The 263318-nt window shown below is 33.9% G+C and overlaps 21 protein-coding genes, 1 long non-coding RNA gene and 3 pseudogenes across 30 annotated transcripts; 12 read left to right on the top strand and 13 right to left on the bottom strand.

The window, feature by feature from the left end:
* Positions 1 to 863: 863 nt before the first annotated feature.
* On the bottom strand, positions 864 to 5511 carry LOC144855251 (fibropellin-3-like). The gene is made up of 8 exons (XM_078713055.1): positions 5457 to 5511; positions 4965 to 5102; positions 4402 to 4565; positions 3787 to 3964; positions 2747 to 2857; positions 2287 to 2433; positions 1851 to 1952; positions 864 to 1209 (listed from the first exon to the last, which is right to left on the bottom strand). The coding sequence occupies exons 1-8, from the start codon at positions 5509 to 5511 to the stop codon at positions 989 to 991; spliced, it is 1116 nt and encodes a 371-aa protein (XP_078569181.1). The 3' UTR covers positions 864 to 988.
* Positions 5512 to 7706: 2195 nt separating this feature from the next.
* Positions 7707 to 10500, top strand: LOC144856535 (uncharacterized). Its single transcript, XM_078714553.1, has 4 exons — positions 7707 to 7833; positions 8521 to 8694; positions 8956 to 9198; positions 9534 to 10500. The coding sequence occupies exons 1-4, from the start codon at positions 7764 to 7766 to the stop codon at positions 9755 to 9757; spliced, it is 711 nt and encodes a 236-aa protein (XP_078570679.1). The 5' UTR covers positions 7707 to 7763; the 3' UTR covers positions 9758 to 10500.
* A 1179-nt stretch (positions 10501 to 11679) lies between these two features.
* LOC144856529 (uncharacterized) lies at positions 11680 to 14203 on the bottom strand. The gene is made up of 4 exons (XM_078714545.1): positions 14099 to 14203; positions 13101 to 13193; positions 12310 to 12963; positions 11680 to 12178 (listed from the first exon to the last, which is right to left on the bottom strand). Exons 2-4 carry the CDS (start codon positions 13183 to 13185, stop codon positions 11949 to 11951), a joined length of 969 nt encoding a protein of 322 aa, XP_078570671.1. The 5' UTR covers positions 13186 to 13193; positions 14099 to 14203; the 3' UTR covers positions 11680 to 11948.
* Positions 14204 to 18773: 4570 nt separating this feature from the next.
* Positions 18774 to 23756, top strand: LOC144856518 (uncharacterized). The gene is made up of 4 exons (XM_078714530.1): positions 18774 to 19043; positions 20886 to 21122; positions 21435 to 21962; positions 22164 to 23756. The coding sequence occupies exons 1-4, from the start codon at positions 18962 to 18964 to the stop codon at positions 22928 to 22930; spliced, it is 1614 nt and encodes a 537-aa protein (XP_078570656.1). The 5' UTR covers positions 18774 to 18961; the 3' UTR covers positions 22931 to 23756.
* Positions 23757 to 27164: 3408 nt separating this feature from the next.
* Positions 27165 to 32593, top strand: LOC144856526 (ovoinhibitor-like). The gene is made up of 3 exons (XM_078714541.1): positions 27165 to 27410; positions 27662 to 27865; positions 30357 to 32593. Exons 1-3 carry the CDS (start codon positions 27314 to 27316, stop codon positions 31274 to 31276), a joined length of 1221 nt encoding a protein of 406 aa, XP_078570667.1. The 5' UTR covers positions 27165 to 27313; the 3' UTR covers positions 31277 to 32593.
* A 12754-nt stretch (positions 32594 to 45347) lies between these two features.
* LOC144856536 (dynein light chain Tctex-type 4-like) lies at positions 45348 to 46711 on the bottom strand. The gene has a single exon (XM_078714554.1). The coding sequence runs from the start codon at positions 46672 to 46674 to the stop codon at positions 45979 to 45981; it is 696 nt and encodes a 231-aa protein (XP_078570680.1). The 5' UTR covers positions 46675 to 46711; the 3' UTR covers positions 45348 to 45978.
* A 9903-nt stretch (positions 46712 to 56614) lies between these two features.
* On the top strand, positions 56615 to 64701 carry LOC144856511 (uncharacterized). Of its 2 annotated transcripts, XM_078714520.1 has the most exons (8): positions 56648 to 56710; positions 57159 to 57888; positions 58878 to 59055; positions 60233 to 60429; positions 61305 to 61435; positions 61965 to 62113; positions 62862 to 62954; positions 64188 to 64701. In XM_078714520.1, the coding sequence occupies exons 2-8, from the start codon at positions 57181 to 57183 to the stop codon at positions 64430 to 64432; spliced, it is 1701 nt and encodes a 566-aa protein (XP_078570646.1). In that variant the 5' UTR covers positions 56648 to 56710; positions 57159 to 57180; the 3' UTR covers positions 64433 to 64701. The 2 variants fall into 2 exon arrangements, with proteins under 2 accessions (XP_078570645.1, XP_078570646.1); XM_078714519.1 differs by having other exon boundaries at positions 56615 to 57888.
* Positions 64702 to 72452: 7751 nt separating this feature from the next.
* On the top strand, positions 72453 to 75806 carry LOC144856534 (L-threonine ammonia-lyase-like). 2 transcript variants are annotated; one of them, XM_078714551.1, is made up of 6 exons: positions 72453 to 72644; positions 73026 to 73222; positions 73738 to 73868; positions 74185 to 74333; positions 75173 to 75265; positions 75553 to 75806. In XM_078714551.1, exons 1-6 carry the CDS (start codon positions 72563 to 72565, stop codon positions 75795 to 75797), a joined length of 897 nt encoding a protein of 298 aa, XP_078570677.1. In that variant the 5' UTR covers positions 72453 to 72562; the 3' UTR covers positions 75798 to 75806. The 2 variants fall into 2 exon arrangements, with proteins under 2 accessions (XP_078570677.1, XP_078570678.1); XM_078714552.1 differs by lacking the exon at positions 75173 to 75265.
* Positions 75807 to 80081: 4275 nt separating this feature from the next.
* On the bottom strand, positions 80082 to 221312 carry LOC144856524 (inhibitor of growth protein 3-like). Of its 3 annotated transcripts, none has more exons than XM_078714539.1 (10): positions 221303 to 221312; positions 87689 to 87792; positions 87309 to 87380; positions 86779 to 86879; positions 85884 to 86046; positions 85344 to 85406; positions 84004 to 84272; positions 83402 to 83556; positions 80780 to 81026; positions 80082 to 80547 (listed from the first exon to the last, which is right to left on the bottom strand). In XM_078714539.1, exons 2-10 carry the CDS (start codon positions 87714 to 87716, stop codon positions 80395 to 80397), a joined length of 1251 nt encoding a protein of 416 aa, XP_078570665.1. In that variant the 5' UTR covers positions 87717 to 87792; positions 221303 to 221312; the 3' UTR covers positions 80082 to 80394. The 3 variants fall into 3 exon arrangements, with proteins under 3 accessions (XP_078570665.1, XP_078570664.1, XP_078570663.1); XM_078714538.1 differs by lacking the exon at positions 221303 to 221312 and adding an exon at positions 219155 to 219164 and having other exon boundaries at positions 80083 to 80547; XM_078714537.1 differs by lacking the exon at positions 221303 to 221312 and having other exon boundaries at positions 80083 to 80547; positions 87689 to 87832.
* LOC144856519 (heat shock 70 kDa protein 14-B-like) lies at positions 87921 to 98438 on the top strand. Its single transcript, XM_078714531.1, has 14 exons — positions 87921 to 88076; positions 89125 to 89205; positions 90034 to 90116; positions 90471 to 90625; positions 91299 to 91389; positions 92356 to 92460; positions 93122 to 93283; positions 94030 to 94185; positions 94522 to 94624; positions 95154 to 95282; positions 95711 to 95800; positions 96659 to 96829; positions 97223 to 97293; positions 97934 to 98438. Exons 1-14 carry the CDS (start codon positions 88023 to 88025, stop codon positions 98085 to 98087), a joined length of 1605 nt encoding a protein of 534 aa, XP_078570657.1. The 5' UTR covers positions 87921 to 88022; the 3' UTR covers positions 98088 to 98438.
* LOC144856522 (histone-lysine N-methyltransferase SUV39H2-like) lies at positions 102149 to 112028 on the top strand. Its single transcript, XM_078714535.1, has 6 exons — positions 102149 to 102211; positions 105419 to 105495; positions 107093 to 107767; positions 108965 to 109117; positions 109533 to 109662; positions 110278 to 112028. Exons 1-6 carry the CDS (start codon positions 102169 to 102171, stop codon positions 110529 to 110531), a joined length of 1332 nt encoding a protein of 443 aa, XP_078570661.1. The 5' UTR covers positions 102149 to 102168; the 3' UTR covers positions 110532 to 112028.
* Positions 113208 to 116469, top strand: LOC144856540 (uncharacterized). The gene is made up of 3 exons (XR_013614934.1): positions 113208 to 114315; positions 114941 to 115315; positions 115792 to 116469. It is a non-coding gene; the product is annotated as an uncharacterized LOC144856540 (long non-coding RNA).
* On the bottom strand, positions 124747 to 186495 carry LOC144855250 (protein artemis-like). Its single transcript, XM_078713054.1, has 13 exons — positions 186297 to 186495; positions 184940 to 184991; positions 183947 to 184088; positions 183558 to 183613; positions 182707 to 182808; positions 182197 to 182269; positions 181807 to 181844; positions 181611 to 181713; positions 180847 to 181046; positions 180403 to 180460; positions 179747 to 179835; positions 179125 to 179246; positions 124747 to 125681 (listed from the first exon to the last, which is right to left on the bottom strand). The coding sequence occupies exons 1-13, from the start codon at positions 186406 to 186408 to the stop codon at positions 124747 to 124749; spliced, it is 2082 nt and encodes a 693-aa protein (XP_078569180.1). The 5' UTR covers positions 186409 to 186495.
* On the bottom strand, positions 129502 to 131360 carry LOC144856531 (uncharacterized). Its single transcript, XM_078714547.1, has one exon. It carries the CDS (start codon positions 131314 to 131316, stop codon positions 130357 to 130359), a length of 960 nt encoding a protein of 319 aa, XP_078570673.1. The 5' UTR covers positions 131317 to 131360; the 3' UTR covers positions 129502 to 130356.
* Positions 137263 to 140633, bottom strand: LOC144856517 (uncharacterized). The gene has a single exon (XM_078714529.1). The coding sequence runs from the start codon at positions 140341 to 140343 to the stop codon at positions 138721 to 138723; it is 1623 nt and encodes a 540-aa protein (XP_078570655.1). The 5' UTR covers positions 140344 to 140633; the 3' UTR covers positions 137263 to 138720.
* LOC144856147 (uncharacterized) lies at positions 141609 to 149510 on the bottom strand (annotated as a pseudogene).
* LOC144856590 (5S ribosomal RNA) lies at positions 183128 to 183245 on the top strand (annotated as a pseudogene).
* On the top strand, positions 188687 to 213483 carry LOC144856516 (solute carrier family 23 member 1-like). Of its 2 annotated transcripts, none has more exons than XM_078714528.1 (14): positions 188687 to 189270; positions 201586 to 201732; positions 202490 to 202647; positions 204725 to 204822; positions 205212 to 205276; positions 206236 to 206417; positions 206867 to 206990; positions 207241 to 207382; positions 208168 to 208421; positions 209815 to 209944; positions 210300 to 210443; positions 211181 to 211276; positions 211603 to 211794; positions 212494 to 213483. In XM_078714528.1, exons 1-14 carry the CDS (start codon positions 189244 to 189246, stop codon positions 212532 to 212534), a joined length of 1800 nt encoding a protein of 599 aa, XP_078570654.1. In that variant the 5' UTR covers positions 188687 to 189243; the 3' UTR covers positions 212535 to 213483. The 2 variants fall into 2 exon arrangements, with proteins under 2 accessions (XP_078570654.1, XP_078570653.1); XM_078714527.1 differs by lacking the exon at positions 188687 to 189270 and adding an exon at positions 197234 to 197366.
* Positions 213493 to 220567, bottom strand: LOC144856533 (U6 snRNA-associated Sm-like protein LSm8). 3 transcript variants are annotated; one of them, XM_078714550.1, is made up of 4 exons: positions 220435 to 220567; positions 215832 to 215872; positions 215404 to 215531; positions 213493 to 214757 (listed from the first exon to the last, which is right to left on the bottom strand). In XM_078714550.1, the coding sequence occupies exons 1-4, from the start codon at positions 220463 to 220465 to the stop codon at positions 214667 to 214669; spliced, it is 291 nt and encodes a 96-aa protein (XP_078570676.1). In that variant the 5' UTR covers positions 220466 to 220567; the 3' UTR covers positions 213493 to 214666. The 3 variants fall into 3 exon arrangements, with proteins under 3 accessions (XP_078570676.1, XP_078570675.1, XP_078570674.1); XM_078714549.1 differs by lacking the exons at positions 213493 to 214757; positions 215404 to 215531; positions 215832 to 215872 and adding an exon at positions 215908 to 217701 and having other exon boundaries at positions 220435 to 220566; XM_078714548.1 differs by lacking the exons at positions 213493 to 214757; positions 215404 to 215531; positions 215832 to 215872 and adding an exon at positions 215908 to 217704 and having other exon boundaries at positions 220435 to 220563.
* LOC144856528 (large ribosomal subunit protein uL2m-like) lies at positions 220599 to 223971 on the top strand. Of its 2 annotated transcripts, none has more exons than XM_078714543.1 (5): positions 220599 to 220730; positions 221516 to 221960; positions 222205 to 222453; positions 222913 to 223164; positions 223635 to 223971. In XM_078714543.1, exons 2-5 carry the CDS (start codon positions 221537 to 221539, stop codon positions 223781 to 223783), a joined length of 1074 nt encoding a protein of 357 aa, XP_078570669.1. In that variant the 5' UTR covers positions 220599 to 220730; positions 221516 to 221536; the 3' UTR covers positions 223784 to 223971. The 2 variants fall into 2 exon arrangements, with proteins under 2 accessions (XP_078570669.1, XP_078570670.1); XM_078714544.1 differs by having other exon boundaries at positions 220647 to 220665.
* A 464-nt stretch (positions 223972 to 224435) lies between these two features.
* LOC144855694 (major facilitator superfamily domain-containing protein 3-like) lies at positions 224436 to 229009 on the bottom strand. Its single transcript, XM_078713610.1, has 5 exons — positions 228896 to 229009; positions 227479 to 228384; positions 225507 to 225654; positions 225023 to 225117; positions 224436 to 224763 (listed from the first exon to the last, which is right to left on the bottom strand). Exons 2-5 carry the CDS (start codon positions 228275 to 228277, stop codon positions 224471 to 224473), a joined length of 1335 nt encoding a protein of 444 aa, XP_078569736.1. The 5' UTR covers positions 228278 to 228384; positions 228896 to 229009; the 3' UTR covers positions 224436 to 224470.
* Positions 229010 to 232238: 3229 nt separating this feature from the next.
* On the bottom strand, positions 232239 to 233816 carry LOC144856028 (caveolin-1-like). The gene is made up of 2 exons (XM_078714002.1): positions 233556 to 233816; positions 232239 to 232999 (listed from the first exon to the last, which is right to left on the bottom strand). The coding sequence occupies exons 1-2, from the start codon at positions 233619 to 233621 to the stop codon at positions 232661 to 232663; spliced, it is 405 nt and encodes a 134-aa protein (XP_078570128.1). The 5' UTR covers positions 233622 to 233816; the 3' UTR covers positions 232239 to 232660.
* A 4970-nt stretch (positions 233817 to 238786) lies between these two features.
* Positions 238787 to 239266, top strand: LOC144855249 (profilin pseudogene; annotated as a pseudogene).
* A 1839-nt stretch (positions 239267 to 241105) lies between these two features.
* Positions 241106 to 242117, bottom strand: LOC144855905 (caveolin-1-like). The gene is made up of 2 exons (XM_078713857.1): positions 242045 to 242117; positions 241106 to 241462 (listed from the first exon to the last, which is right to left on the bottom strand). The coding sequence occupies exons 1-2, from the start codon at positions 242114 to 242116 to the stop codon at positions 241124 to 241126; spliced, it is 411 nt and encodes a 136-aa protein (XP_078569983.1). The 5' UTR covers position 242117; the 3' UTR covers positions 241106 to 241123.
* A 6908-nt stretch (positions 242118 to 249025) lies between these two features.
* On the bottom strand, positions 249026 to 257772 carry LOC144855135 (mitochondrial carnitine/acylcarnitine carrier protein-like). Its single transcript, XM_078712937.1, has 10 exons — positions 254342 to 257772; positions 253430 to 253516; positions 252392 to 252522; positions 252075 to 252165; positions 251485 to 251605; positions 251061 to 251133; positions 250676 to 250785; positions 249976 to 250097; positions 249480 to 249570; positions 249026 to 249220 (listed from the first exon to the last, which is right to left on the bottom strand). The coding sequence occupies exons 1-9, from the start codon at positions 254444 to 254446 to the stop codon at positions 249508 to 249510; spliced, it is 903 nt and encodes a 300-aa protein (XP_078569063.1). The 5' UTR covers positions 254447 to 257772; the 3' UTR covers positions 249026 to 249220; positions 249480 to 249507.
* Between the last annotated feature and the right edge of the window lie 5546 nt (positions 257773 to 263318).

The raw sequence follows: 263318 nt of genomic DNA, 5'->3' as shown, positions 1-263318 counted from the left end.
CGATGACCCTAAGCGAAAAATATTATTTGAAAGTTTATAAAATGTCAATAAACCGTAGTACATTCTTTCTTATTATACAATAGTTTCATTCGTAGTCTATGTTATTAAATTTTACATTTAAATTCAGCGTTCAATGTCAATGTCAAGTGCGTTGTTGTAAATATTATCATATTGTTATGTTTTACATAATGTATGACCTTGGTGGTTTATCACAGTTGACCTTAACTTTGTTAACAATTCAAATGAACGAACAACTTGTTCCGGTGACTTATATTCCTTAATCAAATTATGAAATCTCGGTGGGTCTACTTAGTTCTACTTAATATGCCCAATGAGAAAGTAACTATCAGTAAATATACTACCTGTATAACCATTATGTTAACACTACGTATTTGATCCAAATAATTATCGGGGTAATAATAATATGTAAAGCGTCCTTGAGCATGATTACTCATGAAAAGGGCGCTATATAAATGTGGTATTATTATTATATTAAAAAAATAGAAATATTGAGAGAATATTATTTAGTTTTATTCAAAAGAAAGACTGTATACTATAGATTTTATTAAAGTGTCAGTAAATAAGTTATTGTTGAGATTACCTAACATAGACTATTTTAATAACAATTAATTATTTTCATTTCAAAAGAAATATAATCGAGTTCATATGTATCACTATGTTATAACCATTTTGTCAACTTGCTGTCAACTATTTCATTAGTTCAATGTGTTGCTTATTGTCCTGTATTTATGTTTGTAATGTCTCAGTACCAAGGGTGACCCGCCGGAAAACGAGCTTCTCTCTTAGTCGCTCTCGCCAATATTTTGTATACATGTTTAGATTATTATTATTATTTTGATATGGTTGAATAAATTGATACTTGATTTGATACTTTAACGTTAATTAAACAAAACATGTTCATTGATATATTCCTATAATAGGCACACATAGAAATGAATAAAAAGCATACAGTAACATGTTGTCAGCGTTAAACAATACATTCACCTTCGTGTATAACAGTTAATTCTGGGTCATTGTTGCACTTTATAGCTTCCAATACACATATATTTGGAAAAGTTGTGTTTTTAACACCATTACCGCCACACAAGGGCTCAAACGAGAGAGGGCATTCATTTTGACATAGAATGGCAGTAGCTGCTGCTGTGGTAGAAGGCATATCATTCACAGTTGTTGCTTCAGTCGTCGGTGCTAAAATGATAATAACAATAATAACAATAATTAAAATGGCAATGATAAACAATAAAGGGATGCATCATGAATAATAATTATCTAACATGAAAAGGCAGTGTTTACGTTGTTTAGCCAAATCTTAAAGAAATCTTCTAAATAGACTAAATATAGATATCTCAACAAACATTAAGCCTATTGATATTGTTGGCGAAAGAGAATGCGTCTTGATTAACATGTTAAAGTTAACAGAATAAAACAATTATGATAATAAAATATAATATAACACACCACCTAAATATTTCTTGTCATTTGATTATTGGACGCTTGTCACTGGGTCACATGGCGTTCAATTGACGGTAGTATTAGACGCATTGTATGATTGTGTGATACTATTTTTTCATTTAAAAACATATTCTGCGGCGTCATCTATTTTTATTGTTACATTAGATTAGAACTATTTTTATCGAGCGATATGTATGCACTTAAATTAGCTTCAGATCGTATAATTTTTGTTATTAATAAATGGGAAAAATTATTAAAGAAGTGAAATCTTTGAAAAACAGAATTGGCATCAGATCAGTTTCAGTTGCCAGGTGCACTAGGCCTAATTTAATTATGAAATTATTTGCAAATAAAGGCATTTTTATAGTCCGAATTACCTTGAGTGGGTGGACAAATTGTTCTTTCAAAACTTTCACTACTACTACTGCTGTCTTCCATTCCCAAACAAATGCGAGGGCCTCCTATTACTTCAAATGTACCTAGAAAAAAAAAGTTTTTTTGAACATATGTCTTATTATCTTTAACGATTATTAAATTATCTTGATTTAAGATGGCATACTTCATTAAAATTAGCATCTGGCAAGAGTAGTAAATGCAGTTAGTATATGTTTTTTTAACGTTAAGAGGGAGCTACATTTTTTATCTCCACCCTTTGCATGATATCGTAAACATGGAAATGTGATGCACAGTTATTTATATATATGTCTCTGATTCAATGCTTTTAAAATGGAATTTTGTTGTGTGTATTTAAAATTTCAGCTTTATTTATATAACTCCAGGGAAAAATGATTATCTTTCTGCCTGTCGTTTTACCAAAGCTTGTACATGGTCCACGTGATATTACCCTGATGGTAGGATCAAGACAGGCGGCGTGATTCAGGTAACATCTGTTTCGATAAGTTCTTCCATCACTTCCACACTTCAATCGCAATCTATTATGACATCCTTCACTTGTACAGGCTAAAATAATTATGCATCTAATCAATAATGACGTCACTGATATATGTATACGCGCATTAATATTAACAGTAAAATTAATGATAAGCTATTTTTAAATTGGTGTCGGATTCCGATTTGGTAACCAGAAAAAAGTGTAGTAAGCGTAACTTTGCCTCGGTGTTTAAATAGCTCCTCCTTTCCTTTCGGGAGGTTTAGAGCTTTGATTTAATAATTACTTGACAATTTTTACAATGCAATCTGCCCAACCGTGTGCAAGCGCAAGGGAAACTGTAAAATAAGTACTGCATATTAGACTCTGTGGTTGAGCACTTACGTGTACATCCAGGTCCTTGGGTGCCTTCTGGACATGTACACGTGTACGTTCTATTTCCATCAGTGCATATTTCACCAGCTTCACATGGATTGGATCCACATTCATTTATATCTGAAAAGTCAGTCATTTTGTGGTTTATTTGTGAATTAATTTGTTATTAATTGTGAAATTAAGTAAAATTTTAGTTAGATCGAGAGTGATAAATTTAAACTATTAAGCCCGTATTTTTTACCTTTTGAATTTGCAAGCAATGGTGGCGTGACGGGAGTAAAAATAGCTGTCCAGGTTTATAAAAATGTGAAGTAAATATTACAAAATAGTCATGATACAGTATTATTAACAATCAGTATTGGTTTATTACTTAAGGAGTTCCTGTCATTTGATTGGAAGATTGATCACATGGTAAAAAGTAAGTGCCCTATCAATCGCTCCATTTCCCCGGATGAAGCCCAACCCTCATAACGACACCATAACAACGCTACTTTGCGCATAATCCAAAATTGAAGACCGGGAACAACTTGTGACCTCCATAGAGGTGATCGATCTCCGGTTGACATTTTGCCCTGTCGCGAGTGATGATGAAAATACTAAACACAAATAATAAATGTTTTTATATTCGTGCTATGGTACAAATAATTTCATTCGGGAAAGATGAAAAGTCATATTTTCAAAATTATTTATACCATATTACTCATAAATATTCTTTGAATACTATATAGGCCTAGGCCTACTTTCAAAGCTGTCCTCGTTATAATCTATAATATCAATACGATGTATATTTTGATAATTGCTGACAAATTACTATCCCATCAGATAAGATCAAAATTTACATCGACACCTTTAATACAATATATTATATTATATAACACCTAAATAAATTCCTGTCATTTGATTGGACGATTGTGGGTCACATAGCGGCAATAGTACGCACTATTAAACGATCGTTTAATAGTACTTTTTGAAACATTTTTGTGTACGAAAAAAAAACCGTTTCGCGGATGAAAAAAAATCTAGTATAAAAATTCAACACACTATTTTACCTGCTATATACGTGATGGAGAACCCGCCTCTCTGCATATTGAAGTCAGTAAAAAAGTAAAACCAGGCGTAGCTTCCATTGATAGTAAAGGTGCTAGCGGAAGAAATATTACCCTCCAGAAAATACGAATCACTGCTCTTGGAATAGCCTTGCCCATACTCTAGGTAATCTTTATTAATCTACAATTGATATAGTGATAACAAATTTAAGTTCTTAAATGTCTTGATTGTTTATTTCGTAATTATTTTATAAGTTAAGGTATTATTAGTGTTTTTCAAATTCTGCCAGGAAATATGAACAGTAAGTCATGTGAAACAGAAATAGATTTAGCAAATTATTGTCATTTGTAATACCGTACGAGAATCTAGCCTGACGTGTGGCCAGATGAGAGAGCGCCTTGCATAGTGGCTACACTGACGTAACGTGACCTTTAGAGATAGGCTTAAGCATCAGGGGCATAGTTCCACATTTACAATGTTCGCATTCCCCCCGCCGCCCAACCAGAAATCAACCGGCCTACGCCTCTGATCATGAAGTTGAAAAGTGTTACATCTTCGGAATTCGATGGTAATACAAGAACTCGTATATTATATGATTAAAAGGGTAAGCCACTTACTTCTGTTTCAAAAGATTCTATTGTAAATGTAATTTGTTGAGCATTGTGGACACGAACAAGGTAGTAACATTCCAGATTGTTTTCGTAAGTATCAGAGTTGTTAAAGTTTGGGCTTTCTATAACACCTTGATCTTCATATTGATTGTATCCGCAAAAACCATCACCTATAAATAAATGTAAATGTTAAAAGTAGAATGGAATGGTACAGCAATGATTAAAGATGTATTGTCTCCCAAACCATGAACAGCGCAAGAAGATTATTAAAATCAGATTTTAAATAGGCCATTTTGCAGTTTTGATAAAGTTATTTAATTAGATAGAAAAAAACTAAGATATTGATTTAACTTATTTTTTAAGAAGGCAAAGTAAACAGATACATTTAGCCAAAAACCCACTATTTGTTGCCTTGATTTTACAGCCTTATTTAAGGTATATATATATTTTCTCGATTCAAGGTGAATAACTATTATGTATCATTGAAATGGCATATTCAACAAAAAAATAGATAAAATTATTTATTCCATCTGGAAAATATTTAAATAATGTTAATAAAATGTACTTACTTCGAATATTGAATTGTATTAAAGGTTCATTGCAGTTTATTCCTTGCCACTCAAATGTACACTGGCAAGTGTATATTGTACTTCGTAGTGCTCCTATACAACTTGCTCCATTCTCACAGATGGTGTCATTCTCACAAACTTAACAATAGTTATTACGTGTGATATGATATGTAATCAATCTATATCCAGTTACAGATTGAATTATTGTAATCATATCTGGTTATATTTACTTTTTGATCATTGTAAAGGCACTATATAAATGACAATGTTACTTCATTATTAATTAATATCACTTAAACAAAGTTAATACTACTATTCACTCTTCCCTGATACTACCCATACAATGTATCTAATCTTTGTAGCCCTAAAGTACAGAGTCCAGCACACATTGCATTCAAATAATATAAACAACATAAAGATATGACATACAATTATGCTAAATTTTTTAATTAGCTTAAAACAATACAGCAAGATAAAAAAATTGTTACAAACTTTCTGAATTAGCAGTTCCAGCCAACAGAGTTACGAGTAAGATTATATACTCCATACTGTTTCAAAATCTTTCCTGACACAAATAAATTGTTATATTTTTTGCTGCTTAATATATATAGGTTTTACTAATCTGTAAATGTTATTTATTTTTTTTAAAAACAGGAAAATAAGATAAATTGATAATTGTAGTTAATACATGTTACACATACATGTCACCGCTTTTATGTGGTAACTTGAATATTATGTATTTGATAATAATTGTTTGAAGGTTTTTAACAATCATTATATCATAAGCTTATTTTATTAGTTACATAATACATAGGTCTATAAGATGAAGACTGGGTTGAGGGGTATCTAAAAAATGTCACGTGTTAGATATATACTTTGGTCCTGCAAACGTCAGATCTGGCTGGCCGGTATATATAATATAATTATTATAAAGTCAATCTTTTAACTCATGAAATTGCTCTCCTCATTCAAATCCTAAACATTTACAATTTATTTGGATACTATTAATAAGGACATTAATTTAAATTATATTGAAATGCTATAAAAAGTAGTTTTAAAAAGCCAATTTTCAATACCATTAAACAACACACATTATGTTGTTAAAATATAGTGTTTCTATGTAAAACTTTAAACAATGACACACATTATATTGCAATTCGCATAAATATTGGGTTACTTATGTTTATCTATTACGTTTATCTATTACGTTTATTCTATATTTTAATTGGACGCAACACTGTATGCACGCCGCAAGTGGTAAACAGCCTGTTTTCCAGTCGACATTGAGTAACGTTGAATTGTGTTGAGTTAACGCTAGTAAGCTCATACTAGAGTATGCTGCCCCTCAACAAAAATAACATATTAATAGCATAAACAAACCTCTTCGAAAGATCACAAAACTTTGTGCAATGGGCGATTTTGAGCAGCAGCTCGAACATTTAAATATACCATCTATCGACCAGAGAGTGTATTTTCTTATATATTCATGATTTTGTTGATTTTAATCCAAGATATACTGAATCGGTTTTCTTTAAACACAAATATGGCAGAACAAATTCTTTTAAATATTCATTGTATACTCATATTTCCCGTGCAATATTTTCCTAATTATATTAAAGAACATTCTTTATTTAGTTGTAACACATTTGTGACAGCTCTCCAATCTTGTAGCAGGCAGCTTTAATTGTTTGTACACATAAACCATTTTAACTGTAAATGATATAATATGTTTTTAATATTTGTTATGATTGTTCGGTTTTGACACTATGATATTTTTGACTCTACAGCTCACTATGTCGGTCGGTTGGTCGGTAAACACAAACTTGAGCACGCGACTGCAGCCATGTATATGGTCTTGTTCAATTTTATATAGGCCTATCCTATATGTATTTTTTATGTTTACTTGTATATGTTCAAAGTGTAGTATGGAGACCCAAATCGATAGTCTTAGCAATCATGGCAATCCCCAGGGCACTGAACCATTGTCTTGGATTATATGTTGTTGTTTTAACTTAAAAATAAAATGAAAATCTCTAAAAATTGTGAAAAAATCAGCAATCGTTGAAGTTGAGCTGAGTTCAACTTTACGATCGTTAAATCTAATGAATCACAATAGTTAACAAATTACGACGGCTGGAAAACAGACTAAAAGCCTCTGTTGGGCCAATTACGACGACTGGAAAACAGACTAAAATCCTATCCTGACCATTACGACGACTGATCTGAACTGTAGCTTATTTCTGTGCCTATGTAATATTTGTCTCATTTCCTTTAATTCTAGACCAAGTATTGTTTAGAACGTTTAGAGTCACTCACAGAACATTTAATAATTATGGCAAATTAAGACATTGCATGTAATTTCAGGTTGTGTTATGTTCCTTCAAATATGTGGTATTATATAGTTATAGTTAGATACAGAATAGACAGACAGTATGCTTAGTTGTAAAAAGTCGGAATTTCTGCAGTTTTATTTACAAACTTACAAAGTAAGCAGCTACGTTTGTGAATTATCCTCTTCACGTTTGTAACGTACGTAAGTCAAACTTTACTATCTCTTAAGTAGTTTAATTTCTCAGTATTATAGTTAAGATAAAGAAAAGTTAATATATAATCACAACAATCGATCGTATTATGATGCACGATCGATATGATGATAACTTCCATATTAAAATGTACAGGAGATTATCAATGCCCGGTTAATACACGTTGATAAGACAATCCTTATCCGTTTATAAGGGAAACAGTCATGTCCTGCGGAACAGGGAACAGTCATTAAAATTCACTTATATCATATAGAAAATGGACGTCGTTATACATGCGCTGATCTTGTTATTCTGCCTTTCTACCATAGTACAATTTTCAAAAGCAGGTTTGTTAATAATTTACGAGGCTTACTTAATGTGTAATACATTATAATGCCTAATGATAGATAAAGAATTATTGCATGAATCTATTTAATATTTAGTTCATGTCGAAATCTATGTTTCAAATGACCTCGCACATGAAGCCAGGCTTATTTAAATTCATTTTAACCCATTGTTTCTGGCTTTGAGAGTCTCTGTTTTAAGTTAAGGATGTTGTCATTATTGTTTATCTGCCCGGATTATCAAAATTCTGATGCTTATTGGTATTAACGTAGTAGCTGTACGACGCTTTAAAGTATGCTTAGTCACTGTTAGTTAATTGTCAACAAGAAAACGACTACGACTATTATCATACTTTTATTATCCAAAAGACATTCCAAGAAAAATGGTACCTTTCGAAAACTCGGAGTTTATATTACTATGGTCTAAGTTAATGAATATCAGAAAGAAATTGCAATCGGAATGTTATGATGTTCTTAATATCTATATATATAAACATACTTATGCGGGTTTCTTCCTTATTTTCAATATAGTATTAGGCCTAACTAGTATATTTCCTCATTTTCAATATACCTACTATATTAACTGAATGGGTATTTCGATTAAAATTGATTTACAATAAGCAGTTTAGAATTAATAAATATATATATATTTGTTTAAATCATATCAGTAATATTGTTTTTGTTTGTCAGATGACAGTGAAGAAGACGACGATGAAAGTGGTGAAAACAGAAAACATGGACACAAACGAAATAAAAGAATCTGTGCTTCAAATTTAAAGACTTACTCACTTCATGATTTTAAAAGAATGAGTGATGAGTCATTATTTCTAATTGATTCAAATCACAGATGCCCTACTAGACAATGTAAGACTGCTTTTTTGTTTAATAAATTCATTTCTGCTGCTGTTGTTGTTACAATAATACAGTGCAGTATACGTTTTGAATAATATTAACTACTATTTTTATTATAACATTCTGTAATTGGCCAAAGGTTGTTATTTATTTTTTTATTATTTATTTTATGTCTATAGGCAAAGTGGCCAATGATTGTTGGATGTATAATTAAAATATAAAAAAAAATCAAAAAAGTAATTATAGGCCTAATATTATTATTTCTGTTGCCAGACTGTCAAAAAAGAAAAGTTAAACCAATCGAAGTGTGCTGCTCTGATGGCAAGACGTACACAATATGTGAACTTAAACAGCGAAACATACTAAGCAAAGGACTAACAATTGTTGATAAAAACCCATGCTCAGATGAAAGCGAAGAAGAAGAAACTAGCACCGAGGTACAGCCTACTAAAGACACACCAAAAACTACCCAGATAGAGGGTGTAAAAACCAGGACGACACCAGAAGTGTATACAGGTTAGTTGAATACTTTGGCGTTTTCGGCGTATTCAAAATATTAGATATGAATAAATCCTGTCCCTGTTCATGTATTTTAAAAATAAAAGGATAACAATTGCAACTTTTGGTAATGTATTCATTAGATGTATCTTCATCTTTAGCAAGTGCATGTAACAAATATAATATGCTTGAACAATTTGTGGAAAAAACTCTTATCATTGGTTTTGATGTTTTTACTTGAACTTACACCAACAAAACTGTTTAACCTGACTTGGCTATATTATTGCAGACTGCAATCAAGTGAATATACAAAAGTTCCATATTGAATGAATGAACCTGTTTGTTTTTATCAGATGTTCCAGAGACGACCATGTTCGAAATGTCAGTCACAACAGAAAGTTACGATCTTCCAACAAATGCGACCACAACAACAGAATTATGCAGAGAATCATGCCCTCTGGAGTTTGACCCAGTCTGTGGGACAGATGGCGTGACATATCCGAGCCTATGCGTATTAAATGCACTTGCATGTACGGCAAACCCTGATTTAGATTTAGATTATCGTGGGGAATGCTGAGTAATTTTACCGCCGTGGAATAGAGCCAATCTACAATTATTAATAATATCAATGATATTTATTATCACAAAAGTATTCTATGAAATATTTTATGAATAATTCTATCTTCATTACCGTTAACAAATTTGTTTCCAGTCTTTTTGTTTTAAATTTTTTGAAAATGTTCTTGTAAATTGTTAAATTTACACTATTTCTATTTGTTCTTGATTTCATCGCACCTTTAAAAATAAAATTGTTTTTATAATAATATTAATAATAATAATAATAAAAATAATAATTGTGTATACAATGCTTCAAGTTACTTTAAAAAAAAATTAACAGTTTCTTTTGTTTTTTAAGTAAATGAAATACAGGTGGAAATAATAATAAATAACATTTCTTATATATTTTTTACTTATACATTGTCAATTACAATGCTATGTACTTTATTATGTTAAATATAAAAATAGCTGAATAAACTAATATAACATGTTTCACAGTGTTGTAATACGGAGTAATTCAGTTTTATGTGAGATTTAATGAGTTAAAGTAGTATTTAAGTTGAATACGCAATGAATTAAAACGTGTTAAAATTCAGCGGCGTGTTCTGCCAGTGCTACGATCCAATAATTGTTTTAGTACGTCAGCACTGTGTAATGCGTAACCGACAAAATAATGACGTAATTCACAGCGTGTCCTTATTGGATTCAATTGTTGCTAGTGACGTCACAACCGAAACATTTAAATGGGACAAAAACAGATAATTTTGACGTCAATTTATCATTGAATGACCGGTGATAGAACATTAGCTCGGATTGACATGTCAGACAAGATAAATGAAAGGATAAAGAATAACATTTAGTGTGTAATTTGACTTTGATTGCTGCGCATGCCGAACCGAAAAAAGCGATATCCGGGAGCATTGCGTCAAGTAGAATATATCGATATATATTTATTCAGTTAATTTATACAATCTATATCATTTGCATCCGTACCATTACACAATAAATGGCCATAATTTTCAACACTATTGCATTGGGCACACATGTGTTATAACTTTGTTTCAGTTAGAATAATCCTTATTTAATAATTTTTATGTTTGTAATTTATGTTTATTTTTCAAATAGTTTTTCCTTTTAACATTTCTTTTTTCAATTTAACTTTTATCAATTGCAGTATTTATTTATAATTTTGTTTTACATTAATTATGAAGAACTGGTGTTTCTCATACAAAAGAGAATACAATAAAGTTATAGGCACAGTATACAATTAAAATAATAGTGATAATAGAAATGTAAACAGAAATCTGTAAGCGATGATCCATATTATTATACGATAGACTGTGGTAGCAAGATATTATAGGTAATCAGCTAGCCTAATAGTTACTTTGGAATAATTAGTTATACATGCCAAGTACACCTATATTTAAATGATAAAAAGCGAAGTGTGTCTTAGATGTTCGCCAAATAATTGTGGTAAAAAAAATGTAAATTATACATTATTTGTTCCGAATTTTGCATTACGTACCGTAATGTAAAGGAAACATAACTGACCGACATCTCCAGAATATATAATCTGTTCATGGCGGCTGGTTGTACAAATATTCTTGAAAAATTACACTTGAAACATCATATCACATTATATTACAGAAACTACATACAATGTACTATAATTCATTTGTTAAATATTGTAAAATAAAACTATGACAGATATATTGTCCTCCTAAAAAAATAATTTAATGTCACATAATAGTTATTTACTTTGACCAAAATCAATCGATCGATCGAAAAATGTAATTTAAAGCAAAACATACCTAAATTGTCAGACAAAATGGTTTTTGGTTAAAATTAACCGTTTCTTTTGTCTTTTTATAAGTGAATTAATAATTTTTGTTGATTTTTTTCTACAGAAGTGAATAACTTTAATAAAACTGCAAAATGGCCTATTCAAAGTCTGATTTTATTAATCTTTATTTGTTTATGTTTTTGTGGACAATACGGTACATCTTTAAAAAATGAACTTTACGGTACATATTATGACACAAATAAAAAAGATTTACCTATGTAAATCCTTTTAACTGTATTATTTTTTAATAATAGATAATATTATTACTCAATAAATCTTATATAATGATGATAAGCACGTTAAGCCTCATTTTCGAATGTCCAAAAACTGATTAATAACAAGTATAGAACGTGTACCTTGCTACCGCCTAGTTGAACACAAACGGAGCGCCACACTGCCCTCTATGTTTTGGTCGAAGTTTTTCGCTATGATTTAAGCATTTGCTTTTACACAGATGACATAGTGAACTGTAGGTGTTTCCATCAGTTCCACAGACTACCATACTGTAGGTCAACCAATCGATGTCTGCTGAAACCATATTGGTAATTATATCGAGTTGGGCGTCTTCTTCTTGACAATCAAAACATGTTAATTCTTCTACAAAAATGTTGATAATACATAAATGAAAATAATAATAACAATGGCATAATGATTTGTATTAGATATTTTTATCATTTAACCTATTAGTTAACCATTCTTCAACTAGATTATTAACAAATATAACTTACTTTGACTGTTACATTCACCTTCATAAGCAAAATCAAGACAAGCATTAGTTGAAGCAGCCTTTATCAACTCACATGCATTGCTGTAAGTACGGTTGTCGTTACCACATAGTGGTGTGTATGTGCTTGGACAGACGTCAACAGGACCAGTTGGTTCGCGCGCAAACTTATCGATCACATTGGCTATCGAAGGAATGTTATCAATGTTTCGCTTGTTGCGGTACGATGGCCTCTGTCTCCCGCTCTCACCCCTATTTCTGGTGCGAGTTGTTGGGATTGGAAGTGTAGGCCTAATTTCTGGTTTGTTTTGCGTTGATGCAGTTTCTGGTCTGTTTTGACGGGGTATATCTGGTCGACGTGGACCATTATTAATTGAATTTTCCGGTGAAGTTCCTTGAAGGAGTGCCGTTCTTGAAAAAGGTAAGCCACCACGTGGTGCACCTTGCCATGCGTTCCAGCTGTACCAACTATACCATTGATACCAGCTATCACGAGTACCTGTCCAACCCGTGGGTATGGTACCAGTACGCCAACTGTCTGACCATCCAACTGGTTGTGTATTCCAATTGTTATTAAACCATCCGTCATTTGGCACTGTAGACCATGAATTGAGTGGTCGCATACCAGTATTCCATGAGTTGTCAAACCAATTAGAACCTGAATACAAATTGAATTGACACTGTTTGAAGTTGGATGATATTCCATTTTCTATCTATTATTATTTGTAATTAAAATAGTTAAATTTAAACAAAAGCATAATCAATTTTGAAAAAATGAAAGAAGGAAAAACTTACGTCGAAACCACCTGTTAGACCACATTTGAGCACGGACGTGTGTACAAATACACGCAAACACTAACACGTATACCAGTAGTTTCATCTTCTGGACTGAAAGTAAAATAATTATAATGTTTTAAATGTACATTTGACACTAGTATTTGCTCAGTATCAAGAAAAAGTCCGTAATAAGCATGTTGTGTATCACATGCTTGATGCTTGTATTATGTAAGGTTAGGTTATTGACTACCTATGATATTTTCATACGATACATTTGGAATAAATGTTATCACGGTATTTTCGTATGATACTAGACAGTATTGAAAATATGCTGCTTTTAAAGGTAAATTGCTCCAAAACAACGTTTGACAACAAAAATATTCAATATTCAAATTTCTTCTTTCGACAACAAAGTAAAATAAAAAATATCAGTAGGCCTAATACAATCTACGATAATAAATATAATAAATACAATTGCTCATCTCTTCAATAATAGGCCTACATCAAAAGATTGAAGAGGCAATAAACTAATTGATCTTTAAAATTATTCTGACTTTCTATTTACAATAACAAAATAATGTAAAAAAATACAATTGCTCATCTCTCCAAAAAAATTTCAAAAGTGGAAAGATTAATTAAACAGGCAGGACAATCATGTAAGAGGCACCGACCCAATCACCATTCATGTGATAGTCCGAAGTTGATGATGACATTTCCAGATCTGTTAGTTCGAGTGAAAGGTGTTGAGAAAGATTTGCTGTGTCTGCGGTTGTATTTTTGGGAAATAACGTGATATAGACGGTGTCTCTCTGACTTCTGTTTAGTGAGGTACCTCCTGCTAATCCCCAGCAATCGGTCAACTGGAAAGCCCGGTGTAGTCCCTGGCCCCGGGACCCCAGAAGCATGAACCTAACTGCACGTTGTTATTTAAGCCAGTGAACCAGGGTATGCATATTCAATAACTGATCTAATATCAGTAAAATATAAGGTTAAATAAAAATGAAAGACTACCTTACCGCAATTATAGGCTACCTAACGATACTATTTGAATCAGAAACCAAATAGATTGTAGTTGTTGATCAACAGTTCGATTTTATATAAGATTTTCAATAGTGTTTCCGGTGATTGTTTGCAATAGAAGTCCAATTCTAAAATTGTTTGGGGAATTTTATTTGGCAAAGAATATAACGTTGTTTTATACACATCTACTCTGAATTCGATTCTTCCTAATATGGTTATCATCTTTGTACCAATAAGTATGTGCATGCAATACACAAACATCTTGTATTGCATTCATATTTTGGTGTTTTGTGCATGTAAAAGTTACACGCAATCTGGTCATTGGCAATGAGTTGTAATTTGTTGCAACTAATGTGGAATGTTTTTTAATAAATAAAGTATAATAATGATTAAATACTAACAGAGCCAAGAACATTTAATTGTATAGGTATTTTGTTATATTATATATTATTATTATATATGGTTTTATTCTTATTTTATTTTTCTATTTTGTTTAGAAATTGTCTAACTGTTTCCCTTTGTAGCCTCGGTCCACTTTTATTTAATTTCAATTTTCTGTTTTACGGATGAAATTAAATTAAAAACTATATAATTATGAACGTTAACTTCAATAAAAAATAATAAGAAATATATTATTAATACTAGTATTGATCTGGTAATAAATGTTTCAGTTCTACTCGGAACAATTCCCTTTTGTGTACGTTTCTGTAGTTTTGATAACATTTGACTTATATACAGTATACACAAAAAGAAACTTGAATATTCTTCACAGAATGTTTTTAAAAGCTGCTTTGAATAAAGCTAATGTATAAAGCACAAGTATCAAAATTTTTGTTGTCAAACGTCATTACAAATTTTTCGGGTGGCAAAAAGTGGCCGCGGCCGTTTACGGGAGGTGGTCGCTTACTGGAGTCACCAAATGCACTAATTAGATAGAAGAACAAACAGGCTTTTGAAAGTGCGGCCGTTAAGGAAGATGGCCGGTCACGGAGGTTCGACTGCACATGTAACAATGTTGAACCATGAACGAACTGTTCGTCAGGAGTATATTATCAGTTGGTTAGTCATAAATCGAATTAATTGCAGTTATCTAATCTTATTGATGCAAGATCTTAGCCATAATCAACTGTACTATGTATTGGCGACTAAAATAAATAAATGAATAAGAAGTTGTAAATAATGTTAGGATTAATATTTATATTCTCGAATAGATGTACCTAGTTTAAATTATGACAGCATGCTGCTGAGGGTAAACTGCATTCAAACAGATAAATTGAACAGTAGACAGATAAAAAAATGCTGATTACAAATAACATTGAATACAAATGAACGATAAAATGAGATCGAATCATTATGAAACGGAAATAACGAAACTCGATGTCTAGACAAAGTGGAAAGTCTGTGGCGGCTTTGAAGTACAATTTATGTTAGGCTAAGTATACTTGAGTTACACCTCTTAATTCTCAAATGAGCTGCAGATGCGCATGCTCTGCAGGGACAAAATAATGCAATCGAAACTTTATCTTGACAGATCTGAATGCGTGCTTGGATATGTCTCAATCATGGAAGAGGGAGATTACTCAATTTCCATCTGTTCAAATTAATACTGTTCCATAATACTTTGTTCATTTGTATAAGAAAACAGAGCAGGATTAACTTTAAAATTCATCTTATTGCATATTAAGGTAGACACGCGAAAGCACATGGAACCGCCCGCTAGATTATTTTCCAATTAGGTGCACCGGGTACTCTCGGTAAAATGCAAGGTCTGTGATTTCCATTCTTTGATTAAGTCGATCAGATAACGCACAGTGTAATTCTGTCAGAGAATTATAAGTCCGAATGCATGACTGTTGAACTATTTAATGAGACTCTCTCTCTTCATTTGTGACTGAATATTTTTTACTTTTTTCCAAATAGAAATTCTGCTATTTATTTCTCTAAACCCTTATAAAGAGTCAGCATGACACCAGAGTTGCACATCGTAACTTACCCGCGATGTTTATGGTGGAATTATGGTATGACTGATATAAATTCGAAACCAACAAACAATTGTCAATGAAAACTTGAGACATGTATGCTTCATATCAAAGGTCAACTTTTTAAAAACACTCGAATTTAGTTTTAGAATCATCATTATTATAGAATTAAGTTAGGCCTACTGTATAGCAATATTATTATTTATTATACATTTCCACAGAGGCAAGACAGAGTGTCCAAATCTGTTCATGATTCATTTATACATTTTACTTCATTTCATCTCAAAGGATTAGATGTCTGAATTATAGTTAAGTAGTTCTTATCTTGACTGATTATACCGATGCTAATTCAATGTTGACAACTTCTATTAACGACCCTGGTAGACCGTGTCATTTCATTATCACGATATTTCATTGTAAACACACGACATTTGTATTCCGAATTCATGAATCTCCGGTGGGTTGACAATGGTAATATATATACTATAAAATTAACTAAATTTCGTATAATAATTATAAATATTTTACTTATAAAGCTACATTCACACTTTTTTCGTTCCGCTGAATTCAATTAAACTCTTTATTATTGTTTTATTATTTTTAAAAAACGGTGCCATCTTTCATTTCGTTAAATTTCCATTTCCACGCGAATGTATTCAAGTTACATACATAAATATCTATCTATCTATAATTGTGTTATATTTACGCTTCGTAAATGTGTTTCAAATAATGATATTGCCTAGATGTAGGCTAACAAAGCACTTTTGAGAACAAACAAAATACTTGGCTCGTGACCATCGTTTTCACAAAATACTAAACTTTTTTTTCCGTCTGCCAAAATGACTCAGCATGTAGCGTGACGAAATTTGTTATTGTTGATAGATACACAATTTTACTCGGCATCAAAATCTGAACAGTTGTTGTGGCACTAAACTATGATAAATTAGCCGATAATAATTGGGTAAATTCTGGATAAAAATATATTTTCAGGGTCAGAGCCTAAGCTGTTTTTTTGGGACTATTTTTCTCTGATAATAAAAATATGTCTTTCGTTATCACTTAATTGAAATCTTCGCCGTTCACATTTCTCGTATAATATAAGTTATTATAACGTTTTATTAAACAAAAATGGCAAATGTAGGCCAACATCGACAACCATTTTGAATGTGTTTGTTTAGAAATCAAAATTAGCCTAAAACAGATAATAGTTGACGCATGTTAAAGATGTTAATATAATAATATACCTTATATTACTGTTGAACTATTATTCTTTTATTTTGTGATAAACATACATTATTTTGCTTTCTATACGAGGATATGTGCCAATATGATCAATATGTTATGCTTTAAAAGATATCTCAACATTGGTAAAACATATGTGTTTTACATTTTTATATTTCTGTGAATTTAGTGAAAAAATAAAAGTGTTAAATACAAAAATGTTATTAACATAACATTACTTCAAATAATACAGCATTTAAATGAGTCTGATACTGTAGACTGCTATTCTAATTAAAATAATAATTATATAATTAATTTCTATAATTTTATTTTTTTCAATATGTTATAATAATAAATAATAATCTTGTTATACAGATATTGGTCTCTTTACGTCTTCAATACTCAGATACGCAATACTGGTGTAATCTGTTCAAATACCGTTCACATTTCAAGTTAACATTTCCCCTTTAAGATGGATTTTACCATACATGACATAATTAAATTAGTTTCTTACTGACCAAATAGTTATGCGGCCATATTGGATCGAGAGAAACTGAACTTATATAAAACTTTCTTAATATCATTAATTATGAAATAAATAAAAACTAGCTAAGCACAACAGATCATATGTGTCAAAGTCAAATCCTAAAATACGTGCAAATACTTTATAAATAAAATTTGAAATAACTGAATTTCTAGATGTGCACCTCCCCATACCTAAAGGTGTTACTATTCAGGATGTGCTATTCAAAACTAGTTTAAGACAATACATAATAATGAACAAATATTACACAATAAAACAATAACATTTATATTATATATATATATATATATATAATAGTCGATAGTGCCGAAGATTTTTGTAGGCTATCCTTTTCATACATTTGCACTCTCTATTTAACCTTAAGTATAGGCTACGTTTAGAACAATTTAGTAGTGAACCCTTTCGGTAATTATCGTTCATCTGTATACGTCACATGTTTGTCACCCGCCACAAACCAAAAACCACTATCACCAAAAAATAATACAAAATTTAATAAATTCGGTAGTATTATTATTATTGTAACGAAAATTCGTTAATGATGATAGCGTATATAAATGTGACATCATCGTTTAATGTGACATTAAAAAAATACATATTATTTCCTTTGTTTTTGATCTGACCTTTGACCTTTATTATTGAACATCAATAGACAGAACCCCCTCCCTTTCCTTCATCTCATCACATTTTGCAAGTGAGTAATTTAAATAATCTGATTTATTTATATGGGAATCTATCACATTAGGTTTGTGTCATACATCAGACGTCATTATTTTCCTTATGTGAGAAGAATTCCCGCGAGAAGTGTTCGTTTACAAAATAAGCGTGTTTCTATGCATCTGAAAATGTACACACACGTATGGGGGTAACAAGGGACATTATGTTTATCATAAGTTTTTATTGTGCCAACTAAACAAGAAGTTCGACTACGAGTCTCCGCTATATAAGTTGTAATTTATCAAATGCGTTTAGTAGCTAAACAGAGTTTCTTCTAGAATATTATATACATCATGTACGAAGGAAGTTAGCCTGATAATATTTTTTGACAACAATAAACATCAATCGATTAACTGGTTATTGACTTTTTGCAATATTTACAACGAATCACCTTGGAAGTGATGCAGTACCAAGTTTGCTCCAGCCTATTGTTTCTTGTTTGTTACCTTTTTAGTCTAAAGACCATCGAGGCCCAATATAATGGTATGTACATTAACTGTTAACTGATATGCTATATTAATCGTTTTTTCTTTCATTTTAACACGGCCACTAACTGTATATTATTCCAGAAAATTATTTTTACAAGTAAAAAATCAGTGATCATCGTATACACCTAGAACAAATGTTTTATTTTGACAACTATTGCAAACAACATACTGTATTATTGTATTATATTGCTTGTTCATTTTTCATTTTGATGAGGAAACTTGTTGCGTATGAATATGATGCTTACTTTGCGACACGATTTCAAATGTATTCATATGTATTATTTAAAATAAAACTAACAGTATGCCTAGAACATACTGAATTGCAATCTGATTTTGACAATATTAGGGAGGGTGACAGATTTAAAGACATGGTAAACAATAACTACGATATTATAAAATAATAATATAGATCATTAAAATACAACAATAATTATAATTATTATTTCTATTAATATTATCACTGGTAAAAGCATTATTATTGTATTATTGTTAGTTTTGTATTATGAATATTTTAAGTACTGTATTCCTAGTAATATAAATAGTTATCATTTCAAGTAGCTATGTGTTTGATAGAGTTTTCTGTGAAATTGTTCGTATGGTAAAAAAAAAGAAGATATATTTCCATAAAGAAGATTCTTGAACCCCAAACGATTAGTTTCTACCATAACAGTCCAGTTTGAATTAACTCAGATTGTTTGAAATGTGTCTAAAGATGATTGTAGTTTTTCCAAATGGGTTTTTTTGTTTTTCAATTTTATTGCATAGATTAACCTGTACTTTCTATGGTCTTTGGTCTACACTATAAAATAGAATTTAGTTGATAAACATTATTGCTATAAAAGTATTGCTATAACATACATTTTGGCACGTTCTAACTTGATTTAAAATATGATTACATACATATTTAAACAAAATGCCTTGCATAAGAATTAAAATAATTAATATTGTTGTCTGTCAAATATAAGAACAATAATATTAATATTGAGAAAATGTAAATATCTTTGTAATTCAGCTAAGGCTGCGATGATGATATTGAAATAAATGAAATGAAATGAAAATTTAAAAAAAAACAAAAAAAAACAAAAACATCTAGTTGACTATTTAAAGACAAATTGTACAGTTTCATAGAATGTGATTGATGGGCTTTCTCTTTAGCTTAAATCCTTCAATATCTAAAGATAATCTGTATATATTTAATAGTCTTCTATTTATTATTTTAGTAAAGTCCTAGCTAATTCAATTGAGCAAGTCAGAGTTACGTTTGAAATGTTGTTACGATTTTGAAACCATACGGCATAGCAGTTTGTGAATTTATTCACTAAATATTTTAACAAGGTGGAAATTATCCGCTTCCTTCTGCTTAAACGTCACTACATAATCTTAAACGTCACTACATAATCTTCGAAGTAACGGTATACCCATAACACAACTACATTCGGTTAAACTTAAGCGTTTATAAAAAGGTCAATCATGAGGAGAATGTTCATCATTATTCGTGGAAACACGTTTGTGGGAATGTGGCAGTGTTGTTACGAAAAAAAGGATGATATGATATTTTATAGACCATAATTGTAGTTTGACAACATTGTGGTGGTGATGATGATGATAAACAATCTATACATGACCTAATGATAACGACGACGATGATGATGATATGGTGTGGATAATTAAAATGATGTATGATATGTAATATATTACTTTTTGTATTTGATTTGCAAGAAAATTATTACATCATCACATACTTTCAAGTTTTTCAATACAATGGTGAAGACAATCTATTTTGTTGACATTTTTATTTTTACGCTATTTTAAAAATGTCTTTCATTTTTTCGCACAGGGTATACAAGGTATTTTAGTTCACGAAGATACAATGATAATGACGGTGAAGAAGTAGTGGCGACATATACAAACGCACAATATAGATGTCCAACTCAGTGTAGAAACAAGTACAAACCAGTTTGTGGTTCCGACTTACGAACATACAGAAATGGGTGTGAATTTAAACGAAGTAAATGTATCAACAATGAATCTAAGTTCATTTATCTTAAGGAAAGTTGTCCTCCGTACATTACACGTAAGTTAACATAGATATGCTTCTTATTTTTGATCATTACCATCGTTACCCTTTCATTACCACAAAAATATAATACATATAATACATTAACAGAGATGAATGAATTATTACAAAACTAATCTAAATTGCTTGAATGGATCTTCGTGTGTGTATGTGTGTGAATAGTATTATAAACTTCATAAATAATTACCTTTCAACATTACCTTAAATAACATTATTAAGTAATAAATCATTTATTATAATGTAATTTTACAAGTATGTAGTATCCAACATTTATCCAAAATAACGTAAACATTCACTTTAATATTATAGAATGTCATCTGACACATTATTGCGAGGCGGGGAGACAAGTGTGTGGTACAGACGGAGTAACATACTCGTCTGTGTGCCAATTGACAACCACTAAGTGCAACTCTGGAGTAACAGTCGCATCAAAAGGACCATGCGGGACGACTCAAAATTTACGCAGTAACGGTCGTCAAAGAGGTTATATCAACTCCCAGCCAAGACCAATCATGAATTCTGATGAGTCTGATGAAGAAGACGGAGTGGTTCAGGGAAACATAGCTGTGATCAATACAGATCTCGACCTTGTACGACCACGTGTAACAAATATTCCGCGCGTCACAAGAATATATGTACCACCAGCAACCGAAGTTATCGGAGGTATTCGACGGAGGACTAAACCTAAACCGCGACCCCAACCACGACCCCAGCCTCAACCACGACCGGAGCCTCAACCACGACCCCAGCCTCAACCACGACCCCAGCCTCAACCACGACCTCAACCACGACCAATTCCTCAGCCAACACAGCGTCCATATATACCTATGTTGACAGGTAAAACATGTTTAAAAAATTGGCCAGAACAACGAAACTTAGATATACAAACATTCCATCTGAGTAAAAGTTTAACTTTATTCCTTACTTTATTATTTGCTTTTGAATTTGCTACAAATGTACAATATGGGCCTATGTTTTGTAACAAAGCAAAATAATGTAAAGTTTGTTGTTTTACTGTATAACCTTTCTTTATTTCAGTACGATCAACAAGAGGAAGAATTACACGAGTTACAAGACGTCCGTCGATAGAAAGACCAGTAATAGAAAGACCAACTGTAGTAAGACCACCAACAAGCGCACCGAGAGTAAATCCTCAACCAACAGCACCACTGACGGTTTCGCCATGTGACGAGACATGCTCATTAGAATACGATCCCGTCTGTGGCACTGATGACGTCACATATCCGAGTGCGTGCGTGTTACGCGCAGTAGCATGTCAGAAAGACATCGATTTAACAGTATGGTATGGTGGAAGTTGTATCGTCTCGACAACCCCAGTACCACCTATATACACTACACCTCTACCCGGCCCAGGTCCACGGCATGATCCGAACAGCGATGTACAGTGCGTGGAAGGTTGTCCAATTGAATACAGCCCTGTGTGTGGTATTGATGGCGTGACTTATCCATCCCCTTGTATCATCGAATCGATGGCGTGTCTGTATAAAAATCCCTTTTTGCAAATTGACTACGAAGGAGAGTGTAAGATTGAACCGACGGGTGACACAATGGTTGGTCGACTGAGAGTTAAAGACGACCCCTGTGAGGATATGCGTTGCGCAGAAGACGGATACAAACCAGTTTGCGGCTCAGATAAAAAGATATACGATAGTTTGTGTGCACTAGATAAGAAGGCGTGTAGTTTACGAGATAATACACTGGTTGACGTTGAAGTTAAACAATGTGTACCAAAGGTTAAACTTTACATTGTCAACCGCAAATACACAGTCCGATTAGACGAATGATTTTATTGTGCTTCCATTTAACCAAATTTGTAATATTTTCATATCAGTAAACGCTACAAAGGAAGCGGTATTGATAGTTGGTAATGGGCGATTCTATTATCTTATACATTAAATGCATTAACTCAAAATAATAAACTCATATCATCGAATCCATAACATATCTACAATCTGTTTAATAATTTGCTAATGTTAAAGATACACAATTCATTCATAAATAAGAAATAAGTTATCTAAACAGTATTTTACCAATTTTAAATTTATTTAAATATAATAGAATAAATACTAAATTATGCATATTTGTTTAGATATTACGCATACATCAGCTTGGTGCCTTTACAATTAATGATCTGTAATAACTTGAATTTTAGAAATTGATAAAACAATCATATACTTTTTAGTTAAAACAATGTTTTAGCCTTGTTATAAAACTGTACAAAAACATATAGGTAAATTGATTGTTGTTTGTTTTGAATATTAAGTTTTCTATGACTGTCATAACTGACCGCAAGACTAAATAGCTTGACTCTCTGTGAAAGGACTGGCCTATAAACTGATAAACTTACAACTAATATTCAACTGACGGTAAACTGATAGTATGAATTGACTGACTGACAATGAATTGGTGGTTTAACTGTTTGACTTTCTGTCAGCATACTGACTTTCTTACGATGAATTACTTGACTGAATATAAATGACTATTGACCGGCATCAAATGTGACTCTGACGACCTGTTACTCGACCAACCAAAAATAAGGTTGAATTGACGAATTAAATTTGAAAATATCAGGTTCTAAGATGACATCTGAAAACTGATTGTAGAATGTAGGAAGGAAATAATTGTAAACTGTATTAAAATCATCACAAATTAGATAGTTGTGTTTATATACCACAATACAGGTTCAAACCTGTCCATACATACGTTGAAAAAAAGAATACAAAGGTGATTTTATTAGTATTCAATGATTAAATACGGTTATTCAGATTTGTGTTGTGTATTAGAATTAATTTGTATCTTACACGTGACGGTAATGGTATACAGTACTTGGCAGTTGAAGTTTAATATTTCATAGCACCCAGCGATAGAAAAGAGAATATAAACAAGCATATTTCAGTTTTAGAATGACATTTCAACATTTCAAGAAAAGTAGTTCAAACATGGCATGTGCATACGCACAAGATATTGCTCTTTGGTACAATCGATATTTGTCAGTCATAACAGAGATGTCATTGAACAATAATTAATAGGTATGTGCACTGAAAAAACATTCTCTCCCAAAAACATGAAGATTAATAACAATTTTAAATAGGTAATTTTGCAGTTTTAATCAAGTTAATCACTTAAGTAGAAAAATAAAAATAATGTTTCACTTATAAAAAGTTAAAATAAACGCTTAAATTCAACCAAAAACCCATTAACTTTCAGCCAATTTGACAATTTTTTGTATTAATTTATAGTTTTTCAGGTAAATACTTAGTTTTGATCAAATGTTTGGCTAATGTGAATAACTTTTATGTGACATTAAAATGTCATATTCAAATAAAACATAAACACAAAATTCAGGGAACAATTATCTTTAATGCCTGTAATAATACATTATGAATTCCAGTTCTTTGAACAGAACAAAAAAGGCGATATGTTTTTTATTTTAAATTTCATTTTTAAAAGATAAATATCAAGCTCTAAAACACATTATTTCATGTGTAGCCTACCGGACGTATATCCTATTGGAGGTAGTGTACGTAGCATTAGTTTGTTCATAACCCATGTTGACCCATTCATTATTATTTTTCATAATTTACCTATGAAAAGATAACGAGCTAATAAGTGTGTTTGTGTGTGTGTGAATTTGTTGTTGTTGCATTGGGTCATGAATTTTAAATATTTGATAATAATTCAAATTCGTTATTGGAAGTAGGCTTATGTTTGATTTTTGTATTACCCATCCTTTAAAAGACAATCTCGCATTTGAATCGGTATAAATAATCCTTGGCTTAGCTGTTTTATTCTCACTGATTAGTTCTTTCTCGTACATTTACTATTATTGTAAACAATCGGAAATGTACAAGTATTGTTTTTTATTATATCACTTTTTAATCTCTGTATTGTAAGCTGTCCACTTTGTTGTTTCTCTCTTGAAATAGTAACTTTTACCCACTTATATATTTAAAGAGCAACATCTTTAAAATGACAATGGAAATATTTTACAGTATATCAGTGAACATTGACATAATCGTCCATTTCAATTGATCAAGACACACGAACGTGAAGAATTATAATATAAAATCATTATAAACGCACTACGTATTATAGATAGTCACGTATAGGCCTGATAATAATGAGTTCAATATGATAATCTCAAGAAATTGCTTGCTATTGGCAACGGTTCAGCACAAAATAAAACTTTATAGAAATAGAATTCCATTGTTTTTATGTAAGTAGTTTAGGGAATTAAGGATTTTGCTAAAAGAAATGGGAATACAAGAGAGTACTTCTCAAATACTTATACAGAAAGGTCTTGGAATAAAAAAAAACACAATTATTTCGACAATTACAAAAATGTGTTGATATACATAACCGCCTCTTCATGCTTTATTAAAGCGTACTAAAAATAATTTTAAAACATTTTCTTCAAGAAATCCTTCATTTGCTTAAGACAAAGTTTGACAATGAATTGGCCATAATGTTGTCCAAAACCTTCTTACCAATCTGCTTTGTCATTGCCTATCGCATATTATACATGTTCTTAAAAAAAAGAAAGTCAAGCCAAATGCATCTGACAATAAGGAAAATGTATCAGTAGGCCTAATGTAATTTGGGGAAAGATCATCTTTATTTTATAAACACAAAAAAAGGCTTTAAAGCCATTAAAACCATGCCGAAAAGGCATATTAAAAATAACATTTGTTTGTTAATAACCAAGGTTTTGATAAAGGAACCTTTTAGTGGTTGTCAGCCTGTTTTCTCCATGATACCAGAATCCCGCCAGTCAATCTTCAAGGTATTTGACATTCCTGATGCTTAGAGACACTAGACCTAGTTTTCAACCTAATTTAAAGTCACACACTACATTTTATGTAAAAATAATAACTATATTACCTATTGCGATAATTTTGTTCATCTTTAAACGGGTAAAAATGTGAAAAATAAGGCGGTTCTAATAATTATAGCGGCCCGTTATAAATCCCAACATGCAATGCGCGCGGATTGATATTTTCATATTGTGATGTGATGCACCAACTTCGATCGATCGCGTGAAAGGCAAACAAATAAAAGAACCGTAACCCTTTCAGTGGGAAATACCAGGTTCCCAATTTGTATTAACAGATTTTGCCAAAAAATGAAAGACAATTAATTTAGCAACGTCCGGCTAGGCCTACAGCTAGCAAACGATGTTCGTACGTCACCGTTATTTACCAGCTTGGCCTACAGCCAGAACTGAGTCTAGCTTACCTAGGCATAAGACCGTCCACTAGAGGACATTCGACGCGAGCCACTTAGGAGGCAGTGCATTGTTTCTCTCTTTTTATCATACTTTACCATAAAACGTACATTTAAGACAAGGAATAAACTGGTTTAATGTTTTAAAGTAGTATATGCATTATGTTTACAAAACGTCAAAAATTGTAGGTCTAGTCTTTAAAAGTATTACCAAACGCAGTAAGTTTTAAATTTACATTTCAAAGTTTGCATTAGACAGTACACCGAAAATAATATTCATTAATTCATTCATTGTTCTCGGGTGTAAGCATATTATTATTGAAAGCCTAATGTCTACGAGCCACTTTCAATGATATATTATAATTATAGAAGCACTTCAAATAGAAGATATTTGTTACCACATGTCAACACAGTTTTACAGAAACATAATAAAAACAAAGGAATATGCCTAGTACGTATATTTATCAGATGTTATGTAATATTTTCTGAACATAAACAAAACATGTATTGATACCATAGAACACTACGATTTAACAAATGTCATCTATTTCCGTTGTTGTATAGTATGGTCGCTCACTACTTCAATGTAGATTAAATTATTTACTGTCCTAAATGTTGATGATTTGTAAATTAGTTTCGTATTAAAAATGTTTATGCACCCTTTAGAAATAATCATAATAAAACGTTAGCAAGCAAGTCGGTCATACTGAGTGTTTAGATCTGAAAAATATTAATTGTGTTGATACGTTTATCGCCTACAGGAAACCACATGGCTATGTGCCTAGACTCTGACTCAGCATGCCACAGACTCATCCACGTTTCTGGGGTAGTGTCAACACAACAAACACAATACAGAATTTCTTAGAAGCACAAGAGTACTCATATTGCCCTTCATACTTAATAGTATCATAAACTTAATGTAAATAAAGTTTGCCGGCTGAGAAATGAAGATGGAGTGCTTATATTTATTCGTTTCTATGACAATATATTGTATTTCTGTCACTGCAGACAGTTCTGAAGAGATGGTTGCAATGTATAGAGGTAAGCTACCTTAGTCTTTTGATAACTTTGTAGTTAAAAAACGTTTGATTCTCGATGTACTACATTTTGTAACAATCGAACGATCAACATGCACCCAAGGGAGGCGCTTGTTCCGTCTCTCAAATTTGGGCTTGGAATGAATAGAAGACAAATAATTTAATGTGTTAATTCAGAATTATTGAAAATACACGATCTTTTTTTTTTCTATATTTTACGATAAAATACGTATCTCATTATTGTTTATGATAAAGACGGAAAACCTGCGAATATGCGAGCTTTTCGAAAAAACAGCATAAGCAACGAAGATATCCAGACTGTATACTACTTTAAAAGGCAACGCCACTGCACAAGGATTAGAAACGTGTGTGCAAGTAATGGTATTATATATGAAGACTATTGTAAATTCAAAGCAGCAAGATCCTTTGAAGATATTAGTAGAGTCACTTGCACCGAAGGTAAGACAATATGCGATGCAGAAAAAATATACACACAATTATAATTAAATTAATTAATTGATATATATAATTACGGTATTATATCAATAAGATAAACACTAACCCATCAATAACACTGATATAATTACTAATAATTAATTAATTACCGTAATATGAAATAAAATGAGAAAACCTGAGTTAAAAAAACAATTAGAAACACAACGTAGGCTATGCCTAATTTAAATTTGTTTTAATGCCACGTACAATATATTTGAACATAAATTTATGCTAGAAATACATATCTTCTAAAAATAAAGTATAGCAATTATTATGATGTCTATTTCTTTATTTAATATTGAAATTATTTAATTAAGCACATTTTTATTGCACGTTATTAGTTATTCTTTAAGCTAAAACATTTATATTTTTAAAATGTTTTAATTTAATGTATTGTTATACAGTATTTATTAATTATTATCTTACCATGGTCTATTTTTTAGAACATTATATATAAAGAAAATGTTATCCATCTGTTTTTAAAAAATAAATAAATACATTTCTAAGCTGCCCGACGGACATAAGAACCCGTACCTTTAGATGATCGACATGCAAACGTCTACAGAGACTAACTAGGAATTACATGGTCGGTGTTGTCCGACGGAACAACACTGTTCCTAATGTATGCACGCGCAGATCAAATCAAATTGATACGCTCTCATCTAAAGCTCTGTCTACACTGTCAAACTAATTTGACAAAAAAGTGTGATGTGCCCAAATATGGTAGTGATATACCCAAATATGTTGGTGATATGATGTCATCGTCTCCACATCACATTTTGTTGTCACATAAAGTTAGACAGAGCTTACAGTATATTCTCCAAAGAGATAATATTTATAGTAACAGTCATTGAAAAACACTAACCACTACCAGAGTTTACCGAGCATAGCGATCAATCTTTAATATAAACTAGATTCGGTTTAATTTAAATATGAGTAGTGGGTGATACTTCAAAACCTTGGAAGAAACTTAAAAAATGAAGATTAATAAAATCAAACCTTGAATATTTAATAAATTTAATTACAAAAAATCCCCAGTTTTCACTTTAGGCCTATAAAATCACAAAATAAATGTTTTAAATCAACAAATAACCCATTGGCTGACAGTCAGTTTGTTTTAAATTGCAATTTTTCAGGTAAATATATTTTTTTCGGCCCAATTTTAGATAAAAGTGGATTAATATTATGTTAAATTAAAATATTCAACAACATCAATCATCTTAAAAGTAAATATATATACGTATATACGTTTATTTATTGTTTACATATAATTGTCAATAAAACCGTGTAATGCAGAATTGACTAATTCAGTGACGGGTCCAGACGTGGCGCATCTTCTGCATCAATCTTTCGTTTTAATCCAGGGAAAAATAATAAAAAAAATAATGATAATGAAAAGTGCACGCGTGGTGAATTATCATATCCATATGTTTGACTCATGTCTGTGAACCTTTACTCTAAGGAATTGACATTATCAAACACTTGGCCAGTATTCAATTCAAATTATTCTTATTTATATTAAAAAGGTTTGACGACATACATAATTTGGCTATAGATTGTCGATTTGTTCAAACCTTGAAAATACAGAGCTTAAATGGCATCTATGTCTCGATCCAATTATATCATTGAAATGAATCATTTTATAATCAAACTTCGTTTTAGATATGTTTTGATAATTAAAAAAAACAAAAAACATTCTTGTTGTATTTGAATCAGGCGTTGTGAAATATTAATTACATCTCTATCTATTTATCTACTGTATATTATTTAAAACGAATAGCATAATGTAAATACAATATAAATTCCATAAAATTAAGAATAGCAATGGAAATGTTCGTTTTATTAGTGATATGCGTCATGGAGGAAAAATCGCAAATTGTCTTTTTCATTTGTACAAACGTTAAAGCCTAATGGGAAACAAATATGAATCACAATAAACCCACACGCTTATTGGATTTCAGTATAAATAAAATATATATAAACGTACGATCGCCAATCACTATCGCTTACCCTCTAGGAAGTTCAATTTGGGAAAAGTAATGATTTTATCGGGAACATTATTTTAGTAGGCCTACTATTGAATATGATAATTTACTTAAGTGTTCTCTTCATGATCCCCAATGATTAGGTGTACAAACCGAAACCGAATTCATCGATATTAGATTATTCACAATAAACTAACTACTGCTGTACAATATAACTAAAGACATAATTGGAAAAGAAATGATATACCTGAACATGTATATTCTAGATGGTTTGTCAAAATCAATTCAAACAACATACTCAATTACATAATCTCCCAGACAAAAAAACATCGCAACTGAAACCCAAGTATAGGCATATACGACCATTTGTGCTGACCATTAGGCAACTCCACTTAATATGGTATAGGTTTTTTCGAATTTTGTCGAGTGTAAGACAAACTACTATTACTATTACTATCTTATCTTCACAGGTCATGCCAAGACGTTTTCCTATTCTCCACCTAGAGTTCCAGCAATCGTAACCAACCAACCCAGAACTACCAAAAGATTTAGGTCCAAAACACGTATCCAAGCGGAGGGGGAAAATGGTCGCATTGACAACCGAGTTAACGTAGTAACTGAACCAATCCCGCCTGTTCAGTTACAAACAACAAAAGAAAGTTGTGCAGAGGTATGTCCGTTGACGTATGAACCCTTATGTGCCACTGATGGAAAAGGCTATCCAAGCCCGTGCGTCTTTGAAGCTAGTAAATGCACAGGAAATACTGACCAATCAGTTGAGATTAGTTATTATGGCTTATGTGAAAGTCCTGAGCCCCCAACAGACAATCTTGAGGGCTTTAGGTACTGTCCAGAAGATGAATGCGAAGAAGATATTAGTTACGTCTGTGGGACAGACGAAAATACGTATGAAAACAAGTGCAAGCTTCTAAAAGTTGCATGTACTTCCGACAATTCTACCCTAGATATTGAATATGAGGGTCCATGTACAACTGTCAACATTACAGTCACCCCAGAACCAAATGGTACGGAACCACTTCCTACTCCTAAAAAGTCTCAGATGACAACAGAAGATTCATGTGCTAACCCCACATGTAAGCTCCTTTTTGAACCAGTTTGCGCAAATGATGGAAAGACGTATCCGTCAGCTTGTGTCCTGGAAAATATCAATCGATGCGATAATCTAAAATTAAGTATATTGCATGAGGGCGCATGCGTCAAGCCTACCAAATGTACGATCACATGTCCTCCTTTGGAGTTGGAACCAGTTTGTGGTACAGACAATAACAGTTACCCTTCAAGATGTAATCTCTTAAAATATAACTGTGAAAATGAGGTGGAAATCGAGGTGGATTATGATGGTGAATGCATCCCTCGAGGAGACATATAAACATCAATGAATAATATTGCATATATAATTATTTCCGCTTTTAATGATGGGATTATGCAGAGAAAATAAGAAAACAAAATTAACATGTCACTTTACCTGCTTTAGTGAATATCTTAAAAAGAAATATATGTATTTGTGATATTATAATAAAAGAAGAATAATTAATAATAATAATCACAATGAAGATGCAACCGACTTTCCCTTATATTGTTAATTGTAACTATTATTCAGTGATGCCCTTAAATTATTACAATAAATTGTCATAAGATTGGCGTGTATAGTCTACTGAATCTAATGTGCAGTTTACATAAACGTTACATAGTAATTAGACCACCATTAGTCACACTCTTCATTCTTTTATTTCTCAAAATTATGAATTCGACCTGATAGGCATGATGTGGTCAAAAATAATATCGCAATATCGGTCTCTCCAATAGCGCTAGTAGAAGCCAATTTCCAAGAGCCTGCTTGATAAGCTTATCGGGGAGAAATTTAATTTGCAACTGTTCTGTTTCACTGAATGTTTGTTTTTATTAGTTTTCTTCATGCTTCTGGTGTAGATGCAACGTGGACCCCGTCGGGGCGAGGTTTCGGACACTGCCAGTGAGAGAATCATGTATCAACCATGTTAACCACTTAGTTCATTCGGTCTTAGTGAATTATTTTCAACTTTATATAATACAAAGAACATATTAAACATTTTCAAAATGATGCTGTACAAAACATAGATTTACCAATTTATTGTAATTTGTTATTAAAATAATTAGGTCTAACATTCGGTAGAGTAATACGGCTCGTCACTTCACACAAAGGAACAAAATATTGCTGTGCAGTGCAGCTCAAGCATTATAACTGTCCTTGAAATAATGGCCTACATAACTGGCTCAGTAGGAAGGGACCAATTGTGACAGTGGTCTTTTTCCCAAACAGAAATAGGAGACATTTAAACCGTGAAATAGCACTGTAAGATTATGACAAACCGTTTGCAGCTTTCGCTTGTGTGATGGATAAATAAAGTATATATAATTATAAAGCATTGCCATTTTATTTCAAGTCCATTTGATACAGTTAAATTAGAAAGAAATTATACTAATGGGAATGCTGAAAGACTTTTCTAACCAGATTAACTTCACATAATAAAGCATCCTGTAGATAATGTGAAACTACAAGTGTGAAAAGAAAGAAAAGTGAAAAGAAACACGAACATAGGTGTCCCACGATGAGATTGCTTTATCAATCATCTTTCAACCAACAGTCATCAATTCAAATCAGTAATTTTTATATCCTAGAAAAAAAGATTACCGATATTTTTTATGCGATATTATTTTAAATCCTTTCTTTTAAAATTTTGTTCTGTTATCTTTGAACTATTGTTTTTTTATGTGAAGTAAATAAATAAAGTGAAGTGAAGCTGTAGCTTGGTGGTTAACATGCTTGCCTTCCAATCCAAAGATCCAGGGTTCAATCCTGACCTTGTTCAACTCCACTTCCTAAGACTCAAATGAGACTTAGTTTATAAGCACGACGAACTATAACTTTAATAGTTTATCTTATCCTGTACTTGGCGAGTTTGTGCTCGCTGTTGGATGAGTATGAAGACAAAAAATAAAAAGAAAGAAAACCAAGAGAAAGACTTACACATGATCTGAAGTTAAACAAGAAATAATTCTTACAAAAACGCCGCTCGACTCTTTGACTAAAATGTTTAATCATTGTTCTTTCTTCATCAGATATAATGATTTATTATATAAATTACTTTTATTTAACAATCAGTAGTAAACATTTTGTGTAACGTAAATATATAGTCTGGCCTACTGTACAGAACAAAAATATAATTATAAACTAAACTGCAGTATATCATGAGTATATGTACATATTCCAGGGTAGAAGCATTAACTCCCTAATGACCCGGCCCACACACTAGTATATAGGCCTACTACCTAGGGATTACGATGCAACATTAAAAGTTAATAGCATACATTGCCTGTTAATATTTTGTATCAATATTAAAATAAAGAAAGAATTATGAAAATCTGACTTGTAGTTTTCAAAATATAGGTTCCAAAACATCGCTGAAAATAATCGTTTTTAAGCATGAACGAAGTAAATAAATTGCACCCTCAGTAGGCAATTATATGAACTTATATATTATATAGTTTTAGTAATATATTTTGTATATCAACATTTTAACATTCAATCAAATATGATATTACATGTTTATCAAATAAAAAAGAGTGTTGTGTTGGATAGCGCAAGGACATGCCGTCCTCTGGAGAGACAACGGCACACGTGAAAAAATTCTTCCGCAGTCTGTTGATTCGCGTTAACCAATCAAAGGGCGAGAATACAAAATGGTTCAACCGTGAGCCCTCATAGACTTTCTAATCCCAGACGTTTTTTGGGACCAGCAGCTTAGACCTATACATTAGTCGAGTTTATAAAAGTCCGAAAATGTCAACCTTAGATATATAGCTTCGCGATGATAAATCTTCTTATTGATTATGTCCTCTGGGGTTTTAGCTGGCTAAAGCCGCGGCGCGATTAACTGTAACCTATAAAACACTTGATGATGGTCATTACCAACACTTACAGAGGTCATTATTCTATAAAAGTAAACATACAAATGATAGCACGTGGTCTAAGTTGTTAAGTTAAGTTATCATTGTTGTGTCATACAGTCTATAGCGATTAATATAATTTGTATAACCAATAGATTATACTTGAATTTGCAATAAAACAATGTATTTGGCTCATTCAATAATAAGAACAATAGAACACTGTGTATAACAACTAACCCCGATATCCTCTTCTCACGACGTCTTTAGCCCTTCGTATGAGTTTTTTTAAATCATGCTTAGTGAGTAGTAGGACACTAGATTTGTTCTGGCCTCACGGAGACCGGCTGCCCGCTATCCAGACAGATAACCACACCGGTTACAATACAACACGAACACAGCACTTTGGATCCGCACAATTTAATATGTAAAGCGGTTATATGGTAACTGAAACAATAACAATAACAAATGTGTAAATAATAGAGCACGGGAGCCAAGTCCATCGGGCACACAATACGCAAATCCCGGCTATGTGAAGTGTTACCTACAAACAGTACCACGCCAGCCAATGCCGGCGAGAAAGCTATCATAAATAATAGGCCTATATGTACTAAGATAACAACGTACAGTAGTAATCTATCAAGATCAATTTTAGGTTTAAGTTAAGTCAGTATATCGTTAATACATTATTATAAACTTAGCTACTTACAACAACTGTAAATGCACCAGCATCGCACGATACAATCTCTTGCATGATATGACGAATGTATAGTGAATCGTCAACCTAGAACTACGTATACATAACGAGTCATTCGTGTGCTAAAATACTATTCAAATGAGACACGCTTTACGGCGGCAGGTGCGCTAAGCCGGCACAAGATTATAATCACGTTAACATACATTTCGATAATAACTTATTTAGCGAAGTTATGTAATGCCAAGCTAACATTTTCACTTGATTTTTCATGTAATTTGGCTTATAGTGTAGGCTGGTATGTCGTTTATGTGAATGTCGTGTATATTTTTTGTTAAAAGCAAGCTTTGACTTTATTTCATATCTTGATAATATAAGGAATGAAAAAAAATATGTTGCCATTTTTTCAAAAGACATTTAAAGGACCAAATTCAAGATGGCCGCCAACATTCAAATAACCCTATTAAAAATCAGAATATCACCAATAATACAAATTATGAATGTGGAACAAGTCCGTTTTGATGGTATTACTGTACCCATTATACAATCTTAACTATGTAAAGCGATAATCTGTCGGCCATCTTGGATTTCAAAATGGCCGCCACTAGAAATTAAATTCTTTAAATAATTTGTTTTAAATATGTGTGCATAAATTGTTGTTTGTACACAATGTTCTAAAATTGTCACTTTATTTATTATTATTAATTACTTTATTATTGTTTGGTAGGGCCCTTATAGGGCGGAGGTGGGGAGGCAGAGTTCATTTGAGGGAGATGCTTATTCGAGGGATGTTTTAGTTTTAATAATATCGTAACATTTATAATAAAATGAAATCCTCTAATAGATATGAAAAGTGGTAAAAAATAATAACAAATGCTTGGTAAATTGTAGTTAACAGTGTGATGAATCTATTACAAATAGTATAATTGTGTTATTATAAATATAATACAATATTGTGTGTATAAATGTGGATGGGCGTTTATTAGATAGTTGGGTAGGTGGGTGTAGGCGATTATTATTCAAAGTGATGTTTTATTGGGGAGGCGTTTATTCAAATAAATACCACCATCATAATACATCATTTAATTTAAACATCTTTTGAAACTAACTTCCGCGACAGTGTAGTCCGTTTCGGCCCAAGAAGGAAGATGTTTTAAATGGCTTGCAATATGGGCCCTAATGGGACACAGATAGCCTACAGTTATTCCTGCCAGCTTACTCAATAAAACTCGGCTATCGGGATTTTATTTTTTAACTACTGTACCTTCACACGCGCGGTCCGATCCGATCCGAAAATAAACAAAAACTAAAATGGCTATAGCCACTAACGACCAAGTTAACTGAAACCAGGTAGTTGGCAAGGTGAACCTGTGAACTCATTGTGAACCCGGAAATTACTTTGACCGCGTACAATTAAAATTGAGCTGAAAATCTACCCATGAAATCAGAAATTTTGTTTTAAAACTCTTTATAATATATTCCTAAGATAGATAAATAATAAATGCGTTATTGCTATGTAATTTAATGTCTGAACCTTCAGGACCATAGTCACCAGTATGGTTGGTAAGTTTTCAACCTGTCAACCTTTGGCAGAAGCTTGAAGGAAATAAAGATACAGCTCATTCACAAGATTATTCATAGGCAGCATTAACTCTCACTTCTCATCTTCTACAATCTCAACCGATTTAATTAGATATGTACCCCCTACAGATAGACCACCATTATACACTGGTTTGATGAGTGCACATGGTTGTGGTATACAAATCATGTACTACAGTAGGGAAAGAATGCCTGGTGATGACTCTTGCCCGAGATGAGTGGAAGTAGACAGAGATGACATCAAGAAGCAATTATTATGTCGACCCGGTGAACTATATGGCTTTTGGACATGTAGCATTGTGAAAATAGTGTTGAGGCCAGTGCTTTTGTTGAAACTGAACTTGTATTACTTATACAACCAGTGACACAAATATCTTAAATGGAAAACATCTCTAAGGACAGAAGCACACTAATTCTGCTTTCTCTCTACAAATGCAGACAGAGAAAGAGATTCTAAGTGAATTATCATTAAATTTTGTTTGAAAGAGGCTGATCATGAAGATATTAACTTAAATACAGAGAGTCGACGAAATCTAAATGATGTGGTAAAACTATATCCCTATATATGTCCGAGACACAAGAAAACGATATCTGCACACATGGAAAGTACACATGCTTTTATCAAATATTTCTTCGCTCATGACCACCTGAACTACGACCGGTTACTTCCGCCGCTGTATCAATTTCAACAGATTACTGAAACAAATTACAGATATTGGAGTTTATGAGAGGACATGTATGTGTGGGACTTGCTGGATTTACATCAATTGATCAGGGTCAGTGAGCGTGGTATCATTGGAATAACACAAATTAATGATTTCATCAGAGCTGGCAAATCTAGTTGATGAGTTTGAAAGCCAACATTTAAAGAGAGATGATATCCCGATTAATGAAGAAGTTTATGAGATGTTTTAATTGCCTAAGTCACATAGCTGACTTAGGCAGAAACACAAAAAACGATCTGAGCATGTGCAAATGTATATAAAAGCACTCAGATAATGTACAGATGGCAGTATAATGATATAAGCAGTGAGTTAGGCAGATCATAAGTCAGCTCTCCTTAATTGCCTAAGTCACACAGCTGACTTAGGCAGAAGCATAACAAATATAGTATATTGATAAAAGCAGTGAGTTAGGCAGATCATAAGTCAGCTCTCCTTAATTGCCTAAGTCACACAGCTGACTTAGGCAGAAACACAACAAATATAATATATTGATATAAGCAGTGAGTTAGGCCGTAAAACAAAAACAAAATTATGACTTAGACAATTTTGTTATGAGGCTGTCGATATCATCTATATACAAAAAATGCTACCTTTAAGTAACAAAATTTAATAGCATCAGCTCTTCAGAATAAAATTAACACCGATGATTTTAGAAAAGGAAAGTAGCAATAATAGAGAAAGAATTTGTAACAAATTGGTTAGAAATATACTATAAAAATGTATTTCTTATTTTATTTAAAAAATCATGATTCTCCTCTCCTTAATTGCGTAAGTCACACAGCTGACTTAGGCAGAAACACAAAAAACGATCTGAGCATGTGCAAATGTATATAAAAGCACTCAGATAATGTACAGAGGGCAGTATGATGATATAAGCAGTGAGTTAGGCAGATCATAATTCAGCTCTCCTTAATTGCCTAAGTCACACAGCTGACTTAGGCAGAAACACAAAAAATATAGTATATTGATATAAGCAGTGAGTTAGGCAGATCATAAGTCAGCTCTCCTTAATTGCCTAAGTCACACAGATGTGACTTAGGAAAAAAAAATTATGATTAGACACTTTTGTTATGAGGCTGTCGATATCATCTATTAACAAAAAATGCTACCTTTAAGTAACAAAATTTAATAGCATCATAATTCAGCTCTCCTTAATTGCCTAAGTTACACAGCTGACTTAGGCAGAAACACAAAAAATATAGTATATTGATACAAGCAGTGAGTTAGGCAGATCATAAGTCAGCTCTCCTTAATTGCCTAAGTCACACAGCTGACTTAGGCAGAAATATAGTATATTGATATAAGCAGTGAGTTAGACAGAAAAAAAAAATTATGACTTAGACACTTTTGTTATGAGGCTGTCGATATCATCTATACACAAAAAATGCTACCTTTAAGTAACAAAATTTAATAGCATCAGCTCTTCAGATTAAAATTAACACTGATGATTTTAGAAAGGAAAGTAGCAATAAAAGAGAAAGAATTTGTAACAAATGGGTTAAAAAATATACTATAAAAATGTATTTCTTATTTTATTAAAAAAATCACGAGTCTCCTCTCCTTAATTGCCTAAGTCACATAGCTGACTTAGGCAGAAACACAAAAAAACGATCTCAGCATGTGCAAATGTATATAAAAGCACTCAGATAATGTACAGAAGGCAGTATAATGATATAAGCAGTGAGTTAGGCAGATCATAAGTCAGCTCTCCTTAATTGCCTAAGTCACACAGCTGACTTAGGCAGAAACACAAAAAATATAGTATATTGATATAAGCAGTGAGTTAGGCAGATCATAAGTCAGCTCTCCTTAATTGCCTAAGTCACACAGCTGACTTAGGCAGAAACACAACAAATATAGTATATTGATATAAGCAGTGAGTTAGGCAGAAAAAAAAAATTATGACTTAGACACTTTTGTTATGAGGCTGTCGATATCATCTATATACAAAAAATGCTACCTTTAAGTAACAAAATTTAATAGCATCAGCTCTTCAGAATAAAATTAACACTGATGATTTTAGAAAAGGAAAGTAGCAATAATAGAGAAAGAATTTGTAACAAATTGGTTAAAAATATACTATAAAAATGTATTTCTTATTTTATTTAAAAAATCATGATTCTCCTCTCCTTAATTGCGTAAGTCACACAGCTGACTTAGGCAGAAACACAAAAAACGATCTGAGCATGTGCAAATGTATATAAAAGCACTCAGATAATGTACAGAGGGCAGTATGATGATATAAGCAGTGAGTTAGGCAGATCATAATTCAGCTCTCCTTAATTGCCTAAGTCACACAGCTGACTTAGGCAGAAACACAAAAAATATAGTATATTGATATAAGCAGTGAGTTAGGCAGATCATAAGTCAGCTCTCCTTAATTGCCTAAGTCACACAGATGTGACTTAGGAAAAAAAAATTATGACTTAGACACTTTTGTTATGAGGCTGTCGATATCATCTATTAACAAAAAATGCTACCTTTAAGTAACAAAATTTAATAGCATCATAATTCAGCTCTCCTTAATTGCCTAAGTTACACAGCTGACTTAGGCAGAAACACAAAAAATATAGTATATTGATACAAGCAGTGAGTTAGGCAGATCATAAGTCAGCTCTCCTTAATTGCCTAAGTCACACAGCTGACTTAGGCAGAAATATAGTATATTGATATAAGAAGTGAGTTAGACAGAAAAAAAAAATTATGACTTAGACACTTTTGTTATGAGGCTGTCGATATCATCTATACACAAAAAAATGCTACCTTTAAGTAACAAAATGTAATAGCATCAGCTCTTCAGATTAAAATTAACACTGATGACTTTAGAAAGGAAAGTAGCAATAAAAGAGAAAGAATTTGTAACAAATGGGTTAAAAAATATACTATAAAAATGTATTTCTTATTTTATTTAAAAAATCACGAGTCTCCTCTCCTTAATTGCCTAAGTCAGCACACAAAAAAACGATCTCAGCATGTGCAAATGTATATAAAAGCACTCAGATAATGTACAGAAGGCAGTATAATGATATAAGCAGTGAGTTAGGCAGATCATAAGTCAGCTCTCCTTATTTGCCTAAGTCACACAGCTGACTTAGGCAGAAGCACAAAAAATATAGTATATTGATATAAGCAGTGAGTTAGGCAGATCATAAGTCAGCTCTTTAATTGCCTAAGTCACACAGCTGACTTAGGCAGAAACACAACAAATATAGTATATTGATATAAGCAGTGAGTTAGGCAGAAAAAAAAAATTATGACTTAGACACTTTTGTTATGAGGCTGTCGATATCATCTATATACAAAAAATGCTACCTTTAAGTAACAAAATTTAATAGCATCAGCTCTTCAGAATAAAATTAACACTGATGATTTTAGAAAAGGAAAGTAGCAATAATAGAGAAAGAATTTGTAACAAATTGGTTAAAAATATACTATAAAAATGTATTTCTTATTTTATTTAAAAAATCATGATTCTCCTCTCCTTAATTGCGTAAGTCACACAGCTGACTTAGGCAGAAACACAAAAAACGATCTGAGCATGTGCAAATGTATATAAAAGCACTCAGATAATGTACAGAGGGCAGTATGATGATATAAGCAGTGAGTTAGGCAGATCATAATTCAGCTCTCCTTAATTGCCTAAGTCACACAGCTGACTTAGGCAGAAACACAAAAAATATAGTATATTGATATAAGCAGTGAGTTAGGCAGATCATAAGTCAGCTCTCCTTAATTGCCTAAGTCACACAGATGTGACTTAGGAAAAAAAAATTATGACTTAGACACTTTTGTTATGAGGCTGTCGATATCATCTATTAACAAAAAATGCTACCTTTAAGTAACAAAATTTAATAGCATCATAATTCAGCTCTCCTTAATTGCCTAAGTTACACAGCTGACTTAGGCAGAAACACAAAAAATATAGTATATTGATACAAGCAGTGAGTTAGGCAGATCATAAGTCAGCTCTCCTTAATTGCCTAAGTCACACAGCTGACTTAGGCAGAAATATAGTATATTGATATAAGAAGTGAGTTAGACAGAAAAAAAAAATTATGACTTAGACACTTTTGTTATGAGGCTGTCGATATCATCTATACACAAAAAAATGCTACCTTTAAGTAACAAAATGTAATAGCATCAGCTCTTCAGATTAAAATTAACACTGATGACTTTAGAAAGGAAAGTAGCAATAAAAGAGAAAGAATTTGTAACAAATGGGTTAAAAAATATACTATAAAAATGTATTTCTTATTTTATTTAAAAAATCACGAGTCTCCTCTCCTTAATTGCCTAATTCAGCACACAAAAAAACGATCTCAGCATGTGCAAATGTATATAAAAGCACTCAGATAATGTACAGAAGGCAGTATAATGATATAAGCAGTGAGTTAGGCAGATCATAAGTCAGCTCTCCTTATTTGCCTAAGTCACACAGCTGACTTAGGCAGAAGCACAAAAAATATAGTATATTGATATAAGCAGTGAGTTAGGCAGATCATAAGTCAGCTCTTTAATTGCCTAAGTCACACAGCTGACTTAGGCAGAAACACAACAAATATAGTATATTGATATAAGCAGTGAGTTAGGCCAAAAAAAAAATTATGACTTAGACACTTTTGTTATGAGGCTGTCGATATCATCTATATACAAAAAATGCTACCTTTAACTAACAAAATTTAATAGCATCAGCTCTTCAGAATAAAATTAACACTGATGATTTTAGAAAAGGAAAGTAGCAATAATAGAGAAAGAATTTGTAACAAATTGGTTAAAAATATACTATAAAAATGTATTTCTTATTTTATTTAAAAAATCATGATTCTCCTCTCTTTAATTGCGTAAGTCACACAGCTTACTTAGGCAGAAACACAAAAAACGATCTGAGCATGTGCAAATGTATATAAAAGCACTCAGATAATGTACAGAGGGCAGTATGATGATATAAGCAGTGAGTTAGGCAGATCATAATTCAGCTCTCCTTAATTGCCTAAGTCACACAGCTGACTTAGGCAGAAACACAAAAAATATAGTATATTGATATAAGCAGTGAGTTAGGCAGATCATAAGTCAGCTCTCCTTAATTGCCTAAGTCACACAGATGTGACTTAGGAAAAAAAATTATGACTTAGACACTTTTGTTATGAGGCTGTCGATATCATCTATTAACAAAAAATGCTACCTTTAAGTAACAAAATTTAATAGCATCATAATTCAGCTCTCCTTAATTGCCTAAGTTACACAGCTGACTTAGGCAGAAACACAAAAAATATAGTATATTGATACAAGCAGTGAGTTAGGCAGATCATAAGTCAGCTCTCCTTAATTGCCTAAGTCACACAGCTGACTTAGGCAGAAATATAGTATATTGATATAAGCAGTGAGTTAGACAGAAAAAAAAAATTATGACTTAGACACTTTTGTTATGAGGCTGTCGATATCATCTATACACAAAAAAATGCTACCTTTAAGTAACAAAATTTAATAGCATCAGCTCTTCAGATTAAAATTAACACTGATGATTTTAGAAAGGAAAGTAGCAATAAAAGAGAAAGAATTTGTAACAAATGGGTTAAAAAATATACTATAAAAATGTATTTCTTATTTTATTTAAAAAATCACGAGTCTCCTCTCCTTAATTGCCTAAGTCACATAGCTGACTTAGGCAGAAACACAAAAAACGATCTGAGCATGTGCAAATGTATATAAAAGCACTCAGATAATGTACAGAGGGCAGTATGATGATATAAGCAGTGAGTTAGGCAGATCATAAGTCAGCTCTCCTTAATTGCCTAAGTCACACAGATGTGACTTAGGAAAAAAAAATTATGACTTAGACACTTTTGTTATGAGGCTGTCGATATCATCTATTAACAAAAAATGCTACCTTTAAGTAACAAAATTTAATAGCATCATACTTTAGCTCTCCTTAATTGCCTAAGTTACACAGCTGACTTAGGCAGAAGCACAAAAAATATAGTATATTGATACAAGCAGTGAGTTAGGCAGATCATAAGTCAGCTCTCCGTAATTGCCTAAGTCACACAGCTGACTTAGGCAGAAATATAGTATATTGATATAAGCAGTGAGTTAGACAGAAAAAAAAATTATGACTTAGACACTTTTGTTATGAGGCTGTCGATATCATCTATACACAAAAAAATGCTACCTTTAAGTAACAAAATTTAATAGCATCAGCTCTTCAGATTAAAATTAACACTGATGATTTTAGAAAGGAAAGTAGCAATAAAAGAGAAAGAATTTGTAACAAATGGGTTAAAAAATATACTATAAAAATGTATTTCATATTTTATTTAAAAAATCACGAGTCTCCTCTCCTTAATTGCCCTAGGCAGAAACACAAAAAAACGATCTCAGCATGTGCAAATGTATATAAAAGCACTCAGATAATGTACAGAAGGCAGTATAATGATATAAGCAGTGAGTTAGGCAGATCATAAGTCAGCTCTCCTTAATTGCCTAAGTCACACAGCTGACTTAGGCAGAAACACAAAAAATATAGTATATTGATATAAGCAGTGAGTTAGGCAGATCATAAGTCAGCTCTCCTTAATTGCCTAAGTCACACAGCTGACTTAGGCAGAAACACAACAAATATAGTATATTGATATAAGCAGTGAGTTAGGCAGAAAAAAAAATTATGACTTAGACACTTTTGTTATGAGGCTGTCGATATCATCTATACAGAAAAAAATGCTACCTTTAAGTAACAAAATTTAATAGCATCAGCTCTTCAGATTAAAATTAACACTGATGACTTTAGAAAGGAAAGTAGCAATAAAAGAGAAAGAATTTGTAACAAATGGGTTAAAAAATATACTATAAAAATGTATTTCTTATTTTATTTAAAAAATCACGAGTCTCCTCTCCTTAATTGCCTAAGTCAGCACACAAAAAAACGATCTCAGCATGTGCAAATGTATATAAAAGCACTCAGATAATGTACAGAAGGCAGTATAATGATATAAGCAGTGAGTTAGGCAGATCATAAGTCAGCTCTCCTTAATTGCCTAAGTCACACAGCTGACTTAGGCAGAAACACAAAAAAACGATCTCAGGATGTGCAAATGTATATAAAAGCACTCAGATAATGTACAGAAGACAGTATAATGATATAAGCAGTGAGTTAGGCAGATCATAAGTCAGCTCTCCTTAATTGCCTAAGTCACACAGCTGACTTAGGCAGAAGCATAAAAAATATAGTATATTGATATAAGCAGTGAGTTAGGCAGATCATAAGTCAGCTCTCCTTAATTGCCTAAGTCACACAGCTGACTTAGGCAGAAACACAACAAATATAGTATATTGATATAAGCAGTGAGTTAGGCAGAAAAAAAAAATTATGACTTAGACACTTTTGTTATGAGGCTGTCGATATCATCTATATACAAAAAATGCTACCTTTATTATGAAGTGTACTGTCAGTACTATAGACCTCCTGATGGTCAACATTTTGTGTTATTCACCATGTTGTTGTCACAAGCATATTATTTTGTGTATTTCAATCTAATTTTATTTAACTTACACACGTTTTAGTAAGAAATTTAACCAATTTTTTTAAAAATGGTGGCCATTTTGAAATTCAAAATATCCGCCATTTTGTGTTAATCACCAATGTTATTGTCATAGGCCTATCATTTTATGTGATTTCAATCAACGTCATAACTTGCTCATGTTTTAATAAGAAATTTAATCCATTTTTTTAAAATGGCGGCCATTTTGAAATTCAAAATGTCAGAATACTAATGATTCTTATAGAGCAGAGAACCCATATGAACTTAAAATATTATTCATAATGGGTGTTACTTTGTCCAATATGGTACATTTATTGGATATTTTACGTATTGGCGGCCATCTTGGATTTGACACCCTTAAGCTTTTTTTAAAAAATGGCAACATATTTTTTTCATTACTTTACATCCTAAAGACACTAAATCAGTTGGAATTTTGCTTTTAACAAAAAAATGACACGAAATTACATAGTGGCCTACATTATTAGGCCTACAGAGACAAAATTATATTGGTTGTTGACCGTGAAAGTTGCCATATTTTATTTGGCTATATTATATTTTACATTTGCAATGAATAGATATCAAACCATATCAACGTGTTTGTTTAAAGTAAACCGTTTTCGACTACAGAGTAACTGGTCTCAAAGTCCAATCATTGCTTGTTTAATTTTTATTATTTCTAATACAATATGATCAGTATACTATGATAATGATAATTATGAAATTGTAGGCTAATATCTATGGATGACACCGTTATAGCCAATGCAAAAATAACATAGTATTTTATCAGAAATGAGAAAAAATGAGAAAATAAAAATTGATGGCTAAATATGATTAAAACAAAGTACACAATAATTAATTCTAGAATGTATGTGCGTTAAATAAAAATTACAGAATAAACTTAAGATAGAAACAATTCTGGTTGAGAAATAACTTCAAATTATCAAATAAACGTCTTATTTTGATTATAGTTTGCACAAAACAAATACCACCGACCTATTTTAAAGCTTACGTCTGTCACCTAACTGTTAACATGATGAGTAATGTATACTCTACCAACTATCGTGACTAATCATGTGACAATACTATAATACAATACTGACTGACTGACTTTTTGTAAATTTTTTTGAGATAGTAAGTTTGGCATAATGATAATATAAAACAAATGAGGCACGTCTTTATGATTAAACGTTAATTGTTTAAATTCAGAACATATGTAAGATGAAAATGTAAATTTTTAAATTTGACAATTAATTGTAGTTGCTTTTAAACTTAAAAGCTAGCTTTATTTACATTTTCAGAAACTTGTACAGTCTTTACATACCATTGGATAACCTAAGACCACGTCGTATTATCTTGGATACAACATTTATACAGATTTACTGAGAAGGCCTATAGAAAGCTTCTCCGCCACATCTTCTCAGTCGGGAAAGATTTGTCGTATTTATAAAAACTTATACAGTAACGTATTTAATCGGTACAACACTTATATCGTTTCTTTTTCGGAGTCAGGGAAGGTTGCACCACCAACAAGTGTAGGCCTATGAACACAAGCGTTTTTACCAGTTTGGCTATTCTGCCACACACCTGTAACATGTTAATCCAAGTACACTCCAAATACAACACCTACAGCAAATATTCTTGGTGAGGAGAAAACAGCCCTACTAAACCTGTCTCTTTCACTGTCAATCAGAAAAGAACTAGAAATGACAAGATTGTGTTCACGTGGATGACCTAGGTAGACTTGTACAATCAATCGATACCTATCGAACTTTTCACATTTAACACGATACTGAATTATGTTCGTCAGTGTTTTCACCAATCCACCAGCTGTGTTAGGGTTGTATTCTTCACCATCCAGATGAACATGTAAAGATTCCTCAATTATTCTCTCAACGGCAGAGCAATCAAATGTTATTTTTGGTTCAATTTGATATGTCTGTACCTCCTCAATAGGAATTTCTTTTTCTTTTTTCTCACTTTTGGTTTCCAATTTAAAACGCCACCACATTGATGTCGGCACATCTTTTCCGAAGTAAAGAGAGAGTTTTCTTAGGCCGACATTACCAGACCTGGCTTGCGGAAAAAATGCATCAGAGGCACTCCTCCATCGCCTTGATGTTTGCATTGGTGGGCTTGAGTTGATAGATTTTAGCTGCCTGGATGTGGGAACAAATTCACTTTGAACGTCAAAAACCGATTTTCGACTACATTTATGCCTGGCTGTCTCACGGCTATCAAATTCCAAAAGGTTGCTATAGCTTAGTTTAGCAACATTAGCCATATTAAGCATATGTAATGAAATCTATAGCTAACAAATAGAAGCTGTTGCGAGCTAGTCATTTCATAGTGTTGTAGTTTTAAAGCATATCGCCAAGGCAACAACAATTTCAAATAATGTTATCTTTAACAAATGTTTACTGAATTCCATTTGTAATCAGTGTTACTAATTCTTGCTGGGGCATTTTGCCAATACAATTTTTAAACATGGTATATTATGTTGAATGGAAAGATACATGGCCGAACAATCAGATCGGCCCGTGAATAAAAATAACAAAATACAAAAAATGTTTTAAAACGTATCCATTTGTGACTCGAATGCATTAGTGTCGGGTGTTATAAAACTTTTGCGCTAATGTTGAAACATAGGACATTTTGCTAAAAACAGTTTAGAAAGTTCCCCAAAAAATGATATTCTTTCTTTATAGATTTGATCATTCTTTAGAAATAATTATATATATATATGTTATATTTTTAATGCATGATATTTGTATAATTAATTAGCGTTTTGGCCAGATTAATATTGTATGTATTTTATACTAAGCTGTAGTAGGTCTACAGTAATTTGATTTACCGTTAAGAATTACTCAACCGTAACAGCCATACTGTATCTGTTGTGTACCGACGATGATCATACCAGGGATAGAAGCTCAAGAATAATAAACTTAAGTGGCCGGCAACACACACTCATATGGCAAGCGTGGCGCCTAAGTTATAGATTTGTTTGTTCAAGGAAGGTTTACTCCACGTGATGTGGAGGGATTCCTTGACCTTAAGTTTGAAAGCGGAATCTGCAGAATCCAGAACGGTGAAGCAATCCGCATTAGCGAGGGCCTTACACCGTTCTGAATCCTGCAGATGTTGAAAATGTGAGCAGCCTTGTCCCTGAAATGTACACGCACCCGCATTGATAACCGCCCATTGGTTTCACCAATATACATGGAATTATACATCCTATACATTTAAATTTATATACAACACGAGAGCGGAACATATCGGGGACAGGTCCTTAATACTAAAAAAGTTTGACATTTTAAATGATTTGAATGCTAATTTAATATTAACTCCTTTGCAATATTTACGTGTAATTTTATCGATTCAAAAAGTATTGTTGTTGTCATTATAAGCCAAAAATCTGTTTGTTTATATTTTGAATGTCCTTTCAAGATTCAATGAGCATAAGAAGGAGATTATATAGTGTGCGTTTCAACACGGATGTAAAGACTAATTTAGTAACAAAATATTATATGTCACAAAAATAACATTTAAAAGGGGTTCTTGGAATAAATAATAACAATAATAGCAGTATTTAGATAATACATTTGACAAAAGACAGCACTATAAACTTTCTTCCTTGACACAAAATTGATTTGAATACTGACTTATTAGCATTGTCCTTAAAATGAAACGCTATTCAATGTACGATTTGAAGGCGTTAAAAGAGAAGAATCTATCTATAAAATCAAGGAATTTGTTGAAGAATAGCTAAACATTTCTAATATTTTTATTGAAAATACACAGCATAACGACAATAGACAGTACACTATAATGTTGTCGAGAGCCAAAATATCTACATGATCACGTCAATGTACTCTGGCTGCTCAATTGTTGAATAGATGTGATCGCTCACATTGGGCCTTGCAAGCACATTAGGCCCTCCTGCCACACCTGACCTTGCAGACACAATATACTCTGCTGCCACACTTGGCCCTGCTGGCACAATGGGCCCTGCTAGCATAGTTGGTTCTGTAACATAACCAGAGGTTGGCAGATGGATTTCATATTCACTATCAACCGTATTCACCAGATGTGTACCATCCTTCTTTGTGCTCTTTTGAGAGGAATAATCCCTGAAAGATAATCGAATTATTAAATTCTGTAATTACATAATTTTTTAAACTACGCAGCGAATCTTGTTTTTGCCAATGTTAGTAAAACCATAATTTTGCATATAAATATTTATTAAATGTACAGTATATAAAATCAATCAGTACACAGTGTAATCTTTGAAACTACACTAAAACATCTTCTCATTTGCAAAATACAAGTGCACAGGAAAGTTTGAACCGCTTTTTTTCGTAATAGGAATGACAGACTTCTTAAATAAATTATACAATATATTTTTATTTGATATACCTTTGCCTTTAGGCACATGTGGCCAAGGATTACCAATAGTGAAATAATCACTGTCCTATCAGATAGGGGATATTTTGTGAACGAGTTCACCGGGGTAACCCCCTACTCGTCTCGAATGATAAACTATGTTCTTTAAAGTGCACATGGGTTATAACTGTGTACACTTGACCCACGGTTTATTGTTCTTATCCATGGAGACTTTTTCTACCTTACTGTAGAACTAGGAGCGAGTCGAGTATTGTTTGCTATTTAGGTACGGTAAACGGCGCCCCTGCATTAACCGCTCGGCCATTTGACTCACTACGATAGTTACAAGCGGGAACTACAAAATGAATCAAATTAAAAAAGCCACAATTCTACGGTCTACGTTGTATGAAAAAAATTAGCACAGCGCTCTTCCAGTATGTCTTCACTATTACTTATCATGAACATTACACATTTGAAAAAAAAACCCCTGACCTGTAGATCTTATAGTAACTAACGGCAAGTGAGTAGTAGCAAGATGTTTAATCATACATAATGGCATAAATAATTACATGATCAACTCAATGTACTCAGGCTCAATTGTAGAATATGTTTGCTTAGTCACAGTAGGTCTTGTAGGTACGATAGACCCCGCAGCAGGCACGGCGTGCCCTGCAACATCAGCAAAGTCAGAGGTTGGCAGGCGAATTTCATAGTCTCTATCAACGGCATTTACCACTTTGGTACTATCCTTCATTTTGCTCTTTGGAGGAGAACGTACCCTGTAAAATAAAGTAGTATGTTCTGAAATGTACTAAGCCTACATTTATTTAGTTTATTTTTATTTTTAAAAGATTTCAAAAAGACAAATTTTCATTAGACTGTATTTTACAGCATTTAGTTTGCATAGCGATTTAATAAAGTGTAAGAAAACAACAACAGTAAAGTGTAGGCCTGTATTTCTTAATCTTTGACATTATCTTCTCATTTGCAGAGGAAATGTGCGTTGTGTTTAAATCGTTGTTCGTTGTTTAATGGGCTATTGTCTAATTTAGAATGACAACAGCCAGTTTAAGCACTCTGCTCTTTGCAAATAGTGCCATACATTGGTTATTAGTAGTATTAGTATAGAAAAATTACAAAATCAATACCGATAAATAACAAAAGCAGCAAACATCACCAAAATGATGACAATAACCATTATTACGACAATCTTGTAACCGGGTACAGATGAACCTTAAAAATGAAATGACAGGTTTTAATGGAAAGACATTAATATAAGGTGTTTTTTTACTAAATCGTACATTATCTTATATACCATTGTAAGGCGTGGAATTATGAAATTCGTTTAAATGTAGGTCTAGCGTCTACGACACAGATTAAGCTAAATTAAAACAGTAACAAGCTGACAATCTTCTCATCTTAAGATGCATCCAAAACTCATCTACCGTTAAACAACACATTTATTGACAAGCACCAACTCTGTATTATCTTTTGTTCAGTTCCATTTAAATAAAAAGAACATTACCACTGATTGTAAGTGTAAATGCACATATCCCGGTATTACCATCTGTATCCATAGTAGAACAATTAACATCAGTTGAACCAATGTCAAACAGAGAACCAGAAGGTGGAGTACAAGTGGCTGACAGGTCGGTATCAACATTGTCAGTGACAGAGGGTTCACTCCAGGTCACTGTTGTCAGGTCTACATCTGAACTTTGTTCAATATCACTAGGACATATCACATTTGGATTCTCAGAATCTTCAGAAAAGTATTAGATTGGTATTACAGTATTCTACTAGCTAAATGGTCATCTCATAAAATCTACGCCCTATACGGTTTTATGATGATATAGAATGTTATAAGTATATGTTAATAACATGTTCTAATTAATTGATGTTCTTTTTTTTTTAGAATATAGTTTCTGTTTGAAAAACCTACACAGTTCAGTATCAAGGCAAAATTGAATCTAATATAGGCTTGTAGACATAAGTGCATAATATGTATTATGTAATGGTATGGTAGATACCTTGGTCACAATTAAAACCTGTCCAGCCACCTGAACATTGACATATATAACCATAGACATCATCAATGCAGGTGCCATTATTATAACATGGATTACTTGCACATTCATCAATATCTAAATGTATAAATAAAAAAAAGAGGTAATAAGCAAGTTAGTCACAAATAATATGCTACCGTGTAAATAAAATATGTACTGTTTATTTTGTCTTTTTTCATTCATTCTTTCTTTCTGTGTTTCTTTCGTTTGTTCTCGTCAATATTGTTCATCAAGCATCATTCATTCATTTATGGGATATAAGATGATAATACTAGTGTTACTTCCAAAATGTACTTACTTATTTCACAAAAGGATCCAGAGAATCCAGAGAGGCAAGTACAATTGAACTCATCCTGCTGACTGCTACAAGAACCTGCATTCATGCACGGGTTACTACCACATATTGCGGCGTCTAATATTTTAAAAGTGAATGGAGAATTATAAATGAATGGATACCTGTTTTTATTCTATACTTGTTTTTTCTAAATCCCTAATTGGAAACACAATGTACGTTCACGCTAGAGTATAAATGTCGAACGGAACGTACGGTTTAAGTGTTAGTATAATGTTCAGTGTAATCTGTAACCAAAATATACCTCTATTTACTGTAAGCTACATGGAATTCACTTATGGTCTAATGTTTATATAGACAATGTACACGTCACACAGCAATATAGTATAATGTTTCATTAAAAAAGATGGTGGAGAAGTGCAATTGTCATTTATTGTGCATAAAATGGTCTAGCTGACATAACATGAATAGAAATGCAATACAAGAAATGAGGGTTAAGTATTAAGGTAAAAATGACTGATGTAGATTGAGAGAGAGGCTCACTAACCAATGCCACATGTTTCTCCATCCCATCCTGAAGTACAGTTACATTCAAATCGATTCACAAAATCAATACATGTTCCTCCATTTTGGCAAGGGTCACTAAGACATCTGGTTATATCTAACAATAAATACATAGAATAATATTAACAAATACAATGATAATAGGGAAAAAGAATCAATATTAAAACGAATCTTGGACAGACGTGAGCATTAACAATCAATAACCACGTAAGTGGCAGCCACCAGTAGGCCAAACCTGAGATTTTCTACAACCGCACCACATCTTTATTCACGTGGTTACGTTTACTTCATTGCTGAGTTACAGCTGAGTTATTGCATGTTAACAGAAAGTTTTCGATTTGTGATGACCTAACTTGGTCATGTTAATTAACTGTACGCATGTGGGGAATATTGGACGTGCTACTACTTCTCTCCTCACAAAACTGTGTTTTTTAGATTTTTGCGACGGCCTACAACATATCGGATTATCCAAGACCAATACATACTCTAAATAATAATCGGATGTTTTACATTAGGTGCAGTGATCCGATCAGGGGCATGAGCGACCCATGGTTCAGGATCCTCCTGGCCCTAGAGGAGAGTACCCAATAAGGGATGTTGGTTTACAGGTTTACCTATTTTTTGAATATTAAAAATGAAAATAACTAAATCAACTATGAAGCACATATATATTGTTGGTGTCTAACGCAAAGGTGATGCATAATGTAAAGTGAACAGTCAATGACGTCCTGATGTTCTCAATCATGAGGACTAACCGAAGTAACAAGTGAATAAGATTTACCTACGTAAACTTGCACATTACACAACATAATATCGTTATTTCCCATTTTAGATATAGATACATATTGCCCACTAATCAATGTATTAATGCAGTCTACTTTGTAAGATCCCTTTGAAGAGAGTCGTTCTAAAGAAGTGGATCCACATAGGTTATTATCATCAAAGAGTGAACTGGTTGAAGTAGAAGCATGGACATCAGTGTCAATAAGAGTTTCTGAAATTGTTCAGGTAAAAGAAGATAATTTTAGTATCACTCAATACAAAGTATTATATTCATCCTTAGGATGTGTAGAAAACTCTAATTTCAGATACTGTACATCTGAATTTTTTAGACCTACTTTTACTACTTGTGTTTTCTAGACATCAGTGCACAGATCATATTTTTCAGGAACATTTACTCATTTATGCCAAGTGTTCCGAATTTGAATACATTGTGGGAGGTTGCCAAGGAGAAGGTAATAACTATCTGATTTTGATGATGATCAATATAGAATCACAAAAGTTATTTGGCACACAGTAAAGTGATAATTATAAATTTGGCCAACATACAACTCATCTTATCTTGTTTGTTTATTACCCAGCTATTATTACCCATATGAAAAGCAACACTGTTTCTGTAAAATAGTGTACAGATGTGTAACATGAATAGTATAAAAATAATGAATGTTTGAGTTGAATGGTGAAAATTGTTCATCGAATGAAATATTTTTAAATGTTTACAATAAGTTAAACGTGTATTTTTATTATTAGAGCGCGTTAATTTTCACCATTACACTTTTCCGTTAGGTAAAGGTATGTAATGCCGAATGAAACCTGATGCGTAATTAACCAATCACATTTTAAGAATACATCCAATAAATTAAACTAAGTACCAGGCCATTCAAGATTTTATATTTATAAAATGAACAATGACTATACAGCATACCTTCGTATCCGACTGCAGGATATATAACAACATAGTTAACACTGTATATAAGTCCTAAATCAACATACCAGTAAGGGTTGCTTTCAACTTTAAGAAACAAAATCAAAACAATAATTCCATTAGGCAACACCAAGGAAAATCAATTGAAATAATATTTGTTTTAGTAACTGTTGTCTTAATTGACATTCATTTTTGTGTGGAAATACTAGATGGTCTTAATAGGCTAAAATATGCATAACAACATCTGGATTTTGAACAGTGTAGAGTCTAACTAGTTATAAGAAAAGGTATTTATGTATTTATAATTATTTTTAGTAATATCAGTAGTGACATTTTATCTGCTATTTTAGGTGTCATCTCTTACCAATAGTACGTGAGCATGTATTAATAGAACCGTCAAGAGCTAAATTAGCGTCATATGTTACACCACTGTAAGTATAGGTTGTCGACTGGTAAGCTGGTTTCGCTATAGATGCTACTGTGACGTCAGCTGTAGAATAAAACAAACATGATTCAAGGAATGGATCGAGTTGTACTTAGAAACCTAAATCTGGAAACACCATTATAGCCTATTCGACATTACACACAATGTGTTATGCTCTTAATATTCTATTAACTATAACATAAATCATATTATTAGATTTAAATCCAACGGCAAATTACTGAAAAATGACAATGCTGTGGCTGGATCTCAATAGAGATACAAAATAAAATGCAAAAAGCTAAATCAAAACGAAAAAGTAAAACAGCCAGAAAAAGTATCAGAGCTTTCGGAAACTAACTAACAAAGAACATTAATTTAGGCCTACCTACAAAGATTCGTACAGTAAAGTTGCATTCATCAGTATTACCACTACTGTCAGTTGCATTACATTTTATAGTACGACTAGAACCAGAATTAAATGATGAACCAGAAAGTGGCGTACACGTTGCAACCAGATCATTGTCAACATCATCAGTTACTGTTGGTGGATCCCATGTTACAGGCTTTGTGTAACGAGAATATGTAATAATATTATTCGGACATGTTACATTTGGAGAAACTGTAGAGGAAACACAAACAATAGTCAATGAGTATGAGTTGAATGAGAAACACAAACAATAGTCAATGAGTATGAGTTGAATGAGAATAATATTTTTATTAGTTGAAAGATTGACTGTCATGCTTTCAAAGAATAAAACTTTTCTCCACATTCGACGAATACAAAACATTTATTGTTTGTTTAAAAAAAAACCGACTGAAATGTTTAATGTGGAGCTTGGGTTTGTTTTCCTAAGGTAATGCATTTGCTAGCATACAAAAACAAAAAAATGTTAAAATTATGGTAGTTGAAACAGTAAATTAGGCTCTATTGTTTGATTGAAAGAGCATCACGTAATAAAGTGCAAATTCATACTATTAAATTTCAGAACGAATGTATACTTTACCATAAAATACCATATAAATAAGCATCCAAAAAACAATCGTCGTTTATAACTGTAGTTCGTAGAAGAAGCAAGAACGAAGAAGCAAGTTGCTATTATTAGCTCATACCTTTCAGAACAATATTCAGTTATGTATTGTTTGGACATTATCAAAGAATAAAAAGTCAAATCAATTACCTGAATTAGGATAAACTATAAAACCATAAGAAAGTACAACTATTCTGTGTCAATTGACCTGAGTGCCGACTTTTCACATGGCTTGGCTTATGGCATTCGATATTATTATTAAGAATTTGGAACAGTTGTAGGTGTGTTACGGTTTGATCGATATAAAACAGATAAATAGACTTAAATAAACAAAGGCAGAGTATGCTCTAGGTTTGTCGCCAGGGACGACCACTAGTTCGGTTATGGACATTCAAATTTAAATAGGCCTAAATAATGTTAACAAGGCCATATACATGGTTGCAGTAGCGTGCTCAAGTTAGTGTTTACCGACCGACCGACCGACATAGTGAGCTGTAGAGTCAAAGTTACTGTTTGTCATTTTTCTATAAAGGTTGTAACAATTAGGTGCCAAATACGCATCATCACATTTGCCATCAGACCTACCGTACCGTTTTTAGATGAGCAGACGAGCCACTGAAGCAGAACTAGAATTAAAAACCTCAGAATCCATTCTTTGATAAACATGTTCTTCAGAGAAATGTTTTAATCTAGTACTACAATCGACAGAGTCACTTGGCCAGCGAATTGTTTTAGATGTAACAAATGTGTTTAATCACAATATTGAAAGTAATGGTGTTTGATGTGTAAACAAAAGGGTTGAAAGAAAAATGAGGTACTGAGTCGGTTAGATATTAAAGAGAGTTAATTAATATATATGTCACGTGCAGTACCACGATTAATTTAAATTAGTTAATATAAGAAGTTAAAAGTGTGTTGATTGATATCCTGACATTTAATTAAGAAATAGGTATCGATATCCGGGAATTAAATAAACAAAATGATAAACTTCATATCATAGTACAACGATTGCGCTATGGTATAATCAGAATAAATTAATAAATGACGTCATACAACATACATAGTATATTTTAAATTAAACTGAATTCAATTATTCGTATTGCTTTTATTGTATATCTAGTAAACAAAAAGTACTGCATATGATCCACTACTGCATACATTATTTATGTACTGTATGTACGTTTTAGTTAAGGTAAAGTCTAGTTAACATATCAGTCTGAAAATTATACATTTTCAATAGACCTACCGTGACTGCTGTTTAAGGCAAATCCGAAGTAGATTTAAAACTTTGACCTGACTGTAAGAAGTTGGGAACATTTTAGAATGATGGGACATCTCGATTTCGAAAGTCAGTTGTGTCAGAGTTATAAATGGCAGCCATTTTAATTTTATGCAAATTAGTAAATTAAAATTGGCAGATCAGGGTATTTTGTATGTATAGTTGAGCATGTTTCAGCAAAAAAATCTATTTTTTGAAAAGGCTATTTCCATGATCTTTGCTTTCCCCAGTAGAGTAGCCACTGTGCAATTAGTCAGAGACTAAATATCATGCATGCATGCATAGCATGCGCACAAACCCTGCTTGTTTTGATCCTTAAGGATCGTTAAGCAGTATTCCGAAAGAAGAAGAAGAAGAGTAGGCCTACACATGTTGTCAATTCAATTCCCTAAACCCACAACCCCCCCCCCCCCCACCCCTAAGAAAAAGCATGTATAGCGCCACCACACACCTATTATATTTTGACCTTTGACATTACTGTTATTATATATTCTTCAATAATCCACAAAATGGCAGAGACAGAGTTTGTCTTGGTGGATGAAACAGAAATAAACGATTTTTTAGACAGCACGTATGAAGCGTATGAAGGTAAATTAAATACTCAAAAGCAAATATGTTTTGCAATTAATCGTTTGAGTGAATTTGCAACCCTCGCCGGTAAATCCTTAGGAGAAGTAGAATCATTAGAGGAAAAACAACTTGATCAGTTTCTTTCTCGATTTTTCATATCTCTGAAGAAAGCAGACGGTAGCCTTTATACAAAGAAGTCCATTTTTGGAATTAAATACGGAGTTCAGCGTCATTTTAAAAAGGTTAGAGATATTGATATCAACAAGACTGATCAATTTCATGCAATCCACGGTGCATACAGAGCAATGATGATGAAACTGAAGAAGGCAGGGAAAGGGATTGTTATTAAGTCAATCAGTAATAAAGATATGGCAAAAATTGTTGCTTCAGATGCTGTAGATGTTACAACACCATTGGGCCTACAGAACAAAGTATTCATGGACATTATGATTTATTTTACTACTAGGGGACATGGAAGAATTCGTGAAATGAAAGTGAATGATTTTATAATTGAAACTGATAATGAACGTGAGGGCAGACCATTACGATACATTGCACACCGAGACATGCTCACAAAGTCTAGGCCTTTAAAAGAAATCGATGATGATGAAGAATGTAATATTAATGGCTACATGTACGAAATACCAGGCTCATCTAGTTGTCCAGTATCTTCATTTCAGAAATATAAAGCCGTCTTGAATCCAGCCCTTGATTGTATGTGGCAAAGACCTTTAGATATTGTTCCAGCTGACGGACCGTGGTTCATGAACTCTCCCTTAGGGATAAACACATTGGGTAAAAAAATGAGACTGATTAGTCAGATGGCTGGCTGTAGCAGACTATACAATAATCACTGCTTACGATCAACAACAATGACTGTATTAGATCGTGCCCGTTTTAACAACCGTGACCAAATGTGTGTAACAACTCGCAAATCTGAATCATCACTGAAGCGTTTAAATGTTAGTCCTTGCAGTGATAAAACAATAAACAAGATGAGTAAAACAGTCAAGATAAAGCAAGAACATTTAGAAAATACTGAACCAACAAATGCTACACCTTGGTCTGAGGATAATGTCTTGACGAATGAGAATTTAAATTCAACAGAATCACAGGAACAATTGAAGTTACAAGACACGCAGCATACCATCCAAGATGCAACATCTTTGACAGTACCTACAACTTTCACTTCCACGGTAAATGTTAAGAAATAACACACAAAAAACAAATAATAATTTAACAAACAATATTGTTTAGTTCATGATTGAAATACACTATCCTTGCTTTGTCAGTTGTATGATGCACTTTTGACCCCTGGAAGAAGTGTGTCATTTGTCAGATATGCGTCATGTACCTTAGATACTATTTGGCAAACCTCTGTGTCAAAAAACACACCCATTTTTTAATTACAAAGGAACCTTTTACTTGGATTATGATGCACTTTGAGTGTTTTTAGTGACAGACTTTGACGCTCCATTGTTTATTGAAGTGACGTACCATTTAGGTTTTTAACCTACCTCTGCATCATTTACTATTTGTAAATGACGCACCTCTCCCTGGGGGTCTTATAGTGCATTACCAGTAAAAAAATATAGTACAGACTGTCCTTATGCTTGATAGTGCATAGGCAATCAAATCTATGGCTCCGCCTCTCAACAATTCCCTCTTGCCAAATATTGAAACAAGATTGGTCAATAAAAAATATGGTGGATACAAAAAAAGAAAGAAAATCAGTTAAGTATTGATAGGTTATGAACCCACGTATGATTAATCTTGATCAATGTGCATGTGCTAATGATTGCTGTCTTATTAATCATTGTAAGGATAGCCATTGTGAATAGTGTATGGTTCTTATTACTAAGGCATTAGTTGTGAACATTTGGCTCTGGATCGAAACTTTATTTTTGTTTACAAAAATGGAATTGAAAAAAGTTAATAAAAATAATTACTGGACAGATTCTGTCTCATTTTTTAATTAGAATTTGCCAGGTATTAACATAATTTTGTATTTAGATTATACATTACTTCTTAAATACTGTAAAAATACATAAAAAGGAACTCAGATGTTGTAGATGGGACAATTATGATTTTTTTTAAATAAAATTAGTAAAAAATGTGTTATCAGAAACCCATCGATTATGTACACAAATTAACTATCTATTGTTTTATTTATTTTTTTATATAGAAAATCAAAAATAGAGGTAGTGATTTTATTACAACAGAGAACTTAAAGGCAGCTTATACTGTTGTGCAAAACAGTCCTTTGTGTATTCGTACTCCAATGATACATCGATGTCAGCAAGCATTTAACATAGAGGAAAATGTTCAACTACATTTGAAGTTAGAAAATTCACAAACAACCGGTATTGTATTTTAATTCCTGTACACATACATAAATGACCTAAATGGGTACATTATATAATCGGAGTTCTTCAATATAGAAATTGAATTCCAGCAAATTTAGCAAAGTACCAAATTATTTTATACAAAAACATCACAAAATATTGTACTTTATACAATTGACAAAATATAGCCTTTGATTGCTTTTGTTCTTTATAAGAAAACCCATCTTTTTTCTTTGTAATTTCTTTCTGTTTTTTCTCTTAGCGCTTTATAAATCGAACAACATTACATTTTTAACATTTTTTATTTGTTTCTCAACACCATTTATAATACCTGTTGGAGTCAATTTAGTCGTGACAGCAAATCTTGCTGGCAAAATCTGCCTCAGGATAACATTGTAGAATGCTACAAGCATATTGTAGAAAATTAACTTGTACAATGACTCATCCCGGGTACAACCACCCATAGACAACTATTACCCAACACTATTAATAAATGAAACCGCAACTCTACTAAGTGGTAGATCCTCTCTCTGTTAATTGTTTGTGGTAGTTGTCCTTGAGTAATTATTTTTAAGAGTGGGGTTCAGACGCGGATCCAAGCGGGGTTTGGGGGTGGGAGTGCCGAGCCTGTACTGTCATACTGTCGAGTCGGTCTGTTTTAACTACCGAAATACTCGCTATGTGAACTAGACACATTATTTGTCTTAGACAACCAAGCATGTGTTGTACGTACAGACACATCCAACAACGCTTGCGTGTGCGAACTATTGCTAATGCGTGTGTAACAACAAGTTTGCTTTACATGCCTATTGGCGCATAGTCGTGTGTAGCGTCTTGAAAACAATTTGATTTTCCGGCGCCGGAACGGAAGCAAACCAGAACAGCTGTGCAAGACCTTTTACAGATGATCGAAACAGGGTGCATTTGCCAGTGTATTTGCTCAATACCATCGTGTGTGCCCTCCGCAAAAATAATGCTGGATCCGCTCCTGGGGTTGGAGGGTGAGACTTTGAATACAGCAGGGTAAATTGTCCAGATGTTGAAAGATTAGTTTTCTGGAGGATAAATTTCCAGAGATTAGTTGTGCAGAAATTGAACAATTGGGACGGTTAACTTTGAGTCATATTTACCTTAAATTTATTATTTATAGATCATTCATAGTGTTGTAATTTCCCAAAAACTTTTGTAATTTCAGGTTCTTTTAAAGTAAGAGGATTAGCCAATCAGATGGCACATTTACCAAAAGCAGTTGTCGACGGTGATTGTCATGTGATCACTATGTCTGCAGGAAATTACGGGAAAGCACTAAGTTATGCAGCCAATAAGCTTGGTATACAAGCCACAGTACTAATGCCAAAGACAGCGCCAGATAATCGAGCTGTGTTGATGAGAGTAAGTTTTGGATATTGTACGAATTGTGGTCTTTGTAACTATTTATTGAATATATTTTATAACAAAAGAAGAAGACTTAAAGGCAGCTTATACTGTTGTGCAAAATAACAAAAGTGTCTGTTTATAGAAATTCAAGGTAGTGTGTCAACCGATTAATAATAGAACAATTTTGCAACCATATGAATTTCAAAAACAAATACCCTATTTATTCGAATAAATTAAAAGCCAACTACAAATAAACGGCCATTCGAATATTTTATTCCACATGTATATTTTACACAATATTATGTTACAACAAATTTCTATTTGTAGTAGAATTCATTGACTTCATGATCTACCAATTGACCAAACAGATTTGTTCATTTTCCACTGTGTTTTATCATTTATAGGAAGGTATTAATTGATTACACATGTTATTATATTACACCAAAAAAAAGAAAGTAAACGCCTCCTCCAAATAAACTCCAATCTAAAATAAATGCTCCCCCCGCCCCCCCTCTAAATGTGCTTCCAAACACTAAACGCCCTGGGGCATTTATTCGAATATAGACTGTATGTCACAAATAACATTTCGTTTTCATGTCAGCAAAAATCTGAAATCAAAATATTGAGGGGCTGTCGAAAATCATATTTGTTTTGTATTACAAATACCAAAGCTTATATTTAAACAAATATAAAGTTGACAAATATGAAACAGGGATTACCTCAGAAGTTCCAAAATATAAGGTTGCAAAACCACATTCAGTGTCATATTATATCAATCAATGATTGTTCCATAGTTTGGTACTAATTTTACTATGATTATTAGTGGCAATGATTAGTCAATTATATGTAGTGCAATTTTATTATTTCCCGAGTACTAATTATTTCTTCAGGGTTATGGGTCAAAGGTTGTAAAGGTTGATGTCAGTGAATTACAAAGTAAAGTAGATGAAAAAGTTGCTAATGAAGGCATGTATTTCTGCCATCCTTTTGATGATCTTCATATCATAGCTGGACATGGAAGGTAGGATGGAGATTAAAATTCATTATTTTATTTCTGACAAAAACGTAATTGTATATGGATATAAAAACATTACGTATTAACGGATGTAAGACTAGTGTGGCTTAGAAATGCCAAGGAGTTTTGCCAGTGGTGTAATGGTTATGAGTGCTCACTGGATAAACCCAGGTGCCAAAGAGCTTACAGTGGCACCTGAACAGTGGCCAGAAGAAAAAACAAGCATTAACATTACGTCACCGAGTTTGGCGCTTTGTTATTAAATATTGTTTAAAAGGTTTATCTTATCTTAATAAATCATTGAGATAATTTAAACATTATTATATTAATATTCTATCCCTATTAAGGGGACACTTTCCAGAGAAACGCATGGGGAACAAGTATTAACTTTATGGCCAACCTCTATTCAGAGGACACCCCCTTATTAAAGGTCTCAAAGGTATCTTATATGCATCCATTGTTGAATGGACATTGGCTGACTAATTGACTACTAAAGATTAATAATATGTGTATTTTTTTTTTATTATTACTACAGTGTAGGACTTGAGGTTCTTGAAGATGTCCCTAATCCAGATATTGTGTTAGTGTGTTGTGGAGGAGGAGGGTTACTTGCTGGAACAGCTGCAGCCATCAAACTACATTGCCAGACTCCTTGCAGAGTATATGGTGTTGAACCTAAAACAGGTAAGACATTCAGTATTTGCCTATCCTTTGACCTACAATAAGTTCTTGTACAAATGTAATCTATTCTTAAATAATACCATGTGTTTCTTTTGCGTCTGTGTGACATTATGGGATTGCCAACAGACTCCTGTTTTTACAGTTAGGCTATTGTCTACTAATGAATTAGATCTAAATATAAAATCTTTGTATATATTCTTTTATATTCATACGATTCTCTGGTATCTACGGTTGAAAAGTTGCATAGAAACACTCTGTGATAGAGTGTCACATCCTAGTGACCCTACTGTAACCTAATCTTCCATCATACAAACTTAAATGTGATGCTGTATCATGACACCAATCATCTGAAAAATGTAACAACTTGAAACCAGGTTTCCAGAGTGTGAATACAATTTTGTGGAAAATCTTCACACTCGGTGAAATCTTGCGAGAAAAACACATTGATGAGAGGCCTGTTTTTGTTTCGAGATGTTCTGAGTTCTTACTGCATGCGCCTGTATTGCCCTAGTATTAAACTGACCAATCATAGTAATAAATTAGCGCACAACTATTCTTTCCTCCCGAGGTTTCTCAGAGTTCACGTATGCATGTATGAAATCAGGAGATCAAACCTGGTTACAAGTTGTAAACATTATTGCAGATGTGAAAAGGGTATTATACAAATACTATTAATGCCATATTTGTAGTACAGTAACAAGATATTCTTAATACATATTTATATGGAGAGGAACAAATTTGTTCTTTGTAGCATGTACCATGTTTCAAAGTCGAGTGAAAGGGCACGCTGTAACAGACCACACCAGTCACTCTATTGCAGCTGGGCTATCACCTCCATATGCTGGTAAGCCAAGTTAATTTGTTTTAACCTTTACACTGCCTATACCTGGTACTACTGGGTATGGACAATGTCATTGAAATGTGTATATACTGTACCTGGTACTACTGGGTATGGACAATGTCATTGAAATGTGTATAAACCTGGTACTACTACCGAGTATAGATTTACAGCAATTGTTTGCTTCACTTCGCAATTAAGCAAAGACATTGACCAATCAATCTTGATGTTCTCAACAAAAAGTGTTCTTTCATTGTATTTTCACACTAATTCAGCACATTACCTTAATCAAAATTACATTTTTATTTTATTCTAACTAAAGTGACTAAATATTTTGATAAATTTTGATCCAGAAACTATTTAAATTCTTTAACTCCAATACTGCCCTGTTCTCAAAGTTTTCAAGTGTGGAGTGGAGTTGTGGCTTGGTGGTTATGATGCTTGGCTACCACTCTAAGGGTCCTGGGTTCAAGTCCTGTCACATGTCAAGATTTTTTCTAAGGACAAACTTACAACTGCACTCTCAAAGACTTGTAATAAGACTTTGTTTATGTAGAGCATCTTGTGTATATGTATGTCTTGTGAACCTCTAAGGGTCCCTAATGATCAGCAATTGCTGGATTATTAAATATGATGTAAAAAAAAAAGTATAAATAATTCAGAAAAAGACTTTGCTGCAATTTGACCTTCCATAATAAAAAATGTAAGTGAAAACTATGTGAGATATTTTATTGATATAAAAAATATATATTATTTGAAAATAAATTACTACTTTTCATTTTTAATGAAAAACAATAAAATCTTTTGTAAAGTAGTAAAAAAAGTAACATTTTATAGTAAGCCTGTTTGTCAAAGTAGGGAAGTATACAGTTTTATACCGATGTTTTACTTTAGTTTTCACTTTTTGGAAGTTGGAAAATATTTCTTTGTGTATTTTCTTATATAAAAAGATAAAAATGATTCAAACTTTTGGTATTATGTGTTTTAAAAAGAATGGTTGGCATCAATGTTTTATGCTTTTGAATTGACATAATTTGCATTTTGTACAAAATTCTTTATTTTCTATGGTTAATAAATCAATGTACCTGATATATTTGTAAAAGCCTGTTCCATTGGAATCACTGTAGAGAGAAATTGCCAAAACTGAAATACATTTTGTGTTTATTTAGTTAACGGTACGTGACTACAATTTAAAGATCATCTTTACTGTATTTCTGGTGGTTTTTTTTCTTACTAAAGGTAAAAATTCTTTCGCACATAACAAGGCATTTGTTGACGACATCCTTCTTGTAAGTGACTCTGAAATCATCTCTGCTGTGAAACTTCTGTACAAAGCGGGGTTAAAGGTCGAACCATCTGGTGCCGCTGCCTTCTCTGCTCTCATGCATCACAAAGTTCCAAACGTTTCTGGAAAGACGGTAGTCGTGGTGATTACAGGTGGTAATGTGTCTCCAGAAGAACTCGCCAATATATTTGATATTTAATGCCATGTGGATGGTTTGGAAAAGCAACACTGGTACAAACTGTTAACATTGAAAAGCAATGTTTTTTCACACACATAATAATAGTTTTTTAAAAAACATTCAAAAGTGTTCCATTTATTGCAAGTTCATGTCTGCACACCAATAGCTCAATTTCATTGTTATTAAAGGACAACTTGACCGAGGACCATATTTTTACAACGTATTAGGGATGTACATATGATTTCAGAACAATCGCAAGATTAAGGATATCGCCGCACGCGCTCGCCGTACAGCCGTCACCATAAATTGCTGTGACGTCACAGGTGCATCGCAAAATCTACTTAATGATTCCAGATAAGCAAAAGAAACAATAATAAAAATCAACATTTTAATTTATAAATATATTTTTTTACAATTTATATATAAAATGTGTTTACTAGAAATTTTCGCGATTTGCCAGACTTTGTCAGAAAACTCATTTTTGTAAATTTTGCGATTCGCTTGTGACGTCACAGCAATTTATGGTGACGGCTGTACGGCGAGCATGTGCAGCGATACCCTTAATCTCGCGATGGTTCTGAAATCATATTTACATCCCTAATACGTTGTTAAAATATGGTCCTCAGTCAAGTTGTCCTTTAATAGTCGCTAATTCTGCATATAACTTTATATTTCACATTTCAGCCCCTAGCTGCTTATGATTTTATATATTAACTTACTGTTATGTCAGTAGGCCAGTGCTCATTACATCACCTATACAATGACTAAGAAGGTGCAAAAAAATATGCATGCGTGCATTTTTTAAATTAGATTAATGAATAGGCTGTATATAATTTTAATATTTTCAATAAAATGGTAGTAACTATAATGATAATAACATAATACTACAAATATTCCTTATGTCGTGAAAAAGTTTTAAATTACATTAAGACACATTCGCAATAAATGTAGTTAAAATCATCAATACTAAATTACCATCATCCAGTTATTTTTTAATATAATCAATTGTATAATTTTAAATTATTTATATAAAATGTTTGTACAATAAATAAATGCAGTATTATTCTGGACATATTTACAAATTGTGAATTTATTAATATATTAAAGATTTATTGTCCTCTGACAAAAAATTGTTTTAAATGTTTTTGTTGCATAATAGTTATTCATTAATTTGACCAAAAAAATGGATAGAAAAATAATTTAATTTAAAGCCAAAAAATGTCAAATTTTTAAGTTTTACCGTTATTTTTTTGTCGTTTTATAAGTTTATTCATTTTTTGCTTACAAAACTAAATAACTTTATTAAAACTGTAAAATTTTCAGTCTGATTTATAAATATTGATTTTCATTTTTGAGGACAATATATCTAATATTATCTCAATTAACTCCACTCTAAAGCTCTGTCTACACTATCAAACTATATGTGACAAAAAATGTAATGTGCCCATAATGGTGATGACGTCATATTACTACCACATTTGGGCACATCGCATTTTTTGTCGCATAAAGTTTGATAGTGTAGACAGAGCTTTAGATATCTTTAAGTTAATCCTTGCCAGTTGGTTGGTTGATTCACAAATAGGTGGTACAGACATTAAAGGCCAGGTGCGGGCAAAAAATGTCTATTGATCATACATTCCAATAATTATCGATCTATAGTTTCTTATAAATGGGGGAGGGGGTCCAGGGGCGGACGCAGGGGTGTTGTTGTCCCAGTTGCCCGGTAATTTCATACTACATTTTTCTGTCACTAAATTAAAATTTAGATCCCCATTTAATCATAATAACCACTAACGTCAGCATATATTATGTATTGTTTGTAGATAATGTTTCTGAACATGCTCAGAATGAATTTCTAAATGTTTGGATTGCTTGTGTGCGTTATGAGAAGGTACAAAAGGCCACACAATTTGTTCGTGGAAAGCCCCGTCATATGTGTCGTTGATAATTTGTTCATAATTATTGCATTTTGCCGGGGATTCCCCATCTTAAGTATTTCCATTGTACCCTATTTATTTTCGTTTCCTTACGTCCGTATATTGGGCAGAATTTCCGTAGTTATTAATTACGGACGTTCCGAACTTTGAAATAATTGAGTGTTCAATTTCTTCTTTTTGCAAATTTCGATCATATTTTCTTTTCTCTGGAGTGTGGTTTAAGCAACACTGTGTTTGCTACTGTAGCTCGATATTTCCGGCGAATGAAAGAGTAAAACAAAAGTAAAAATAGTGGAAGCCTCATGTCGCACGGCGGAACTGATGATGATTAAATGAAAGAGTAAAAAAAAAATTAAAAATAGTCACGGAAAGCGTCATGTCGCACGGCGGAACTGATGATGATAATAATGAAAGAGTAAAACAAAAGTAAAAATAGTGGAAAGCGTCATATCGCACGGCGGAACTGATGATGATGATAATGAAAGAGTAAAACAAAAGTAAAAATAGTGGAAAGCGTCATATCGCACGGCGGAACTGATGATGATGATAATGAAAGAGTAAAAAAGAAGTAGAAATAGTGGAAAGCCTCATGTCGCACGGCGGAACTGATGATGATGATAATAATGAAAGAGTAAAAAAAGGAAAAATAGTGGAAAGCCTCATGTCGCACGGCGGAACTGATGATGATGATAATGAAAGAGTAAAACAAAAGTAAAAATAGTGGAAGCCTCATGTCGCACGGCGGAACTGATGATGATTAAATGAAAGAGTAAAAAAAAAATTAAAAATAGTCACGGAAAGCGTCATGTCGCACGGCGGAACTGATGATGATAATAATGAAAGAGTAAAACAAAAGTAAAAATAGTGGAAAGCGTCATATCGCACGGCGGAACTGATGATGATGATAATGAAAGAGTAAAAAAGAAGTAGAAATAGTGGAAAGCGTCATATCGCACGGCGGAACTGATGATGATGATAATGAAAGAGTAAAAAAGAAGTAGAAATAGTGGAAAGCCTCATGTCGCACGGCGGAACTGATGATGATGATAATGAAAGAGTAAAAAAAAGGAAAAATAGTGGAAAGCCTCATGTCGCACGGCGGAACTGATGATGATAATGATAATATGATAACGTACCTCTACATTTACAAACAAATCTTCTCTTCATCTTCTGTACAATTCACTTTTCCTTTCTAGACTTGACTACTGCTGCTCTGTCTGGGGTCTAAACCTTCTTCTACTACTAAACTTTAAAAAATCCAGAATAAAGCTATCCATCTACTACTCGATCTATCTCCCACTACACATCTCTCTCCTCATCACTTTTCCAGTGCTAAGACTCTCCCCTTCCATGAACGATACTTTTCAGCTTGCATGTCTATCTTTCAAAGCTCTACATCACTCTGCTCCACTTACTATCTGTCAGCTTTTAACTAAAGTCACTTCCAACGACCGTATAAACACTATAGGCAAATTACTAAAGGAGATCTTCTTATCCCTCGTCCTTACCTTGAAATCTTTAAACTTTCTTTTAGTTTCAATGCTCCTTCTTTCGTAACTCTTACAATTTCTTCTCCTTTAAATCTCTTTTGAAAAAACACCTGTTTCTCTCTCTCTGATATTATTTCTTTTTATCCTTCTTTCATTTTTGGCCTACTGTATTTTTATATATATATATATATATATATATTTATATTTTATATTTATTATTTTTTATATCTTTGTTAATTTTGTATTTTTATAGTTTATTTTGTGTTTTCTGTTTGTATTGTTTGAGGGTCCCTAATGATCAGCTTATGCTGGATGGATCACCCTCATAAAATATTGTTGAAATAAAATAAAATAAATAAAAATAATGAAATAATAAAAACAAGTAAAAATAGTGGAAAGCCTCATGTCGCACGGCGGAACTGATGATGATGATGATGATGATAATGAAAGAGTAAAACAAGAAAAAATAGTGGAAAGCGTCATGTCACAAAGATGAGAGGCGGAACTGATGATGATGAAGAGGAGGATGTTGTTGATGATGATGATGATGATTATATTACACCAATTGCATAGGGTATGTGAGAATCCATATTTGATTAAGAAAATATTGGTTAAGAAAGTTGCTAGTCTTAAGGAAAAACAAAAACTTGCACAATTTAATTTTTTAAGTTGTTGCATATTTGCCCAAAAACCAAACGTTACATAAGTGGAACATTGGAAGTTTTCCAAACTGTAGAAAATATAATGTTATTGATAATGAAATACATTATTATAGAATAATGTATAAAAATACAATGAATTGTACAATTTAGGAGCATTCTGTATTTATAAATAAAATAAATGCTTTTAAACAGATTTATTTTTAAAAGAGAATACAATTGAATTGATGAATATGCTTGTAAGGGTTTTTGAATGGAGTAGTTATAGACTAGATAATAAACAGATTTTTAAATTTATGTTGTCCTCTGAAAAAAAATTAATAAAATAACAAAAGATGCGATTATAATGTCACGTTTATGCTCCTACGGATACCTATTCAGTTCACAAGTGAATTATAATATAAGGTCCGTTATCTGGCAACCGACACTTACTTATCTAGCGGCCGCCACTTAATTAGCAGCTGGCCACCAGTCACTACAGAAGTACAAATACCAAACCCAACTAAGTCCTACCACAGCAACCTGCCAGTATAAAGTGTATATAAAAATAAGATATTTTGTAGTGTTATTTGTATTTTCAACAATAAAATGAATAGAATAAACTTGGTATTAGGTGGACTCTACAAAGATAAATTATGTAGCAGTCGCCAGATAATTTGCATAACATTAATGACATACTGTATTATATACCAGCTTGGGTAGATATAGTACAAACGGTTCCGTTAGTCGATAATACATTGCTAATTGAGATACCTGCATTCAGGTCCTACTACCAACATGGAGGTATGATTTTGGCAACCCGGTTTGCATTTTTTTTCTTTTAATTGTAATTGTGTATTTTTTTGTTAACGTTAATTTTCTCTTAATTTTTACAAATTTACTCATGTCTTAGTACCCTATGTGCTGCTGATTCATGATCAATTAGTCTTTAGTTAGTTTGTTTTTTGCTTTTTGTTTTATATTAGGCCTATTTCTCTATTTTTAATCATTTTAAAATAATAGTAATGATAATGGTAAATAAATAATTATTCTTCAGCTATCACCTGATAGTTACTAACAATTCTGGAATTTGTTACCTTTTTTTTAATTTTTTTTTTCAAATGTAGTCCTTTCCAAAAATATTTTTAATTTGTTTATATATATTCTTGTTCACATACATTCCATAAACACTATTTATACAATAAACTAAACTCTAATATCACTTTATGACTACAAGTACATGTACATACACAGTAACCTAATTGGCAATTCATTTACTATCACATAAATTGGTTTTTTTAACCTGATGTATTTTTAAAGATTTATGTACGTTTTTCTATGTTTATTCAAAAGCCATTTTATAGTACAATAAATCTTCATCAAACATTTTTTCAATCAATTTGGTTGCCAGTACACAATTCGTTTCGGTAGAATGTATTCCTTCATAATAATGTTTTGATAAATTAATTTGTTATTTACTTCAGATAATTTTAGACAAACAGAACAATCGTGTGTCATGCAAATCACATTATTATTATTTTGTTAATATCGATTGTAAGTTTGTGAGTCTATAACTACGACAACCTTGTTTGTTTGTAAGGTATTCAGAATATTTAATATTCTGAATACCTTACAAACAAACAACGCAACTCACTCGCTATGTTAACGTAGAGGTACTCACAATTAGGCCTATTGAATCTCTTGATTCAAACAAAGCCACCGGATTTGATGATGTTCCACCAACAGTTGTAAAAGAAGTAAAAGTACAATATGTTATCGTCGTTCACACATATTTTAATCTATCGCTTCAAACTGGACTGATACCATAGTTAAAAGAAGTTAAAATCTCCAAAGTAGTTCTGATACATAAAAAAGAGACCGCCATTTGGCTTCAAACCATTGTCCCATATCGCTATTGCCTAAATCTAAAGTTTTTGAAAAGATTGTTCATAATCATTATCTAACCAAGTTTAAAGTGATAAGTAACCAAACAAATTATTAGTGAATATGTATTATTACAGAGGAAAGGAAATGTGACATTTTTAGGTGTCATTTTAAATGAAAATCTAAATTACTGGAAACATTACATACAGCATATAATTAGCACAAATATGTTTAGGGCAATGGAATACTTATAAGAGAATTCTTTCCTCAAAACGTCTGTACAGTCTGATGACACCTTAGTTTTACCTCACATTCAACATGGTAACTTAGTATGGGGTAATACACGTTAGAAGTCCCCTTTTAAAGAGATGTAAAAGGTATTACTTTCTCTAAATTCAGACAAACTTTAGAGCTAAATAGGTAAGCTGAAGTAGCCTTTTTAAGTAGCCGCCTGAGATAAGTTGCCTGTATGTAATAAAGATGAAAACACAGATAGCAAACGTTTGGCTGTGACTGTCCTTCCAGACGGCAGTTAAAATTCAAGTATGAATGGTCCGGTTAAGCGATTAACCTTGGTTAAAACCCGCATAAATACTAAAATAAGCGTGTAAAGTGTTTTAAAAGCTATAAAAAATAAAACCAAAACTTACAATAATACAAACAGTGGTACCGACTGCCGACTGCACAGCACACGATTCTTAATACACGCCTCATTTATATAGATCTACGGAGGTAATTCATCACTGAACTTTGCGAATGTCCTACGATCACCGATAATATGGAGGTATGGTTTGCATGTATTGTTATAATATCCCTCATTTAGTGTTAGTTATCTGTAATGCGACTTGATAAATTTGATAAGTAAAGGCGCAATATACAAAGCTACAGCTAATTGAATGTTGGTCACCTCTTAACCTGTATTATCCAAAATAATGTGTTCACGCGAGAAGTAGTAGTCTAATGATAAATTTGATCTGTCTCTTACATAATGAAAGGCTGCATGGAATTTAGAAATGTATAAATTGCCAGGCAATAAGTACCGAATGTATGAACCAACTTTATATACAATCGAGTAAGTTACGCGCGATTTACCGAATGTTGTCCTTAAATAAATTTATATATAGACAAGATGGTTCTCGAATACCCGTCTTGCCATCCCCAAGACCAAGAGGTCGTTTGGCGATAAGTGTTTTTCTGTTATCGGTCCTAGATTGTGGAATAACTTACCATCTTATATTCGTGAAGCCCCAAATGTGCAATATTTCAAGAAAATGTTAAAAACCTATCTCTTTCCTAAATAATGTTAATGAAATTACGGTAACTTTTTGTATAGGCCCTCACAGTTTTTATATATATATATTTTTGTATTTTCATTCCATTTTCTATTTTTTGTTTTTTGTAAGTTTTGTTGAGTATATAGTGTTTTCTATTGTAGGCCTACAGCGCTTTGGTCACTTGGAAAAGCGCTATATAAATCCAAAATTAAATAAATAAATAAATTAAATAGAATACATAGGCGTACTAATTTTAGCTGAGAACTATGCTGTTGTTCAAATTAGTAGAATGTCATCCGTTAAAGTTAACGTTTACGTGCTCAGATAAAACTCCATATTAACGCGCGCGCTCTAATGCACCATGTTCAGATTAAAGTTGGAGCACTGCCTTTTAAAAGGCCTAGCTTCCCGACATGCATTCGACTTAAGATCGATAAATTGAATAATTATTGCTCTATGTTCAACTCATAAAAATTCATTTTGCATATTATTTGACGCATCCCTACATAAAAATGAAAACATTTGTACTGGGAAGGTTTTAACCTACAGTACATTAAAAACAAATCCGACAAGGTTGAGAATGTAGGACTGGAATGAAGAAGAATAACCAGATGATTATCCAGCTATTGATAGCAATTTTTTGAGCTTTAACTCTTCCCTGCTTTAACCAATGCAACTGACTCCCGTTCTGGGGCGGGTATCTTTGCTAGTTAGTATACAATTTAACTAAAAAATTACTAAAAGTAGGCATATATATGCCTACCAAAAACCTGCATTCAACTTACATCTGAACCAGAACTTAACTCTATTTACACCATGTTTTGTTTTATAGGAAATCAGGGATACTAGTGCCGATTTAATTACAAGACACAACTTAAATGCAGCTTATACTGTTGTGCAAAATAGTCCTCTGTGTATTCGTACCCCAATGCTCCATCGATGTCAGCAAATATTTGACATAGAGGAAAACGTTCAATTACACTTGAAGTTAGAAAATTTACAAATGACAGGTAGGCTTGTTAATTGGTTTTGTTTTATTTATGACAACGGCTAAACATAAACACCACAGAAACAAACACATTTCATGGTAGTGATAGAAACAGTACCACGAATATGTATCAATAACCTTCTGATTCTCCATCCAAACTATTTTAATTTGTGTTTTTATGGAGCCCTGTACCATTGACTTGAATAAAATTATGCGTACAAGCATTTATTTTCTACCGACAACCAGTGAATTTAATTTAAGAACCATTCCGCTAGATAATTAAGTGACGGCCAACAGATTAAGAAGTGACGGCTTCGACCCTTAAACTACCAGTGTTGACTTGAACGGCATTCCGTAGTTCCCTATCTTAATTTATTTGCACCAAAATCAATTATAACTTCAGGTTCTTTCAAAGTAAGAGGATTAGCCAATCAGATGGCACATTTACCCGAAGCAGTTGTCAAGGGTGATTGTCCAGTAATCACAATGTCGTGCGGGAATTACGGAAAAGCACTAAGCTATGCCACCAATAAGCTTGGTATTCGGTCAACAGTAGTAATGCCAAAGACGGCGCCAAATAATCGAGCTGTGTTGATTAGAGTAAGTATTTGATTAACAAAAACAAATTCTTGAGGAAATTTCCCGAATATAAATGTGTATAGGCCTATATATATGGAAAATTTACTCATGTTAAAAGCAGACATTAGTGGATCGTGTTTTTTTTCAGAATGTAGTTTAGCTGCAGTTCCTGTTATCCGTCTGACAATTCCGGTTTGATAGAGATTCCCGTATTTCGGCGGTCCCTTTTGGGGTTCGGTTGGCTTTGTACTTGCGCGTCCCTTTGACTAATGATGTGACTCTTGTGATGCCATGTGCTTCCTCAAATATACATAAAGTTATAAATACAAGGAATCAAGCTCTTAAGGCTGTTCTACTTTATTAAGTAATGGATGGAGACCCTCGTGGATTCAACAGAACCTATGATTCCTAACCCAAATCATTTTATTTTTTAATCCATTTTCTAGATTGTATTTTTGTAGATTTTTTTATTCACATCAAATATGTAAGACACATATTTACCTATTCAATAGATACTTTCTTTTCTCTCTCTGCAGCGTTATGGGTCAAAGGTTGTAAAGGTTGATGTCAGTGAAATACAAAGTAAAGTAGATGAAAAGATTGCTAATGAAGGCATGTATTTCTTACATTCATTGGATGATCTTAATCTGATAGCAGGCCATGGAAGGTAGGAGGGTAAATTCATGCAGTTGTAGAATATGTCAAGAAATCTTATCTCTAAAAAATGTTCCACTTAGATTATAGTTAAATAATTAGGTTCAAACATGGATGTAGCGCACGGATAAACTCACCAATCAGAAGCATGATAATATATAGTTTCATGTCCTTATAATTTGTATACGGACAAATCATGTAATTAGCTGGTCGAAACAGTGATCTAAACTAATACTTGGTAACAGTTTATCTTCATGCTAGACAAAAACTGAATTTTATTTTGAGCAAGTTTTACGTTGTTTATAAGAGGCTTTCTTCTTTGATTACAGTGTAGGACTTGAGATACTTGAAGATGTTCCAAATCCAGAAATCGTGTTAGTGTGTTGTGGAGGAGGAGGTTTACTTGCTGGAACAGCTGCAGCCATCAAACTACATTGTCAGAATCCTTGCAGAGTATATGGTGTTGAACCTGAAACAGGTAAGACCTACAATGGAGTTAGTCGACAATGATTGTAGATAATTAAATGTCTTAGTAAGATCCTACAATGAAATAATTTAATGGCATTGTGCGACATCGAATTGCCACGACATCTACGTACCTGCGTTCTACATAATGTGAGTCCAGAGTTTTCGGAACTAGAGATAAATGCCATGTGTTGCGTCTGGTCAGATGAAAGGGGCTACCCGTACATTTATAGATGTTGTGCCGCTGCACAATAATTAAAAGATGAAGGTGTTGGTAAAATGACCAGGTAAAATTACTTTGGCTAACATGCAGTGCTTGTTGAAGGCATGGCCTGGTAAAGGGATTTCAATGTACTGGTGTACATATCTTGATCTGTTTTGCTGTTGCACCTAATTTTGTGCTATGTTCCTCTTGTGCTTGGAGGATGACTGTTGTTGATGAAGGATTCTGGTGGTGTCACAAGTACATTATTGGTTTCTATGTATCGATGCATTCTCATGTCACAAGTACATTATTGGTTTCTAAGTATCGATGCATTCTCATGTCACAAGTACATTATTGGTTTCTAAGTATCGATGCATTCTCATGTCACAAGTACATTATTGGTTTCTATGTATTGATGCATTCTCATGTCACAAGTACATTATTGGTTTCTATGTATCGATGCATTCTCATGTCACAAGTACATTATTGGTTTCTATGTATTGATGCATTCTCATGTCACAAGTACATTATTGGTTTCTATGTATTGATGCATTCTCATGTCACAAGTACATTATTGGTTTCTAAGTATCGATGCATTCTCATGTCACAAGTTTCCACATTTTATTTAAAAGTTATTTTTTTTGCAGCTTGTACCATGTTTAAAAGTCGAGTTATTGATCAGGCTCTCACAGACCACACCATTCACTCTGTGGCACCGGGGCTATGTCCTCCATTCGTTGGTAAGACAAATAGTAGGCAAATGTTTTGTTATTGTCACTGTGCTATCATGAACTTTTGTTGCTTTCAAACAACCAGATTTTTACTATAACTGAAACTAACGTGACTGTGACTTTTGAATAAAAAATACTCAGCCTGATAGAATATTTTATACCACACCCACTGTGATATGATTCAATGCGATATATATCAGAACACATTTACTACAATTTTCACTTCTTCAACCTTTGGAGACCTATAGCTTAATTCACATTCACAATGCTCTTAATCTCTATTTTTCTCATCGAAGGTAACTATTCATTCGCACATAACAAGAAATTTGTTGACGACATCCTTCTTGTAAGTGACTCAGAAATTATCTCGGCTGTGAAACATCTTTACAACGCAGGGTTAAAGGTCGAACCATCTGGTGCTGCTGCCTTTTCTGCTCTCATGCATCATAAAGTCCCAGACGTTTCTGGAAAGACAGTAGTCGTGGTGATTACAGGTGGTAACGTTTCTCCAGAAGAACTCGTCAATATATTTGAAATGTAGTAGGCCATATTATTATATAACACCTTTCATTTCTTTATTAGCCATAAAAAAAACACAATCTGAGAAGGCAAGGAATAACCACAGTTTAAATTAAAACTTCGACCCATGGGCCGGTTACTCCATCACAGAAGATGACATTTTAAAAAAAATAGTTATATATGAAAATACTCAATAATAATTTTTTTTAAATACAATATAGTCTATCGGATATTTACAAGATTTTAAAAATTAGCTTAACATTTTACAATTAGGAAAATAATAATATAACAAATTCTATAGACAAAATAGTTATTTAAATATAAAAAACATTAAAAGAGAAGATAAAAAGGAAAATAGATCACATAAAACAAGCAAAACTCTGGTAGGATATGGTCATATGATTTATGTTGCACGGATAATTTCAATCATAACATCAAAAGGTACAATTATAAAAAAGGTTCAAATTTATTTGCTCTTGTAATATGTAATTAACTTAAATCTAAAAGTTTGAAGGGAATCCAAAAACAACAGAATATTTAAGTTCGTTAAAAAGAGATATAGGCAGGAAACTTGTGTACGATTGAGTATTTAAGTGCATGGTGTTTAAAAGTAAGGCTATTTAAATATCTGGGAATGGATGCAGAATGGAATCAAAGGTTAGTTTAGGTTGTGAACAACAGAGGCACTAGAACGGACACCTGGAGGATCCCCGACGTAACAGGGGCCCATTGCGATTTCGATCCCATATAAACAACGCGCTGGAAACGAACAGTTAAGAAGGATTTTACCCAGTCCCAGGTAGAACCATTAATGTTAAATTTAGTGGAGAGTTAAAAAAGGACATCAAGCTCAAAGGCCTTTTTAAAATCAAGGAACACAAGATCAATTCTATGAGGCTTTCTGGCATCTAGAGTTTTGGACCAATCGTAAATGGCTTAAGATAATTTTGAAGTATCATAATAGTTTCACCAAAAATTAGTCGAAAAAAAATCATTTAACTGAAATACAGACGTTGTTTTGTTCAAAAAATAACTTTGACTTCCAGTCAAAGTTTTCGATCAAAACATATCTCATAATGCAATGCGCTTGTTTGGCTACTCTGTATGCATAATCATAAAACTTCCTCGCAATCTGTGTGAGAACACCTTCTCAACCGTAACGAGTTGTAAACAATCCTAATTAGCATCATTTGATTTGATTTGATTTATTCAATATCGGCTCATTACAATTACAACAGAATACATAAAAATATATAATGAAACAAAAAGCCAGGATTGTCAAAAGCGAACCCAATGTAAAACCTGTAGAGGCAATTTGCATATGTGTTAGCAGGTGTAACGAATGGCATGCAAACCTTTTTTATTCTTTGTCTCTCTCTCTCAACTACCGACCGTCGAACAAGCAGGACGTATTTGTTTTACTTACCGTTGTTTGTTAACTCAAGAAACTTTGCGTATCCTGTACATGTACAGAAGAAACTGTATTATCGGAATATATTATGTGTATAATTACGGAGCCAAATAAGAAGCTACTAATGATATTTGGACCCAATGCATGCTCTCACAACACAGTATAGTGGGTAAGTTGGATCTCATTAAAGACCTATTCTTATCTACAACAGTCCTCTCTTAAAATACGACAAGAACTCTGCATTAAATTTGATAATAATTATGAGTATTTAACAAATATGTTATTTGTTTTAATTATGGCTATTATAATATGATATGGGTTAGGGTTATATGGTGAAAATTAAACATAGTATCAATAGGCTAAAGTATAAAGATATACTATATTATATTAAAATGAAATATAAAATGATAAATAGTTATTATAATAAATAATTATGTTAGACCTACATTTCCTTATTGTAGTCACTTGAAGAAACTTTTTCCTCAAGCTATACATAAAGTTAAATATTACCAATAACAATATGCCTCTCTCAAAGTACGACAACTTTGCAATTAAATTCATGATAATTATGATAACATGATAATTGCAGTTATGATACAGTATTAACATGTAAACTAATTTTCCCAATTGATGCAATGATAAGTAATTATGATAATGATAATCATGAAGACAATTAAAATGATAATTATTACTTTGAAACTCAACAGTTCTTTTCAGAACTAATACACGTGGTGTAGGCCTACCGCAAACTTTATATCAACATTCGATTTCGCCATGCAAACCTTCAAACAATAAATTATTAATTCCTTACAATACATTTACGGCATCAGCGAAATTGAAAGAACTAAAGCAACAACATTTCTTGGCATTTTTATTGACGAATACTTATCTTTTATTTCTCATATTAATACAATTTCATTAAAACTATCGAGAGTGGTCGGTGTCCTCAATAAACTTAAACATGCCTTGCCTTCCTCCGTTTTACTATTAATTTATAAATCACTTTTTTTGCCACATTTAATTTATGGTATAACCGTTTGGGGTTTTACTTCAAAAATTAATTTAAACCGTATTTATATTTTGCAAAAAAGAGCTTTAAGATCAGTTTATAATGTTCATTACCTCCACCATTCTGCTCCTCTTTTTGTCTTATCTAATACACTTAATATTTACGACTTACTTACAAAAAATGTTGCTTTATTTATGTTTAAATTCAAACATAATCAACTGCCCAGAATTTTTGATACTTATTTTCAAACTTTTAGTTCAGTTCATAATTATAATACCAGAAATAAATTTGATTATGCTTATGATTGTTTTAATACGGAGGTTGGCAAGCATGATATAACTTTTCAAGGACCAAAAATTTGGAATTCTTTACCAGATGAAATTAAAATTATTAATTTTATATCTTCATTTAAGTTCAAACTACATGAATACCTTGTTTCTACTATTATTGTTTAAGTTGATCATATATCTGTCTTAAGTTAAATAATAACTGCATTTGTTAGGTTAAATGTCTTTTTTGTTCATTATCATATTTTATATATATTTCTTACCTTACCTTATTTTTAATTATGTTGCCTGGACCCCACATTTTAAAGTATTTAGCATTGCTTGTACAGTAGAAATAAATATTATGTATTGTTAAATATGTATACTCTGAATAAACTTGGAAGCTTAGCCTATTTGTGTTGTGTGTAAAATAAGAATTAATTAAATAAGATAATTAATAGGAAATAATTATGAATATTTAGCGAAAATAATATGTGTTTATGACAATTATGATATGATACAGTATAATGGTAAAATAAACAAACATGTATTATCTGTTATTAACTATGTATAACATTTGAATATGTATAAAAACATATTTACGGAAATAAACTAGATAGCTTCTTTGTCGATATTAAAAAGTCATTTCTCAAAAGCGTACCTGTAAAATGTTGCTTCGAGTAGCAATCTTATCTTAGTACCCGTTTCAAATAATATGGCTTTCCGTCTCATTGATCTTGTCTTATCCATCGACAAGTGAAACACAAGGACACAATCTGTCTCTTGCCGTCAGCTTGCGGATCGACTCAATATAGTAGATGGAATGGTTTAACCGTGAAATAATACAGTTTTGACTTCTATTTGGTGTAAAGAGCTACAGAAAAAAAAATCCCCAAAAAATTACATTTTGAAGAGGTCATTTGAGGTCACCGACTAAAGAGAACAATACGATTTTGTAGATCACCTAAATAATAAATAAATAATAATAAAAACATAATTAAAACAACTATATTTTATTCTTTAGAATAAAAATAATAACAGGCAATATTGGAAGTGCTGACTGTGCTGTACATGTACACGTAGAAATCACACTCACTGCGCATGATTTAGAACTACGTGCGACTGTATTTGTTATAATCATTATGCAGAATTCGTGGTTATTGTGGCGCAAAAACTCGTTATCTGGACAACCCAGTTTCTGCGACAACCCTGTACTATGTACATATTCCCACGGTGTCTGTCAAGCGGCGTGAAACTGATCCTGTCGCAGCCACAGATAAACCCTTTGAGCTCAGCATCCTGTTGTGAGATTGCCCGATGTATTAGCTCACATAGCCACCGTCATACAGACGAAATAACGCCGTAGTTGGCAGCATCAACATGACGTGACTCTTAGGGGAGAATCATGTAATTCACAGCGGATTGAGATTAAATTGTTTGTGGAATGCGCTATATAATAATAAATGCATTAACTGTATCATAGAAATTAGGTTATGAATAAGGTAAAAATAAATGTCACAATATATAAGATACCATTATCATTTTGCCAATACACACTACGCTAGGAAATTTACAATTCTTACCATCACAGTACATGTATGTATGGAACCGATTGCTGGTTTCAATAAAAACTCTTTTTATTGTTTCTTTGATTTCAGTACAATATTTATTGTTTACTTAACAGTGAATGCCCTTGCTTGCTTTAACTACATTTGGTTCAGCAGGTTTTGTGCTGAACTGCCTTTTTTCTACCACTTTTTATAAACTACACAACTACTTCAAAATCACACATTAGACAATAATATACATATATGTTACAGTGTATTCAATTCTATCCCTCCAGTTGCATTTGTCCTTTTCACTACATGCCATGAGATCATTATTACATCAACCTTTTCAATGCCACTTTCTTGCTATGGATTTGACATAAAATTTAATGACTTTTGTCTTTTTTCTTCTCTTTTTCTTGATGTGTTTCTTTCTTTTCACGTCTCTTCATTGACGATGTACACTGCGGACAATACCATTTTCCTTTAGGTGGATTTAAGATGCCAACACAACCATAATGGAACCATTCAATAGGGCACTGTAAAATAAAAATATGCATAAATTAATTTTTTAAAATGACTCGTTTAAGCATTTTAATCTCATCTTTATTGACATTGACGGTTGTAAACATACATACATGTTTCAAGAAGCACTAAAGCTTAAATGAATTACTGTAATATAAAAAAAATTGCACATTTAGCGGGAGATGACATAAAAAATATAGGGAAAGCCATGATTACCAGGAGGCTTAGGCAATCACTGATACTTACATTTGGATTGTCACATCCTACCATCTCTCCATACGACACTTGGTTACAGATGCAATAACGAGGCTCATTTGGATCATATGTCCATTCTAACGGCACGCTTGGATCTTCCGGTAACGGTGGCACAAGAGGAGCATCTGGAGTATCTGGTAGAGGGGTTGTTTGCTGTTGGTGAAGCTGCTGAAGCTGTTGGTGACGTTCTTGTTGAGCTTGATGCTTCTCCCATAAGGCCTGAGCTTTTGCGGTTTGTCTATAAAAAATATATACCGTACAGTAAATCATTGTTTAGTTTTTAATATATTTTTAACGATTATATTATTATTACTTTTTTTATAACTACAGGGACAGACAATGTGTTATCAGCAAAAACATAATTAATTACTTAAAGATGTCCTTCAAAAGTCTTTTAGTTTATAAGCTCTGAATTCATAACAATAATAATATAACTAGAATTTAATTCGTCACTTTGACGAATTATAGGTGATCATTTTTATCATTTTAATGAAATTAACATTTTTTAAACATGCACGTACGTTAACATACGATCGTAAAAAGCTGATGTACGCCATCCTATGACATGATGCATATACACTTATAGTGCTGAGTTGTACCTATTATGTACAGTATATACTGTATATCTATATACAGTGTAGCATAGGTGAAATTACTGGACCCACATCATGTTCAAATTTGTTGGTATGATGGAATTATCAAAATAAACTCGAAGATGACAATTTCGAAAGATAATGAATTGAGCAAATAAATATAAGGATTGGAAGAGAATTTGATACGTAGAAGCGCAATGCGCGCTCATTGAAATTTGTATAACTTCGACTAAAGAAATATAAAAACTACGTTTTAACTTCAACTGGCCATATGATAACATCACAACATCCGATAGGCTTAATTTTTATATGAATTCATATCTACATTTCAACAGCTTTCATAATAAGTTATAATCTTCAAGGTCATCTTTAATTCTGAAGAGCTATTAGATATTCAAATGTATGGTGTAGCTAAAATTACACGACCTAGGTTATTCAAATTTTTACGCGTGATGACGTCATCGAAATAAAAATGTTGACAACTCATGAGAAAGATAATTAAATGAGCAATCATATACAAAAAATTGAGCGAAAATCGGGCGCAAAATAACCGAGATGCGCTCAGTTGAATGTGATAATCTATGACAAAAGAGAAAAAATTTTTTAATTCAAGTGGCCATGTGATGACGTAATACCATTTTGTACGTCTAATGTGTATATACATTTATATCTACAACTCAATGGCTTCCCGAATAAGTTAAAAAATTTAGGGGTCATCGTCCATTCTGAAGAGTTATTTTCATTTAAAAAAAGACATATTTTTCACCATTTTCAGAACTTTTGTGAAATTAATGTGCGCATTTTGTCATTTTTAACATGCTCGTATAGCGTTATTTTAAGTCGGAACGAACTCAAATTCGGTGAATGTACTAAGGATGGTGAGTAGAATGCGATTTCTACAAAAAAATCGTATTTTTACGCTTTTTAAGAATCGCGCGCTCAAAAACGCATTTTTGCGCAGTAATTTTTTGAAACACGCAAATGGCCTAATTCATGCTCTAAATTGATTAAAACTTAATTTTGAGCTTTTTAAATTTTGAACGCGCGATTTTACGCGCATGACCCTACGTGCGCGTGCGTTTTTACTTGCTAATATTTTTACCCTTGACCTGAAGTTTACGTGTAATAAATTTCATTAATATGTGATAATGAATTATGGAGATATGATTGATAATGTGATTTCACAAAATGGCGTATAAATGACGTCACGGATGAGTGATCACGCTGAAAAGCTTATTAGGACTAAGTTAAAGTATTTGAAAGACATTGTGAAATTTTGGTAATCATTGACATTAAACTTTTTTAGATATTTGTTTCACAAAATAGTGCCCAGAAACAATAATAACAATAAATATTTGATACAATAACAATAGGTGATCATTTTATTCTAAATGATCACCTAATAATACAGATTTCTAGAGCGCACTTTGCCACCAAAGGTGCTCAAGGCGCTTTTGAATGCTAATAGTATGCATATCACCTCAGATTAAATGCACAATAAAATTGCTAATTTAAAATGGAAAGAATTAGGCCTATGACTATGTATAAACCTGGCCAAAAGCTGAGTTTCTAATACTTTTTTAAACGAATCCAAGTTAGTAAATTGGCGAATTGTTTGATATAGGCTGATGAAGCAGAAGCTTGTCGCCAGATCGTAGGTTACGCTCTGGAACATAAGGCTTAATCAATTCGACACTATAGTTAGGAGCCATCCCGGTTATACAATTTACTTGTAGATTTTAATGTTTTTTCTTTAGCATAAACATAAGGTTATGTTCAGACATAATGGTTGGCATTATGGTGGTATAAAATATGGTAAGCTGCTTGTTCACACACAAACATATTCGCAATCTAAAAATCAGAATTACTGATTACTTATGTTATTTTACAATGATTTAGTTATTAAAGAAGTAGCAATCTCTAGCCATTATCATTCCTGATTAAGATAGCACTATTCAATGGCCTTCCAATGTGAACACCAAGGCACTAGTGTGAACCAACCCTAAATAAATCAACTAACTTGCGTTGTCTTTGGCTTCTGGTGCTCTCTGATGAAGCTGCCGGGGAGGCTGAACCAATGGTGAAATCCTTGGTGATTATGGTAGGATCAAAACCTACAGAACGCAACGCTTCAAAACTTGCTTTAAAGCTTGCCGTTCGACGTCCCTGATTCATCTGGGAAGAAGAGTGTAAACAGAAAATATTAGTGGTTTAGCTTGAGCTTAACAGCTACCAGTAATGGAATAAAAGAGTTATTTAAGTGTTTTTGTTACATGATTTTATGGAAATAGGAACCTCATCAACATGGCTTGGTAGTTATAACAACATTGATGCACTTATTGGTTCGAGGGCCATTAAGGATCAGTTCCTTTACTGGAACTGGAGAGGCCACCCTCATTAAAGATGGTATTAAGTAAATAAAAATAAATCTTTAAATTGATAAACCAACCATACTGTCCGAAAAATCCACCAAAATCAGTGGATTTCAAGTATTATCATAAACTGTACATTACTACTTGCCTGTAACGTATTAGAAACTGCCAAGCAGCCAACAAATCCAGGTATATTTCAACTGTTAAAGCACCAATCGTACCCAGACTTAATGATTAGTACTATACTTACTTGTAATGTATTAGAAACTGCCTGAGCAGCAGCCAACGCCAATGGATTGGAGCTATTGGCGCCAACCGTACCGAGACTGTATGACAAACTGGCTGATGAAGATGACGTCACTGGTTCTTTACTCTCACTCTTGACGCTACTGCTGTTGCTACTACTGGAATGACCGCTGGATAAGGTGCTTGAAGTATTTTCAACAGATGTCAAGGCCAACTTCTCTTGTGTTTGCATCTTCTTTTCTGAATGGTTTTCTGTTGTGTGGTGTTTTCGTTCTAGAATTAAAACAATTTATAGACATTATCAGTACAATAATTGATATTTGGCGTGTAGTGCATTTTTCCATGCTGTCATTCATGTTTTTTATTGTTTGTTATTATCAATTGATGTATTATAAAATTACTGCATCAAACAAGTGACACGTGCATAACTACAACATAAACGATATAATACAGTAAATAAGTATGCTCTTGATACTATTAATTCTTTTCTTTCCACTATTTAGTTATTGAGTTGACTACATACAGTATGTTCTGAACATGACCAGAATGACTTTTAGACTCAACCTCTGTGTAGTCGCATTGCGTGACATTATGAAAACAAAAGGCCCATAATAGAACATTCCAAATAAATACATTGTAAGCCTTGGTATTAGTATCAATGTATCGATAGACATACTGTACATAATAATGTTGAATTTCTGATCTAAAAAAAGGAAAACTTAAAGACCCCTTCCCTGCAATTTTGGACGTTTTTTGGAAAATAATACATATATATCACTTTAAAAACATTAAACCATGTCATTCCTTGTCTTAAATGGTAAATTATGATAAAAAGTGAGAAACAATGCACTACCTAAGTAGCTCGCGGCGATCGACCTCTCGTGGACGGTCTTAGGCCTAGCCTAGCTAGGCTTAGTTTTGTAGGCCTAGCTGGTAAACATCGGTAACGTACAAACATCGTACGCCAGCTATATACCTAGCCTGACGTTGTATAGTTGCTGCATTAATTGTCTTTCTATTTTTGCCAGACTCCGTTGATACAAATTGGGGAAAACCCGGTATTTTCGCTGAAAAGTTAGGAGTCTTCCATTTGTTTTGGTCTCTCGATCGAAAAGTGGGCGAATTACAGGTGAAAAACAAAAATATCAATCCGCGCGCAATGCATTTTGGGATTTATAGCGGGCCGCTATAATTATTAGAATCGACTTATTTTTCACATTTTTAACCGTTTAAAGACGAAAAAAGTTATCGCAATAGGACCATACAGTATTATTTTTACATTAAATATAGTTTGTGATCTTAAATTAGATCTAAAAAACGTAGGGAAGGGGGCTTTAAACTTACTTTCTCCTCGACTAACAATATGTTGTCCCGAACCAGGAATAGGTTTATCAAGGTCTAATGATCCTGTATTGTATAAATAAAAAATATGGAAGCGTTTTTAAAAATATCATGACTTTGCCATTGAATGATAACAAACTTTTAAATAAAATTGTTAATAAAATTGGTATATTAAAAACATTATAGGTTTGAATCCAACTCTCGTCGCATTGCTTGTATCCTTAGGCAAGAAACTTTACTTATACCCATGTGTACAAATGGGTACCAGGAAAGGTCAAGACTTTGCACTGATTACTTACTTCATTATGGGAGTATGCTCTCATACATGTTTGATCCAAAAATAAGTGGGGTAATAATATGTACCAACAACACTTAGATAAATCCAGGATAACAATTATTAATATCATCTTTACTGCCCTTTTGATCTTTGTAATTCTCATCATTCTCAATATTATGTTTGTTCACATGTACATTTATTATCAATCCTCAATATATGGTAGTCACAAATGAAAGTTAGAACTGATCAAACCCAGATTAACCTACTTCTTTCTAGGATTTCTGTGATTCCTGCATTGTCTGCTTCTAATTCCATTTTAAATTTTGCAAGTTCTTGGTCTAATTTTCGTAAATGTCTGTCGACTTGTTCATAGATCTGATTGGTCATTTGAACTTTCTCATTAGCATCTTCTAAAGTTTTATAATAATCCTGTAGAAAATGAACATGCAAAAATATACAGATAATCATAATTAGTAAATTCATTGTCATTTGATTGGATGATTGTTGGTCACATGGAGTTTAATAGACTGGTGCTATCAAACTCTGACATCAGAGTACATTATTATTAGTGTTGTGTTACACAGTGAGCAACAGGAATGCATGGTTAGGCTGCCATATAATTGTTACTCAGGGTCCAAAAAAATGTCTGCCTTCTCGTTGGCCTAGCCTCTCATTAAAAGTAGGTGATATATATAATGAATGTTGTATATTCATGCAATGGAACAAATATTTTCATTTGGTGAAAGATTAAATGATCTATCTTCATTTTGCTTTGCTTGGTGAAAATAAACTTTTATCTTTCTCCTATAATATTCACACTTGAGCGGAATATTAACACACAAAATAAACCTATTAATCTTCTTTTTGAGAAGCGCCCTCTCTAGTTATCTTGTTAATGGGTAGGTATGAGGGTCAGAACCAAAAACTAATGGTAGGATTTTCAATTTAATTTAATTAATTTCTGTAGTTTTGATTAAAAAATTCCTGTAGAAAAAAAGTAATTCTGGGCATGCTCACAGAAGGATACTCCGACTTCAGTTCTGTAGTCGCTTGTCGCGTCATGAAAGCTAAAGACAACTACGCTGCGGTTTGACACTGACACAGTCATGGAAAACAGGTTTTCATTTTTCATTTCAGACAACCAAGCTATACAATATTTACCTTTCGAATACCATTGTACTGTTGCTCCTTCTTCTCGACTTTATCCTTACGGCAGCTATCAAAAAATGTTTTCACTCTTGCTCCTAAGTTGTCCATTGAATCTAAAAGTAAATTACACAATAAAAGTAAATTACAGTTAGACAAATTAGTCTGTTTCTGTTTTATTTACAGTTGAGATTAAATTGAATTTACTTACATTGCACAAACTGGACCAGTTCAATTTTGGTCACTGGTACAGTTAGGTCACTGGTACAGTTAGGTCACTGGTACAGTTAGGTCTATGTCAAGTATTTTAATGTAGTTTATCTACATTAACAATAATTTGTTATTGTTTTTCCGCTGTGGAATTGTGCTACAGAAAAGGGATCACTGTATTTGGTGTTATCTTAATACCTACCTTATTTTATACTGTGAGTATTTATAAAATTGGGGCTTGTTGGTAAAAAAACAATTACACTTTACAGTAGACCTAAAGATAAAACTACAATACACATACAGACACATAGCATATTTTAATCAATTTTGTTTACTTTGTACTTGTAAATCCATCTCTCGAATTTCTGTAAATCTTTCACGCAAATCCATAGGCAACTGCTCGATCACTATAAAGAAAATAATGATTAAAAGAACACGAAATATCGGAACAACTCCTAATTAATATATTCTGGTGAAAATTTTCATTAGTGGCCTACTACTGTGTAGTAGTTTTATATATATTTTCCAGGCACCTGTGGCGTTCCATACATTAAGTACCATAAGAATTGTAAATTGATCGCGGGGAAATTTCAACTTTGTCTAGGCTAGGCCTAGGCTAGGCCTATATGCCACCAACTGATGTTGCAATTGACGGGCCTAGCCTAATGTAATGATATTTATACTTGATGTATGATACTATTTGATCAATACTTACTCTCTAAGTAATCTTCAAGGTACAACATCTTTCTGATTTGTTAGTACAATTAAATATAATCAAGAATTACATTCAATATAGTTCACAACAAAACCGACCACGCTCACTCTGTTCTCTCTCCCCGGCCAAAACAAACATCTCAACAGAGCGCCGCCGCCGCGCGATTTTTCGCGAAAGCGAAATATGGCGGCGGTTTAATATAGTTTTCGTGTTCCACCGTCGTTGATGGCGCTGTATAGCCTGGGAGCACAAAAAAGTTTACACACGCGAGGGCAGATCGACCGCGGTGAGAGAGCTAGGCTAGATATACACCGACACACCACCGGGTAGGAAAATGTCTTGTGGTATATATTTTGGTGCCACTTCTATCTGCTTAGCACTGCACAAAGTAAGTACAGTATTTACTTTAATCATCAATATTTATTTCATGTACACATTTCAGTTACATGTATATTAAAATCGGTCACCATTGAGTTTTGAAATAACAAGTTTCAGGCAGTTGGATTGCGAACACATGTGAACATCACATAGCCTAGACTAGGGCCTAGCTAGGCCTACTATGCATACGTGCTTAGCTGAACAACAGTACACACGCCACGGGCAAGCAAAAATGTGAACTGCGGGCATAGCTCGTGTGGCCCCCTAGTCGTTTTTCTTGGCACATGTTATTTATTTTATTAATTATAGGATAAGACTAAGAGTAGATAACTTATTATAAATAATATAGGGCCTACCTACTGTAGGCCTAGCCTAGACCTACTTACTGCCTAGCCTAGGCTACATACATGCTGTAGTAGTATATAGTTTTTGCAGTCCTTTTAAAACAAACTAGGCCTAGCCAGGCCTAAAATGCACTTGTCAATTGTATGACCCACTATGACTATACGACCTCCGGGAGAGGTGCGTCGTCATTTGTCCGATGTGAGCCATACCTTATGAATACCATGACGCATCTGTGCATAACAAATATGACTTTTATTTAGGTGACCATGACGCACCCATTTTTACCCACTGTGACCATGATAAATATGATATGGTGGGTAGTAAAGTGATGGACATTGACACACCATTGTTCATTGATCCTAGTAAGATACCATCTACTGTATTTTTTTTGACGTACCCCTGCTTTAATAATTATTTGTAAATGACGCACCTCTCCCGGGGTCGCATAGTGGGTCATACAATTGACAAGTGCATAACTAATACATGCCAGTTTTAATATTATGTTACAGTAAAGTAAGAAGTACGGCCCAGTAGCGAGCTCTAGTAGTAGTAGTAGTAGTAGTAGTAGTAGTAGTAGTAGTAGTAGTATGCCTAGTAAGCCTACTAAATACTACTAGTAACTACACTTGGCCTTGGTCCCATTTCTTAATATTAAAATAAGTCACAAAATTGTGGATAGGCATTTAAATCTTTATTTTATTGTTTATTTGAAGGATGGAAAGACTGACGTCGTTGCAAATGATTCTGGTGACCGTGTGACACCTGCGATGGTTGCTTATGTTGGAAAAGATAGGGTTAGTATCTTTTTCCGCTGATTGGATTATTATTTAAAGATATATTTTCCTAAAAAAATAATTGTTTAAATGTTTTTGTTGAATTTGCCATTTTAATGTAACATAGTTAGTCACTTTGACCAAAAATTGGATTGAACCAAAAAATATTTACCTGAAAAACGGTAATTTAAGACAAATATTTTAGCCAAATTAACTGTCCAGAACTCAACAGGTTCTTGGTTTATCTTTTTAGAGAAAACAATACTCTTTTTAAATTTTCTTTTCTATGGAAGTGATTAACTTTATTGCTACTGCCTATTATTACCTATTCAAAATCTTTTATTAATCTTTATTTTTTGGTGGGAAATAAATCTTTAAAACGTTACTGTATTGACTTTTACAGCTTTACAGTAACACAAACAATGGGGAATTTTTTGTTATCGAGATTCTACAAAGAATTGTTTTTTGTTCCTTATCTCACAATTCTTTTGATTGCAATCAAACAAAGAATTAATTAAATTTCATAATTATTTTGTGTTTGAAATAAAATTACAAACTATTTTTGTTCCTCCTGGAGTTGCAACCATAAATTATTATTATATTTTTCCCTATGATTTGAAAGTATAAATAAAATTATTGATTAAAAAGTAAACAACATATTTCATATAAGTTTATTAGGTCTTTTTTAAACGACGTATTATCCACCATGAATAAAGATTTATAAAATAAGATTTTGAAGGTCATTTTGCAGTTTTAATGAAGTTCATTCACTTCCATGAAAAAAAAAATTAATTTCAATTTCTTTATTACTTGGCAAACTTGAATCATTTATTTTTCTTACAAACATAGAACGTTGGCCTTGGAGCAAAACAAGGACGGATTCGCAATGCTTCCAACACAATAGTGAATGTAAAACACATTATAGGGAAAAGGTAAGTACTCACAAAATAAACCTTGTTGGACTAACCTAAAATGTTGGGTTTATAAATGCATTTTTACATACCCTATTTATTCGAATAAATGTTCCGCTTTTTCAAATTTAGGTTAAAATTTCACAATTTGTATTTAGAGTTTGGAGAAAATTAACTATTAACTTATAGAGCTAAATTTTAATGGATAGAGAGAAATGAGAAAATTAATTTGATTATTTAATTATTATTTTTTTATATACACTTTTTAAATGCATGTGATAATCTGATCCAAATTGGACATTTGACAATAATGCCTACATTAACCACTTGGCAAAGTGTGTGGTATTAAAGTATAATTGTTGTTTTATTTTGCAGTTTCAATGAACCATTTGTTCAAAAACTTGTCAAAGAAAGCTCTTGCAAAATAATCAATCAGAAGAATTTACCAGTATATGAAGTAGAGTCAAATGAGAAGAGAATAGCAGTTACTCCACAAGAGGTCTTAGTGCTCATTTTCAAAAAGATGTACAGTAAGTTTATAATGAGACAAGCTTGGTTTACACCATATGCGATGCAGCGAATTAACAAGCATCATGCGCCATATCAAGATGTTGCGTGCAGTTGAATAAGAAATTGCGCATACTTACATAATACATCATAGCACCATTTGTAATTAATTCAGGCCTTGTCTTTTAAGGCGAGCGAGTGCGATCACTCACCTAACAGGAGGAGTGCGATTTACAACACACTTAAATTTGGTAAACGTCTACACACCAACATACAGACAGCACACCTACAGCACCCCTGAATGTATTGAGGAATGCAATTTGTAGCACACCTATAATTTTCAAAAGACAAGGCCTGTAATTTATCTCTCTCTTCAACCCATATCTGCTGCTGCTGGGCAAAGGCCTCTCCTAATTGATGCCAGTTGTTCCTATCTTTTGCAAATTAATTTATACCATTTTTAAATTTATATTTTCTGAATAATTCAACAAAATGTGGCATGGACAATCGGTTTCAGTCATGTGCTGCAAAAAATGAAAGTTCATCGTTCATTAGTGCCGCTTATTGTTAATTAGTACAAAATATTGAACGACATGTGATGCTTAATCAAATGGCAAATATACACTCAAGGTTATATATAATAACTTACTTTAATAGCATAGGATGATTGTAATTGTATATATCAATGTTTTTCAGGTATAGCATCATCTCAGGGTGGGTTAGATGTAATGGACGTTGTACTTACAGTACCAACAAACTTTACTACAGAACAGAGTAATACAATCAGGTAGAGTATCACAATTTATTTGGTTTATAGTCAGTGCAAACATTGAATAGTGTGTGCCTTATTCTCCAGGACACAACATTTGTGTTGCCATAAGAGTTGCCAAATATTATACAAACAATCAAATAGAAAAAGTGATATAAAAAATAGTTTAAAACCTTCCCAGGACAATTCTGATAATGTTATACCTCATTACCTCTAATTCCAACTTCCTGCACAAACCTTTAACGGTATGGATGCATGCAATAACATTTGTATAATAAACTACAAATATAAAACACAAAACTGGGGAAACGTTGGGCATTTTGACTCATTTGGCTGTTGACTTGGATCCAAGATGGTGGATAATGTTGTACTGTAAGTTCATATAGACATTGTACAATTGCAGTCATTTTGATATCACATGTGTATAGATGCATGAAGTAGGACAAATTTGTATAAATTGAAATACACATACCGTGCCAGCCTGTAAAATTTCAATAATCTCTATTTGTCTTGATCACTATTGATAGAATTTTTTATAATTCATCATCTTGCATAACTCTGATAAACGCTAGTTTAGTAATACTTGTAAAGTGTGTTGTGTTTTGATGTTTCTTATTACTTGGTAAAATAGAATTTTGCTAAGTATAGTACATGCTTATTTGTTCACACAATACTGTAGCATCCACAATTTTTAAGTTGTCATCCTGAATGTTTGGGTGTTATTAGGTATATATACTTACAGAACATGCCTATTCATTTTTAGGAAAATTGATATATACTGGTGTCACAAAAGCTTATATTAAAATCTGACTAACCTTTATTTTTCATATGTGCTAAAATATTAAATAGCACACCCTCTGTATTCTTTTTACATGGGCTGAAATATCAAGTAGTGAGCCCTCTCTCTCTCTCTACATATAGTTTTCCCTGATGTATTTTGCCAAGTACTTCACTCAGTTTCTGAGTGCTTTCTTTTTGTTACAGCAAAGCAGCAAGTGTGGCAGGGTTCAGAATATGTCGAATAGTGAATGAAGCGTCTGCTGCAGCATTAGCATATGATATTGGACAAGACACATCAGCAGAGATTAGGTATACACTACGATCAATTTCTTTAATTTTCTTTCCCGTAAAGCTAACACCCTCGTCTCATGGAAAAGTGTCTGCTTACTGTACATAGCCGCTTATGAAAGATTTTGTAGTACCTCACTAAACTTTTTATTATGCTAAACGTTTTTAGGCACCATCATTTTTTTATATCATATGATTATGAGTTTCATTATTTTCCAATAATTTTCAAAAATCATATTCATTGTCAACAAAAGGTTTAGGGAGGCCACTTATGGAAGAAAAGGCAAACAAAGTTTTTAACAATTGTCTAGAGGCTTTTGAATACATGTACATTATGTTTGACTGTGGTTAATCTAATATTACATCGTACAAACTAGGCCTTATACTGATTGTCTTTGTTTTCTTTAACTCTTCTCAAATCTAATCTGCCATATTGTACTGTAAGTTGAGTAAAAATTCTTTTAAAAAATTTAACTTACATACAGGAATTATTAACTACATAAACATTAAGAAGGCATCTAGGAAAATTAGCACCCCCAAAAGGTTTATTATAATTAATTTATACCCAGGTTGTAATTGTAGACATTTGTTTGCCATTTCCCTTTATTAATAAAAGCTACTTGTATGTTGAAAGTGTGAAGTTGATATAAAGAAAGAATTAATTTTGATTGAATTGTTTTAGTAATGTATTAGTTTATCGACTTGGTGGAACATCGATGAGTATAGCTGTGCTAAATGTAAATTGTGGTATGTACCGGATTCTTGAATCGTATGAACAAATGGACTGCGGAGGATCACATTTTACCAGCTCCCTTGTTGAGGCATGTGCAGTTGATTTCAAAAGGTTTGTTTGTTTTTATTATAATCTTGCATTATGTACTCTATAATTAAAAACCTATAACACAAGAATCTTATGTTCGTAAAATACATGTTTAAAAGGTATTATTTTACAATTACTGCTGGCACTGTTTATAATGATACCCAGTATTTAAACAAAAGCATTTCTTAGGCCTTTGTTTCACAAATTAAAAGCCATCTACGTGTGTGGGTTCGGTGAGCTATATATAGCTTAGATAGCTAGGCCTAGCATAGGTGGCCTAGCTACTTTAGGCTCGTGATTTTTTCGTTTTTACGTATGAAAAAGACATAACAAAACACCAAGGTGTCTAGGCATTAGAAACTATTGATTATAGTACGATTTTTCATAGTTTTATTATTGTTGGCAATGTGGGGTTTTCGTGTGATACACCATTTACATTACAGCCAAAAAAGGGATTCGGCAAACTGGCCTAGATCCGTATTCCCTATCAACTATCAAGCCAAGCACACATGTAACAATGCGTCAATAACAGTAGGGCAGTGTTCACCCACATGGTTCACACACTACTAGAGGAGTGTGCCATCAATATGTTAGAAAGGTAAATCATACTGTTCAAAGACATTACATCCCAGGGACGCATGTGCAACTTTTGTATTCGTGTACCAGAGATATATAATAATGGTATACTTTTATATTTCCAGTGTGACTGTGTGACCATGTACTTCTGATACAGTATTTTCAATGCAAAATTTGATCTCTTCTTCTCTTAGACAATGGCGGGTTGACGTACGCGACAACAAACGTGGGATGGCCAAATTGTCTAATGCTTGCGAGACATGTAAACATGTTTTATCCACACTCAACACAGCATCTACATTTGTTGAATCCGTTCATGAGGGTATTGACTTTCAAAATAAAGTTTCTAGGTAATTATACTGAAGTTTGATTATTTTTATCATCTTTTCTCTTTTGCATTGCTTCTGATTATAAAATTTAATTAATAAGGAAGCAAATGTCTGAAAAGTCTATTTTCATTTTTTAAAATTTTACATCAATCACAACCCCTGTATCGTAAAATGCATGCGGGAATAAGCAATGAATGGTACTTCTTACGGTTGGTGTCTTTTCACAAACAAATAGTGAATGTTTTATTTTTTTAATGGAGAGATTATTTTTCAAATCATGAAATATTCTCGCTATTATTGTTTATAATGTGTGTATTTGTGATGGTATTTAGTAAGCAGTCAATTGTTTAATTTCAGAGCAAAATTAGAGTCTCTAATACAAAGCCATCTTCAAGAATGTTTACAGCCAGTTGACAAAGTTTTAGAATCGGCCAAATTGACTCATGTAGATATTCATAAAGTAAGTAAAATTAAATATATTAAAATAATAATGATAATAAAGTTAAATTTAATATAGCGCAAAATGCAGGGCACCTTAATAGATTCTTGCCATTTGATTAAAGGATTGTGGGTCACATGATATTAAATATATGTATTATAGCAGTCTCAAGAGTGCAATCGAGTACTGCAATTCTGTTTTGTGCATTCATGTTACACAGTCCGTGAGCATGCACATGGACAAGAGGCTATGCCTCACTAATCATGTTTGATCAACCTGTAGTGATCAACTGCATGTAAGAGTTATTGGGTTTTTTTTGCGAAAAACAAACAATTTGCGAAACTAACCCTAACAGTTTCACTGTCTGTTTGGATAGCTTCCTCAGAAGAAATGACAAAATATCAAAACAGGACAGCGAAACTGTTTAAGTTAGTTCGCTAATTTTTTGGTTTTTGCAAAAAGAACCAATAACTCATGGATATTCAAAACCAGGTGAACATTTTTAATCAAGCAAAAGAAACATATACGATTATTTATTTCCATTGTTTAGGTCGTGTTAGTTGGCGGTTCAACCAGAATACCAAAACTCCAACAATTACTGCGTGCTAAGTTCCCAGAGGCAGAGATGCTAAATACGCTAGCACCCGAAGAAGTTGTAGCTATAGGTGCTGCAAAACAGGTAAATATTTGAATGTCATACTAACCCCTTGCTGTTGACACACAAAAGGTACAAGCTAGAACAAAAGCAGCAGTAATTTAACAAATTTGCTCACTAAATTAATGAATGGAACATCCCTATTTTCCCATCCTTTTCTAATGGTATAGTCCAAGGCCAAGGTGGCCGAAATTGGCACCTGATCCCAAAAGAAATCTGGATTACTAGCCCTTCTGAAGAACCACAGGTCAGCAACTACTGTGATGAGCACGCTCGCCTGTGTAAATTGGCCTTTACAAAACCTAGTACAACAACAGTGGGGTCTGTGGATGTACTGCCATAAGGAACCCACTGCATAATAAAAATGAAATAACTGGTCAAAGCCATTTTTAAATATGAATCTATTACTAAAAATTAAACTATTGTTTTATATTATTATATTTGCTCTGCAGGCTTCTCTTATTTCAGGACATGATGATATCCAGTTGTTAGATGTAGAATCTGTTCAAGGAGAGTGCATTCCTTATGCACTTCTAGTCAAGGTAAAATAATAAATCTTTCATACACTTGGCATAACAAAATATTGAGTGGATATAACTGCATGTGGGTGGCCAAAGCCTAGCATAAAATCAGAGCTAGCAAGAAAAACAATTGCTGTTCAAATAATCATCTGCCGGGACATTTTGGAAATTATTATAACAGCCACCAAAGTAGATTCTTGTCCTTTAGATTGGGTGAGTCATATGATATTCAATAAATATTCTATTGAGTCTTAATTTGTCATCGAGAGTGCAATGTTGTTATATCCGAGAATACTGCAATTTCGTCTTTCTTGTTCATTTTGTTTACACAGTGAGCAACCACACACGCCACAAAAGGCTGTTGACTGATCACATTCGATCAATTATTATATATATAATTATTATAACTTTGAGTGCTGCCTTTTTGGATGTTTTGGTTCTTTATATATGTTTATATACAATAATGAATGTTTTATATTCATGCAATGGAACAAATATTTTCATTCTGTGAAAGACAAAAATGTATTCTATTTTGTAAGCTTTTTTAAATGCAAGCTTTCTTATAAACATTCATTATTTGGATTTTTTAACACACTCAAGTAGATTCTTCTCATTTGATTGGACGATTGTGGGTCACATGATATTCAATAAACTACACTTTAGATCTCGCGACATTCCAAATGGCACATTTTTGGAAAGCAATATGTACTAATGTAGACCAATACCTGTTGAGTGAATCTTTCAACAAATGAAATATTTTCCATCATCCAACTCATAAACATTCATTATTTGTTTTATTAAATGCAAAATCAATTGAAGAGCGGTATTATATATAGAAATATTATTTTGTGCTATTTTTGTTTCTGAACTTGCTCTTAGGTATCAAATTCAGATGAAACTAGTCTCCAAACAGCTGTTCCAAAGAACACATATATTCCTGTGAGACGACAACATACATACACTGTACAAGAAGATAAATCATCGGTCTGTATAGAAGTCTACTGTGGTGAAGAGGGCAGTACAGAAGAAGAATGTATATTAGTTGCAAAAGTAAATTCATTTTTTTAAATGTTTGCGTTACAAAATTATTCTACTGCAGTAACTGCATTTTTCTTGCAGTAATGATGATTTAGTGTGTTTCAATGTACAAGATTATGAGCCAATTACTGCAATAAACAGTGTGTGTATAATTTTCTGAAAACTAGCTAAATATTGTATAAAGTTAAAGAGTAAACAAAATTTAGTTACTTCAGTAACTGCAGTAAATTAATTAAACAGTAGTAATAATATACCAGTTTGCAACAAGGTTGGTTCTTGTGGTAAGTATTATTGATTCAAGATTATAATAGGGAGATTTTACAAAAGTACAAATTTACAATGATGTATCTGTTTTCGATATTTGTAAGATTGCAAATCCTCCATAATAAACATTATTTGTTTCAGCTTGTACTGACTGATCTTCCAACTGATTGTCAAAAGGAAAAGCAAGTGACAACTGTATTCCACTACCGCAGGTAAGTTGATGGCTAAAAAACATTCATAGTCAATTCTATTCTTACAAATCTAACTTTAAATTCACTTTCTCAAACTACAGTAGTAGACGCTAGTTCCCTTTTGCACCTGCCTTGTACTTAAACTCCAAATTTGTTAACCAACTTTAATTGTCCTGAATACCTTGGAATTAGTACTTTTATAAAGAATCACATAAAAAGTACCAAATAAATCCTTTAAATTGATGATTTTGCAGACGTTTTTTAAAAGAGCAACATTAATAGAGGGCTAAAAACCTCTTTTTTAATCATGTTCAATTTCAATCAATGTTTTTAGCCCTCTATTATTGTTGCTCTTTTGGCATTCCATAGAAATGAAAATATTGAACATGGAGTATGCGAAATTCACGAAACAGTGAGCGTTCGTCCAATTTAAAGGATTTATTTGTTACTTTTTACATGATTCTCTTTCTTGAAAGTACTTATGAGGCCTAAATCACAATAAAGTTAGTTTTTTAACAAATTTGGAGTCACAATACAGTGCATGTGCGAAAGGGAACTAGTACCCTATTGAGGTTAAAATTCGGCCTAATTGTTGTAATCTTTCAATTCATTTCAAATTATAAAATACAACAACAAAACAAATATTTATTACTGATTTCAGGGAAGGATCAATTCACATCACATGTACTGAAGTTGTATCTGGAAAATCATCTGGCGTTACCATAGAAACCGGAGAATCTAGCGTTATTGTTGGTGAATCAAGTAAAAGTGTTAGTGAGGATGTCAACAATACAGCAGCAACACCAGAACAGTAGTGACTACTTATTAACTTAACTTGTTTACTACAAGAATGACCCTATGTGTGCATTTTGCAACGGCTAATTTGCATATTTTAATTTAATATATATTGCTGTTACCCAATTGATTGACAGACAGACAGAATTGACATTAAATGTACATGTATATGTTTTTCTGAAGTTTGCCAAGTTTTTAATAATTTAAATTAAAACTTCTTGCTGGATTCCACTGTGACTGGATCATTTTAGCTTATTAACAAAAAGACACATTTTCATAAAAGTCTTGCAGGCATAGGGTCTTTATATAAAACACCTGTTTTATGCAAATAAATTTTCTTTGTATACATAATAAATTAGCTAAACAACCAATTGGTTTTATTTTGTTGAAGTATTTTCGATGAGAACAATTTGCAGCTATAAAACTGCCTACATACATGCACAGAGAACCTCGTGAAATATTGTTGCTAAGGGTGTAGTGTTATTTGATTAGCGTACTTTGATTGTGATAGTCGGTTAAATACCAGACAGCACACATGTGCAGTAACGATTCAGAATTAAAAAAACAGGCCTCTGTTGCTTGGACAGATGCTGATGTGAAAAGGGTATTAGAAATGGTTGAATTCATATGATGATAATTATGATGACATAAGTAGGCCTATTTGAGTGGTTTTCTGAAATAGTTTGGTCATATAAGTTTTTCATGGTCGATGAAAGGAGTGGATGGGGAGAGAGTAGTTATACAAAACAAAAATATATAACCCACCAATCACAAAGACTCGTATAGACTGAAAAGAAAACTTTTTCGTCGCCGATTGTTTTAGTTCCAGTTAAATTTATCATGCCTATAAAACTGTAATAATACACATGCGTTTGCGTACATTGTGATATTGTAGCGATAAAGTAATACATGTACGTGAAAAATAATACTACTTACCGTAAATCTTCTAATTGTAACCCAGGGTTATTATTCTTTGATTGTTTTTTAGGGTGGGTTAGAGTAGTGGGTTACTATTACTAATCTTAAATTAGGCACCTGAAAATAGTAACCCACCCCCAACATTTCCGGTCAGCAACTCGTAGCAAAATAATAAAACAGTACGAATAAACAAATTTGATTGAACTCTAACTTTATTTTATAAACTCAAAAACACTCAATCCACCCCCACTCCCGAGATCAACATGCATTATCTCCTTATCAAAAATGTTGATTTTAGTGTCATTTTGTCAATAGTTTTTGTGACTCTAATAGTAATCCCCATGAGTTACTATTAGAGTAGTGGGTTATTATTATAGATTGACTTATAAGGTGGGTTACTATTAGAAGGGGGGTTACTATTAGAGTGTGGGTTACTATTAGAATGGGGTTACTATTCGAGTGTGGGTTACTATTAGAAGGGGGGTTACTATTAGAGTGTGGGTTACTATTAGAATGGGGTTACTATTCGAGTGTGGGTTACTATTAGAAGGGGGGTTACTATTAGAGTGTGGGTTACTACTAGAGTGTGGGTTACTATTAGAGTGTAGGTTACTATTAGAGTGTGGGTTACTATTAGAGTGTGGGTTACTATTAGAAGGGGGTTACTATTAGAGTGTGGGTTACTATTAGAAGGGGGGTTACTATTAGAGTGTGGGTTACTATTAGAATGGGGTTACTATTCGAGTGTGGGTTACTATTAGAAGGGGGGTTACTATTAGAGTGTGGGTTACTATTAGAATGGGGTTACTATTCGAGTGTGGGTTACTATTAGAAGGGGGGTTACTATTAGAGTGTGGGTTACTACTAGAGTGTGGGTTACTATTAGAGTGTAGGTTACTATTAGAGTGTGGGTTACTATTAGAAGAGGGTTACTATTAGAGTGTGGGTTACTATTAGAAGGGGGGTTACTATTAGAGTGTGGGTTACTACTAGAGTGTGGGTTACTATTAGAGTGTAGGTTACTATTAGAAGGGGTTACTATTAGAAGAGGGTTACTATTAGAGTGTGGGTTACTATTAGAAGGGGGGTTACTATTAGAGTGTGGGTTACTATTAGAAGGGGGTTACTATTAGAGTGTGGGTTACTATTAGAAGTGGGGTTACTATTAGAGTGTGGGTTACTATTAGAAGGAGGGTTACTATAAGAGTGTGGGTTACTATTAGAAGGGGGGTTACTATTAGAGTGTGGGTTACTATTAGAAGATTTACGGTATATAATTATTGTATGCGTGCGTGAATACACCACAGCAGCAACATATTTCTTATCTAATAATTCTGCATAATAATATGAAGGATTTGGACAAAAGACAACGGCAGTCTGAAGAAGCAAAGACAGGACAAGACAAGAATAATATACATGATGATCTATGATGATAAGAAACCAAACCCAAAACTTGGTTTTAAGGTGGAGAAGTGTGATCTCTGCAATTCCAATACTCTGGAGAGTGACACTACAGCGAGAGTTTAACAGAAATTATTGTAAAAAGAAAGGTTTTAAATTAACAGCTGGTAAAAGGGATTATAAAATATGTCAACAAAGGTTCTTTATCAAATATTAATTGATAAGATTAAAGAATCCCCGATATATCAATTGAATAGTAAAATAGAGATAATGAATTATATTTACCATTTACCTTTCAAATTCTGTCAGGATAATGAAAACACATTCATTTCAATTTTAATACAAAATCAACATTTTAGCAACATCTAGCACGAGGATAGTCAAATATTGACTATGTATTTCATTCAGTGAAGCATGAGACATCTATTATTTGATTGTGATATGGTGAAACCAATATGGTTTTCAGACATGGTGGAATGAGGCAATTCCCAAACTGAATCAATATATCCAAAATCCTGATCTGCTTTTAAATATTATTATAATTATTATCACTATTATAAAGAAATGATATTTAATAGTAGAAGTGGAAATTGTCGCTTTTACTACAATTTGTGAAGAAATTACTTGCATTCCATTATAAGTTTTTTAAAAATATCGAAAGAAATGCCAAGTTGTTCAATTGTTAATGAAATAGAGTATATTATAGAATAGACCTACCTTTAATAATGTAGTCGTGCAGATAAATAATGTTTTTTTTTATTTACGTATCAAGATTTTTAGAATACCTCTTGTTAGGTTGAAATCTGTCTAGGATGAAATCTTTTGTTATGTATTATTATTCCTGAATATTTATTTTTTTTTGTAGAGAACAAATCTAAAAATTAAAAAGAAAAAATATTCTTCCTCGTATAAGTATATTGAATGTGTTTCTTTTTATTTCCTTATAAATTGGTTTTAGGCGGAGAACTAAAAAACTTCCTGAATAAAGCAGAAAAGTTGTTCTTACGTTAGTTCCTTGAATATGATGAATATAAATCAAGCATATGATCAGATATTGATCTAAGATTTACAAGAAATTAAATGGAGATATAAACGTAAGGCCTATAAACTTTCCATTAAAACAGAAAACATGATCAAAGAAAAAAGTTTTAAAAGAAGCAGGATAGCCCACAAAACACAATTAAAAGCTTTATTTCCGACGCAATGGGGCGATTAATTTTTTTAGTTTTATCATTAAAACTTTTTTCAGCAGTAATATTTTTTTTTATTCATTTTCCTAGTCTAGTTTTTGTTGTTTTAATAGGCCTACTCTGCTTTTTTTTTTATCTCTCTGATGAATATAATGTAGGCCTATGGTAATGGAATAACACTCATAAATTAGCACTACTTGATATTGTAGTTTAATATTTTTATACCTTAATATTAATATTACTAGTAGCTTCAAAATATCCGTAAAATGCATTAGATAGTAGCCCCAGTGCAGGTTGGCCTACCTAAAGTTCGATACATTTTTGGCAGTAGAAAACCTAATTTAGCGTGGCACGAGCACACCCATTTTTGTGACGTTTATTAATTTAATTATAAATGGTCGAAATTCTGATTTCAAGTTAGCTGGAAATCATATATTAGGCTATTATATTTTGTCAATGCGTTCTAACAATAAATCTAACAATATGGGGAGAGAGAGAGGAGAGTGTGTTGCATTGGTGGTAAAATAATCCGGTTTGTTTTGACCAATGAGAAACAAGAATAAGTAGACGATCAGAACATTCAAAACAAAAAATGGCGACTAGCGGGAAGGGATTGAATGGCGGTACTGCCGCTGGTACGTAGGAGATGTAGGACCTAGGAATAGACATTTAAATTGTTTGTGTTGACTTAGTGAATAATTTAAGTATAATGTATACAAATATAAATTGTACACGTTTGAACAACTAACCTGTGTTAGGCAAATTTCTAGGCTGCGGCCGACACGTGATTCTTAAACAATCAATCACTCACCGTACGATAAATGGACCGGACGCCGACCGGCCTCCCTACTACTAGGCCTAGATCCCTCCATATCTGGTACGTGGGCTACGCTGGGCACAAACTGATATTGGATATTTGACTTACTGAATTGCTCATTCAATCGTGCCTGTGCTACACCAATATTTAATAGGGCTATTTAATAAACCCTAGCCTAGTAGGCCAGAAGGCATTCCAACCCCTGAATGTTCAAAATGTAGGCCTAGACATTTTTGTATTACTAATTAGGGCCTTTAAATTATATTAGCCTAGACTCTAGGCCTAGGCTAGTAGTAGGGCCTATAGGCTAGCTAGGCCTAGCTAGTAAGTATTTGAGACACAGAATCTGTTATTCAACATCGTTTCATATTAATTTTTTAATTACTTTATTAAAAAATGTTCCTCAAATATAAATTGTGCGCAATGATGGCTAAAACGTTTCAATGCTATACGCTGGTGTAACCTACATGACACCAGCGGTGTCAGATGAAATCGGTCGCGCTTGAAATCTGTCGCGATAAAATCAACATCCGGTATTTTGTATGGAGCGCCGCTAGATACGCTTTTTATCTTATTAGTTACGTTTAATATCGGTCACGTTTTATTTTGCGTTATTTTGGCTAATTTGTATGGGATGCACTAGATACATTTTTAATGAAAACGCTAATTATATTTTTAGTTAATTTTGAATATAACATTTCTAATTAATACTATTAACATTTTTTTTACCTTGATCGTTATTATTATTAATTAATAAAGGTGGACACGATTCTCAAAGAGGTAATCTTGCACTGATATTTAAACATTTAGATTTACGAACGGCGTATGGATGTGAGACACTGAGTTGTACTTAATTATTTACATTAAATGATTATTATAAATGAAGAAATAAAAGATATTCAAATTAAAAACTATAGTATCGCCGACGTATATACGTAAAATATATACATCGTTTCACAAAAACACGTGTAGGAGGCCTATGATGTTTCAAACGTATGGTTATTAGTAATAGGCCTATACGTCATCTTTACCTGGCCATATGGACAATGATCGTACGTGTTTTGTCCATGATTTGACACACTAGTGCATGTTTTTTTAAAAAGGGGAATCCCCGTCAGCAAAATAACGTACAGTTAACGGCTGCACGGTCATAGAAGGCGCATCTCCGATATGGCTTATTTAGGGGTTTATTTCAGTACCTCGGCTTTTAATGATCCGCATATAATTATCCTTTTTACTAGAAACTATTTTAAACATTATAAATAAAAATATACATGTGATTTGCCTCAACAATAATCATAACGTACGGACATAAATAAAATAGAAATAAAAATAAGGTGATCTAATAGTAAGTTGTTAACGACATGGATATGATATCTGCCACAGTATGCATAAGTTTTTCAGGTAATACATTTTTTTTCCATCCATTTTTTGGTGAAAGTGGGTAACAAATGTTACATTAAAATGGCATATTCAAAAAAGATTTTGTTAAGAATTATTTTTTCAGGGGGACAATACATCTTTAAGCTTAGCTTGTCACAACTATTGTCATTCTGCTTCTCATACAAAGCTCTAAATGGACTTACACCTTGATATATATGTTTTTTATATGTTTACCTTACAAATGACAATAAATTTACTTGACTTGACTTGACTTCCTGCGCAGCACCCTTTTTGTAGAATACACTACCAATAGACATAAAGACATCAGAAAACGTCAACACCTTCAAAATACGACTACAACCCCACTTGTACAGAGAAGCGTTTCCTGTCTAACTTCGTCAAGCACCTTAGAACATTATTTTTATGGATACCGGTGCTATATAAGTCTGATTGATTGATCTCAGTGTAAGATGGCTTCCGTAGCACGAAAATTAAAAAAATTGCTGTAAGACATCATACCTCTACTTTTCCCAAACTGAAACACATGCATTATCACATTTATATTGAGTGCCCATAGGTAAACTGAAGATACTATACATGGTTAATTTTTTTCAGATTAGACAAAATATTTGGAAAAGCCCAACAATTCAGGGTTGAACAGGAGAAACATCAAAAAGCGAGAGAATCCCAGGTCCACCCAGATTTTTCTGCTTCAAAATGTTTTATCATATTGATCAATTAATTTTTTTAATGTCTACACTGAACTAAACTAGTTAGTACTTAGGCAAGCGTTGAGAAGAAAGAAATGCACTTTGATTTTTTTTTTTTTGCTTAAAACACATGTTTTTACAATTTTCTTACCTTAGTCCCAACTAAAGTATAAGTTAAGTGCCCTAGCAGCAGCTATATTATTCAAAATTGTCTTTTCCCCAACCATGGTTGGAGTGAGGTCCTGAAGATTTGACGTAACATAATTATTGTTCTTCATTAAATGGTGCTTTTTTTAAATTAAAATTCTCTTTAATAATTTAAGAAATAATGATTTAGGTCTATTTATTATCAATCATTTTTGTATAACAATCAGTAGTAAACATGTTGTGTAACATAAATATAGTCTGAAATGATTATAGCCTGTGACCTACTGTACAGAACAAAAGATAATCCTATAGTACTGTACATAATCCGGGGTAGAGGTGTTACTCCCTAAGGTCGTACTGTAGTGACCCACATATCCCAACTTTCCAGTTTAACAAAATTTCCCAGCCATCAACAAACAATTCTTCATCTATTTTCCAAAAATATTTACCATAGAAGAAGGATTGTTTTGATTATTATTCAATGATAAATTTATGGTATAAAGCAGCCAAAACGTTGTTCATTGAATTGAACAGGTCTTACTTACAGATTACTGACTGCATACTGTACATCCCTCTTCTCCCAGACATGCTTTGGGGTTTGTGCATGTTTTACAAATTCCCATTATTTTTTTCAGCATTAGTAAACTATAAGCTTTTGCGTTTCCTAATGCTTCTGTCCTCTTGAATATAACTGCCCAAAGGCAAGGCGCGAAAAATAAGCCTCTCATTTAGGCTTAGTTAGACACATCTATACAAAATTAAACAAATTTTCTTGTTAATTTCAGGTACCATGCCTGCTGAATCTGAAGATGACGACAGTTATGAAGTAGAAGATATTGTGGATTGTTGCAAAGATTCTGATGTAAGTACTTGTCCATCACACAAAGTGACACCATGTAATTCCACCATGAAAGGGCATTTCTACAAAGTTACACTGCATGGTGCCACCACAAAGTGACACACATAGCGCCACGACCAATGACGTGTCATCACAAATTGAAACCAATGAAGTGGCACCACAAAGTGACAATTGAAGTGGCAACACTAAAGTTACACAAATGAAGTGGCACCACTAAAGTGACACAAATGAAGTGGCACCACTAAAGTTACACAAATGAAGTGGCACCACTAAAGTTACACAAATGAAGTGGCAACACTAAAGTGACACAAATGAAGTGGCAACACTAAAGTGACACAAATGAAGTGGCACCACTAAAGTGACACAAATGAAGTGGCACCACTAAAGTTACACAAATGAAGTGGCAACACTAAAGTTACACAAATGAAGTGGCAACACTAAAGTTACACAAATGAAGTGGCACCACTAAAGTTACACAAATGAAGTGGCACCACTAAAGTTACACAAATGAAGTGGCACCACAAAGTGACACAAATGAAGTGGCACCACTAAAGTTACACAAATGAAGTGGCACCACAAAGTGACACAAATGAAGTGGCACCACTAAAGTTACACCACTGTGACAACACTGAATTGAGACAAGTTACACCACTGGAGTGTCAAGACAAAGTGACACCACTTTGTGGCACCACAAAGTGATACCACAAAGTGATTACCACAAAGTGATACCACAAAGTGACACCACAAAGTGACACCACAAAGTGACACCACAAAGTGACACCACAAAGTGACACCACAGAAGTGGCACCATTGAGTGACACTAACCTAAATAAAATATGCTGTGAAGAGGTTTCTATTTGTTAAGAAAGATCAGGTCTAATACACCATAAATGACCAAAACCATAGCAATGTCAACATTTGTCTCTTCCTTTTAAAACACCGACTGTGAGTTTGAAATAGATTTTGTAATCTAATACATGTGTAGCCATATACTATTACTGTACTAAACAAGAAAAGTAATTTAGCTGGATTTTTAGGTGTGCAAATAATGAAATCTTCTATTTTTTGTTTGGTTACCGTAAATCTTCTAATTGAAACCGTGGGTTATTATTCTTTGATTGTTTTTTAGGGTGGGTTACTATTAGAAGGGGGGTTACTATTAGAGTAGTGGGTTACTATTACTAATCTTAAATTAGGCACCTTAATCTCAATCTTAAATAGTAACCCATCCCCAACTTTTCAGTTGGTCAGCAAATCATAGCAAAATATTTAAAACAGTAGGAATAAACTCCCGAGATCTCCTTATTTTCAAAATATGGCTGCATTATAAGTTTGTGTGACTCTAATAGTAACCCCCATGTGTTAGTATTAGAGTAGTGGGTTATTATTATATATTGACTTATAAGGTGGGTTACTATTAGAAGGGGGGTTACTATTAGAAGATTTACGGTAATGTCAAAACAGCCATTCTGACTAGGTCTTAATTTGCTTAGGAGAAAAATCAATTTATAATCTTGCAAGTTGTAAATAGACATTTCATAATTATAGATGTAATTTCTATTTTTGATTTTGCAAGATTGCATTCTGTTTTGTTTTTTAGGGAACTGAATGGTACATGGTAAAATGGGTCGGGTACAGTTCATCAGAAAACACGTGGGAACCTAGACAGAATCTTAAATGTCCGGCGATAATAAAACGCTACCAATGCAGACGTTCAAAAAAACGAAGACGACAAGAAATAAATCAGACGTTATCAAAGAAGATGAAAGTTGAAGGCCCAATCGTTCCAATAGACCTTACTTGCCAAGCAAAGAGGGTGAAAAGGCATTTATTGAAATGGCAAAATGATTTAAATGAGATAATCGGCAACGTTGCGCCAATTACCGTGGAAAATAAAGTGGACTTGGAAGGCCCTCCAAAAAACTTCACATACATTACAGATTATAAAGCTGGGCCAGGTGTGTTTATACCAAATGACCCAATAGTTGGTTGCGAATGTGATAACTGCTACTCAGCGGATGACGGTTGTTGTACACATAACAGCGGTACTGCTATGGCTTATACGTTAAAAGGCAAAATCAAGGTACAACCAGGCACGCCTGTTTACGAGTGTAACAAGCTGTGTAAATGTGGTATGAGGTGTAAAAACAGAGTAGTCCAGAAGGGCCGCAAAGTTCCACTCTCTATTTTCAAAACTGATAATGGCCGTGGATGGGGTGTTAAATGTTTGAAAGACATCAAGAAAAATTGTTTTGTTATGGAATATGTTGGCGAGGTAAGCATAAAAGTAGTGAAATGGAAAGAGATGACAACTGGTTGGTAACAATTATTCTTCACCCAAATTTTAAACTACTGTATATGTATATTTTGGTGCTTTAATTTTCGCGATTGGGAACATTACTACAAAATGTTCAACTCGCGAAAATGTTGACAATTATGTAGAAAAACAGACTTGCCAAGAAAATTTTAATAATTCTTCAAGATACGTTGGGCTTGGGCTATAAAAATAAATAGTAAAATATACAGTAGTGTCGTCCTACCATATTCTTGTAAATCGCTAATAACAATAAAGTTATAACTATAGGCAGTATCAATTCTACTGTTTGAATTTGAAAATGTATATTTACTGGATCCCTACTTAATAATTAATAATACAATAATTTATTTGGAAGCTACACTTGTGAAACAGTGGCACACTTCTTGAATGAAGGTGCGTCCAGAGTAAGTAAAATAAAAGTTAGAGAAAAAAAAAGATCAACAGCTTAATATCCATATCCCATCGAAAAAGGTAACCAATGGTGTAAAAACAATTTCATCTGGTTTCAATGTAGTAGGTAATTTTAATTTAAAAAATATAAACCAATAAAGTTACGTCAAGATAGTTTTGTCTAGCTAACCATCTAGACTTTGTCAGTTGGTCTGTCTTTGCCGCAGCCACTGCATGGCACAGTTTCTAGTAGTTTTTGTATGCCTGTTAACTACTGAACTTGTGCAGGTTCAACTAAACAAATTCGCTCCCAATACTGAACACCTTTGGGCTGACTTAAAATATATCTTGTTTTCTGGTTTCAAAGTCTGGTATTCATCTCTATCTATCTAGGCATAGTTCATCCATATGTTGAATGAAGCCCTCATAACATTTCCATTTCTGTCTAATTCTTGCTGTCTTAGTCCATACAGCCGTTCCAATGTATGTTGTTATATCATTTCTCCACCTTCTTTTCTGTCTTCCTCTTTTCCTCTTTCCTACCCTTGGTTGCCATTCTGTTAATCTGTATGTCCATCTATTATCTTGAAATTATTCATAATGTGTATTTAATGGTTTAATTAATTAATTTGGGACCTTTTGTTCCTCAAGAAAAGTCTGATTTTGAGAGAGTTTCCAGTTTTCAGAGAGGCCGGTGTTAGTATTAGGAGGAGTATAATATTTATCTAAAAATAATGTTGATTTTGACCTGTTGTGTGTTTGTAGGTAATAGGCAACGAGGAAGCAGAACGTAGAGGCCAGGAATATGATTGTAATGGACGAACATACTTGTTTGATTTAGACTATAACGAAAGCGACTGTCCTTATGTGGTTGATGCAGGAAAATATGGAAACGTAGCTCATTTTGTCAATCATTCAGTAAGTTAAGCCCTGTCTACACTATCAAACTTCATGTGGAAAAAAATGTGATATGCCCATATATGGACATGATGATGTCATATCACTACCATATTTGAGCACGTACATCATACTTTTTTATCAAACTAGTTTGATAGTGTAGACAGAGATCATGTCTGTATGTGAACAGTCATCATGACTTTAATTGCTCTATACAGTGGCCTAACGCAGAGGTCTAAAGCCCATGGGTCAGGGATCCTAAATGGCCCTCCAATGCAGAAGGTTTTGGGCGCTTTTAGCTGTTTTCAACATATAATGCCTGTTTTTTCCTCTGGATTTAGCCAGTGCGTCCATAGCTGTTACGCCACTGTGCTTCTATCAATCCTGTAAATGGAAGCTATATAACATTTTAAATCAATTGTTTTTTGTTGTTTAGTGTGATCCAAACCTGGTGGTATATGGCGTATGGATCGATACACTTGATGTTCGATTCCCAAGAATAGCTTTATTTGCTTGTAGGGATATCTCAGCTGGAGAGGAGCTAACCTTTGATTATCAAATGACAGGTAAGTTTATTATATACAAATATTAAACGTTTGTGAAAGATTAACTGTTTAATTTAACAAAGGCGGAGCTAAGTCTTTTCGACAACATTTCATACATTATATTATACTTTGAATCCATTATATTTCACTTTATTCAAATCCACAAAAAGAATATGTCAAATCGTTGACTCACTCATCCACAACATACAATTTAAAATATTGGTAATACTCACAACATGCGGAGGACCATTTTCCTTTTTAAATAAAGACTTGCAAGGGTGATCCCCTCTATCCTCCTATTATGGTTAATGTAAACTTATGAATCGCTTATTTACCAAAAGTTATCCATCCCAAGTAAAGGGTGGGGCTTATGGTATGTTGGCAACAAGGAGAGGCATGTCACAAGATAAATCAGAAGCACGAATCAAATGCTTTTTTTAACCAAAGACATCTCTCAAAGAATCTTCATCCTCCTTCTGGACATAATCCGCAGAACCTGTACACGCGGGTTTGGTGGGAACCACTGAGAATTTACATACTTAATATAATAATATTCAAAAGAAAAAAATGTAAACAATTAATGTTACATTAGTTATTTTGTTTTAAACTGTTGTCCTTTTACTTTACCTTGTGTAGGGGCAACGGGTATACCACAAGCTACAAGTAAAGGGAACTCACCTGAAAAGAATAGGAACTCACCAGAAAAGAATAGGGACACACCTGAAAAGAATAGGGACGTCACACCTGAAATGAATAGCAACACACCTGAAATGAATAGGAACACACCTGAAAAGAATACAAACACATTATCTACCGAAAATTCAATTGGCAAGCTGGAGCCTATTCCATGCCGTTGCGGTGCTGACAATTGTCAAGGATTCTTGTACTAAACTGTACAATAGAGAATTAGGATACTAACACTAACAGAACACTAACCCCTTGACAACTAGTTGTTAGTTAGTTGTGGGTGATGTGGGGGAGTATTCATGGTGGTACAGTGCTTGTCTTGGGATAATTGTAGTTTTCCTAGAATTTCTTTTAAAATGAGAGTTAAAAAACTATACAGCATGTTTATGGTTAAATCAAGTTTACAATTTAAGGTTGAAACAACATTTATTAGAATAATGTGTAAGGGACCATTTCAACAATAATTTAGATAATTTTGTGTACTCTTCTTTTAAACCTGTTTATTTGTTTGGTCGAAAAACATTGTAAACTTTTACAAAAAAACAAGCTAAAATTATATGTTGCAGTTGAAAAATGTAGTAACTACAGTAAAATACATTACTGGACATGGTCCCTAAAGATGTAGTAACTACAGTATAATACATTACTGGACATGGTCCCTAAAGATGTAGTAACTACAGTATAATACATTACTGGACATGGTCCCTAAAGATGTAGTAACTACAGTATAATACATTACTGGACATGGTCCCTAAAGATGTAGTAACTACAGTATAATACATTACTGGACATGGTCCCTAAAGATGTAGTAACTACAGTATAATACATTACTGGACATGGTCCCTAAAGATGTAGTAACTACAGTATAATACATTACTGGACATGGTCCCTAAAGATGTAGTAACTACAGTATAATACATTACTGGACATGGTCCCTAAAGATTATCTTAATCAGGAAACATCTTTAAAAAAAAATTGTGAATCTTTTCTGTGGTATGATTAAGGAGAGTTTAACACTTTACCCATTATGGTTATTAATATTTTATTTCACATATTTTTACATTATTCATTTTAGGACAGCAATTTAAAAACGAATGTTAATTCAACCAAATACAGTGGTGAATTAAATGGTGCATGCTTACTTACACATACACAGGTAACTGTTTGTACATTATTAAACACTGCCTATTATACACATTAGGATAACTACCCCATTGCACCATGACCCCACTTTGGACTAGGTTTAGTTTGATAGTGTGTACTGTACTATAGTTGAGGACCATCAAATCATAATTTCTGTATTCTCCGTTGCATGTGTATTTGAAGTGTCTATATATATATTATATTTTTGGCAGATGATGTAATCATACACAGATTTTTTAACTACACCGTTTTAGCACATCTGAAGTTTTTTTAAATGATGCGACAAAATGTTTATTGTTAGAATTTTGTTAAATTAGTTTTATAGCACAACAATGTCATTTTCAGACATACTATTTTATGACGCTGCCCTCTATGTCAGCAATGTGACGTATGACAAGCTTTTAAAGATTTAGCATACAAATTAAGGAAATTGATTGGTTTATAAAGTACTTCAAGAACTTCATGACCATATTTATATATATTTTTAAGGTTCTGACTTTAATTTGTAATAAGATACAGTACAATAAAGTAGAAAATTGAATGAATGGATAATTGAATGAATGGATAATTGTATATATTTTGTGTACATCAAACTACCTTTTTTTTTCAACTTTAGGCCGTGTTTCCACAGCCAAAAATTAACCGATAATTAACCAATAAACTGCCTGTGGAAACAGGGTTTAACCGATTCCACTCGAGAACAATTAACCGATAATTATCTCATTCAAATCGGATAAATATCGAATAAATGCAATAATTTGTAACCTTTGACCTGGAGGACAAATTGTTGCGCTGTGATTAGGCATCTAGTTGTTTTGGTATAACTGATCATGCGCACTTTATTGGTTTATTTTGTTTTGGCTGCGGAAACAGGGCCATATTTATAGAGGGTAATCCTTCCAGCTGGACAAATTAATATCAGTTGATATTCAGGGGCCCTCTTAAATTAAAAATACATAAAGATAAATTACTTTACGATTATTTACAAAAATAGGCTATTAGAAAGCGATCAAGTTAAAATGATAATATCCTGTAAATCGTTTACGTAGAAGATCGCTGATTATTGTTAACGATAGCATCGACTGGCCAGTTTGAGTAGCTCAGGTTCAACATCAGATATCTAATGTAGGCCACTATGTAATTTCGTGTCATTTTTTTGTTAAAAGCAAAATTCCAACTGATTTAGTGTCTTTAGGATGTAAAGTAATGAAAAAAATATGTTGCCATTTTTTAAAAAAAGCTTAAGGGTGTCAAATCCAAGATGGCCGCCAATACATAAAATATCCAATAAATGTACCATATTGGACAAAGTAACACCCATTATGAATAATATTTTAAGTTCATATGGGTTCTCTGCTATATAAGAATCATTAGTATTCTGACATTTTGAATTTCAAAATGGCCGCCATTTTTTAAAAATGGATTAAATTTCTTATTAAAACATGTGCAAGTTATGACGTTGATTGAAATCACATAAAATGATAGGACTATGACAATAACATTGGTGATTAACACAAAATGGCGGCCATTTTGAATTTCAAAATGGCCACCATTTTTTTAAAATGGGTTAATTTCTTACTAAAACGTGTGTAAGTTAAATAAAATTGGATTGAAATACACAAAATGATATGCTTGTGACAACAACATGGTGATTAACACAAAATGTTGACCATCAGAAGGTCTATAGTACTGACAGTACACTTCTTCATAATAAAGGTAGCATTTTTTGTATATAGATGATATCGACAGCCTCATAACAAAAGTGTCTAAGTCATAATTTTTTTTTTCTGCCTAATTCACTGCTTATATCAATATACTATATTTCTGCCTAAGTCAGCTGTGTGACTTAGGCAATTAAGGAGAGCTGACTTATGATCTGCCTAACTCACTGCTTATATCAATATACTATATTTTTTGTGTTTCTGCCTAAGTCAGCTGTGTGACTTAGGCAATTAAGGAGAGCTGAATTATGATCTGCCTAACTCACTGCTTATATCATTATACTGCCCTCTGTACATTATCTGAGTGCTTTTATATACATTAATTTGCACATGCTCAGATCGTTTTTTGTGTTTCTGCCTAAGTCAGCTGTGTGACTTAGGCAATTAAGGAGAGGAGACTCATGATTTTTTAAATAAAATAAGAAATACATTTTTATAGTATATTTTTTAACCTATTTGTTACAAATTCTTTCTCTTTTATTGCTACTTTCCTTTTCTAAAATCATCAGTGTTAATTTTAATCTGAAGAGCTGATGCTATTAAATTTTGTTACTTAAAGGTAGCATTTTTTGTTAATAGATGATATCGACAGCCTCATAACAAAAGTGTCTAAGTCATAATTTTGTTTTTGTTTTTCTGCCTAACTCACTGCTTATATCAATATACTATATTTTTTGTGTTTCTGCCTAAGTCAGCTGTGTGACTTAGGGAATTAAGAAGAACTGACTTATGATCTGCCTAACTCACTGCTTATATCAATATACTATATTTTTTGTGTTTCTGCCTAAGTCAGCTGTGTGACTTAGGCAATTAATGAGAGCTGAATTATGATCTGCCTAACTCAATGCTTATATCATCATACTGCCCTCTGTACATTATCTGAGTGCTTTTATATACATTTGCACATGCTCAGATCGTTTTTTGTGTTTCTGCCTAAGTCAGCTGTGTGACTTAGGCAATTAAGGAGAGGAGACTCATGATTTTTTAAATAAAATAAGAAATACATTTTTATAGTATATTTTTTAACCCATTTGTTACAAATTCTTTCTCTTTTATTGCTACTTTCCTTTTCTAAAATCATCAGTGTTAATTTTAATCTGAAGAGCTGATGCTATTAAATTTTGTTACTTAAAGGTAGCATTTTTTGTTAATATATGATATCGACAGCCTCATAACAAAAGTGTCTAAGTCATAATTTTTTTTCTGTCTAACTCACTGCTTATATCAATATACTATATTTCTGCCTAAGTCAGCTGTGTGACTTAGGCAATTAAGGAGAGCTGACTTATGATCTGCCTAACTCACTGCTTATATCAATATACTATATTGTTTGTGTTTCTGCCTAAGTCAGCTGTGTAACTTAGGCAATTAAGGAGAGCTGAATTATGATGCTATTAAATTTTGTTACTTAAAGGTAGCATTTTTTGTTAATAGATGATATCGACAGCCTCAGAACAAAAGTGTCTAAGTCATAATTTTTTTTTTCTGCCTAATTCACTGCTTATATCAATATACTATATTTCTGTCTAAGTCAGCTGTGTGACTTAGGCAATTAAGGAGAGCTGACTTATGATCTGCCTAACTCACTGCTTATATCAATATACTATATTTTTTGTATTTCGGTCTAAGTCAGCTGTGTGACTTAGGCAATTAAGGAGAGCTGAATTATGATCTGCCTAACTCACTGCTTATATCATTATACTGCCCTCTGTACATTATCTGAGTGCTTTTATATACATTTGCACAAGCTCAGATCGTTTTTTGTGTTTCTGCCTAAGTCAGCTGTGTGACTTAGGCAATTAAGGAGAGGAGACTCATGATCTGCCTAACTCACTGCTTATATCATTATACTGCCCTCTGTACATTATCTGAGTGCTTTTATATACATTTGCACAAGCTCAGATCGTTTTTTGTGTTTCTGCCTAAGTCAGCTGTGTGACTTAGGCAATTAAGGAGAGGAGACTCATGATTTTTTAAATAAAATAAGAAATACATTTTTATAGTATATTTTTTAACCCATTTGTTACAAATTCTTTCTCTTTTATTGCTACTTTCCTTTTCTAAAATCATCAGTGTTAATTTTAATCTGAAGAGCTGATGCTATTAAATTTTGTTACTTAAAGGTAGAATTTTTTTGTGTATAGATGATATCGACAGCCTCATAACAAAAGTGTCTAAGTCATAATTATTTTTTGTTTTTCTGCCTAACTCACTGCTTATATCAATATACTATATTTTTTGTGTTTCTGCCTAAGTCAGCTGTGTGACTTAGGCAATTAAGGAGAGCTGAATTATGATCTGCCTAACTCACTGCTTATATCATTATACTGCCCTCTGTACATTATCTGAGTGCTTTTATATACATTTGCACATGCTCAGATCGTTTTTTGTGTTTCTGCCTAAGTCAGCTGTGTGACTTAGGCAATTAAGGAGAGGAGAATCATGACTTTTTAAATAAAATAAGAAATACATTTTTATAGTATATTTTTAACCCATTTGTTACAAATTCTTTCTCTATTATTGCTACTTTCCTTTTCTAAAATCATCAGTGTTAATTTTATTCTGAAGAGCTGATGCTATTAAATTTTGTTACTTAAAGGTAGCATTTTTTGTATATAGATGATATCGACAGCCTCATAACAAAAGTGTCTAAGTCATAATTTTGTTTTTGTTTTACTGCCTAACTCACTGCTTATATCAATATACTATATTTTTTGTGTTTCTGCCTAAGTCAGCTGTGTGACTTAGGCAATTAAGGAGAGCTGAATTATGATCTGCCTAACTCACTGCTTATATCAATATACTATATTTTTTGTGTTTCTGCCTAAGTCAGCTGTGTGACTTAGGCAATTAAGGAGAGCTGACTTATGATCTGCCTAACTCACTGCTTATATCAATATACTATATTTTTTGTGTTTCTGCCTAAGTCAGCTGTGTGACTTAGGCAATTAAGGAGAGCTGAATTATGATCTGCCTAACTCACTGCTTATATCATCATACTGCCCTCTGTACATTATCTGAGTGCTTTTATATACATTTGCACATGCTCAGATCGTTTTTTGTGTTTCTGCCTAAGTCAGCTGTGTGACTTAGGCAATTAAGGAGAGGAGACTCATGATTTTTTAAATAAAATAAGAAATACATTTTTATAGTATATTTTTTAACCCATTTGTTACAAATTCTTTCTCTTTTATTGCTACTTTCCTTTTCTAAAATCATCAGTGTTAATTTTAATCTGAAGAGCTGATGCTATTAAATTTTGTTACTTAAAGGTAGCATTTTTTGTTAATATATGATATCGACAGCCTCATAACAAAAGTGTCTAAGTCATAATTTTGTTTTTGTTTTACTGCCTAACTCACTGCTAGTATCAATATACTATATTTTTTGTGTTTCTGCCTAAGTCAGCTGTGTGACTTAGGCAATTAAGGAGAGATGACTTATGATCTGCCTAACTCACTGCTTTTATCAATATACTATATTTTTTATGCTTCTGCCTAAGTCAGCTGTGTGACTTAGGCAATTAAGGAGAGCTGACTTATGATCTGCCTAACTCACTGCTTATATCATTATACTGCCCTCTGTACATTATCTGAGTCCTTTTATATACATTTGCACATGCTCAGATCGTTTTTTGTGTTTCTGCCTAAGTCAGCTGTGTGACTTAGGCAATTAAAAATTCTCATAAACTTCTTCCTGCGAATTGCAGCATTCTTCATTAATCGGGATATCATCTCTCTTTAAATGTTGGCTTTCAAACTCATCAACTAGATTTGCCAGCTCTGATGAAATCATTAATTTGTGTTATTCCAATGATACCACGCTCACTGACCCTGATCAATTGATGTAAATCCAGCAAGTCCCACACATACATGTCCTCTCATAAACTCCAATATCTGTAATTTGTTTCAGTAATCTGTTGAAATTGATACAGCGGCGGAAGTAACCGGTCGTAGTTCAGGTGGTCATGAGCGAAGAAATATTTGATAAAAGCATGTGTACTTTCCATGTGTGCAGATATCGTTTTCTTGTGTCTCGGACATATATAGGGATATAGTTTTACCACATCATTTAGATTTCGTCAACTCTCTGTATTTAAGTTAATATCTTCATGATCAGCCTCTTTCAAACAAAATTTTTTACTATAAGTATAACGAAAATTTTTTACTATAAGTATAACGAAAATTTTTTACTATAAGTATAACGAACATTTTTTACTATAAGTATAACGAACATTTTTTACTATAAGTATAACGAAAATTTTTTACTATAAGTATAACGAAAATTTTTTACTATAAGTATAACGAAAATTTTTTACTATAAGTATAACGAAAATTTTTTACTATAAGTATAACGAAAATTTTTTACTATAAGTATAACGAAAATTTTTTACTATAAGTATAACGAAAATTTTTTACTATAAGTATAACGAAAATTTTTTACTATAAGTATAACGAAAATTTTTTACTATAAGTATAACGAAAATTATTTACTATAAGTATAACCAACCAAAATTATTTACTATAAGTATAACTAACCAAAATTATTTTCTATAAGTATAACTAACCAAAATTATTTTCCTTAAAGTACTAACCAAAATTATTTTCTATAAGTATAACTAACCAAAATTATTTTCCTTAAAGTACTAACCAAAATTCTTTTCCTTAAAGTACTAACCAAAATGTTTTCCTTTAAGTACTAACCAAAATGTTTTCCTTTAAGTACTAACCAAAATGTTTTCCTTTAAGTACTAACCAAAATGTTTTCCTTTAAGTACTAACCAAAATGTTTTCCTTTAAGTACTAACCAAAATGTTTTCCTTTAAGTACTAACCAAAATGTTTTCCTTTAAGTACTAACCAAAATGTTTTCCTTTAAGTACTAACCAAAATGTTTTCCTTTAAGTACTAACCAAAATGTTTTCCTTTAAGTACTAACCAAAATGTTTTCCTTTAAGTACTAACCAAAATGTTTTCCTTTAAGTACTAACCAAAATGTTTTCCTTTAAGTACTAACCAAAATGTTTTCCTTTAAGTACTAACCAAAATGTTTTCCTTTAAGTACTAACCAAAATGTTTTACTTTAAGTACTAACCAAAATGTTTTACTTTAAGTACTAACCAAAATGTTTTACTTTAAGTACTAACCAAAATGTTTTACTTTAAGTACTAACCAAAATTATTTACTTTAAGTACTAACCAAAATTATTTACTTTAAGTACTAACCAAAATTATTTACTTTAAGTACTAACCAAAATTATTTACTTTAAGTACTAACCAAAATTATTTACTTTAAGTACTACCCAAAATTATTTACTTTAAGTACAACCCAAAATTATGTACTATAGGTACAACCCAAAATTATTTACTATAGGTACAACCCAAAATTATCAGCAGCCGACACGACGGAGACTCGGACGGGTGACCATCAGCAGCCGACACGACGGAGACTCGGACGGGTGACCATCAGCAGCCGACACGACGGAGACTCGGACGGGTGACCATCAGCAGCCGACACGACGGAGACTCGGACGGGTGACCATCAGCAGCCGACACGACGGAGACTCGGACGGGTGACCATCAGCAGCCGACACGACGGAGACTCGGACGGGTGACCATCAGCAGCCGACACGACGGAGACTCGGACGGGTGACCATCAGCAGCCGACACGACGGAGACTCGGACGGGTGACCATCAGCAGCCGACACGACGGAGACTCGGACGGGTGACCATCAGCAGCCGACACGACGGAGACTCGGACGGGTGACCATCAGCAGCCGACACGACGGAGACTCGGACGGGTGACCATCAGCAGCCGACACGACGGAGACTCGGACGGGTGACCATCAGCAGCCGACACGACGGAGACTCGGACGGGTGACCATCAGCAGCCGACACGACGGAGACTCGGACGGGTGACCATCAGCAGCCGACACGACGGAGACTCGGACGGGTGACCATCAGCAGCCGACACGACGGAGACTCGGACGGGTGACCATCAGCAGCCGACACGACGGAGACTCGGACGGGTGACCATCAGCAGCCGACACGACGGAGACTCGGACGGGTGACCATCAGCAGCTGACACGACGGAAACTGCGCCGAGTAACCATCAGCAGCCGACACCGCACCGGGTAACCATCAGCAGCCGACACGACGGACAGGTAACCATCAGCAGCCGACAACCTATCTTTTGAGTACCATTTACGAAACGGTATACAAACTAAACGTAGAATATCATAAAATCAGATTCACAACTACATTTGAAAACATGCTAAACTTCTCCATTATCGCCATGTAATTTAGTAATGGTATATAAAAAAATAAAAATTAATAGAAATATAATTGCCACTAAATACATACAGTAAATGTAAACTATACAATTTATTTCCAAGCCAAAAACGCTGTAGATTCTCAATAATACTATACAGTTTTTGTAGGTCAGATATTAAGTTCATAACTGGAAAATTGAGCAGATGACTTTCAGGTTCTGTTGATTACATTCCATCTTGGGTTTTCAGCTTCTTCACATGTTCCTCAAATTCTTCAATATCATAAATCTGGGCCAACGCAATCAGTCGCTCGACTTATATAGCGCCAACAGTCATTGCTAATGATGTTGGTTTACTGTTCAAAGGTAAATCTGGCTTGCTTCTTTGTACTCTTTAGTAGGAGCCAATGCACACATTTCTGAGCTACACGTCCATTCCTTCACATTACCAACGTATTGGTGGTGGTGTTAACATCGGTAGAATCTAGAAAATGATTTAAAAAATGAATTATTACTATATACTGTTAAGAGACTGTATAACAGATCTTTACAGGTTACTGCTTCCATGTTGGAATTCTTGTTTTATTCACTTCATGTGGGGCAATTACAAAAACAGGACTGAATAATCAATGAGTACCTACACTAAATAATTATTTCGGTTTTCATCTTCTTCACATGATCCACAAATCCTTCAATATCTTTAATCTGGCTTGCTTCTTTGGTACTCCTTACACACAAATTTCTGAGCTACACATCCATTCCTTCACATTACCCAAAGACGTTAATGGAGTCATCAACATCGGTAGAATCTGAAAAATGATTAAATAATTATTACTACGTACAGGAATTCTTGTTTTATTCATTTCACGTAGGGCAATTACAAAAACAGGAGTGAACAATATCAATGACTACCTACACTAAATAATTATTTCGGTGTTCATCTTCTTCAAATGATCCACACATTCTTCAATATCATAAATCTAGCTTGCTTCTTTGGTACTCTTTAGTAGGAGACAACGCAAACATTTCTGAGCTACACATCCAGTCCTTCATCTTACCCAAAGACGTTAATGCAGTCATCAACATCGGTAGAATCTGAAAAATGATTAAACAATTATTACTACGTACATGAATTCTTGTTTTATTCATTTCACGTAGGGCAATTACAAAAACAGGAGTGAACAATATCAATGACTACCTACACTAAATAATTATTTCGGTGTTCATCTTCTTCAAATGATCCACACATTCTTCAATATCATAAATCTAGCTTGCTTCTTTGGTACTCTTTAGTAGGAGGCAACGCAAACATTTCTGAGCTACACATCCATTCCTTCATCTTACCCAAAGACGTTAATGCAGTCATCAACATCGGTAGAATCTAGAAAATGATTTATACAATTGTTACTACATACAGTATAACACAGATCTTTACAGGTGGGGCAATCACAAAACCAGGACTGAACAATATCAATGAATACCTACACTAAATAATTATCAGACAACCAGTTTGAGTAGCTCACGTCTAACATCAGGTATCTGACGGCCAGTTTGAGTAGCTCACGTCCAACATCAGATATCAGACAACCAGTTTGAGTAGCTCACGTCCAACATCAGGTATCAGACAACCAGTTTAAGTAGCTCACGTCCAACATCAGGTATCTGACGGCCAGTTTGAGTAGCTCACGTCCAACATCAGATATCAGACAACCAGTTTGAGTAGCTCACGTCCAACATCAGGTATCTGACGGCCAGTTTGAGTAGCTCACGTCCAACATCAGGTATCAGACAACCAGTTTGAGTAGCTCACGTCTAACATCAGGTATCAGACGGCCAGTTTGAGTAGCTCACGTCCAACATCAGATATCAGACAACCAGTTTGAGTTGCTCACGTCTAACATCAGGTATCTGACGGCCAGTTTGAGTAGCTCACGTCCAACATCAGATATCAGACAACCAGTTTGAGTAGCTCACGTCTAACATCAGGTATCTGACGGCCAGTTTGAGTAGCTCACGTCCAAAATCAGATATCAGACAACCAGTTTGAGTAGCTCACGTCTAACATCAGGTATCTGACGGCCAGTTTGAGTAGCTCACGTCCAACATCAGGTATCAGGCAACCAGTTTGAGTAGCTCACGTCTAACATCAGGTATCTGACGGCCAGTTTGAGTAGCTCACGTCCAACATCAGGTATCTGACGGCCAGTTTGAGTAGCTCACGTCCAACATCAGGTATCAGACGGCCAGTTTGAGTAGCTCACGTCCAACATCAGATATCAGACAACCAGTTTGAGTAGCTCACGTCTAACATCAGGTATCTGACGGCCAGTTTGAGTAGCTGACGTCCAACATCAGATATCAGACGACCAGTTTGAGTAGCTCACGTCCAACATCAGGTATCTGACGGCCAGTTTGAGTAGCTCACGTCTAACATCAGGTATCTGACGGCCAGTTTGAGTAGCTCACGTCCAACATCAGGTATCAGACGGCCAGTTTGAGTAGCTCACGTCTAACATCAGGTATCAGACGGCCAGTTTGAGTAGCTCACGTCTAACATCAGGTATCTGACGGCCAGTTTGAGTAGCTCAAGTCCAACATCAGGTATCAGACGGCCAGTTTGAGTAGCTCACGTCCAACATCAGATATCAGACAACCAGAATGAGTAGCTCACGTCCAACATCAGGTATCTGACGGCCAGTTTGAGTAGCTCACGTCCAACATCAGGTATCTGACGGCCAGTTTGAGTAGCTCACGTCCAACATCAGGTATCTGACGGCCAGTTTGAGTAGCTCACGTCCAACATCAGATATCAGACAACCAGAATGAGTAGCTCACGTCCAACATCAGGTATCTGATGGCCAGTTTGAGTAGCTCACGTCCAACATCAGGTATCCGACGGCCAGTTTGAGTAGCTCACGTCCAACATCAGGTATCAGACGGCCAGTTTGAGTAGCTCACGTCCAACATCAGGTATCTGACGGCCAGTTTGAGTAGCTCACGTCCAACATCAGGTATCAGACGGCCAGTTTGAGTAGCTCACGTCCAACATCAGGTATCTGACGGCCAGTTTGAGTAGCTCACGTCCAACATCAGGTATCTCAGCTCACTTGCGCCAAAAACGGACAATAAAATAGACAAATTTAAAGTCTTAGGTAACTTTGTATTAAATGTTTTGTTCAAGTATTTGGCCAACTGTTATACACAGATCAAATAGGTAAGAGTTCATTCAAAAACTATATACTTTTTATTATTATTTATTATTGAATATTCATGAACATTATACATTTTATTATGACATTACTTAATATTCATGAACCTAATTGCAAATAACTTATTAGTATCAATATTGTAATGGAATTATATAAATGAATTGCAATTTTTAATTTTATATCTAATTCATTAAATACGCCAATACAAATTCCATAAGAAAATAGAAAAATTCATATTTAAAATAATTATTACTAAACATTTATGAACCAATTGCAAAATAACTTTTTCACAATCAATATTGTAACTTTTTAAATTATTATGACATACTGAATATTCATAAACTTAATTGCTAATAACTTATTGTCAACATTATATAAAATTACATTACTGAACATTCATGAATTGGAATTGTCACCAATATTTTAATATGACATTCAATTGTTAATAATTACATGCATTTTACATTACTTAATATGTACAAACCTTATATACATTTTATTATGACATTACTGAATATTCATGAACAAATTAAAAATTGTAAATTTATATTACATTACATTTAAAGATGTATTGTCCCCCTGAAAAAATAATTCTTTACAAAGAATAATTTTATAATATGAATATGCCATTTTAATGTAACATAATAATTAACCATTTTGACCAAAAATTGGATCAAAAAAAAATGTATTTACATTTTACCTGAAAAAACTGTAATTTAAAGCAAAAAATGGCCAAATTGGCTGGCAGCCAGTGGGTTTTGGTTGAATTTAACCATTTATTTTATCAATTTATAGGTAAAAACATTACTTTTTTTCATTTGTTTTCTATGGAAGTGATTAACTTTAATAAAACTACAAAATAACATATTCAAAGTCTGATTTTATTAATCTTCATTTTTCATGTTTTTTGGGGACAATACATCTTTAACATTATATACATTTTATTATAATGACATTACTGAATATTCATAAACCTAATTGAAAATAACTTAATAGCTATCAATATTGTCACACATTATATAAATGACATTACTGAATATTCATGAACCTAATTCCAAATAACTTAATGGCTATCAATATTGTCACACATTATATAAATGACATTACTGAATATTCATGAACCTAATTCCAAATAACTTAATGGCTATCAATATTGTCACAAATTATATAAATGACATTACTTAATATTCATGAACCTAATTGCAAATAAATTAATGGCAAATAATCAATATTTCTGTCACCATTTTAATAATATAAATTTCATTATATTTTATTTATTTTTTACTGAACATTCATGAACTTAATTAAAATTAACTAATTATTTCAATATTGTCATGGAATTATATAAATAACATTAATGAACATTTCATTAACGAAATTGCAAATATTCTTAATGGCTTGTCCCAAATTTATATGACATCACTGAACATTCATGAACTTAATTGCAAATAACTTTATTAACGGCTATCAATATTCTCACCATGTTATGCCATTCAATTGTTAATAATTACATTGTAAATTATGAGAACAAGACACAAAAGCACACATATTTTGATGAAGGGGATTCTTATTATTGCACTACTGTTGATTTAATGTTTTCGTTAAATATCATAGTTTTATGGTGTATTGGAATGTCTTTTTTTTAATTACCTTCTTTCAATACAATAGAAATGTCAATGAAGTGTGTAAGAATGTGTAAATCATGTGCGATGCCCGTTTAAAAATATCATGCAAAATTTCAAAAATTAAATGAATATCTAAGGACACTTAGTTTAATCATATAAGATGACACCTTCCAAGACCCAGGACATTGTCCCCTATTAGAGTTCCCCTGAAAATTAGTGGTTAAAACATATTGCTCCTTGTTTATTTTATGGTAAAGTGTCCCCTTATAGGGGTGTCCCTGAATAGACATAACCAATTATAACTGTATATAATTATTAAATTAATTTTTTGAATAAATGGAGTATAAAATGAGTGACAACTCAACAAGGTTCTCATATGTAAGGCCTAATTTTAAACATTTGAAATTCATTTTTCTTTTTTAATAATTTTTTACATAAAATGTTATCAGATTTTAAAAATTAATATTTCTTCTATTAATCATCTTATACACTTTGGACGCACCTAACTTATTACTTTGACTTGAGCTGCTATTGGAGAATATCATCTGTTTTGAGTCTGGTGTTCCTGGAATATCAGAGTTTCCCTGCGACAGTCGACCACCAGACACATAAGTTGAATCATCGTCCGAAATAATTACATCTTCAGAAACTTTTGGTGATAAAACATGAGGGAGATGAGACACATGCCTTTTGGTACAGGTAAGAGTTGTATTATCTTGTACTTCAGGTAGATTTTCATGTTTATTATCAGCTGAATTTGGTTTTATAAGATTATCTGGTACAGAATATTCCTCAGTTTTTTCACTCTCACCCTGGATATCAGTATCTCCACTCCCCAATGTCATTGTTAATTTTTTTGGGAGGATTTCATGTTTAATAAGGATTTCTTTACCTTCAGAAATCACAGTGGTGTTATCCATGATATTTTTAAACAAATCAGATTTATTTTCAAGATTGGCGGTTTTATTTTCATTAGTTGATGGCAAATATTGTAGCCAATCTGAAACCTTGTTAGTGAAGTCAGGTTCTTTTCTTTGCTGAGTTTTGTTGTCACTTTTTATACCAATATTATATTGTACCTGCTCGTCATATCTACAAGCAATATCTTTATCACCTCCCATATCTGCCTCTAAATCCGAATCATACTTTTCATTCTCCATCTCTGCGTTCAAAACATCTAAACTATTATTAAAATGTTGCCATCCATACTTTATGACTTTATCTGAGCCAGTTTCTGATATAGCGCCATCTATGCTGTCATGGTCACATTGGTTAGCATCGACACTGGTATCTGCCCTAGTTACCTCATTATTTTTCATACCTGATTTTCTCTTTTTTCTTTTTTGATCTCCAAATAAAGTGTCGTATTCAAGAGAGGCATCTTTATCTGCAAAAACAAATTTCAATTCAATATCAAATTTAATATTCTTCCAAAAATTCAGAAAAATTTAATTTTTCATATTTTTATTTTAACATTATTAACAAACAATTGAAAAAAAAAACAAGATAAATCAATATTGGCTGTGAAAAAAGGCACAGTCCCAAGCAAAAAAAAAATTGAAATAAGTTTTGGAAAGAAGGTTTGGATCAAAGCATTCTGCTAATAATAGACTTTTATAATAATATATAAAATAATTATATTTGTTAGGGAAAGCTTCGCTGGGCTCTTTCCCCAACTCCCTCGAGAGCCCAATGGATGCTATTTTTGTGTGCAACATGGTCAACATGCTTCCTTTTTTCTGTCAAAAGGGTGGAGTGCGACCCTATGCTACCTAATTTTGGTTACCTAAAATCTACTCCAAAACACTCCACTATTTTAAAACATACTGACAATTTAGCATATTATATAAAACCACATTTAATTATGTTTAATAGTAACACACATCATTTTAACCTTGGCATCTTACCATTAAGTAAATAGAACAATGAGTCATAATTTAATAACCAGTTTCCGGTTAAAAACGTGGCAAAATATAGGAAAAAATGGTTTAATGTTGATTGTTAAATTTTAATCAGTTTTCCAGATCTTTTTGGTCATAGAGAAATGCAAAAAAGCTTTGGGAGGTCTACTTACGAGAGTAATTGTCTGGGTTTAACTTCACTAAGCTTCACTCTCTCTTATTGGATTTAGATTTAGATAGTCGTTTACTGTTTCTTTTAATGTGAAATGTTGATTGAGCAGCAAATAGCCCTCATCATCTTCACTACTTGATGTACTAACGTGTTTTTTTAAGCCAGTGTACAGATGTATTTCATTTACTTTAACAGGATTGGTGTAACCATCACTATCAAATGATGCACGTCGATTCCCTCTGTTCAATGGATTTTCCACCATTGGGAAGTTCGTCGGTTTGCGAGACAGTGGGTTAACATCTGGCATGGTGATGTCATCAAAATTTTCCTCATTTGAAACGTCATCTTTTTTACAATCCATGTTTACTGTTAATATTGACAAACCTGGTTGAAGTCGAGATCTATGCTGCATGTCTTTATTAAGCTCTACCATCATTCGTCGACCACGTTTATCCATTCTACAAATTGCAATTGTAAAAAAGACAACGCAAACTACAAGAGCTACAGTAAGAAGCAATATTATTAAGTTTTTAGTTTGATTTTCAAATTCTGCATCACAGGAATACGATTTAAATCCATTTTCATTCAAATATTTGTCCTTTACGCTTCCTATGAAATCATTCAAATCAGTCTGCAAACATGTGGCGTTACATTTCACAATGAAATCAATAATTTCACTGCAGTTGTCACACATAAATCCTTTCATCTGGATTTTTAAACGCAAAATTTGTCTATGATGAAGACAATTTATTACAAAGATTTTGCTTTGCACAGTAATAACTGGTTAAATGACGTTCTACGTTTTAACCATTATTTCCAGGCTGCAATTGACTGGTTACTGAAAAGTTGTCCTGTTTCTGTAGTGCTGCCAAGAAATTTGAAAAATGCTTTTTGGAAATTGCCACTTTAAACTGTACTAAAATAACCACATAGAGGTTACTGAGCTCCAGAGTGGGTCAGAAGTCAATATAAACAGCACAAAATATTCTTGGCGATACAATAATAATCATGTGTGTATGATGACAACATATAATATAGAACAGAACAAATATAGAATTGTATTTTAGGCAATATTAAGATAAAAGGAAACATTAAAAGACAATAATGGCAATAAAATCCTGTTTTGTGGAATAAACAACCAGGATTGGCTTCCAGGAAACACATGAATTGTGGTTTAGCTTCTAAAAACAAAACAGTAGACCTAGTAATTCAATGTTTTATTTATAACTTCCACAATCCATCCTATTTTGAAAATTATAGTGGCTCTTTTCTTTTATAGATTGTCTGTTTCTTTTGCATAGCGCCATATTTAAAATAAGATTTTCATATTGACTGCATTTCTGCTAAATTGTTGCTCCTAAATAACCGTTGGTTGTCGATGGAAATCGTTAGCATTACCCAAAATGCAGGCTCTGGCGGTCAATTCAAACCTTACTGCAGTGGAGTTGACTAAAGGTCTGGCTGTCAATCAAATGACCGTTATTTTGCTTTGAAGGGACATGTCATAAGTTAGGATTTTTTTCTAATGACAAATGATAAATTACTCCACTCCCAAAGACTTGTAATAGACTTTGTTTATGTAGAGCATCTTGTGTATATGTTTGTCTTGTGGATGGGACTGCCACCTTTAAGAAGGATAGTGAATGAATTCGCTTATTGTTATCGTTGGCAATACATAAAAAAAAAAAAATTGAACCCACAACCTCCAGATCACTAGCCTGGCATTCATACTTCTAGACCACCAAGTTTGCGCTGAAGGATAGGGTTAGATTCAAATGCAAAAGCAGCGGGTACTGCACCAACAGGATGATAATTTTATTTTCCTCTATTGTAACATAATCATTACGCTAAATATTTATTTTACCATATTGATGTAACCATCACTATCAAATGATGCATGTCAATTCCCTCTGTTCAATGGATTTTCCACCATTGGGATGTTTGTCGGTTTGCGAGACAGTGGGTTAACATCTAGCATGGTGATGTCATCATTAGAACTTTCTACATCATCTCTTTCAGGATTCATGTTTACAGTTGATATAAAAAAAACCTGGCTGAAGTTAACATAACATAATACCATTCATTCAGATTGAACATCATCCCTTTGGATATCCGACAGGATCCTAGTTCTCGTCTTTTTAAGAAACAACTAAAAACGTATCTGTTCCCTAACTAGCATTTTTACTCTACAGCTCACTATAGCGGTCGGTTGGACAGTCGGTAAACACTAACTAACATTTCCGCACGCGACTGCAGCCATGCATATTGTTATTTAATTTTTTTGGATGTGGTTTCTGATAATTTTCTCTGTACAGCGCTTTGATCTTCTGGAAAGGCGCTTTATAAATAATGAATAATGTGATGTTTTAAACATGGTTCTATATCAAAAAACAACAGTTTATTTTTATTGTCAAAACAAAAATGTTCAACATGATGAGGGCATTCTATGCATACCGTACTTCCTTGTATACTATATTGTTCTGAAATTTACAAATTCAAAAGAAAAAACAGCAAGATAACCATTTCAGAGCTCATATTTATTATAACAACACAACACTGAATGATGAGTGGATTGTAGAACGAAAAAGTATTTTTACCAATAGCTATCAAAGTATGCGTAAGCATGAATGAATTTTACCTCTATGGTTTAAGCACCTCCCACAAAAGGAAATGATGAAAGGAAAAATAATGGTGATGATGTGACAAGTGAATTGTTCTTAGTAAAACACCAGAACCTAGTATGTTTACAGTTGTACACACGCAAACGACAATAATGGTCCTCAATGATGTCATTGATGCATTTTGTACAAAATTTGCTTTTTGCTGTATCCATTTATATAGTAATTTTATGTACTGTAACACTTGATTTACAGTAGTAGTAGTAGTAGTAGTACACATAATTAAAGAAAACATGCTTTAAAGTTCATCACGTATATCTATATATACATTCAACAATTTTCTGCAAACAAATAACCATGAGTTAAATATTATATCGAAATACCAGAAACATTAATTTTTTCAAAACAATGGTTAAAATGACATTGCTGTGGGTATCAGTGGCTGAATCTCAATGGAGATACTAAATAAAAGAAGCAAAAAGCTATAAAAACAATAAAAGTATAAAAACAGTCAGAATATAATTATAAACAAGTATAAATAATTTATTTTCACCAGATTGAATTGAACATTTACAATTATTATGGGACTATTAAATTAGGTTTATAAATATTGCTATCAAGTCTTTCAGTAAATGTCAGATCAGGTGAAAAAATGTTAAAACAATCAGTGGTCAATAATACTATGTGGATGTGCATTTAAAAATTAGAAATTAGCCTATTTAGTGGGCTTAAAACAGCTTGAAAATATAGTGCAGTAATTTCTTTTTCAGTTTAAAAATCCTGATGCAGTAAATAAATATTGGATCTCACATTACACTATTTACTATATCTATTACATTACTATAAAAGTATAAAACAGTAATTCTACAATATTAATAAATATTGATATCATCAATGTGTTTCATGACAAATATGTACTAGATGGTCTGTCCTGTATGGGTGGAACTATTATACATCCACTAATGGTCAGCATAATACGCTATACTACAAATTGCATGCAATACTAGTATAATTTTGAACAATCAAGCACCCTGAGCACCTATTTCATGTTGGTCCTTTTTTAACCTTTTTTATGAACATACATTGATCGTTAGATGATAAATTTATATTTGCAACAAACAAAATTTACTAACATAATTTTATCTAATTTTCAACCACATTAACTGTTAATAGAAGAATATATCATATTATATTTTTATAAACATCTTATAACTAAATTTCCTCGACAGTGTATCTCAATTCCATCCCTTCACACTTCATATTGTATCTTCTCTATCTGTCGTTTTTTATTCTACCAATATTGTCTAATTCCATTTTCTAATTATATAACATATTAGATTAGATAATTAAAGTTATCATATTTTATTAAACTTAATAATCTGTGGAATATCTTTTTACCAGATCTGTTACATTTGGCTTACAATAGCCATCTTCACTGATTTCAATCTGGTTGGAGGAACCAGTGATCTGATGCGTGTCGTTGCTTTCAACAACTAAAGATGTTTGATTCTCTGTGTTCAAAGGATTTTGCATCATTGGGAAGTTAATTGGTTTGCGAGACTGTGGATCAACAACATCTGGCATGGTGATGTCATCAGAACCATCATACACATCAGCATACATATCATCAGAATCTTCCAAAGAATAATCTCTTACAGGATTCACTGTTGATATTGAAAGTCCTGGCTGAAGTTGAGATCTATTCTGCATGTCTTTTTCAAGTTCTACCATCTTTCGTTTATAATGATTATAAACACACCAAATTACAATCGTCAAAAACACAATACAAGCTATAAGACTAGCAATCAGAAGGGACACAGTCATGTCTTTGTTTGCACCTTCTGTTATGTCATTCTGTATGCTGGAATGATTCCAACATACAGAATCAGTATTGTTGATACTATTGAATTTCTTCCGATTACACGGATAAAAACCCTTTTTTTCAAAATATTTGTCCATAACACCGAGTACAAATTCGTTTACATACACACATACATTGTTCGTTGCTAACATGCATTTTAAGATGATCAGATTTTCAGTAATCATTTCAATGCAGTCTCTACACATAATTCCTTTCATAATGACGGTAGAGTGTTCTGTTTTAATTGAACTTGTAAATTCCATTACTTCGACTGGTTCAGAAAGTGGTGTATAATTATCAAAGCAAAAATCAGTTAAAGTATGATTAATACCAGGACAAGAACCTTTAATGCGTACATCTCCTCCTATAACAATACTATCCGTTTTCTGGAAATTACCACACAACAAAAACAGTAAGATCAACAGTACAGAGCTCATGATTATTCCAATGTTCACAATTCCCAACAACATAAAGTATTATTAACAATATCAATAATAATAATTATGTCCGTGTAATTTGGTCAGTTCTTTATGCAGAACAAGAACTAAATGGTATTTTTTGCCAACAGGCATCCAATATGTGTAAAGTATGCAAATATAAAAGGAAATGATAAAAGAAAAATATAAACAATAAAATCCTTTTTGTACAATAAACACTTTGTGTTGTTTCTCATTAAAACACCACAACATGTATGATAAACGCAAGAACAAAATGTCATTCAATAGTTTTCAGAACTCTATAAAGATCATTAAAAGGAGATATTATAAACACCACAGGCATAGAACAAATTCTAAACCGCCCGGTGATATACTGAAAGTGTATTAATTAATTTGAAACGATAATATGAGAAAATCTGTGAGAATGAGAAAAAGTCACTCCAATCGAGTTTCGAAACCCAGAACCTTCTGCTTGATATATGCAGATGTCCTAACCATTAGACCACTGGGACTTTCATTGTATTATTCAAATCCGATTGGACACTCTCTACACAGTACGACGGAACAGCACTTAAGTCCCTTAATTGTATGCATATGCACCAGAGATCAAACTGATACGCTCTCATTTCAGTATTTTTATTCACGAAGCGGAGCTATTATACAAATAATAAATGTTTATGAGTGCAATGGGGCAAATAATTTCATAAGATGAAAGATTATAAGTCATATTTACAAGTTAAAATATTTCATCTTTCATCTCATGAAATTATTTGTCCCATTGCACAAATATCTGACATTCATTATTTGTTTTATAACACACCCACTATTAATGAGGCCAAAACCATTTTAGAAGGCAGCAATACAATTGGACAGGGAGTTGAACAATTTTAGACAGCGTGACACAGGCCTAGACTTGCGTCCTGCATTCTGCCTGCTCACTGTGGAACACAACAAGAATATGCACCCTGACAAAAAAGTAGTCATCATTTGATTACTCTGGTCTTGTCTTGTTTTTACCAGTAAATTTGTTTATTCTATATTGTAAACAATACATACAGTATTTAACTGCAAGGTGAACAAAAGAGACCAGACTATTTTTTCACAGAATGAAATTTAGTTTAGAGGTTGAGAAACATATCTCCTTAAAGAAAACTGCTTCAAAAACAAGTAAAAAGAAGTACAAATCTCTCATAGCCGCCTCGCAACATGAAACTAAATAAAAAGACAAAATTGCTATTAAGATTTGTTTTTGTTTACATACAATATTGAGCTTTGTAACTATATGTAAGAGTATCTAAGAAAAATTAAATAAGATGAAGGAAAAAAATAAAATTCAACTCTGAGTGGCAGAATACCTGTCGTCAGGTGATCCACTCTCTACTGAGCTTCTTCCACCTCTCCTGATTTACTCGTTCACATGACCTAAAGTTTAATCAACAATAACAAATCAGTGCAGTTCTAGTTATTATTCTTACCCAATATGTACATTTTATTACTTTGCAAAAATGTAGTTCTTGCTTTGTTTGTTAGTTTGCACAAAAGTACAAAACATGGCTATTGATTTTCAGAAAAATTGATATATTGGTGATCTTCAATAATATGATCCTGGAATATTAAATAGCACACCCTCTGTATTATTTTAACATGAGCCGAAATATCAAGTAGTGAGCCCTCTCTCTCCGAATATAGTTTTTCCTGATATATTAGATAAAATACAGAATTAACGATTGAAGATTAAATCTTTTTTTCCAAAGTATCCAAATACATAACATTTTGAGGGAGTAGCCAATCACATGAGACTAAAACTAATCAACCGGATAATTATGCCTTAAAGTTCTTGGTGACAAAACATGGTGACAAAGATGGTGATTCAAACTCAAGTTTAGTATGACATGTCATGTGTGCCAAATGTTTATCTTTTTACCAATATTAAACTGAATCACTCTTTTGGAACCTACATTACAACTTGAAAAACACTCAATATCAATCTCATGTTGTCCATCCTAAATGCGGTTCTCCATATTTTTTTGGTCTACTATTATTCTGTCGATCCTGCTTATTGCTCAGATTTCAAGTTAATTATCATAAACACAATATGCTTAACATTCTGGTGTATAAACAGTTAAGTAGTCATTTACAGTATCTTTTAGTTGGAACTGTTGATCTGGTAAAACATAACCTTCATTATCCTCAATTAAAGTATCCCGTTTTGTAAGGTCGGTGTAAAGATGCGCTTCATTGACCATATCGGGAACAGCATAACCTCCGCTGTCAAGTGAAGTATTTCGATTTCCTCTGTTCAAAGGATTTTCCACCATTGGGAAGTTTGTCGGTTTGCGAGACAGTGGGTTAACAACATCTGGTATGGTGTCATCGCCATCTTCTACATCAGACCCTTCTGGAGTACCATCTCTTACAGGATTCATGTTCACTGTTGATACTGATGAACTTAACTGAAGTCGAGATCTATGCTGCGTGTCCTTTTGAAGCTCCACCATCATTCTTTGACCGCGTTTATAAATTCCACAAATTGCAATTGTAAAAAAGACGAAACAAACGACAAGAGCAACAGCAAGAAGCATTACTATCAAGTCTTTAGTTTGATTTTCACATTCTGGTTCGCGTTTCATAATTTCCATAAGCCCTGGTACATCATTTTCACAAAAGGAATTACCAATATTTATGGTACTATTTAACTCTTTTGGAAAGCATGAATGAAATCCTTTTCCTCCAAAATATTCCTCCATTACACTTTCTACAAATTTATCTAAAGCTGTGTATAAGCACATGTTGTTTGTCAATTCACATTTTAAGACAAGTAAACTATTAGCAATAATTTCAATGCACTCTTCACACATAACTCCTTTCATTCGGATAAGAAAACTTGCTGTTCTCAATACAAATGTAAAATTCTTTCCTACAGGTTGTACAGGATCAGAAAATTGTTTGTTGTTGTCAAAACAGAAATTTTCAATATAATCACCAACATGTTGAGGACATTTGTCAAACACTTCTATGCGTACAGTCCCTTTTATAATAACACTATCCGTTTTCTTGAAAGCAACACATAGAAAAATAAACAAGAGTAAGGTATACAGTACAGAGCTCATGATTATTCCAACGATCCCGATTCGAAACAACACAAAATCTTAATAACGATATTAATATTAATAATGTACAGTACATTCTTTGTGTAGAACAATAATGAAATGGTATTTTTTTCAACAGCCATCTAGATAATAGAAAGTACAAAGGGAAATGATAAAGGAAAAATAATGGCAATAAAATCCTGTTTGTTAATAATAAACACTCCGTATTGGTTCACTTCAGTAAAATAGTAATGTATACTTTAAATAAAATATGAAAACATTACTGTATATAGTAATACAGTACTCATTAATAGTCAGGTGGCTTAACAACAAAAAATGAGAAAATCGTTACACGGTGGACAAAAGCGCCAAATTTGGCATGGAGCTTCGTTGGGACCTACCAATTGATTTTTGCCTAGGAGCCACTCTGGTCGTAATTTATTTTTCAAGATGGCGGCCAAAATCCAAAATGGCCGCCAATAAATTGGAAAATCACATTTCATTTGTTGCAGAAGTCACATATAGGCAAATGAACTATCAAAACATAAGTATTCATGGTCATTGAAACATATTTTAGACATGTTGCATGACATGGGTCATTTGTTGTTAAAATGGTGGCCAAAATCCAACATGGCTGCCAGTAGCCTAAACTGGAATATCATTCTGGTTGCAGAAATCGCATATAGGTATCAAACGAAGTTGGAAAACATGGAGTAGGCCTAATCATGGTCATTGAAACATATTTTAGACATGGTACATAATATAGGCCACTCGTTGCAAAGATGGTGGAAAAATCCAAAATGGCTGCCAGTAAACTAGGAAATCACATACAGTATCTGTGGACGGCAGACGTAATATGTAAATGAAGTAGCTGTAGTAAATGGTAGAGGTGGTATGTAAATTACAAGTAACTGTAAAAAAATCTATAAAAAAAAGTTATAACCAGTTCAGTTTCTGAAACCACATAAAATGTGGTATTTTTGGGAAAATAAAGATTGAGGGCGCTGTTCACATAAGTAAAAGTACACTTTTTTACCTGTAACTAACTAAGTTTTTGTCAGAATATTTTTTAAATGGTCTTATTTGATAGATAATTACATTTTCTTTATATTAAGAAAACAAATTTTACATTAAATATCCATAGTTCAGATAAATTTACGTTAAGTGCATAAAATCAGCAAATATAACACATTTTAATACATAACAAATACTATTGGATGTTAACAAATTACAAATTTAGTTATCATAAATAGGATTCTTTTACATTTTCATAGAATCTGTTTTATATTAAAACATATAAATATATATTTTTCCAACAATTTCTCATAAAAAAACTTTTACGACCACTAGTTTTCGAGATATAGAAATGTGTACTACCAGTACAGGTCAAAGGTCAATAACAAGAATCTGGGTAATTTTCTTGGAAAAGTTTGTATTAGACTGAATAGAAACATCCATCTTGTGATTAATTTGAGACCTATTTAAGGTTTGTCCAACTGTTAGTTACCAAGTTATATGACATGTAGGTCAAAGGTCAAAAATACCAAAAATCATACATCCGGTCATTTTTTGACAAATGTTTCCATTAGGACGAATATTAATATGCATCTTCCAAATAATTTGACACTAAAATTATTTAATTTAATGTAAGCGTTGCGGAGATATGGTTATTTTGTTTTCAATTGGATTAAAATATTCAAATTGAGGTCAAAGGTCAAGGAAAAACTTTAGAAATTTGATAACATGGGTTTTTATAACTAGCATGGTTAAAAAATTCATAAAATGCAATGCTTGCACTTTCCTTCTGATTTGTAGACTAAAATACATTAGGAATGGGCTATTTGTGACTTTGTATACGATTATATGTATTTCAATTTCAATGGCTACCATTTTTATTTTTGGGCGCCATCTTGGAACTCACTTTATATAATATTTCCTGAATCGGTTTTACTGACCTCAGAAATTCTCGATTCAGTACATTATTTGTCTATTTGTAACTTTTACAGCCAGAGATATACGATATACCAATTTACTGGCAGCCATTTTGGATTTTGGCCGCCATCTTGGAAAATCGGAAGCTGATCGGGTGGCTCCTAGGCAAAAATCAATTAGTACGCCTAAAAGAAGCCTCATGCCAAATTTGGTGCTTTTGTCCACCGTGTAACGTTTTAGTCGCTAAGCCACCTGACTATAATACCCAATTCCCACACGAACAAAAGGTAACAAGGTCTCCCTCCAAGATATTCGTACTCTACCACTAACATATTCACACATGTTGTAAAAACTAGTTTTGATGGAATGAAATAATAGTTAATTAAAAAAATAATAATTAATAATTCCACCAATTTCAAAATCAAACTTTTGAATGTCTGTATCAGTCTCACAAAGGCTGGTAAATCAAACTCACTGAGAGATTTGACATGGATGAAAGGAAGAAGCCCCAGATATATCATGTTATAGTGACTCTGTTGCTTTTGGAGTCCCATGACATTTTTGAATAAATAAATGAAAAAAAATTAATGAAATGAAAGGAATTACTACATCTAAAAACTTTGATTTAAAAAAAAGGCAGTTTAGTATTACCGTAGACTGTAATAAACACCCCAGGGGCATTGCATTTTTTTTAAGGGAAGCATTTGTTTTTTTTAAATTTTATTTTTAAGAGGTGAATCGTAACACCGAAAATTATAAAATCTGGTACAAGTACTGTAGGCAATAAGTTCTTTATTTGTCGAGGATCAAGTTATGCACGCTAATCTCTAGGCCTCTTGTTTGCAATATTGTGCTTGAGTTCTACTGAAGTAAATGTACGATCAAACAACAAGAGAATTTACTATAAAATCTCAGGGTAAATCATTTTATTTTATTTATTTTAATCATTTCGGCAGACATGATAAACTTACAAAACATAGAAATCAAACTACAATATTTAATGAAACTTTTGTTTTTAACAACACTGTACTGTCATGTAATCTGTAATCTGTGTCATTATCATAGAATTTGAGTCAAGACAACGAGTTGAGTCAACGTTTACAAAGAATTATGGAGAAATTAAAGGAAATAATTTGAAATAGTAAACACACCATTACAAACTGTTTTCTTTCTATTGTCAATTTTATAAACATTTATTATTAATAAGAAATATTTTCCTGATTTAAAGTATACAAAAAAACACATACATTCTCAAATTTATTAAATAAAGCTGTATGAAAGCATAAAACCATATCATATGTCCAAAACATAATATAGAACTTACTATGTAAAAAGGACCAAAAGCCATGTTATTAAGATCCATGCCACATGATGCTGGTGAAAGCTACAACAAAGATAGAATATGTGTTGTACCAATTTTACAAGTAATTAGCAGTTGTAATTAAGAATTTTAATAATAAAACTAAATAAAACAAGATTTTAAAATTAGAATAAAGAAACCTTGAAATATTTTTATTTTACTTGCAATGAGTGAGCAGTTTATACAATTAATTTATTTACAAAATTATCAACAAATATCATTATCAGTATGGTATAATATATTATTATTAATCATACAGTAAATAAGTTTCAAATACAGTATATGTTAAAAGAGGTAAAATATTTAATGTAAAAATAATTTGAAGATAAGTTTTTAGACAAGAACAATGAACAAAATCGATGTAGAACGGTAAATTCATTTCAAGGGCATAAAATTAATTCTGGTCATCAATCAATTTAACTAAACCACCGCGACCTCCGCCAGGGAATGGATCCTAAATCTCGATTCTGATCCAATAAAAATGTATAGACTCTACGTATATATTCCCTGCAAACCCAAGAGACATACATAACACTACATACTAATTAGTAAAAAAATAAACATGATGAATTTATGATGACTGGTTGTAAAGAAATTAAAAAGTATGATTTTAGGAAATCACAGGTAAAACTATTGATTGCATCTACAAACTTTGATAGATTTTTCCATAGTGTAAGGTAAAATCTTGCTAACAAACAGACCAATAAATTTTATAACATCTTTAGCGAACGTAATAAAGAGTTTTAATATGTGTAACAAAATCACCATAATTTACTTCCAAAAATGCTGAGCAAGTTATTTTATATAAACTGCAATTTATTTCTTGCCACATTCAACAAAAATAAATTACCCATGGCAATACATATTAAATGTGACATATCTAGAATGATTAAAATGACAGTGGAGTCATAAAGGTTTCATTGCAAAATGTTCACCCATCACACCGTAAAACACAGTCGCCAGCTGTCCATCTAAACATACCTTTCACAAGAATATTACCAGTTCTCCTTGAGTAGCATATAATAGTTGGTATCTCATTATAGACTCACAACCAGTTTAATGTAAGTTAACAGTTGCTTGCATACTACCCCGTTTGTCAATATAGGCATAGGCATAGGGCTGGAGAGTCTTCCTAGTTGGCAAAGGACTTGGTTCAGGTGGCTCAAGAGTGGCATAAGCCTGCACTTCAATTCCATAGTTTTTAGAATGTTCTCTTTGGGGTCTTTGGTGTCTTTGGTGGTTATAACGTCTCAGCTGAGGTTGCCCGCTAAGTTGCTTATTTTTCACAGATGATTGCAACCATTTTTTCGCAGACAAAGTCGTCAAACACAAAACCGCTAACAGCATAATGGTCATTACAAAAGTTGTAGGTATGGCAACTAAAAGCGCATCTTTTTTTGTCATCTCTTTTGGTGTTTCTGATGATGACCTGGAAAAGAAATTTTCACTTTCTAAATCGCAAGACAACTCAAGAACTTTTGTAATTGGTTCTCCAACACGTACTAGTGGCGTGTGACATGGAATGACCTTTTCCGTTGCTAGTTCTGGATGTTGGTCAAGATATTGAAGTAAACCAAATAAGCTGCAGTCACAATTCCAATAATTCTCGTCTAAATACAACTTTAATAAATGCCTTAAAGGAATGATGGATTCCTTCTGAATGGTTTTCAACTTGTTGCTGTTAAGCCACAGGTGTCTGAGTTTCGGCATTCCTTTAAATGCATCGAGGCTCAATTCAGAAAGTTTCATGTGGTCTAATTGTAAATCCTCAAGGTATGTGAACCTGCCAAATGAAGAACCAGATATTTCGCGAATTGGATTATTACCGAGATAAAGCTCTCTCAGCGTTAACTGTAAAGATGCCGACTTGCCAACAGCTTTAGGAACAGATGATAAATTATTATTCTCAAGTCCAAGTTCAGTAAGGCGACCAAAGTTACCAAATGCATCTTTATCAATGGTTGTTATAAAGTTGTTTCCAAGATCCAGAAATTTAAGTCGTGTAAGCTCTTTAAACTCAGATGAAATTGAGACAAGTTTATTTCGAGTCAAGTATAGCAACTCCAAGTCCAATAAGCCGTTAAGAGTCTTGTCCGTTAAGGTTGAAATACTATTTGATTGCAAATAGAGTTCTTGCAAGTGGACGAGATCATAGAACGTGTTATCATGTATTACTTTTATCCGGTTGTTCGACAGATCTAATGTGGTCAACTGGACGAGATCTTTCAATAACTCTGCTTGGATATTCTCAATCCTGTTGTGCGATAATATCAGAGTTTCCAGACTTCGCACAGGGCGGAACAATTCAGGCATTAGAAAAACAAGATTGTTACCGGACAGGTTCAACATCTGTAAATTATTCAGGCCTAGAAACGCACTAATCTGAATTGTATTGATACGATTATTGGAAAGATCTAATGAATGAAGATTAGTCAAAGTTACAAATGAATTTGAACGAACCTGTTTTATAAAGTTATTTTTAAGTATGACAATCTCTGCCTTGTATGGGATATTCATGGGAACAGACCTATATCCTCGCGAAGAGCAGTTGTAATATGTTCCTGAGAGGTTACTGTAGGCATCACATTGTGTAGTGGTTGACTGTGAGATTACAACAGTAACTATCCAAGCTAGACACGCAATAACTAGTTTCCACATGGTGACTTGATAAGTAGACATCTTTCAGTAATCTTGCTACAATGTCAAATTACAGTGATTTTTCACATTCCATTTTCATTTCAACAATGTCTACATTATCCATTTTCAGTGTAATGCAGCTTTTACAGATGATAGTAAAACTCATAAATATCTGAAAACCATATATGGTACGTGTCAACTCTGCTAATTTCAGAAGAAGAATGAAATCTTAATATACATCTGAAGTTAATCATATAAGATAGACAATAGACTTAACTGATAAAAGCATAGACACCTTCAGTATGACTAAACATGACCCGTTTTCCTGAAGATCTACCCAAGGAAGATACACCGATCAAGAGCCTACTTCAGTGGAGGAATTTTACCCAAGGGGCTTACTAGAAACAACTTGATTGAACAAGCAGAGATTAACAACAATAGATTTGGGATATGACTATTTCCATGTATCTATTTTAGTGAAAATATTGAATCAGGTAAAACAAAAAAGAAGCTTGTTTTACGGTACTTGATACTTTGTATGTAGGAAATCTTAAAAATATTGAATAGAACTAATTGCATAAATGGGTAATACTAACTATCTATTATTGTAACATTGCATAATAAATATGATTCATTGTAAATGGAAGAGACAATTTGTGATGTAAAAATGAATAAAAACAGGAAGTGTAGGTATTCAAAAACATGCATGACAGCTTGCGGTGTTGATGTGTAACTGGCTAGACAGGTAGATGGACATAAAACATGTTGAAAAAGACGTCACAAATTATTGCGATTTTCACATAAAAAATTCATTTCAGTTTCATCTTATTGTTCCTCCCAGAACTTTTCCAGTTCTCTGGAAGTACAGTAATATAAACAATACTCAATCTTATTCATTTTAGTATAAAACAAACACATAACACAAATATGATTATTATTGATCATCTTTATTAAACTGGGCAAAAATTATCTTGATAAAGTTATTAAATTACAAAAAAAAATTAATTTACTTTATAATAATCAACTACTAATATTTACATTATCTAATAATATATAATAAGTATATACATCTGTTTTATGATTGTTTAGTAAGTTTTTTAGGTAATCAACCACGCACAAGCTTTTTTGAGAGATATTTTCCCTTAGAAACATTTAGCATTTGAAATTTCAGATTGGACATTAGTTTGAGGGTTACACAGAACGTTATTGAGGACACTTGCGATATTAGTGTGTCCTTAATGGCAATATCCCCTGAATAGGGATTATAGGCGGCCATTTATGCAAGGTAAATATTTATCATTAAAAAAATCTGGGAGGTGCTGGTCAGTACCAAATGCAACAATAGGAAAACACAGAAACACAGGCTATTAAATATGTAGCCGTTAGGGCAGATGTCCATTTGTGAGGTGGCTGCTCAATATTATAACTACTTTAAAATTAAAATATTTGGCTGAGATAATTTCCTTCGATATCGGGCATTTCTTTGGTCATCGTAGCAGTTTTTTTATTGTCTGGAACCGTTATTGGTTTCAAATATATATTTGCCATCGGAGCATAAGTTGATTGTTCTATCGCGCTTGGTGATAAATAACCGTCAGTGCCAATGTTTTCTTGAAAATTGTTAATTCTCCGATTTTGAATTTTTGAGTCAATTGTGTCATACTGGTTTGCGTACTCTGGTCTTAATGTACCAAAGCTCAGATAATAAGGAATTGATGCCTCATTAGAATTAGCATTAGGAGGTATAGGTAGAGTTCTTGTTAAATTTGGTGATGCTTGTTGAGTCGGTGACGGATCCGTCGTTGATTGTCGAGGCGCAGGTGTGAGAGGATAATTTGCAATTTTCCTTTTAACTATGTAACGGGCAAAGATAATTACAAAGATGACAAAAACAATGGGAATAACGACACTAACAGCTACTATTCTTCTATTCTTTTGCTGCTTATCCCCTGTAACTGGATCTCTACACACAGTCGCAGTTTCAATCGGCTCGCCTAATAATTCAGGTGGCGTTTGGCAAGTGACCTCTGACGAAGCTAAAATTTGAACCATGTTTGGAATAGAACGAAGAAATTCAAACAATGTGCAATCACACTGCCATGGATTTTTTCTGAGGTCAAGGGTCATCAGTGTTTGATGGTTCATGAAAATTCCCGCTTGTAAAGTTCTTAGTTTGTTTTCCTGTAAATTAAGAGAGGTGAGCCTTGTAGCTTGTACAAATGCATTCGCATCAACTTCTTGTATATAATTAACACTCAAATCAAGTTCTGTTAACATTCTCAGCTGTAAATAATCATTCTTGTCCACTCTAGATATCCTATTCCCATTCAGCTTAATTACTTCTAAAAGTCGATATTCTGAAAATGCTGGAGTGGAATCCAATATGTTTTCAGACAACAGAATCTCTCTTAGCTGCAAAGGTCCTGAAAGTATATTCATTGGTAGCATCTTAATGTTGTTCTTACTCAAGTCAAGACGTTCTAGGAGATCAATATCTAATAGAGATCTTTTAATATCCTCTATCCGGTTTCTGGAAAGATCCAAAATGCGAAGTTTTGCTTGCCTGCTAAACATACTTTCATCCAAATTAGCTATACTATTCCCAGCCAAATTCAGAACTTCTAATACATTAGCTGAACGAAAGAAAGACTTTTTCCAAACTTGTATATTGTTGTCAGCAACCTGTAAGTCTCTCACTGCTTCTAGTTCTGTGAACAGTTCTGTAGGAAGTGAACTTAATGCATTCCTTGTAAGATTAAGTGTACTAATTTTTGGATTAGCAAGTCCATTGAATATTGACAAATTAAAACTTGTTAAATAATTATATGAAAGATCTAAGTTCTCAAGATTGACTTGGCTCTGAAATAATAATGGTTTAAGTTCTCGGAGCTGGTTAGAACTTAGATTTAAATGAAGCAAATTATTCAAATCAGCAAAACCCTGAAATTCAATTGTGTGTATTTGATTCTGAGAAACATCAAGATATCGTAAAGTTTTCAAAATCTTTAAAGTTTGAAGAAGAAATGTCTTTTATTGCATTTTCTTGAAGTAGAAGAGTTTGTAAGTTCCGCAAATCATTCAAAATAGGAATCTCAAGTAACTGGTTGTCATTAAGCGCCAATACACTAAGTTGTTGCAAGCTTCGCAAGACTGAAGAGTCCAAACTCGTTAGTTTATTTGTAGACAAATTTAAGTGGCGTAATGCTGGCAGATTTGAAAATGCATTTTGTTCTATAGTTATTAGTTGGTTTTGAGAGATGTCCAATTCAATTAGTTGAGTAGAATACCGAAAAACTTGAGATGAAATTGCTTGTAAACTGTTGTTTCGCAGTATAAGCACAGTAACGTCTGCTCTAAGTGGTTCTGTAATTTCGGTCATTCCCTGGTTACTGCAATCGCAAATCACAAAGCCAGAACCACTGGTGAAGTGACAAGACCTAGAGATCTGTCCTTTTACTAATTTCCACATGAAGAATGTGACAAAAAGTCTTACAGTGTAATATTTGAAAGGCATTGTTGTCAACTGTTGATTTAGTGGATTTTTAAGAAGTGCTTTCATAAAGACAACAACACTCAATATAAGCAGAAAGATATGATTATTCAGGAAATAATTGGGATTTTATGTTGATATAAAAATTACAATGATGTATCAGAAATTTAAAATACTACTATACCAAACACATGGGAAACAGATGGGTAGTTTCACTATTAATATTAGAAGTTTAATCCTACAATAAAAATAATTTAATCTGTCAAAATCCATGAGATTTCAAATACAAGTTACAAAATATTTTGATACTTTTTTCTATAAAGATTTAGTTGAAAAGCATATTGTAGAATATGGTATTAGTTTTAATTAAAATAAATATACCTTTAAAGTAATGGGTTGATCTAAAAAAACAATAAGGATGTACACCTATTGACAATTTCCTATGTCGTAAAAAAGGGCGTCACAATATTATATATTATTGCCTGTACCAAACAACCCTACATTCCGGTTATTTCCTATGATTCTGACCTTTTGAATGTGAAAATAATTCATAAATTAAGGATGGTTACAGTAAAACTTCTAAGAAATGTGTTAAAAAGACAAATTATGTACAATTATTATTATTAAACACAAAGAATAATGGGTTTAAAGCAAAGATTACAAATTAGGGGAATTAGAATTTTATGATTGATGCATTTTGTTTAATAGTCTTTATTCTAAATGATTTTTGTTTTATATTATTCTACTGCAAGTATTGCAATAACTGCAGTAAAGTAATTTTGAAATTTTGAGAGTCCCTTTATGTTTTCTGGACCTAATTGATATAGACCAATCTTGCTTAATCCATATCAATACAATTTTCTAACTTAAGCTAAACATATTTATTCTCGCAATACATTCAATAATCCCTGTATTCTCTTTGTATGAAAAATCTTTTATTATTTATCTTAAATCAGTTAATTTTATTTGGATTTTTTTCCCTATTTGAATTCATATTGAGCAAGCCATCTGCATCATTTTTCTTTTTCAGTTCAGCTAAGATGGACACCTATACAAGAATAATACAGGAACTTAGAAGTAGCAGTTATGGACAGACCAAATGAAAAATGAAATGATAATCATGACAAATCCGCCTGAGAAACAAAATAAATAATCAGAAAGGACGTCATAACTACTCAATACTGGTTTATTGTCGCTCAGAACAAAGTGCTTTCTGTTTCTATAAACATCAATCATCACTTCATTCTGCAAGTCATAATCAATGAATCAGCCGCAACCCGAGGTTGTCAATATCATCAAACTTAAACACAAAATCACGCCTCAAGCTAGATAATTAGCAATCCACCACAATTATTGGCGATTATCAAACCTAAACATAGTCTCTGTGCAGAGAACTACTGAGCAGGCAGCGGTCGGTAAAATTATCCATTGGGTGGTGAATGGGCGACTTAATTTGTCAAAAGTAAGTTCAGTGCAGTTTCTCTGTAACGGTAGTAAAGTGTAACTGCAGTGATGTAATCTACCTTGATGGTATGCTTTTCTGGCATACATTTGGAACTTGTATTAGCTAGTGTAATTAGTTGAGATGATGGCAGTGTATAGACTGGTGGGCTTAGTATTGTCATTGCTACAGTACATTGTTTGCAGGAAGTTATATAGAATAAATCATTATATTGTGGCACAATTGCAAGCATAAAAATGGTGAAATGAGTCATCTTAATTAATTTTGGACCAAAAAGAGTAGAGCGTTTAAGCAACAGGCCCCGCATTTTAGGGAAATAGTACCCAAATTAATGACAATGACACTCCCATGTAGTGCACCAGCAAACCCATGCTTTCATGTCAACTCAAAGTGGCCAGTGAGACCTCAGTTATACTGGCTTTATAAACTTTTCCTCTTAATCTTCTTTTTCTTGAAATTCAACATACAGTACATCAGAATAGAATTTGCCCTCCCCATGAACTTGCTAAAGGATGTCTGAAGATGCATCTAAATATAGACTTTACAAATTCTTAAGGCCTTGACTGACCATTGAAACAATACCTATGATGTAATCAAAATATACAAGGACAATATGCAGTGAATGACCACTGTGTCTAGAGATTGAATCCTTCTGTCAATTTGATTATTGTGATATTGCAAACATTATTCCTTTAGCAAGGACACTGAGCTTGCCTTGCCAAGTTTGCCTTGCTTGCAACAAAGATTAACTATTTACAGGAATAAAACATAATGATAATGGAGATAATAACAGGAAAAGGGGGCATATGGTGAATCGGGGAAGAGAGAGAAATTGTAATTTAGCTCTTCCCTGGGTGAATGATGAAAGGTTAAATATCAACTCGGCGTTGCCTCGTTCACCTCATGCCATTATTTGTACATTACACTCATAAACATTCATTATTTGTACATTACACTCATAAACATTCATTATTTGTACCATTACACTCATAAACATTCATTATTTGTATAATAGACGATTTCTATGGTTTGATGTGTTTTGCAAAATACTCTAGTGCATGTTTCAAGTTGAGAAGTCTGTTAATAGTATTTTGAGGATGCTGTAGAATGATGTTCAATTAATGAATGTTGGCAACTACATTAGATAATCCATTAGTTGCTTTTTTTGCCAGATTAGACATGTGTCAAAAACAGGAAAGTGTGTGACATATAAAACCAATTTTATTATAAATCAATTTAAACAAAAATTAAATTAACATTCTTTCAACATGTTGATTTTACATACTTGTACGCCTTATGTTGTGTTATTACACTACATTTTTTTAAACATTTCAATTTTGATTCAATTTATAGTTAATATTATTTATTTTTATATTCCTTTTATGTTGTGTATTTATGTACTGTAGTACCAAGCCAATAATGAAGATATTCCAAGTGAACAAGAACAATATACAAAGGCTCTCACTTATAATATGGATAATATTGTTTCAAACATGACCAACCATATATTATGCATGCTTATATAATTATAATTTGATATTTTGTATTATATGAAAACACTATAGTACAAAGCTGGATTTTATTAAATAAATATTAAAAATTAAGTCTAAATTTGTAACAGCTCTGATTTTTCTAGCACAAAATATAGTGTGAAAAATATACAGGGAGTATATTTTTTTGGAAGCAGAAACAATAATTCATCATCCAGACAATGCATATTGCTGCGACGAGTAATGTATCTTTTTCTGCACCATACAAGAGGTTGAAATAGAATAAATAGAATGTCTAGATACAGTACGGTACTAATAAATGTTCAATAAATGTCTTCTTTCTGGTCAGAGTCCTGGAACCAGCTCGGATGGTCTCTTGGTTGTGAGTATGGCTGGGCATATGGACTAGCATACTCACCCCCAGGGGTGGGTACATTAATAGACAAATAAGAGCCCTGTCGGTCAAGATTCGGCCGAGTCGTACGATGTAACTTGCGTTCATGGAATATACTGCTATGGTTATGGTAGCGAGTGCTATTGGTTCCATTACGTGGTGGCAGGGTTAACGGTGATGAGCTTGACATTGAGTTCAAAGATGCAAAAGAAGGCAGAGACATTGCTCTTGCTGTATTGCCATCAGATGGAATAGTCTTAGCATATATCGGATTCTTATGTCCTGCAGTTATGCATATGCAAGCAACAATAAGGAACATTAACACAATAGCACCAACAATGATTGGAATCAGAATTTCAATTTCCATTACGCTAAACGCACCATTATCTTCCAAGCATTCTTTCACAGCAAATGCCACTTCCAAAGTTACACCAGATAAAATTGGGGGAGAATGACAAACTGGTTTTTCATCAATTCCACTAGAGATACCCCTTGAATCCATGTAAGACCAAAAATAATGAAGATCACACTGGCAATCCCAGAGGTTTCCCTGGATGTGGATTGCTGTAAGTCGTGGTAGAAAACCAAGAATTCCTTTGTGAAGCGTTGTCAACTGGTTTCCGTCCAACCATAACTGAAGTAATCGTGGCATTTGAGTAAAGGCATCAATTGGAAGACTTTTTAACTGAGTGTTACTCAAACGAAGTAATTGTAATGATGAGAATCTGCCAAAGCTGGTGGCACTAATCTCTTTTATCGGATTATCTGCTAATGATAATCCTTTTAATGTCTGAGAACCGGTTTTAGAATGTCCAATTCCTTCAGGAATATAAGTCAAATTATTATGGTCAATTCGTATTTCAATTATGCGTGCGCATTGATCAAAAGTATCCACTGGAATATAAGATATCATATTATCAGATAGCAGAACAGTTTCCAAGTTAAACAATGGATGCATAATTTTTCCGACATTTTTCAACCTATTATTACGCAAATCTAATACTTTCAGGGTGCGAAGTCCAATAAAAACATCGGCAGGCAATACTTCAATCTGGTTATTTCTTAAATCAAGCATCACTAGTTGCGGCAAAAGTAAGAAAGATCGACCAGCAACGATCTGTAATCTATTATCATTTAAGTTCAAGACATTTAGGTTGGACAGATGTTTGAATGAATTGATTGATATCTCAACTATTTTGTTTCCTTGTAAATTTAAATGTTTCAGACTACTAAAACCATTCTGGAAGCTGAGTGGAATAGAAAACAGCTGATTGTTTTGCAGATCTAATCTTGTCATCATGCTCAAATCAAGAAATGCATTTTCATCAATGTTTGTCAATTGGTTATTATTCAACTTTAGAACTTCCAATCGAACCAAAGATGAAAAAGCCTTATTCTGAATGATGTTTAGGCTGTTGTCACTGAGGTCAAGGGTCACTACATACCTAAGCCCTTTAAATGAATCTGCATACAACTTGACCAAATGATTTGATGATATGTTAAGAATTCTAAGGGCTATTAAACCAGTCCAAGCAGAACTTGTTACGAATCTTAGTGAATTGTGGGATATGATCAACTCCTGTAGACGGTTTAAGTGTCCAATCGTTGGTGGAACACGAAGATTGTTATGAGTGAGGTTCAGGACTTGCAAGTATCTGGTATCAGTAAATGTACGTGGTGGAATTTCAAGTAACTTATTATTAGCAAGATCAATAACTGTTAAATTACTCAAGCCGTCAAAAGCATGCGGATGAATTGCTTGTATAATATTTGAATTTAAATATAGCTTTTCAAGTTGTTTGAATCGCACAAATGTATGTCGTTCTATGTTACTAATCTCATTAGCACTTAAATCAAGTATAAAGCAATCATCCGGAACATAGCTAGGAACAAGATGTAATGAACGTCCGCTACAGTCGCACACTTTACCCAATGCGGACATAAACGTATCGCAAATATCCTTACCGCTCAAAAATTCATTCGGTAATGACAATCTTTGACAGGATACCAGTTGAATAGTAAATAAAATCCAATAAAGGAAGGTTTGTACTTGTGCACCCATAGTAAATTTTGCAATTATTCTTTTTCAGAGTAATTTTTTGTAGGTTTTTACAACAAATCAGTAATCTCCCAATATCTTTAAACTTGTAGCCTAGCAGCCTCAATAAAAATCCTTGACGTCTTCCTGTTGTTGTACATCAATTAATCGGGGTCCTCTACCCACAACCGCAATAAATGCTAAATAAATGATGTATTATCCTATTTAATCTCCTGAAGAAACTTGCAAATCTGTTTCATAAACAAGCTATAAAATAAAAAATGATTTGAAAAATGCTTCACTTGATGCATATAAATAAATCCTGTGTCAAATCATGACTATATAAGCCATGATTTAAATATGAAATTGAGATAGAAAATGAATTTGAACTATTATAATCCTGGCTGAAATGTTGAAGGCTTTCACACATGATACTGAGTTTCTCAGTCCCTATTGGACTAGTAATACCGAGATAGGAAATTTGCACTAATTACATAAAGTGATGACGTGAAATCGAAAACCACATGTTCACCAGTCAGAGTTTAAACAACTTGCTTTTCCACTATACAATTTTCAGATAAAATAAGTACCAGTATGATTACATATTATTCATGAGGCCCATAATCCTAGAAAATTTATAATTTTTATTTTATAACACTGAATTTAATAGCGCAACAGGTTAACGGAAAAACAGATTACAAGTTCATATCCTTTTACCACCTAAAAAGATTCAAATGTAAAACTGTCTGGAAATATTATAGATAAAATCATTTACTTTTACTAGGAAATGAGACTCGAAACATGAACAAAATAAATCTTAAAGAAATATTTTGTAAATCTACAACTAAAATTGGTCTGGAATTGATTAAAACAAGTCTATATTTTAAAATATATTGTCTTTTCAATATAAAATTTAATGACAAAAAGAGAGATCGACGTTTCGGTACCATCATAGAACCATTTTCAAGATCAAGTGAATACAAAACAATAATAATTATAATATATAATACTTTTGTTATTACTTAATTAGCCCTCAGTAGCATTTCCTGTCACCAACTTTGGTGCTTAGTGCACATAATTATTATTGTGAAACGTCAATCTCTCTTTTTGTCATTAAATTTTATTTTGAAATTATATAGTTAATTCGTAATATATTGTCTCCCTGAAAAAATATTTTATTTAATATGCCATTTAATGTCACATTATTTACCTTAATTCTTGGTTATCACCGCAGCTGCAGGCCTAGACAGGTGTCTTATATTTCCCACCTCCTAGGCCTCATCACAATTTTAATTAATTCAGCTGCAAGCTTAAAATTAAAGCCCGAGTCCAAAGCCACTTGATTTTCTTTTTTGATTGATACTAGATTAATTCCTTCCCTCCACGTGACCTGAACCTAGTACAGTACTAACACTCCATCCTCCAATTTTTCCACATTCTTGGCGATAAAAACCAGAATAATTTTGGGTCTTTGAAACTTGCAGAAAAAATAACTAACCATTCTTGGCAGTGGAAACATAACAGATTGTCTATTACTGGATAAATGGCAGATAAAGCACCTAACTGATTGTCATCCACGCCAAACCGGTTATCGCTATGTAAATTGACCACTGTTGACCTTCAGGCAACTACTATTGCATCTTTAACGTTTGACCGACGCATTGCATTTTGGGTATTTTTATTTTAAATTTTAGGAGAAAAATCAGTCGCTATAAAATTACATCTTAATATAAACAGTTTATTCGGTGCTATGTAGCAGAAAGTCCAGGTCCTCAGGTTATCCATACACAAGTGTATACCCATGTGACTAAAATCACATGATATTAATAAATCATTGGCCCTTCAAGAACGTCAACTAATTAATGGAAATCTGCGGATTATAGCCAATAAATCAATTATTACAAGTGTGCTATTAGTGATTTTAGAAGACGTAAACTTCAATAATAATTAAGGTTACTTATCAATTTATTTTAATTTAATTTTTCTATCATACAGTAACAAACTGTATATATAATTCCTTGCACTACAAAGTTATTACTTACTTCATCGCAGACAAATTTATTTGAAAGAGTATTTGATATACGATTACCAGTGGTTTAGTGACATATTGGCTGATACGATATCTGTAATTGGGTCATTTTACATGAAAATCCATTCAAATTGTGCAAGTGTATTTTATGTATCATGTGAAACCACTTGTCTCCTACAATTCATTTAGCATATTTAATATTCTAAGGAACTTACAACACTAACATTCAGGAGAGGAGGAAGCCTTTACGTATTAAACTAACCACTTTAGGAGCAAAGAAAAGGAAAACTGGAAAGACAGACAGCAAGCTAATAAAACAGTCATTATCAAATTATGTATTCAATGCTAATAATATGGTAATATGCCATAAAATAGCATTTTGTCATAATCACATGTTAAAACCTCTTCCTGTTTTAGAGAACTTGACAATGAGCCAAGACTAACCATATCTAACACTGTCACGGTCGGGAAACTAAAATGTATTCAAATACAATGGAACTTGTATTGAGGGGACCATACAAAGTTTCCATAAGAGGTATATCTCCTGAGTTGACCAGAGTACAAAATATTGCTAGATGGAAAGGAATACTAAAACATGTCAAGTCCAGCTCAAGTGGTAACGCAGGAAATCTCCCTCAGAGCATCAAATAATAATTGGATTAACAATTATATAATGGCGATAATTTTGCCCAGGTTTATCTTAAACATAAACATTTATTATTCTTGTATTGTTTTTTTTTTACATATTGATATGTTCCTTTATTTCTATGTAAATTGCAAGATGATATAAAATCAGCTATCATTTGCATATTATGATTATATTATTGATGGAAATAAGGCATGATTGATTAATTGAAAAACTGAAAGAAGTACAATTCAAACATAATTTGTTGCAAATTGATTTATTTTATTTATAAATTACATTAAATACAAAATGGTAGTCAAAACTGATTAATAAATTGCATTAAAAATATATAAAATTTATACAGTTTTAAATAAATAATTAAAATTCATTTTAATTTATCAATATTGAAAATAATGATAAAATGCAATTGATTGATAAAATGAAGTTGATTTAATTATACACAATTATATACAGAATATATACAAATATACAATGGTACAAATAATTTCATGAGGTGAAAGATGAAATTCTATTATCATCAAGCGAATACGAGTGAAAATAGAATTTCATATTTCACCGAATGTTTTCTTAATGGCATTTCATCATTATTTTCAATATACCACACCAGTATAAAAACATTCCCATTATTTGTTTTAAATCATCTAAGTAGATTCTTTCATCTTTTTGTTGTCGCTGCTTCCTTTGGAGAACAACAGACAATGCTGCTATTGAATTTTTTTTTGTACATGAAAAAATGTACTATTGCACGCCATGTGACCAACAATTGTCCAATTAAATGATATTTTTCATCATGCTATATAATATATGGATACAAATATAAAACCTAAAAAATCATTTGAATTACTATACATTACAATATTCTTAGTAGGATACATAGTTAATCAGTTGCCAACACAGTTACCACAGACTAGACAGAGTATCAATTCATCTCCGGACAATGAACTTGTTTTTACTAAATATATCATTTTGATTATTTTCTGGAACTTTCTAGTCTCCAAAGACTGAACATTTTGAAAATTAAAATCATTCATGCTGGTTAAATCTCTAAATTTATTGGAATCTATAAAGTAAGGAAAAATACTTATTTATTTAAAAACAAACAAACACTGCTTACTTTTAAAATCAATTACAAATATTTTTAAAACAGATTAATTTCTAAAACTCATAATAAAAGTGGTTTTTTTTTTTTATTACCGTAGTTCCCCGGGTATAATCCCACCCCCCTTGTACGTAAAATTTGCCCGAATTTGGGAGGTGGGACTATACCCGGGGATTTCCCGCTGCATGAACTGAAAATGACGATATTTCTTCTAGCTACGATTTAGGCTATCTAAAAGCTATATTCCGATGTATGTAGGCCTAGCAATTATACGGCCAGGCCATCTAGGCCTAGGCGGCCTAATTGGTCTTACCTGTGCTATGCCTACCGTATAGATTTTCCCCGAGATTTCTACTTAAAAAATACCCTAAAATGTGATCTAGGCCTAACTTCCTAAATCGACATGAACTCGATCATACAAGTTCTCCATGTTCACCCACACGCTCGAGCTCTCTCTGTGTAAATCGCATGTTGTTGCATGTGACACAAACTCTACTGCACAAGCCGGTCGGTATAGAGGGCGGTGTTTTTTTTACGGTAATCAAGCATGCACAGTAAACAACAAGAAAGAATGCACGGCGAAAGGATGTACAGAACGTGACGATCGGGGCATGCTAGCCTTAATGTTGTATTCAACTTAACAATGTTTGATGAGTTTTAAGTCAGCCAAATTCAGAGAAACTACTCTATTTTTTTGGTGAGAAATTGACGTCGGCCTAGCTAGCTACAGTAGGCCTAGGCCCACCTCTGGCCTAATGTTAAATTATACACTGGGACTTTGCCCGGGGATATGCTTGCGTGCGAAGGTAATCGTAAAGTCGGGGGTGGGATTATACCCGAGGTGGGATTATACCCGAGGAACTACGGTATTAGTAATTACAGTATAATAATGCTTAAATTTACCTTATTTTTTTACTGCATTATATATATGCAAGTACTACTAGTACATACATATGTATTATATATATGCAAGTACTACTAGTACATACATATGTATTATATATATGCAAGTACTACTAGTACATACGTATGTATTATGTACATGCAAGTACTACTAGTACATACATTTTGTATGTTTTTATATTTTGGATACAGTTTAACAAACAATATATGGAGCTTTTGATTTGCGATGACCAATGACCAACCTAGGTCAGGTCAATTGATGTGTCAGTGGTCGTCACTTTGGACCATCACCTGTGTCTAGGTGAGGAGTAAGGACACACATCCCAATATTTTCGCATGTGCACAATGAACTAACATGATGTAGTTTGACCGCCGTTTGTCTAGGTGAGGAGTGAGGACACACATCCCAATATTTTCGCATGCGCACAATGAACTAACATGATGTAGTTTGACCGCCGTTTGTGTAGGTGAGGAGTGAGGACACACATCCCAATATTTTCGCATGCGCACAATGAACTAACATGATGTAGTTTGACCGCCGTTTGTCTAGGTGAGGAGTGAGGACACACATCCCAATATTTTCGCATGCGCACAATGAACTAACATGATGTAGTTTGACCGCCGTTTGTCTAGGTGAGGAGTGAGGACACACATCCCAATATTTTCGCATGCGCACAATGAACTAACATGATGTAGTTTGACCGCCGTTTGTCTAGGTGAGGAGTGAGGACACACATCCCAATATTTTCGCATGCGCACAATGAACTAACATGATGTAGTTTGACCGCCGTTTGTCTAGGTGAGGAGTGAGGACACACATCCCAATATTTTCGCATGCGCACAATGAACTAACATGATGTAGTTTGACCGCCGTTTGTCTAGGTGAGGAGTGAGGACACACATCCCAATATTTTCGCATGCGCACAATGAACTAACATGATGTAGTTTGACCGCCGTTTGTCTAGGTGAGGAGTAAGGACACACATCCCAATATTTTCGCATGCGCACAATGAACTAACATGATGTAGTTTGACCGCCGTTTGTCTAGGTGAGGAGTGAGGACACACATCCCAATATTTTCGCATGCGCACAATGAACTAACATGATGTAGTTTGACCGCCGTTTGTCTAGGTGAGGAGTAAGGACACACATCCCAATATTTTCACATGCGCACAATGAACTAACATGATGTAGTTTGACCGCCGTTTGTCTAGGTGAGGAGTGAGGACACACATCCCAATATTCTTGCATGTGCACAATGAACTAACATGATGTAGTTTGACCGCCGTTTGTCTAGGTGAGGAGTGAGGACACACATCCCAATATTCTTGCATGCGCACAATGAACTAACATGATGTAGTTTGACCGCCGTTTGTCTAGGTGAGGAGTGAGGACACACATCCCAATATTCTTGCATGCGCACAATGAACTAACATGATGTAGTTTGACCGCCGTTTGTCTAGGTGAGGAGTAAGGACACACATCCCAATATTTTCGCATGCGCACAATGAACTAACATGATGTAGTTTGACCGCCGTTTGTCTAGGTGAGGAGTAAGGACACACATCCCAATATTTTCGCATGCGCACAATGAACTAACATGATGTAGTTTGACCGCCGTTTGTCTAGGTGAGGAGTAAGGACACACATCCCAATATTTTCGCATGCGCACAATGAACTAACATGATGTAGTTTGACCGTCGTTTGTCTAGGTGAGGAGTAAGGACACACATCCCAATATTTTCGCATGCGCACAATGAACTAACATGATGTAGTTTGACCGCCGTTGGTCTAGGTGAGGAGTGAGGACACACTTCCCAATATTTTCGCATGCGCACAATGAACTAACATGATGTAGTTTGACCGCCGTTTGTCTAGGTGAGGAGTGAGGACACACATCCCAATATTCTTGCATGCGCACAATGAACTAACATGATGTAGTTTGACCGCCGTTTGTCGCAAATTGAAAGCTCTCTTTTGTTAATTTACATTTATCTTGTACCATGTCGTTTTCTGACAGGACCCTTCACACTTTCAGTTTTATATCTACAGTACTGTATGACATTTTTGTTGTTTGAACATGTGTACTATTTACAGAATAATTTAAATTTTAAAGTAATGTTATTATGAGATAAAGGTTATAGGCTTGCCTTAGCCCCTCTTGAAAATCACATCATTAGGGTGTAATTTAGGCCAACTGGAAAATGTTGCTTAAATCCTAGTTTAAAATCTACATTTAGAGTCTTAGCAGAAACAACCAATCCAAGTAAAAAATCCAAAGAATAGTAATACGTAACAATGTGATTACATTTTTAAAAACCAGACACTCTGTAGGGACCGCAGGGACTAGTGTTCTGATTTGTCCTTAGTATTTTGATCTGTATTGGTGAGGTTTTGGAGAATTGCTCTAGAAGATCAAACAAGAATATTTGATGGGCTAGAGAGCGAGCTACAATTCACATGAAAAACACACAAAGAGATCCTGAGAGAGATTCCAAAATGAAAGAAAAAAAATCTAAAATTCAACCTTTAAAGTGACCGTAAACCAGTCTACCGCAGCTAACAGGTTAAACAATTTAGCGTGATATACATCATCATGACCAAAACATCGGCTCAAGGCTAAAAAACCCCATCCAGGAAGTTCCTATAGGATCTGTGCGTAATTCAGGATATGAATGACGTAGCAGGGTGCATATTATTTTGTCTTTGCTGTCAAGTAGGAAAGCTGATGTTATGATATAAAACAAGTTTGGATTTAAAAACAATTCATGTCAGAAACAGACAATTGCTTCTACAGTCATATAACTTGTTTCTGCTGCTTTTCCTTTTACTGTGCACGGTATAGTATCAGATATAAATAAATGTAGTTGAAATGTGTACATCTGATACTACCGGGTATAAAATAAATAAATTTAATTTTACTATGGCTTTGGTATTATAAAAGAATAATTTTTGTAATTGATTTCAAAATCATTACTTTTCATTTTCTATTATTATTTCCCACTGTAAGATGTGTAACTTCCACCGTCGGAATCCAGTTATTTTTTATGGAGGTGGTTCATGCGAAGTTGTAATACTTAAATGTTACCACAGAAAGTCAAGCCAATATATGGATGAAATTAGTATAAAACTCAGATAACCAAATATAACAATAATAGACTAAGCCTCACTGGATGCTTCCGGCCTAGAAATTGTATTAGTCTTAGGCCTAGATTAGATGAGTTATTTTCTAGATATGGAGGGGTTTATCCAGAGAAATTAGGTACAAAAATGTATTAAAAAATGTTTACATCTGTAACCCACAGAAGAAATATCTGGGTCGGGATCCTGGTCGGGATGATCTCGAAAATTAAACAAAACAGTTTTCAAAAAATGAAGCTACATGTTGTAATGTAAACAAGTGCAATGGACCAAAATAATAATAAGCCCTATTTGAGGAAGTAATCAGAGTCTTATACAATGCTCTACTGACATCTAGGAAACGCAACTTAACTGTGGACTATTGTTCTCCCAGTGGAAGCTAAGGATGTCATTGTATTTCATATTGAGACAGCCTGACGAGGCAAATTCTCGAAATTAGGTCTATTTTTAGATCATTTGTAATACTAATGATAAATCAGGGCTGTAGCCAGGATGAGCCGGTGAATGTCAAATGTCACTAACTACTCCCCTCCCCTCCCCCAGTTTGTATGGCATTTATATTAATAATTATTTTTTAAAAAGCCTTGCTATCCATATTGACTGGCATAATTTACAGTGCCATTTTCTGCCTACAGATCTACCTATAGTACAGAGACTGGACTGCTGAGTTCTTATTGTTATGATCTGTCGGCAGCATTTCACATGCTTGATCATAAAATAGGCTTTCTGATAGGTAGAGTCAATGTTAGATTCTTGAGTAAGGGTCATGTATTTGTCCTAAATCATTTTTACTAAAGTTGGGAGAGCGGTAATTTATTAAATTCATTAAATTGCGTTCGACGGCTCATATTAGAGATAACTTAAACCCGACACAAAACAGGAAGTACAGTTGTACAGGTTAGGGCCTACTGTACTGTGGGCTATATTTCCTTGTGTATACGCACCACGCTACCACCGTACCATACCGATGGACGGCACAATGCTTCCTCCGTTATTATTATTATCTGGGTTTTTACCTATACTACTACAAATGAATAATGACGACACTGAACTAGAAAGTACTGCTTTGCTGCTGTTTGCGTTTCAGTTAAATTAAATAAGGGTTCAAAAGAAAGAAACACACTGAAACATTTCAACTGAATAATATGAAATATAACATTGTGTTTACAGGTTAAACAAGGAAACCTTCAAGTATGTCGTTGAGGAACATATATTGAGAAATCTACTAACAACAATGGTCCCATATTCTCTGCAGAATGGATAGTTGTCATGACAATTTATAAATTATCTTCAGGTATACCGTTTAATCAAACTGCTAACCAATTTGGATGTTCCAAATCAACCGCTTGTACAGTATATCACGAAGTGTGTCAAGCAATTGGAAGTTTGTTAATGCCAAAATTGATAGCTTTTCCAATTGGACAAGAACTTCAAGTAATTTACAGAGGAAGAACACATTATCAATTAAGACTAATATAATTTTTTTTTTAGCAAAAAGCAGTTTTTCATGAATTATTTTTTCTACAATAAATTTGTTGTTTTTTATAAATTGATTTCATTCAAATGTAAATTTAGGTAGATGATTGAGATTTATTAGAGTTTTTTTTTTTAGAAACCACTTTTGTAACATGCTATGCGATTAAAAATAAATAAAAATAAGTAAAGAAAATGAATTTTATTTTATTTAAGTGTTTTAGCTATACCATTTTAAAACATGCAATAACATAATGATTATTGATTGTTTTCACTGTACATATTTTTGGGTTTTTTTTCTTTGCCTTTCAGAAAAACAGAGAAATTTAAAATGAAAGCAGGTTTTCCCCAGGTTGTTGGTGGGACACATATTGCTATAACTGCACCACGAGAACAGGCTCAAGATTACTACAACTGCAAAGAATACTACAGTTATTCAGGGTGTTATTGATGCCAATGGCCTGTTTATGGACACCTTTTTCTGCATGCCGAGTAGCATGAATGATGCAAGAGTATTGAGTATTTCAAATTTTGGGGAATCATTGAAGACCGGTATCCTCTTTCAACCGAATATTGAAGAGAATGTTAAAGGGATGGGGCATACCCATTGTGACATGTGTATTTGGTCACAATAGAATAACCCTTTTTTACAAATGGTTTAATCAAATATCCCCATGGCAACGGGACCTCATCTTTTATTGAATTCTAGCTAGGAAATATGGCGTAGTTGGCAGAATACCGGTAACGAAAATTAACCCCTGGGTGGAATGAAATTAGATGTGAGGACAAGACCAAACGGATTATCAATATGTCAGAAAACGAAATAGAGCTTTTGCGACAGAAGCTGGCTGAAATGGAGGGGTGCTTCCCATTTATTAAATAATCTAATGCTGCCTTTTCCAAATAGTCTAAATAAACAAAGGGAACAGTCTCGTTTCAACTATAACTATTATTAATAGTATATATTACTATTATACTATTATTTATTAGTAATTAAATTCTATCATAATATGATTTGTTTGATTTGAATATAATTGAAATGTTTTAGTTATACAGGGAGTAGAGCTAGATAGGCATGAAGTTGCCTTTTCTCTTCTTCCTTTTTATCCAATTATTTTAATGTTTTTATATTATAATATTATGTTTATGTATTTTTTGGATAAATAAAGAAAGAAATCAGCATAAACTTTCTCAATGTAGGGTTGTGGTTGTAGAACATGCATTTGAGCGTTTAAAGGGTCGATGGCGAATACTACTAAAAAGGAACGCGCATGAGACACAAAAACTTTTGTCCAGTTGTACAAGCCTGCTGTACACTTCACAACATTTGTACTAGCAATGGAGTTCCCTACCAACATACTGGGACAGATGACGAGGTGAATGCCAGTTTGTCGTGCCAACCTGCTAGGGTCAACCAAATTGTGGAAGGGCAGAGCAAATCCGAAGTGCTATTATTTTAGAATTAATGAAAGTAGATTAAAAGTGTTATATACTAGTTTGGTATCGTACACTACAACATTTTTTTTATTATTTATAGAAAGTTTGTTTCTTTGCGTTTTTGTTAAACATGGTATGTAGCAAACTACTATGGAAAACAGCCGTCTTAACTGAATTAATCACAAGTTAAATAAAAAACATGCACTAAATAAATACAGTAACCTTCTTAGTACAACAGGCGGCGATACACACCAAACATATCTTCTGTGTTTGAGGGCGACAATTACTAACTTCTGCTTGTTTGAGGATTCGGGGATAGCTTATTTTGGAAAGCTCATTAAATTTTGATTCAGAAATTTGCAACAACGCTATTCTGGTTTATCAAATATTTTCCGTAATTTTATATTGAAAATCAGTTAATTTTTTTCAATTAGTGCTGTACAATGGCCTATAATGCCAAGGAGGCTCTCACTTTGTCTTGATGAAAGTGATGACGGTGATGAGGAATTTTATCGCGATCTTGAAGCGCGAGAAACCGATTCTGACGCGCCTGACAGAGACGATGTTAGCGGCGACGATGAACCCGAGAACGACGATGCACCAGGGCTTAGGTATAGAAGAAGAATTGACGGTTTAGAATGGAAAGATCGTGCTTGTGATTATGCCTGGTTAGGTAAATGTGTATTCTATATTACCACTCTAAGAATTGTTTTCTTGTGTGAATCATTGGGAATAAGCATGGACCTATAAATTAGGTCCATGCTTATGGAAGCAACAGCTATGCTAATACCAAATAAAGCCAAAGCCACCACCAGACCATGGTCGTTTTTATCCTTACATTAATGTTAATAAATAATAAATTTGGTCGCATGCCAAACGCTGTAAACATATAATGAAAGGACATGATTCAAGAGAAATTAAGTCATATGTATCACAATGTAAGATGTTGTTAGAAGGAGGTAATATTTACATGAGAGGAAAAGAAAAGAAGTCTCGGGAATCAAGTGTTTTACAAGTTATAGTCAGCGGCATGCGAGAAAAAGCATCAGAAAAAAGTAAACAAACCATAACAAATGATGATTTGATTTTGCACTTCGGAAGTATTTTATTAGAAAGAATGGGAGACCACAAAAAAAAAAAAAAATGAAATTGCAGCTTCAATGTGTCAACTGGGTCGCCTGTTGTTGAATATTGGATATGGATATTTATGTAAGTACTTTTTAATTGTGGTGCCGTAAATGGTTACATCAATGTCTGCCAAACCTTGGTAGACTATGCAGCAACGGTGGACATACAAGATAAGGTAAGTCATACATTAATTTCTATAATATAAAGCCTATGAACAATCAGTTCTCATTGCTTTTTATGAGAAAGGAATGTATAGTTATAGAAGTGATAGACAGAAAAAGTTATTAGCAAAAGTAGCTAAACAAACCATAGGGCCTACCTGCCTTGAGTTTCTAGACTAGGCCATAGGCCATATAGGATGGTTTATTTATTTTGTTTTCTCTTTATGTAAAGGATGGCTATAAGCATTGCATTATGGTGCAGTAAATGGTTACATCAATGTCTGCCAAACCTTGGTAGACTTTGGCGCATCGGGGAGCATTGACCATTGATTGTCGGTGAGAAAAATATATTTCCTGATAAAAACAAAACATCATCAAATGTTCAAATGAGTTTAGAGGAGTGTAAACATTTCGACACAGCAACTCTGTGTACCTCAAGAAACCACAACAATGAGTGGTGTGAAGCAAACCACCATTGGGGTTACATTTGGCTCACAGCCTTATGTTGTGAAATCAAACATGGGAAAGCAATCCGTATAGTTGATGATCAAATGAAAGAAGAAGCCAAAAACTTCCGGCATTTATTCAGCTTTATGTTAAAGGATGGCTATAAGCATTGCATTATGGTGCCGTAAATGGTTACATCAATGTCTGCCAAACCTTGGTAGACTTTGCAGCAACTGTGGACATACAAGATAAGGTAAGTCATACATTAATTTCTGTATTATAAAGCAGCACGTGATGTAGGCCTATATGGAAGACAAGATCATCTAAAATCACTAAAAAAATCATATTGTAGTTCACGTAAAAGTAAAGGCATTCAATAATTAAATAATTAGTTACTAACTAAAATCAAATTGTAATTAGGACGTAAAGTAAAAGACCCGGAAACCTGTTGATCAGCGCGAGTGTGTAAAATTAACCCTGTGATATCCACAAATTTCGATAGGAAACAAAAATGGAACAATAGCGTAATACTGAAAACTAATGTTATCAAATCTATGTTTCACGATACATCTGAGATAGATCAAAGGCGGCCCATGTCAGAATGAAGCATAATTTATGTAGAAGAAGTATCAAGTGCATATTGTTAATTATGTCAGACTCACAAAAGTAAAGGACGATAACTCTATTTACATTTATAGCAATTTATATATTTTATGTATTACATTAGAACTTGGCAAAGGCATAGTGTATGAATATGATTACCGTACAAGTGGGATAAAACTGGACTGGACCATCACATGACCAAATGTGCATTTCTCTTAAACATATGGGGCATTCTACCCTCGTAAATGCAAACATCTACCAGACTCCGTCCGAAATTGACAAGATACGTAAAGTTGGGAAACGACTCAAGGAAATGGATGGATATTTATGTAAGTACTTTTTAATTGTGGTGCCGTAAATGGTTACATCAATGTCTGCCAAACCTTGGTAGACTATGCAGCAACTGTGGACATACAAGATAAGGTAAGTCATACATTAATTTCTGTATTATAAAGCCTATGAACAATCAGTTCTCATTGCTCTTTATGAGAAAGAAATGTATAGTTATAGAAGTGATAGACAGAAAGAGTTATTAGCAAAAGCAGTTAAACAAACCATAGGGCCTACCTGCCTTGAGTTTCTAGACTAAGCCATAGGCCATATAGGATGGTTTATTTATTTTTGTTTTCTCTTTATGTAAAGGATGGCTATATAGCATTGCATTATGGTGCAGTAAATGGTTACATCAATGTCTGCCAATCCTTGGTAGACTTTGGCGCATCTGGGAGCATTGACCATTGATTGTCAGTAAGAAAAATATATTTCCTGATAAAAACAAAACAATACGCATAATGAATGTGTCCAATCAGTGATCAGTGATTTTTACAGCAGTTTGTTGTCAATTGCTTTTAGGAAAGTTGTTCATCGGCTCTTGGATGACACTGTTTTATGTCCCTAGCGGTAATGAACTGAATAACATTGAGTTAAGGAGTAATGGAACAGCTACAACATTTAATTGATGTACCTAAGATGTGACAACCCACTCGTTTCTGCTTTGTGACAAGAACCAGACGATACACAAATGTTTTCAAGATGATGTCAACATGCTTGAGGTATGTTACATAAAATCCACCATGAGCACCTATATCTGACACTTGCCTTTCACATGAAAGTACACAAGTAGCAAAACAGGTATCTTAACTTTTTTTAATTGAATGCATGCTACCTGTATTAATCTTTAATAACCCATACAGTAGTGTAAATGTGCTGGGGGAGAACACACCTTCAAATCTTTGAACTTAAAATTACAGTGCAATTTTATATTTTAATGTATAGTGTCAAATAGTATTCTTAATTGTAATACTTTTAACCAAATGTTCTATATATTTTTATATAATTTTACTAAGAAATACGCTCAAAATATTTTCCTAGAGGATGAAATAAATTTGATTTTGATAATTTAGAGTGCGGCCTATAACAATCAATTCCAGGGGTTTTATCAATTGAACAATTACAGTTGAATGTAAACAAATAATGAATATTTTATATTTGGAACGAATTTGGTAAAAGAAGAAACTGAAATTGTTTGTATCATTGCACTAATAAACATTCATTTGTATAATAGTCAAAATATGCTTTTGCATATATCCTCATTTTGAGAACGATTTTGAAATTATTAATTATCAAGGAATTGGTGTAATCCCAAAAGCATTAATAAATGAAACATGTTTCTCTTTCACCTCCGCAAGAAGGATTAGTTACACAGTTACACATTCCCTATTTGATATATATGTATAGAAACCAATAGCTATTTTGCTAGTAAGTGTGATACTGGATTACTAACCCTAACCCCTGACCTTAACATAGAGCTGGTTTACGCAACATTTCGATGATATGAATTTTATGATATGTGAATGAAATGCATCGATATGAATTGAATGGCGCGATATATGAATGAAATGTTTTGAATGAAATGTTTTGAATAAAATGTTTTGCATGAAATATTTTGAATGAAATGTTTTGAATGAAATTGAATTGAAAAGACTATTGGCGGCATATGTCCTTTCCGCAATGTATCGTTTTATTTAATTTTATTTTACTTCATGTATGAAAAGTTAATGTGAAATGATTTTAAAACGAATTATGAAGAAATTAGTTAATAAGTAAAACTTTTTACATTGAAATACATAGGACTAGTTTAATTATAAAACAACATTTAAACAAAAACAATTAGTTTTCGTCAATATTATTGTAACATTTTAGTACTCAAATCCTAATGGTATAACCATGTTTATTCAATAACACCATGTTTAATAGTTACCATATGACTGTGAAAAATATTAATTATTATATTGCCTGTTACATTGATATTAATTGATTGATATTATCTGTCACAGATGGCGATTTGTGGTACATGGGCAATCAACGGTTTTACGCGCTTGCCAGCTTGCAGCGCTAATAATAGAGCAGAGACCATATTGAAAGGATTCCTTGGGTGCTGTTGGTAATTACAGATATGGGGTCGGAAAACACCCTGGTGGAAAATATATGGTATCACGTTACGATGAAGACGCATTTTTAACAGGACGGAGTGTTCATAACCAACGTATTGAAAGACTCTGGAAAGATATGTTTGAGGTATAAAATGTAATTTCTTTAATATCCTTCCGTAGTACTGTATACATAGAATCGTTAATTATAAATTACATTATGTTTTAAATATCTTTATATAATACCTAATCTAGTCTTTATCTTTTACAGAAATGCACAGGTAGATTTTCAAAATTGTTTTATGAACTGGAAGCAAACGAACAGCTAGATCCACTGGATGAAACACACCTATTTTCCCTACACAATGTATTTCTACCAATTGTCAACTTTCACCTAGAAAAGTTCAGAGAAGCACATTGTCATCATAAGATAAGGACAGAGAGAAATAAATCACCAATTCAACTATGGGCACAAGCAGTAGACAGTGGATATGACATTCAAGAAGCAAGTAATAATAAAACTGTGACTTTCTTATAAACTATATACTGACCAGTACTACCATTGTGTATTTTGCTTTTTCATGACGATCTTATATTTGAAGGAAATATAGTCGATAACCAAATGATTACTGTAGAAGTTCCTGAATTAATAGAGATAGATGATGAACATTACCAAGATTTACTATATCAGATTATTATGGATTTTGTTGAACCGTACTCATCTAAAATGGTGTGTCATTGTGATATTAATTGTAGTGGGCAAAAATGTAATGTGGTACTGAATATGGTGCACTTTCCATGGCCTACCCCGAGAAATCAATGTAAGATTGATTTGATTTATGATTGCTGGGAACACCAAATTCACCCTCGACTGGTGATTTGGCCTTTTTAAGTAACGCTACAACCGGAAACACAGTTCCTGTTTAAATGACATTAGCAGAGCAAATAGAGAAAGCACACAGGCCATCATCAACATACCTCATTGTGTAGGAGATGAGAAAGGAGTCGCTTTCTTCCCAGTGTATGACTGGAAGGCTGACAATGTTGACACTGCTTATTGTCAGAATTATTTATTTATACAAAATGGGGTAGGGTCATCTCTTGACCTACCTGAACCTCTAACACCACCCAACCTTTCAATACAACATCAATGGTATCTATATATGGTCTCCTAAAGACATACATCAATCAAGCGAGTGATAACTGGATGCGTGACCCTCAAAATGCTGGAAAGTCCATTCAGATTATTCTAAAGCTAGTCTCATATGCCTTTCCAAAGGCCAGAAAACATTACAGCTGCTTTTAAATCTATACTGGAATTGTTCCTTTTGATAAAATCATTTTTCCTATTATAACCTAATACCTGAACAAATTGTGTCTTATAAAAAGTTTTGAATTGTAGTAAATAACATTTTTTGAAAAAACATCAATCCGGTGGTGAATCAAGTGTTACCAAAGTTTTCATTTGGTTAGCAGTCATTAACCTTTGTGGCTGCGACACACTTTCTACCAGGATGTGTAAACCCCATGCACATTATACAGTGATAGATGGTGATTAAAGAAATACCTAATTTAGAGGTTAGGCCTAATCAATTCGAGCCGTTATCGAAAAAAAGAATGGCTGTTGTGCTTTCTTCATCAGATGATAGTGAAAGGGATAGTGAAGACAATGTTCCTTTGGAACATAACAATGAGAGAGTCAGCAACATAGCTTGGTATGTAATGTAAACCCGGAAATTTGTAGCCCACGTCTGCTTTTGCTAGCTATTTTATCATTTATTATTATTATGTTGCTCTGTCTTATGATTCGCCTATATCTACATGGCAAACATACAACCATGATGGCTTACAATCCGTACATTAATTTGATTTTTAATTTCTTCTTTTATAATTTGTGTATGGAATCTGTGCATGTACCCCGATGGAAGTATTTTACTTTTTGGGTTAACCTGTATAGAAAAAGGCCTAATAGCATAGTATTAGTCCTTTGATCCCTCAACATTAATACTAATTTAAACAATAATAATAATAAGTGCTACTGAAAATATTGGTGGTGGTACCAAAAAGTAATGCGCCATCACAAAAATTTAACAGTGCTAAATGAATAAGCTTTTGCAGCCTGCTTCTGCAATATTTAAGCAGTTGTTTCATATAGAGTCTGTTTCACAGATGGTGTCGAGAGAACATGTATCACAAAACGGTTTCAGATTGTGTATTGTAGTTGGAATTAAACCACCAAATATTATCACAAAAGATTGTAAAGTGTTATTAAAGTATAGCCTTCATGGGATATTGCCAGTTAAGGTTTGAAGCACTTGGCCTTGCTATCTGAAGCAACTGAAATAACTTTGTATGTGAAATGAGCATCATAATTTCCACTAGTGGACAAATAAAGTTGTCTTATCTATACTTAAATCGTTTTCCGATTTTATATAGTGAAGGGCCATATGGGCTATAAATGCACACCTGTGCACAGTAGGCTATAAGTCAGGTTAGGCTACTTTGTTACATCTTTTGTCCTCTGTGCCTATTTATAAAAATCAAGCAATCAGGGATCATATGAAAAGTTAACTAATATTGCCATTAATGACTTGTTCATGATCCCTCCTCATCTCGCACTTACTATAGTGCATTATTACCATGTGAAGTTCATTGATATATCCATATATAAAAATATAAAAATGGATATAAATTATTTTATTTTTAATAACATACTGCTTTGGGAGTTTCAATGAACCATAGTTTTAATGGTAAATAACGAACCATCAAAAGTATTTTAATGTATAATTTTGCTTTAATTGATACCCAGGAAAATCTAGATGCTTATCAGTCAATCAAGGGTTAAGGTTCCCAAAATCCTTGACACAAATGTGGAGGAAACAAGTGACGAGGATTTAATACAATCAGCAAAAAAGGAAAGAGTAAGTAATTACGTTTATATTTCTATTCATTTGATTCTGGTTAAATTAATTTCTACTACAACTTTTTCATTCATTTTCAAGTGTTTAAAATTTAAAAAATAATAGAAAACTTTTACAACATTGTTGGTTTAAATTAATAATTAAATTGTTAATAGTTAAAACAGTGGTGCACATTTACATGATCACTGATCATAAATTCATGGATAAAGGATATTTTTTAATGCAACCTTTGCACTACACACATTTTGCTAGTATCAAAAAATTACGAAACACACATTTTCTTATTTTTTTATTCTTGCAATTGAAGAAACAGAAAAAATCAAGTATTGCTGCTGATGAGAAGACTGCTCTGAGCACAGTACTAGAGGAGAATTGAAAAAAAGAGGGATAATCCTCTCTGTACTGCTGTTTCACAGCAATCAAAAAGTAAATATGTATCGCAAGAAGAATATTTAAAAGTGTCTCAACTGGCAGAGAAATACCGTCAGAAATGCAAAAACATGAAAACAGAAATCGATACCGTAAACCAGAAACTAGCTGAATGCCAAAAAGAGGTAAAAGAGTACCGGTCAATTAATTTAGACCTTCAAAAAGCACTCCTTAGGGATGTTGTTCTGATTGGTATGTAGTTTTTTTATATAATTTAATATAAACATACACCATGCATGTTTTTTTAAAAGAAATTAAAAAGTCTTTAACTGAATATTATTGATAACTTCAAAAAAGTAAGTGTAGGGTTCAAATCTTAACTTTTATTGTCTGTATTGTTGAGTTCACTCAACCATGCAGTATTGCTAATTTGCATTTTGTGCCACACCATGTGTGCATTAGACAATACACTCCAGTAGTCTGGCTAGCTGCATATTGTTTATTGCAGTCAGGCACACAATAGCAGTAGCAAGTGTTTGTTAATCGGAACTTGCGTACAAGAAAATAAAGAAGTGAACTGTACTGTATTAACATAGCTTCATGACTAATTAAATTAAGACAATTTTTGTGAATCCATTGTACAGTTCTGTACCAAATTTTTACATTTCTTTCTCTCTCTTTTAAGACAGTATAGCCTAGACAGTGGCCTACAGGAACTTGGTTCGCTTTTGTTGGGGCTACCTTGGCAGGGAGAATAGAGTTGTACTACCAGCATGTGCAGTGACGTAAATTAGAGAAACTTTCCCAAATCCAGAAGATGACGGCTATACCGGTTTCAAATTGGGAAACATTGCAGAAACATGATTTGTATGAAGCAAAATTTGAGGACATTCAGACCAAGTATGGAGAAACAGCATTGCTATTTAGCAAAAGTCCATATATGGAACACATTAAACCACTTTTAAAACAATTGGATCTTAAACAATATCTTATTGAGGTAAATGCTTAGGACATTCAGACCAAGTATGGTAATACAGCATTGCTATTAGAGGCTTTCTGCGATGAAAACTGCAACAAGTTGACAACCTCACACTAAGTGACCACATGATGCTTACTTTTATTAATTTCATTGTGATCCTCGCCAGAAGCTGCCATTGGTGTATAAGGGAACACATTAAACCACTTTTAAAACAATTGGATCTCAAACAATATCTTGTTAATCTTCATTCAATCATATTGAGATCCCAAATAAGGATCATTTGTCAATATCTTATTGAGGTAAATGCTTAGGATATCCAGAACAAGTATGGTAATACAGCATTGCTATTAGAGGCTTTCTGGGATGAAAACTGCAACAAGTGGACAACCTCACACTCAGTGACCAAATGATGCTTACTTTTATTAATTTCATTGTGGTCCTCGCCAGAAGCTGCCATTGGTGTATAAGGGAACACATTAAACCACTTTAGCAAAATTACAAAGGATCTCAAACAATATCTTGTTAATCTTTGTTCATTCAATCATATTGAGATTCCAAATAAGGATCATTTGTCAATATCTTATTGAGGTAAATGCTTAGGATATCCAGAACAAGAATGGCAATACAGCATTGTTATTAGCTGCTTTCTGCGATGAAAACTGCAACAAGTTGACAACCTCACACTAAGTGACCACATGATGCTTACTTTTATTAATTTCATTGTGGTCCTCGCCAGAAGCTGCCATTGGTGTATAAGGGAACACATTAAACCACTTTAGCAAAATTACAAAGGATCTCAAACAATACCTTGTTAATCTTTGTTCATTCAATGATATTGAGATTCCAAATAAGGATCATTTGTCAATATCTTATTGAGGTAAATGCTTAGGACATTCAGAACAAGAATGGCAATATAGCATTGTTATTAGCTGCTTTCTGCAATGATACCAGTACTTGTAGAGCATTACTACAATCAGGAGCAAATGTTAACACGCAAAATAATGTATAACTATATACCGTATGCATCAAAACATCTCTTCTAAGAAAGATAAATTGTCCCCTCAAATTATCACTGAATGGTCAAAACTTGTGTGTCAAGTTTTTTCGATTACTTTAAAGAGAATCCAGCAACACCAAACCGTTCTCTTGCTGGACAAGAACTGCAACAAGTTGGCAACCTCACACTCAGTGACCACATGATGCTTGCTTTTATTAATTTCATTGTGGCCTTCGCCAGAAGTTAAAACTGGACTTTGCCATTGAAGTATAGAGTAAAAGGGTGGAACCGTTCAGTCAAGTTGGCGATTGTTAAACAAGCCAACAAATAGATTGCCCTGACCAACCAAAAAGTCCATAATTATATGGAACACATTAAACCACTTTAGCAAAATTACAAAGGATCTCAAACAATATCTTGTTAATCTTTGTTCATTCAATCATATTGAGATTCCAAATAAGGATCATTTGTCAATATCTTATTGAGGTAAATGCTTAGGATATCCAGAACAAGAATGGCAATACAGCATTGTTATTAGCTGCTTTCTGGGATGAAAACTGCAACAACTAGAAGTTAACTTTTGCCATGGTCTATCATCCTAAATCATCATGCACAGATAATAGAGATATGGACACAATAGAGAGAAAAATGCTTCTAATTGGTCAAATAAGTATCAATATTCACAGAGGAACAAAGACTGATTGTAGACTGAAAGAAGAGCTGTATAACTTACAAAATTGATAACATTACATTATGTAAGCAAGGATTTATCTTCATACATTGGTAAGATGAGTGTGAGGTTTTTTTAAATAAATAATTAACAATGTTTTTATTAATAACAACATCATTTGATTATCATTAAAAGTTTCGTTTATTAACTTTCAATGTTTTACAGATCATACAGGCTGTCGGTTTGAGAATTACACAACCTTCCTAAAAATATGGAAAAGGTTTATCGCGCATATCACAAAACCAAAGTCAGATTTGGGCTGGATCTGTCAGGCTGCCAGAAGCAAAGTGTACCAATCGCCAAATGCAACCAAAGAACAGAAAAGCTAAATTTGATGTTTTTAAACAACGGTACCGAAGAAGCTTGGTTAGCAGTCTTAATGACATTATTAATGTGATGGAGAACAACTCCAAACAAGGCTTGCAAATTGCGGAGGTTTTGAGATAACAATGGCAAAGGAAGGTGATCGCAAAAAAATGATTGTTGTACATTACGCGCCATGTAAAGTTCAGATGTTATCAATATTCTCCTTTTTTTATTTGATTTGTATAGTACATTTTTAACAAAATGCTTAATTTGAATATTTCTATCATAATTTAGGCTACAACTTTCAAACCAAGTTTTTTTTCACTCGACCACGCGATATTACTGTACATTATCTTCTCTTATTGGACCCCGAACGAAGTCTCATTGAAGTACCGGCCACCGAACCAATACCGGCCTCCGAACCAAGTAACTTCGACTTAACTATCGCAGCGGCAGCGACCGGTGATGTAAACACACAGGATACCGCAGAGGGATTGGAGACCGTAGAGACGACACAGAACTTAGACTTAGAAATTGTTTGTTGAAAACATTGTACGTAGGCACTAATCATTCAATGTCTGTGAAGCTAGTTCCTAGTTCATTATTTAAAAATAATTATATAAACAGTAACAACTTTTAGAACTAAAGAACTAAACATAAGTGCGATTTCAGTGAAAAAGATCATACTCCATACTTTTTGTTTTTGGTCAAACAATGGTCCCATACGAGAGGTTTAACATTAATTAGTTATGTAATAGTGACGCAATGACGAAAATTTGAGAAACTTTCCCATATCCATGCATTTAAATACCAACGAGAGAAGCTTGACATGGTATCTGGCGCTGTATTAGCTGCGGCCTTGTACAGTGTTTATTTTCCACTGGAAGAAAAGGGGGCGGAGTTGGCGTTTTGCATCGATCCTCTCTTCATTGTAAAAGGAATGAGATGTCTCCAGTTTTCAATTCATTCGAGGCCATTCATGTAACTGTCAAGTCTGATTCGCAATCAGTGCATATAGTCAACATTTACCGTCCTCCTGGTTTTTCTCATTCATACTTTTTCAATGATTTTCAGATGTTATTGACAGAGGTTATGCTACTACCATCTGATGTAATTATATGTGGTGATCTTAACATTCATATTGAGATCCCAAATAAGGATCACTTGTCAATATCTTATTGAGGTAAATGCTTAGGACATTCAGAACAAGTATGGCAATACAGCATTGCTATTAGAGGCTTTCTGGGATGAAAACTTCAACAAGTTGACAACCTCACTAGAAGTTAACTTTTCGCATGATCTATGATCCTAAATCATCATGCACAGATAATGGAGATGGACACAATAGAGAGAAAAATGTTTCTAATTGTTCAAATAAGTGTCAATATCCACAGAGGAACAAAGACTGTATAACTGATAACATTACATTATGTAAGCAAGGATTTATCTTCATACATTGGTAAGATGAGTTTGAGGTTTTTTTACAACAATAATTAACAATGTCTTGTAGCACTTTTATTGGATTTAAGAGAGAACAAAAGCGGGCAGAAGAAAGTTCAAAGAAAAACTTTAATGACTTTATACAAAATCCTAATTTCAAAAGAATTGATCACTTATTTAAAGTGGACAAGGAGAGAGAGTAGGTGGTATAGCCGTACAGTTATACGAATTGAGAAAGAAAATACAAACAAACGAAACCTCAAAACTGATCTTGAAATGTACCCTCTTCTGCACAATCTTGCTAAAGGAGAACTTGAGCATTGTCAGCATACTTAACTTTTGTTTTCAAATATCATTGCAATATAGTCACTGCGTTTCTAAGGGATCTAACTCTGCTATTTCATATTTGGATTACTCAAAGCCTACACAAAAGGGATGTCTCACTGAACTGTTCAGGGCTAAACAAAAACAAATACATGTTGCGGTATCTTGTGTGGAGATGTATTACAGGTCAATATGACTCCATTAGGCTACACTTCTTAGTATCCGGATGTTGTTTTCAAACAACAGGATAGAAGTCTTAATGACATTGTTAATGTGACGGGAAAACAAATCTAAACAAAGCACTAACATTGCAAGAGAAGTTGGATGGGAAGATGGTAGAGTGAATGTACCAACATTGAACTGGCAAGAAGTTCTGTCTGTCTTTCTGTGAAAGTATTTCTGTCCGTTGCCAGGCATCAAGTCACCACATGAGGCAATTATAAAATTATTAAAGCTAAGTTTCTTCTTTCACTCAGTTTGTTTAAATAAAAAATTACACCTTCCAGTCAATACGACTCCATTAGGCTACACTTCTTAGTAGCCGGATGCTGTTTTCAAACAACAGGATAGAAGTCTTAATGACATTGTTAATGTGATGGGAAAACAAATCTAAACAAAGCACTAACATTGCAAGAGAAGTTGGATGGGAAGATGGTAGAGTGAATGTACCAACATTGAACTGGCAAGAAGTTCTGTCTGTCTTTCTGTGAAAGTATTTCTGTCCATTGCCAGGCATCAAGTCACCACATGAGGCAATTATAAAATTATTAAAGCTAAGTTTCTTCTTTCACTCAGTTTGTTTAAATAAAAAATTACACCTTCCAGTCAATACGACTCCATTAGGCTACACTTCTTAGTAGCCGGATGTTGTTTTCCAACAACAGGATAGAAGTCTTAATGACATTGTTAATGTGATGGGAAAACAAATCTAAACAAAGCATTAACATTGCAAGAGAAGTTGGATGGGAAGATGGTAGAGTGAATGTACCATCATTGAACTGGCAAGAAGTTCTGTCTTTCTGTGAAAGTATTTCTGTCCGTTGCCAGGCATCAAGTCACCACATGAGGCAATTATAAAATTATTAAAGCTAAGTTTCTTCTTTCACTCAGTTTGTTTAAATAAAAAATTACACCTTCCAGTCAATAAGACTCCATTAGGCTACACTTCTTAGTAGCCGGATGTTGTTTTCAAACAACAGGATAGAAGTCTTAATGACATTGTTAATGTGATGGGAAAACAAATCTAAACAAAGCACTAACATTGCAAGAGAAGTTGGATGGGAAGATGGTAGAGTGAATGTACCATCATTGAACTGGCAAGAAGTTCTGTCTTTCTGTGAAAACAACAGGATAGAAGTCTTAATGACATTGTTAATGTGATGGGAAAACAAATCTAAACAAAGCACTAACATTGCAAGAGAAGTTGGATGGGAAGATGGTAGAGTGAATGTACCAACATTGAACTGGCAAGAAGTTCTGTCTTTCTGTGAAAACAACAGGATAGAAGTCTTAATGACATTGTTAATGTGATGGGAAAACCAATCTAAACAAAGCACTAACATTGCAAGAGAAGTTGGATGGGAAGATGGTAGAGTGAATGTACCATCATTGAACTGGCAAGAAGTTCTGTCTTTCTGTGAAAGTATTTCTGTCCGTTGCCAGGCATTAAGTCACCACATGAGGCAATTATAAAATTATTAAAGCTAAGTTTCTTCTTTCACTCAGTTTGTTTAAATAAAAAATTACACCTTCCAGTTTATTAACAAACAAAATCAAATGATAATTTCAGATTCAGTAAGGATGAACCAGGCGTCATTTACTACACTAAAGAGTATATTAACCAAGAGGAGAAACACTTTCAGCTGTTAAAGAACCCCAATCAGCTTCCCATTGGAGAATGCGAAATAATCACCAGGTATGACACCAGCGAGACAGTGGTACCTCTATGAAAAATAATGGAGTTTTGTACTGTGGCAACCCGGGATAATGCTGCGCCTCTTCCGACTGAGGATGAAGTTACAACATAAGCGTCAACTTCAAATGTTGCAGAACAGTAAAATGTATCCACAAAAAAAAGAGAAAGGTATAAAAAAAAATGTACACATTGTATACTTTAAAAATTCAGGAAAGAAAAATTATATTAACTATCAATTATGATATTAATTATTAATAATTAAGTGTTATCACTTGTGAGCATTATCCTCAATTCATCAAAAACCATACCAAAAATATACATACATCCAATCATAACCTTTCAATATTTCAAAACAGAATCACATCAATATAATCATCTATCTTGCACAATGCAAGGTGGGAAGGAATTGGGGATAAATTAAAAGATTTTGTATTTATACATGTTACAATGTTCATCACTATATAGTGATGAATGTACTTATGAATTATAATAAGAGTCTAAGAAGTACCTGTTGCTGAAGAAGATGGTACTCTTTAGAGAAAGACCAAGAGAAGATGAGGGAGTGGATATTGCAAGGTAATTTATATATCCCCAGTATCAAAAGCTGTGCGTTTACTAGACAATTTCACATCATTTCTGCATCATTTTACTGCATCACGATGCAGAAATATTTCCACAGTATGATCAGGAAAAGTCTACGCACAGTTCACAGAATCTTTTTTTAGATAATATAGTTAGGTATAAACCCTTATCCTCTACAGATATTATTTTCTTATTAAACAAATTATTATATTTGTATTATAATTATTGTTATAATTGAATGTATTTGATAAAGATGTAATGAAAACCGAATTGAATCAAGTCTACTACTAATCACACCCATTGTGTTTTCAAATAACGTTGACCCAGAGCAGGCAGCAAATACTGAAATATCTTCAACAACAACCCACCAAGAAATTGGAATGGCATTGCACGTTGAATTTGGAAACAAGTTAAGAAGTTTAAAATACTGTTCAAGTTTTAACCAGTAAACTTAATAACCAGTAAACTTAATATTTTGTTTATAGATAAACTACCTTACAGATGAAGTGATAACAAAGAAGAAAGGACCAAGTATGGTGTTATAGTTATTTTAATGTTTTATATTTTTAGTATGTACACACAATGCTTTCTCTTTTACAAACTTTGACATCCGAGGACAAGGTTATAGTACACGGAACCTCATTACAAGTGAAAGAAGTGGATAAGTTCACACATTCTTTAGTTGTGAATACTGAATGCCAAAAGATTTCTATAACAGATGTAGAAATAGAAAATGGATGCAACAGGTATTTATTTTTTTGTCATTAAAATTTGATTTTTTAATTTTTTTGTAATTCAGAAAATTAGGATTAATATTAATTATGCACTTTTTTCTTATTATTGTTGTGTTTTATAATATTGGAATTTCCTGATAAAAATAAATGTTGTTTTACAGTTTCAATATCCTGTTAATATATTTGTAACTTAAATAATTATTTTACTGCAAAAATAATTAGGCAACCACGACAATAGACAATAGATCAAAGAATTAAGTCTTGATTAGATGTAAAATCAATTACTGTCAATCTAAGACTATTTTGTTTACCCTACATAAGCAAAGTTCAATCCACCAATAATAATGGTTGTGCATTGGAAGGAAGTGAACTGTTATTTTAAAATTGAATCATACGCTGATGAAATGCTCGGATTTGAAGTTGACTATACAAGGTAAAATAATCTGCTTGAAAAAAATTGAAAATAAGCCTTAAAATTGCAAAAAAATGTAATAGTATGATTGTTTATGAACAATTAGAAATTACCATTACATTAACAAAATATCATTTTTTTCCTTCAGATAAAGGGTTGCGACACAATTTTGGCAATTACGAAGCTTGATATATTCAACAGGCAAATGCAAGGTGCTCTAATCATTAATGATGTGCTAGATCATCAATCGACAGTCATTGCTCCAGTTGACAGGTTAGAGAAAAAAATCCAACAAATGTTTCAGCAACGGACAAACATTTCTTAAACAATGTAAAACCATCAGCAAAACAACAAATGCTGAATAACCTGAATAATTTAAGTTATAGATGTCAGTATCGAAAGTTACAGGTTTACTAAGATCAGAGATTAAAACCGTTTTAAACAGAAGACTTAGGGCAATAAATAAACCGTTTGTGCTACGATAACTTCAGCAGACAGAATAAGAATAATGATGATACACAGGAATACATAAATAACTACAGGTACAAGAAACTATTAATTTTTATTTGATATTGTGTTTTTGCGAATTAGATATTATTTAAAGGGTAATGTGTTTAAGCGCTTCGGTTCGTTACATTTGTATCAAATACCATGTTTTCTGTTCATTATGATTATTTAAATTACACTTTTATTGCTGTAAAAGAAATATATATACTGTTGATACAGAATAAATGGTACGTCTAGTACGGCAAAGAACTAAAAATAAGCCATTCCCCCCAAGGCTTCTTTTTCAGACTTCCTTGTGGCGTATTCAAGAGGACAACCACCAAGTACCAAGTAGTACCATTGCCAAGCAATTGGTCAACAATCATTTTAATAGCCTAGGCCCTTATAAAATACAGTAATAATAGTACACCAACTCCTGGCCTACATGAAAATTTAATAGAAAGAATCTTGGTTGACAACAAATTGCAAAATATGCAACCACATGAAAGAAATGTTTCAATTCTTCTGGACAAAATAAAGGTGAAATCCGGACTTGTTTACAATAGCCATACAGGACAGCTTTGCTGACATCGGTGATGTTGTTAATGAGATGAAAGACTTTGAGCGCAAATGCAGAAATGGTAACACAGAACATGCGACAATAGCCACCCATATGCTTGTGTTGATGGTGCATGGTATCTGCAGCACTATACATGCACTAATCGCCTGCGACAATAGCCACCCATGTGCTTGTGTTGATGGTGCATGGTATCTGCAGCACTATACATGCACTAATCGCCTATTATCCAACAGAAGGAATTGCAAGGTGATCACTTTTATGTTAAAAAAACACATTCTTAGGACCACCACAAAGATTTACACATTCTGGAATGATGATCAACAAAAAGGAAGCCCGATGGTCTGATAACACATGCATTGCTGCGGAGAACGTGTACAGAAAACAAAAAATCACCAGTATCATTAACATATTCAAATGGCCATTTCTAAAATACTGAGACTTATGATTGAAGAGTAAATCCTATAACAGCTTTGTGATTTGTAAGAATTAATTGGATGGTTAGGTTCAGTTGGATTTTTTTCTTGGAATTCTTTACCTGAATCGGTTGTTTCTGCTAGACTCATTAACCCTTAAACTTGTTTTAAAACAAAATATAATATATTTAAATTGTTTTTCGAGCATTACCGGATGATGAGTGTGTGTTATTGTTATGGCTCACAATACACGATCAACTGTACAATTATGTTGGTACTGTAAATAATTGCTTTGTGGCACTGCACTTTACGTTGATACATACATAGGCCGGAGTACACTTACACGCCTACTAAACTAAGCTTAAAATAAGATAGTATATTGCTTAGCTTCCATACATTGCTATGACCCACGATTTTTCTTCTTCTTGAGCTTACAGAAAATCTGTATAAAACATTTTCTTTTTTAACATCAAATGAAACAATCTGGTATTCTACAGCAGTGGTTTGTTGCGTTGCACGGCATAAGACCAAAATCTTTTGGTCAAAAGGGCGCTCATTAGTCATAAAACATGTTACAACTCACCAGCAACTCTAATAGAAAAGAATTTGGGACCCAAATGAAAATTCTGTTTCCTGTGGACTGTAGATATAAAATATAGAAATAAAAAACAACATAACCTTAAGAAAAACAGTAGAATCTTTACTTTGGGGCACCTCTATTCAAGAGACACCTCTATTAAGATTACATCTCTATTCAAGAGACACTTTCAAAGAAATATACGTTCTTATATTACAGGAGGGCAAGGGTTAGATATTAGAAGAAATTTTGTCAGACCCAAAGGTGTAAAGGTAAAGGTATTTATATTTATCCTCAAGCTTAACTGGAAACTGAGGAAATTTGGATTAGGCCCTCCACGGACCCACGGCAGCCAGCAGTGCAGCGCCTACCAGATCAGCACACCGGGAGACGATCCCCCACTCTTTTCGAATAGTGTACCAAGTTCTTTAACGATCAACGGCTTTACATCCCATCCATTCAGGTGTCCCCTGAATAGAGGTTTCTACTGTATTTTGTTCCTTTAGAATGATATAAAAAACAATCTAATAGTACATGGAACCATTCTGACGATATGTCAAACATTTCAGCCATTAGTAATACAATAATCAATCAGTACACATGTGATGATGATCACAGTATTTGTCATGATACTGGACAAACTGTAGATACAGTACCGAGAACAAGAATCAAGAAGCTCTGAACTCACCTTTTTGTTTCCTCTTCGCAGGCTTCTTTTTCAGCGACCCCAACGGTTGGTAAAGATTGTCCGTTTTAATTGAACATGATGCGTTTGTTGAAACATCAGGAACTCTCAACAAATCAGACAGTCTATCAAAGTAATGTTATGTTGTCTTGTAAATCGGTTAGTACAGTCAACATTTTCATTTACATACCTCTTGGTCTGGGAGGTGTTCGTAAATGAGCAGGTTCGGAAAAAAGTGCCTTAAAATCGTTAATTAAACACCAAAAAGATCGACATTTCTGCTTTTTGTTACGCTCATTCTCTGTCCAAAGATGGAAATTTCCTCGTTTATTTTTTTTATTGCATATTTTGATACACTGTAAATTATGAACCTATTATTAAAGTTTAAATATTAAGTCCGGTCTGGGCCGCATATGTTTTACCATTTGAAAGCTGCTACTATCTAGTGTTGACAGCATGCAGCATGGGGACTGACAACAAAAGTTTTACAATATTAATAACTGAGAGTCAAGTGTTTTTTATTGTAAACAAACCTTTCTTCATTCAAGGTTCGGTAAAATCTATTACCTCTTTATACAGGCAATTTTGCCTCGTTCATTTGCCTCAATGCTACTAGAATTCTTACCTCTCAATGATGTCTTCTTCACTACATTTCATTGGTATAACATTTGCTTTCACCTGCCATGGTTTCAGATACCCAATAAAGTCACGAATCTAGAAACAATATTATTTCATCCGAATAAAATAAGGCATAAAATCTCCAAACTGCCCAGTATTCATTTTTAAGTAGTGATTTGTATGATATACCATGTTTGGCAGACATCCTACCATTAGACCACTACGGCTTTAATGGTGCAAAACTACACCAGAAATTATATAAAAGCATGGAGATGGAAACCTGAAAAGCGAGGAATAGTTGGACGTCCAAGGACTACGTGGAGAAGAAAAAGGTTAGAAATCTTGGAACAAAGCCAACAAGTTACCAAAAACAGAAGGAGGAGCTGTAAGAGTATACTTAGATGACAGTAATAAATTACACCACCAGTTTGGGAAATTGATATGATCCTATACATCACATCTCTTTGTTATCAAGTTGCATATTTTTCATCAGCCTTTTTAAAATGTCATTTAGTAATGCAAATCAAACAATATAAATCACTAAAGAATGTGTGTATTTGGACCTAAAACAAATTTCGCCAATTAGACATTTTTGACTAAAACAGAGTGGACTGTATAAGAAAATTTAATTGGTAATATTTTATAAATCATTACAAAGCTTACTTCACTGTAGGAAGAATGAAATGAAAAGCACAATCTGTAATATGAATCATCGATTTTCCTGCACAAAAAAAACACAATTTATTATTTGCAATGAATGTAACTAAACTCATACCTATTATATTAAAATATTATCGGTTATTATTAAAAAATAGTAAATAGTGGACTTTTGATTTGGGACGGAAGACAAGGGGTGGCTGAAGAGTCAACACACTGTGGCAGGGACCTGTACCATACCTTTCGTTGGTAAATGTATTTTGATTTTGAGACACAAGCAGCAATGATTGTCTTTATAGACCTATGGTGTACATGGATTAGGTTCAACTGTTTGACCATGGGGTGATTGAGCATCGAACCCTTGCCATAAGGCTATGGATTACGGTTCCATTGTTTTAAGCTCTTGGCCACTCACTCGTTAGACTTTGACTCACTTAGCATTAGACTTACTTAAGAATGTCCTCAGGTTGGGCATTGCTTGTAAACCACATTGTGCTGGGCTTGATGACTATCGTATTACCAGTGTCGGCTACATTGCAGGTGGTATAACCACATGCATGTAGTTGTGTGCTTGTACCATCTGATGTCATGTGACTGGCTAACTCTGACACGGTCTGATAATGCATCATCATGTATGAAGACACATGAACCTGGAAAGAGCAAGATAAAGGGCATGTCATATTATAATTCCAGTAACATTGAGGAAGTTGATATGTATAATATTAATTGATGTTTTTTGTCAATACAGTTTGTTAGGCAGGATAGTTAGATGCTTACATCATTATGAAACTTAATGGCAAGATTCCGTTTTCAGGCTTTTTTTCCTGTTCTGTTTTCTTAAGCCTTGTCTACACTATCAAACTTTATGTGACAAAAAAATGTGATGTGCCCGTATATGGACATGATGATGTCATTACACTACCATATTTGGGCACATCACACTTTTTTGTCAAACTAGTTTGATAGTGTAGACAAAGCTTTAGTCAATTTGTTGGCTAGTTAGGTTCTTTGTCATTTAGGAAAGAAAGTAATATTTCTCCACAGAAGATTGGCGATACTTGGTATGTCTATCATATCTATCCTATCTTCAAGTGATGCGATTGTGAATTGTTTCTTCAGTACATATCGGTCTTCTACTATAGGTACGTCTGTATATAAAATGTAGGTGTTATATTTATTTTGTTTTCTTGTTTATAAAAATTCAATATCTTTACCTTCATATTGAATGCTTTGCTCAGTTCGACAAATAAATACTCATAGCCGTACTTTGCTCTGCACACCATTTTCACATGGTTTTCTTCACTTTTCGATATATGCCTGAAAGAAAGAATGTATAATACTAGCTGCCAAGAAATTGGGCTTAATTTATTAACACGATTACTAAAAGGTTACTTTTTTTTTCTATTTTACCTGCCCACAAGATCCAGTAAACAGTCAAGTGATTGTTCCTATTGGGAAATAAATAAGAAAAAGTAAATTACAATTTTTATATTCAAACCCACTCTTAAAAAACGGAGGAGAATGCAACATCATGCCCTCACCAACTTTTAAATAAAGTTATAATACAGATAATGTCAAGTTTTGATTTTAAATATTAAACTTGATAAGCATGCATCCGACAATTGAACATTTTTCACATAAATAAATCTATCATCATTCTCAAAATCATTACAATACTAATAATCCAAACTTGTTGTACAAAGAATCATAACCCATTACTTTACACAGACTATTACAGAGAAATAATTGTTTGTATTTTTCTCAGGCAAATTGCATTTGAGATAGGCATATACAACTTACCCTGCTTGGAATATGCATAGCCATTGGAGTACAAAATGTTGTGTCTGCATAGATACATTTTATGTCTTTTATACTGTGAAATTAAATACAAAAAAGTGTTAAACCATTAAGTATACAAGAAATGAAATGTAAAGCTTCTTTTCCACTAGGTGATTCAGATAATCACTGTTTGATAAAGTTCAAATTTGACAAAGTTCAAATTTTCTCTAAGAGTGCAAACAAGATGTTAATTGGGTCCTGTGTAGGTTTGTACAATAAAAACTTTGCTAAACTACAGATGCTTCAAAAGTGGATAGTGTATAAAACTTTAAAACACTATAGATGGTGCTATATTTTTTTAAACATTGAAATCTTGGGTATTAAGAGTTTGTCGTAAACAGCAGGGATTTGTTTCCTGGTGTGCTGATCATGCACTGTGGCTCAGAATTTAATTAATTTAATTCAATAGGCTTAATTGTCTGATTCTAATGTCCATGTTATGAAAAAAAATAGTTTAGGCAACATGTTTACCTTGAACCAGAATGTAGATGAGATATGAGGGCAGCATCACCTTTACTTAAGCGAAAATCACCAGTATACAAAACTATACCATTGACTCCTTCAAACAAAAACCTACAAGAAAAATCAATAAAAGTATTGTAAAATATTAAGTTCACTATGAAATGTAAATGTTGGGGAATCAGCCAAGCAGGCTGATTTGCGCTATGGATCCATTTATGTCATACAACTGTTGTCTGTGCTCAAATAGCCGAGATAAACCAGTACACCAGGGTTACCCGTACTCTTTCGAAAGATGAACTGGTATCTCTATGGTGCACAGGACGCAGATGTGTAAACTGGACCTCCAGTTTAAAGTCCTTGTCCGAGAAAACTTGTTCTAACACCATAACCATGGCCATAGTTTATTAATTCCCATTTACATATCAATTCAAAATACGGCTTTACCACGGTGAAAAACCGGTTCTCGTCAGATCACCGAAGTTAGGCAACGTTGGGCCTGGTTAGAGCTTGGATGGGAGGCCATCTGGGAATATCGGGTGCTGTATATGGAGCTGGGGTCCCGTTAGGCATTTGAAATCAGCACTGCTTACTCTTATGGCAGCCCCTGCATCAGTCTAGTATCTGCCTCAGACATATTGGCTTATGTCTTCCTCTGGTCAATGTGGGCACTGGACGAGAGAAGTCCTTGATCAATGTTAGGGCCAATCAAGGTGCTTTAAACAGTCCTGGCTTTGTTTGTATCAAACCTGTTAGTGGCGGTAATTATCGCTGTTGGTTTCGATTGAATAAAAAAAAAATAAATAAATAAATAAAATACTTGTGGAACCTGAAGTTCAGAATTCAATAAAATTAAAACTTACATGACTGAGCCAGGACAATGGCCTGCTGGTAGTAAAGTAACAATCAATGACTCATTCTAAAAAAAAAAAAATAGAAATATTGAAAACCTTTATATTTTGTACACATCAGTAATAAATATATCATTGGATAATAGTTTTAGTTGTTAATGTGTAAAGCTCTGTCTACACTATCAAACATGTGATGCACCCATGGACATGATGATGTCATATCACTACCATATTTGGGCACATCACACTTATTTTGTCAAAGGAAGACATAGTTTTTTGTTTACACTGTGGCTAACCCCAATTCAATTCAGTGAACAACTCTAATAATATAGGGAAAACTTTATTAGATCTCAAAGGCATCCCATTAATAGGGGATGCTACTGTATTAAAAGAAAAAGTACCTTTGAGTAATTTTCAGTGACAACAGATGTTGGCTGGTTAATAGGGAGGCATTCAATGTGTGGTTGCAAGTGTTCAAATCTGTCATCTTTTAACAATAGCAGTTTTGTCACCGACGAGCAGTATAGTTTTACATCAGGAGAACTGTACATTATAAATAACAACTTTTAAAATATATTAACTAACAATTAAATATTTTAAAAGTTAGTCAACTAATCAACTTCAAGTATGAATGAAAGTATCATTGAGGTCATAGATTGGTTTAGAGAGCAACAGTAACTATACAATCAGCAAAGTGATGGCCATAGGACTGGTCAATATCGTCACTCTTGTCAAATTTATTGTAACTGCAGTTACTGCACACCTGCAAATATTTTACAAGCGTTTTTGGGTAATAAATAGGGATATATTCATAATTTTTCACTTCATGAAATTATTTTTACCATCGCACTCATAAACATTCATTATTTGTATTCTGCTTAGATACATATATTTTCTAGTAGTGTACTTGATGAAACAAATTTTCAAATTTAATAATCAAAAAATCTTACAAAATCAAAGATTGAACTTTTAGCCACCATGGTTAAGACCAGGTAAGTTCTACTAGATCCTGCACTGGTCTTGGTTTTATAACCCTGAATGACTGTAGTCGGCGGTCGGATAGCGATTTTTTTTTCGTACTTCCTAAATATAACTCTCTAAATAATCTCAATCTCTCACTATACAGTAAAGTAAACAGAAATTGCTAATTGTATTCAAACCCCATACTGTACATCGACATGCAAAGTCCATAGTCTAATCTATTCGACTACACAGACGGGTCGATGGAAAGCATTTGCATTATCGAATTGTCAATTCTTATGTCACACCTTATGGACATGACTAATGAATATTCATGTTTATTTTGTGACGTTTCATGAGGGGTCCGGATAGGACTTTTCCAATCAATGCTTAATTCTAGTTTATTTTTTAGTCTGTAATGTATTTTTTTTTACCCTTTTTTCAATCTTTTAGAAAAGGTACTTGATCCTAACCCTACCATATGATCTGAAAGAAAAAAATGAAACGTAGGCCTAGTTTAGTTAATGTGTATGTGTATTATTATTACTAACATCATTTGTGATTATAGAAGAAAACCCTGTCCCCTTTGCTCTGGTAGGTATCTGGTGTGTTTAGTAGGACCCGCTTCTTCTGAGTAATTTACTCATCTTTTGCCAACTTTATATTCCACATAATATAGGGTAGATGTACCAGACCTCGGCAGGTTGTATTTATAATAGTTATAATTAATTAAATAATTGATACTTGTTATATATCTTAACGTATAATATACTTTATTTATAGGTGGTAAATATAAACCACCGATCGTTTACTAGACAACAGCGAAACATGTCTGCCAGTAGCCATAAAAACCATTACTCCATGATAAAAACTGAAACCTGAAAACCGGAAGTGACATTTCAGCAAAATAGACCAATGAGCTAACACGTGACTGTTCCATTTAAAGTTCCAGGGCATGAAAAATTACACACGAGTGACACGTCTGGGATTGAAATAGGCTCCTACTGTATTGTAGCAACATTCCAGAATATTTCATTTTCAAACCAATGAAAAAATATAGGGTTTATGAGGGGTTTAAGATGTTTGGTTGATAATGAATGATATGTGCCAGACTTCGGCAACTAACGGAAATAACTAATTAAATAAAATTGTTTGCAATGTTGTTTATTAAATTTTATTCAAAATATAATTGTTGGTAAAATAAAGTTAATATTGCTGTTTTTTGACTCATTTATTTCACATCTGGCCATGGATGGCCTAGCCTAGCTAGACCTGCTATTTCATCGACGAACGATTGCGCAATCGGTCGCGCGTAATTTCAGGGCTTGCTTGGGCAGCGTATGCCGAGGATTGGCACACACATGCCGAGGTTTGGTACATAAATAAAAAACACACTTTTTATTATTGTTTGTAAATTATAAATATTTATTTGATAATTCACACTGTATTTACTACTTAGGCCTATATAGATACTAAAAACTCTACCAAAAAATATTTTGTGATGCTTCTAAAATATACACGTAAATAACGGAATTCCCCTGTAACCTGCCGAGGTCTGGTACATCTACCTAGGCTAATAGCAAGTAAAATATTTAGGCCAAGAATACTGAGATAGGCCTGTCTGGGTGGGGTCGCCGACCACCACTAAATATGACATGCTGGTGATTGAGAAGCCTGAGCCTTATTAAATTATACAAAGCCTGACTTGACATATAAAATACAGATTCTACATAGACTATGCGGCGCTACTACTACACTTTCGCACCTAAAACTGGGTTAGCCTAGGCTTACCTGTGTGAGCATGCGATAGGAAGTATGCAGTGGCCTTCATGTTCAAGGCGCCCACAAATCTGTCGATAACCACGTGTGGATATTCGGCCATTATTCCTCCGAACGTACTCATAACGAATACGTATAATACGTTATGCGCAATTTGAAAGACTTAATTAACTACTTGACGAAGTTGGATACGTTCTCTGTTCATTTTAAATCTCGGATCCCTTCTTTAGATTGTGCCGCGAACCTAGGCCCTACTAGGCCTACTGCTTATCAAATATCACCACACTTCACAACTCCTCTCTCTACTCCCCGACCGCCACTCTGGACTGGCATACGCAAATCGCAAACGCAACGCATGATAAAAATGTTTGTTGAATTGTTGCGTCACGTGCATGCCAAAAATTACATGCTGCCACCAACCGGCTGCGGCCGATATACGGAGCGCCATTTATGCCTTTATTAACTTCCGAAATAGAAATAGTACTACGGTAACTGGTCCAGTGGACCAAATTTGGCACCGGTGGAGCATAGTGACATAAAATAAAAATAAAGTCACTGAATTTTAATATATTTTCGTATGTTACACAGTGCTCAAAGTGGACCCAATTTTGCGCCAGTGGAGAACAGTGATATAAAATAGAAAGAAGTCACTGCATTTTAATATCTTTTCGTATGTTAATACACTGTGCTCAAAAGTGGACCCAATTTGGCACCAGTGGAGAACAGCGATATAAAATAGGAATAAGTCACTGAATTTTAACATCTTTTCGTATGTTAATACACCGTGTGCTCAAGTGGACCTAATTTGACACCAGGGGAGCACAGTGATCGTATACACTGTGCTCCAGTGGATCAAATTTGGCGCCAGTTGAGCACAGCGAAATAGTCACGTACAAAAACATCGAGAAAAAATACTTCTGGAATTCAAAAATATTTCAAACTTGGTATATATGTTCAATATCGTTTACTCCTTCCGCAAAGCAAAAGAAAAATTATTTCCAAGTCACATCAGTAATTTTAATAACTTGCGTTTGTTTAAGATAGATACTTATGAAAGAACATACTTAATTCCGACACATTTTTTAAAACTCAATAATGATTTTGACAAAACAAAAAAAACGGTTAGGAATTCGATTTTTTCTTCCTGTAAATTGAGCAACTTAAATAAAAAATATACCAGGAAATATATATTTAATTCTAGGATTGATTTTCTTTTAATTCAAAAGAAATGTTAGTATGTTACTACACTGTGCTCCAGTGTATCCAATTTGGCGCCAGTGGAGCATAGGGAAATAGTTCAAATATATAATATATATACTGTATATAATTCAAATATATTTCAAACCTTGTTCTTGCTTTGCCGATTATACCTGTGTTGGTTGAAATTCAACCATCAGCTATGCTTTTATGAATCCAAAAAGCAACCTTCTTTCTTTCTTTCAAGTAGAATTATCATAGGGAAACGAACATCTACTTCACCCCCTACGCACTATACAGGAAGTTTCGTCGTCTGTTGTTGTCTGAGTAGGTTGCAACAATGTGGACGATGATTACCTACCAATATACATCCGAAATACACCATAGCAACTAAAACACTTTGACTTGATGGTGTAAGTACAACACCTCCCTTAAAATTAAAAGTAGAGTACCGTACCTTGGAAAACCTTTACAAGGCCATATTTGGTTCAAAATTCTCCCCTTATTATGGGCCAACAAGAAGCTGTGACCACTATATTTATATGAACTTTTACATGACTGACTTCCTAAATTTAGTCAAAGATCCAGAAAGCACTGATACCTTAATAATCCATGAGCTAAAGTTAAAGCGTTAAGCCTCTTTTCCATTAGCGAATATATTCGAGCGAATCAAACATTTTAAATATATTTAAAATGGGTACGGTATGCAGCAGTAAAGAAGTCTTGTAGGCTAACAAGAGTGAATGGGTTATAAATGTTGTTGAATTTCGATGATTTCATTTCCAGAATTTACTTTTACTCTCTACTTAGCCTACTATGTATGACCTCATGACATAATTGCTGCTCCATTGGAAGTCAGAAGGAACTATGGTATCCATTCTAGAGAGAAAGGTATTACATTCTGTCTGCCTATTGTATAGCCCGAGAGTGCATAGTTCTAACCATTGTGTTGAGTGCAGACGACGAAACGTTTGCAACGAAAGATGTCAAACCTTCCCGTGAGGGAATTGACTACGTTTTTCAGAGAAGTAGTTAAACGATGAGTTTATTACGGGCGCCGGGATAACTGGTAAAAGAACAAACAATAACTCATGACACCACCTAGGTAGGCTGATCACTAATCATCTGATGATGATCTCGATCTGGCTTCCCTTTGCTTATAATTCTTCGCATCGTAAACGGGTGGCGTCAAGTCCAGTTCCGGTGCGTCAAAAACGGCAAAGTTGGTTGAAGCTTGAGAGAATTGAAATACCAAGGTAGACCATGTGGTACTAGAGTTCTTAATATTGAAAACACTCTTATAAATGTGTGGCCTCCCCCGAAAAATGTATGAGGTACGAGTAAAAGTAAAAGCTCCGACTACCCGACTCTGTTGCACCCAGTTGACAAGTTGCGTGAATCTAGAAGATGATACTGAAACTGTCTTTGTAATATTTGAGATTTAAAAAATGGACTTTAAAAAGATTCGACTAAAGACTACAAATATTTGTGAAGATCTAACTTAATCATTTAGAGAAATTCAACCCATAATTTAGTTAACAAACTTTAATTTGGACATTTTTTGGGGTTTTTTTGCAATTACAATAATAATGAGGGAGAGTGCAATGTCCTTCTTTTTGTGATTTCAATTTAATAACTTAGCTTTACATGCTTCGGTGGCTGGATAGAAATGCTTTTTGAAATGCTAGCAGTCAGACAGCCTAAGCCATTGTAAGGCGGATGTGTGTAAACTTAGTAGAACTTCAGTACTACAGTAGCAATTATGTTATCTAGGAAGTCCTATTGCATGGTAAGCTTGATTTTTATACTTTGGATAGATAATATTTATGTAGGCCTAGGCATCTTAATCATTTTAATTGTTTGATAGCTTGACCTAAGCTCTATCAATTTGTGATTTACTGTAATTTATTTTGCTCTTACAGTAAATCAGTCTGAAACAAATAATTAGAAATTTAATAAAAGAAACTAAGAAGTAAGACTGAATTTAAGTTTGAATTTATTGCTCGTACAAAACATAGTTCATATAGATTCCAACTGTCCCACTTTTTTGTTATTGAACAAACATTTATGACGAGTTCAATACCTGGTGACTGAATATCTTACTCTAATTTGCATACTTAGCCTAATTAGCATGTCAAATACAAGTTATTTCTGAAATTATATTCATATGTACTGTACAGAGTTATCCAAGTCCTATGAAAATCTGTTGTTAAATTAAAAAAAAAAAGAAAAGTTATGGAAGCTGAATGTTAGGCCTAATTAGTTTCGAATGTTATTATTAACTATTTTGGATAGTACTATAATGATTGTAATTGTTTCATAAACTCAATATCTATCACTTGACTGAATTTAAAAAGAAGGAAGTAATGTAATAATTATTATTATTCACATTTTTAACGATTGGATTTGATTATCTCAGTGAAATACCTCTGATAATCAACTCTCTAAAGCACAATATACAACACTTATGACCCCATTTACCACATTGAACAGAAGCAAATAACTACCAATTCTACAAAAATGGAGGTGAACCGGTTATTATATAAATACAACCTATGGTTCTTTATTATCACATTTAGATGCGTCCCGATGACGAAACGTATGACGTACAGCAGCCATGTCATTGGTTATCCTTGGCGGCTAACCCGACGGGTTACTTTTTTTTTTATCTTTTCTTATCATACATTATGTTCTCTTTACATATATTTTTCATTTTCATTTCAATACACTATACATAATTATTATTATTATTATTATTATATTAACAATGTTTGTTTTTCATCATCTGTTTAGGCCTACATACACTTTTTTGAAAGAGTTTTGTTCATTTGTTTACATATTATTATCACATTGATTTTTGTGTTTATCTTTTCTCTATATAGTTTCCTCTAGATCTTTTTATACATAATTATTATCTATAACACATTTTCATTAACAAGCTTATTTTTTTCTTTCTCCGGCGGTTATGTGGTTGTCTTCATTTTTTTTCTTCAACCAAGTTAGGCCTATTCTTAATCTCTGTACACGTCGTCGTTACGTCGCATTTAGAGTAAAATTTAATTAGGCTCGGATAACAAATAAATAAATTATATCCATGTCTCCGAATAAAAAATACTTCGAATAAAACGCATAGATTACCAACATCTTCGACATAGATTTCCGATAAACCAATCAGTAAAGGGCACCGCCCTAACGTACACATTTTGTTTCAATTCGACATATCGACTATTAGTAGGTCAACAGTACAGTAACGTCGTATAATAAGACATAGGTTTTATCAACGCCTAAACAGGAATGGATTATGGTACAATGCAATACCAACAAATGGTAGCGGTAAGCTTTATCATTATTATAAAAAAAGTCAAAGCTGCATTACTAAATTCATTTGAATTTTTAAAGAAAATTAGTATTAATACAAAAATACTGACATTACAGAGAAATGCATTTTATAGAGATTAAACGAGCTTATTTCAATTGGAGTCCTTTAGAAAGTTATCGACTCTTGGACCAGAAGGGTTCGGAGACACCCGATTTTTAAGTGCGGTATCTTCACATTACAATATTTGCACAGAATCACAGGAATATTTGGTAATACAGCATCTCATGTCACATGTTGTGCCTGTATCACGTAAAAGGTTAAAGGTCAGGCATGGTCTACAAATACTATAGGCGATATCTCTGAAAACACATTTTGATGCTGTTTTCAATTCCCGAATATATAAAAACATTTAAAATGAAGTTTGTTATTACTATTACTATTATGTTGTATGTAACACTTTCACGAGGATATTGTTTGAAATTGAGGTATATTATTATTTTTTGATGTTAGCGATGATTATGATCGGTAAGCCGCTTGCAATATGGTCGTTTACCGGCATCATCTAAGGTAATTAAAAGAACAATAATCTATGTGCACTTTTGTTTGCGTTTTCACTAGGTTAAAATGGAAAGTGCTTACATTGTGTTTGTTTGACAGACAACTTTGTTGTAATGCAACAATAATAATTACGTTTAATGTTTAATTAGTATATTAATTTAACTTATTACGCCTAGGTGATGTTTATGCGATATTTTTTAACAAAGTCACTATTTCGTTCCATCAATGCTGTTGATTCAATACAAAATAGTCCAAGAGCATTAGTTCATAAGTATAGGCAGACCCGGAAATTTCTGGTAACAAGCTAATTTTTTCAGGAAAGGTCGAGAACTATGATTGGAACATCATACTAAAAGTCCTGAAAAATCCTCCTTGTGCTCTCCGAGAAATCCAAGATGGCGTCAAAAATGGCTGCCATTTTAAATTGGTCTATAACTTTGTAACCGCTTGTCGTAGAGTATCGATTTTGGTGTCAAATAGTTCACAATATATACATTCCTATTTGCTCTAACAGAAAGTTTTGTCAAAAAATGGCCACTACTACAGTTTCTGGCAGTTTGACCTTTGACCTGGTCTTATCATATCTCGGTAATGGCTTGTCATAGAGAATTCAGATTAGGCCCAAATTGTTCAGAACATGCATATTTTTATTTGGTGTAATGAAATGTTTTATCCCAAAATGACCAGAAGTGAGGTTATTGACCTCTTATTGATCTATTCATATCTCTTTACCGTATCTCAAGAAATATTTGTCGTAGAGCATTACTTTTGGTGTCATATTGTTTGGAACATATACATTTCTATTTAGTCTAATACAACAGTTTGCCCTCAAATGCTCGGAAGTAAGTTAATTTATTGAAAACTTAAAAAATCAAAGAGCTACATAGGCAGAGGATATGAATACTGTAGAAAAAATCTAAATCAAAGTTTTAACTCTGCCTTAAAACATGTTTTGGGCATAGCACATCATCAGGTAAAGTGAATTGTTACAAAAAGAAAATATAAAGTCAATAAATTACAAAGAATAACTGTCAGTAGCTAATCAAAGTTGGTTAAGTAAACAAAAGACAATTGGCAAATACCTATGTACACAGCACATATCCGACCATTTATATGCAATTTTGAGTTGCGTGCAAACGCGACTCTATTGCTCACTATGTCGGTCGGTAAACACTAACTCATATCACTCATATTTTGTCGTTATTTTGACACTGGATATTAATACTTGTAGGCAAATATAAATGTTTTTAAACATTATTCAACATTTTTTAACCTTTTCAGCAATTTCGGTCGGTTGGTCAGTCGGTAAACACTAACTCACATTCATATTTTCTCGTTATTTTGACACTGGATATTAATACTTGGAGGCAAATATAAATGTTTTTACAAATTTTTTTACATTTTCAGCAATTTCGGTTATTCGGTCAGTTGGTAAACACTAACTCATATTCATATTTTGTCGTTATTTTGAAACTGGATATTATTTAATACTTGGAAGAAATGTTTTTAAAAATGTGAACATTTTTAAACATTTTCAGCAATTTCGGACAGTTGGTCGGTCGGTCGGTCGGTCAGTAAACAATAACTCAAATTTACGCACGCGACTGCAGCCATGTATATGGCCTTGTTGACTTTGTAAAAATAATGCATTTTGAAACATTCCTTGCTTTAAATGTTCGTTGTATGGCTTATTTATGATAAAAAGAGAATATACCCTAGGTATTTCACGTCAAACGCTCTTTACTCGGCATGCATAGACTTTCTTTTCCAGATTCAGATTTTATTTGGTCCTTGCTGAAATCTATGAAAAATAGATTGGAATACCCGGGCAATGATACCGGTACCTCTCACATGCTAAGTGAGAGCTCTACCATTTGAGCTAGTCCCCCAGTTACATATTTAACTAGTTTAAAGATGAAAAAAGTATCGCCATATGCCCTATATATGATTTATTAAATATTGAAAATATGCAAAATAAGGGTCTTTAAATCACTTGAACATTGATCAGCAGCATTCTGTTACAGTCATTCATCATCTGATGTTGCATCTTCAACATCTTGGTGTTTGTTGCTTCTTTCACATCATTATCATCATGTTCATCTGTATGGGTGTTGTTGCATGTTTGCCCAAAAGTTATGACGTTATGACGTTAGAGAACATTCAATAGTGCATTCTCTTTTAAAACAAGGAATGACCTGGTTTCATGTTTCAAAATGCATTATTTTTACAAATAAAATGGTCTTTAACATTAAGTTTTTGACAATCCGGAGTATAATATATGCCATGTACATAGTGTTCCCTGCCAATTGAGCATTTCCATGCGAAATGTATATGACCTGAACATTTCATTCTCACACTCACAATATCATAAAGTCTATAAATTTCCTAAATTACATAAAATTTCTACTTTTCTGAACAAAAATAATTATCATAATTTCTATAATAAATAATAAAAATAACGACGTGATTTCAACAAAAGCACTAATTCGCGTATGTACTGTAATGCGAGTTACAGACGAATAACGCATTTAAAATGTATTCTATGACATCTACATATAGGTGACATTTTGTAGCAATAACTTTTCAACCATAACTAGTATGAGAATTTCAATTAACGTGTCCCATGATATTCTTTGTTCTATCGAAGTTAAATAAATGATTATTTTGGTTTTTTCTTGTATAGTTCATACCCTTATTACAGTAAAATTTACCCTCAAGGTTATTGTTAAAAATAACAAAACACCTCTTCAACTACCCAATAAAATGTTGCGGAATAACCCATTTTTTTGTTTACTTAACCAACTTTGATTAGCCAATGACAGTTATTCTTTGTAAGTTATTGACTTGATATTTTCTTTTTGTAACTTTACCTGATGATGTGCTATGCCCAAAACATGTTTTAAGGCAGAGTTAAAACTTTGATTTAGATTTTTTCTACAGTATTCATATCCTCTGCCTATGTAGCTCTTTGATTTTTTAAGTTTTCAATAAATTAACTTACTTCCAAGCATTTGAGGGCAAACTGTTGTATTAGACTAAATAGAAATGTATATGTTCCAAACAATATGACACCAAAAGTAATGCTCTACGACAAATATTTCTTGAGATACGGTAAAGATATATGAATAGGTCAATAAGAGGTCAATAACCTCACTTTCGGTCATTTTGGGATAAAACATTTCATTACACCAAATAAAAATATGCATGTTCTGAACAATTTGGGCCTAATCTGAATTCTCTATGACAAGCCATTACCGAGATATGATAAGACCAGGTCAAAGGTCAAACTGCCAGAAACTGTAGTAGCGGCCATTTTTTGACAACATTTTCTGTTAGAGCAAATAGGAATGTATATATTGTGAACTATTTGACACCAAAATCGATACTCTACGACAAGCGGTTACAAAGTTATAGACCAATTTAAAATGGCAGCCATTTTTGACGCCATCTTGGATTTCTCGGAGAGCACAAGGAGGATTTTTCAGGACTTTTAGTATGATGTTCCAATCATAGTTCTCGACCTTTCCTGAAAAAATTAGCTTGTTACCAGAAATTTCCGGGTCAAACCCTAATGCTCTTGGACTAAAATGAATGTTTATGAGTTTTGGATGGAAAAATAGAAAAAAAAATCGTACTACTCTATTTTTCTAACGAGGGGAAGCCGATTTGAAAAATAGAGAAGCTATTTTTTCATCGAATGAAAGAATATTCTCCCCATTCAAACGAATAGGGCCTACACCACACCTACTTTTATTCAATTTATCCATCGTAAATCATTAACGAATGCTATAAGGCCGGGAAAGTCGCCCGGCAAAAAAATTTCAAAATGTTTACAGAAAGGTGAGATATCACTTTTTCGAAAAGCTCTGTTTACACTATCAAACTAGTTTGACAACAAAAAGTGTGATTTGCCCTATCTTTCACTGAGGTGATATGACAGCGATGCTTAAATAATTATGGTAGTGATATGATATCATCATGTCCATATCACATTTTTAAGCACATAAAGTTTGATAGTGTAGACAGAGCTTTAGATTGGGCTATTCCAAATGACACTTGATGTATAATTGACCAATCAAATTGCAAGAATACAATCAGGTGTGTTTATAATGATTATTAATGCAAAACCGCTACTTTGCCAAAATAGTGAAATTTAAAAAATCAAAATACTTATATTTCTTAAATAAATATTTGTACACACAGTATACATTTCTATTTAATATCTATAATACTATTATTACATTATTTATATCATACGTCGGCTCTTAGGCGGATGTTCGTGTAGTTCTAATCTTGCACCAGGCTTTCACGTATTCATCCTAATGCCTGTTTATTGTTGTGGCAATGATGGCTTATTCATATAGTTTAAACTAATGCAACAAGATGTTCTCTCGACTATTTAGCTTTATAGTCTGTTTCAAAAAGATGTTAGTATGTATAGCCAGGGAAGCGTGAAATTACAAATTGTCATTTCACTTTTCCTTGGTATAGCGCCATCTATTTGACAAAAATATTGAAAAAATTGTATTACCGTAAAACCTCGAAAAGATGTCCATGGGTTGTTTTTTTTTCGAAAAGAAGTCCATCTCGAAAAGAATCCTCTCTCTTTGGTCTGTAAAAGTAATCTCGAAAGAAAACTGGGCTTTTTTTCAAGATAGACTATTAATTGAATCAATGAAAGAGTGACTTAATGCCATAACGTGTGATGCAGATATATAATGTATGATCGAGTTATATTGTAGGCCTACAGTACATTTATTTCAGTAGTTTCATCCATCATTCAGATGTAAAATTGACACTGCCGTTCGCGTGGTTTTCTAGAACGAAACGCAAGGACGTAATCCGCAACGCAAGGAGTTGACCAATCACAAGCGATAGTTCATGATAATCCATTTGAACCTTTAGTAAAAATGAAAAAGTAAATAAAATGACCCATCACCAAAACGACGGTTTGAATATACTTTTCTGATAGTCAGTTACGTAATTACGAGAGCTTAAAAGTTATCTTATTGTAGTTCAACAAATGACACGTTCCATGGAGATTTTAATTTATTCTATTTATTAAAATTTTGGAAAACAAAATAGAATATAAATACAAAAGTAAATGGACTGTCAAAAGCGAACTTAATCACTTTCCTTTTTTGACAGAATTAGGCTACAAATGTATAAATATTTTCAAATAAGTTAAAGATTTTAATGCATTAGAAAAGATCATTCCACAAATCTAGGAACTTAATGAGGATTGAGATTTGTGACGGGATATGAATATAAAATATAATAATGCCTACACATTAGGCATAGCAACAAAAATAATAGTATGGAAATCAATTTCAAGATAAAAAATTTGAAGGATGATGAAGGAGAGATAATCCCCTTTATAAGTGGGACTTTCAAAGCTGTTTACTAGGGAAAAGAGACCTCTTGAAAATGCGTTGCCATTTTGAAGGAGGAAACCAAATTGGATACCACACAGAGCACCGTATTCCAGAATGGGAAGGGACGTAGTTTACCCATGACGAAAATTACAGCGATTATGTAATGGTACCTATTTCAATAATTCCACATAATTCCCTTAATTATATATGTTTAGTCTTTAAAACGTTTTAAAAGATCACTATCAAATCATAATTTGAATAAAATGAAACAAAATGATATTGGGGTGGGATGAGATGTCAAGAAATTATATTGTCATGAGACAGGCTTACAAGTATACAGTTCTCCCCCTCCCTTAAACCAGTGTGTATATATAATAAGTTAGTAAAGACTCCGAATAAGTATCTTTGTAACGTCATGGAGCTTTAGCATCAGATTAGCCAATCAGATGATGGCACCGCCCTAGAAGCGGTTTCGCTCTTTCGTTTCGTGGACAGATTTATAGTATTGACAGTCGACTAAAGTTTATTTAGTGAAAGTCCACACGTTGTAATACATGCATAGTAGGGTTTGAACAATTGTTAAACTGTATAATGGATAATGGAGGTATTGTACAAGACCAAGAAATGGTCGAGGTAAGGTTTACCATTCTTATTGAGATGTGAGTGAGTGGTGTGATTTAGAACATCCGTTCAACGCTGTTAATAATTGTTGCTTTAGAATCAAGTTACAGACTCTTTTGCCTAGGAGGGAGAAACGTAGGTCAAGTGAGACCAGAACGTAGGCCTATTGTATGTAGAATTGAATCTGTTCATTCTTAATAAAAACTACTGTAGTGGTTCTACTTATATTATAGACCTACGTAACGTGATGGTAAATAATGGCATTTTACTGAAAATTATTAGATCTAGCCAAACAGAGCACGTTTGGCATGACGTTGAACGTGAGTGTTAACCTTGTCTTCGTGACGTGACATGATGCACATTCTATATACTGTTTGAAATAATGATCTCAACTCAGAGAACCATAAATCAGTCGTGGTTTGAGTGTAAATAATTACAGTCAGTATTTTGTTTGACAGTAGTTTCGATGCGGAAACGAACTGGTTTTCTTACTATGGGGTAGGCCTACTTCAAATCAATTCAATTTACTTATTTTCCTGTCATATAAATAATACAAAATATACGTTGTATACAAATAATTAGTTTACTCCTTGATAACAATCTTTCTTAATACTACAACCGCATGGCTACTGAGTGATGTTTATTTTATTCGTCACAAACACACTGGCCCGTGTTTGATCATAGGTGTACATTGATTTATCGACAGATACATGAACCACCATGTAGGTCAGTACTACGTGTACTTGGCCTATGCCTCAGCATTGTCTAAAGGCATAATGGTAGCCTAGAGGTTATCAAACGATCTGGAAAACGGACGATCGGATCCATAAATAAAAACTGAACGTATGCGTACAACGGTAATTACACTTAACAGCGTTAGGTTTCAAACCTAACGCTGTAAAGTGTATTCTTTTCCGCCCATCAAAATCGGCCGTAAAAAATCATAGCATATTATCAAAATTGACCGATCGTTCGTGGTCTTAATGTCTGTTTCCCCAATCATATCCGTCTCCGGGAGAGGGAAGAGTTTTATAGTGATTCATATATCTTTTATAAGATAATAATAAGTGAAATGTCTAAAAACCTATCACACTGTCAGCTGATGCGCTCAAATAATCGACCACTATAGGCCTAAGGCATAAACAATAATACTGTAAACTAATGGACACAGGCTCTATTCCGCGTGTCTGTGACTAGCTCCTTAGATCGTTGACTGATGCTGCAGTCCTAGAAGCCCGTCCTCCTTCATTTTGACTCATTTTGTTTCCCCCTGTTTTAAGGTACAGTATAAACTGAATTTGGGTTGGGTCAACCGACTCAGCTAAGTATAAACTGAATTTGGGTTGGGTCAACCGACTCAGCTAAGTATAAACTGAATTTGGGTTGGGTCAACCGACTCAGCTACAGTGATTTAGTTAACTAGGTTTACACTGATCTCCCCAAGTTCAGTTTTTTTGTTATGTAAATATTGAAAAGGACCAATATATAATGAATGAATGAGAGAGGAGGGTTTCAATATACATGACCTTCGATAATGCAATTTCATATTATTAGTGTAGCGATAATTATGGCCAAAGCGCAAACAGAAGTTTCTGGCATCTTCGGTTACTGAGCAAATAAATCACTGTTTTGTTTAAAATTCCTCAACTAATTCCTCGCAGACCAAGCATCGTCACGGTCTGGTAGGCTTACAAAATTATTTTTAAAACTTAATTGTTTCAATATGTTCTCCTCAATTCTCTTCTGCAAGTATTTTAATAATTATTTTACTAAATGTATATAATTATGCTTGAGTATCAATATAGTATATTAAGCCAGTTACGCTAAGATCTAATAATTTCAAAACAGCACTGTCTGCAGATTGAATTGATCTATTTCATTTGATAAACTATTTTCAATATAAACTAATTAGCTAGGTCACTTTGGCTGGGGTTCACCAGGGGTATAAATGCAATAAATACCTCAATGGGTTCGCACTCTGTCATCCGTCAATCAGTTAGTCTATGACCATAACCTTAAACTGTGCTTAAGATATGAATACGCTAAGAAATGAACATGTTAATGAATATGTTAAGATATAAAAATTATGAAATGTCATTATGAAATGAATATTTAGTAAAAGAAAAAAAGTGAAAAAAAAAATAAACTGTGCCTCAAATAATTGCCTCATCACTTACCTAACATTATATTAGGCCTACCCAAGAAGGCGGTTTAAAACAGAAGACATTCTCTACTTTACAGTAGCCTACGCTAAACAGTAATAAACTATTTTGGGTGCTGCTGCACATTAATGATAACCCACCACTAGTTTTTTTTTCAGGTGTGGCAGTACACCGGGATCCCCTCTCTGTTCGAAAAAAGAGTGTTATGTACTGCGTGCTGCATTTTTTAACGTATACATGAACCACGTATATGTATTCCAACCCGCTAGTTGGAACACAGAGAGCGACGATGGGATTCGAACCGTCAGTCACGCATAAAGCTCTGTCACTATCAAACTTTATGTAATGTGCCTATATATGGACACAATGACGTCATATCACTACCATATTTGGGCACATTACACTTTCATTGTCAAACTAGTTTGATAGTGTATAGACAGAGTTTTTTTCACAGAGAATACCATCATTAGCCCACTGCGCTATATGCCAAGCCAAATCCAGTGACCAAGTAAAGAAATGCGATCACACTGTCGGCCCATCAGCGGTAAAGGAGAAGACACACGTACATTAGGCCGCCTAAAATTATGGTTTTTAATGACACAAATCATAAAATGCTGAAGTAGGCTTCTAATCGACATAATAATTGTAGTTATAGGCCTACCTCAAGTTCATTAGAGGTTAGCGGAAGAGGAAATGAGTTCAATTTATTGGTAGAGGAACTCATTGTGGTTTGAGTATTATGTAATTAATAAATAATAGCGTGGTTCAAACATCCACGGAACCTACGCCCGTTCGTGCCATTGTACACGTACGGTACGGATACAGAACATTTTTCATAATAGGGGCGTATAAAAACGCAATTTAAAACACTATACGGTATGGCACCAAGGGACACCCACACTGTTGGGTCCCGAGGGTATCCCCTTATACCGGTTCTACTGAAAGAACATCTGGATTTACAACGGTATAGGCCCTAGGCCTACATCCATCACCTAAATTTCAGTGCCAGGCCCAAGTGAAGTATCTCCCTACATCTTGTATATCTATGAGTAGGCCTACGTGACTGTAAATACATTCTATGGGCTTGTCATACGTTTCAATTGAGATTGTGTAATCGTTATTTGCAACGAAAGAGGAAATTACCAATATTAATCAACTATATCACAACCATGTTGAAGAACACGTTTTTTAGATTAAAAAAAAACATTTCCGGATCAATTTCCTCTATATGATAGGTCAAATTAGGAATCAAACTCACTTAATATTCTACTTGTTTGGTCTAAATAAAATGAATTGTTAGACCATTGGAAAAAAAGTTCAATTCAAGACAAAAAAATTATCTTAAGTTATTTATATTCATTTCAAAATTGTGCTGTTTCGGCTGATTACCCCACATTAACCAGTTGTATTACAGTAGAACACCTCATTCGGGACACCCCTATTCAGGGAGAATTCTTATTCAGTGAAACGAAGGTATAGAAATATGTGTTACGGCCAATCAACCAGAAGAAGAAACTTTATTGGGTTGTAGGGTTCCCTCTGTAGAAAAAATAAGGACGCTGAAGTGAACTCGTCAGTCGGTCAATCAAAAAGATTGACAATCTTAATATTTAATATTCAAAATAACCAGTAATGTTTTCTTTCATCCAGTTCAGATCAGGCTTAGTTATTTAGCTGGGTAAGTTTGTTTGCATGGGCACAGCGGGGGCACAGTTGTCGCTGTTGCGTGGTTCCACTAGAGACGCAACGCAACGACGTAATTGTCCAATCACAAGCGATGAATTATTCGAACTGTCGTTTGTCATTGGTCAACTCGTTTGCGTTGCGTCTACGTCCTTGCGTTGCGTCCTAGTGGGAACCAAGCTTAACTTTGGTGGATAGGTCATCAATATACCCGGGTAAATAACTAAGCTTGGACTAAAACAAAGCTTTTCACTGAGCCTACCACCGTTTAGCCCACTGACTACACTATATGCCAAGCGTGAACATCCTCTGACCAATATACATAAGTCATGATCAGCCCTTTTGTTTCTAAAGAATTAACAAATGTTTTTTATTATCATCAAAAGGTTAATTTTTCAAAAGAACCCGAAACACAGAATCAAAATGAGGATGAGGATGACGAGTCAACCCCACGTGACCATTCCTCAGGCAACATGACATACGGGATTGAAGACCGTCCGCCTATTCACTTAACGTTCTTCCTCGCCTTTCAAGTAAGTCTTTCATCTTCACTATATTCTTTTAAAAAATACAACTCGGTACCAACATTCCTCGCCTCTGTCCCCACGTCCCGGTAGAAACTGAAACACACAAAATGAGGATGAGTCAATCCCACTCTTCACGTCACCCGATTCGGTCTTCTTCTTTAGAGAGGGAAGCCGAGATTAGTCAGTGATCATCACTGCTTTCTCAGCCTACTGTAGGCCTATCTATATTTCTCAACTATCTTGGTACTTGGTGCATTGATCCCTTTGCAGCTCAAAACTCATTGGGTGCAGGTGAAGCGTCAGAGCCAAAATGTGCATAAAATCAGTATCATACTGTAGGAATATTTGGGAATTAAATACGTTTCTCCTATTACCGGTATCGTATATCATAACTTAACCTAGCCTTACATGATACATGATGCAAATGAGATGCGGTTTTACTATACCAAATATTCCTGATACTGGGCGAATATTATAAAGCACTGAGAATCGGGTATGAACATCATGGAAATTAAATGCTTGGTTCCCACTGTGGAGGAAAGCAACAACGCAAGTGATTAGTCAACTAGCTGCGTAGCGTCTCTAGTGGGAACGCATCTTATAATGTTCCACCACGCTTCAAACGACTTATCTCATCCTCATACCCCAGTATTTACATACAACATTTAAAATGTTAATTTGATGGCATTGATGGTTCTCTGTTAAAAACATGATGGCATTGTTTCTTTCTAATTATTATATAATTATTATATGTCTTTAATAGCATTTCCTTACCATGTTTGGTTCAACGTTAGCTGTCCCGTTGGTACTTTTTCCCGCGTTTTGTTTGGAACGCGATCTGGTAGCCCAGAGTGAGATTATCGGCACAACTTTCTTTGTATCTGGTTTAGTAACTCTTATACAAACAACGATTGGAATTAGGTAAGTTGAATATCTAATTTGGCACACATCGCTTCCCGTATCAATGTTACAACAACAAAAAACTTGTGTTTTCTCGAGACTAGTGTAAACGGGGTAATCAAACGTATTTTCTTTGGGTGTTTCATTTGCATTCTCTTACAATTGCTTTGATTTCCTTCCGGAATCATGCAATAACTTGTGCAAAACTAATTTGTTTAAATTTGTCAACTGATCCACACTAGCAAATGTTTCTTTCCAAATACTGAATTTGCTTGAGCAGCAAACCAGTGTTTACTTGTGTAGACTATAGTTATACTCAACAAGTTAACTAGTTATATTCAATGCAAACCGAGGTTCACTAGTGTGTAGACTATAGTTATACTCAAGTTATACTATAGGTGGTTTACTAGTGTAGACTTATACTCACGTTTACTGTCATACTCAAGTTTGTAAACCGAGGTTTACTAGTGTAGAATATAGTTATACTCAAGTTATACTGTTATACTCAAGTTTGCAAATCAAGGTTTACTAGTGTAGACATATACTCACGTTTACTCAATGCAAACCGAGGATTACTAGTGTAGACTATATACCGGTACTCAAGTTTGCAAACCAAGGTTTAGGCCTACCAAGGTTTAGGCCTACCACCAGACTAGACCTTCAGAAAATTTAGCCAATAAGGGCCGAGGACAGAATCGGTATCATATCATGTATCATGTTTTAATTTTATTTGTTCCCTATAATTTTGTTTTCCATCTTCAAAATTACTGTAATTATACCAAGGACTTATAAAGGCCAATTTACACAGACGAGTGGTAACGGTAAGCGGAAACCCACGTAGCTTGTCCTACGTACAATCTGTGTCTATCAGACGGGCGGTTTCCGCTCATGATAAGATACAATTCTACGTGGGACAAGTAACGCGGTTTTCCGTTTACCATTAGTTCGCTAGTATATTGCCCATAGCAGATATACTGTCCTTGACTTGACTTTACAGAAACTCTACCATGAGCCATAATGGGTTACAATTGCCGGTACCATATTGCCGCTCATAAATATGATTTATTGTTATTATATATTTATTAATGGGATCTCTATTGGTTCCAAATTTGTCTTTTTGTATAAGTTTGCGAATAATGCTGTATTGTAATTATACTTAATATATTTTTTGCAGGGCAGTAATTTCGGTATAGATCAACAAAACTGAGCACATTTCTATATTGAATATAATATATTTAAAATAAATATGTATGTATGTTTAAAAATGTCAGTAAATTCATTATTATTGTCGAGTCGTGTGGCCAAGCGGTTAAGGCACACATCTGGTTCGTGTGCACTTTGTGAATAATATTGTATATTTCGGAAAGTAGGGGTTACTCCGGTGTACGGGTTGATATCTCATCTCATGTCGTTCATGGACGCTGAGACGGGGTTACTCCGGTTGTCGTGGGTCCGTGAGAACGAATTGAGAAGAATGAGGTAGTAAACAGTAAAAAATAAATAACGATTAGGTTACATCTCACAGATACTGAGCTGAATTGCGTACAGATGTGGACCGACACGTAGAACAAGGTTCCTCCCTACATGCCGTACAGCCTACTATAGCTGCCACCAAACCACGACATGCCCGTCTGAGATGGACCAGTACACCACCCATGTTCTCCCGAAAGATGAACTGCATGGTTTTTTTTAAATACACACGAGCCAGGGGTGTGTAACACTAGTGGTCCTCGAGTCCTTATCCGAGAAGACTTGTTCTATCTCCACCAACACCACCAATAAGAACAATGGTCGAGGAGTGTCTTAAACCTGTACCGATTGTAGCTATGGTTTGCGGCGCCTCCATGCCTTGGAAACTGTAGGTTCCCTAAATAATCATAGTGGGTGTGGCCAATAGTACACCTAAGACCAAATTTGCAAAATAGTTATTTAGGCTAAATCGCGGTGTTAGGTCAAATTCAAATTTCAGCACAACAAATATTATGAGCTGCGCGCCCCTGACGGTGTCCTTGTACTTCTTTTATTAGTTTCTCTAATATTTTGTTTAAGTAATATGAATAAAATGTTATGTCTTCTATGATTATCTTTATCTGCACAGATTACCTATTGTTCAAGGTTGCACTTTCGCCTTTTTGACACCTACGTTTGCTATAATGGGTTTAAGAGAAGATTGTCAAGTTATTTATGATGGATACGGTAGGCAAGATATGATTTTAGAAATACAAATAGAACCGTTAAAATATCCAACAAGTTTTATGTCGTGAATATCGTTTTTCATTATTAACAATTAAAGTATTTAAAATATTGTCCCAAAAACATGAAAAATAAAGTCGAGTTTTAAATACTATATATTATACGTAGATCAGTCCATCTTTCAATACATGACATATTCTTACTATTCAACCAATAAGCATTCATTATTATTTGTATAATGATGCAGTTCGTTTAAAGTTTATTTTGAATTCAGTTGCACTTTGTACCTGTTCGAATTATGTTAGTCTTAATCGAAACTAAAATTATTGTATAGAATTCAGGGGAAAGTAATACGTAGTATTGTGTTTATGCATTTTAAAATTGATTCTCAGGTAACCAATCGGATGAATATATCAAAGAAAAATCAACAGAAGAGTGGCAAAGTAGAATAACGGAGGTATGTAGGAGAGAACTTAATTTTAATAATTTGAAAGTGCTAATAAAAGAATTGTTCGCAAATTGGACACGGACGTAAGCCCACCGTAAGTCATTTGTGATTGGTCAAATCATTTGCGTTGTATATCCATCGCTGCGTCCAAAAGTTGGAAGACGCGATAAATCGTCCAATTTGTCGTTTGTGATTGGTCAAATCATCTGCGTTGCGAAACCAAGCTGAACTAATTGGATCAATGACGACACGATAGATCGTAGAACTGTTTGTTCAAATCATTTGCGTTGCGCCTGTCATTGTGTTGCGTCCTAGTGAGAACCGAGCTTAAGTAATTTGACCAATGATGACGCGATGAGTCTTCCAATCTGTCGCTTGTAATTTGTCAACTCACTTGCGTTGCGGCTGTCATTTCGTTGCGTCCAAGTGTGAACTGAGCTTAAGCGTTGCGCATGTCATTGTGTTACGTTCAAAGTGGGAACCAAGCTTTACGGTTGACATTTTTCGGAATTACAGTACCCATTCTCTTTTCCTACAATTATTTAAAATTTGGCAAATAGCCCGAAAGGAAACCATTGGCCACTGGCCCCACACACACAAGTGCCATGGGAACCTCTTGATACATTATAACACATATTGAGGCTTATAATTAGTTACAGTGCACTTGGTATTTTTCAATTTAACAGCTAGATATTTACCGAAAAACATACAACTTAATTGTCCACAAAAACAACTTGGGCTCGCAAAAATATGGCCTCTGATAATTTAGTGATCATAGACACATAGGCGGTCAGACATATTAATAATGTGGTTCATAAAACATTTTTGCTCGGGCGATGACGAAGCCAGACCTCCAAGTTCTCGCGACAATTTCACCGCTATACCTAACTGGTTCCTGAACCGTTGACATAAAATATTGTTTTTAACTTAACAATTATTCTTTAATGGTAAGTTTTTCCAATCCGTAGATCCAAGGAGCCATAATGGTCGCTTCAGTTTTCCAAGTTTTGATAGGTTTCAGTGGCATCATGGGAGTTATCTTACACTTCATCGGACCTCTGGCAATTGCTCCAACTATTGCATTGATTGGCCTTTCACTGTTTGGAGCTGCAGCTGATAAAGCAGGCGTTCATTGGGGTATCTCCTTTCTGTAAGTTTTGTTATAGTTGCAATTTGTTTCGGCTGTGTCACGTGTGGATCCCAACTGATTTCGACTGCTATGGGACTTTTTGTTATGAAAGCTTTTAAGCTTAAAACTGTTGTGTATCAATGACGAAAACCCTTGTAGACGCTGCCTACTATATAAAAATAATACACCTAGTATATTATTGACAGTTTGATTATAATAAGCCACAAAAAAAGTAGGCGTTTATTGTTTATCATTTTCAGACACACCGCTGCATTGCTATAACAGTAGAATCACTAATAAAGGAACACCTTTGGGATACAACAAAGTGTCCCCTGAATAGGGTTGGTTGCAGTGTTCCCCTAGCTCGTTTCACGGCAGTGAAACGAGTGTGCCCTGAATAGGGGTGCACAAAAGGAGGAGTTCTATCTGTACTGTTGTTTGATATCATATTTTTTGTTTTTCCCTAATAGAACAATGGCATTGATAATCTTATTTTCTCAATATATTTATGGAATTGATGTACCATGTTTAAAATATTCATCATCCGATAAAAAGTGCGGAGTGAAGAAATATCCAATTTTTAAATTATTTCCGGTAAGTTACAATATAAACATCTGGATAATTGAGTAAACTAGAAACCTGGCGAATTACAAAGGGGGTGATATACATAGTTTAGGACCATGGGCAGAAAACGCACTGTCTTCATTTTAGTACCAGGAACGGAAAGACGTATGACCTAGGACCAGTTTACGACGAGTGGAATGGGTGCACTATTGTCATGAGTTGAAAGATGGCTGTCTATTTAACTGTATATTTGATACACTTTTCTTGTATATTAAATCAGGTTATTCTCGGAATTAGCCTAGCCTGGTTGTTCTCCTTCATCTTGACGGCGACTGATGTTTTCCCAGAGGATTCTGGAGCCAGAACAGACGCTCGTATTGAAGTTGTCGGACAGTCAGCGTGGTTCAGATTTCCATACCCAGGTTTGAACGTACATTATAATAGTTAATGCCTAACCACATACTGTCCTGGGGCATGGGAAGTGAAGTATATAACTTATAATTATTTGCGAGTATCGCCGTTCAGGACATTGCTAATTATCCCAAATGACACCTCGTAGTGTAAACAGTAGTTTGTGTTTCCTGACATTCTATCGGGGAAGTTCCTGATTCTATAGAGTTTCTACTATTTTCCAGGTTAAACAAATTGCGGTCTATCAAAGTCAATTTGCGGTCTAAGCTTGATTCTCACTAGAAAACCCCACACTATCCTGGGGGCGTGGGAAAGAAGTATATAACTTGTATTTGCGAGTACTGTATAATCAGGACATTGCTAATTATCACCTCATAGAATAACCAGTAGTTTGTGTTTTTACTGACATTTTTATCGACATCTTTTGAAGGTTAAACAATTGCGGTCTATCAGAGTCACGTTGCGGCGGTGTAAGCTTGGTTCTTCCCACTAGAAGCAAATCTTGCCACGACGCAACGTACGAAATACTGTTCTGTCGATTAAGCATCACTTACGAGAAGAAGTTGATTCATGATGAATCAACTTCTCGGTTGTGACGTACGCAAACACAAAACGGTGTTGATACGTTTAAGGCTTACGTCGTCGGTTTCCCACTTTTGACGGCGTTAATACGTTGTCCTAGTGGGAACCAAGCCTTGTTCTGTTCACAACGTTTTGTTCACTTAAAATACATATGTATTTCAGTATTTATAATTATTTATTAAAAATGACCAATAAAGATTCTTAAATCTTGTAGGTCAATGGGGTACACCCAGTGTGACGGTAGCCGGCGTATTTGGAATGCTAGCGGGAGTAATTGCTTCTATGGTGGAATCGCTTGGTGATTATTTTGCTTGTGCTCGACTGTCTGGCGCTCCTCCTCCCCCCTCTCATGCCGTCAATCGCGGTATTGGCATTGAGGGCATCGGATGTATTCTTGCTGGAGCATGGGGCTCTGGAAATGGAACTACTTCTTACAGTGAAAATATTGGAGCAATTGGTATAACAAAGGTAGGCTTTGTAATTGTAGTTTTGCGTCAGGGAGTTGAGTAATTAGATGTTTTGCCCTACTCTGACGTAATTTGTACTTTATACTAAGTACATTTGAGAATACTTGCGAAAAAATTCGCAAGTAGTTCTCGGGTGGGACTCCTCCCCACTCGATTGACGGCTTAATTATTAAAGGTAGGCTTTTGACTATTTCAGTAAATATAGATGAGCAATCACAGAAATAAGATGACATCCTTGTGTCCAGAAATAGGGAAAGGGTTCCACTTACGGTTTGGTTGGTAAGCTTGGTTCCCACTAGGACGCAACGCAAGAACGTACGCGCAACGCAAGTAATTTGATCAATCACTACGCGACCTATCATCCAAACTGTCACTGCTTTATACTGGTACTGGTACTGGTTCAAATAACCTTCATAAAGTTGGCATGGATAATTCTAATTTTAAGTGTACAGTACATTATATACATATTGTACAGAGTGTCATATCACAATACTCCAATCGGGTTGCAATGTTTAGGTCAGAAATTAACTTATTATAATAAAGTTGGATACTTCCTCCTAATTGCGCCGCAAGTGGGAACCGAGCTTTAGAGCAATCATGTTTAAAAGCAAATTCTAATCACAAATGCAAACTTATGCGATCACACTTATACTGCTCTTACTTCCTCTTATATTAAGGCAAATATTAGAGATATATTTTTTTTCAAAAATCAATATATGCATAGTTTAAAAACAACACAATGCCACATCTTCTAATTAATAACTTATTTATTTTCGTTTGGCTTTGATATCGTTGCGATTGCAATATACAAGATTACTGTTCCTCGAAACGCACATTACTGTAGGAGGCGTGTATGTCACCATTGTATCCTCGTAATGCTACACTCGGAGAGGGGGAAGGGGTAACATGATAATGCCCATGACAATACACTACTGCCTAATAATCGTCGTAGGGAAGAGGGCAATCTGGGGCGTTCACACATTTCACGTTGTTTCGGATTTATGACAAGGAATTAAAGAAATTTGGTTCCCAATCATACGCATTGCAGCGACGTAGACACAACGCAAATAAATTGACCAATCATAAGTGACAGTTCGGACGATCTATCGCGTCGTGATTGCTCATAACTTGTGGTGCCTTACGGTAAAACAAACGGCACGTGTTCAAGGTGGTAAAACAAGTCTTCTCGGATGAGTAGGGGTTACCCTGGTGTACTTGTCCACTTCAGCCTCTGACGTTGTGGACCAACGAATTAGCGCCGTTTAACGGCAGCTGTGTAGTACAACATGAATATTACTGTATGAGTATTGTACATCGTCTGTGCGCCAGATAGGCTGCGGGACACAGGTTATTCCCACATATTATATACATTGGTTTTTTTTCTCTGCTTAAAGGTGGGAAGTCGCTTTGTAGTGCAGATTGCCGCGTGTATAATGTTATTTATGGGTACCTTTGGAAAATTTGGTGCAATATTTGTTGCTTTGCCTGATCCGGTAGTCGGCGGTGTATTTTGCATTATGTTTGGTATGTAATTTGATTTGTATTTAGTTAATATTAAAACTAACTATTTTAGGCCTACCATGAATATTTTGTGAGGATCAACTGAAATTAATGTTGATGTAACAGCCTTTATCTTAATTGGCGTACTTCTAAACAGTGTTCATGTCAACACTTTATTTAATATTAACCAGGGAAGGGTATTACTATTTACTTTTCCTAGATACTGTACTAACATTGTTTGTTCCGCTTGTATTGTGTGTTAATATAAATAGAAGAAACGTGTAATTTCATTACTCCAAACAGTACCATTAAATATTATGTATTACTATAAAATTATACGGGAGTAATAACATTTTTAATATTTAACTCGTTTGTTTAGGCATGGTTACCGGTGTAGGTTTGTCAAACCTTCAGTTTGTTAACTTGAATTCATCGAGGAACATTTTCATTGTTGGTTTTGCTTTTCTGATGGGTCTAGCTGTACCTTCTTGGTTAGAGAGTAACCCAGACGCAATAGATACAGGTAAATAAACGTACAGACACGCTATAGCGGACGAGTCCTACGACAGTTCAGTTATTGGACTATCCACTATTGTCATCTGCAACCCCACACAATCATCTGAAATAGGCCTATGACTTACTCGAAGAATAATTCTATGAGAGATTTGGTGTGTCGTCAACGAACGATATGGTGTGTCCGAGAGAGATATGGTGTGACCAAGAGCGATGTGGTGTGTCCAAGAGCAATGTGGTGTGTCCGAGAGCGATGTGGTGTATCCAAGAGCAATGTGGTGTGTCCGAGAGCGATGTGATGTGTCCGAGAGCGATGTAGTGTGTCCAAGAGCAATGTGGTGTGTCCGAGAGCGACGTGGTGTGTCCAAGAGCAATGTGGTGTGTCCAAGAGCAATGTGGTGTGTCCGAGAGCGATGTGGTGTGTCCAAGAGCAATGTGGTGTGTCCAAGAGCAATGTGGTGTGTCCAATAGCAATGTGGTGTGTCCAAGAGCGACGTGGTGTGTCCAAGAGCAATGTGGTGTGTCCAAGAGCGATGTGGTGTGTCCAAGAGCGATGTGGTGTGTCCAAGAGCGATGTGGTGTGTCCAAGAGCAATGTGGTGTGTCCGAGAGCGATGTGGTGTGTCCGAGATTGATGTGGTGTATCCAAGAGCAATGTGGTGTGTCCAAGAGCAATGTGGTGTATACAAGAGCGATGTAGTGTGTCAAAGATCTTTAAGATTCACATTTCCATTTCTTTTTTATTTAGGTGTTCTAGAAATCGACCAGATAATAACGGTTCTTCTAAAAACAAGCATGTTTGTAGGTGGTTTCATTGGCTTTTTATTGGATAACACGGTACCAGGTACGAATTCAACTTTAGGTTTATTGGGTCAGATTTGCGTAATTTGCGGAAACAACAATCCAGTACGTCAAAGTTAGTTAATCATCTGACCATATAGTACAACAATCAACTTCAAGTATATTAAAGGAAATAGTCAATGTTTCGATATATTTCGGATAATACGGATGCAAAATAAACGTCAAAGTATTTTAAATAAATAATTATATATATATATATTATTTATAAACTACAATCTGATCCAAACAAATGACGTGCTAGTCGTCGCAAATCAAAAAACTGTATGCCTTATATTATGAGCTAATGTTTGAACATACTATTTATTGCAGGGACTGTGGAAGAGCGAGGGATTAAAGCTTGGCGAAAACAAAGTGGTTCCGATGCTGACGACGACGTTACCGTTGACGAATCTAACTGTTACGATATTCCACTAATCATGGGTTTTCTTGAAAAACACAAAGTGTTCTCATACATGCCTTTCCTGCCAACATTCAAGGGGATCGGTCGTCGTTCACGTAAAGGTACGCTAAACACAAGTCTTAGGCCTAGTGGTCTGGAAGAAATTTAATGCATTACTAATAAATTAATAATTTACTTACAAACTTTATGTTCAATCTGAACCAAAGATCAATTGTGAGTTGACTTCGCTGTCATGTGACATCGGTGTCAAATGTGACCTTAGTATCAAATGTGTCTTGTGTGACTTCGGTGTCAAAAATTTGACTTCAGTGTCAAAAATATGATTTCAGTGTAAAAAATGTGTCAAACGTCAACAATTTGGTGTCAAACGTCAACAATTTGGTGTCAAATAATTATGACTTTGATGTCAAATAATTATGACTTTGATGTCAAATAATTATGACTTTGGTGTCAAATAATTATGACTTTGGTGTCAAGTAATTATGACTTTGGTGTCAAATAATTATGACTTTGGGGTCAAATAATTATGACTTTGGGGTCAAATAATTATGACTTTGATGTCAAATAATTATGACTTTGGGGTCAAATGTGACTTTCATGTCAAACGAGACGTTGGTGTTATGTGACTTTGGTGTAAAATATGTATTCAGTGTAAAATGTGACTTCAGAGTCAAATGTGACTTTGGTGTCAAATGTAAATTTGGTGTCATGTGACTATGTCAAATGTGACCTCGGTGGCATGTGCAACTGTTAAATTATACAAATTTTGAATTTAAAAACAAAATGTTCTTTATTTGCAGGTTCAAAATCAAGCAATGGCGATGTAGAACAGGATATTTGAAAAAACAAAACTTTATGTAGAGACAACTGGATATGCAAAATGTGTACTATTTTACATCGATATGCAAAGCACTGCAAGCTGTGGCGCATTTGGTGATATGGACAACATGGTTATTTTAATGGTGCATATTTTTGGTTGCCATTTTTCACAAACAGTAGCATATAATATGGTCAGTCTACCTACAAAATACACAGTTGCGGATCCACGATTTTGAAATAGAGGTTCAGGTCGCATAAAATTTTTTAAGGAAGAAATCATGAATAATTTACGAGATTAAATATGGCATGAATTTGGAAACTATAGAGGGCGCTATATAAACATGGAGAAAGGTCAAATACATTGTGTCAACATGATTTGCCAAACCAAATGTTTGGTCAACGAGTGGTATATGCTTAAGTCAAAATGAAGTCTGCCAGACTACTAAAAATAATTCACATAAAAATAGTATTTTTTTAAATTGTAAAATGTGATATTGTACGTAACCTATATTGTTCTATATTTGTATTTCTCGAAAATTTAGGGGACTCTATGCAGAGGATATGTAATGATAGTAAACATAACAAAGTTTGTTCATGGGCTAAATTTGTATTTTATTAAATTGAATCGGGTAATAATACATTAGTCTCCATGTTAATAATATTGTTTAATTTTCAATACAGTGTTAATCTCAGTAAAGCTTGATTCCCACTTGGATGCAACGCAAGTGAGTTGACCAATAATAAGAGACAGTTCGAATGATCCCTCAAGTCGTGATTGGTTAAATTATTTGGGGCGTGTTTATGTGTTTATTCAAATTCATAATGAATGAAATCATTTAAAGTTTAAATTTGCCTTTAAAAATGAACAGAAATTATAATAACTGCATTTATCCTTAATTTAGATATCTAATAATAGGGAGTCATTTTTTAGATATTCATACTTTTGTACTGTGTAAGAAATAAACATTCTCCAACTTAAATACTGTAGTTAGTGTTTTTATTACAAATATTATTTTTAAAAACATGTAGACAGAAATTACCAAAACAGAATATGCATTCATTATTAAATCTCATTGAAAGAGTGTGTGAATGGGTGAATGGACAGCAATTTTAAACTATATATAGTTGAAAATGTGCAAGGAAATGGAAACTTCAAAATCAATCTAAGTGAAACGAATCATCTTCGGATATTATGGAATGATAGCTTGACTTCTTATAGGCATCTACTCAGTAAAATTGAAGACATTTCTAACCATACAAATAATGCTGAAAACACTAGTTTGTGTTTATCCATCCAATTCACCTTATGAAGAACACTTAGAAGTGCTATAGACTTTTACAGTATCAATTAATGTTTGAAGTATTTAGTATCGTCCTCAAGCTTAACTGGAAACCGAGTGAGTGATCCAAAAGAAAACGAAATGTTACTGACTATTGAAAAATCCAGTGAGATCCAGTGACATACAGTATTGGAACCAAGTCAGGTCATACATCACATACTGCATGGCAACTTTTACGTTTACGAATGAACATCACAAGCGGAAGTTACAAAGAACGTACACAAAACAAATTGAGTCAATGTGAAAGTTACTCTAGTGACCTGAGAGCTTCTTAACTTGACCTTTGCACTCACAACGGTGACGTCTGATGTTGAGAATTGACAAATAGAACATGATTGATGTTGATGCTTACATTAAAGTCGTTTATCGTGTCATCACTCAATTGAACTCCAATAATCATCAAAAGATTCCACGAAATGTAACACTTGATGAGATGTTATTGTCCAAATCCAAATCCAAATTCTGAATTACATATCTTTTGAAAGCCATGTTAAAATTACACAAATCCAATATGTGTGAACATTAATTTCACATTTGAAATGGCAGGCTCATCTCTACAACCCCAATAGAATTGTGTGAACAGTAGTACAAAATGAGTTTGGTTTGGCACAGAATGCATCATTATTTTCACAGTATCTCATCTCAATTCTGAAATGACTGACACTATGTATGCACAAGCAAAGGCAATCTCCTTCTTCAACTGTAAAAACTCACTCAACAATTTACCTTATTGTCTTTATATTTACATCAACAGGAGTTACTCACTAAAGCATTGTTCTATTTGGCTGTCGTTCTTTTTCTGCAAATCTCGTACTTAATGCACAACCGGATTGAGAGGCTCTGCTCGTATATCCGACATGTCCATTGACGAGTCCGTTTCATCATCAATTTCTCCTATTACAGCTCTATAAAAAAATTATCAACATTATAATATAAATAGAACTTAGAGATTATACTTAGCACATTGAAAAAAAAAAGAGGTTAGTTTGTGTTTAGCCGAGCGGTCGGAAAGGGAGAACAATCCAACTGGTCAGTCAGCTGCAGAAGTTGCCAGAAAATTAGAAGAATACTGAATTGTGTTCCATTACCCCTCTTTCTAGTCAATGACGGCCTGATGTTCTCAAATGAGAATGGCTAACCAACAAAGAACAAACCCTCTCAAACGCTATCCTGGATATTTCAGTTGTTAAGGTTGCATGCTCATAGATGAAAGGGACCACAAAAGGCCTGATGAAACCTGCCTGACTTGGTACAACCTAGCAGGGACTAGAGTCCTTGCCAGTGGAATGGAGTTGTGGGTTCAAGTCCTGTCATATGTCAGGATTTTGTTATAATGACAAATTTCAACTCCACTTGTTATAAGACTTATGTAGAGAATCTTGTGTATATTTTTTTCTTGTGAACGGAAATGAATGAATTCGTTTATGGTTATTTGCCTAAATATATTTAATAAAGAAAAAAAGGTATAGCTCACAGACTGAGGCAGAGAGACTGTTGATAACAGGTATTGCCTCAGAATGGCTGATGGAAACAAATAAATTGATGACTTACATGTTGTCACCTCTTATGATGTACAAGCCAAGTAAAACTTGTTCAACTCCTTCACCAGCACTGAATACTCTCTCATGGCTCTCATCTAATATCAAGTTTACTGTTTGGTCAAACCCTTTAAGTGTGCCCTATAAATACAAACAAACAATACATTAAAAACCCTCAAGACTACACTTACCATACTTACAAAACAAATGACATATGACGTATTCGATTAAGACTTTACTGTTGAGTATAGTTTTTCTGTTGCGATTGTTCTCAACGAAAAAGCTTGTGTTTCCTATTCGCATGAATTTTCTATTGAGCACAATTTTACAATTTATCATTTGAATACAAAAAGTACTAATGAATCTTTGACCAATAAAGTTTCTGCAAGCAAATATGCCAAGGTCTTAAAAAACTAAATTATTAATAATATTCAAACTTACCACAATGACTCTGCCATCATTTGTAATCACAGACACAGTGTCTAATTACTTTATCAAGGAATAAATATGTCAACAATCTTAATTTAAAGTTTTCAGAAACTTTTTATTTAACTGGAAGGAATACATATATATAGTGATAATATACTGTAGTGAGTGAATGGCTAATTCTGGTGGTTTGAACAAGTCTCCTTGGATATGGAATACATATATATAGTGATAATATACTGTAGTGAGTGAATGGCTAATTCTGGTGGTTTGAACAAGTCTCCTTGGATATGGAATACATATATATAGTGATAATATACTGTAGTGAGTGAATGGCTAATTCTGGTGGTTTGAACAAGTCTCCTTGGATGGAATATAAACCATAGGTCCAGTATACACAAAACCTGTGTGCACTTTGAATAACCCAGTTCATCATTTGAGATGAGTAGGGGATTACCACCTACAAATGAAATATAAAATACAAATGCTCACATTGTAAACCTACAGTAGTACTGTACATCCTTTGAGACGAGTAGCACCTTAGTTGGCAGCACCGACGTGCCTCTTGTGAAATGTAGTATATTTTTAAACTTTTATCTCATGCAGTTTAAAATCAGACTTTGAGAAGACCATGTTCTGCAGTTATTTATTTCCGCGCTGCCAATGTTAATATTGTATTATGGTTACTTTTTATCTGACATGTGCCAAATTCCATCAAATAATGCATAAATATCATATAAAAAATAAGACAAAAAAGATATATTAGAACTTTCTATACTTTTACTAATACACTTTTTTTTTATGGGCAGGATTTCAAAGAAAATTACTACATTAGGCATACTGTATGCATGATCATCTCAATTTTAAACATAGGATTTATTAAACACATGTGCCTGTATTATTATACACTGGAAGAATGTCAAGGAGATTAGAAAGGATTATACAAATGTTTTGACCGATTAAGATCAGTAAAAGGTATAGAGTTCTGTGGCAATTTGATTCCAAAAATGGAAAAATGGTGCATCCTTAAATTGTTGATACCACATAAATTGTATAAAGTAATCAGCCATTATCATGTCTGTGCTTGTTGGTGCGTGTATCGCTTTTATTTTGCTTTTGGCCCGCTTCCACGTACATTCTGAACGGTTTTTGGTAACTCCGGTATCGTTAGCATTGACATACCCATAGTTTGAAAGTTCTTTGTATTCCGCCCACATGTCAGAAGAGATCTTTGATCCAGAACCGACCCATTTAGTAATTATAGGTATAAATGTTTCCGCGTTTCTTTCTCGCACTGGAACTAACATTCCAATACGAGTACCTGGCTGATATAATCCAATTAGCCACTGTTCGGGAATTTCATGTCCAGAATGGTTCTTGTGCTTTGCAATAACGCATTCTTCAATCTCAACAAGGTTTCCCGGGCCACCAATTTGTTGTGGATGACTGATCAAGAATGTTGCTGCAACATTCCTGCAGTATTTCATCCAATCCAAAAGAGTGTGATCACCTCCAATCTCCAGTTCCCTTTTCATGTTTTCTTGTAACAGTCCTCTACTAGTTGGTCGTCCACAATTTACTGACCACATGTACGTCAGTCCTATGATCTGCCACAATTTGAGGTGACTCTTCGCAAAGAAACTTCCTGTTCTGATGTTAATTGTTTTGCGGCATTCCCGACGGTAGCACCTCCATGTTATCAGGTCCACTGACCTAGCATATGCTTTCTCTTCACACTTTACATGGCATCTTGGACAGTCCATTTCTGTTGCCAATAATCCATATTTGCGACACCATTCTATCAAAACGTTTCTGTCTTCTCTAAAGCGGATCCCAATTTGTATTAGGGTGATTGATTCAAACTCCTTGTCATCTGGCAAAGGTACTGCTTCAGTTATGTTAAAGATAATTGTGAACATGTTGTGTCTTGCTTTTTAATTTCATTGTCAATGATGATGGTGGATACAAGGGTGATTACAGTACTGTTTATCAGTGTCATTCAGGATTTTGGAAACATCACTGATCACTTTTTAAAAATTTTGTTGGTTTAAACCGCAGTAACAATACAACAAAGGAAAGTAGTTTAATGTAATATTTAATTGTTTTTAATCTTTCATGTTAAAAATTCAGTGCACTCCATAATATTTTTTCGTGTGTACCAGGCAAAGTCACGTTGTCTCTCAGGACTAATAAAGTATTGACATTCTTCGAATGAGGGTAAATAAATATTATTTTTTATTTACTAATAATTTAATATCATATTTTATTAAATTTTACCATGTTAATACACAAAATATTTTACTAAAACATGATTTTATGTAATTATTTTACCGAAAAATGGCGTAGTTCATAAGACTGCCAACTGAGGGGGCAACTTGTTTACGTCGTTTTTGGCTAAAAATTAAATTCGGAACTACAAGTCAGATTTTCATAATTATTTCTTTAATTGTAATATTTAATAATATATATATGATATTAAATTTTGAATATACATTGTTATCCCTAATAATAGAACTTCTATTAAACTGGTGAAAGTTAGCATTTGGCGTTTCATAGAAAATAACATTTTTCTGGCGGCAGCTCAACTTGGCCTAGGCCTAATCCCTAATAACTATCCCCACACACAGTTTCTCTGAAAATGAAACAAAATTGAACATAAAATGTTATCGAAGAATGTGTTAATTAGGCTTAGGCTGGCTCTCACTAGCCCTAACCTAGTTTCGTCAGGTCGTGATCAACATGATGATGACTGGGCTCGGCCCTGGGACTATTCGGCCTGGGACGATTCGGCCCTGAGACTTTTTTTCATTTCATTTCAAAAGACATTTATTTTCCTCCATAGCAATACAGTACAAAATAATAAACAAAAATGGTAAGGAATATAAAAAATGAAATAGATGTTTGTTGGATAAAACAACAGAAAAGTGAATTTAAGAAAATTGGCTATGGAGGAAGGCATAATCCCGAGAAGATGAGGAAATCTTGTGCTGGGTATGCCTATGCAAATAAAATGGATAATTGAATAAGAGTGGAAATAAAGAGAAACAAACAAGACAAAAAAACGCACAGAAAAGGAAAAATAAAAAATAAATAAATTAATTAATTAATTAAAAAAAAATAAATAAAATAAATAAATAAATAAATAAATTGATAAAAAATAGATCAATCAAATTGTAGAATCAGAAAATAAAACTCAAAAACCACAGTAGATCAATGTTCAGCAGCATAAATCAAATTGCGACATTCGATTGTTGTCTTTTTAATACTTTAACATTAGGTGTTGTTTTAATTTTTTGGAAAATAAAGAAATTGAAACAGCATTTGTAATTGGGGGTGGTAAACTGTTCATCATTGATGGACCGGAGTATCTAATACTGTTTTGAAAATAATTGGTGTTGTGGATAGGTATGTGTATATTAGTTCTAGAACGTGAAGGGTAATTGTGAATAGAAAAATTCGGAATAAACATATTGTTTAAATGATTTGGAGAAGTGGAATGCAGGGCGGAGAATACAAATTTGCCTTGTTGCATTATGTTTATATCAATGAGTTTGAGGAGATTAAGTTTGGAAAATAAATGGGAAGAATGGGACCGCGGTGGAGCGCCAGATATAATCCTGATAGCCTTCTTTTGTATAATTTGCAGTTTACTGAGGTTGGATACGTAAGTATTGGCCCAGACAATGTTACAGTAGCTCAAATAGGGAAGAATGAGGGAGCAGTAAAGGGTTCGAAGAATATTAAGGGGTACAAATGAGGATAACCTAGAAATGATACCAACGCTTTTGGAAGTTTTATTCTCTACTTCTTTAATATGATTTTTCCATGTTAGATTGCTGTCCATAACTACACCTAAAAACTTAGCTGATTGAACACAAGGTATATCATGGTTGTCAATGGTAATTCTGTTGGCTGATAAGTCAATAGATTTTAATAGTTGTGGGGTCCCAAAGAGGATGAAGCTACATTTTTTATGATTAAGAGAAAGTTTATTAGACGATTCGGCACACTTACATTTATCGGCTTTGATATGCATTTATAAGCATAAAATAAGCTTTTTCCCCAAACTTTATTTTCAGAGAGACTATGGGGTAGCACTACTAGGGATAAAGATGCAATAAAGCAAACATTTTGAAAACATTGTCGAAAATAATCATTTTTTAGTCACGCGCGCGATGTAAATAAGTTACGCCCTCTGTTGGCCGCTTGGGGAATGCACGAAATAAACAAGGTTTTCGAAGTAATAAATTGAATATAAAATTACGTTTTTTTAGTAATTTATTATATACATTATATCAACTTTGTCAATATCAATAAAATACGGATTGTTAAACACCTTTAAAAACTTGATAAATAAAAAAAAAATGAATATGAATTTGGTCTAAAGTGAGACGTTTCGGCCCACAAAGTGGGATGTTTCGGCCCAAAAGTGGGCCGAATCGTCCCACCAAAAGTGGGCCGAATAGTCCCGGGCCGAATCGTCTCAGGGCCGAATCGTCCCTGAACCTGCCTGGCTGGCTAATGAAAAACGGCATTGACCGGACCCTCCATCCCTACTAATTAGGCTTACCAATGCCTAGATTTAAAAATAATTAAAAATAATGTCTACAAAGGATACGGTTAACATAATTCTCTATTGCAGATGCCATGATTTTACGTCTTAAATCAATAAAATAGTAAATAAATGACTTTATATACTTTGTAGGCCTACTTCGTACGCAAAAACAAACGTTTCCAACACGCTGGCTATACCGCGCCCTCAATAGTTTAGACGATTTTATAGAGGGATAGAGGGCAGCAGCCGATCATTTCGGTCGACATCAGCCATGTGTTTTTATTTTTGCAAAAGGTGACTGTACTGTAGGCCTAGCCTCTACTAGGAAAGGCATTCTGTTTAGAAGGGGTGTCCTTACAGTACGTATCAGTGCATTTACCTAAACTTAATAATGTAGAGGGCCTAGCCTAGTAGTAGGGCATCTAGCCTAGTAGCAGTAGAGTAGGCCCTAGCTAGCTAGGGCCTAGTAGTTTAGTAGTAGTAGCCTAGTAGTAGCCTAGGTCTCTAGTAGGGACTAGCTAGGCCTAGCTAGGTAGGTGGTGGGGGAGATGGTAGGAAGATTTTAGGTAGGCCGAGAGAGTCTAGTACTAGTAGGTAGGCCCCTAACTAGTAGTGGGCCTAGGCCTAGCTAGCATTTTAATCATGCACAGTATTGTAGAAACATACATGCATTAATCAATCAATGGCATCTGCAGTGCAGTACGTACTAGTAGGAGGGTTCAAACCAACAACCATGGCTATCATGTATCGTAACAGACTTTGTTGATCTGTGATCATACACAGCCCTCGAATTCTAGGCTATATACACCATACATTGAATTTTTGTTACGCAGTGGCTATGTCTACGCCTAGTCGTAGATGCAAATCCTGTGTTATACCTATGCCTCGTAGCAATCAAATGTGTAGGGCAGGGCATAATCATATAGGCGCCAAACTGTTCCGTTTGAAACTTCAACTTCAATTAATCTTTAATATTATTGTAATCGGCTAAACGTAGTGCCCTGTTGTTCGATTGCCTTACTAGCCGTATTAGCCTAGCTAGCTAGGGCCTACTTATTAGTCCTACTAGTACTGTACTACTACTCTACAGCATAATAGGCCTATGATTATTAATATTAAATCATCTTTTCTTTTAACTTTTTAGATTAAATGAGGAATTTACAGTATGTCTTTGCCTAACTTGTGTCGAAGTCTTACAAAGTTAAGCATTTCCAACAGCACCACATTCTCAGCAGGGCTGTTGTGCAGGGCCAACTTCACAAGAGAAACAATTTTGATTACAACAACACAAAGGAAACTATATACCTTATTACCATCTACACATTTTACAAAGTCCAGCAAGAGCGATATAAACCGTTTCTTTGGTTTAACATCAATCCGGCAATGTAGTAGTAGTGGCGGCAGCAATGTCACCAGTGCTAGTGGTGACAGCAGTGCCAGTTTATCTTGGACAACTTACGGAGATGGAGAATTTATCTACGAACCTAAGAGAAGACCACTAAGTGCAAAATGGCGGCACAGGGGGCTTGAAAACAAATACACCATACGCCCTATTGGGTTTGTTAGGACATCAGGAAGAAATCACTTAGGTATTTGTATTGTTTCTGTAGACTAATATCTTGAAAATTCAAGTGTTCCTCTATAAACATAACCCAAATTGCATCAAAAAAATTAATGATTATACAGATTATTGACTTTTCAGTGTGCAGATATTCTTTTTAATTATTTTGGACAAACTCATGCATGCCAACACTCCTATTTTGGCCGGGAGACTCCTGTATTTTAGACTCGTCTAATAGAATACTAAATATACATTGTTTTTCAAAAACATAGGTAAAATTACAATAACTGGTCGTGGTGGTGGACACAAACGAAACTTCAGAATAATAGACTTTCACCGAACACCACCAATGGATGGTTCCGTCAAAGAAGAGAGAGTTCTCAAAATATTATACGACCCTAATCGAAGTGCTCGCATTGCATTGGTGGCGGGGGGAACTCACAAGCGGTATATTTTGGCTACAACCAACATGAAAGAAGGGGATATTATTAAAACATCATGCCAAATAGGCAGAATGTCAGGTAAGATTAGACCAAGGCAATCTAACAACAGGACACTGAGCTCGGCTTGCCAAGAAAGGAACTTGTTGCAGTCCTTTGATTGTGTGTCTGACTGCGACAACAATCAGTACTGTACTATGTACATATTCTCTGCGGCGCCCAGTGTCTGTTAAGGGGCATGGAACTGATCGTGTCGCAGCCACAGATAAACCCTTTGATCTTCTTGATTAGACACAGTCAACTTGGGGTTTGTCTGAACTATGCAACAGTGAAAAGTGCGGCCAATAGTGTAGGGATTCCTTAAAATGGCCGAATCTGTTAAAAAAATGACTTGTAAAATGTAAAAACTATATAAATCAGAACCTGTTTTGTTAAATACAGTGTTCATAAATCAACTCTATTGTTAATGGCAAAAAAAAAAGAATTTATTCTTTCATACATTCACCCTCTTCATGTAACTGACATTTTTTGTATTAACAGTTATGGCTAATGAGGGAGACGCATATCCACTAGCTGCATTACCAATTAATGCGCAAGTCCACTGTGTAGAGACCCTCCCAGGAAGTGGCGGAACATATGGAAGATCTGCTGGTACGTCTTTAACACTGCTACGAAAGGTCGGAGGTCAAGCTATCTTGAAGATGCCTTCAAAACGTCAGATAAGTGTAAGTGACAAGTGTATGGCAACTGTAGGAAGGCTCTCCAATGAAAACCACAACCAGCGTGTAATAGGTATGTAAAATATTTGGGGGAACAAAATCATACAGTATTTTATAATACTAAAAATAATTTGAAATTGCCTAAATCATGAACAAAATTAAACCTGAACACATACAGTACCAGTTATTGTTTACTTTATAAACACACAGTCCTACAGTGTATCCTTGCCATTTGAATTTTGTTATCGTATGCCATGTATTGTAGTAGGGAGCTATCAGGACAGTAAACAAAGGGACTGTGTAATTAACAGAGCGCAACAGTTATTTCGAGACGCAAGCAACAGCCCCCTCACATAGTCTGCCGACCCTGTACATGCGGGTTTGGTGAACGTGAACTTTGAAAAGTGAAAACTATAACTTAATATAAAATAACAGTAGGTGTATGGAATGGGCAGAATATTATCACTAGCCCAACTCCTCTATTCATTGAGGCTAATATAAACTGCATAGCACTAATGGTAATGTTTTTATTGGCCATTTCAGGTAAAGCTGGTCGTAATCGTTGGCTTGGGTGGAGACCAGCTAGCGGATGGTGGCAGAGGAAAGGAGGATGGGCTGGACGAAAAATTAAACCAATACCACCAATGAAGATATTTATAGATACTAAAGCATCAAACAAATCATTTACATAATTCAATAATAATTTGTATAAATTTGAATAGCATTTTTTTATGCAATTCAGCACATAGGAGCCCTGTGATCCTTAGCATACTCCAGAAAAGGTTGTAGTTAAAAGAAACAAAAAACTTACTTTTTCAATCATCAATTTGATAAATGTCTGATGTAAATGCATCAAATTAATAAAATGTATGCCTGAAAATACTGTTTTGTACTTTTATTTTATAAAAAAAAATGTTATTGTTTGTATACCTTAACCATTAACCTATATCAAAATGTCATTGGCTATTTGGTGCTCCAAATTATAACCACTTCAGTGTAACAATATTGGTACAAACATATGATTTTAGTGGTTATACAGTTTCCCCTTTTGAATCGCATAATTTTTTCCTTTTAGAAAAAATCACACCAGGTTATCCAATCTTCTGGGTGATTCTTGAAAAGCTATCCATAAAAATGATTTATCTGTATTTTACAAAATTTTTATCTGAAACTCATTTTTAATTTTATGTGAATTTTTAACTTTGAACAAATAAAAATAATTTCAAACCATGTACATATTTTAGGGTGTCTAGAAAACTAAGACCTAAAGATATCTTAGTTTTCTAGACACCCCATATTTTACTGTGTTTGACCTTGAATAAATGGATACTAAATACTATGATGTTTGGTCATCTCCATAAGGGTATAAATGTTTAATATCAGCTACAATCATTTCTTATTTCCAAAAATGGAACGAATGGAATTGTCATAGCAGAAATTAAGATAAACAGAGAAAACATAACTGGGTATCCTAAAACGTCCGACATCCAGCCAACACTAGACACAAACAGTAATTTACCCATTACCTCTAATGTAGCAAGTAAAGTGTAATGTGTTCCTTGTACACTCACCGGCGCCCTCTGGGAACACTGCATCATTAGCGTAAACATGGTGGTGGTTATAGCACCCCCTATCAGCTGTGCCGCAGTCATCGCTGTCAATGCTACAAAGTCTGTGGAGAGACCGTATAAGCTGTAGTGTGTTGAAGCATGCATAGAACGTCATGAATCGTATCCAAATTACAACCAATGCAAGTACATGTGTAATCTAACTCTACCACTAGAACAATGCTCAAGGAATTATAAATTTATAAATACTGTAAGAAATCGGGATAAATTGTATTTTAGCGGGAGAGTGTGAATGACTCAAAATATCGGGAGATCTCTATTGGAAGATGTGTAGTACGTCTGTATTATTTTAAAAATACTAACCTGATTGGATGATTTGCAATGTGTGGCAAAACTCAATTATCATTGGAACAAGTCGAACAAAGCATAGAAACTGAAGTAATGATACTGGAGATACCCTGTTGAAAACAAAGCACAACATTGGCACTGTTATCACTGGACCAAAGTTGTGTGTAGGTACAGATATAAACATTTATTTGGTTTAAAAAAAAACTAGATTGATTTATGGATGGGGCAGAACTGAAACTGTGTATAGTAGTATTATTATTATACATGTAAAGATGTTTATGAGTTGAATGGTGAGAATATTTCATGAGTTGCAGTAACACGCTCCTAAAATGCCCTTGGGGTGTGTGAAGTACAGAAACAAAAGCACTTGTAATACAAGCACCACCAGTACAAGTATGACACCCCTAGTGTGCCAACATGTTACTCTTTTCACAAACATTAGTCTACAGTACAACCTAGACTAGCTTTATTCTTGATTTTGCAGAATCATTTTTTTTACCTGAACCTTGATAAATAAATTCCACCCAGTATAGAACCAGCAATAGACATTGCTTGACAGACAACTCCAGACCAGAACCCAACTGTAGATGCTGGTGTACCTCTATCCACCAGATACAAAGGAAACTGGTCCACGCAACCCTGCTCCCCTTGAAAACAAACAAAACAGGATTGCTTCAAATCATTATCACTATATAATTAGTGTACAAAAATGTATAAATAAATGTTAGTAAAACTCACCGAGAATTATCAAAGATGCACTTTAGTTATTACATATTATGTATAGTATGGTATGTATATTAATATATTCTGTCTGTGTCACAGGTGTTTATTGTCTGGGTAATTATTGTCTGGGTAATTATTGTCTGGGTGGTTATTGTCTGGGTGGTTATTGTCTGGGTGGTTATTGTCTGGGTAATTATTGTCTGGGTGGTTATTGTCTGGGTGGTTATTGTCTGGGTGGTTATTGTCTGGGTGGTTATTGTCTGGGTGGTTATTGTCTGGGTAATTATTGTCTGGGTAATTATTGTCTGGGTGGTTATTGTCTGGGTGGTTATTGTCTGGGTGGTTATTGTCCGGGTGGTTATTGTCCGGGTGGTTATTGTCTGGGTGGTTATTGTCTGAGTGGTTATTGTCCGGGTGGTTATTGTCTGGGTGGTTATTGTCTGGGTGGTTATTGTCTGGGTGGTTATTGTCTGGGTGGTTATTGTTCGGGTGGTTAATGTCTGGGTGGTTATTGTCTGGGTGGTTATTGTCTGGGTGGTTATTGTCTGGGTGGTTATTGTCTGGGTGGTTATTGTCTGAGTGGTTATTGTCCGGGTGGTTATTGTCTGGGTGGTTATTGTCTGGGTGGTTATTGTCTGGGTGGTTATTGTCTGGGTGGTTATTGTTCGGGTGGTTAATGTCTGGGTGGTTATTGTCTGGGTGGTTATTGTCTGGGTGGTTATTGTCTGGGTGGTTATTGTCTGGGTGGTTATTGTCTGAGTGGTTATTGTCCGGGTGGTTATTGTCCGAGTTGTTATTGTCTAGGTGGTTATTGTCTGGGTGGTTATTGTCTGGGTGGTTATTGTCTAGGTAATTATTGTCTGGGTGGTTATTGTCTGGGTGGTTATTGTCTGGGTGGTTATTGTTCGGGTGGTTAATGTCCGAGTTGTTATTGTCTAGGTGGTTATTGTCTGGGTGGTTATTGTCTGGGTGGTTATTGTCTGAGTGGTTATTGTCCGGGTGGTTATTGTCCGAGTTGTTATTGTCTAGGTGGTTATTGTCTGGGTGGTTATTGTCTAGGTGGTTATTGTCTGGGTGGTTATTGTCTGGGTGGCTATTGTCTGGGTGGTTATTGTCTGGGTGGTTATTGTCTGGGTGGTTATTGTCTAGGTAATTATTGTCTGGGTGGTTATTGTCTGGGTGGTTATTGTTCGGGTGGTTAATGTCCGAGTTGTTATTGTCTAGGTAATTATTGTCTGGGTGGTTAATGTCTGGGTGGTTATTGTCTGGGTGGTTATTGTCTGGGTGGTTATTGTCTGGGTGGTTATTGTCTGGGTGGTTATTGTCTGGGTGGTTATTGTCTGGGTGGTTATTGTCCAGGTGGTTATTGTCTGAGTGGTTATTGTCCGGGTGGTTATTGTCCGAGTTGTTATTGTCTAGGTAATTATTGTCTGGGTGGTTAATGTCTGGGTGGTTATTGTCTGGGTGTTTATTGTCTGGGTGGTTATTGTCTGGGTGGTTATTGTCTGAGTGGTTATTGTCCGGGTGGTTATTGTCCGAGTTGTTATTGTCTAGGTAATTATTGTCTGGGTGGTTATTGTCTGGGTGGTTATTGTCTGGGTGGTTATTGTCTGGGTGGTTATTGTCTAGGTAATTATTGTCTGGGTGGTTATTGTCTGGGTGGTTATTGTCTATGTGGTTAATGTCCATGTAGTTATTTTCCAGGTGATTATTGTCTGATTTCCGATTTATTAAGGAAGGAATCTCACCTAACTTATACACAATAACCAGAATGATTATCGAGAGAGTGCCAGGCAGTTGGATGAGCTTCTTCAACCAAACAAATGTTTCCTTCTTGTTTTTTAAATGACTATTATTCTCCTTTTCTGTTAGTTTATTTAATTGCTTGAATTCTTTCTTATTCCTCTTTGAATTCATAATTTGTCCACTTTCTGTTACAGTGCATCCATCATTTTCAGTTATTTCTAATATTTTCTTTTCATCCACATCAAATTGAAATATACAAGATATTGAAAATAAATAAATGAATGACAAAAATAGGAACAGTCCATTTAATGACAGGTACATGCTCAACCACATAAGCACACCGCCACCAAAAATGCTACCAAATTTGTACCCTACAACTTGAATGGTATTGCCCATGCCAACTTGCTTATGAGTTAGTAACTGCATAGCAAAACCATCTACTGCTATATCTTGAGTTGATGAAAATACATTGAGAAGAAACAGTATTGCACATAGAAATAGAATATTATCCAGTGAGATGCAGGAACCTAGGCTACAGACGCACAAAAGTCCCAACATGCTCGCCAACAGCCATTTTCGTTTGGATTGCATCCAATCAAATAACGGCGCCCAAAGTATCTTCAGCAACCATGGTAGTAATAAAAGTTTGATGAGCCCGAGACTGGCCAGAGATGTTCCTTTACTACGGAGAAATATTGGCAAGAAGCGTGCTTGAAGCCCATACGGTATACCCTGAACAAAATAGAGCATCAACAAGAATATTAAGTTTCTGTAGTTGAACCATGATTGACGCAACCCCATATTTCCTCAACTGTAGGCCTACAGTAGTGTACCTGATCAGCAATACAGAAAAAGGCTGTTTTTTCCTTTAAGGCTTTCTTCTAAATTTCCATTGTGACTCAATCTTACTGAAATAAATAATTTGAAATTTGTTTATTTATTTATTAGTAACAAGTTAACAGAATAACAAGTTGAAATACAACAGATAGGCAGGATACAGTAGCTACCAGTATCTGATCTGGTGATCAGACTACATCCGGCCAGGGAGGAATATGGTAGATAATAATCATGGTACTCGCTTAAGTTACAGTACACCTCACTTGATGAACAATGACTCTTTTCTTTGTGAAAAAGCATGTGAAAGGCCTAGAATAGTGTAGAATAAAAGTAAAGATAAAGTAGGCCTAGCCTAGGTTAGGCCTTGCCTAGTTACTAACTAAGTTAGGCCTAAAACTAGCTAGGCCTAGACTAGTATATACTAAGGCCTAGGCCCTAGGGCTAGGCTAGTTATTAGCAGCACAGTAGTATATTTCTAGCCTAGGCCTAGTAGTAGTAAGCCTACACAGTACACAGGACCCAGAGGAGACACAGCTAATCTTGTTTTCTAGGTCTAGTTAATGGGATTATTGATTTGTGTACCATTTTCATGTTAGTACAATCCATTTTTGTTATTATCCTAGCCTAGGCCTAGTAGAAGCATGCCTCTTCGAAGTGCCTCTTTTGAATCGGCAATCAGCATGGTGTTGTATACGGTATCCATTCATGCATGCCATGTTTATTTTTTAGCGCCCTCTATACATATGGGTATTTCCAATTTGATACGCAAGGGTTGGTGTTGTCGTTCCTGTCGATTGAGTTATTGCAAAATGGCAGGGCCAAACGATAAAGATCCTATAAGAACGTTTCTGGAAAACCTTACCGAATGTGTAATGTGCATTGAGGAAATGGACCAGCCTAAATTTCTTCAATGTGGACATTCTTTTTGCCTAAAATGTCTACGTAAGCAATTCGAAGCAGCACCGAAGAATCAACTGAATGTTTCTAACATAATGTGTGCTTTGTGTAGAAATCCAACGAACATTCCTGGAACTGGCCTAGAGTCACTCCCGTCGTCATTTGTGATTGAAGATGCCAAAGGGTGTTTGAAAATTGCTGATAATTTGGGTCTAACTAAGAATAGATTATTGATATGTGGAAAGTCTGGTCATAACAAAATCTTAGACATGTGGTGTGAGAAAAGCATGGAACTAATATGTATTGCTTGCTGTGCACAACAGTTACATAGTGACCACAGCTTACACCACGTGACTATTATTGAAGCATGTCAGAAATACCGTAAAGACAAATATGAATTTGAAAAGAAAATATCAGAAATGGTCAGTGACATTGACAGTTTAAAAAAGGAAATAGATGTGAAAAGCGAAGAGAAAAATAAAATAGTAGAAACTGCGCGACAAGATAGGAAGGACCATACAATGGTTGTGAAATCGTATCAACAACAGCTTGAAAATGTACGAGCAGAAAAGGATAAGTTAGAACATAAGTTTCAAACACAAATTGAATCATTAGTTGATGAGAATGAATGCTTAGAAAAAGAGAACAATAAAAGTACAATACGAACAATCAGACAACGTAAAATTATCAAGATGAAACACAAAACAGAACTTGATTTAGTAGAAGAAACAGAAAGCTTAAAAGAAGAGAAAAATAAAATAGTAGAAACTGCGCGACAAGATAGGAAGGAACACACAATGGTTGTGGAATCATATCAACAACAGCTTGAAAATGTACGAGCAGAAAAGGATAAGTTAGAACATAAATTTCAAACACAAATTGAATCTTTAGTTGATGAGAATGAATGCTTAGAAAAAGAGAACAATAAAAGTACAATACGAACAATCAGACAACGTAAAATTATCAAGATGAAACACAAAACAGAACTTGATTTAGTAGAAGAAACAAAAAGCTTAAAAGAAGAGAAAAATAAAATAGTAGAAACTGCGCGACAAGATAGGAAGGAACACACAATGGTTGTGGAATCATATCAACAACAGCTTGAAACTGTACGAGCAGAAAAGGATAAGTTAGAACATAAGTTTCAAACACAAATTGAATCATTAGTTGATGAGAATGAATGCTTAGAAAAAGAGAAAAATAAAAGTACAAAACGAGCAATCAGACAACGTAAAATTATCAAGATGAAATACAAAACAGAACTTGATGAAATACAATCTAAAGATCGTGATGAACACAGGTACATTACAGCATTAAACAATGAACTATTAAGCTTAAAGCTAGAGAAAAGCAAGAACATGAAAAATGCGAAGATCATGAAAAGAAACCAGCAGGCCTTATTGTTCCTCTTAACTATCATCTGTCTTTACTGTTTATATAAATTAGAGTTATTTAAATTCTTAGTTGTTATTACTTTATTTATGATTACTATTTATAATTATTATTATGTTGGATATAAATTGATATTTTGACTGTCCTGAGAAGAAACTGTGAGATTCAGTGTAATATTATGTATAATTGGTAATACATTAAAATTGAAATAAATTTGAAACGTTGCATTTAAATGAAAATATATTTTAAAGATACAGTATGTCCCCCTGAAATATTGTTTTTAATCTTTTTTTTGAAATGCTATTTTAAAGTCACATAGTTATTCACTTTGACAAAAAAAAACTTTAGTTGCGGTTACAGTACGAAGTACATTATTCACTTTCTGTTTACACATAGGCCTACAATCTTTGACCTAACTGATCTCAGCATCCTGTTATTTGAATGCCTTGATTGATAAAATTATTTACCTGAAAATTGGAATTTAAAATGGTGAAATTGGGTTTTTAGTTTAAATTAACCATTTTTCTTGTTTTTTTAAAAGTGAAATCATTTTGTTATTAATAACTTTTTTTAAACTGCAAAATGGCCTCAACATAACATTGTCTTTGTAAACAAGGCCAACAGCCATAAGTCGCGTGCTCTCAGAAAAAAATGAACTTTCAAAAAGTAATGTACTTTAAAACTTTTCTGTACATCAAAACAGTTCAAAAAGTACAGAAAAGCGATAAAACGCATAGTGATACCGGACCGACAGACAGACCGACCGACCGACCGACATAGTGAACTATTGAGTCGCGTCCACGCGACTAAAAACTCACAAGACCGGAAGTACAACTCTCTCCGGTATCATCAAACATTGCGCTTTAGAAAAGAAGCTGCAAATTGTCCGAAAAATTGAAGTAGAAGCATACATTCATTTTAGCAATAAGACTGCATTCCAACTGTACAAAGACGTGTACGAGTGGGTGACTACACCAACTATAAATACAACATATTTACTTTGCATGCTCCTTATGACAGTCAGGTTTTTATGGCGTAAACCATCATACGTCACGATTTTACGAGAGCTGTAGGCCTACGTATATGAATACACGTACACTGCCGTAGACATTAGCATACATTCCGATGAGGTCGATTACTAAACTCGATCATAGCGCTTACGATTTTGAAACACCTAGGGTCAACACCTACAGTAGTTTTTCGAAATCGGATTGTCTCCCAACATCGTAATAGTAAATCAGTTTTCAAAATCACCCATTTTTTTCTTTCAATCGTAAATGACGAAAATATAAGACAAAAGTAATTAGTTTCACTTAAAGGCCTCAGTTTTTCACTTAAGCACTTCTTAACTATAATAATTTACATAAGCAAAAAGATTGATACATTCACGACCGATCTTCCGATTTTGTATGGAAACGTGCAGGATTGCATCGGCGACAGTGCTCGATTTATTTTAAATCAGGCAACGTCAATCAGTTACTTGTATTAATAAAGAGGTTAAAGTGCAAGGGTTACCTCTCTAAATAAAGTTGAAATACAAAAAAATACACATTTTTTGTTTATATTTAAGTTATGAATTTTTATTCATCAGGAATTCTCATTATTGTTATTACAGAATGTATAAAATTATATCTATTTGTTTTACAAAATGATTCCGACATATCAGCATCGGGAATAGCCCAATTCATGAACGAAGAGTAGGTGGAGGAGTCTGGCATTTCAGTAACTTTACATTTATATAAATTAGGCATATGAGTGATCACTTTACACAATCCGCTAGCCTGGTGTCAGTTATATCTTTTAATGTATTTCATTTTTAGATATTAAATTATTGCATAATATTTGTCTTGCTGGAAAATAAATGTATAGGCCTAATGTATAATACAATCGAGCAAACAGATTCACTGTATAACAAGAGACTGTATTCAGAATTATAGATCGAATTAAAAGTTATGAAACCACATTCACTCGACTTAGAGCAGGAGAAAATTGAATGCGCTGGTCTGACGTTCTCTATGCATTTTAGAAGTATTCCTGGTAACCAATTCCATCAATATGTTAGGATGTTGTTTTAGTAATCCTGATGTCAGAGAACATACGTCCACAAGACTCAAAACACGGATCACAACACAAGCCACAACAAGCCCGGTACATGACCTTGCAGGAATTGATGTTGATGATGTACATCTTCAGGAATGGCGTCACACACCAGACGTGGTAGAATGAAAGAGCGGCGAACTCGCAGCCCCAACAGAACGATAGTGGCACGGCGCAGAGAACCGTTAAGATCCGGTAGCAGAGGTTTCTGGATCCTTCGAAGCATTTGAAAGCGCATTTCCAGACACCATCGATACTATGGGAACCATCTGGCTCTCCGAGAACTTCTTGAAACACAACCTGAAAAAAAAACTTTCGTTACCCAATGCTGTACAGTATATTAATTTTAGAAAATTCTAAACCATTTAGTTGATACAATGAACAATGGTCTTTGTTATGACAATGAAAACAAAATTATATAAAACATATAGCAGTTTTATTTAGTGATAAATACCCACAAATTTATTAATGAATTGATGATGCGCAAGTCATGGAAAGGAGGACAGTGCATTAGGTTTAACGTATTTCTTCTCTGTTTTGTTAAATATGCTCATGCTTTTTTATTGGGTGGGGTGAGGGTCTGCATGTGAAAAGAAATTAACTTTCGTATAGATCTTTACAAAACTTAATTTAACTTAACTTGTTTATCTTTCTAACTTTTGAATACATACATCCATACAATATGTTGTATCTGTATTGAAACCGTAATAAATATAGGGAACAAGACTAGAGTGTGCTATATCAAAATGAACAGACGAGTTTCCAAAATCTAAGCCTTAATAGGCATTCATGCCTATGCATAGAAAACTACCTTCACAGTACATCGACAGCCTACCATGCTATCATGAAATCTTACCTGAACATGTGAATTCAATTCACGTGGGTCACGGAAAGACATATCTATTGGTTCTGGTTCCGCCATTTCGTTGGTTAAAATTGCAGTTTAAATCAGAAAAGAACTCGGGGAAACGTCTGTAGACGATAACATTAACAATCTGCAAGTGTTTTGAAATCAACTGAAGTAAGTGTGATGGCAACCGTCATCTTGGCAACATGTTTGTGAAGTAACTCTGGCGGGTTTTGTTTTTGCTCGTATTCTTTGGAATTTAGAGCAAACAGTGAAACTGATCTAATGCAAATATGTGCTCTTTCAACACCAAACGTTTCAGTTGGTCTATTGTTTTGATTTTTCTTATGATTTCTATCTTGAAAATCACCACAAAAACAAATTACCAAACTTGATTCTTTTTAGGTCACGTAAATGTTCACTTATAACAAACATAATCAGGATCTTCAAAAAATGTAGTTCAATCTTTTCAATAAACTTTAATAATTAAAATCCAGCGCCTTAAGCGTCGTGGTACCATGTTTTCAAGTAGGCCTATACATGTTTCTTTTGTACAACAGAAACATAAAGAAAGTGACTCAACTGATTTATGTTTTTATGTAGGCCTACAATTTTCACTTTGCCAATGTTTCATCCACTAGCGTAATAATAACTACAATGTTATAACATTCACTAGAAAAATCAAATTAAATCAAAAGATTTAAGTTAAGGAACATCAAATGGTGGATTTCAATAGGGTATTGACAGCCACAAATAAGACTGATGTGAAAAAAAAGTTTTAAATACTACTGTTGTTACATCAGTACTTAAATTTGTTACGTTAGTTGTTAATTTTAAATGTTACTTTAGTGGTTTATTACTGCTTGTTTATTAGTGGTTGGTTTTACGTTAGGTGATACCGGTACAAGATCTTTTTTGAGTTCTCTGCTTTTCTGTCTCAGTCATCCACTCTGCTTATTTATATATTCTTTACTTGTTCTTTGCAGTTTTGGATGGTGCATGGTAGTAGCCTTTTGCTACAGTTTATTCGCCTCTTTTCGGTGTTTTAGAGCGTGGTGCATAAGAATTTAGTCATGTTAAGTAGGCCTAAGTATATAGGTCCAATAAATATAAATCTGCATAGGCAAGGTATAGAAAAAAAATCAAAATCAAACAATTTAAATCTGCCCGGTACGAAGGTGTTTCGGGTATAGCCCATCACTAGGTAATGAGAACTGTAACAAAGAATAACCATAATATAAGCAAGTCACAATTACATAATCAAACAAATCCGCAAATCAAAGCCGCCTCCAAAATAGCTATGGGGTAAAAGGCATAATAGTTCCTTATAAAGCAGGAAATGCCCTCCAGTGTGAGTAAGTATATATTTTTGTGGGTATTGTTTATGTAATCTCATCTGACTGTAGCACATCTAATGATTATGACCTCAAATGCGAATCAATGCGATGTTTGATTTCCTTGATCAATGTGTGTACACGTACCTCATTTACAATAATACTATAATCACACGTACACGTGATAAATCATAAACGAATGACTTTATAACGAAGCATATTATATTTACACATCAAACAACATACTGTGTAAATATTAATGTAATAAAGTAGACCACAGTAAAGCACAATATACATACATTCGTTTACAACTTAATATCAACTGTTATAACTAACCGAATATACTATCAATATTATTAACATCATTATACTGTAAAGTGGAAATGATTATGTTCTTAATACAATGGATTATAAATGTTAGAACTCCTTAATTAATAATTGACAGATTAAATTGTTTATCGGTCTAATAAAAATATAAAATAAGATACTTTATATTTGTACTATGTTATCTTTCACAATTTATATTAATTTCTCTTTAAGGCAAATACAGAATTTGGCGATATTCTGGTATAAAAACCAATGATAAATCCTCATATAGGAAAAATGCAAAAAAAAGCTAAAACAATTTAATTGTTGATGTTATAGCGCGAACAAAATTATAATGTAACAATTATTAAACATAACATTCAAATTAAAATTGAACACTGATACAAGTGCGTTTTTTAAAATCATGTAATACAAAATCAATGTAAAATAAAAAAATGAATATATTAATTATTGGATAATCAATATCAATATTTTGCCGCCTGTGCCTAGCCTTGTAGAAAAGCTTGCTTTTGAAGACGACTTACGCATTTCTGTACGAAATACGAATGTCCGAAAAACAACGTCCGATTGCTTCGTAACATGGAGCAATGAACGCCATATAGTAAGCTCGATACAAAACCCCACAAGACTGGATATTGATGATGCAGATCTTGATACAGGGGGTGATACACCAAACGTGATAGAAAGACAGACAAGCAAACTGACATCCCCAAAAGATCGATTGAGGAATGGCACAGGATATTGTCAAAAGGCGATAGCAGAGAAGCTTGGATCCTTCGAAGGAATTGAACGCACATTTCCACATACATGCATTACTATGGGATCCTCTAGGTTCTGCAATAACATCTTCAAAAGACACCTGTAAACATCATAAGTAATAATTACGTTAACCGTACTTATCCAATCCGATTAATTTAATAAGCTAATGTTTTAATTTTGATAATAGGCCTACCATTACAATTTAAAATTACGTATAGACCTACTGTAATTGTTCGCCAATTCATTTTCTCTACGGCCTATATATATACTTAAAGATGTATTGTCCCCCAAAAACATGAAAAATGAAGATTAATTAAATCAGATTTTTGAATATGTTATTTTGTAGTTTTAATAAAGTTAATCACTTCCATAGAAAAAAAATGTAAAAAAATTATGTTTTCACTTATAAAATGACAAAATGAATGGTTAAATTCAATCAAAAAAACATTGGCTGGCAGCCAATTTGACCATTTTTTGCTTTAAATTACAGTTTTTTCAGGTAAATAAATTTTTTTTCGATCCAATTTTTGGACAAAGTGGATAACTATTATGTTACATTAAAATGGCATTTTCAACAAAAATGTTGTAAAGAATTATATTTTCAGGGGGACAATACATCTTTAACAAAACAGACGGAGTGAAAACATGGCACAATAGACCTATTTTCATAATTAAATTATGCAGATAATGATATAGTCACACGTACCTTAACATGTTCATTTATATCAGCTGGATCTCGGCTCGACATCATTATACCCGACGGTTCTACGGTTGCCATTTTTATTTCTTCGGTCATCTGCTTTGCTGAGGATGCCAATGTCCTAGTTTTCTGGTAGTGTTTGTGGCGCTGAGGATGCCAATGTCCTAGTGTTCTTGTAGTTTTCTGGTAGTGTTCTGATAGTGTTTGTAGCGCTAAGGATGTCAATGTCCTAGTGTTCTGGTAGTGTTCTTGTAGTGATCTGGTAGTGTTTGTGGCGAATAAACCATATATATTTCATCCATAAATAAACATTGTAGGTAAACTTTTTCACAATAAATAAACTTTTATGATTTACAGAATGCAGTAAACATTCATTCACTGTCATTATTTTAGTATCTAATAAACTGTGGTGAGGCTACACTCAATCATAAACCCACTCTAATAAGACCTAATAAAAAGTAATTAAGGCATTGTGGTAGTGAAATAAATTTCAGACAAATATTCAAATAACCGGTGAATTAAATCATAAATGTCACTGTCTATTATAGGCTGGCTTGACAAATATTTTCTTACAAAAATTTCAAATAAACATTAATTATTAACGTACAGTAGGCTAACGAGCAAAATTAAAAACACGAAAATTAGCTCATTGGGGAAAAAAGTCTACTCAATTGTATCATATCAGTTGTATACTAACCGAGTTATTTTAATGTAATATATGTTAAGGGAAACAAATATTGGCATAGTAAACTGTTAATTCGCCCTTTTAACAAAGTAATTAAGACAATGATAAAATAGGTAAAGGTAAAGGTATTTATATTTGTCCTCAAGCTTAACTGGAAACTGAGGAAATTCGGATTAGGCCCTCCACGGACCCACGGCAGCCAGCAGTGCAGCGCCTACCAGATCAGCACACCACGATACGATCCCCTACTCTTTTCGAATAGTGTACCAAGTTCTTTAACGTGCACTGTTAAGTACACGGGACCAACGGCTTTACATCCCATCCGAAGGATGAGGCAATGCGAGTAAAGCATCTTGCCTAATGATGTAATTAGTATGGTACAGATAACCTCGAACCCATGCCTATCACATGCTAGTCCGATATTACCATTACACCATCACTCTCCAGTATATACAGCACCCGCCGCGATTTCTAGACTGTCTCTCATCCAGAACGCAACCAGGCCCAACGTATATTAACTTCGGTGATCTGACGAGAACCGGTGTTTCAACGCAGTATGGCCGTAATTTATACTGATATACTGATATTTATAAAAACTAAAAGCCAATAATAGGCAGTCATCGCGATTGGCTGAATCTCTTGGAAGATTAAACTGCTTAAATTACCTTATTAGGAATTACACAACGCGGATAGGCTAAATCCTAACTGCAAACTTAATCGTGATTGGTTGGCGGATCATACTTGACGCTGATTGTTGACTGCCCTCTGATATAACCATGGACAGATGTTGATATAACGTTTGCGATACACCAACGTCGTATGTAGGTATGTAATCGATCGCGTGTGCCTGTTTGTTTGTTAGCAGGATTACTCAAAAGGTTATTGCAAGATCTTTACCAAAATGAAAATACAGATAGATATGTGATCAAGGACCACTCCATTCAATTTTGGAGGAAATCCGGACCACGGGCCCAATTCTGGACCACTTTTTAGTATTATTTTCAGACCTGCAAATATGACAGAATTAATTTTTTTCAAAAGCCGGTGATAGTCTTAAAGTAACAAGTAAACTAAAAGTGCATTTTCTAGAGAACTACTAGTAATAATAATATGCATTAAATTAAAAATTAAATGATAAATATGCTGAAAACAATACGTTGATGACAACGAGGATTAGAAGGTACAAAGGGAAATCTAGGGTCATCCAGTTAAGGTCAATTTTAATTATCAATACACCTTTGCAATCTCACGCAACTCCTAATACTTGTATTTGTCTATATGACAATAATAATTATCATAATACAATAAATGTTGCTGTAATTAAACTGTAATCGTTATAAGAGAACAAAAGGGATACAAATTGTGGAAATATGTTCAGTCCTTCTATATAGCGTTAGTCTAAAACTCGAATAATTCTGAACTAGAAGAAGGAAAAATGGGTTTCATTAGTTTGGTTGTCTTGATTTGTTTTTCACTTGTAAGCCCGGTGTACACGGGCAGTTGGGATTCATACATTGATAATGTTATCGGTCACACTGCGGGTCAAGCAGACAAAGCCTGTATAATTGGCTTAGATGATGGCGAATCTTGGACAACAGCGGACCATTCGGACGCTCTTATACTAGAAGCTGGTGAGGGTGCGGACATAGCTGTGTCTTTTAGAACTAAGGAGTTCTCAACGTTTCAGGCAAGTGGTATACAAGCTGAGGGGGTTCAATACCAATTTTTGAGGAGCGAAGAGAAAGACGACGGCACAGTACTTGTTTTGGGTAAAAAGAAGGATCATGGAGCAATTACGATGCAGTCTTCAAAAACTGCCATAGTCATCGCCCATACAAAAGAGGGAGGTAGCCAAGGAAACACAAATAAAGGTGTGGCAATTATTGCTGAATATCTATCATCATTTAACATGTAGGGCTAAGTCACGTGCTGCAACCTGTTTTACCCGAAAGGAGATCAACGCATACCAACTAATACTACAGATCTCACTTTTTCATTTTGTGATTCATAATTTTAGAACTTACTGCACTAAAGAAGATTAACACTGCAAATTATTTTTAGAACACAAAATATTGATAAACTATTGTTTCGGTAATTAATTGAAGCAGTTAATCGTGTCAAATTGTTGGTTTTATCTTTTACATAGCCAAATCTGCAACAACTTTATTTGAACAATAAATGGACGGTCAACAGAGGGAAATCTCATCATCCAGTTTTTACTGACTTTTGACAACAATTGCAACACATTTAAAAATAACTATGACATGCATGCATGACGCTTAATGTTTCTTGTATAGCTAAATAAATTGTTTTAGATAAATGACACTGTACAGTTTATGATCTCGAAATAAAGATTCACAAAACGCAGACATATTGTACCAAGCAGCTTTTCTTATCAGCAGTGGTGATACTTTTCGCATCACAACAGATTTTCCAAACACCGACTTGAATACAAAACATAAAAGACAATACAATTTATAAGCTGATTTTCTCGGAAAATATCATTTAATTTACGTAAGAAGAAAATACTAAATCAAATTGTTCCATGTAGACTACTTTAAATACAGTAGAACTGTATTATGTAAAAAAAAAACAAATTCACATAAATTGTCGATGAATAATGAAAAAAGTGCAAAATTTAATTTCGTAAAATACTGGTCGTCACACACATGTCATTGCAGGCTTGTAAAGCACATGATACAATCGAAAGGTAAATAAATTACAACATTACTCATCATAATATTAATGACAGAATATTGAACCCTGAGCTGAAAGCGTGTACTGTATTCGAATACGAAACTGACTTCGTTAGTAATATTTAAAAACTTTGTACAATATTGTAACGTAAATAAGTAACTACAGATATGATATTCCTAAATTAACACCGTTACATATAATTTTCATTTCATTAATATTATTATTTAATTCATTTCTTTTCATATTAGTTTGACTACCCTACACGAGCGGATAAAGGGAAGAGTATTTAGAGGACCGTTTAGGTTATGTATTTAGAATTTAAATACTATAGGTATACTATATATGGGTCTCGTTACGGCTATAAGCGCCCATTGGCTAGTCTCCAGCGTTTGAGGGCCACTCGGGGTTCCTAAACCAAGGGCCTCAGTGTTACACCACTGATGGGTCTGTTGCCATCAGCAGAGGTCAAAATCAATCAGAAAACTAATGTCTTTAGAAAATAAAAAAGTTGTAAATGTGTTCATTTCAATGTTTAGTACAGGTATGTCCTCGAAGACTGATTGTTGATGTTACCAGCTATGAAGTGGTATACGTAACACGACTGAAATCTTGGCTTTTGGATTGGTATTAAACGAAACACTTTCGGTAACACGACTGGAATCGTGGTTGTTGGATTGGTATTAAACGACTAGACTAACCATGTGGTAGTCCTAATACGTAACATGACTGAAATCTTGATTGTTGGATTGGTATTAACGACTATCCATTGGTATACATAACACGATTGATGGCTGTTGGATTGGTATTAAACGAAGCACTGGTATTAGGTAACACGACTGAAATCTTGGTTGTTGGATTGGTATTAAACGACTAGATTAAGCATGTGGTAGGCCATAATACGTAACACGACTGAAATATTGGTTTGGATTGGTACTAAACGAAGCACTGGTATTAGTGAACACGACTGAAATATTGGTTGTTGGATTGGTATTAAACGAAGCACGGGTATTAGGTAACATGACTGAAATCTTCATTGTTGGATTGGTATTAAACGACTGAAATCTTGGTTGGAGGACTATGCATTGTTATACGTAACACGGATGTCCGACAAACATCGGCCGATTGATTCGAAGCATGGATCACAACAAGCCGAACAACAAGCTCGATACATAAACTTGCAGGAATTGATATTGATGATGTAGGCCTTGAGGCACGGGGTGATACACCAGACGTGGTAGAATGAAAGAGCGGCGAACTCACAACCCCAACAGAACGATAGTGGCACGGCGCAGAGTACCGTCAAGATCCGGTAGCAGAGGTTTCTGGATCCTTCGAAGCATTTGAAAGCGCATTTCCAGACACCATCGATACTATGGGAACCATCTGGCTCTCCGAGAACTTCGTCAAAAGCTACCTTTAACAAAATAATACAAATTAAGTGAGTGTCAAATAATCAATTTGCAAGTCATTATAATCAAACTATCGAAAAAAACCTTCACCTAACACATTAATAGTTTACTCATTCATGAATAAGTGAACATGTATAATATAGTTTGTAAATTCAAACATGAATCTGCAATGGATCATGATTTTCATGCGACTTATCTCCATATTCGATTTTTGAAAATAAACCTACTTTGCATAAAAGCTATTAACAACCAACAAAAGTATTCGATACATTTTATTGGTCTTATACAGCAAATGTTTCACATATTAGTACCCTAAAGGCCAACTCCGACAGTTGAATCTCGACGAGACGAGTCGTCTTGAGATAGCGTCGGGCGTAGTTTTTAAATCGTCGGGAGAACTTTAAACATTTAACTTTCTCCCGTCGGGCCTGGTCGTACGATGCTGTCTGATTGGCCATAACTGACATACCGATCCACTCCCCAGAAAAGCAGGAAAACAATCAACATTAATCCTAATTTTTTTAAATATCTAGGTATATATGTATTTTTTTTCTGTTAAATGTGTATAAATGAATTTAATTACGTACCTTAACATGTGAATTTAAATCTGAAGGATCTCTATTATCCATATCAATTGCATCCGGAATTTCGGTTGGCATTTTGTCTGTAAGTCTTCGTTCTTAACCTGTAACGTATATGCTTCGTTTGGAAGACAAGCTCAGAATGCCAGTGTGTTTCAAGTGTTTCTCTAATATTCCTATAGGGATGGTGTTGAATTCGTGTTGCTTAGCAAGTAAGGCGAGTCCTTAGTGACGACGACGAAACAAAAATTGTTTGCAGGCAAATATTTTGCAGGGTAAACAGACTGCCATTGTGACAGTACTCTAAGAACAAGTTTTACAGAATGTATAGAAACCAGTTTCCTTTTGGAAGAACAAACTAAGTAAACACTGCTGACCTGTATACGTTACCTTTGTGACACGCAGCTTAAAAAAAATTACAAAATGTGTTATTGTGAAATACGCATAGCGATCAAAGATCATACTTTATACAGTATTAATATTACAAATTGTAAAAAGCCATTACAAAATAGGCCTATTATATTTTAAAACGTGCTTCTTCTCTTCACTTATGTTTGCTTTTTATGCAGTACAGCGCACACACAGACACACAGTGCATTTAAATTCATTGCCTAATCATAGGAAATTCCGTAATACAGAATCTCATGTGTACCATGTGGTGCCTGTATCATGCAAGGCTTAGCGGCTTTTTAATGTAATAATACATTCATTTTCCATAAAACAAATAATACATACATCAACTATAAGGTTGTATAGAAGAAGACAATATGTGATTTAAAAGGTCGTGTTTTCACAGCCAAAAATTAAACAATAAATATTAACCGATAAACTGCCTGTGGAAACGGGGTTTAACCAATTTCACTTTTCTAATTCAAATCGGATAATTATCGGATAAATGCGATCATTTTTTAACCTTTGACTGAATGAAAATTGTCGCGTTATGATTGGCCACCTGGTTGTTTCGTACTGATCATGCGCAGTTTATTTAATTCATCGGTTATTAAAACATTAACCGATAATTTTGTTTTAGCTGAAAACACAGCCAAAGATTAGGGCCGTGTTGAAATAATGAAAGAAATATATCCATACTATTTAAGCATACCTACTTCAAGCGGCCGTGCTATTCGGTAACAAGAACTAAGTTTTATATAGCTTTAGAAAAGTCACGTGGGCAGAGAGAGTTAACCCTTGGATCAACGGTAAACTCTCACTCCCAGCGTGGTAAAAGAGGAACGGTAAATACTTTTATCATTTTTAAACTTTAATTCGGACTTTATACATTCATGCTTATATAAATTAATAGATTACCTACTTAAAAAAAACATTATAGTAATTACCATGTATATTTTATTATACAGGAAAGAGTGAATCACTCTTGCCTGATTATACATTATTCATATAAAATATCAATTTCTTAGTTAAATAATATTTCATTGCAATGTTTGTGTTTATTGATTCTCTCCATTTTCTTGGCAGCAGAAACTAAACCCATGTAAAACCTAGTCCTATCAAACTAGTTTGACAAAAAAAGTGTGATGTGCCCAAATATGGTAGTGATATGACGTCATTGTGTCAATATATGCGCACATAATTATGTTTTTGTCACATAAAGTTTGATAGTGTAGACAGAGCTTTAAAAAATAACCGCATTTTATCTTCTCTCTACCCGAGCGCTGGCGTCAACTGGAAAAATAGAATTGAAGTCGCTTATATCTTAGAAGTGTCTATTAGGCTTATTGTATTGTACGCGGGTACCGTATATGCCTATTACCAGGCAGATTCATGTACGGTGTCATGCATGTCTAACAACGATATTCGTGGTGATATATTACTCAACATTTGGGCCTGAATTGAACACCAATTACAGATTATCGTTAAATGAAGTAAAGATAACTTGGATATTTTATAATAAAACAACCCAAATCTTCTTCATCATGCCACTATTATCACCGTATCAAATATAATTTATATAGATTCGGAAGATACACAAGAACATCTCATTATATGCTTTAATAAACAGACAAACGATATACATCATTTTCTAGTGATCTTTCAAAATCAAATTTCGTATCCACATTTGCCGTCTGGTCTTCATTAACGCCAGACGGCCACTTACAACCGACGTCTCTATACGGTTCACCAGTAAGGAAGTACACCTCAATATCTCTTCTAATCTCCATCATGCGTATGCTTTGTTCCCTTGTTTTCTGTCCTTGGTTCTGGACTATTCTAGCGAGCGTTGGAAGGATACCAGCTATTAATATAGATGCAAATAATTTTATCTCGTCTGAGACATTACTAAACTCATTTAGTCCAAGTAGAGCCTCTATGCCACAGTACAGAAGGATCGCAAACGATAGTATACGAACTAAACGTGCGATTTTGTTAGGACCCGTAGGCTGGTATTTAGCAACTATAAACTCAAACAGTCCTCGGTCAATTGCCATATTGTAAGGCATATTGACGGCAGTGATGTAGGCATGTCCATAACGCTTCTTCGCAAGAGTAGGCCTAGCTTCACGATCTTGCGCGGTTATTAATTCGTGATCACTTTCACTATCGTCTTTCTTTTTAGATGACCCATGCTTCATATTGTTAGAATATTGGTCACTGTTCATTTTATCTTTGTAGGATCGTTCTTCCTTCTTTTTTTCTTTCAAAATATGTTTCATAATGACAATAATTTTAGTCAATAATTGACAATAATCGTCATAATAGCCGGTTATTACAGGAACAGAGTACGCTAAAAACAGCAAAACGAAAAGGACATATGGCGCAACTTGATGTGAATTCCAAGTTATTCCCAGAAACGTGTACCAGACGATCTCGGTCAAGTAGAAAAAAATAAAGAAGACTTTTGATATGATCCCCCACCAACCGAAGATAAAACTAACCACCCAGATAGCATAGATAAAAACGAAGAGTACAGATAAAAGAGAACGATTGACATCATTTTTTATAGTTGCATTAACTGCTGGTGGGATTATAGCATTGCCGTCTTCTTCTTCTCTGGCATCACTGACGGTATCCACGGCAGTCAGTTGAATATCATCGAGCATCTGTGTGTATTGCTGAACATCATTCTCTCCAGTAATAAAATCGCTATTAGTCACTAGCACATCTGATTTATCATTTACTACGGAATTTACTTCATCATTAGGTAAACTTTGCAGAACCGTTTCTCCATTTACTGAACATGCATCACATCCGGGTTCTGAAGCAAGCATTTTCTTATTGGTGTCATCGGCATCAGTGGTGTCTTCTTCAAAATATCTCTCAATTGTTGCGCTTAGTCGTCTCCTCACGTCTTGCGTGAAATTACCAGATGGATCGCCGACGTCGTTGAGTAAACTTCGAAAAGACAGACTAAACAGAATCACTCGAGTGAAACAATAAAGTGTCGGAATTGATGTAACCAGAATGGAAATCAAGAACAAGACGAAAAATGGTAAAAATAAAAGAATAAACATTATTCTCTTTAAAATAGATCTGTCGTTGAAATGACGATTGATGAAGTCTTTATAGATATCAAATCCATATTTCCAAACTTGAATGCTTGCTCCCATCTTCATCCGGGTGACCATTAGGAAGAGGAACTTCTGGGTTCCTTGGTACTGATCGTTAGGGATCTTCAAACTATGTGGTAAATCTCGCCACCACAGCAATCTTCTTCTTTCGCTTTCTTTCTCATTTAAAGCAAGATGAAATTTATTAGAATATATTGACTTAAAATACAGAACAATTATAAACATTAGGAAGATCGATAGATTAAAGAAAATATGAGAAAAAGTGTTAAAGTTTGCATTTAAAATGCCGTTGTTAAATGATTTTTCCCGCCTTTTGCTGAAGTCGAGTTCTTCTGTCGAACTAACAAAGATAATGGGGATGTAAGGCAACGCAATGAAAAGTACAATGTAAATAACCCACCTGGATATGAAAATAAAGTTGTAACGATTACCAAAAAATAGAAGAAAATGCTTTATTCCTAAAGATAAATCTGTTTCAAGATTTAAAAACGTTTTGGTTTTTATAGAGATGTCATCAGCGCTACCAGGATCAAAATGATCAACCACTATTTGTGGAGAAACTGGGCCATCCTTGGATGTATAATTTCTGGATAACGAAGCGCCCATTACGTGTGAACACGAAATTGGTGATTTAAATACAACGGGCATTTTTCTATGGAAAAATCCGATAAAAAGTGGAAAAAACAAACTTAGTATGAAACTTAAAACAAACACAACTGTTAGTTGAACGCTGACATCTTCGTGGTCAATGTCAAAGGTCGTTGCAGAACTGTTAAAGCATTCATAGTATGTATCAATTTGGAATATCAGATATGAACTAACATAATGAATATAGTACCAAGGAATTTGAAGTGTTTCTCGCGATTTTATCATTTCAATACAAACTGAGTTTATTGGTTCATTGGTGGTGTTCACACTTTTTAGAATAGAATTTGCGATTATATCTAGCCGTTCGTTATCATTGGCCTGTAGAAAACAAGGCGTTTGGCTAGTTTCAATTGTGACTTTGCTTACACCGGGTTTCAGGGTTCCAAGAGATAGAAAGATGAAGTCAAAAGGAAGTCGTGCCAAGTGAACACCTTCTGTTCCTACAATCCACACCCAGTGCGCTGGGTTGACAACAACTGATTCAGAGTCATTCACTAAAATGCTCTTATCGTCTGCAGGAAAGGACAGAAAGACATGTATGAAGGTGTAGCCAGCTGTTAAGTCTTCCACTAGATCTCTTGCGTCTATCGGTATCAAACAATTCCCGTTTATACTCTCGGTTGAATGTAGTGTATGTTTTACTATTTCTGAATCACGTCTATTTCGAGATTCATCTTCTGATTGTCCATTGACATTGCTTCGTCTATGGCTGTGATGTAACTGGATTTCATGACCTTCCACGTCACTCAAAATGAATTGTATAAAAATTAAAAAAACTGGTACAGGTACTAACTTTGCCATCCTGAAAGAATAAAAATAATACGACAATGGTAATGGTAACTTTCTATTGTATACAGTAGTGCGATATACGTCATAATGACGAATAATAATATTACGTCTTTTGGTGTCTACTAAATCTAGAATCGACTACATCTAGTGTCTACTGCACCTAGTGTCAGCTACTTCTAGCATCGACTACATCTAATGTCGACTATAAATTCTAGTGTCTACTATATCTTCTAGTGTCGACTACATCTAGTGTCGACTACATCTAGTGACTACTATCTAGTGTCGACTACATCTAGTGTCGACTACACCTAGTGTCGACTACACCTATTGTCAACTAGCATCGACTACATCTAGTGTCGACTATAACTTCTAGTGTCTACTATATCTTCTAGTGTCGACTACATCTAGTGACTACTATCTAGTGTCGACTACACCTAGTGTCGACTACACCTAGTGTCGACTACACCTATTGTCGACTGCGTACATTATCTACTACGTCTAGTGCCTACTACTGTTTAGGACTGCTATTGCATCTAGCGTCAGCATTTAAAATTGTTTTTTTTACAAACCTTTGTTAAAAATGATTATCCAGCATCGGGTATTGTTTTTTGTGTGTATTATGATGACATCCAGATCAGATGAAATCAGTTTATCTCTAGTTCAAGGTACAACTAAACCACACCAATGTACAAATAAAACACGATTCTTTTGTATGTTAAATTTATCAACTGTAATACAAATACTGTTATTTACTCTGCGTCATATTGATTGGGAATATAAATAGAGTAAGATATATTTAACAATAATTATTATTTGAATGCTATATTAGCACGCTGTAATGCGACGGACCTCTCATGGTATAGGTACGCTTTGATTCGTGACATTAAATTATCGGTACCACATGTAACAACGTAACTGGCACAAAGAGATGAGAGGACATGAGAAGAAATGGTGAAAATGGATTAGAGGAAATGGATGGGGAATTGATGTGATAAGAAATGGATGGAGACCAGAGCGATAGAAAGGGTTGAGATAGGTGAAGGGATGAAACGGGGAAATGGATGAGGGAAGAAATGAGATCGAAAAGTGATGAGGGAAGAGATGAGATCGAAAAATGATGAGGGAAGAGATGAGATCTAAAAGTGATGAGGGATGGGATGCGATTCAAAAGTGATGAAGGAAGAGATGAGGGAAGGGATGCGTTCCAAAAGTAATGAGGGAAGAGATGAGATCTAAAAGTGATGAGGGAAGAGATGAGATCTAAAAGTGATGAGGGAAGAGATGAGATAGGAAAAGGGATTTAGGGATGGATGGTGGAATAACTTTTGAATAGAATACCGTAGGAGTGTAATTTCAGTTTATATAGATACAGTATAAACAATCCTGTAAATTACTACTTTATTTTGAAATAGTACACTTCTGTCGTTAATTTACCAATATATAAAACATTGTACTCTAGGTACTCAATATTAATACTGTACTACATATACACAATAAACTAAAATGGTAATCATGAACGTTCATTTTTATTACATAATTTTTACATTAATTTAATTAGATAAAATTGCTTTACATAAAAAAAAGATAAATACAACGCCTGTATTGCAGATCAGTATTGCCAATTAGAAATGATAATCTCCTTGAGGTTTCAGAGTGACGTATGTGATCAGGCTGTCCACAATGTCAGTACTGTGGCAAATATTAAAAGTCTGGATAAAGTAGTTAAAAATAACTCTGTAGCGAAAGATACGGTACCGTATCGCAGAAAACCATTGCTAAACCTAACCCGTATCTTTAGACATAACGTAAAAATAATGATGTCTAACTAAATATCTATATATAATATGTGTATATCACATATATATGACATTAAGTAGACGTTTTGTCCAAAGCTAGATTTCAGTTTACGTATGACATGCTATGTGTGACAAAATCTTGATCCAATTGTTTAGAACTCCGACAAGACATTAAACAACAGTGCTATTCATGGAGACGTACTATATTACGACAACAAAATAACATTTGGTGCAGTGCATATGGTGAAATGAACAATAAAACAGTGCTAAAAGGCATAGTGGTACCTGACTTCACAGGGGCATATCTGATGCTGCCATTCCGTGATCCCTCGCCATCTTGGATTGCTAGTTGAGATGTGGCTACATTTGTGTTTACTCTCTAGTTATTTATGCAATCTTTTCCATTCTATTTGATGGACATACTGTAGACGAATTTGCTTTCTAAAGTTATATGACTAATATTGAAATTGAAAATACCGAGATTTCTCATTTTGACAATAAAGATGATTAGGACATCAAACAAAATATTAATTGCCATATTTGGTTGGGAATTTTGTTTTAATGGTAAATATTTGTTTACTGGTTATATACTCAATTGCCAATCAAATATGCCAAATTTGATGAATTTTAACAGAATAAAGATATTCATAAAGGAAAGAAACTAATAGTATAAATGCTTACAAAATATAATGTAGCTGGAAGAACGCCGTTATAAACTTGGTGCAGCCCAGTTGAGAATCTTCAACGCAAATTCGAATCCTAAGAAACAGGCCTAAAATGATAATAAATTGAATATCAATATATATATATATATTTTTTATTTGCAAACAAAAAAAGAAATATGCTGTTCGCAAAATTACTTCTGTGTTTAAAATGTACACATATTCTTTGTGCAGCAACACATTCTGTGATAGGAACTGGCACATATGTACAACACAACCACCGCTCAAAAAGTAATTCACCTTGGACAGAAACTGCCAAATATGGCACTAAGCCAATCAGAACGGTGTTGTTATTTTTAAATACTAATAAAATTAAATGAAAATTGATTGATTGATGGCCTTAGTCTGCACAATTCGTCCTCTAGATCTTATACAGTAGTATATCTATGGTAATACAGTACCATTATTTTCATACTTAATAGAGTCTATAATAATAATAATGTACAATAGCTTACAGCATTTGCTGGGAATGATCTAAGTAAAGCAGCAGAAAATCCTTGAAAAAGGGACATGAAACCTTCTTGCTTGTATAGTGAAGTGAATACATGAAGTAGATTATGATAACGCCCTTCTGGAGCTGTGAAAACAAAGATAAATAAATAACAGTCTTTAATTAAGGCATAGGTACTGTATATACCGTAATTTTGAACTGATATAAAATAAATATATAGAAACTGAATTCTTAAAAAAATTAATCATGTATAATAACATGCAGAAGAGGCTATGAATACAGGTGTAGTATAAATGTTTCTCTCGGCACGGTCGACCTTCAAAACAAAGCATTGTACGCAAAAGACTGCGATAGAAGAGACTAATTTACATATGCGTTTGACTTTCCTATAGCAACTACATGCACAATTGACTACCAAAAGCTTCATTGGCACAAAATAACAAATACTGAAGAATATGATTGATACAGTAGTTTACATACAGTAGATAGAATTATCTAATTAATTGGTTATTGTTGAGTAATTAACTTGCATCAATTGTTCCCATCATCACAGATAAATTCTAACTCTGAGATGACTGGATGTCATGCATGGTTTTGGACTGTATCATATAGTTTTTGACTCGCACCCTTGAATGTCCCCTATGGGTACATCATTTTTAAACTTCCACCTGTGCTTTTCCCATTGTAATTTTCCCTATACATACCAGTTTGCAATCTTGATTTCAGAGTGTCCGCAGCATATGTACTAACACAGTTGGCAACTCCAGCTGTTCCACCAGCCAACAGAACCATTCCAGCTCCTAAATTACTGGAACTTCAACACAAACAAATGTACAGTATAGATATGTTAATATATAAGACCAGAGTGGATTTATTTATTACTATTCATACTTTTCTTAAGGTACAAAAGGTTCCAACTTCTTTTTTTACAATTAAAAACACATTTCGAATACCATCATTTATGGAAAACTGTACATATTAGATCAGCCCAGTATTGGGAGAGTATTCCGGTATTGGGAGAGTTGAAATTAACTAATTATATGATGAATAAAATAATAAAAACAGTCAACTTTTGTTTAAATAACTTACCTTCCCCCTTTTGGTGTAAGTGCTTGTTTCATTAGTTCATAAGTAATGAAATAAAATCCACTTCCAGGGACATCTAAATAAAATAATGATGAAGTTCAATATACTATATACTTAAATTTACAAATCAGATTTTCAAAAATCAAATTATTTTTTGGCGAAAAATGTGTTCGCTATGATGAGCTCAATGCAACCATATGGTCTATGTCTTCAGGTCGCATAAGAGTTCATTCACAACCTTATTGGAGGAATTTCCTGCCAAATTACAATTAGGATTGAAATGATTTAAATTAGATCTTAAAACATATTTTTTTCTTTCTCTAACACAGAAAGGAAGGAAGGCGCTAACTAAATAAATAAATATTTGTTCTTCTGGTGAACATCGCATTATAGAAACAATTTGGTTACAAATAAAATATGATATTACCTCTTACTAATGTAGCAAACGTTCCCTTAAAAACACTTTTTATACCAGATTGTTTGTATAACTGTTTTGCACAATCCACAGGGCCTGCATACCTTCTTCCAACTTCTGAATCACTTTGCATCTATAAAAATAAAAAGTGTGATGAAATGATGTTAAATTCATCATTAGATCTTCTTCAGGGTTTTAAGTGTACTTTATTTTAGCTGTAGAGAAGAACTAACAGAACTGAAATAATTAACAGTTCTCTCGAGTCAATTGCGGCAAGCGTTTCCGGAAATTTTGAGTGACCTCCCGTCTTGTTAAAGATGCAATTTCTACCAATTGTTTTGAAATACAAAAAAACAGTGGATTGTGGATAAATGTACTATTTTCAATCTAATGCTATAGGTTAAAAATGTGTTAGCAGTTTCCATCTTTAGTTTTAACAAAACACACAATGGAAGGCATCTGGCATATAATAGATTCTGATAACCACAATTTTTAAATAGCACCCTCTATGTTTGGATGTATTTTAAAAAATGATAGCACCCTCTACAGTTTGGAAGTCTTCTGATATATCATTTTTCCAAGTTGGAAACCACTGTAATTACCTGTAGTAAACACTTGATCCTTTCTCCTGGAGCAACCAATAGTGTTTTAAACACTCCAGATACCATTCCACCTACGAAAAATTGACCAGCTCTGTAAAGAAAGTGACTAAGTATTACAATACGCCCACAATTGTAAATACTGTACCTCAAAATTGTATTTTAGTAGGAGAATGGGAGATATGGAGGTAAAAAATAAATTTAATTTATTTTTTACCTGAACGCTATTAGAGAGTTAGGAGGTCTAGATTTCTTTGTAAATGGCTTCTTGTTTAATAGTGTGTTCAACTATCAATAATGATATGAGTCACGATACTTACCCATATTGATTATTTGGCTGGCTTGGATCTTGCATTTTTAATCCACAACCATAGCCAAAAAAAGAAACACCTGATACAACTGTTATTCCAATAATTGGGGTTGCCATGCCTTTATACAGACCTCTAATACCCTGAAAAATTAATTTAAAATACAAAACATTGAACTGTAGGTTGATAAAACTTAATATTCTATCTAAAGGACTTAATAATTACTAAAACTTAATATCTGAAGGATTCAGAAAATGTTACTAGTAGTGGCATAAAACTATAAACAAGAAAAAGAGGTAATTTAATTGAGAAATTTAAATACTAAGAACATCAGAATGTGGCTTCACTTTACAGTACCAAGTTCTTCCTGAGCAATGTTTAAACAGCATCAGAAGGACGAGGCAATACGAGTATCTTGGTTGTGGCAATATGTCACAGACAGGTCTCAAACCCATGCATGCCTATCGCATGCTAGCCCAATATTTCTTACCATAAGACATATCACTCTGTGAAAGGTCTATACAGCAATCGATAATCCCACTGCTTAACTTCGGTGATCAGACGAGAACCAGTGTTTAAATGTAGTAAGGCCATAATATGGCCTTACTATTTTGAAATATGTCATTTCAAATTATTATCCCAGTCATGTTTTAATCAAACACGAATGGACAATATACTCCCATAATGTAATAAAGTGTCTTGGATGCAAGCGCACACTGCACCACACGTCCTATTCTCTTAAGCCTGTTTTCCTGTCGACGTTATTCGACGCTATCGTTAACAGTTAACAGTTCAACGACAATCATTTGAAAACGATGAAGTTGAAATGATAACGGTAGCGAGTACCTTTTCCTGCAAGTCTTTAACATTTCAATGTTTACGTAGAAGATTATTGTTAACGATAGCATCGAATAACGTCGACAGAAAAACAGGCTTTAAGGAGAAATTGATCGAGTTTATTATGAAAGCTGTGAGGGTTAAAGCATTTTGCTCTCGCCAGTCAATACTGTCAATCAATTCTTAAGATCATAATAAACAAATTGTTTGTACCTCCTTTGTCACTATTTTCTTGAAGCAGTCAAAAGTCCCCTTATAAAGTTTTGATTCTCCCGTACTCAACTGTGTTTGAAGTCTCACCTTAGAACAATAAATGGAAGATTTCAATGAAATATTTATTGTACAATTAAATAATGTATAGTACCTATTATTATAATACTATTAACAGTCCATCTATAAATGAGATGCCCAAAGTGTCTAAACCAGTTACAATAAAATGTAACAGCTGTATATATGTTCTTTTCACCTTTGACCCCAGGGTTGAATTCCTTTCATTATTGCCTTTCCTTCCCCCTTCACACCACCCTGGCTGAAATGACAGTTCAGGAATTCTAATACAGTATGCTGATGAGATTAAAATGTAATGAATTTAGAGTAGTTGTCTTTTTGGCAATGACTCATATAGGCTAAACACAGAACTAAGCAGTGCTAATTTACAGAAACTTCTATTAATGAGACACCCTTGGAACCAAAGAAAGTTTTGCCTTAATAGGGGTGTCCTCTGAATGGGGGTTGGCCTTAGTCTTTAAACATTGCCCTCATTTGTTTCATGGAAAATTGTCCCCTTAATAGAGGTGTCCCATAAATAGAGGTGTCTCAAAGGACTTGAGGTGTTCTACTGTATACAATTATATTAATATATATGTTCAAAACTAAATTTTGTAAATAATGTTTATTGTATGCATGGAGTAAATATTTTTACTCTATGTTGTATGTTGGTACTGTAACCTACCAATGAAGGTCCTGGCACTCTGCTCGCACCACTGTATTCACAGACACACCAAAATATTAGATTTTTATTTTTAAACTTGAAAACATATTCATTTTGTGCATTACTAAACATGCATAAGGAAATTACACTATGCTGGTCAGAAAATTCATTGAATTCTTAATTAATTGACATACCTTTATAGTATCTAGCGGATGGCCAGCAAATGTTAGGCAAATTCCAGCAAAGCCGCCAGCTATCAGATTCTTTGGTAGACTTATTTGTCGCTTTTCTTCTGTCATATTATTCAGTAGTTTAGCTGCTGGCAGCTAAAGGCATACTGCTATATTGCATGCATACATGACCATTCATGCATGACCGCTCATTAAAACTTAAATCTATTCAAGCGTGTTGTCCATTGAATACAACACTGTTTTTTTCTTTCACACTATACTGACAGGCAATTCATGAATAAATAATACAGTTGAAAGTTCACAATTTATTACTTCTTTTAAGTAAACAAAAGAAAATAGAAAAAAACCAATAAAAGTATATTTATATAACATCCTTGAACAAACAATACCTTAACAATAGCTTAATTACAATTTGTTTAAAACTGAATCACAAAGATATTTTTAATCATTTTCACTTGAAAATATAATATTAAATTTACACAATTGCATATGTAGGCCTAGCCCTACCATAATTTTATTTCTAAAATGTATATAAAATGGATGAAAATTTTTTTGAATAGAACGAGATTACTAAAAATGGTATATACAACGTTTCGTGGTTTACTGTAGTATACTTCTATAATATTAGAATCCAAATGAAAATATTTCAACTGGTTTTCATTGTTATATTTTAACTACAAAATCATAATAAACATCAAAATATTCAATCCTACATAGGAGCAAAAATTTCAGAATTTTAAGTAAAAAATTAATAAATGCAAAGTGTAAATATCCTGTTTTTCTAACTAGTTTTGAAGTCGATATTAGTCATTTTTAACGTTGTCATAAAGTCGGTCAAAATTTGTTTGGTTTGTAGTACACTGCTTTCAACAGTCTTTTACTCGTTAAAATAAAACATACATACAAAACAATACCTTTTAAAAAGAATAAAACAACAGCAGTTTATGTAGTATCAAACCATTAGTAGTAGTACTTCACAAAAGAAATAATCGATCTACTATTTTATAGGTGATTGCGATTTCATGTAACAGAAATCTTGGTCCTTTTGTTTTAAGTTATATTTTATTTAATGGGCAGCTAAGCTACGAGTTTATACAATTTCTATTGTTTCATTATAAAATATAAACCTTTGCAACAACATTGAGCAACAACAGAATGAGCGTTGTGAAATAATAATCTTTCTTGCTATGCTTACAGTCATGTACCGTAACTGCAGTCTTGTTAGGGGGTCAAGCTTAAAGTATCATACTTATTTGACCTCCTTTCACACTTCTTTGTTGTACAAGTATCTCTATATATTTTGTTTAAATTAGTTTGATTACCTTAATGTTTCACATATACTTGTATTATTTTTGAAGTGTGAAAAATTGAATAAAAGAAAGAAAGAAAGAAAGAAAGAAAGAAAGCATAATTGACAGGCTACAATACAACGGTCTAGTCGCGAGTGCGCAGATGAGATCTCAGCAGAGAGATCTTGCCTTGTTTGAGGAAGGAGCAAGATTTTTAATTGTTTCATTAGAAACGAAACGAAAAAGATAAACTGAGTGCTTTTGTAGTTTCACCATTTACAAACTACAATAAATCCAAAGAACTTTTGGACAGTCATGAACAAAAGGATTACCATAAGCGAAGCATCGAACGGTTATTAGCTGTTCGCTCTCAAGCAAGTAACATTGATAAAAGAATTTATGTTCAAATAAGTGAACGATCATCACCAAATGTGCAAAAAAACAGTTTGGTTTTGCCAGTTATTGTCGATGCTGTGCTACTACTGTATGTGCAAAACAGCACATAGTATTGCGTGGACATCGATACGATTTGATTGATTTTTCAGAACCAGAAACGCACAATGAGGAAAATGTTATTGCAGTTCTTTGCCTATTGGCAAAATCAAATCCTGTGTTGAAAGAATATCTTGTGTCTGGACCTAAGAATGCCAGGTACACAAGTAAAACAACCCAAAACAAAATTATAACCGTAATGGCAAATTTAATTCGGGATAAATTTCGGAAATGCCTTGACTAACACTTTGCATTAATGGCGGACGAAGCCAGCTCACATGGACGAGAGGTACTATCTGTCTGCTTATGTTTCCTAGATATCATAGTGACCCATCCAACCCAAAGAAATGCGAAGTTTTGCTAGACATGTGGCATTTAGAAAGGACATGTGGCATTTAGAAAGAACAACTGGCGTGGCAATAAGCGATGCCATTAGGAAATCGCTGGACATTCATAAGATATCACTAGAGGTCAAGCCTATGATACAACAGCTTCTATGAGTTCTGACGCTATCGGTGTGCATGCAGAAATTGCAAAATCTGAAATACCCATGATTTAATCAGCATTTGGGGTAATGTAAAAATTCAGGAAGGTTTCAACCTTTACGGTAGAGTTGTCTGGATAGACAAAGAGATAGTGTTTCAACAGCGCGAGTGTCGCCGGTTTCATCCTTTTGGCTGAAATATAAAGACCAATGGATATTTTAATTTTGTTTCTAGTTTCAAGAGGCTACAAGCAGAGGCATTAAATTTCCTGTCTGTTAGTATTTACCGTCTTTACGGTAGAGTTGACCGGATAGATAAAGAGATAGTGTTTCAACAACGCGAGTGTCGCCGGTTTCATCCTTTTGGCTGAAATATAAAGACCAATGGATATTTTAATTTTGTTTCTACTTTCAACAGGCTACAAGCAGAGGCATTAAATTTCCTGTCTGTCGGTATTTACCGTTTTTACAGTAGAGTTGACCGGATAGAAAAAGAGATAGTGTTTCGACAACGCGAATGTCGCCGGTTTCATCCTTTTGGCTGAAATATAAAGACCAATGGATATTTTAATTTTGTTTCTAGTTTCAAGAGGCTACAAGCAGAGGCATTAAATTTCCTGTCTGTCGGTATTTACCGTTTTTACAGTAGAGTTGACCGGATAGATAAAGAGATAGTGTTTCGACAACGCGAGTGTCGCCGGTTTCATCCTTTTGGCTGAAATTCAAGAGGTTTTCATCGCTCTCCTCTACGTGTTCCAAGACCACCACGACACTAAAACTTTCATAAGGAATAAAAAATGACCACTAAAGATGTTTGCACTTCCTCAAAACAATACAATGGTATCACAATGATTAAAGTTCCATAAACATTTTGACTTGGACCACTTTAACTTACTGTGTACTCTGACAAGCTTTAAAGACCAATGGATATTTTATTCTGTTTCTACTTTCAACAGGCTACAAGAAGAGACATTTTTTTTCCTGTCTGCCGTTTTTACAGTAGAATTGACCGAATAGATAAAGAGATAGTGTTTCGACAACGCGAATGTCGCCGGTTTCATCCTTTTGGCTGAAATTCAAAAGGTTTTCATCGCTCTCATCTACGTGTTCCAAGACCACCACGACAAATCAAGCAAATCATAGAAAGTTATGTTGCCTTTCTGGGTCTCTTTCTCCATCGTGCGATGAATGATTATGTAGCATGGATAGATCACATACAGTAGAAGGTAAAATGGACGAATAGCAAGATTTAGATGATGCAGAGAAAAGATGACGCATCCGTGAGGCACTACATCCTCCTTCACTAAGCTTGATCAATGATTTAAGAAATGATAATCCTGGTGCAATGTCCCACGACTACCTTGCCATCAATATGGCCTACTGTACAGTATGGTAATACCAAGACTGACAATGAGTTAATGTTTGTAAAATTTCACAATATGACACAAAATGATAACAAGACAACTTAGATTCTTAAATAGGCTGTCTCAACAAAATTCTTGGTTGGGGACATAGTCACCATTAGATGTTGGGTTGATAATATTAATGCTCAATGGCCAGAGTCACTGGCCAGGCAGAATACCAAATCAATATTTCAGATAATACTTCATTTAGAGAAAGGTCTAGGAGATTAGCTCCTGCAGATTTAAAGGACCTAAACATTTACAACAGTTATTAGATAATAATATAATTAAAGAATATTGCAAGTTTTGCCAGTTTTATCTTTTTGGCTGAAATGCATGAGGTTTCCATTGCTCCCCTCTACGTGTTCCAGTACACCCACCACCATTCAAGCAGACCACAACATCACTCACCACAACAACTACAATTAACACGAAAAAGCAGTTAGCATGTGAACGCCAACTTTGAACGACGTAATACACCGCCTCGAACCATTCAAAATCCATGAATGAATACACCGCCTCAAACTATTCAAAATCCACCAATGGTAAATTTACAATTGTTAATCCCTCAGCAAACAGCCGAAAGGAAAAAAAAATCAAATGCATTCTAAACATGCCCACAAAACAAGAAGAAGCCATAAATATTCACACACGACCATCACAACATCATTCACCACCCAGACTACAATTACGCACAGAAGACTTGCATGTGAACAATTGTCACCAAGACAACAACATTCGCAGCCACACCATCATACACTACCTTAGCGACCACATGCACGACGATGCAACACTCCACCATCATCATTTTCTTGTAGATTATAAATTTGATTTGTGCCCAGGTAGGGTATGTAAATAAAAATGAAAAGCAACACACAGTAACAAGTGTTTTCTGTTTATTATTTGTATGCAAGAATTGTATCAAAAGCTGTTCCAAAACAGGGAAGAATCAATCAGCATACACTATAAAACGTAAAACTTTGAAGAAACAGGAAAAAAGTGAAAAATTACGGTGAAATTTAGCTGGATAAATACAGACAACTGACACTACAGTGATATTCGCACATGTACGAAGTATACGAAAATCTCGGATGAAGGGACTTCCGTTCCACCACCAATTGTAGCTTCCTGGTTTTTTTCAAAGATGGTGGAGTGGAACAAAAATGACTAAAAAAATCGGATTTTTGCTATTGGTTTCAACTTTTTAATTTATCCATTGTTTTTTTTTATATACAATTTACTATAATAATACTGAATTCCTTTAAGAGCTTCAAATATTACATAACATTTGCGAGGTAACAAATGTTTCTTCTCATCAGAGGTGTTGAGCCAGATGGGGTTATGGAACTGTATGTAGGCAACAGCCAGCTCAATCTGGAGAACGCAAAAGGGATTCTTCAGTGAGGCATTTCCAAGGCAAGGCACCAATGAATTATTTATTTAGGAAATAAAGATTTCATTATCTAAATTGCAGTAATCATTGTTATAAAAGTATTTACAACTCAGATATCAGAAAATATATGGCCCCGTTTCTGCTGCCAGACAGGCCTCATAAAAAATATACTGTATGCGGTATATATACCGCATAAATATCCCCATCGTTTGTGGATATTATACGGTATATTCCAAAATATACCGTATATTTAGTACCCCGTTTCTGCTGCACTCAAAATATACCCTATATGTGACCCGGCCCATGACACAAGGTCAAAAACTAACAGAGCGTGACACGTTTGTTTGGTTTTTCTGCTGCATTGACACACACGTGTATAAGCAAGCAACAGATCAAAATGTCACTGTGGACTGAAGAAATAACTATTTTTGCAATTCAATTGTGGGGAAAAGCGAAGGTTGGGGGGGAGACTGCATGGCAACAGAAGAGATACCGAGATTTACAAAAGTATCTCAAACAAAATAAAAGCAGAATTTGTGGTAGACGTAACCCCCAACCAAGTTAACAGCAAACTCAAAATTGTACGAAAATAGTACAATTTGGCAAAAGACAACAACAGCAAGTCCGGGAGAGAACGAGTTACTTGTCCCAACTACGATTTGCTCGACAGCATTTTGGGGGTTCGGGCAATTGCTGCACCTCCCTATTAGGGAGGTGAACCTTGGACTACTTGACGGTAAGTAAACTATATTTTCGATCAAGTACATGCTAGCTCCCTTATTTAGTATAGTACTGTCTGTACGAATAAAAAGGGATTGCAAATAGAATCCAAATTTCATATACGGTATATATACAGGATATTTATACGGTATATTTGGGATTGGCAGCAGAAACAGGGCCTATGATGATGTATTATAGGTAAGGCTAAATTATTTTGAAGTTATTAATAATTTACTAAGGTACAGATATAGCAGCAGAAAAAAGAAGCTCCAAGAATTTCGAAAAATGTGTACAAAACTAATAGCTATTCAATATAGAGATCATACTGTACAGCAATTAAATTCTGTAAACATATCTTCAATACTGAAAACAAGAACACTAATGCATGCATTTTTCAATAAAATATACTAGCTAAATCTAAAACTAAATAATAATTTCAAAAAGCATAACAGTATACCATTTTATATACACTAAATTTATACAATATTACTGGGTGGTGTTTGTGATGTGGGTGGTGTTTGTGATGTGGGTGGTGTTTGTGATGTGGGTGGTGTTTGTGATGTGGGTGGTGTTTGTGATGTGGGTGGTGTTTGTGATGTGGGTGGTGTTTGTGATCTGGGTGGTGTTTGTGATGTGGCTGGTGTTTGTGATGTGGGTGGTGTTTGTGATGTGGCTGGTGTTTGTGATGTGGGTGGTGTTTGTGATGTGGCTGGTGTTTGTGATGCGGGTGGTGTTTGTGATGCGGGTGGTGTTTATGATCTGGGTGGTGTTTGTGATGTGGGTGGTGTTTGTGATGTGGGTGGTGTTTGTGATGTGGCTGGTGTTTGTGATGTGGCTGGTGTTTGTGATGTGGCTGGTGTTTGTGATATGGGTGGTGTTTGTGATGTGGGTGGTGTTTGTGATGTGGGTGGTGTTTGTGATGTGGGTGGTGTTTGTGATGTGGGTGGTGTTTGTGATGTGGGTGGTGTTTGTGATGTGGCTGGTGTTTGTGATGTGGGTGGTGTTTGTGATGTGGGTGGTGTTTATGATCTGGGTGAATGATGTTGTGGTTAGTTGTGGTGGTATTGGATTTCTCACAAATGGATGAAACCGGCGACACTCGTGTTATCCAATTTAGGATTGCCGAAAACTAAGGAAAAGCCTTGTTCAGCAAGGCTGCTACCAATCGCAATATAGAGAATCCCGCAATATCTTCTGGCAGATGCCACAACCTCCTCTACAGAACATTGATTACGGAAAATTAGCCGTGGAGGAGGCCAAAATAATGAACACCACCATTGAACAATACCACAACCTGGTACAAAAATGTAGCGAACTCCAACAAGGATCTGCCTTTGTTTGGAGGGATGGTTGAGGGCGATTGTACTGTAGCACAAAACCGATGCTAACGATTAACAAGATTTGGACAAATGTATATATTTACCTTGATTTGACATTGATTTTTAATGACCATGAGAGCCAAGTCGCTGTAGCAATTTGATAGCCTTCCACGTGACGTAGTAAATGGTATAAATCTGGCAGCTTGCAACACACAACCCACCCTTCCACACACTGAGCGGTGAAAGCACGATGTCAACTCGAATTGTGTATGATTTTGACCGCTCATATTGGATGATTTTGACGAAGAAACTTTAAATTCTTAATGTGTAATGACCAAAATTGGAATACAGAAGAAATACAGCCATACATGTATGAGCCTGACTGTACAGATTCTTCTGAAGGAGATGAGCCCGCCAACCGTGGTCAAATTTAAAATGTGATTCAACTTCGGACCCAGTCCCTGATTGGTTAGTTTATTTTAATTCATATTTATTATGTGCAAGCCTAGAATAATTATTACTGAAATAAACTAAATTGGTAAATTATGTCTGTGCTTATTATCTCATTGTATGTACAAATCGGTCTGGGGTCTGAAACACGCTTGTTCTAGTAGGCTAGCTTGTCCAACGCGCGCCTCCTAAACTCCTTGTCCTGACCAATCTGAAAGTTTTTGTTTTTTTCTGACTTCCAACAATTAGAGAGGTACAGTAGCCTACTGCTAGGCCTATTGAGTAGCCTCTTCTTCTTAGGTGTACATGTGATCACTGCCAAATTCTACCAACAAACCGAGAATGTAGATGTTGCCAAGAAATAGCAGCAGTGGAACGGTGGCTGGAAGAAGGTTCATCCATGTACAATAGAGGGGATTATCAATGCATTACAGAACATCCAGGATTTGCTGCAGCTTGTTTAAATGTTCAAGTCCTCGAAATTGCATGGCTGCAATATCGTCAGCAGTATGACCAGCCATTTGAAGGCCCACATGAAATAAAGTAAGCAACACACTTCATAAACGATTTCAACAATACTGATGCCATCAACAACACAGAAGATGTAAATGTGGCAAAGTTTGAACAGATCTGTGGCCAGGGCAGTTGAAAAATTGCTTACATTAGAAGTCCAGTTAATCCTCAAAAGATCTAATCAAGAAGTGCAAATTGGAGAAGATGGAGCTGCTTACATTAAAGAAAAAGTGACAAATGTAGAAAACAATATTAACAATAAAAGTGTTCGTCAATCATGCTTTCAAATTAAATTTGAACCAAATGGTAAGCTTGCTCCCATCAAGTTAAACAAAACTCATGCACTTGCTATTATCGCTTTCCGATGAAGAAGAAATGTTTCCTCATGTTAAGTCCAATGTTTGCCCTCACAAATCAATTATTAAACATACACTCCCAGATAGGTTTCCAGGCCAGTCTAGGTCTGAAAGTGCAGTATAGTGAATATAATTTTAAGAAATCTGGAAACATTTTAGCTCCATGATAACTATCCTGTGTAAAGATGATGTACCAACACTAGCATGAGGGTTTGGATGGATCTTTGAATTCTGACGATTACCACTTTGGTTACGGAAACACCGATATTGCAGAATACAAAAAAAAATTATTTTCACTAGTAAGAATGCAATCTGAAGGTGGTGAACTACCAACATATCGCTTCTTTTATACGCACACAACCAGAGGTGGCCAAGAGTCATATGATTCCATTCTCTGTACTCTGAATAATATGTACAAAAGAATTGCATACAACATTATGAGTGACCAATGTAGTAGTAGTAAACTTGCTGCTCAGGCTTTTCACCTAAAGATAGATGTTTGGTTGCATCCCGGAATTTACCAATCCCTTGGACTATCTAAAGCCTGTATGGTGGTCGAAA

Source organism: Antedon bifida, chromosome 11, assembly GCF_963402885.1.
Source record: "Antedon bifida chromosome 11, ecAntBifi1.1, whole genome shotgun sequence".
NCBI classification, from domain to species: domain Eukaryota; kingdom Metazoa; phylum Echinodermata; class Crinoidea; order Comatulida; family Antedonidae; genus Antedon; species Antedon bifida.
The sequence above is the reverse complement of the archived record's forward strand: the minus strand, read 5'-3'. Positions and strand labels throughout refer to the sequence as shown.

Coding starts and splice junctions, on each gene's coding strand:
- LOC144855251 (XM_078713055.1), bottom strand. CDS start 5,511: ATGGAGTATATAATCTTACTCGTAACTCTGTTGGCTGGAACTGCTAAT. Junction 5,103..5,456: donor TGGAACTGCTAATTCAGAAA/GTTTGTAACAAT, acceptor ACTATTGTTAAG/TTTGTGAGAATGACACCATC. Junction 4,566..4,964: donor AATACAATTCAATATTCGAA/GTAAGTACATTT, acceptor ATTTATTTATAG/GTGATGGTTTTTGCGGATAC.
- LOC144856535 (XM_078714553.1), top strand. CDS start 7,764: ATGGACGTCGTTATACATGCGCTGATCTTGTTATTCTGCCTTTCTACC. Junction 7,834..8,520: donor AGTACAATTTTCAAAAGCAG/GTTTGTTAATAA, acceptor TTTGTTTGTCAG/ATGACAGTGAAGAAGACGAC. Junction 8,695..8,955: donor CAGATGCCCTACTAGACAAT/GTAAGACTGCTT, acceptor TTCTGTTGCCAG/ACTGTCAAAAAAGAAAAGTT.
- LOC144856529 (XM_078714545.1), bottom strand. CDS start 13,185: ATGAAACTACTGGTATACGTGTTAGTGTTTGCGTGTATTTGTACACAC. Junction 12,964..13,100: donor GTCTAACAGGTGGTTTCGAC/GTAAGTTTTTCC, acceptor ATTTGTATTCAG/GTTCTAATTGGTTTGACAAC. Junction 12,179..12,309: donor AGGTGAATGTAACAGTCAAA/GTAAGTTATATT, acceptor ACATTTTTGTAG/AAGAATTAACATGTTTTGAT.
- LOC144856518 (XM_078714530.1), top strand. CDS start 18,962: ATGCAGTACCAAGTTTGCTCCAGCCTATTGTTTCTTGTTTGTTACCTT. Junction 21,123..21,434: donor TTGTCCTCCGTACATTACAC/GTAAGTTAACAT, acceptor TTAATATTATAG/AATGTCATCTGACACATTAT. Junction 21,963..22,163: donor ATATATACCTATGTTGACAG/GTAAAACATGTT, acceptor TCTTTATTTCAG/TACGATCAACAAGAGGAAGA.
- LOC144856526 (XM_078714541.1), top strand. CDS start 27,314: ATGAAGATGGAGTGCTTATATTTATTCGTTTCTATGACAATATATTGT. Junction 27,411..27,661: donor GATGGTTGCAATGTATAGAG/GTAAGCTACCTT, acceptor TTTATGATAAAG/ACGGAAAACCTGCGAATATG. Junction 27,866..30,356: donor TAGAGTCACTTGCACCGAAG/GTAAGACAATAT, acceptor TTATCTTCACAG/GTCATGCCAAGACGTTTTCC.
- LOC144856536 (XM_078714554.1), bottom strand. CDS start 46,674: ATGCTTAATATGGCTAATGTTGCTAAACTAAGCTATAGCAACCTTTTG.
- LOC144856511 (XM_078714519.1), top strand. CDS start 56,632: ATGGCAGAGACAGAGTTTGTCTTGGTGGATGAAACAGAAATAAACGAT. Junction 60,430..61,304: donor ATCGAGCTGTGTTGATGAGA/GTAAGTTTTGGA, acceptor TTATTTCTTCAG/GGTTATGGGTCAAAGGTTGT. Junction 61,436..61,964: donor ATCATAGCTGGACATGGAAG/GTAGGATGGAGA, acceptor TTATTACTACAG/TGTAGGACTTGAGGTTCTTG.
- LOC144856534 (XM_078714551.1), top strand. CDS start 72,563: ATGCTCCATCGATGTCAGCAAATATTTGACATAGAGGAAAACGTTCAA. Junction 74,334..75,172: donor TGGTGTTGAACCTGAAACAG/GTAAGACCTACA, acceptor TTTTTTTTGCAG/CTTGTACCATGTTTAAAAGT. Junction 75,266..75,552: donor GCTATGTCCTCCATTCGTTG/GTAAGACAAATA, acceptor TTCTCATCGAAG/GTAACTATTCATTCGCACAT.
- LOC144856524 (XM_078714539.1), bottom strand. CDS start 87,716: ATGTTGTACCTTGAAGATTACTTAGAGA. Junction 86,880..87,308: donor GATGGATTTACAAGTACAAA/GTAAACAAAATT, acceptor ATTTACTTTTAG/ATTCAATGGACAACTTAGGA. Junction 84,273..85,343: donor TATTGTTAGTCGAGGAGAAA/GTAAGTTTAAAG, acceptor TTTTAATTCTAG/AACGAAAACACCACACAACA.
- LOC144856519 (XM_078714531.1), top strand. CDS start 88,023: ATGTCTTGTGGTATATATTTTGGTGCCACTTCTATCTGCTTAGCACTG. Junction 94,186..94,521: donor TTTCAAAATAAAGTTTCTAG/GTAATTATACTG, acceptor GTTTAATTTCAG/AGCAAAATTAGAGTCTCTAA. Junction 97,294..97,933: donor ACTGTATTCCACTACCGCAG/GTAAGTTGATGG, acceptor TACTGATTTCAG/GGAAGGATCAATTCACATCA.
- LOC144856522 (XM_078714535.1), top strand. CDS start 102,169: ATGGCGACTAGCGGGAAGGGATTGAATGGCGGTACTGCCGCTG. Junction 109,118..109,532: donor CTCATTTTGTCAATCATTCA/GTAAGTTAAGCC, acceptor TTTGTTGTTTAG/TGTGATCCAAACCTGGTGGT. Junction 109,663..110,277: donor CTTTGATTATCAAATGACAG/GTAAGTTTATTA, acceptor TACCTTGTGTAG/GGGCAACGGGTATACCACAA.
- LOC144856531 (XM_078714547.1), bottom strand. CDS start 131,316: ATGTTGTTGGGAATTGTGAACATTGGAATAATCATGAGCTCTGTACTG.
- LOC144856517 (XM_078714529.1), bottom strand. CDS start 140,343: ATGTCTACTTATCAAGTCACCATGTGGAAACTAGTTATTGCGTGTCTA.
- LOC144855250 (XM_078713054.1), bottom strand. CDS start 186,408: ATGAGTACGTTCGGAGGAATAATGGCCGAATATCCACACGTGGTTATC. Junction 181,047..181,610: donor GCAAAGCATTCAATATGAAG/GTAAAGATATTG, acceptor TGCTCTTTCCAG/GTTCATGTGTCTTCATACAT. Junction 179,836..180,402: donor TTCATTCTTCCTACAGTGAA/GTAAGCTTTGTA, acceptor TATTGTTTCTAG/ATTCGTGACTTTATTGGGTA.
- LOC144856516 (XM_078714527.1), top strand. CDS start 197,325: ATGGATAATGGAGGTATTGTACAAGACCAAGAAATGGTCGAG. Junction 201,733..202,489: donor CGTTCTTCCTCGCCTTTCAA/GTAAGTCTTTCA, acceptor TGTCTTTAATAG/CATTTCCTTACCATGTTTGG. Junction 210,444..211,180: donor CCCAGACGCAATAGATACAG/GTAAATAAACGT, acceptor TTTTTTATTTAG/GTGTTCTAGAAATCGACCAG.
- LOC144856533 (XM_078714548.1), bottom strand. CDS start 220,465: ATGGCATCTGCAATAGAGAATTATGTTAACC. Junction 217,705..220,434: donor AATAGAGAATTATGTTAACC/GTATCCTTTGTA, acceptor ACATAACTGAAG/CAGTACCTTTGCCAGATGAC.
- LOC144856528 (XM_078714543.1), top strand. CDS start 221,537: ATGTCTTTGCCTAACTTGTGTCGAAGTCTTACAAAGTTAAGCATTTCC. Junction 221,961..222,204: donor ATCAGGAAGAAATCACTTAG/GTATTTGTATTG, acceptor TCAAAAACATAG/GTAAAATTACAATAACTGGT. Junction 222,454..222,912: donor CCAAATAGGCAGAATGTCAG/GTAAGATTAGAC, acceptor TTGTATTAACAG/TTATGGCTAATGAGGGAGAC.
- LOC144855694 (XM_078713610.1), bottom strand. CDS start 228,277: ATGGGGTTGCGTCAATCATGGTTCAACTACAGAAACTTAATATTCTTG. Junction 225,655..227,478: donor GGTTATTGTGTATAAGTTAG/GTGAGATTCCTT, acceptor TTTGTTTTCAAG/GGGAGCAGGGTTGCGTGGAC. Junction 225,118..225,506: donor ATTTATTTATCAAGGTTCAG/GTAAAAAAAATG, acceptor TGTTTTCAACAG/GGTATCTCCAGTATCATTAC.
- LOC144856028 (XM_078714002.1), bottom strand. CDS start 233,621: ATGGCGGAACCAGAACCAATAGATATGTCTTTCCGTGACCCACGTGAA. Junction 233,000..233,555: donor AATTGAATTCACATGTTCAG/GTAAGATTTCAT, acceptor TTTTTTTTTCAG/GTTGTGTTTCAAGAAGTTCT.
- LOC144855905 (XM_078713857.1), bottom strand. CDS start 242,116: ATGCCAACCGAAATTCCGGATGCAATTGATATGGATAATAGAGATCCT. Junction 241,463..242,044: donor ATTTAAATTCACATGTTAAG/GTACGTAATTAA, acceptor ATTTTGTTAAAG/GTAGCTTTTGACGAAGTTCT.
- LOC144855135 (XM_078712937.1), bottom strand. CDS start 254,446: ATGACAGAAGAAAAGCGACAAATAAGTCTACCAAAGAATCTGATAGCT. Junction 252,166..252,391: donor CAGCCAAATAATCAATATGG/GTAAGTATCGTG, acceptor CTTTCTTTACAG/AGCTGGTCAATTTTTCGTAG. Junction 250,098..250,675: donor GAAATCAAGATTGCAAACTG/GTATGTATAGGG, acceptor TTGTTTTCACAG/CTCCAGAAGGGCGTTATCAT.